The sequence below is a fragment of the Meles meles genome, chromosome 6 (genome assembly GCF_922984935.1).
Source record: "Meles meles chromosome 6, mMelMel3.1 paternal haplotype, whole genome shotgun sequence".
In the NCBI taxonomy this organism is placed as follows: Eukaryota; Metazoa; Chordata; class Mammalia; order Carnivora; family Mustelidae; genus Meles; species Meles meles.
This window is the reverse complement of record NC_060071.1, coordinates 2,195,175-2,476,294: the sequence shown is the minus strand read 5'-3', so window position 1 is coordinate 2,476,294 and position 281,120 is coordinate 2,195,175. Positions and strand designations below refer to the sequence as shown.

General features: G+C 57.6%; 4 protein-coding genes and 1 long non-coding RNA gene across 6 annotated transcripts; 2 read left to right on the top strand and 3 right to left on the bottom strand.

The window, feature by feature from the left end:
• Positions 1-44,048: 44,048 nt before the first annotated feature.
• On the bottom strand, positions 44,049-45,822 carry TLNRD1 (talin rod domain containing 1). Its single transcript, XM_046009685.1, has one exon. It carries the CDS (start codon positions 45,813-45,815, stop codon positions 44,727-44,729), a length of 1,089 nt encoding a protein of 362 aa, XP_045865641.1. The 5' UTR covers positions 45,816-45,822; the 3' UTR covers positions 44,049-44,726.
• Positions 45,823-55,834: 10,012 nt separating this feature from the next.
• On the top strand, positions 55,835-64,425 carry MESD (mesoderm development LRP chaperone). The gene is made up of 3 exons (XM_046009686.1): positions 55,835-56,095; positions 61,489-61,721; positions 63,111-64,425. Exons 1-3 carry the CDS (start codon positions 55,895-55,897, stop codon positions 63,376-63,378), a joined length of 702 nt encoding a protein of 233 aa, XP_045865642.1. The 5' UTR covers positions 55,835-55,894; the 3' UTR covers positions 63,379-64,425.
• Positions 64,426-77,750: 13,325 nt separating this feature from the next.
• Positions 77,751-202,485, bottom strand: LOC123944518 (cell migration inducing hyaluronidase 1). The gene is made up of 29 exons (XM_046009684.1): positions 202,297-202,485; positions 135,794-135,899; positions 131,552-131,692; positions 130,946-131,084; positions 130,067-130,303; positions 128,117-128,296; positions 125,676-125,746; positions 124,984-125,079; positions 124,291-124,412; positions 121,056-121,188; positions 120,086-120,277; positions 112,794-112,969; positions 110,917-111,126; positions 102,558-102,763; positions 101,803-101,872; positions 101,049-101,177; positions 98,938-99,023; positions 97,929-98,060; positions 96,979-97,014; positions 96,743-96,898; positions 93,465-93,645; positions 92,176-92,391; positions 89,070-89,281; positions 88,160-88,345; positions 86,161-86,365; positions 85,946-86,032; positions 85,206-85,363; positions 82,221-82,321; positions 77,751-80,442 (listed from the first exon to the last, which is right to left on the bottom strand). Exons 2-29 carry the CDS (start codon positions 135,882-135,884, stop codon positions 80,315-80,317), a joined length of 4,077 nt encoding a protein of 1,358 aa, XP_045865640.1. The 5' UTR covers positions 135,885-135,899; positions 202,297-202,485; the 3' UTR covers positions 77,751-80,314.
• A 15,822-nt stretch (positions 202,486-218,307) lies between these two features.
• ABHD17C (abhydrolase domain containing 17C, depalmitoylase) lies at positions 218,308-259,089 on the bottom strand. The gene is made up of 3 exons (XM_046008408.1): positions 258,410-259,089; positions 223,143-223,322; positions 218,308-219,760 (listed from the first exon to the last, which is right to left on the bottom strand). Exons 1-3 carry the CDS (start codon positions 258,982-258,984, stop codon positions 219,541-219,543), a joined length of 975 nt encoding a protein of 324 aa, XP_045864364.1. The 5' UTR covers positions 258,985-259,089; the 3' UTR covers positions 218,308-219,540.
• Positions 259,090-259,615: 526 nt separating this feature from the next.
• On the top strand, positions 259,616-264,954 carry LOC123943910. Of its 2 annotated transcripts, XR_006818701.1 has the most exons (4): positions 259,616-260,676; positions 262,292-262,403; positions 262,792-262,934; positions 263,948-264,954. It is a non-coding gene; the product is annotated as an uncharacterized LOC123943910 (long non-coding RNA). The 2 variants fall into 2 exon arrangements; XR_006818700.1 differs by lacking the exon at positions 259,616-260,676 and having other exon boundaries at positions 261,924-262,403.
• Positions 264,955-281,120: the final 16,166 nt, after the last annotated feature.

The window sequence follows — 281,120 nt, the reverse complement described above, 5'->3', positions numbered from 1 at the left end:
CGGAAAAAAATCTAAAAATGGAATCTAAAGATGGCCCAGGGGCAGGGTCAGGCAGTTACTGTCTCTCCAGAGTGTTTTCGAAGCCCCATCCCTTGTCCCCAGATGGTCGGTAGGCTCTCTTCCTCACCGCGGTGCTCCCAGCGCTCCAGGACGTGCGGGCGGGGAGCCGGACCACCCTTCTGCTAGAGCCCGCCAAACGGTGTAGCAGGTCGGACCTTCTCCCCAAGACCCGCCCTCCACGATGAGCTCCAGCTCCTCCCCAGGGAACAGTAGTCCAATAAGTAGTCATTTAGGGACCCACTGCATCCACTCCGTGTCCTTTTACTCTTCAGTGGAGTGAGAACATAACCCAAAAAGAGGTGCTCAGAGCCTGGGAAGGGGCAGGCGAAAGGGCCCACCCGTGTAACAGAGAAGCAGGACGAAACTCAGGGCAGGGCCTCGTGGGTCAAGCCCTAACGCTCCTACTCGGACTTCTTCATGTCAGGCAGATCAGTTCACATCTCTGGGCTCAGCTTTCCCATCAGTGAAATGGGCACAAGCCTGAGGTTCCAAATCCAGTGTCCCTGGATCTCACCTTCCTCGGACATCCCAGCTGTCCAACGGTGTGAGCCCCCAGACCCTCAGCTGTGACAAATAAGCCTGGACAGCCCCCCAGCAGCCCCTCACATCCCCCCTCGTCGCGGATCCTACAAACATTCTATTGAGCACCTACTATGTGCCAAGGTCTCTGCAAGCAGAAAAAGGCGGACAGAAGCCCCCTTGGCTTCCTGGCTTTCTGGGGCTGACTTAGGAAGCCCACATTTCTCATGGGTCACATGAAGCAATTCGGGGTCCCTTCCACTCCTCACATGGAGGAATTCGGGGTCCCTTCCACTCCTCCCGCAAGCCAGGCTGTGTCGGGGTGGCTTTGTCCTCCTCGACCTCACCTCACCAAGGTGCTTCTGGAAGAAGAAATCATCCCTTCTCACGAAATACGCCACTCTCCAGGCAGACAGACAGACAGACGTGAGCTCAGATGGTTTTGTCTTAAGTGGATGTGGATATTCCCTACACTACCCGGGAGGGGGTGGCGCGAGTGAACGGAGGAGAGGGTAGGAGAGTGCTTTGGGAGCTTTACGGAAATACGGAAGTACGGAAATACGAAGGAAGGAAGAGAGAGGCTTTCAGTCCCTTTCCCCAAGCTGGTTGTAACCTTCCCCGCCCCGGTGCTATGTCTTGACCTCGTGGAGCCTGGCCTTCCGCGGTCTGACCCGCCAGAGCGCACCGAACCTGAGGGCGCCCTTCTCTGCAAAGGAGGCTTGGAGGAGTGGGGTCTGGGGACCCATGAGTCTTGGCCCCAGAGGCTAGTTGTGCTGCCAAACAGTAAGAAACAATCGCTCCCAGATACGGCCGGGGCCAACTTAGCATCCGACGGGGACCGGGCGCCCCTGCCTCCGGCTGCAGCAGGAGCGAGGCTGCTCGAAGCGCCCCCGAGAGAAGGATGGTCATTCTTTGCCTCAAAGGCAGCCCTGCCCCGGGTTTCTCCCCACCCACGGTAAGAGTTTCCACTGTAACTTGTGAAGGCAGAGACCAAAGGGAATTCCGGGGGCTGCCTTGGATTTGGACCTGATTCAATAGCTCTGATTTCTTTTCTCCTTGCGTAAGTAGATAAGAGTATTGCCAATAAATACAGCCTGTTGTGTCCTCGGCCAAAAAACTGGACCAGACAGAGTTCTAATAAAGTCAAAAATTGTATTTAGGAGAAGGACCTTTTACGTCTCACATAAAATGAAAATCACTGAGTTCAGGAAGCCGGGCCTCGAGCCACGAGACATGGAAGGAGGAGCAGGGCCCGGTCACAGAGCCGGGGGGGGGGGGGGAGGGCACGTGCGCCCAGTGGACAGCCTCCGCGGTCGGACGTGGGCAGCTGGAGGACGGGAACTCCCGGGAATGCTCCAGAACGCTCGGGTGTCCAGGGCTCCAGATCCAGAGACGGGCACTGCGGGCTCAGGAAACAGCCTTGGAGCCCACCTCTGGCCAAGTGCTCCCGGGGTCCGCAGAGGGGAGGGCACTTTCTTCAAATGCAGTGGCCTCTTCTCTTCAAACTGAGGCCTTCGGTCTGTCACGATCGTATCTAACAATGCCAATCGGGACAGAGCATGGAGTGTGTGTGTTGAATTTCCCTTCCTCTGAATTCCGGTGGGGATGACCGACCAGCCGATTTCATCTGGGAAACACCGCAGGAGTGGTGGCAACAGGGGACGGGGGCCACGAGCCACACGGACCCCTCGATCACGCTCTCTTGTTGGGACGCTGTCCTCGCACGGCCTCCACGGGCAGCTCTCTGTCCGGTTTTCCTCCTGCTGGCCTTACCTTCTCTGACCTCCATCCGCTGGAGAGCCATGGGACTCCATCCTGGGACTTCCCCACCGAGACTCACTCCCCAGCAGACTTCGTCCGCCAGACTCACTCTGGATATGGTGTGCCCAGTCTCCCAGATGCAGCCCTGTCTTCCCGGACTCCTGCAGGAGCCCTCCCTGCCTCCATGCCTCTCTCCTAAATTTCCATCCCTCACAGAGCTGCTGCAGTGCTCCTTTTAAATCCCAAGTCATGTCCTCTCACTTGCCCCCTCAAATCCTACAATGGCTCTCCTCATAATCAGGGTTAAAGAGAAAACTCCTTAGGATGGTCTACAGGGCCTTGCCCGGTGTGACCTGGTTACCTCTGTGAGCATCTGCTATGCCTTCCTCCCTCCCCACAGTCTAGCCACCCCAACCTTTCGGATGGGTCTTGAAGGTGCCAAGCTTTCTGCCACAGGGCCTTTGCACATGCTGTTCGTCTGCCTGGAACACTCTTCTCCCAAATATTCATACTTTCCACTCCTTCATTTCCTTCTGGTCTCTGCTTAAATGTTGCTTTATCAGAAAATTCTTCCAAGGTCCCTGTTTAAACTAATGTATGCCTTCTTCCCCCACCCCCTCCCGTCCCTTTGACCTGACTTGATTTTTTTTTCCACTTAAGGTATTCCTACCTATCATTATATCATGCATTTGTTGGTGGGTTTGCTGTCTGCCTTTCCCTCTAATGTAGTGTCTGAGCGCTGTATCTCCAAGCTCGGGAACCAAGCCTGTCTACCTTTCCCTCTAATGTAGTGTCTGAGCGCTGGATCTCCAGGCTCGGGAACCAAGCCTGGGCGCACTACAAGCATTCAGTACATATTTGTGAATGAACAAATGAGTCAACTAATTTATATGCCAATAACTTCAGACTTTTTTTTCCCCAACCTAGAGTACAGATAGGACTACGTGGGGTTACCCAAGAGGGAAAAGCACTCCTAAAGGGATCTGATCTCCTGCAGACTTACCAAACACTCAGGGCCTGGATCAGGAGGGGTTAGAGGCGAGGGTCGTCCGTGCCTCCGTGGCCCTTGGAGACATCGCAAAGAGTGTCTGATTCTCTAGGCAGGGAGCTAACAAGACGAGAGCCGTGGATGCCTAGATGGGCTGCCCAGATCCCCCTTCAGGATGGGAGGCCCGATGCCCACCCCCTCACAGCAACCGGGCACAGTGGAGTCCTCCCCATCTCAGAGGCCACCGTGGGGTCAGTGGGGGCTTCCTGCCCCCAGTCATGAGACTGAATCATGGCCCTATTTTCCCTCTGTCCACCTGCCCCCTTCTCTCCTCTGCCCTCAGTCCCATCCGAGAATATTCCCCAGACCCCCTCCTGCCCACTATGTCCATCCCAGAGACCCTACCTTGGAAGACAACCCTTCAGAGCCCTGCTGTGTGCAGAGTGGGCTGGAAGGAAGCTGCCGGACGTGCCCCGGGGGTCCCCTGGGGGAACCAATTAGCGGACGCGATAGACTTGTGTGCGGGACAATCAATCCAGGCATCCAAGTGGATAAATCCCAGAAAACACAATCCCGCAGAACACATCGCTGGGATAGGGTTTCTTCACCTTTTTTTTTTGTTTGTTTAAATACATGAAATAAAAAAATAAATAAATAAATAAATACATGAAATAATACTCCACTGTTTTCAGGGCAGCACGAAAGCACAGAAACATGGATCTGGGGGCAGCCACGGATTTCGTGATGAGGTTTGCTCCGAGGAGACACAGAGAGGGCTGGAGCCAAGGAAAGCACAAAGGGGACGCCAGGGACACTTGACTTCTGGCTTGTATGAAACACTGTGCCAGACTGATGGTGTCTGCTCAATGCCACTGGCAGGCTATTCGAGGATTCGTTAAATTAGTTCCTGAGCTTTTCCTGTTTTTAACTTCCAAATTACAAAAAAAGATTTTTCAGAGTCAAATGTTAAAGAAATGAAATTAAAAAATCAAAATACTATATAAGTAAAGTTTAACTAATCTGAGAACTTTCTAAGAATAAATGCAATGAAACAAAATGACAGAAAAAGGTCAATTTGACTTTAAAACACTTTCAGTTGAGAACAAAAAAATTCTGAATTTAATTAGAAGACAGTGAATTGCAAACTTGCAATAAAATGGCAAAGGACTAATATTCATAATTCGTATGAGCTGATGAAGAAAAAATCACGTCTATTTAGGGAAAAGATAGATAAAAATAAGAGTTTTCACAGACGAAAAAGAAGACATACATTTAAAAAATCAACCGCACTACTAATCAAACAAATGCTAATCAAAATAGGTTTTATTAATTCATCAAACTGGCAAAGAGTTTCTTAAGATAATAGGGAACTGGACCAGAGTTGGAGAGTTCCTTCAGTAAAGGTAAAAAGGAAATGATCATTTGCTCAGGGTAAGAGCCAAAACAGGTTGAATCTTCCTGGAAAACAATCTGTCCATATGTCATAAGAGCTGTAAGTATGTGTGTCTTCCTTGAGCTACCTCTACAAATCCAGCCTATGGAAATAATAGAGAAGTAGCAAAGAGTCACTCCAGGATACATGGAACTGTGGAACCAGCATGGTCCATACTGAGACACAGACCCAGATGACACAGAACATCATATTCCTCGGCCACCAAAATGGAGGGACACCCGTCATTTGCATCGACATAGATGGAACCGGAGGGGGTTAGGCTGAGTGACGTAAGTCAGTCGGAGATAGACAGTCACCACACGGTTCCACTCCGATGTGGAACGTAAGGAGTAGCACGGAGGACGATGGGAAAGGGAGGGAAAAACGGAAGGGGAAGAAATCAGAGAGGAAGACAAACCACGAGAGACTCTGGACTCCAGGTTGCAGAAGGAGGTGGGTGGGGGACGGGGTAACCGGGTGAGGGCATTCAGGAGGGCACGTGATGTGATGGGCACGGGGTGTTGTTGTACGCAACTAATGAATCATTGAACATTATACCAAATTGAATTTAAATAAAAATTAATAAATAAAATGCAGATGATTAAAAAAATTAGAGAGAGTTAAAATCCCAACAGAGAGTGGCTTAACCAGATGGCTGGCATCCACAGGGGCCAGCGCCGTGCCCCACCGCGGGTAGGTTTCCAAAAGATGTGATAAAACCATGCGCAAATGGCGCCCAGGAAAAGCAAGATACGGAGTTCAGCGGCGCGCTACCGACGTTGTGTGTATCTACGCGCCCATTTCATGTCTGGGAAACGTGTGTGAAAGAAATCAAGTTGCAGAATGAAATGGCTTCATCCCGGCTTTAAAAACACACGCATTTTAAAACCTGGAAATTTTTTGATTAAATTACTAGCATCTTGTCTGGATGTGTGGAAATTCAGACTTTTTAAGCCCTCCTTTATCTGCCCTCTACTTTTGTGAAGTCTCTAGCTGAGTCGAGGAGGCAGAAACACGATTTAACAATTCGCAGAAACCCAAGGCTTCCCGGTGAGTCAGAGAAAACTAACGCAGCTAGGCCCAGCGATGAGAGACTCCCATGGTGACACGGAAGCTCCTCCTGACGAAAGCCCTGGCAGGGCAGACACAGCCGCTCCTAGAAAGACTCAACATGGCGCACGATACGCCTCTTGAAGCTGTTCCAAGTTCACGGCTGGAAGGCAGTGTCTTCACAGCCCAGAGGCCCTCCCGTGGAACCTTCACTCCCAACAGCTCCCCAGCCAGCCCCCCGAGCACCCAGCGGCCTCTCTGCTGCCCGGCCCGTGTTGTCCCCGGGTCCCCTGCTGCCTGTCCCCGTGCTGCCGTCTTCCCGAGCGAGAGCACACCTCTCGGGCTTTGCATCCCCAAACTGCCTGAGAATCCTCCTGTTCACCCACGTACATTTAGAACACTTGATCCTGGGTCCTGGGATGTTATCGGGCTTTCAAATCCTCTGTGTCCCTCCTGCTCGGTCAGGAAAGAGGACAGGACCTCGGCACTGCCACCACGACCGGCCTCCAACCTCAGAGCCTGACGGGGCATTTTCACAGCAGCAGCAAACCGCAGACAACTTGTCCCACTTCACCCGGGCTTTCTGGCTTGATTAGCAAGAATTCCACATCTCGGTAAGCCCTTCTGTTCCTGGGCAGGCAGGTAGTCGCCCTGGGGAGGGCCCGAAATCCTTCGGCAGGAGCACCGGTATCATCTCTGACGCCCGGAAGAGACAGACGTGTTCGTCCATGGTTCCTCCTAGTCTCAGCCCTGACCCCCGACCCCCGCCCACCACACCACGTCCATAGGCTCCCCTTCCTGCAAGGGAACGCAGAAAGCATCCTTCCTTCTTCTGACCCCTCACTCTCTCAGGCATCGACCTTTATAACCCTTTTTTGATTCAATATCCGAGTTAAAAACCACGCTCCCTAAAGCAATAGGGGTCCCACTGGAATTCTAGCAGGGAATCTGCTCTAACGTCTTCCGTGACAAACCAGCGCCCTAATTCCTCAGGAACGGGGACTGGGGAGCGTCTTATGCCTGCCCCTGGCGGGGAGTCCCCTGGCCAGCACTCCACAGTGTCTCCAAACCTGAGTCCAGGGAGCCCAGTGGAGTTGGTCTGATCGAGTCCACGGGCGCATTGTGGGAAAGCAGCCACGCTCCAGTATGACTGGTCCTGAACTGTCTCTCTTGCTCAGGGCTCCTCATTTGGCTTTGTTCCCTTCACATTCCCCTGTCACCCGGTCCCCAGCGCTCTGACCCTGAGAAAAGCAAGACTTTCTCTCTCAGACCCCATCTGGAAAACCCTCTGGAGGACTTCGTTTCTCTGGCTGAGGTCATGTGCCCATCCTTTTGGCCAGGAGGCCCTATTCTGTTACCACAGGACAAAGGAAAGGACTAAGCAGACAAAAGCGAAAGATGTCCACAACAGTCCCCCTCAACCACAGCTCATGTTCACGTGTGTCCTTAAAAATCTGGCCTCAACCCACATTTTCTGGCGATGGTGGACCCAGAAGCATGAGGTCTGACCCGATCTTGTAAATATTCATGGTCCTGTCCTCTCTTTGCCACCCACAGACTCACGTCCTTCCTCATGCAACTGGACTATCCTTCACAAGATTATTTGTTGGGATTGCCGAGTATTTGCTCAACAAACCTTTCCTCGTAGGAGAACTGGATTGTGGATCACACAGACTCTCACCCTCCTTCCCTGGATCCTGACCACGCAGGGAGGCGCCCCTGCAGCGAAAGCGTTTTCGACCAGTTGTTGCCTTTCCCGCTGGCTTCCACAAACTCAGATGTCCTTAACCTCGGAAACCACACACTTCCAAAAACGACGACGAAGAGTAAAGATGGAAGATGCCCGAGCAGGGTGACCCGAATCCCAGCTCTGGTCGCCCATGCTCCAGGCCGGTGAGAGAGACGGGGGAGGAGGCTGAGTGGGGTGGGGAGAAGTCTGAGGGTTCGAACTGACCTCCTCCCATTTGGAGGGACGTGGACCAATGCGGGCTGCTGCACAGCCTGGGGAAACACATCGCTAGAGCCCGGACTTGGCCCCTCACTAGCTGGGCAGCCTGTGGAAAGGGGAGGACAGTGGGGGGCCCATCGACATTGGTCTCCAGGGCTCTGAACTGAGCTGGGAGAAGGACACGAAGGTCAGAGATGGGTGTCCTACCTCCTAGGAAACAGGCGCCCCCCGCCCCCGTGTGGGAAGTGAGCCCTGGAGCAGTCCAGGAGACTATTTCAGATCAAGGGCAAGGCTTCCCACACACCCTCTGATGTGTGGTCTCCCCACACGGTGCCCTCCGGCCACAGGAAGGCTGGCCATGAATACTGGGGCTCTTTTCAGATAGCGGCGATGAAGGGAAGGTCAACGGGCTTAGATGAGTCAGGAAGGGCCACACGTTCGGGGGAAAAAACGAAAGAGGTTCTACTGGTCCACACCCACACCCAGTACTCTCACCGGGCAATTCTCCCAGCCTGCCAAGGAACATGTCATTCCGTTCCCAAGCCGTGACTACCGGAAAAAGTGGCACCGAACAAAGGAAAATTTGAGGAGTCACAAATTCAAAGGACCTCACAGGCCAGGCAGGTGAACAAGAGGCAGGACCCTGACGGACCAAGACCATGGGCATACGGGCTTGTGAGTGCTGACCCTGGGGGGCTGCCGAGCCTGGTCAATGATGGTCACTCCATCCACCCCAGATGGCCAGCCACACGGAAGCCCAGGTCCACAGAAACAGCTGGATCTTCAAGGAAAGCTCAACTGTTATGTTTGATTCCCCCAATTCTGAAACTCTTATGGCCAAACAAACTTCATCAGCTGCCTCGGTGTGGGTCATGACCCATTTGTTTTGAGACCCTCCCCATTGACGCTGTACTTACTGACCTGAAATCTTTTTTTAAAAAGTCAGCAAATATGTTTTCTCAATGACCAAGGCAGACACATCCTTAGACTACAAATGTGGTTCAGTGTGAGGGAATCTATTAATATATCATGTTAGCAGATCAAAGGAGAAAGAGCGTAAGAATATCATCAAAGTCCTTCACGAATTCCATTATGCATCCTTGATTTTTAAAACCAAAAGAGCCCTTAGTAGAGCAGACGTGCTCACATTCCCTATGCTCAGGACGTTGGATTGTTAAGAGCTCACTCTTGACTCAAGCTACATGAGGGGAAAACATACAAGGAAGGATTCTGTTGACTTGTGTGTCTGAAACGTCCAGGTGTCTCTTTGCTTCCCCTCTGGCTGGAGACCAGAGTTTAGCACATGGCAGTCCTGACTAGTTTGCGATGACTCATGTCTGCTCTCTCTCCACATGGGCCCCTTTGTCTCCTGTTGCAGGTCGCTTTTCCTGTGTAGCCGGGAAAGATGAGTACAGGGAGCTCCAGTGGAACCCATGCTTAAAGTGAACGTGTGGGGAGCTTGTGGGCTGCAGGAGAAAAAGGGTCTCTCCCCGCCATTCCAACAGCAAAGTTCCAAGGTGAGTTCTAATCTGCTCAGCTAGGGACGCACATACACGCAGCTGTAAATCCTATATCTGATAAGAGTATCCTGTGTAGACCATATAGAGAACTCTTAAACTCAATAATAAAATGACGAGCCATTTAAAAACCGGGCAAATGATCTGAACAGATATTTCTCCAAAGAAGGTACACAAATAGCAAATGAGCCCATGGAAAGATGTTCAATATCATGAGCCACTGGGGAAATGAGAACCAAAATCTCATCAAGAGACCCCTTCACACCCACAAAAGTCACAAAGACAGACAATAACAGTGTTGGGAAAAATGCGGAGAGATGGGAACCCTGATGCACTGCTGGTGGGAAGATAAGATGGCGCAGGCGCATCGGAAAAAGTTCGGTGGTTCCTGGGAAGGTTAGATGTAGAGTCACCACGTGACCCAACAATTCCGCTCCTGGGTATGTACCCAAGAGAGATGAAAGCTCATGTCTACGCGAAAACTTGTACATCAATACTCATCACAGCTCAGAGCCAAAAAGTGAGAAGAACCCTAATGTCCTCAGCTGATGGAGGGGTCAACAAGTGATCCGTCCACACAGTGGACCATTACTCAGCCACGGACATGGAACGAAGGGCTGACGCTCACTGTGCGACATGATGAACTTGGCAAACAGGACGCTAAATGCAAGAAGCCAGATGCAAAAGTCCTCATCACGTGCGATTATATTATGTCCAGAACGGGCAGTTAGTAGGTTAGGGGCCACCTGGGGAAGGCTGGGGGGAGGGGCTGGGAGTGACCACCAATGGGTACAGAGTTTCATTTCGAACAATAAAGTGTATGGAATTAGTTGTATGCCTCACAAGGGTGAGTCTGGTGGCATAAAACTATGTCTTCACAAGAATTTATTTTTATTGGGTTATGGACATTGGGGAGGGTATGTGCTATGGTGAGTGCTGTGAAGTGTGTAAGCCTGATGATTCACAGACCTGCACCCCTGGGGCAAATAATACATGTTAATAAAAATAATTAATAAAAAAATTTATTTTTAAAAACAGAACTCGCTAAGGCAACTAGTAGGTCAACATTAGTATCTTTCCCATGGAAATGATAATCAATAATAAATCATAATGGAAGACAATCTCCCATGTACAATGGCAACTAAAGGGAGACAAATAATATGATGATAAACTGGGTCAGAGTTACACAGAACCCAGATAAGAAAACCTTTGAAAACACAAGTAAATGGAAATACGTACCTCGCTCTTTAATCAACAATTTTTATTTCTCCTTAGAGTAATACCTGTGGTCATGAGTTTCCAGAGACAATATAAAAGTGACTATCTTGAAACATAATAAGAAGTAAAATTCATCTAGAAAAGTGCTCATGCAGAATACCCAGGTAATTTCTGAAAACAAGCAATAGACTGGTAGGGCATGGAAAGAACTAACGCTGACATATATTATCAAGCTATAAGGATTTTTAAAAAGCTACTTTTACTGAAGAAGAAGCAGACCAGTGGAACAGAATAAAGGCCTATAAATAGACTTAATTGCACATCGAATTTAAGTTATAATAGAGTCAGTATTTCAAGTTAATGAGGAAATTGGAAATTATGTAACAAATGATGCTGTGAGAACAGAGTCTTTGGAGACAATTAAGCTGAATCCTTGCTGTACTCCTAAAACAAAGTAACTAACTCATCCGCCAAAGCTTTAAACAAGTAAGCAAACAACCCATGTGACTTGAAATAAAGCCCGGGGAACTGACTTCCATTCTTGAAGCCGTGAACACTCACCATGCCTGGAGGCACCCAGAAGGCAAGCTGGCTAATGCCGTTACACGAAGACGAGTTTCACGTAACAAAGAAAGAAGGACCCCTAAAACCAGAGCAAAATTTGAAATGTGGGCGAAACAGAGATCCTTGTTCTCGTTATGAAGAATGCATGGCAGTCAGGAGAAAACCTTGTCGATTTGATTGAAAAATGGACCAAGGTGGAACGCCTCCCAGAAAAGTGGACTCGAATGATCTGATGAGCGTGTGAACGTCTTCAACCTTACTTGTGAATTTTTTTTTAAAGATTTTTATTATTTATTTATTTGACAGACAGAGATCACAAGTAGGCAGAGAGGCAGGCAGAGAGAGAGAGGAGGAAGCAGGCTCCCCGCTGAGCAGAGAGCCCGATGTGGGGCTCAATCCCAGGACCCTGGGATCATGACCTGAGCCGAAGGCAAAGGCTTTAACCCACTGAGCCACCCAGGCGCCCCACATTTGTGAATTTTTAAAAATGAAACTTTTAAACACGAGATGCCGTTTTTGTTTTCTTTTTTATCCTTCGTCACGGCAGAGAACGCAGAAGCCAGAGAGGGTGTCTGGACACCGGCGCTCCGCACGTGGTGTGCGGGAACGGATGCAACGATTTGGAATGGCATGGAACGGCCGCTACCCACATGTGTGGGTTTGGGAAATGGGCCATCCACAGCTCAGAATTTACCCTACAGGGACACAGACCGAAGGTGACCAAGATATGCAAGAATGCTCCCTGCGGACTTAGAGAAGAAAACAAAGCCGTGCAGAACAAAACAAATGGGACCGACGGAAGAATTCAGCAGCGAGGAACCGACGAGGTGACATACTGCGTCCTCCACCTGAACCACCCACGTCACCTCTGCCTGGAATTGTCCAGAAGTCTTGAGATGGCTCCTCACGTATCCTCTCGTGCCCCCCCTTCACCTAAGTTCATCCCTTGTTCTGTAGCCGACATCTTTTCAGAATGCAAATCTGATTATTTTACACACACACACATCTTGCTTCATCCCCTTTCAAAGGTTTTCCAGTGCTCCGAGATGAAGCCCAGACTTCTTACCGTGGGCGTACAAGGTGCTGCCATGGTCTGACCTGCCTGTCCCTCCAGACTTATCTTGGGCCAAACGCCAGTCTCCACTTCCTTCTCTCAGACTCACAGTGCTGCCCCGACCCCTGGACCTTTGCCCACGCTATCCCATTTACTTGGAGGTTGGTTTATTTGTTTGTTTTTTAGTTTTCTGTGGGTTTGTTTATGGGTGTGTGTGTGTCTAAAGTCACATTTTTTACTTTATACTTTCCTATATTTAAGAAAAAAATAAATGAGATACTATAAAGAATCTTAAACAACATCACTCTTATCATTCGCTTGGCCTTTCCCCAAAGCAATCACATTCTGACCTGATCCTAAACTGCTTATCATCCAGACAGCCGACCTTCCTTCTGCCTGCATTTGCTGATCATCCACAGCGAGGGTGTCTGCTTGACAAGGACACCTCTTTCTTTTTTTTTTTCATAGAAAAGAAACAGCGGGCAGGTGCCTCCTTTGCAGGCCTTCAGGCCAATCCCACGTGTGTCAGGTGCTGGGGGACAGGGACAAACCCTACCCCGGAGTCACAGTCCCTCAGCTTGAGCCTGCCCGGAGACCCTCCAGTGAAACACCAACACACGAAAGAGCGTTCCGCAAAGATACTGGATTGACAGGGAAAGCGAGTAGGATGGCTTTCCTGGCGCTTGGAGAAATACTTTAAATGTCTCCACTCCTCCAAGTCAATAAATTTATTTTGAAGTCAAGCTTTAAATAATCTCTCTGTTCTAGGTTTTATCACCTTCTCCACCGGGCGTCCCTGCATGTCCCTGCTGGTGGCCCTCCGGGAAGAGGGGCAGCCCGGTTCAACCCTTACAGCCTGCAACAGTGACCACCTTTATATCCGAATACAAACGTGCACCCTCTGACAGAGGTGTTGCTGTAGGGTCACCTGCCGTCTTGGTGTCCTTCGTCAGTTCCACATGGAGAAAAATGTCCAGGGAAACTGACTTGGGGCTATTAAATGTTTCGTGTGTGCAACGCATCCCCAGGAAGGGCTGGCCTTGGACACTGGTGGGGAAGGGCTTGTCTGGGAGGATTCAGCTGGGCAAGGACTGATGAAGTCGCCGACGATGGGCACAGCCGCCAGCTTGAGCAGCTCAATCTTGGTAACTCTCGCTGCTGACCGGCCCTTTTGCGGGACTTGCTGAGCGAGAGAAACCCGCTCTGGTACCCGGAATATGAAGGCGGGGCTGGGGCTGCCCCCCGCCTGGAGCGTGCCCCACCCTGGGAACCGTGCCCCCCGCCTGGAACGGCCCCCACCCCGGGAACCGTGCCTGGCTAAGGCCGGCGGCTCCGAGCCCTCAGGAAGAAATGAAACCCTCTCCTCCCATCGGTGAGGCTGTCCTGCTGGTCCTGCCTTGCCCCTTCTTACCCTGGATGTCAAGGGCGGAGACAGGGAGTGGGTCTTGGGGCAAGGGGCCGAGGACGCCGCTCAGCCCTTGTTTGGTGCCGCTCAGACCAGAGGAGTTGGACATTTCCGTGGGTCACATGTGGGCCGGGCAGCCCACCAGGGTCAGGGGCTCCACGGGGTGGTCTGAGCCCAAGATCTTCACTGAAAATGAAGGAAACATGCCAGCCCTTGTCCTCTTTGCCCTAAAGGACTGGCGGGCATAGCCAATGCCGGGGCCCTAGCCAGCGTCAGCTGGAGACTGTCCAGTGGGAGGCAGCGTGCCAAACACGTCCTGTGGGCCCTCGGCTCCCCCCTCCGCCCTTCCCCACCCTCCTCGGTGCCCAGCAGCCTCCCTTGCAGGCATGGCCCAAGGGTGCTCCCTGGCCTCCGGCTTCCTGATGGGTGTGGCCAGGGGGAGGCCCAGCAAGAAGGAGAGAGCAGATTCGGGGTGTCTGCTCTCCCGCTCTGTCCCTGGACGTCTGCAGGTAGGTGAGTGTGTCCTGAGCAAGGTCAGAGCACCTTCCTTACAAGACTCTTTCCCTCCAGATATCTGGAGCTGGTCCCCATCCTTGTCCCTTTGGACTGTGCAAGTCCTGGGTCCCTGCACGACTCCCCTAACCTGCGCCCGTCATAACCGCCCCCTTTGTTGACTCCTTCTCAAAGCGTGCACACTTGACCATGTCATTTCTTCCTTCCTGGGGTCCTGTGTGGGACAGGATTCATCCGCGGAAACACCCAGAGGGACATTCATCTCTGCATTTTAAGGGCAAAAATAAAACGCATGGGTTACAAACAGAGCAGCCCACCCCACGGCCTGAAAACCACAGGACTCTGTGTACCTGCCGCCTCCCACCGTCAGCCCAGACTGCTCCCCGCCGCGGGACCGGGTGAAGTGCTGCCAGTGAGGCGGAAGGAATGATCCCGGTCGGGTCCGTGGGACGGCCTGTGTGTCCTGCACCGTCCCGGTCCCACCAGGCCTGGGACATCCCCTCTGTGCTCCAGGGAACTTATCACGGGCTTCTGGTCCTGAATTCCGCCGTGCTCCGCGGGCTTCTGGAGCCTGACCGATTTCTACGGGTTCTGCGTCCTTGCCAGCAAAACCGGACGAGTCCAGTGCTCAGAACACGTCGGTGGGCTGCTTGAGGCCCCTGCTCCGTCTCTGTGGCCTCAGCCCCCTCGGTGACACGTGACCTCTGCCGTGAGGACCAGAGGGTCCCTCCAACCGCCCTCCGACGCCGTGTCCTTCCATGGCCCGGGGCCACGCTAGGAGTTCCGCCAGCCTCCAGGTGAGCCCCACAACTCCACCTAAGAAGTACGCAAGGCAGTATTCGAAGAAAGTACGTCAAACTGTCCACCTTTTTGAGGACCAGGGTCCTGAAAATGAGGAAATCTGAATTCTAACCAGGCTCTGCCGTGGTTTTGAGACGCGATTTACCTGTTCAGGCCTCAGCGTTCCCATCTGTAAGATGGGGAAATCGGACAAGAATGTGTCTTAATACTCCCAGACTTAATGTTAAGAAGTCAGCCGCGATTTCTAGGGGAGATGAGAATCTTCTTTAAGGACTCCGGGGCTGTCCAGCAGCATCTGTCCCGGGGGCCCTCACTCTGGCCTGAGACAGGGGGATGGGCCACACGGCCAGGCAGAGCTGTTTTCTACCCTATGACCTCATGGTCTTCTCTCGCCGCAGACGAAGGTGACGTGGGAATCAGGCCCATGGGCTGTCCACGGCCCCCAACAGGTGCTTATCCCTGATCTACCACACTGGGTCTTGACTTTCAGAGAAAGCCGTGACTTTCCGTGCACCTGTCCTCACCTGCCGAAGCCACCTGTGAAGTGTGTTCAGACAAAGGTACGAATGAGTCACAGGGACTCTGTGAGCTGCGCAAACAGGGACAGGCCATCCCGACGGAGTCTGCTACTCAGGCTGCCGGCCCCGGGCGGGCAAGGGGAAGAGAGGACCGTCTCCCCAGCCCACGGCCGCCCCACTGCCCGCCTGGGGGAGGACCGTGCACAGGCAGGGATGGGCTAATGTGCCTCCTTCCAGCGGAAATGGGTGAAGCTGGCTCGAAGTTATTACTCAGACGTTTTGTGTGTGAAGGAAAAGTCTTCTGATAGCACAGAGCTATTGGTTTCCTGTTGTGAATGGAGGGTTTCTGGCGGCCCGAGAATACGCAGGAAGGGAAAGGGTGGTTGTCCCTGGAAGCTCGTTCAATGAAACCGGCAGCTCAGGGGCGACCGCGACAGTCCTGGGGCCCCCAGAGAGGCTGGATGTGGGGAGGGCGTGTCAGTAAGGGTGGCGTGGAGGGAAGAGCTGGGGACGGCCGGTCCCACGAACAGCTGCCACACGTCCGTGGCACTGTGCGCCCGTGGCGGGGGCGGCCCATCCCCTGGAGGCGACAGTCCCAGCAGCGCAGACTGACAAGAACATCACGTGTGCAGGGTACGATGGGGACGAACACGGAGCCCTGGCCGAGCTCGGGTGATCCACGCCGGTTCCCTGCACCCAACCTGACACCTTGTCGGCTCAGGTTCCCGTGTTTGCAGCGAGGATAGAAGCAAGGAGTCAAGCTTCCCAGGGCGATTCCAGGCAGGAGTCATAACTATTGAACACATGAGATGTTCTAGGTGTTTCCCAAGCGTTTTCTCATCCAGCCTTCGCAACAGCCCTGGGGCGGGTCCTCGAGGCTTAGAAGGGACGACAGTTTATGGAAGGTCCCCATGAGCAAGTGGCGGGGCTGGGTGCTGGCACCCCTCCCGCACGCTTACCCCCTTCCAGATTCTCCCTCTTCCAGTGAGTATGAGGAGGGCAGGGCCCCCCAGGAGCCCGACTCTGGGCCTGAGTCGCCCCCTCAGCACGTGCACTTGGCAGGTGTCCCAACGCACCTGTCCACGCTGTGGCGGCCAAGCGGGTCCCCCCGGCTGGTCCAGCCCCAGCGCGTCCACGCGGGGCTGGTCCTGCTCACGCTAGCCTCCGGGAGGTGGCGTGGACCTGGCCGGGAGTCCCCTAGCACGACCGCGGAAGGCCTGACGACACAAGGGCCGTCCTACAGAAGAGTCTGGGAATTAAGTTGTAGAAGAAGAAACTCCACGGGTTCATCAGACAGGAACGTTCCCTCCATCCCAAAGATAACAGTCTCTCCTAAAACACGGCAACCCACCAGGGAGCGGCGGCTTGTGAGCACCCCCGATCCCAGGCTCGACCCCTCTCCTTTCCCTCCACGCTGCCAGGCTTCGCTCCACAGCCCAGAGCACTCTCTGTTTTGTCCCGAGCTCTGCCTCCCTCCGAAGACACAGCAACCTGCGGAGAGGAGTCCGGGGCTCATGCCGACCGCCGCCAGGGCCCCTCCTTGGAGACAAACCCTTGTCCCTGTGAGCACGCCTTGTGCGCAGGATTACTCGGCTGCCTGGGAAACGACCTTCTCCACCTGGTTTTAAAACAGACAATTCTTAGATGTTTTTCCTTCATCCTTGGTGTATCGCACGCATGTGTCCACTCAAATACGTGTGCAGCTTCGAGAACAGTCCACGAAGGACCGAATACTGTCCTGGGCACTGGGGACTTGGGACAGACATTCACAGACCAGCCCTGCTTTTAGGAGACGGTTCCCAGTAAGGGGGACCCAGTGGTCGACGCTGCGGGTTGGCTCACCGGACACCTACCGCCAGCGGCCCTCCCCCGCGGCCTCCTCTAAGATGGAGACTGGAGAGCCCCGTAGGCGCTGGCCTGCCCTCTCTCTGGCTAGGAATGGCAATGTAACACAATCAGGTCAGCCAACTATAAACAAAAGTCTGTTGAAGGGTGTTCTGGAAAAGCTTTGGCTGTTCCGTGCGTGAGAAGAGGGACAGACACAGACACCACTTTCCTGCTCCCTGCTTGGAATGCAGACGATGCTGCAGCCATCTTGCCACCAGGAGGTGACAAGCCAGACCGATGACGGCGGAGTAACGAAGGTTCCCCCGTGTGTCCCCGCTGATGCTGACGCGTGCCCTCCCTCAGCCGCCGACCGCTTGCTTTTGCATTTCTCCCTGTGAGGAGAGCGGGCCCCCCCCCCCCCCCCCCGTCTAAGCCGTCGTCCGCAGCCGGGGCTCTCTGATGTGAACACATCCCTGCACAGTCCTACGTGAGTAATCCCAGCCCTGCGACAGGTGCTGTCAGAAGGGGCAGGAGAAACAAGTTCTGGGAACAGAGGTGGGAAATGCTCCCAGGAGGAGGGAGCATCCGAGCCAAGCTTGACGGCGGTGCGCAGAGGCGAGAAGGGCACCCCGCGCACACGCCACGCAGGGGGATGCAGGGGGAGCGCCGGGGTCAGGGGGCGGTCCTGGTGGGGCTGCAGTGCCGGCGAAGACAGAGGGGGATGGGGTCCAGGGGCAGCAGATGAGGGCAAAAGCAGAAACCAGTTCAGATTTTATCTTCGGAGCCATAGAGGAGCCCCTGAAAGCCATCAAGCTGGGAACGCACCGGGGTTGATGGTGGGGGATCCCTGGGGGCTCTGGCCGAGGGACACTGAAGCCTGTGCCACGACGGCGGCCAAAGGGCTCCATGGAAGGAAAGGATCTGTAAAGCCCTGGAACTGCCTCCCACACTGCAGACACACACACACACACACGCATGGCACATACACGCACACACATACAGATGCACATTAGCACACACAGGAAAGCACACAAAAACTGGGGAAACGCAGCGAGGTCTGCGGTCTAGTCGACAGGACCGTACCGATGTCGCCGCCTTCATGTCCACACTGCGCTCCGGTTCCATAAGGGGTCACCGCTGGGGGCCACCGGGCCAAGGACCCATGGCACCTTCCGCACCGTGTTAGCCACCCCTGTGGGCTTGTCATTATCTCAAAGTAAAAAGCTTAATAGGGTTTCATTCCTTTAAATTTTCTGTAAGAGTCTAGGCCATGAGAAGGGAACGATGTGGGTAGGAGGGACGAAAGTCAAGCCGGTGTCCGCAGAACCAGAGGCCAATCAGACGTGAGGGCAGCAGATAACCGAATGTTGAGGCTGAAGCAGTCCTGGGAGCTCACGCGTGGGGAGATGCAGTTTAAAAGCGCTGAAAGTGGGTCATGAAATCGTTTCGGTGTTAGCTGTCTTTTGAGATTGCTTTTGATGTTTCTAAATGTGGAAATATGATTCTGAAAGACCAGGTGCATGTTATAGAAATGATCACACACACGTACATGCGTATGTCCATACACACGAGCACACACACGTGTGTCCATGTACACACACGCGTGCCTGCAAACACGCGTACACACATCCGTGCACCCGGGGGCACACTCATACATGTGTGTGTACATGCATGTTGGATTAGTTTTCCTTCTGCTCTTCTAACTCCTGGGCCCACGTCCACGCCCTTGGGCTGCTGGTCTCCACATTCCTTTTTGGAGCATGAACATTCTCTTTGACCTTCAGTCCCAGGTCACCCTGCCCTGTGTCCTAAGCCCCAGAGTGACAGCGTCCCGGGCCCCAGGTCTCCAACGGATCCTGCAGGAGCTCCAGAGCTGGCGTGGGGCCCAGGGAGGCTTTGTGTGACAGTTTAGCCTGCACTGACCGGTAGCCACCCTGGGATCACCATGCGTCCTCCTGCTAACCTGACCCAGCATCCGCATGAGCTGCTCTGACCCTCTGTGGTCCGATCTTGCGTCACCCCTGACGCCCCAAACAAAAGGAGATCTCCTTCAGCAAGACGGGAGAACCGCTTTATCCCACCCCGCGACTCTGGACCGGAAGGAGTCATTTCAGGCCCGCTTTCCCCAAACAGTGCTCTATAAAATACTAGGATCCCACGAGATATTAATAGGTAGTCTTAAAAAAAGAAGAAGAAAGTCCCACCGGGACGCTGGGGAAAGCAAAGTTAAACACGGTGATTGCCCCATAACGAGCATCACCAGAGTTTTTAAGACGCTCCCTTGTTGGGAATATTACGCCCCACACCAAGTTGAGGAGCTTTATTTGTGGAATTCCTGCTTTCACTGCTCAGAACTCCGGGCGTTCACAGAAGGACACGGAAATGCTGCTCCAGGGAAGGGGGCACAAGGAATTATAGACCCTTCCTCCATCCCTGCCTTGCCCCGCCCTGCTCCCAGCCCTGTGAGCCCAGGAGACGAGATGCATTCCAGGGTGAAGAGCCAGACTCCTTCTGTGCAAGACGAGGGGAAGGAGGCACCCAGGCCTGGAAGGGTTGGCAAGGAGACGGAGCGCTCCAGGGAAGACAGGAGTGAGGGAGGCCCAGCGGCAGGCGGGGCGACCTCAGCTTCGCCTCCCCCAACGCAGAACCCGCTGGGGAGAAGCCTCGGCTCACCCGGGCTCTCTCAGTATTTCCAGCCAAAGAGCAAAGCAGGAGGGAGGGAGTGAAATGGGGCAGGAGCGGGCCCCGGGGATAGATGTAGGCACCTCTCTTCTGATGCGTCTTCATTTCAGTCCTTGCAAGTTTGCTTCTTGTGCTCTCCCTCCCTCCCTCCCTCCCTCCCTCTCTCCCCCTGACAGTCACTGGAAGTCTCAGAGCAGCCCTCGTACCAGCACCAGGGCTTCTGAGGGCAGCCCTTGGGGCTGACAGTGTTCCCAAAGGCCAGAAAGTGTAAAACTGTGCCACAAACCTACCCAAAACGTCATTTGCATTTTAGTCCTGTTTCCTTTGGTCCACATGGGACAGTCCCTTTGCTGAATCCTCTGTTCGAGTCAGTTGCTTACTGTCTGCAAGAAGGACCAGTCATTTTTCTTTAATTTCTCATTCCAAAGTGTATTGTTCCAAATTCACAGAGGCCGTGAGTGTCTGCGGAATTGAAGTCATTCTGTAAGTTTGTTTCACGGGTCCTTCCGGGGCGATGGAGGCTGAGAGCCCCTCCAAGGCTTCACACTGGAACGCCGCACCCTACGGCTTAAGTAGGACCCGATATCAGTGTTACTGCGGCAGGGACCCTGGGCTGGGGCCTTGCAGGCTTGGCCTTTCTCCGGGTCACGTCCAGGGAAGCCGCAAACCTGGCCCGTGCTCCGGGATTCTCAGAACCCTGGGACTGCTCTGCCACTGGAGGACCAGCTGGGTTTGGGGCGCGGAGAGGGCCGACGCACAGACAGAAATGCACATTTCATCCTGATGTGCCCATCTCTCTCTCCTCTAACACCAGAGAGCTTCCTACCCTGGGTTTCCGCTTGGCAGAGATATCCCACCCTGTCTTCTCGGCCGCAAGAACAGGCAGGTGGCTATCCTCCCTTTCCAAGGGGCAAATAAGCTGTAGAGCCTTGTCTTGGGGTAAAAAGACTAAAGCAGACACCAACCCACAAGAGGGACCTGGCTGTTTGCAGCAAACATATTTTCCTTCTCTCCCCCCATAGCTTCCGGATCTGGGAGGACCATTCTCCCATCGTCCTATTCCAGCGGCTCTGAAATCCTGTCCCGGCTGGCCAAGACGGGTGCAGGATTCAGGTCCTGAGTCCCTTCCGATTCGAGGCCGAGGGCTGCATCTGGGCGGTCCCATTGCCGCAGGTGGAGAGGCTCTCCTCCTTCCTCCCCTGCCCCTCCGCCGGCCGGGGAGCCCATGGAAAACAGGTGAGTCCGCGCATGTGGAGCGCTGCTGTGGCAGGGGAAGGGAGCCGCGTCCTCGGGCTTAGAGCAGGTGGTGCACCCTGACGTTCTCATCCTCAGCAGTAAAACAGGTCACGACAGGTGCCGTCCCCCCAGGCCACCACGAGCCTCAGCCGAGATCATGCACGGAGCGCCCTGACCGGCACTGGGCAAGCCCACAGTAGAAATGAGCCCCTGTGATCTCCAAGTACATGGAGACCCCTGGTAACACCTGTTTTGGTTTCTGGTTGGTTGTTCACCAGCCATCAACTTGATAGACTGTTCTAGAAAAGTGCCAGAAGCTGACATCAATTCACTGCTGGAGAGTTTCTGGATTCCTCCTTTCATGTCCCCTCGTTACAAGAACTCGGAGCAACACTGATCGTTTCTAATTTCTAACATGCCCCCTCCCTCTCCCACTGCCCTTGACTTCTGGAAGTTTCCTCTGACAGCGCCTGCTGTCGCCACCACACTTCCTCTCGGGCCCTGGCAATTTAATTCATCCAAGACCAAAGACTTGAATCCAGCCAACGTGACTGCACCCTGTCCTCCTACGCCATCCCGTACCTTCATTCAGTCACTCAACAAACATTCCTGAGCAAAGCACTGCGCTGGGGCAGTGTCAGTCATGTGCTGTCAAGACCAAGCCTGGGGTCTACTAACGGACCTAAACGTCCATTTGCGTACCATTCGTTTCATCCGTGTTGCATTAAAGAGGAGTCCCCTCACTGTAGAAAATGGAATCGAAGTCAGAATTGAGCAATTTTGCTTCCTCTTTGTCCCCTGGTGATTTCATATCATTTCCTCCAAGCAGGGGACCTTTCCTTGCCCTGTTCTTCTCCGTCCTCGCAAAGACTTAGAAGTCGCTTCTGATGAGCTCAGCCAGCCCTCAGTTCCTCCCAGACTGCCTCTCTGCCTGTAACTGTCTTTACCCCTTTTGTGTGTGATCAACTCTGTGCCTAGGGAGAGGCCCCGTGTAGCCCCACTGTTTCCCCCATGCCTCTCTCCCTTTCCTCTCTCACTGTGAAGGGTGTGAGTCAGGATAAGCCAGTTTTGCTGCAATGACAAACATCACCCGTGTCTTAAAGCAACAAGAAGCCATGGTTTTAATTCTTGCTCCTCAGCCAGTGAGACTCAGCAAAACATGCTGAAAAGGGGCAGTCACCCTGCACCACGGGAACATACGGCCTTCTCCCCACTGGGGCAGGAGGACAGCGCCTGGGTTGGGTCTCCCACCAGCGGGTCAGTGCAGCAGGAAGGGACGCCCACCACTGCCACTCACACACCGATGGCCACAGCATGCCCCATGGTGCCATCGAGCTGCCGAAGGCTGGGGCAGTGATCCCAGGAAGGAGGAGAGCAGGAACGGGTGAGCACGAGCTCCCACCACGGGCTGAGTCACAGTCATACAACTGACATCTCATTTTCCAGGCCCTCCCAGTCCTTCAGCAGGATGGACCCTTGGCGACACTCTGACCCCCCTCGGGTCACACCCATCTCCAGCTGCCCCTCTTTTTCTAAAACGGTTCCATGTCCGATTCCTCCCAGCCCTTCCCTTCACTCCTTAACCCTAAAGGGGAGATTCCTTGGCGAGAAACTCCAGCCGATCTCACTTGGTTCCTGAAGACCCTCTTGACCGTCCCGACTTCATGTGACTCTGGCCCCAACCCGGTGGGGATCTGCACGTAAGCAGATCCCAGGGCCTGGCACACACAGGACAACTTTGAGAAGCCGTGCATCAGAGCGCTCAGAACATGCTCACCGGGAAGGACGATCTGGAAGCTCTTTGGAGCATGGCGAGAGCCGGCAGACAGAATTCAGCAACCCCCTACTTTAAAAAACATTATGTATTAGACACTCACATATGAGGTCTGGGGGCAGGCTAGTTGGTGGAATGTACGTATTTTCAGCAGCAAAACACAGTGGGTTTACAAGTGTGTTGTTCATGCTTCAGAGAGATCCCAGAAAGTTCTTACTGAGTAGAGAGTGATGAATGAGAATGACTTAAGGAATGCTTATCGTTGCTGATCGGTGTGCTGCGTGTTAGTGACGGCCTCAAATTCAGCGCCTTATCTCAGTAAGGGAGAGCCCGGGGACTGTCGTCTCTGCACCACCGACCTCTTCACCCTGCACGGCCCCGACCCTCACATACACAGACCGTTCTCCCCTGTTCTCCGGGGCTTGGTTCTTTTCTAACGGCCTGGGCAGAGGCACCAGGGCCGTGGGTCCCCTGGGAACAAATCCCAAACGGAAAGACGAAACGCAAACGGATTTCACGCAAACGGACTTCACTCAACGGAAGGGCTACTCCCCGGATGGCTGGGAAGCCAGGCCTGTTTCAGTCTGTTTCAGGAACTTCTTGATATTGTCACAGATAGAGATGTGGACACGGATACACATATAGCCGCATGTGTTCATTTCTTCATGCCCGGATACAGAGTATCTGTTCCAGCCACGTGGACCCTAAGTGGTTGTCATGCTTCTTGCTCTTGGAAAGAGCCAGTGCTTGGGGTTTGAAAGGAGCCAACAGCCCGATGAACCCGGGAGCACATTCCCCACGCGTTCAAGCCTCCGACATCGGGTCATTCTAGAGGCCTACTCTCCCCTCTGCTGTTCGACTCAAGTCTTTCTCAACCATGGGCCATCCCCCTTTTGCATAAAACTCAAGCGAGGTTTGCGTGGTGGGGAACCAGGAGGCCACAGCTATTCCCTAAGGCCTCGCTGTTCCTCCTTGGGCACCGCTCCCCGGATCAGCCCAGAGGTTGGCAATGACGCACCCGAACATGAGTGTCTCAATCACGGTGACAGTAGTCATGCCTGCTTGCGTCCCTAGGACGACGCTGGTAGCAGAATTAACCCATCTCCCACAGGTTACCGGATAAAAGCTCTGTCTCTCCCCCAGCTTTACACACAGGCAAGCTAACTGGAGAGGTAGGACCGTGTGAGCCGTCTGGCACGCCCATCACCGCCTCTAGAAAGATGCGAATGCACGTCCTAGACACAGAGCTGAAGTTAGGAAGAGGACGGCTCGGAGATCACATACTAAGACACTTGCACCGGGAGTTTTGGGAGAGGGAGGATGGCTGCCTCCCGTTGCTCCTCGGGCTGGGCGGGTCTGGGAAGGACAGGGAACGCTTCTGGAGAATCAGCGTGTACCAGGCTTTGTGGGTCACCTCAACTGGCAATCCATGGGCATACACGTGCCTTGGCGTCGGGACTGCGGTCCTCATTTCACAGAAGAGGAGACTGAGCCTCCAGGTCACCAGAGGAAGGATTTGAACCCAGATCTGTTAGACGGCAGGACGCCTTCTTCTCCCCTGTCTCCGCGCTTCTCAAACTGTGCCATGCGCACAACTCACCAGGGCACCTTGTGGAATTGCAGGCTCTGATTCAGTGGGTCTTGCCTTGCAGGGAGGAACTGAGAGGCCACATTCCCAGCAAGCTCCCAGGCCGTGTCGATGCTGCCGGTGTCCAGACCCGCTTGGATAGTGAACCGCACAGGCCGTCACGGTCGCGAGGGCTTCCGCTGAGAATGCTCAAGGGCCTTTGGGGAGAAGGAGCGATCTTGGGGGGACGATTGTGATTTCCGTGGACCATGGAACTGGGAGAGCTTTGAGCTAATTTCACTTGGTTCTTGGGGGCAGGGAGGCCTCCTGCTAACATCTGGGCTACATAAGTATTTACTTGTACAGAACACAGCTCCTTCCTTTTTTCTAAGATGCAAAGGAGTTTGAAAGTTCCTTTTTTGGTCTGCAGGCCACAGCTTCCCTGGAGAAAGACGACATCTCCTGCTGGCCATGCTCCTTCCAGAGCTCGATCGGCATGACCCAGCTCTCCACACACCTCCCCCCAGCAAGCAGGGGACATTTCCCTCCGCTGGCCACCAGCCCCTCACCTCCCCACGCCCCTTCTACACCGCATGCTTTCCAAAACATTAAAATCACAGCCATCGTGCGAATTGCTTTGAGAGATGGTGAGAAACGGATTACTACAATGGAGTCCATGTCGTAAAACCAGGGAGAAGTCCAAGTTTTCAGGAAAAACAAAAATGTAAAAAACATCGTTCTTTTTTTGCACATATTCCAAAAAGAGGGGGAGGAAGGGCAAAGAAAACAGGACCAGGGGTCCTCCCCGCTGAGAGTCTGGGAAAGCTAAAACGACTGTTGGCAGTGCCTGGCTGGGACGGCGTCCGGCACGCCAGGACGACGGGAGCAAGTCAGACGCCACTACCGCCCTCTTCCATGAGGCTCAATTTGAGCTCTGCGTCTCATCTGTCAAGAGCTGCCCCTAAAACCCCAGCCCCCAGTTTATTTCATGAAATCCAACTCTACCAAGCCCCAAGTGCATCTTTGGGCCGCGTCTGCATAAGCCTCTGGGTCCTCTCCTGGACACACGCCCAAGTCAGGTGTGTGCACACAGGACTCGAGAATGCGGCGGCCGAGGCTTCCCCGAGAAGTCCGAATCCTGATCGCTCTGAACCAGGAAGGACTCAAGTGTCTACCAGTAATAGACGGGGTGAGCGAATCGTGCTGTATTTATAGAGCGGAGCACGCAGGAATGAGCGAACATAACCATCCAACAATATGGGCAGGTTTCATAACAGAGTGGAGACAAGACTAAAGTAATCTGAGGCTTTGGAAGTCAGAACGGGGACATCCTTGGCAGAAGGGGAGAGGCAGAATGAGGGGACACGGAGGGAAGGGCGTCCGGGGTGCCGGCTGGCTGGGCTCTGTTTCCTGACCCAAGGGCTGGCTACACCTGCGAGGAGTCGTCAGGGGGTCTTCTCACCACCTGTACTCTTTTCATGACTATAGGTTATAGCCGAGTAGAAAAATCTGCTTAAAAAAAGAAAAAGCCTAACATTTTCCTCTAAGTCAAAACTTCCTTTCTTTCGATGACATCAAAGTAGCCCTTGGAAGGTGCCCGAATTCTCCTTCCCACACCAGCCTCCCTCACAGTCCCCTAAGTGACAGGTGATCATCCCCTCCCTGGGCGTATCCTCGCCACTCCCCAGACCAGGACCTGAGCCCCAGAGCCCCACAGCGAGGTCGGTGGGGTCACTGCCTGCTTCCCCCACCCAAGACCTTCTGACGAAACCATTCCTCTCCTCTGCCTTCATCAACCCACTCCACCGCCCCAGCACCTGGAGGGTGAGACCCAGCTCTCCGTGGTGTTCCTCCCCTTTTCAAAAGTCAGGTGGCCTGTCCCTTCCAACTTAACCCTCACTGTGCTCCATGCTGAGCCGATTCTGCAGCCTCCTTGCCTCGGGTCCTTGCTGCGTTTTTTGCCTGAATCTGCACAGGCGAGAGAGTCCAGGTCCCTTCCACCTGGTCCCTTCCTCCCAGAAGGGCCATCTCAGATTTTCCTTAGACTTCCTGGGGCAGAACTTGACCTTAGCTCCCAGCCCTGGCTGTCCGTTGTAGCCACTCAGGGTGTACCCCTTGCACAGAGCTGGAGAGAAAACTTCCTGAAGGATTTTTTTTTTTCCACCGAGATACCCAATCCGGTCCTGAAAGTTCACAATACACAGAAAGTAAGGTCAGCAGGGAGAAAACTGCCCACGGCCTACCACAGATGACACAACGAGTGCATTTCTTCCGGCTCCAGAATGGAGAAGCTGAGTAATCCCGGAACCACTCAATGACAGGGACTAAGCTCACGGGGTTTTAAGGTCAGCTGAAACCCGACTGCCATATTTGTCCTTCCCCTTGGGCGAAGCCTCTCTGAGAAAACCCTGCTTTTCCAGAAAATCAAAGCCGGAGTCAGGGCCCAGGCAGTTCCTGGCTGGCCAGCCTGGGCCGGGTGCTTCTCAGCTCTTCCCCAGGGTCAGGCAGCAGGACGACCGGGGATAGAATGAGGCAATGCCGGCAAGGCAGCCGCCCCGGGGGCCAGCTAGCCCTGCCCAGTGGCCGCAGGGAGCCGGAGAGGAAGCGAGTCAGAGGAGGCCAGCAGTCATCGGCGTTCGGAAAGTAGGAGTCGCAGCCTTGGCCCCTGCGCAGATGACCCTCCCCAGAACGTAAGGACAGGCGTCACCCACGAGGCAGGGAAAAGCCCACGATGCTGCTCAGAACGCGACGCCGGCAGCAGGGGTAGGGAGTCTGGGGGCTGGTGTAGGCAAGAGAGTTCCGGCTGCGCCGCGCTTTCTCCGGGTGACCTCGGACAAGCTGCTAGAAGCCTCGGGGACCCTGCCTCCTATCCAGAAAACGATGGTACTGATGTCCATGCTTCAGCGCAGTGTGGCACGAAATGAGAGTGTCTGCAAAACCGCTGGCACACGGCAGAGTTCAGGCAAGAGCTCGTGCATTCGACAGGCTTGTGGGGACCCCGGCCGTCTTGAGCATATTAACCCTCGACGTGCAAAACCTCCTCTGCACCCGTGCAACGTGGCAGGTGCGCGCGAAGACGTTATCCCAGGCAGGACGAATCCGCAGCGTTGGCCCAGCAGCAGAGTCCTGGAGGGGTTAGTCTCTCCCTAAACCTCTCCTCCTTCACACAGTCTCTTTAGCTGGAATCCCACCAACATGCTGGGGGTCCAGCATCCTCTTTTTCAACAGAAGCTCTTCTGGGAAGAGGAAGGGTCTGCTTGAGCCATTCGGAGACTATTGATGAATTAGCAGTCTGCCACTAGAAGGGGCTCAGGGTTTGGATCGGGAGTTGGAGGAAGCAGCTAATTCAGGAGCACAGAGCCCTTGGCAGGCGGGGCGGGGGTCAGCATGGGCCACCTGGGGCCTTCCCCAGGAGGCCATGGGTAGTGGCCTCCTTCAGAGCATGGACTTGGAACCACACTGTCCAGGCTCAAATCTAATTCTCATCCCTTAGCAGCTGTGACCTTGGGAGAGCTCTTTTGCCTCTTTGGGTCTCAGTCCCCAATCTGTAAAATGGGGATGATGATCCTAAGATCGCATCATGAAGACGAGATGCTCGGAACCGGGCCTGGAAGGCAATAAGCATCACTGAATTCCTGTTGGTTGTTACTAAGAAACTAGGGACCCCGGGACCAGGATACTGAATTACAAGGAAGATGGTGCCAAAGGCAATTTCTTCCATTTCCAAACTCGAGGCCCAGCCAGAGTCCCTTAAAGCATCGCTGTGAACCGGTGACGTATGCTGGGGAAGGGACAAGTTTGGGACAGCAGCAAGACCCACTGGGGTTCAGATGGGTGAGGGGAAGCTCTTCCCTTAGACACGTGGCAACTAAGATTGAAAGCTCTGTGATCACAATTATCCATCTAAAGAAACCTCACAAAATGCCCTTATTTCGACCTTGACCTCCGCCTTCAGACCCAAAAGACAAGAATTAGCTTATTTTGCTTTTCTTTGAATTTAGGCTATGACGTCACTTTCCCTGGGACGACAGCCTAAAGCAGTTAATGTCCCTCTTTGAACTTCCAGTTCCTCCTCCGACAAGCGGGGATAAAACCCTCACCTCATGCAGCCTGAAAAGGTTTGCATGAAATCACCCGGGTTATGAGTTCCGAGGTGCCTCCCACGACTTGTGGGTTAGTTACACTGTTACCATTAGCGTTCTTTTCCGGTGCCAGACAAGTTTCTCCTCCTCGAAAAAGTTTCTCCTTCCCAAAGCTCTGCATTCCTGGGCTCCTCTTTGCGGTAGGCCGGGCCCAGCTCCGCCTGCACCGAGGTGCACCAAGGATTCCCGGGGCGGAAACGGACGGGGCGGCCTCACTGCCTGCCGGCACGTCCCAGGGAAACTGTCCCAGATTGCTGGAGGTAATTAGACATTTAAAAAAGAAAAGTATACACTCATGCTTACCCACACCCTCTGACTATTTAAGGGGCACAGAATGGCACCGCTAGAAACGACCTAATCCGATGACCTCATTTAAAGAGGAAACACCAAGGCCTCTTGAGGACACCTTGCCCAAGGTCACAGAGCAGGGTAAATCAGACTCCTCCACCCCTGAATCCCACGGAGCACTTAGACCTCCTCCTAGGAGTCCAAATCCTGGAAGGTATGTTGGAAACCACTTGTGGAGATAACCATAGTCCCCTCTCTCTCTGTAAGATTTTATTTATTTATTTATTTATTTATTTGACAGAGAGAAACACCACAAGAGAAGGAACACAAGCAGGGAGAGTGGGAGAGGGAGAAGCAGGCTTCCCGCTCAATAGGGAGCCCGATGTGGGGCTCAATCCCAGGACCCTGAGATCATGACCTTAGCCAAAGGCAAATGTTTAACGACTGAGCCACCCAGGTGCCCCAATAGTTGTCTTTCTTGTTGAGGATAAAGCTACTCGAGTTTCTATCTTATTCCCCAACGATTCTCCGAGCTACTTGAAGGCAGGAACCAAGTTCAATCATTTCTTCACCAATGCCCTGTACTCACTTGCTGTGTGTTGCTAAGCCTAGAGACTCTTTCTGTACAGTAATAAGAGAGCTTAAAATAAACCTGTTCACCTATTTCGACAAACCCATCCAAGTGGGTGATCAGAAATGTGGAGGAAAATTACCCTGCAATTGCATTGCTGGGTATTTACCCCAAAGATACAGATGTAGTGAAAAGAAGGGCCATCTGTACCCCAATGTTTATAGCAGCAATGGCCACGGTCGCCAAACTGTGGAAAGAACCAAGATGCCCTTCAACGGACGAATGGATAAGGAAGATATGGTCCATATACACGATGGAGTATTATGCCTCCATCAGAAAGGACGAACACCCAACTTTTGTAGCAACATGGACGGGACTGGAAGAAATTATGCTGAGCGAAATAAGTCAAGCAGAGAGAGTCAAGTATCATATGGTCTCACTTATTTGTGGAGCATAACAAAGAACATGGAGGACATGGGGAGATGGAGAGGAGAGGGAGTTGAGGGAAACTGGAAGGGGAGATGAACCATGAGAGACTATGGACTCTGAAAAACAACCAGAGGGTTATGAAGGGGCGGCGGGGGGGGGGGGGGGAGGTTGAGGAAGCAGGTGGTGGGTAATAGGGAGGGCACGTACTGCATGGAGCACTGGGTGTGGTGCAAAAACAATGAACACTGTTATGCTGTAAATAAACAAATAAAAATAAATATATAAAAAAAAAAGAAATGTGGAGGAAAAAAAGTCATTCATAAAGATGCCCGTGCAAATACTACTCGTAAAAGTAAACTACTGACAAACACAACTAAAATGTCCAGCTGGGAGGGAAGGACCAAGTGCACCATAGTATATTTCTGCGATGGCGTTGGCTTGTATTTTAATAACATTTTAATGAAGTTTGACCAAATGGGGAAATGTTAAGTTTAAAAAAAACAGGTTACAAAATAATCTTTTTAAACAATGAACTGTGTTAAAGAATATGTGTAGAAAAAAATACTTAGAAAGATACAGGCCACAAATTCAAGAGGGTTTCCCCCTAGGGAGTGGGTTTAGGGGGATTTCTTTTCCTTAGGACCTTCGGTGTTTTCTAAATTATCTACAGTGGGTCAGCCTTTTACCACAAAAAAAAAAAAAAAGTTACTCTAAAAGCAACAATTGGGAAGCTGCTTTTTAAAAGAGTGTGTGCTTGGTTCCATAGAAGATCTCAGGGTACCGAGGAATTCTTATTGCGACAGAGAAATTTATTTTTGCCCAAAAGCTAGCTGCTGGTCTATCTCAGCCGCAGATCCCCGTACAATGAGGGCACGTGACGACTTCCGACCAGTCACCTGTGTCCCAGAGCACGCGGTGCCATCTCCAGGCTAAATCGACCACAAACCAGCAGGCTGGGTCTCCCTTGCTGCAGGCACAGAGACCGCGCATTCCGGAGGGTGTAGACAGCCCCAGCCTCGGTACCAGGCTGACTGCGTGGACCAGAGCACTCCGTTCTCCCCCCCACCACCTCATTTCATGCTGGACGTGTTGCATGAGCAATAAGCTCTGTGATTAGCTCACTCCGGTCACCGGAGCTCAATCCGGTACCTGGTCCGGTGGTTCTCAAATCTGGCCGATGACTTAAGGTCCGGTTTAAATCCCAGTGCCTGAGGTGTGCCAGGAGGTTGAGTCAGCCGCTCTGGGGGCAGGTCCCAAGCATCAGCGAATCCAGCATGTGGCCAAGGTTGAGAATCAGGGGCCTGCTCTAGGGGTTCTCAAAATGTGGCCCCAACCAGCCACAGCAGCAGACCTTGGAACTTTCTAGAAGGGTACATTTGCAGGCTCCACCTCAGACCCACTGACTCAGAAACTCCAGGGGTAGGTCCCAAGTTGTATCTAGTAAGTCAGCCCTCCAGGTCATCCCAAAGCATGCTCAAGTTTGAGAACCAGGGTCCCGGTTCCCTTGGCCTTGAATGATCCTGTCATAGTAACTCCTGTCGCTTGATCGAGAATAAGGTTAGGAAAAGGCATATTGTAACGAGACACGGTACAGCTCCTGAACATGCCTCTTTGCTTGGATTCACCTTCAAAAGTATTTTTACATCTGCTTTTCCAAAAATGATTGCGCTAACTTAGACACATTGTGAAAGAGACACCGTAAATCCAGGCACGTCACGGGCGGGCAGGACCGGCGGCTCTCAGACCTGGGTGCTCCGGAGCACACGGTCATTTTGTTTCTAACGTGGGAAGGACCAAAATAAGATGAAGGACCCATTCTCCAACGCGATGATACTTTGAAAAATTACAACGACTACCAGCTGACACGTTGTTTTTATAAGATGACATTTTAACCAAATAAAGAAGGATCGAATCTCAGAAAAAAGAAAGTCCGTGAAGGTCTCCGTCAGGGACCTTACATCTCACCATCTCTTTTTTCCCTTTTGCTCTGACTGGTGAAATGTTTGTCACAGACAGGCTCTGGTCCTCAGCCAGCGAGCCACCGATCTGGGTGACAATTAAGGCCAGTGCTCGATTCCCCAGGACGTTACGTAATACCCAAAGCCTTCCAAAACGCACCAGAACTGAAACTTCCAGGCACTGCTATAACCTTCAGCACCAAATTGTTACAACTCACAAATATTTCCCCATCCCTCGGGACCTCTGTGCCCTGCAGGCTGGGAGGCTCAGCATCTCCGTCCTCAGCGTGACTCTCCTGTTTCCCAGTCTTCAATCCTGGGGCGCCTGGGTGGCTCAGTGGGTTAAAGCCTCTGCCTTCAGCTCAGGTCATGATCTCAGGGTCCTGGGATCGAGCCCCACATCGGGCTCTCTGCTCCGCAGGGAGCCTGCTTCCTCCTCTCTCTCTCTGCCTGCCTCTCTGCCTAGTTGTGATTTCTCTCTGTCAAATAAATAAAATATTAAAAAAAAAAAATCCTGAACACAATGACAGGCCACAGCATGTCCTTAAGAATGGTCATAAGGAAGCCCCTATTTGAAAAGACAGAAGCCAGGGCCGGCCTGGCTCACGCTGTCCCCAGGGCGACTCCCCCACCACCACTCAGAGCAACAAAGTGCTTCTCTCCTAAGGGACGAGGGACCAGGCACAATCTCCATAATTTTTTGTCACATTCACTTATGAGTTGGCCGACTGCCTGGGAACCAACTAGGACATCCTCCCTTTGGGGGCGGGCGAGGCTTGAAATCAGTGCTCTGGAACAAGGTTATTAGTACAAAGGCAGAGGGCATGCCAGCTGACCAAATTCAGCTGGACTCGGGTCCACGTTTCTCTTCCAATATGTTTTGCCCCAGAAAACCCTAATTCTGAGCCTGGCGGGACAGGGCTCCTGGAACACAGCTTCTGCTCTAGGAGCGTTCGTTCCCTGAGCGGCGAGAGTGGGTCCTCTTTTCAACCCTCCACGCCCAGCAGAACAGGTTTCTGGGAGCCGCGGATTGGCTCCTGGCTCACTGAGGAGGAGGCACTCAATAGGAAGTCCTCTGTCGGATGGGGTCAGGCACTGAGCGGAGAAAGCGCTCCCCTAGGGGACGTTAAAGGCAGTGTTGTTCCGAGAGGTCCCGGAGCTGGTTCCAGCTGCCATGAGCTAATCTCTTCGGACAGGAAGCATTTCGGGGAGCATCTGGGGAGAGGGCAAGGAGGTGCAAAGACAAGGGGGCAGATTTTACCTCTCACACCTGCATTTTTGACCCCGGGGGAGTAGTGATCCCTCCTCGTGCCGGCAGAACAGGGCCCTAGATGGTGTCTCTGAGCCCCAACACAAGTTTGTGGGTATGCTTAGAGGGGCCACGAAAACCATTATTCTTTTCTTCGAGGATTTCTTTCAAATCACAGGGTGAGAGAAACCGGGTGGTCCCAGGCAAGGAACCCAGCCACGCCCCAGGGCCACCAGCCCCCACCAACGCTCTTCAGGTCCCTGGTCACATCACCAGAAGGGGACATGAGCAGCTCCTTTCCGTTTTTGTGGAACTTGTTACGGCCATTCCCTGTGGCCATGGGAACTCTATCTGCTTGTTACTCCATTGAAACCGGAATGTCGGGGCTGGAAGGAAAGTTAAATAATTAAGTAGATATAATGCCTTTGTCTAAAACAACGCCTTTAATTTGATAAGATAACCATAATCTTATATTTTTAGGTAGTGTCAACAATCAAAGGCAAGAAAAAAAAAAGAAAGCAAGAAAAACAAGTTTAGTGAAATTATTCCCACTGTAGGGATGAGATGGAAATCCAGCCCAGGGGCCCCGGTGCCCGCTTGCTGGGAGCTGGGCATCTGGAGGGTTTTCATTCTCGGCCGCCCCCCCCCCCCCCCCGCGATTTTGGCAGAGCGGCCCTTCCTCGTCCCCGAGGCTCCGGCTTCTTGCCTCCCCTCCCAGGAGCCACGGCGCGCTCAGCCCAGAGCTCAGCTCCTGGACGCTGTTACAACCCAAATCTGATTATGGAAAGTCATGAGTAATTTTTGCATTATAACAATTATGGGACGGAAAGCCAGGACTCCCTCCCTCGGTGAATTCTCACGCCGGCTTCAAGGGCTCCCCGGGGAGGACGGTTCTCAGTCGGCTTGTGGGAAAAAGCCTCCCTTCCTGGGCTGGTGCTCCATTTCCACCTCGCCTCTGGGTCCAACACCACCCCGAGGAGGCTGAGGAGGATCACCACCAAACTGCCCTCCAGTCCCGAAGGTGAGGCCCCAAGGAAACCAGAGCACCCGAGAGAAGAAAGTTTGGTCCGGCAAGGGCCCCTCAAGGATCCCCTTGGCATCCACCCAAATTTCTGGAAAGTCTTCAAAGAACCGGATGGGTCAGAACAGCGCCATCCTGTAGCACTGAGAGCCCCTCCTAGGCCCCTAGACACTGTTGGTGCTCAAGGGGTTCAGAGTTGTTCAGGCGGATGAGACAGACATTCCCATGGAAGCCAGCAAAGTCCCGTGCAGAGCAAGGAGGCCCACTGTGTTGGAGCACGGCTCGGGCGGGGTTCGTGGGAGGTGAGGGCCACAGGCCCATCGAGGCCTGGTGCTGGCCTTGGGGCACCCAGTCCGGAAGCATGCTGCTGGAACTCAATGAATGCATCGGAATGCAATCGGGGGCTGCCTCTGTTGCACCAAAGGCACAGGGAGGGAGAGGATGAGAGCCCAGTGTGGACGTGTGACCCAGGCCCCAGTCCGGGGGTCACATTACAGACCCATGTCTGGGTGAAGGCCAGCGAGGACCCGGGCTAGGGCCTGCACAGGGCAGCCGGGGCAAGGGGCAGGAGCCGAAGGCCCTAGAAAGGAGAATGGGAGAGAACGCGGTAACGGGACCTTACATTTGTTCATCCAGAAATGTTCATTGGGGCTTAGTGTGTGAGGCGCCTGCGTCAGTCACTGGAGAGAAAGAGAACCTGACCCCCCGAAAACAATAGAGACGGGGCCGTGGAGGAGTAAACACTGAGTTATAACAACGTAAGTGCTACCGGCAGGCAAGTACTGGGTGCTCGAGGGACCGCGGGAGAAGCCGTCACCCAGCTGAGGAGTGCGGGGCAGAAGGGGGGAGCAGGTGCAGGAGGAGGGGCCCAAGGGACGCCCCCTGCCAAAGCCCGGAGGTCAAGTGGGAGCGTGACAACAACGGAAGGAGACCTGCAGCTGTGACTTGGGCCGGAAAGTACTTCGCAGGGGGCTGTGAGACACCGACGAGTGGGAGGCCCTCCACCAGCAGTCCGGCTTTCATCCTAAAGTCAGCGGGGCAGCCACGGACCCTGGGCAGATAACAAAGAAGCTTGCATTCTAGAAACTCAAGTGCGGATCCCTTGGCAGAGCCGAGGTCGATCTTCTGCAAGCAGCCTCCGGGATACCAGGGTGACGCAGCGGGTGGGAAACCCTTTGTCCACGTGACCAGCTCTCCCTGACACTGAACAAGGGAGCACTGGGCGTGCCGGGCCCCATATAATTGGCCAAGAGGGACTCAGTCGAATGGCTCATGGGAGGCTCAAGGGGAACCCACCCCCCGGAAACTGTCCTACAAGTGAGGTTAAAAATAACAGGTTTGGAGAGCCCTGCAACCTCAGAGGGCAGACGGGTTCCATCCTAGAAATTCCTTCTTGCCGTCCTCTTGTGGGCGAGGATGCTGGGCTCCAACAGGAAGACCCTGATTCTCGACTGCACTGCGCTGCCTGTTGGCTTCGTGACCCAGGGTCGCTGGTCCCGGGGAGTATCCCCCTCTATCAAATGGGAGCATTCTCACACCTTGAAGGGTTGCTCTGAGGACCAGGACACAACGTCAAGTTCCTACCATACACCATAGGGGCTCAAAAATGCCAACGGTTGCTTTTCTTCCACTCAACGAACATTTATCGAACATGCTGGCCACCTGCTAGGGATGACAGTGACGGAAAAAAAAATCTGGTCTTGCCTCGGAAGGCTCCCAGTCCGTCGGCCAGCCTGCACTCCCACTGCGGGCATCTTCAGGCGTCCCAGCTCCACTCCCGGTGGCCCACGGGACCCGGCAGCCCGGCCCAGGAGCGCTCTGCAGGCAAGCTGTCCTCACTGGCCACACGTGGGGCTCCTGACCCAAGGCCAGGGGAACAACCTGAATGGGGTGGGGGGTGGACAGGTCAGGGAAGAAAGCTGCTTCCTGGAGGGCAGACGCGGTCTAATCGCAGCCCTATACGCTGCATCAACTCCATTCAAAATTCATGAGTGAAAAGAAAACGATCCCTGGGCCTTGGATCAAGCCCACTCTTTAAGGCACCTGAAATCCCTACACCTGAACACGTCCCTCCAGCCACCCAGAAAAGAGATTCAGTGAAACCCTCGTTAAATCACACGCATTCACCCGGCACAAAGGGTGGGAAAGACCGGTTCTGAGGTCAGCAGCCTTCCTGGGCACCAAAAGAACGGATCCAATTTGATCAAATCTAGGAACTACAAGGTCCCCAAAAGCCAAAGACCCAGACTAGAGCGTCCTCATGGACATGAAACTCTGGTGCTCATCCGTGTCTCTCCTCCTTTGTCCTACCATCTCTGCTACCCTCGAAGCTCATCTCCACGCTCCCAGCTCCTCGCACTGAAACAGCTTTATGAAAAATGTCTGTTGGAAACTATCGGAGAATCTAGGGGGAGGCTCCTGAAATCTCAGTGCCCCGAGGCCGTGTCGGGTAATCAACGCCCTGTACTCTGTGTGGCCCTCAGAACCCATTCACTTCTCAGCCAGAAAGCAATGAGCCCCAAGAACCACGTAGGAGGAGCCATTGGGGTCAGGCAAGCAGCGAGTCCTTCAGAAATTCCATACGAACTCCCGACATGGCAGCATTCACTTCTCAAACCACGGAGATGGTAGAAACATCCAGGCCCTCGGCCCTGCGATCTGACAATCCGTACAAGTAGAACCCATACGGAATTTCATGGACACATCTACGTGGGAGAAGATCAAGTAGACTTTCATGTGTGACATTCGTGAAGGACCTTTTCCTGTGGCATTTGGAGTGAACGATCCTCTTCGGTCCAAGAAGGAATCGGCCCCCGTGAGCCTAAGGCTGTTTACCGTAACCAAAGGGGAAGGCGCCCTGGGAAGTCATGGTGGGGGCCGACTCACTCCTCCTGGCGTCCCGCGAGCTCTCTGAAAGCCACGCGTTACCAGACCTGCGTTTTTCGCGAGAGAACGCAGAGGTAACCCAGAAGGATGGCGCACCCGGAAAACATCTCTGTCGGAAGACAGCGTCTCAAGTCGATTTTGAGGACAACAAAGGATGGAACTTCTTAGGATTGTTGCTAAAAATATCCACGTGGCTTTGAGTCATTCCTCCTAAATACGTAGATATAAAGAACATGCCTAAGACTGTCCCCAGTGCCTAGTAAGTGTTTGCTAAATCAGAAATGTTTCACCATCAGACTTGCCAAACCTGGCACTGTTCTAGGCCCGACTAAAAATATAACGTCTTGGGGCGCCTGGGTGGCTCAGTGGTTTAAGCCGCTGCCTACGGCTCAGGTCATGATCTCAGGGTCCTGGGATCGAGTCCCGCATCAGGCTTTCTGCTCTGCAGGGAGCCTGCTTCCCTCTCACTCTCTCTGCCTGCCTCTCTGCCTGCTTGTGATCTCTCTCTGTCAAATAAATAAATAAAATCTATTATAAAAATAAAATAAAATAAAATAAAAATATAACGTCTTTATCAGCCTGCTTGACCCTCTGTGACCGCCCTCATCGGTTATCTGCAGGGCTCTGACAGGTGTTCCCCAGCTGCCCAGGATCAAGAAGCCCTATCGAAGTCCAGAATGGCCAGTGTTTCTGGAAACTCGTGGGCAAGAAGCTTCGGGTGAGCTCCAGAGAAAGGTGTTAGAATGGAACCACCTAGAAGAAGGTCTCTTTAAAACTTCAGTTCTGGGGCGCCTGGGTGGCTCAGTGGGTTAAGCCTCTGCCTTTGGCTCAGGTCATGATCTCAGGGTCCTGGGATCGAGCCCCACATCAGGCTCTCTGCTCAGCGGGGAGCCTGTTTCTCCCTCTCTCTCTGCCTGCCTCTCTGCCTCCCTCTCTCTCTGCCTGCCTCTCTGCCTGCCTCTCTGCCTGCTTGTGATCTTGCTCTATCAAATAAATAAATAAAATATTTAAAACAAACAAACAAACAAACAAAAAACTTCAGTTCTGGGTGTAGTTTCGGTGCAAAAACTCCTCTATTTTTGTTCTACGTGATCAGAGACGTGGGGGCTGAGCCAGACTGGGTTTAGAGCCATGTCTCGGGGACTCTCCCTGGTCACGAGCCACATCAGACTCACGACCAGAGTGCGGATTCCACTTAAAGAGCAGTTATCTTGGAAGATGTGGGATGGTAAAGTGTCCGTCGTCGAGACGGGTGGCATACGAGATGATCTCTTGTCGGTTCAACGGACAACGGCGCGCACCATCACTAACACGAAATGCCCACACACCTTACAATCTAGATTCCAAGTGATAAGACCAGAGTTATATTTACACGTTTAGGCATGTCTTTATCATGGGACTTGCAAGAGAAAGAATGGGCAGGGAGAACCTGGCCTCCAAGGTGGCTTTGAGGAAATCTTTATACCAAAATCCTGTCCATAGGGAGGGGCTCAGATGGCTTGCCGGTTAATTTTAGAACAGGAAGCAGAAGGTCATCTAACTAAAAGCTAAGCTGAAAAGGCAAGTGTGTCAGTCGGCACTGAGTGGACCAGGTTCCCTACGGTGCATCTCGAATTTCTGGAGGCGAGACGTCAGTCGGGGTCTCCAAAAAAGTTGACTGGTGGGGCATCTGCCTGGCTCTATCAGCGGAGCCTGAGACTTGATCTCAGGGTCGTGAGTTCGAGCCCTCCACTGGCATAGAGTCTCCTTAAAATAAAATGCTCTTAAAAAAAAAAAAAAAGCAAAAACTGACGGATAATATAAGCAAGGCAATTAATTAGTGATTTTTCACTTGATCAGTGTCCTGAGTACCGCCTGAAATCCAGGCAAAAGAGAACAAAGTCAGAAACCATGAACCCTTAGTCGGTGCCCCGAACTTCCAGGAGCGCTCAGGGCAGCCCACTGGGTAACGGAGTGCCAAGCATATCCGTGTCCCTTCTGAAACACGGGATTTGAAAAGCTCTGTCTGTGTCCTGCTCTGCATCACGCAAACACATGTAACTGTGAATACTTAAAAGTTGAACACCGGTAAGTGGGTTCTTTTGTTTAAGTGGGTTCATTTTTAAATTATGCAAATCTAAATGCGCATTCAAATTCCTCCCTGGTCTCCGAAATGTTTGACTGCCGTTGTGGTTTTAAGAACTTCATGCAGGCCGCCTGGATGGCTCAGTGGTTAAGCGTCTGCCTTCGGCTCGGGTCATGATCTCGGGGTCCTGGGGTCGAGTCCTGCATCAGGCTCCCTGCTCCCTGGGAAGCCTGCTTCTCCCTCCCCCACCCCCCTATTTGTGTTCCTTCTCCACTGTGTCTCTCTCTGTGTGTCAAATAATAAATAAAATCTTAAAAAAAAAAAAAAAAGGAACTCAATGCAATGTTTCGGGGAGCCTGCGCAGGTGGGCCACCCAGCATAACAGAGGAAGAGGCCGGGCCGTGCCCTTTATCTCTGGGACATCCTGGAGCCCATCGCAGGGAATCTGCTGGGTCCGATGAAGGGGTCGGGGGGAGGCAAGATTATTGGGGGAAACTGACTTCAACACAAAGTGTTTGAGATCACATTCCCGACGACCTCGTGGAGTGGGGTAGTCAGTGGAGCCCATCAGAGCCTCACACGTCGTGGGAATCCACCGTACATACTTCACTCTCACAACGGGAGAACAGAAACACAAACGCTTACATGACACGCAGTGACAGCCGCCCACCTTGCCCAAGGCTGCTCTAAGGACCCAGTTACATAACACACACGAACATGCTAACCCTAACCGCCTAAGCTCCCGCAGTGAAGAACGGCCCACGGCCTCTACCTTTGTCTCCTAGAACAGTGCTTCTCGAAGTTCATGTGCCCAGGAGCCACCTGCAGACCTTGCCCAAGAGCAGAGTCCCACCTGGTAGGTCTGGGTTGGGGCCGACTGCGCTATCCCCTCAGCTCCTGGGCGATGTTCCCTTGTGGGGACGGAAGCTCTGAGAGATCGTCCCAATTCTCGGGGCATGACTGCCATGAGGGACCTACTTCCCGAGTGTCTTGTGGACTTGGTCATCCCACAAGTCTGCCTGCCTCATTGGGTTCTGAATCGAGTCCTTGAAATTCAGTAGCAAAGCGCTCTTTCTCGGACAGTCCGAGAAGGAAGGGGTTGACGGTGTCTCTCCATCCCGTGTTTGAGGACGAGAGACAGCAACGTGCGTGAGCACGGAGAGCTAACTGGCCGGTCCACTACTCTGTGACTTCGGCTCATCTCAAAGGGGGGCTGGAGGAGGGGGCGGACTCTGTCCTTGTCAACGCACCCAGGCAAAAGAAAAACCCCCTCGTCCCAAGTTGGCAGGAGAGACTACATTATCTTCTCAATCTGAAGAAAAGGGCTCAAAAGATCCAGGAGGGGAAGAAAAAAGCAAACAAACAAACACCTGAGCAAACAAGAAAGTTGCGGAAATGCTGGTGCTCCCGCCTGATACAGAAGCCCTCGGGTCTCCCGGGGTCGGCCAGGAAGAAAAGGAAACCAGCAGCTCTCCAGGGCGGGCGTGCCTCAGCATCACCGGGCTGGACAAAATCCAGACCGCTCTGCCCCCGGAGTTTCTGATCGATCAGGCCTGGGATAGGGCCCGGAGTCTACGCAGGGGGAGACACTGTGGCTCCCAGGTCCCTGTGTCCCCGCCCCCCAGGGCTCAGCACGGTGCCTGGTACACACCGCTGGTCCCCAGCAAGGGTTTGCCGAACCAATGCCCATTCTCACTTTCCCTTCCAGAAACGATTTACTCCTTGTGTACAGATACGTGCCGCAAGCATCGTGTACACATGCTCACTTCAAAAACCCACCACACGTGTCCCAGGCACACCAGTCCCTGGCCTAAAGGGCTGTGCCGTTCAATGAAATCAATGCCTATCAAGGACACCGTATTATCACTTTTCCCCCATCCTACCTGGACAGCCAGTCTCTCAGCCTTCTCTACCACTAAAATGGAAACAGACAACTCACCTGCTCAAAGGACTGTAGAAAGAAAGACCTGCCTAGGTAAAAACAGGCCAATTCAATTCACACATACTCATGCAAAAAAAAAAAAAAATTTTTTTTTTTTTTTAATCAAGACAGGAATTTGCCAGGAGTGCTCACGCATGTCTGTGTCCGCCCTGGAAACCCTGAGACGGTGCTGGACACCAGAGGACCAAGCTGTGGTCCCATGGCAGAAAGCATAGGGAAGGCTGCGGAGTTCTCCCCCGACTCGGAGCTCCGTACCAAGCAGAACCCAGAAGGGGTGGTGGCAGACGTTTTTCAAAATCTCTGCCTGATCTGCACGTTACCATAGTCACGTTCATTCTGAAAAACAGGTGTTTCTGTTAAAATTAGCTGTTTTCAGACTGTCAAGTGCTTTAGTTGTCTATGCCAGGTTTAAACAGAAAATGCTCACCAAATAACCAGTCAGACGCAACCGATGCTTCCAGTCATAGTCTTTAGATTTTTTTGAGAAACATGACCCTAAATTAGAAATAAAAACTCAGGTGGCAAGGATGGGGTAAGGAAGAACACACACACACACACACACACACAACACACACACAACACACACACACCTTCTACATTTCCCAAAATCAACCCATAACGAATAAGAGGAAAAGGCCAAGTTTAAAACAGCTAAGGAAAGACAGAGCTCTTTTCTACTTAAGTCTTGTGTTTGAAAGCCTTTTGTCCCATTTACTTGGGTTCACTGTCATAAATAATGGCTTTTGTCCCACAACTTAGCCATAATGATTTCCTTCTCTCCTGACCAAAGGAAGGTTTTCGACATCCCCAGTCAGGATGGTGCCCATTAAGCCTAAGTAAGAAAACTCGCCCTAGGAAATCAAAAGAGCCTAAAGAGTGAGGTCTTAAATTAACTCTAATGTGGTTTAATTCAAAAAAAAAAATCAGGCCACTCTGATTTTATTCCTGGAACTTAGTATCTCTGCTGACCTTATTAAGCCCCGTGAAATAGGTCTGAAATGCTCCTCTTTAAAAATCCGGGCTATATCAAAAACAAGTTTAGCCAGCTGGTACACTAGAAGCTAAAATGTCAAATAAAATGTCAAAGGCCTAGGCCCAGACCCCTTGCCTAGCGAAGCAACGTAGATACACAGAAATGCTATACACGCCTCAATCTGGTCTCCTCCGCCCTGCTGAACAAAGTGCAAGAATCCATGCCAAGCCACCTGCTGGAAGAAAAATCCTACACTTAATCTTAGAGACAGAGGCAGGGGGAGAAGGATGTTAAAACACCACCGAAACTTTTAACAACTTCAGAGGACAGAGAGTTTGAATATTACAAGTCAGTATCTTTAATATACAGAAGTGTAAAGAGCCACAGTCGGTTGGCTAAGACAAAAAGAAGTTTCAAAATTAATTTGGTGGCAAGCTAGTTAACTTTATCCAAGTAGATAAGGAAAACGAATTTTCTCTCTCTCTCGTTTTTTTTTTTTTTTTTTTTTTGGCATGCACTGTCCTGAAAATTGCATTGCTTCTGCAGAAGGAATGAGTCCAAGGAACAATTGGCAATCATTTTCGTCTTAATCAAACACCAAATTTACAGATTCCTGGCCCTAATTTTATTTTACTTTGTTCCTTTCAGTTTACTCTTTGTGATCTATGTAGGCTAAAGGAACATCTATAATTAGAAACTCTCTGTATAATTACTTATGCATACCCAATAAATAAAAGGAACGAATCCTAAATGCAAGCCCGATTGTCATTGGCACGTGGGTTACGTTTCCTCCCCCCAAATAGTTTCCGAATCTGACTGACCCAGACTAAAGGGTTGGGGGGGGTAGAGGAAGAAACATTCTCAAGGTCATTGTCATTTTTTAAATTAAAAATTTGATTTTTTTTTTAAATCTACCGGCGCAGGAGAGAAACAGCTCCCTTGACTGTTTCTAAGAAATGTATGTACACTACCGCTTTAAGACTTTTCCGAACATCAAATTCAGAGCAGCTCCCGATCCCACTCTCACCCAACACAGGTTTAAAGATGCTTTACCTGTTGAATACAATGTTCTTGTAATAAACAGAGCTATTCGAGTAAAACAGTCAATAGGACTTTCTAACATGTTACAGTGAAAAACGCTTTCTTAGCCTCGGGAATTAGCAAGCTTCAGGCACAACAGATCGGAAGAATTATAAACTGAGCAAATTTAAAGCATGTTTGGGTTTTTATCCCTGTGGCTCTCCCAGGGCAAGCCCTGTGAAGAAGAATGTTCTACTTTCAGCGGGAAAACGTCCCAAACTTAACAAGTTTCAGTAAAACTATACACTTCTCTCTCCCCAATTTTTTGTTCTTAAAATGTCTGCAGAAAGGACAGACTCCCTTAAAATAACTCCAAACGTCAGTTAACAAAGCCTTCTTCCAATATGAAACCAACCAGGGCAGATCTTAGATCAAGGTCACGGAAACCAGCTCTTCGCCTGTAACTACACTGTGGCTCTAGAAAGTTCCTAGCACTTTTCAGAACACCTCTCCTTCTATTAAACAGTCTGGAACCCTGCAAACTTCTTCCTGCAATCAGGAATGACTGGGTCCTGTGTGAAGAGACCTGCCTACATAAAAGAGGCCGCAAAGTCTCCTGAAGGTCCTTGCTATTGTCCAGTTTCCAGCTCCAGCGACCAGATCCCCTGACCTGGCAAGGGTGGGGTACCACACAGGATGAGGAAGGGCCCGAATCTGAAAAAGACAGGCAGAATACGAATCAGACCTCGGTCAGCCTGATCCACTGTCCATCAGGACAGACAGCAGTAGGACACAGAGAGGGGGCTGAAGGACTTTGCAGGAGAAACCAGAGGCAAGACCAAACCCCACTTGCCAGCCCAACCCCCCCCCACACCGTACCTACTGCCAATCATTCCCCTGGCACCTCTCCAAGGACAGTGTTGTCCAATTCTAGGCTGCTCAGAGAGATCACCCTCGAGGAAAAAGGGAGAAGGGGCTAAGGCAGGGAGACAGTGCTACCCCTCCAGGGACCCATGCAGCATGCAACATTATTACAATTATTGAAAATCAACAATAATTGCAAAGGGCCATCTGAGAAACATAACATTTTAATAAATGAAATAAATACTCCAGTACATGCAAGGTAAAAACTTGACATGGGGGTGAGGGGGTGGGCAAGGGCAGGGGGGAATCACTCTATAGTGTAAATTAAAAAATAAAACACACACTCACAGTAGCTTTTCCCCCCATTTGCAAATCACATGGCAAAGTCATACTCTTTCCACACCAAGTATACGCCTACTCCAACACGATTGCTTAAAAAAAAAAAAAAAAATACAAAAAAAAGGTAGCTACATCCATGTCTAAGGAGTGAAAACTGAGGTAACCTTTCTTTTAATTAGGAAAAAAAAAAAAAAAAAACAGAAAACAGAAAGAAAAAAAAAAAAAGGACCCAAAAAGAAAACAAACCCATGACCTCCTTCCTGCCCAATTGGTAAGAAAATTTAGTGGAGGGACTCCAGAAGGGGGGCCGGGCTGGGGGCGCGCCACCTCCGGGTCCCTGCTGGGTGTGCGTAGGTGGGCAGTGGGTCCCCCCCGCGCACCCACGAGTGTCGTCGGAGCGCACGGCCCCGCTCTCTGGAAGGTTCCTCTGGAGCATCTGACATGGAGGGGGGGGCCTCCCCTGGGACTTCTTTGGTATACATGGAGAGGGGCAGAGAGTAAGTATCTTCCTCTAGTCTGGGGTGGAGGAAAGAAGGGGGCAGGTGCTAATTCACAGAATTGGAATTCACTGGCGGTAAAGTCCTGGGCGAAGACCTCTCCCGTAAAGCCTGAGATAGCAGGGTGCAGCCTTCAGACACGGCGCAGGCCGAGTTCCTCAGCCTCTCCCTGTGGTCCGACATCTTGGCGCCCCCGTCGGGGTGCTGCGCCAGATCCCTGAGGCACTGGGTCAGGAGCACGCAGGCCGACACCACGCTCATGGCGCCGCCCAGGATGGCGGTCTGCACCGCCTTGCCCTCGGCGCTCACGGCCGCCGCGCGACCCAGGAACTGCGGCTCCGTGGCGAAGCCCACCAGGGCGCTCACGGCCTGCACCAGCGGCCCGCTGAAGAGCGCGCAGCGGCTGCGGGCCAGCTCGCTGGGCGCCGCCTTCACCTCGCGCACGCAGGCCAGCAGCGCCGACGCGCTCGTGCTCATGCACTTGACGCCCAGCTTGAACTGCTCGCGGGAGAAGCGGTCCCGGGACTTGTCGCTGGCCAGGGCGCACGCGTCCGTCAGGAACTTGAGGTTGCGCGACAGGCCCTGCGACACCTCCAGCAGCAGCTGCGGCGTCATGTCGGCCAGCGGGGTGGCGCGCAGCACGGCGCAGCCCTGCTCCACCTCGTGGCGGCAGCGCGTCACGCGGTAGCGGTCCACCAGGCCCGGCTGCGCGGGCTGCGCGCCCGGCGTGGCCACGGCCGCCAGGTAGGCCGCGTGGGCGGAGCACTCGGTCAGCGACACCACCAGGTCGCCCAGCTCCACCAGGCTGTCCCCGGCCTCCCCGAAGCGGCCCATGTTGAGCTGGCTCTGCACGTCGTGGGTGAGGATGGAGAGCCCCTTGGTGCGCGCGATGATCGTGTCCCGGCACTGCTCGAAGGACTCGGCCCCGGCGCAGGAGGAGGCGGGGCCCTCGAAGAGCACGGGCCGCGCCTCGCTCGACAGCAGCAGCAGGTCGGCCACCAGCTGCATCTTGCCTTTGCAGTGGTCGCAGACGGACACCAGCCTCTTCCGCGGCTGCGAGCAGGCCCCCCCGACGGCGCTCGCAGGAGCCGGAGAAGCCGCCTCGCCAGTGGGCTTCCCAGCGCTGCCGCTAGCCATCGCGCCCGGGGGGCACTGGCATGCCGCTGGGGAGCCCGCTACCGCCGCCGCTGCCACTGCCGCCGCCCCCGCGGCCGTCGCGACTCAGCTGGCCAGGGCCGCGGTGCCTTCCCCGCACCATCATGCCATCCACCGCGCCGGGCGGAGGGCACTGGGCTGCTGCGGCTGCCGGAGCCCGAGCGGCGGCGGCGCGGGGCGGGCCCGGGGGCCAGAGGACGCAGGAGGCTCTTCGGGGCGCGGGGAGGGGCTGCAGCGTTCGGCCTCCTGGAGGGCTTGCAGGAACCATGAACCGGGCACAGCAAACTCACGGAGCGCGCTCCTCGCCGCCGGGCTGCCAGGAAAGTCCCTTCTGCTGGGCCGCCGTCGCCGCCGCCGCCTTCCTGGGCATGGCCCGGCCCGGCCGGAGCGGGAGGGCGGGAGGGGGGGAAGCTGGGAGTTGTCCTTCCTTCCTTCCTTTCTTTGAAATCAAAATCCCTTCCTCGGGGAGGAGCGCGGGCGGCGGCTCGGGCGGGCTCTGCTGACAGCCACCTCGGGCTCGGCGGCGCACGTGGGCTTCAGGCGCCCTGACCCCGCCGGGCGGCACTTGCCCACGACGGCGGCCGGGGCTGGCGCCGCGGGGCGCGCATCTCCTGCCCCCCGCTCTCGGGAAGCGGCGCCGGCGGCGGCAGAGCCGAGGGTGTGGCCGCTGCTGGCGCGGCCGCGCCGAGTCAGAGTCGGGCGGGAGGCTGCACTGATTGCGCACAGCGGCCGCCCCGCTCGCGCGCTCGCCCGCCCGCCACGCCCGGGCGCGCCGGCCACCGCGGCCGCCCCTTCCCGCCTCGCCGGCTCACAGCGCGCGGCCCGGCGCCGAGGCGGCACGCCCTCCCCGATCGCGCGCCCCGCGGCCGGCCGCTGGCTGTGGGCGCGAGTCCATCCCGGTCGCCTGGTCGCCTGGGGCCCGCGGCGGCTGAGCTCTCCCGAGACCCCGGGCTCTGCGCATCGGACGCCCGGCGCGCGTCTCCCCGGCGGCCGCGCCAACTCAGAAGGTCCCCGCGGCGCGGCGGCCACCCGCCCGGGCCCCGGCTCCTGCCATCTTCGTCAACCTCCAACTTCCGAGCGAGCCGCGAGAAACTGAAAGGAAGGGCGGGGGCCGAGAGACGGAGGGGAAGACGCCCGCCTCCTCTCCCCGCGCGGCTGCTCCTCGGCGCGGGCCGTGGGTGCGCCGCCGCCCGCCGGGGCCGCCCGAGCCGCCTCCTCCCAGCGTCCGCGCCTCGCCCCCGGGCTCGCCGCCGCCGCCGCCCGGCCGTCACCTCCCTGGAGCCTATAGAAATCTTTTGTGTGGCGTCACCGCCTTTCGTTTAAATCCCGCTTCCTCCTCTCGCCCTTCCTCCCGCCCCCTCCGCCGCTCCCGGATGCTTGCGCGATGCGCTGCTCCTCCCCCGGGAAGCTGGGTGGCTGCGGGAGGACGCCGCCGCCCAGCGCGGAGCCGCGGGCGCGGGCCGGGGGTCCCGCGGGGGGCGGGCGGGGGCTGGGGCGGGGGGGCGCGGGGCGCAGCCTCCGGCGGCCTCGCGGGGACCCCGAGCCGGACCCGGGTGCCGCGCTTCCTCCCCGCCCCGCGAGCGAGTCTGGAAGGGGACTGTTTCTGCCCCGAAGGGAGGAGGACGCTGTCCCCCGTGCCCGGGCGGCGTGCCGGGGGCCGCTCCGCGCCTTCTGCGGGACCCGGGCGGGGTTCGCCAGCCCTCGTCCTGCCCTGCCCTTTGTTGTGCGTGGCCCTCCTCCGCGGGGGTGGGGGGAGTTGGGGGGGTAGACCCTGCAGGGCTGTGTGGGCCGAGGAGAGCACTCGCTGGGGAGTCGGAAGAGCCGGCTCGGGGCCCCTCCTGTGCTTGAGCGCGGGCTTTGAACCAGACTTCCTGGGGTCAGCCTTTTCTCCAGCCGTCTAGTTCTGTGACCTTGTGCAAGCCCTCCCCCCAAGGGTCCGTCTCCTGCTCTCCAAGTCAGACTGCGGGCACTGACTGCTCGAGTCCCTGGCTCGGGAGTAGGAGCTGGGAGAATCAGGAGCCTCCCTCCGCGGGCTTTCTCCTAACTTGTGTGTCTTCCGCTCCGCGGCGATGGGATCAGAGTGGCCGCTGTTCACGAAGAGGAACAGCCTTTGGAGGTAAACCCCGCTGTCCGGTTTTACACAGAAGGAACTGATCCGCTGATGCCTCCAGCGCCTTCCTGAGGACAGGGACAGAGCAGATGGCCCGGCGAGGAGCCTACTCCCGACCTCTTTTCGTTGTACCCAGACCTTGCCCTTCAGGAAGCGGTTGAAGCACCTGGGCTTCCTTCCCTTGTGGTGGGGGGGGCGGGCACCTCTTAGTCCAGAAACAGGCCCTCCAGGTGCCCAGCACCAGCTGGGTGTGTCCGCCAACGGAAATGTTTGTTCCTCTGTCTCTTCCTAGGACCCACGGTCACCTTTTTTTTCAGGCAGCCAGTTAATGTCACTTATAACTAAGATGACCTTGTAACTTACCATCCAAACTGAAACCGCTCTGAGAGTGAATTTTGAAATATGCTATTAAAAAGTTAACCAGGAAAAACAGATACAGACCTGAATGGGTAGTCACCCGACTTAGAACAGAGAGTGTCCTTGGATATTTCTAGAATCTAGACGAACTCACTTGTTTTGCAGCCAGAGCCAATAAAACAGAAGGTTTTCTCAACAAGCAGCCATTACCTAGGGTTAATCCCTTTTAGTTTTCTATGATCAGGAACCAGGTGGACTGATCAAGCTCTTTCTGTGGTAACCCAGGAAAGCACCCTACTCTTACGTAAAAAACATATTAGGACAGGTCAAACCCTTCCCACCGTTCCTAGTGGATTCATGAAACTGCTCTAGGATTGGGATTTTTCCCCAAAGCTACTTGGAACCCGGGGAGGGGGCTGTTTTCCTTCTATATATGTCTTCTCCTCTTTGCTGGACACCTCGTACCCCTTGAACTGGTCACACATAGAATGTTCCACTATGTTTGCGTTAGCTTTAAAAACTGATAGGATTCTTTTCTTGGTGTCTCCTCTTACCCAGACCCTTCCCGGACCGCCTCCGCCTTCTTTTCAGGTTACCTGACGTTCTGCCGTGGCCCGTTCAGTCCACAAACACTGGACACCTACCATGTAGTGGCCCCTACACTAGGCACCCACGTTACAGCGAAGTAACAAAGTCTTTGAAAGGGTCGAGCCCAGAGAGGCAACGCAGCCACATAAGCAAGTCGTCATAAGGTCGTCCCTGGCATAGTGACCGCACGGAGGAAAGGAGCTGCCTCAGAGATAGTGGGGCGCACAGAACAGGCCAGGGGCAAGTGGGCGGGGTCACTTGGTCAGTTGTGATCAGTGAAATGGGAGGGAAGTGATGTGCTTTCCTTTCAGCCAAGGCAACGCAATTCTCTCTTCCCCTGCTCCAAGCACTGGGGGGACGGTTCTTGAGGGCGCAGCTCCGAGACGGTGGGGTCTGCGTAAGCCCAGCGGCTGGAGCGCTCCGTGCATTGACCTGCACAGGACATGCGACAGGAGCCGGGCAGGAGCCCCGCGTCACACCGCGGACCCTCAGTGGTTTGTCGCTGTAGCGTACGGCAGTCCAGCTAAGTTAACAGAAGGCGGCCGTGTGTGCCTCTCAAGTCCCTGGGATGCGGGCTTTCTCTTCAGAAGCCTCACTCGTTACCCCTTCCGACCCTCTCTGAAAATACAACGTGAACCCAAGGCACTGTGCAAAGTGTTTTTCATTCCAGTGGAAATCGGGTGAGAGAAGCTGCACGGGCTGAAGGGTTGGGGAGGGCGGTGGATGGAGCAGACAAGCGGAAGCCGGGCCGGTAGGAAATAGCGCGGCGCCTGGAGAAGGTATTCCCAGTGCCCGGCCTGGCTTCGTGGACGTTTAACAAAGAAAGGAGCCCGAAGCTGAAAGAGCTGGTTGAGGGTTCGGGAAGGCGGGACAGACGGGTGCGGCCAGCCGGGATTGGGGAAATAGGCTTTCCCTCCTTCCTCGCTTATTCTAGAAGGTGTGTCCACCCCCTGGACATGGAGCAGGTATAAAATAGCGGCATGAACACTCTTTGGGTTTGGCTTTTCTCTTTTGAATTGTGGCTCTATATTCCTTACATAAAACTTTCCATCTTAGCCATTTCTGCGAGATTAGCTCTGGCTCAGCGGAAGCGCCCACTACCCCCTTCCCAGCTTGTCGCCTTGCTCTCTGGTGTGTCTTGTTCCCAGCCCATGAGAACACCTAGGGAGGGTCTCACCCATCCCTCCCACATGCTCCCCATCCTGCTGCCTGCCCCCACTCCTTCCCTCTGGCCTGTCTCTCTGTCCACCTGAAGCTGAGTATGAGAGCCAGGCGGGTGTGCCAGCCGCTAACCAGGGGAGGCGCACGTGAGCACCTCCCAAGATCTGGGAGATCCGGAATGTTCTCCCGTCTAGCTCATCAGAGATGCCTACGCAGAAGTGGAGGTTGCTTTCACGGATAAATTCTCTACCTCCTCTCCCTACTGGTAAAGGATCTCGAGAGGTATTTTCCAGAATTCTGCAGGGCAGAAAAGATAAATGCCGAGATCCAGGCTTCAGCTCCCTGAATCGAGTTCCTAACACTGATCATGCCAAGTTCTTTTTCTGTCTCTCGGGGTGCCCAGCACCTAGTAAGTCAGCAACTACGGATTGCCTCGCGGTCTCCCTCCACGTGGAGCCTCCCTGACCCCCACGCAGACTCTAGGGTCAGGCACTTCTGCCCCTGGTGTGCATTGGGGTACTCACGGAGTACTCTCTCCCCACAACCCCGGCCCCTCTTTAAGGACGAGGACTTGATCTGTCCCCCTCTTCCCCCCACACCCAATGCATGTGTGGTCATCAATAAATTTTGTGGAAGCGATAAAAAAATGAATTAACCTGTTGGCCATTCTCTGCAAGAAGGCATGCTTTCATCGAACCCAAATCCCGCTGGCCGCAGCTCTTGCTCAGCCACGGACACAAAGTCACCATCCCACGGGAGGGACACGGCCCGTGGGTGTGGTCAGGATTTATAGCTCACGGCTCTAGGGTTGAAGCGTAGGCCTGAGGTCTATTCGCTTAGCAAGTGTGTTCACCCCATTTCTCTTCTAGCCCGTTGGAGAGCCCAGGGAGATGATTTTCTGGAAACACAGATTGTGAGTTCACTGACTGTCATTGCAAATCGCTGTGCCAACAAAGGGTAGGGAATGTCTCAGTCGACACAGATAAAAAAGTCCTACATTTTCTTCTAGCAGATTCCGGTCTGATCCTCAAGGTTTCAAGGCAACTGCAGTATTAGGGATAATTTGAATGAAGCATATTGTTCTGAGTACTTTAATTGAAATTAGACTTCTTTCCCCTGCAATGTTTAGGGACATCCCTGTGTTTTACGTGTGTCTTACCCCTTTTAAAACACAACTGATTTGAAATCCCACTGCTTAGGAAAAACCATTAGAGACATAACTGGGCTATTTTCCTATGCAGACGTATGCATAGCTGTGTGATTTTAATACCGTTCTATAACATTTTATTTAACAATTCAAATGAACATTTTTAATATGAACAGATGAGCACCTATGAATCACAGGTAACGACAGTGAAGTTTTCCATTGCATACGTGGGCTACAGTTTGCCATCAGTACGTGCAGGTTTTTGACAGTCTGAAGTCACTGAGCATGTCAGGTCCTTCTGCTTTATGGAAAGCGGGACATAGGATTATGACAAGGGGCGAATGAAACCATACATCTAAAGCACTCAGAGGACTTTGTGCCATGTGGTAAGCACTCGATTTTATTCACAGTACTCTTGTTTTCATCATCTGTCTTCTTGGAGTCCGTTCTTGGAAGCAGAATTGCTAGTTCCGGGGCAATCTTTCAGATTCTCTAGATCATGGACTTTTTTTTCTTTTTTAGGATTTTGATACTTTTCACCTCATTCTCATGTAGAAAAACCGTACCCCTGGAAGCAAATGGGACTGCTTATTTCCTGAGCACGGACAATAGTGCACAGGACTTTAATTTATATTCTAGCCCAGATGACGGGTAAACTTATATATCTTGTTTGAATTTGCATTTCTTCGCTACCTAGTGAGGTTCTGCACTTTTTGTTCATATATAAGTTGGCCATGGACTGATTTTGCACAAATAAAGATACTGTACGTGGCCTTTCCCCTTTTTCGGCCGGGGAGTTCGTCTCTTGCTGAGTTGTAAGCTAGTTTTGTCCCTACCCTGTTGGAGCTTAATGTACTTTTTGCCTTTTAACTTACTGTCACCGTGTTTAGCAAACACAGGTTTTAACTGTTGTCTCGTTAGATGAGTCCCACTCTTCTGTTCACAAACAATCAGGTGATCAGGAATGGACTCTCGCCATAGCCTGGGGCAGTCACGTCTCTTCTGGAAATCTGGAATGGCTGCATGTAAGTAAACTGAGGGGCAGCTAACCCTCGGGAGACTCTGTTTCGCTGCTCCTTGCACTGGATTCCGAGGTAGCCAAGTGAAAAGGTGGTAAAGAGACATGGTCTCCCCGTGTCCACCTTAGCTCCGCCCCTGGACCCTCCTCCCATCGGTCTCCAAGATTCCGACTTTAAATGGTTAATGTTTGGGGCACCAGAGCCTCCAAAACCACGCTGTGTCCTTTCAGTCACAGGCGTCCGTTCTGATCGATGAGTACGTATGCCTTTCCCGCTTTTCAGCATTCTGAACGTCACGACTACCTGGTTCCCGACACTGCAGGCAAGTCTTGCCGCAGCCTCCAGCCCAGGCCTCCTTGCTCTGTTGCTGAGTGCCACAAGCCGGGATAAACCCAGGTTATCCAGATGGCTGGACGTGAGATTCAATTTAACCATCTGCAGTCGCTGAACCACTTGGAGGGGGAGTTAGTATTAAACCCCGAGCAGTGAGAAGTTCATGGCTTCCTTCAGCCCATGACCAGCCATCCCTCTCACTTGGGCTCCCCTCCTCTCCTGCCCTACAGCATTGCCTCGGGCCTGGTCACATCCTCTCCCATCCCATCTGAGCACCCCTGCCTCCAGAGTCCTTTCCAGTGACTCTTGCCCGTGGCTCCCAGTTTCACAAAGTGACTGGCTCAGCGATTACCCCAGTGGGTGCTACATGGAAGAAAGACACATCCTATCCTCCGAGGCACCCGGGACCTCTGATGAATGATGTAGTTCCAAAACCAGCATTTCCTCTTATTTAAAACAGCGATATTATTACCATCAGATCCTCCCTTCAGGTCCTGACCTCCCGGAACCCGCATATCCTTTATCTCCTCCGCTGCACCGCGAGCTCTTTCAAGTGGGGACCCTATTGCCTTAATCCTTCCGTCAGTGCCTCATCTGCTGGACCACAGGCCCTCGATAGATAAATTCTCACCGAGTTGAACTGAGTCAACTTCCAAACACCAAAATGGTGACAGTGAAAAATCAGTCCAGATGTTTTCACATCCGTGGATTTTAAACTGAATTGATTTGTTCCTTCGATGAAAGTCAGTAGCCGTGGAATTTTTTTTAATATGATCCCAAGAATTTCTGTGAAACACTAAATGACCCTCTCCCCCTCTTCCCCCCCATATAACCAGATTCTGTGGCCCAGGACTCTCCACACTTTTGCACCTTCGCTTGGCAGCTGGCAAAATAAATGACTGGCGGGACCCCTCCCAGCTGAGCACATGACCAACCACAGCTGCTCATGTGTTTTAGCCGTGACTGGACCAGGACAGGGCGGGGAGCCACTGGGTGGAGTCGTGTGCCCTGGGGAGAAAGCTTATGACATTTCCCCTATGATTTCAGAAAAGAAAAGAAATGGGGGGGGGGAACCCTCTTTTTCTTAGAGTCTCTGCTCCATGTCAGTAAAAAATGTCATTGTCTGTATACATAGAGACGCATGCGTGGGGACAGGCGAGGTCACCCAGCTCTGCAGCGGGACAGAATTCACACACAATCGTCTTCAGGGTGAAAGGGAGGCACAGACACGTCCACAGCCATCTCCCCTCTTCCCGTGATAACACGATCCCGCTTTTATCTGGGGTGACAATGTATACAACTAGAAGACAGTCTCCCAGCCTCCTCCCTCTCTGGAGGGCTCGGCTCTGGCCAGATACAGGCAGAACTGAGCAGGCTGCTTAAAGGAAGCGAACTCCAGAGAAAACTGGGCTCCTGGACACCTCTCCTCTTTCTTACTTCTCGACGCAGGAGCTCCAGTCACCATCACGGAACCCGCAGTGAACTTGAGGACAGTAAACCACCAGCCTGCAGAACGGAGCAGGGTAAGGAGGAGGCCGGGTGCCAGGGGACTGAGGAGCTCCAGGACCAGCCCTCCCGGCTTCAGTTTCCAAGCGCTTCTGAGAAAGAGAAATGAAACAAAGCCCTCTCTCTGGTCGAAGCCACTTTAAAAGGAGCGCGGTTTTCTGTTACACGCAGCTTATGCGTCTAATCCCGGGAAGCAGGGATCGACTCGTTTGCTAGGGCTGCCCTAAGAGTGACACAGAGCAGATGGCTTCAAGGACAGGACACATTTCCTTACTGTTCTGGAGGCTGCAAGTCCCCGACTGAGGTGTTGGCAGGGTTGGTGTCTCTGGAGACCTTTCTCCGTCACTGTGCATGGCCGCCTTCTCCCTGTGTCTTCCCATGTCTCTCCCCTATAGGACTGTGACCTAATCTCTTCTTGGAGAAGAGCATAGGGCACTGGGACCCATCTCCGCAACCTCATCGTAAGTTAGTTACTTCTTTAAAGACTCTGTGTCCCAACACAGTCACATTCTGGGGGACTGTGATTAGCACTTCAACATAGGAAATCTGGGGACGATACAATTCAGCCCGTAATAGAAAGCATGAATGAAAGAGGTTTATTGTGGCTCTTTTTTTTTTTTTTGGTAATAGCATAAAAATTGGTAATAAGTGTCCATAAATGGGGGGTGTGGTAATAGGGAAATAAACTACTGGTGTATTAATAAAAAAGCAGGCTATACCTATTGAAGAATGAAGGAGGGAAGTTCACCGTGTCCTGTTGCTAAGTGGAAAACACTTAAGGAGCCAACATGCTTACCAATATGTACACTCTGCCGTAGACATACGCATCGATGCAACGAATTTGTACGAATCCCGTTTCCAGTGACGTTCTGATGTTTATAAATGTAGAGAAAAATGTGTATGTGACGAACGAAGCTGGAGTATGGTGGTGGGGTGGAATGTTTGGAACTTTGCATCATGTCGAGTATCTTACAACTATAATCTGTGATTCGTGTCTTTCTCGCATCATTAAAACTTTAAGAGGAAGACCAGAGAAAGCATCTCTGGTCCCGGCTCTGAGCAAACACACAAAAATGATCCAACCTCCAAAGGCATTAGTCAGAGCCTACAGCATTGGGTTAAAATCAGACGAAATACTGAAACTGTCTTAAAAATAAAAAATAATCTTTTTTGCGGGGGGGTCCTCGCGTGCCAGAGAGGACGGTGACCCTGCGAAGCCGAGCTGGACCGACCGCAAAGCCGCGTCCGGCGTGGCCTCCGGACGAGCCGAGCTACCTGCCGCTCGCTCGCAGGGCGGCCGCCCGTCCTCCAGGGAAGCCGCGGGAGACGGAGAGGGAGTGCACACCGGCCGGCCTCCCCGGAGCCCAGGACTGCACCTCCGGGTCCTCTCGCAGGCCGCACAGCGAGGCCCCGCGAGACGCTGTCCGGGGCTCCCGGAGGCCCTGGCCGGGCTGGTGGACGTGGCCTGCGCCGCAGGGAGAGAAGGCGAGGCCTCCGCGAGCCGACCGGCCGACGACCCGCGCTGACCCTGCTCGGGGAGACACCCCCATCCGGACCGCGGGAGGGACCCCGGGGGCGGGGCGGGGTCAAGATGGCGCGGAGGCGGGTACGAGGCGGGGCCTGGTAGGCCGGCGCGGGGCTGGGGGCGGGCCCGGGGGCGGGGCTGGAAGCCGGCCTGGAGGCGGGCTCGGGGGCGGGGCTGGAAGCCGGCCTGGGGGCGGGCCCGGGGTGGCGGGGCTGGAAGCGGCCGGGGGCGGGCCCGGGGGGCGGGGCTGGAAGCGGGCGGGGGGGCGGGGCCGGGCGGCGCGCGCACCGCTGGTCTCCGCGGTGGCGGGCGAAGATGGCGGCCTCCGGCTGGGCGCGCGCGGCCCTGGTCCTCCTCTGCGCCTCCGACCTGCTGCTGCCGCCGCTGCCGCCCAAGGCCTCAGCTGCCGAGGGCGCGGCCCGGACGCCCGGCGAGGCCAGCCCGCCTCCGCGGAAGAAGAAGGACATCCGCGACTACAACGACGCGGACATGGCGCGTCTCCTGGAGCAGTGGGAGGTCCGCGCGCGCGCACTGGGCCGGCCCGCCGCGTCCCGGGCCCCGTTCCCGCTGACCCCCGGCGCCCTCCGCCGCCCCGCCCGGGTGTCTCCCGGCCCCCTGACGGCCCCTCTGCCCAGGCCAGGCCTCCCTGCTGGCGCCGCGCGCGAGCCGCCGCCGCCCCCCAGCGCCCCCGCCGCCCCAGGGTCTCCCCAGGACGGTCCTGCCCCGCTTCCCGGGCCACGCTGGTCCCGGGCCGGCCCTCACGCCTCCGCCCTTCGGTACCCTCGGTGCGGAGGCCGCCAGTGGGCCCGGCATGTGGGGAGGGGCCCTTCCCGCCCTGCTCGGGGGTGGGGGTGGGGGTGGGGGTGGGGTGGGAGGGCGAGGGTCCTCCCAGCTCCAGTCGGTGGCCCGACTTCAGGTCAGCAGGACTTCGGGCTCCTCACTGCTGGATCTCTGCGGAGAGTTTTGTAGTTTGGGGGGGGGCTTCCTTTCGGGAGCGGGGGTGGAACAAGGGCTGGTGGCCCGCAGGAAACTCGCGTTTCCTTTAAAGGAGCAGAGGCGTGTTTGCGGGAGTGGGTTTTCGGGTCCTACGTGCACCACCCGAGTGTGTCATCTTTTTAGAGAAAGTTCGGCAAAGGAGAACATGAGCCTTCTTCCCTTGCGAAGGCGGTTGGATGGTCCCGGCTGAGTTGCGTGGCTGGCGGAGTGCAGTCAGGAACGTGGTTCTGCTCACCGTATCTTGGGCAAGCCCTGTTTCCTCTCTAGGCCTCAGGTTCCTTATCTGCAGACTGAGGTTTCACCGGATGACGCCTTCCCACGCTGGTGTCTTTATTTTGTGGGTATCTGTGCGCATGGTGGTGTCCGATAGAGGCTTTCAGTTTAAAATACCGTCTGAGGAGCTGGGCTGGGAGAGAGCAGACTTGTACTTTCCTATGTTATCAGCCCTGATGGCGAGATTGGGGTGGATTTGGGTGTGCACCCCACGGACGAGGAGGGAACTCTGCGCGGCAGTTCCTTCCCCCTTTGCTGTCTCTTTGTGGACTTGAGCAAATGAAGGTTTTGATCCCCCAGTGTGAGAACACTACCTCTTGAAGAAGTCCTACCCCGGAAATAACTAAAACTGGGAGCTAGGCAGAGGGGGTGCGGTGGAGACAAGCCGGATGTCCCACTGTCAGGACCTAGGGGACAGGACGAGTAACCCTCATACAAACTGGGAACTGCTGAGTTTTGTAAAAAGGAAGAAAGTGTCGTGGGACTTTCAAAAGGTCCCAGGGAGGAAATGGCATTTTAGATACTGGAGGAGGGCGCGGGAGCTGGGCCACAGGAGCTGCGGGTGGGGCACGGGCGAACGGGGCAGAAGGGTGCCAGTGGCAATTGCCCAGGCTTTGGAGTAGGACTGGGGGTCTCAGAACACGTGAGATTCGGCTGCCAGAGAACCTGTCCATGCTTTAGTTTCCTTGTCTGCAAAATGAGGACGTTAGTCGTCCCCACCCCAGAGTAGCGGGAGGATTAGCTTTAAGAAAGCCCGGATAGAAGGTAGGATAGTGCAACTCCCACTGGAAGCCGTGGGCATGTGAATCTTCTGGTAGCTTAGCTGGAAAAAGCTCTGTCCGAAGTTAAGGGCGGGAAGGTTGGTGGGGACCAGGTCGGCCTGGACCTTGAATGCTCTGGGGTCTGCACTTTGTTTAGAAGGCAATACGCCGTCGCTGGTGAGTTTGCAAAGCTGCATGACCCAAATACTGGGACACAGGGATGCTTAGACGTGATCATCCCTACCTTCGGGCGGAAGTGTGCGTTCACTCTCTCGTGTTCCCTCTGTATGCGGACAGTTTTCTAGCTGAGAGCATAGCATCAGTGTAATTTTCTGCTGTTCATTTTTCACTTGATTGAGCATTTCCCCACGGCCACTGCACAGTGTTCATCATACCCTTTAAAGGCTTCAGAGGGTGCCCTGGAGTGGGTGTTTCCGCTGTTGGAGGTTTTCGAGTAGGGGATGTCGTGGTTAGAAAAATGGGTTGGTTGGCAAAGGTTAGGATGGACGGGCAGGGAGAGACTCTGAAGGCAGAAACGACTCCTTGGTTAATGTTTACTGAGTTTTCATTAGCTAACCGGACTGCTCGGAGCACATTCATTCGTCTCACGCTCTCGCCCTGTTTTCTAGATGGTGACAGGGAAGCTCAGAGAGACTCAGTAACTTGCCCAAGGTCACACAGCAAGTAAACTGGATTTCAGACTTTGTCATTGGACTTGCAGGGCTGTCCTTTTAACGCTTTCGCTGCAGTGCCCTGCACACTGGTGAACAGAAGTGCAAATGACAGGTAGCGAGGAGGGCCTGGGTTAAGCCAGAAGCCGCAGGATCGAGCGGAAGGGAGACACGTGAGAGATCGTACGCTCAGCTTGGTGGCTGGTGGGTTGTGTGACCAGGCAGGCGACAGCATGATCTGCTCAAACCACTGGTGTTGAATCAGCTTTACTGTTTGGTAACTGTGACTCTCCCTTTCCTTAACTGTAAAGCCAGAAACATCCCCCTTGGCAGGGTGCAGGATAGACCAAGTGAGCTAATGTTTTCAGACGCTCCACAAACGGGAGCTCTGCCCCCACGCCCACGCCCCCCAGCTGTGATATTTCCTCCCCCAGTGGCGGTCCCTGGATCCATCCCCCAACTCCTTCCCACCAGTGGGTGAATTGGTGTGCCCTGGAGAGGCCTGCCGCGGGTGTTGGGGGTGGGGATGGGGCAAGAGAACTCTTTCTGCTGTGTTAGACCTCATGCTGAGTCCCAGCTGGTGTAGGAAAACCAAAGGTAGGCCACTCTCTGATGACGCTTTACACAGTAGGGGCAGGTTGGGGGGAGGGGTTCCGGAGCCAGCCACGTGGGCTTGCTCTTCCGTGTCACCCCGGCTGGCATGTGGCCTCGAGTCACATTTGTCTTCTCTGAGCCTCGCCCACCCCATGTTCCGCGGGAGCCTTGTAGGGTCGTCCTGAAGGCTGGGCACCCGCTGCTCGGTACATGCCAGCTTGTGGTACCATCATGGACCACAGGAGCAGGAAAGGATCTGCCGGAAGGGCAGTTGAGCTCTGCAGTGGAGAAGTGGGGAAGCCGGTTGAAAACGCCTAGAGGCAGGGCTGGCCTGGGTCTGGGAGTGCCTGGGGTAGGGGCTTGATGGCTTCCTCAAGGATAGAGTAGGGACAGTAGGTCAGATTCCGCAGGGAAGCAGCCGTGGGACTAAATAGAGCAGGACTGGTGGCCTTGTTGGGGCGCCGTTCTACCTCCGCTTTTTCGGAATGGAAACACACATGAAGCTGTAAGATGGAAATTTCGTTTGAAACGGTCCGTACCCTTGCTGTACGCACTGGACTTCTGATTACATAGTTTTCATTAAATGCCGCCTGTGACCTACTGCGTTAATTTCCTGAGCTTTCGAGTGAGATCAGCATGAAACACAAATGTCTAGGTTCCTGAGCCAGCCGGAAGTCTTGAGGTGTTCTGAGGAGACCTTAACAGATGTTACGGAGAAGGAAGAGCAGAACGAAGGCGGGAGCAGCCAGTGAACTTGGCGGCCAGGCAGTCCCGCCTGATTTTGTCAGTGGGATTCCCATAGGTGCTTGGAGGTGTGATTTCTGCGGCTGTTTACTGCTTGTCTTTATGTCATCGAATCCCCAGACCCTAGGAGGGAGATGCCGCCCCCCTCCCCATTATAGGTGAGGAAAGGGATTTTCTAAGCCTCCCCAGATCCCCTCTCGGGACAGCTGAGCCATCAGCTCACAAAGCCAAAGGAGGAAGAAAAACGGGTCAGGTGGGGGAGGGTGTCAGAGTTGAGGAAAGCTTGGTACATCGTGTGCCGTCACGCTGGCGGGGCCCTGGGGGTCACCTGGCTCTGCCTTGCTTTTTGTAGATGAGCAAGCAGGCCCAGGGGAGTAAGGAGTCCTATGCAAGGCCAGCCAGGTGGTAAGGTGGATTAACGCTAGATCCCAAATCTGGAATAAAGGGGGGCCGGCTCCAAGCCCTGCTGTAGAAGGCTCTTGTGCTCCCCCTTTATTAAAAATAGTTTAAAAGTCCATTATTGTTGATTTGTCAAGAGGACCACAGAAGAGTGATACAGGGACTCTGTTTCATTTTAGGTTGGTCGTTTTTCATTTTTCTCGATAACAGCTATATTGAGAGGTAATTCACTTGCCGCACAATTCAGCCCTTTAAAGCGCACATTTCAGTGGTGTTTTCACAGGGTCGTGCAGCCGTCGCCTGTCTCAATTTTAGAACCTTGACATCGCCCCAGAAACAAAATCTCGCCTCACTCCCCCTCCCCCACATGCCCCAACCCTGCAGCCAGCCCCAGGCAGCCACTAATCCCATTCGGTTCTGGACATCTCATCAGTGGCTTTGCACACCAAGGTCTTCTGTGAGGGGCTCCTGTCACTTAGTGAGGTGTTTTCTGGGACCACCTACCAGTCATTCATTTCTTTTTATGGCTGAGATTATTAGTCTTTTCTCCGAGGGACTCTGGCTTTTACATATTTTTATTTATCAGTCTGTTTACCTGCCTGCCTACCTGTGAAAAGTCACGTGTTCCCTCTGGTGCCTCCCAGCCCCAGCCTGATGCCACAGGGAGTGCTCGTCCCCCTTCCGTGCCTAGAACTCCCTTCCCCAGTGTGGAGAACAGGCTTGCCATTATCCTCCACATATTTACTTGTCCACGGGCGGAAGCCTAGAACTCTCGCACGGTAGTTTGAGACTTGCTAGTTCACACCACTGCAAAAACCAGGCCTGTTAACTAGAACTGAGTGTCTGTTCACGGCTCTTACTGTTTAGTTAACAGTACGTGGAGTGCAGATTCTAAGTGTAGGGTGCTGTGAATTTTGACAGAGGGATACACCTGTGTCGTCCATGCCACCATCAAGATAGAGGACAGTCCCGTGACCTCAGAAAGTTCCCTTGTGTCCCTTCTCAGTCAGCCCGACCTCATTCTGCCTCTCAGGGGTCGCCACTGTTCCTGGTTTCCGTCATCCTAGGTTAATTGTGTTTGATCTTGAGCTTTAGGTAACAGGCTTGTAGCACGTCTGATTTTTGTGCCCGGCGTCGGTCCCTCAGTCCTGTCTTTCTGAGGTCTGGGACACATCTTCATTGCCGTGTCGCAGCTCATTGTAGGACCGAAGCAGAACGTGGTCATTTTTACACTCTGCCATGCTGGGTAGATTCCTCCAGAGGCGAAGAGCTAATAAGCCATTGTGCAGAGTCTCTGGTGACCTGGAGTGACGGGTGCTCAGTCCTGCTGGAGACTAGGGCTGCGCCTAGAGGTTGAATGAGGGTGGGAACTGGGTTTCCTTTCTCCTGGGAGAACTTAAGTCATACACATGCACCTGCCGGCCAGCGAGCACGTCTGATCACGCATGTGTTCTGTGCTCTCTTCTCGTAGAAGGATGATGACATCGAAGAAGGGGATCTCCCAGAGCACAAGAGGCCCTCGGCGCCCATCGACTTCTCACAGATAGACCCGGGTAAGCCTGAGAGCATCCTGAAGATGACCAAGAAGGGGAAGACGCTCATGATGTTCGTCACCGTGTCCGGAAGCCCCACGGAGAAGGAGACAGAAGAGATCACCAGCCTCTGGCAGGGCAGTCTCTTCAATGCCAACTACGACGTGCAGAGGTAATGCCCCGGCAGGCTGGCTGGGGACACGGCAGGCTGTGCCAGGCCTCCTATGGCCGCAGCAGCGTGTCCTTGCTGGCAGTCCTCGTGCCCTGGCCTCTCCTGTCTCCGATTTCCTCTTAACATGTATTTCTTTCTCTCTCTTTTTTTTTTAGAAGAGTGTTCATTGTTGGTCACAGCCAGCAAGCTTGTTTTTACGGTCTCATTTGATCCTCAAGTTTTCTTTCTCTTTGTATCTTTAACTTTCCTGTTGTCGGAGTAGAGCGGACACACGATGTCACGCAGGTGTCAGGTGCCTGGCCTGGCGCTTCAGCCGCCGCGTGCTCTGCCCCCTGCAGGGGTGGCTTCTGGCTGTCACCACCCAGCTCTGTGATGGGGCCACGGGCCCTGCTCTGTGCCTTTGTCCCCGGGACGGTGGTGTTAACTGTTGCTTTATCTGAGCGAGGTGGAAATGGTTAGCGTCTGCGGGGCAGATGCATCACAGCCTGACGCAGTGCCCCCGGGGTCCCTCCGTGGGGGTGCGTCCACGCTCAGGCTGGGAGCCAACGGCTGGAGGAAGGTGAAGGGTGCGGTGCTCGCAGCCCAGTGCGGTCCTCGCTGCCATGCTGAGGATTTGCCTTTTTCCTCCCCAGCGACGGTCCTGAAATTCAGGGTCTTCCCACGTCCTGGTTTTGTAGAGAAGAACGGTGAGAAAATGGGAAGGAGCACTTAGTGCCCGCGAGCGTGTGATGCTCTCGTCGGCGTGACCAGCTGTGAGGGGAGCAGGTGAACGGTCAGAGCCCTCCGAGGGGCAGGGTACGGCCCTTGGGGATGAGGCCTTTGTGCCCCGGCCACACCAGGGGGGCCGCCTAGGCCTCAGTCTGCTCCTCTGCCCCCTGAGGACCTGCTGAGTGCTGGCCTACGTGTGACCCTCTGGGCTCGGGATCTCTGTCCAGTGACCGAGTGTGTCACTGAGCCTTCACGGCCCCCTCACCGCGACCGAACCTAAGCCCCTGGTTTTCAGCCTTTGTCCGCAGAAGGCTTTGGGCAGAGGAAACCTTCACTGGACACCTCAGGACGCAGAACAGATTCAAGGGGTAGCCGCCTCCCGCAGCCCCAGGGGGTCCCCCCAGACCCTTGCCAACGCTGTCTCTGCACGGGCATCCACACCACGCACAGCCGGCTTCTGTGTGTCTGGTGTTTGAGCTGACGCGTGAAACCCTTCAGTCAGCGAGTGCTTTTGAACCTTAATGTCAATAGATACTTGGCCTTGAAAACTACAGGTTTTTCTTCTGTATTTTTGTTGGATTTGGGGGGGATTATTTTTTCTGGTTACGTGCCGCGGGGCGGCTCTGCCTGTGAACGCTTTACTGGTGTGTTCTGACCATACGCTCGCATGTCTCTGTCAAGGTTCATCGTGGGATCAGACCGCGCCATCTTCATGCTTCGTGACGGGAGCTACGCCTGGGAGATCAAGGACTTTCTAGTCAGCCAGGACAGGTGCGCCGACGTCACCCTGGAGGGGCAGGTGTACCCCGGCAGAGGTGGGGGAAGCAAAGAGAAGAATAAAACAAAGCAAGAGAAGGGCAAGAAGAAGCAGGAGGGGGACCCGAAGTCTCGGGCCACCAGGGCTGCAAAGGAAGACAGTCGAGCTGGGAATGAGAGGGAGGAGCTGTGAGCGGCCGCCACGGCCCTTCGGAGGAGCCCCGGGACGGGCAGGCAGCTCCCCGGGCGGGGCGGGCACGGGCACCCCTCGCCGAGGACATCCTACTTTCTTCTGGAAGGGCTGTGCCTATCGGACCAGTTTGTGGTCCACGTGAGAAGAACTGTCTAAACGGCTTCAAGAGAGAAAACGGGGTCTTGTCATTCTTGTTGGACAATGACACAGTCGCGTTTACCACAAAGTCACTGTACGTGGAAGCCCGACTTGCTTTTCCCGTTTTGGTGTGGGGGTGTCACTGACTCCTGCGGCCACGCTCCTGTCGCCACGCCGGCCCTGGCCCACGGGCACGCCAGGTCTGTGCTTCCTTCCTTTCTGTTCATCGGGGCCACCGTGTGCTGACCAGACAGACGCGGACTGGTAGGACCGGGCTCTTTGGGCTGCACACGTGGCCTTGGGGACTGTCGTCAAGCCTCCACGGGAGCCCTGCACGCACTCGGGGTCTGAATGTGCGGTGGGACGGCAGGATGTCTGACCCCCCGCATCGGTGCGGAGGACGTCACGCGGCTGTCCTTTACCTTGAATCCCGTGGGGGTTGTCGGTGCGTGTGTGGGTTTATGGAGTCCGTCCGGGTCCGGGTTGTGTCTCCTGTCCTGCGTGGGGCTCGCGCGTGCCACGTCATGGGACGCTGCTGAGGGTGGGCGGCGGGAGTCGGCAGGCGGGATCGAAGACTCCGTGACCTCGTCCACCTCTGCCCGCTCTCCGATGAAGTGCCTCAGCTCGCCGTGTCCCGTGCTGACGGGACGCGCCGCCCGCTCCTGCCGGCTGTGGCTGTTCGTGCGTCAGGCCGGCAGGATTCAGCTGCCGGTGTCATCGGTGAGAACTAAAATTACTTGTACGAGACTTCCGTGGTGACTTTATCAAATCAAAAATAGCACATGTGCGTGGTTCCAAATGTGACTGAAGGAAGGTACAAAGTGACAAGTTCGTGCCTACCCCTGCCACTGCCGCCTCTCAGGGGAAGCTCCTGTTAAGTCGTTTCTAAGAAAAAAAAAGTTCACTCAGCATCTTGTCGTGACGTGTTCCTTCCAGCCGCTGTGTCCCCTGACTGGGCTGGAGCGCGGCGGCCGGACGGTCACCCCGCCTCCACCTGCCCTCCCTGCCGGCCTGAAGGCGTCAGGCCCGGTCCGAGCTGATCCCGGGGTCCGTGCGCGCGAGCCCCCTCGGGAGGAGGGCTTCCTCGCGTCTCCCACACCTCGAGCGGGGTGGGGGGGGGGCCGGTGCGCGAGGCCAAGCTGCAGCCACCAGGCCTCGTCCTGACCAGGGCCGTCTGAGCCCCTGAGCGCAGCCCCGGGGGCCGTGTGCCCGCTCGCGGTGCTCCCTGGCCGAGACGGCAGCTGTTGCGGTTGGATCGCGGTTTCCGCCGGACGCGGGGAGCGCACCTCCACGCTGCGCTCAGGGAGCCTGTGTTTTCTCGTGGTCTTTCCACGTCAGGATGTCCTAACCTCACTGTTCCCCGTGCAACGTGCGGCCATGGCAGCCAGTGCTCAGGGCGTCCGTGAACGCGCCGGCCACACCTGGGCGCCGGGCACAGTGTAGGTGCAGCCCCTCCTGTCCTGAAATGTGATGACCCGGTGGGGGAAGACGAGTGCGCATCACGCACAAAATGGCAACTGTGAGATGCAAGAGGTGCGTGGTGCCGGGGGGTGGCGTGGGGACAGAGGGACCGTCTGTGCAAAGACCCTGTGGTAGAAGGAGCAGAGGAGGGATGGCGGGAAGCCCAGAGGAGTCGGGCATAGTGCAGCACCCCCGTAAAGAGGGAAGAGGTATGCGGGTCTGGCGGGAATCTGCGATGCCCTGAGGGATTTGGGGCTGCGTTGGGGTGAGCGTGAGACCATCCCGTTTGTATGTGGTTGTTCTGAAGGACTGACTGGGGGGGCGTCCCGGCGGGGAGCGGGCACAAGCTGGGGAGTATTGCAGGGGCTCCGGCCGCGAGCGCCCAGTGGGCAGGTAGCAGTGAGGGGTGACCCCCTGCTGGCCTGTACACTGCCTGCCTGGGGACCCTTGCCTTCTCCGGGTTTTTCCTTAGCACGTGGAGCTGCTGGAATATCTTGGTAAACTTGGATTCTTATCTGAAGGGCAGATCCCTAGCAGTGGAATTGCTGGAAGAAACCAGAGGGAACATTCTGGTCTGTTCTCCCGAGCGGTTTAGTTCACGCAGCTCTCCGCTCCCCGCAGCCCCGTGGGCGGCCCCATACAGCTGGAGGCTCCAGGTGGCTACACCTGTGCCCTCGCCGACCTGCAAGCTGGGGGACCTCCGAACACTTCTGGCCACAGCCTCCGTGATATCCCTGCCGCGAAATGTCTGGCCCGCCGACCTGCAGACCCACCGGCGTTGGGCGGGGGCAGTCCGGAATATCCACGGATCCCGCTGATGTGAATTAAATTTTGTCGAAAACAAGGTCAGTGGGACTTTCTGACTTTCTGATCGGCGATCCTTCCTTGATCTAATACACCTGCGTGGTAGCCTTCGCCTGTGGCCTTGGAGACACCAGAGCGAGCGCCGTTAGGTGACCGCCTTCCTCCCTTCGTCCTCACGCCCGCTGGGTTCTCATGGTTGTTCTCTGGTTTTTGGTACTTCTGGTGCTCTCCTTTACATATTATGTTAAATCTCTTGCCTTTTTTTTTTTTAAGATTTTATTTATTTATTTGACAGAGAGATCACAAGTAACAGAGAGACAGGCACAGAGAGAGGGAAGGAGGCTCCCTGCCAAGCAGAGAGCCCGATGCGGGACTCGATCCCAGGACCCTGGGATCATGACCTGAGCCAAAGACAGAGGCTTAACCCCCTGAGCCCCTCAGGCGCTCCTAATCTCTTGCTTTCTTAATTGCCAACTTCAGTAGTGAGTACGGACCCTAATCAAGGCAGGGAGTTCACAGACCTCCCCTGCCGCCCGGTTCTTGTGAGCCGCGTGCTACGTGTACTGTGTAAGACCAGCCGCTCGTGCTCCTGAGAAATGCCTGCTTTCTCTCTCCCTGCCTGCGGCTCCTTCCTCAGTGCGCACACCCAGTAATCTTGCTAGGACGTCTGAGTGTTGCTCTTTCTTTCTTTCTTTTCTTTCTTTCTTTCTTTTTTTTTTTAACTCTTGTAAAAGATGGTGTGTTACTTTCCATCGCAGATTCAGGGATTTTTTTTCTTATCGGTTTGGAAATTTTATCTTTTCTTCTGCGTTGGGGTTTTGGGCACCTGTGTTTTTTTTTTCCTCAGTTCTGATGTGAGGTTTTTTGTTTTGTTTTTTGTTGTTTTGTTTTAATTTCATTGTTTTTCATCTCCGCTGTTTTTATTAAAATTCAAGGTTTCATTAAGTTTTATGAACTCAAAGTCCACATGGAGAATCCCCCCTTGGGTTATATTTTTCCCCCCAGAATGGACTGTTTCTCTGGAATCGTCAGTCTGTTTCTTCTTTTGTTGTTGTTTTGTAATTGCCAAACGTGTGGATGGCTGCCAGGTTATTGTTTTCCCCTCTCGCTCATGCTTTGTGGACACAGCGTCTCCCAGACCTTGGCCCGCAACATCTATTTTGGGTGGGTTCCGCCTCCCCTTGCTCCTGATCTGAGTGTTGTTTTGTTTCGCTGGAGCTGTGATCCAAGGACGTGGGGTGCCGTCCCCTGGCTTTTCCACAGCCGAATGGGACCGGCAGGGTCCTAGTCCTGTGGTCTGTCTCGACAGGTGCGCTCTGTGCTCTTGTGGTTTCTACCCAGTGTCCTGGATCCGCGGCTCCTCCCCACGGTGGCGGGAGGGGGGGACCCCATTCCAGGAAGCCACTCGAGAGTTTCTCGCACTAGCCATGGACCTTGGACCGTCGGCGCCTCTCCGGGAGCGTCTGAGTGGAGTGTTCTTTGCCTCGCTCCTCTGCGCGCACCACGTCTTCTCCTGCGGCCTGCAGAACGCGGGGTGCTGCCGTGGGCCAGGGCAGGACGAGGGCGTGGGGAGGGCGCCCGCTGCAGACACCCGGTGGAAGGGCGTCACACAGCCAGCAACCAGCATCAGTCATATTTTAATGCTCTCTCTGAAAAATACGGCGAATGTTAAAGAAAACAAAACCCACACTGACAACAGTGGGTTGCACGAGAGATGGAACCGGACGGAGCAGGGAGGAGGGTGGACGGTGAGGCCACCGAGGACAAGCGTGGGGTCGACTCGTTTCTCTCAAAGCAGCAGACTGGTTCCACGGCCTCTGTTTTCAGAGTTCATATTCCGGGACGTCCCGGGTCCGTTCTTGCAGAGGAGGAACTGAAACCCTCGTTTCTACTCGGGTAACATGACGGCAATGGTAAGAGCGCTACAGAAGGAGGAAATTCATCCACCAGCACAGCGGCGGAGCTCTCCAAGCTCCTGTCACCTGACCGTGTCCTTCAGAGCGACGTCGCTGCCCTTTCTGTCCCGCAGAAAGCCCGCTCCCTCTTCCGCCGGTCCCACACGCCGTCTGTTGCAATGCAGGGTCCACACGCCTGGCGTTTCGCAGCTCTGTGACGCTCCAAGGTGTCGCTGCGCCTTTATTTTGCTCGCCAGACCGGTGTCGGGGAGAAAGTCAGGCTGGACCGCGGTGCGAAGCCCGGTTCCCTTACAGCCTTCACCTCACGGTCTGAGCAGCCCCTCTGACCTTCAGCCCAAGGCCACCCTGCTCACATGACTGACCCCGCCCCCTCGGTCATGGCCATGAGCACCAGATGTGAGCCCCTCAGGGGAACCCGAATGAGCCGACAGCCGAGTCGCAGAGAGCAGAGCAGCCAGACCGGAGGTGTCCAAACTTGTCTGGGTGAAGTTTGTAGGTTTGCCCTGAGTTTCTCACCTCCTGGGTCTTGCTTAGGCGGACACCGGGGCCTGAGGGCCCTGGACCCTGACAATCCCACCGGAGCCCGTTTGCAGAGGTGTCCGCCGCAAGGCTCGGCGGCCCCGGCCCCATCCCATCCCCTCTTCTGATTCTGTGACGCCGCGTGTCCAGAGGGGATAGATCCAAGCACGATGGGGAGCCCCGGCCCCGGGCGGTAGCGGTGCTCCCCGTGCCTCGTCACCGTTCTTTCCAGTCACTCACAAGCACGCATCGGAATTCGTTTTGTGCCTCCCTGAAGAGGAGTCCTCCGTCCTGGCTTCGAGGTTACTGGAACAAAGCCCGTGTTCTTGTCGTGCGTTGTCACTTTCTTTCCAGAGTAGTACTTACCGGCCACGCCCGTGCTGGCCACAGTTCATTACATACGACAGTGATTTCGTTTCCATGCCCCCGATGCTGAGGGAGGTGCCATGTTCTCTGGCTCAAGTCCCTTCGTCCCCTGCGAATGGTTTCTTTCGTCTCCTCATCTGTTGCTGGATTCTGTCGGACGAAAGTTGTGTGCTGGACCTTTGCTCAAATGACCAGGAAGACTTAATTCGGGACCGTCACAGCAAGAGCAAGGGCGAGCCCCCATGGTGTGCGCGGCGGGCGCAGCCGTGGACTTGCAGCCCGAAGGCTGAGCGAGAGGGGCTTGGGCGTTCTCGCTGAACCGGCCGCACAGGGTTCTGGGTGAAGGCAGGCCCAGGGCTGGGTGTCAAGGGTCAGGGGCAGGTGCTGGACTGACTTAGCGGGGTCCCCGCTAGAACGGGGCTCAGCGGGCCGAGCCGGGGGCCTGGGTGAGGTCAGTCCTCAGGGGAGCCCGATGAGTTTGCTCAGGGACAGGTGTCTGCCGCTCCGAGGGGTGCAGTGTGCGCTCCCTCTGTCGAACATGCCGTGGGAGCTGGCGGAGGAGGGCTTCTCTGCGGTGTGGCCCCCAGGTGCCCCCTCACCAGGCTGCGTGAGGCCACAGGGCGCGGCCGGGCTCTTCCCCGGGGGGCCTGAGGATGCAGGTCTGAGACCAGAAGCCTGAAGGAGGGTAGCTGAGCGGACCCTCTGGTTCCGCTAGGGCTGGGGGCCGAAGAGGAGGATGACGATGGCGACAAGAAACCCGGCTCGGCCTTTAGAACTTCCTCACCTTCCTGTGACCCGCCTCCTGGGAGCCTCGCCCCTGCCCCGCAGCGAAGCCAGCCAGGGGGACGGGGGTTGGCCAACCGCGGCAGCGCCAGTGAGAGCTCCGCCTCCTCCACGGCCCGTCGGAGAAGTACAACTGTTCCTTCTCTCCACCGTCCGTCCGGAGAGCCAGGGCACCGCGGGGACAGCCACGTGACCGGACCCTCTAAAGCCCTCAGGGTCTCCTACCGGTGAGAGTCCGTCCGGCAGTTAGGGGTGTGTCCACCAGGGGGCAGCAGAGACCGGCCTCCGCGGGGGCCCTGATGGGGGGGCTCCTGGGGCTGGAGTCACGCAGCTGCTGTTCTAAGGAGCCCGTCCACGGTCTGCCCCTGCCGGACACCTGCGCACGTGTGGACACAGCTCTCCTCCGACTTCCTGCTTGGAACGTAAGAAACTCGGGTCCTGGTGTGCCATCTAATGTACTAATATGGTCCCAGGGCACAGCGTCCCTAGGAGGGGAATACGGGGTTGTCCCCCCCCACCCTGTGTTTTACACATGGGGAAACTGAGGCACAGAGACGTGGAGTGTTTTTCCCCAGGTCACCCTGCTAGGGATCGACAAAGGCAGGATTCGAACCTGGGCTCCACCTGGGACGAGGGCTGCTCCCCCATGCGGGCCACGGGGCACACGTGCGTGCCAGTTCGTGCCCTCCCCGAACACCGGCAGCCTCCTAGAACTGCACCGGCTTGTCCCTCCCTCCCGGAGACCGAGGTCGCTCACCGCCTCTGACCCGCCGTGTGCAGGCTGTGTGCCCACGGGATCCCACCGGCTCCCCAGAGCCACGGGCTTGTGCGGCCCGGGTGAGCGCAGGCCCCCCGACCAGCCCCGCGCTGCCACAGACGCATCCCAGTGGGCGCTCGGGGTGAGCCCCTGCCCCGGGCCGGCGGGGCTGAGTTCCCGCCTCCTGGGAGCAGAGCGAGGATGAGTGACAAACCCAGGTGAGGCCGACGCTCCCACATGGAGGGTTTTCCGCCTACGCCGCCTGTTCCACGGGGGCTTCCGACGAGTGAGCAGAGGCCTATGAGGGTTGACCCCGACGTCCCAGTCACAGCTGGGAGGAGGCAGATGGCCTCCCACCCAGGCCTGCCCGGGGGCCTGTGCCCCCCTCCCTGGAGCACAGCTCCCTAAGATGTGGCCGGGTGACGTCAGCGATGGTCCCGGAAGGAGGCCAGCAGTCTGCCCCACCCACTGCCTGCAGGAGCACCGCGGCCCGCGACCTTCCAGGGAGGAGCGTCTCCTCTCCCCATCCCCACAGGGCCCAGGGCCGGCGCTCAGCCAGGGCCTTCACACCACCAAGGGCGGAGAGCAGGGCCAGGTGGTGCCATCCCCACCACCAGTGGGGGAGGTACCACGGGAGAGCCCTGGGTGGACCGCAGGCTGACCGTGCCACTTCCAGGACAGGGGACTTGGGGCCCGTTGCAGGAGGTCCCACCAGGTGTCCCAGGCCAGAAACGCCGGGGCCTTCCGCACCTGAGCTGCAGCCGAGGCCACTCGGGGAGCTCCCCATAGGCCTTATTGCCCTGACCCATGCCTCTCTGCGCATACGGCTGCTCCCATTCCGTCCAGCCCTGGATGGACCAGAGCAGCCCAGCCGGCTGGGTGCTCCAGGCCTAGAGCGCGGTCCTGGCAGACCCGGGGCCCTTCCCTTTCCTCCAGAGAAGTCTGCCACAGTCTCCAAGGTGAAGGACCCGAGCCCACGGATCCAGAGCCTGGAGCACTGCAGGCAGGAGCGCCGCTGTCCGGAATGTCAGGAATTCCTGGGGATATCTGGTCCACCATGTGTCCGCTCTTCCTGGCCAGGCGGCATTCTTCTCTGGGGAGTGTGGCTTCTCGCCGGGGGCCCAGATACACGGGGCCTCTTTGATCCTCACCTCCTGCCTCAGCCCCGAGCCAGATGACCTCGAGCGCCGTATCTGATGTCCCTCACCCTGACCGCTCCTATAAACAGGGGTGGGGAGTTCTGCCAGGCCCAGAATTCACAGACCAGGACCCGGAGGAAGCAGGACAAGAGGAAGTCCTTTCCAACGCAAAGAAGGGTCCCCTTCAACCCCGAGGGTAGAATGAACCTTCCTTACAGACTCCCTGAGGTCTTTGCTCCTCCATTAGAGCCGCTGGAGGGAAGGGGCTGGTTTCTGCTGTGGGCACCTACTTGTAGTTTCAAATCGTGTCAGTTACCTCCTGTACACCTCCTGCTGCACCACTGGACCAAGGGGTCTGAAGGGAACAGCCCGCCCAGGGGGGTTTGCCTCCGCCAGCTGGTTCTCTGGGCTTTCGAGATGCGGAAGCAGGAGCCTGGAAAGAGGTAAGGGAGAAAGAGGTGCAAAGGCCCAGGGGCATGAGTGGGCAGGGCCAGAATGGACACAGAGGGAGGGAGACGGCCAGTGGTTGTGGGAGTGCGGCCCTGGGATGGGGGTGGCAGAGCTGGAGGCCTGGGTGTGCACGTGCGTGTGTGCACGCATGTGTGTGGACACGTCAAATGTGGGGAATGCTGGCCGGCTGAGCCCCACGATCGTGTAGCCTGTAATGATGCAGCTTCCAGAACCCACGGGGACTCTGCCGCCGCCTCCGCCCGTGAGGGAGCGGGTGTCGCCACGAACTCTTTGGACTCTCTCAGTGAGACCAATAACTCGGCAGAGCGGAGCCTAAATTCTCCGTCGTCCCGCGTAGCTGACCGCCGTAGCTGACCGCCGGGCTTCTTCGACCGTGTCGGATGTGCACAGAGGATGCCGTCACGAGCAGCTTCACACGCAGGCTCTGTCTGCTGAGGCTAAATGCCCCCTAAGTTCTTAGTAGGTCACGGGAAAGGACTATTTTTAAGGCTCTTGACTCGTGATGCTAAACGCTCATGAAAACAACCACTTCCCGCTCGCCGAAGCCTTCTGTCACAGAACTGTTGTGAAGGTGTGCGAATGCAAGCCAGCGTGCGCCGTCTGGCCGGTCCCCAGTCCCTCGCCCCAGCGTCGGTAACTGTCCATATTTCCGTAGTCATCGTTAATCTGTGTTTTGGGAAAGGGAACGTGCCTCGATTGAACCACTCTCTGATTATCGACTACTAGGTTGTTTCGGAGTTTCCGTTACCACGTAGAACGCCACAGCACAGGGCCCTGTCACCGACCCCCGTGCTCCCTTAGCCCTCGGCTCAGGATGCTTTCTTGGACCCAGTTCTGGGGCCAGAGCTTTGCCCACGTTTTCAAATCACGGTGACGTACCAGTACATCACTTTATAGGAAACGTGCAGCAAGCAGCCGGTCACCGTCTACGAGTGTCCGTCCCCATCCTAGCGTGCAGCCTGATGGGGACCAGCAGCGTTTCCCTGTTGTTCCCGTTGGCGTCATAAAACTGCAGGTGAATTTTTAAATGTATTTCTCTCCCGTTTGCATGTTTTCTTCTGTGAGTGGCTCCCTCAAGTGTCCTCCTGGTTTTACCCCCTCCTGCCCCACCGGTCCCATAGACTTGGTGCGAGCCCCTGGGGTATAACGTATCTGTATGAGGCGGGAGGCCCGTGAAGGGTCGGGTCACGAAGGGGCCACTTGCAGGCAGGGTGTGAAGTTCGGGCCGCAGCAAGGAGCAGGGCAGAGACGCTGGGCCTGCGGCCGCAGGGGAAGCATCACCAGCCCGGGGCCTGGGGGCCGGGAGGGAGGGTACTTTCAGAGTCCCCGGCGGACGGTGGGAGAGGGCCCTGGCCCAAGTCCCGGCTTCTTGAGAGGGAGTGCGCATGCCGGCAGACACCCGCAAGGAGGGAAGCCGTGACCTTCGTTCCCTGAGCCAAGGCCTCCCACCCCCTGACGGTGCCTCCTGCCAGCCGGCCCCCTGGGAGTCAGAGGTGAGGAGCGGCCCTGGCCTCCCGCGCGCTCCTGGGGTGCCGAGGAGGGCGGGCTGGGGCACACGGAGGGCACACGATGTCCGTGACACCCGCTTCTTCTCTGGGGGAGCCGCTGGAAGTTCGATTCCGCGGTCTAAGGGATGCTTCGGGATCTTGAATTTAATCATTCCGCGGAGTCCCGGCAACCCGTCGTGATGACTCCACCGTCTGCTGGCACCGGCCGGAGCAGCCCCGCCCCAGCCGCGCATCTCTGCTCAGCCAGATGCGGTGTGTCCCTCTGGCCTGGGAAGGACGCGACACCCACAAGCAAGTCCCCATGTTAGCAGCGTCTTTCTCCTCCCGAAGACGACGCGCTCCTGTCTGGGGGGAGTCCAGTCCTTGCCCTCGTCCCTCCACCGTGGGAGGGGCTGCTGGGCCTGAGGGGCGGTCGGGAGGAGACCAGCAGACACTGCTGTTCTGCTCGGGGCCACCTTTCAGAGGAGACACTCTGCTGCCCCCGCCTCCCGCCGGGACGGCTCCCACGGGACCACGGGACCGTTGGGCCCTGCAGCCCACCAGGACAGTCACAGGGTGGGCTTCAGCCACGCTGCAAACCAGCGCTATCCTCCTGCCCCGCAGCCGGCTCCCCTGCGCACCACTGCTCCCCGACCCCTCAGCCTTGTCTCCCAGCCCCTGCAGGAGGGAACAGCAGGGGAGGGGGCGTGCGCTCTCCCTCTCCTCTTCCTGCTCGGAGTCCCGAGCCCCCCATCCCTGCTGGCTCCTCTAGGGTGGGGCACCGAGCCAGGGGCGGGGTGGGGGGGCAACAAGCTTTCCCCAGTCTGTGCAACTGCAGGGGTCCCCCGGTCCTCTCTGTTAGGGCACGTGTCCAAGCATTGGCTCTGGCTTGGGCTGTGTTCTGGATTATTCCCAGATGCTGTCCTACCTACTTGGATCTGAGCGATAGTCTCCAGTTAAATCCTGGTACGGTCACCTTCTGCTTCAGCTCCTGCCTCTGGAGGCCCCACAGCCCCTTCCTGTAAGGGTTCCCCTCTGGGACAGGGCTCTTCAGGCTCAAGCTCATGCCATAAGCTCCACGGCTCCTGGGAAACCCCGTGCATCCTTGCCCAGCCCAGGGGGAAGGTGCGTCTCCCCGGAGGCTGTGCTCTGTTCTCCTGCGTGTTCCGTGTCCTCCTTGAGTCACCCCCAGATGAGCAGAGGGACATCTTCAGCCTCCGCCCTGCCGAGTGATAGGGGAACGGGATAGTTCTCCAGAGGATGCTGGGTAGGAGCCAGGTGGCCCGTGAGCTGGTGTCCAGCTGAGAAGTAAAATGTCAATCTTGTCTCCCGGCAAATACCCCCATCTCCCAAGAGGGGTTCTCTTGGTACCCCTCCGCTGGCTTGGGGAGGCACCCTGGGAGAGCGGGCAGACATCCCATTCTTGGAATTTCCATCAGGGACGGACCCCCTGGCAGAGCCTCTCGCCTTCTGTTCCCTAACCTGGAGGGGGTGATGGGGCTCAGAACATCCCCCTCCACACATCCGTCAGGGACGACCCGGGCAGCACCTGCTCGGACCGTGGGTAACTGTCACCTGCTGCCCCCGCCAAGCCCCCTCCAGACGGGTCCTTGCAAGAGGACAGTGTGTTCCCAGCCCCGTCACGTTAGCGCGACCACCGTCATGGGCCCTAGATTCTTGGGGCTGCTCGGGGGGGGCCCGGAGAAAATCGTCTTTGCTCCACAGAGCACCCGGATGAGGGTTTGGATGAGAGAAGAAATGCTTAGCCCAACTTTTTAAAAAGGTTTTATTTATTTATTTGTCAGAGGAGAGAGAGAGCGAGAGCGAGCGCACAGCAGGGAGAGCAGAAAGTAGAGGGAGAAACGGGCTCCCCGCCAAGCAAGGAGCCCGATGTCGGGCTCAATCCGGGCACCCTGGGATCATGACCTGAGCCGAAGGCAGACACCTACCCCACTGAGCCACCCAGGAGCCCCATGACACAGTATTTTAAAATTCAGGTGCGTGCGCTGGTTTTCCTCGACATCACGCTCTGGCGCATTAAGAGGTGGTATCATCGTAAGGTTTACGGGAGCCGGAAATCCCAGTTCACTTGCTTTGCTGTACGGCCACGCTGTCCACCTGTGTGGTCTAGAGCTGAGCCTCAGGCCTCGGGTCCTCCCCCTTCCCTTCCCGCTCCTTCCCGCATCCCTGGGGGAGGAGAGGGCCGTGGGGGTTCAGAGGACAGCTGGGTGTCGGCCTCCGGGAAGCCGGCAGAGACAGACCGGCTGATGCCTTCATTCACCACAGGAGGCTGCATTTGCTCTGCCCCCACGGGAAGTCAGGCGGTCCCGCCCCGAGCGAGGCTGGTGGGAGGCCTGGGTGACAGCCCGAGGCGGGGTGCGTGGTGGTGGTGCCCTGAGTCCGGGCGGAGGAAGGAAGTAGGAGCGTCAGAGAAGCCTTTGCGTGGCCCTCAGCCTTGGAGAGAGCAGGCATCAGCCCACGGGGAAGAAAGAGGGAAGCGTGTGCCCGGGACAGGGAACAGGTCACAGGTCGCCTGGCAGAGACCCTGGGTGCCTTGGATGGTGAAGGGGTGAGAAGTGATGAGGGCTCTATGTGCCTCGGGCCAGGGTAGGGACCGGGGGGTGGACGTAGTGGTGGGTGACGAGACGGAGACGCAGGCACACACTAGGTTGGGGACCACCCAGTGTGTCCGTGGGTGTGGGGACGAAATCCCCCATCCTGCTTCCGACTCAGAGCCATCGCATTTTAAGTCTGAACTCTGACCTCTCGAGGCCGCCACAGGGTGTCTGAGTGGACACCCGTCTCTCCTCCCCCTGCGTGTAGGGAGAGCCCCCCACCGCGTGCTGCGCTGTCTCCCCAGCCTTTGTCTCCAGGCCCTCGAGCTCGGTTCCCAGTCGGAGCGTTTTTCCTGCCCGTCTTCCTTCCCTCGTTCCCGCTCGTTCTCTAGAAGCGCCTGTGCCCCCGCCCCAGCCCGCCCTGGCTGGCCCGTCCGTGCACACGGGACTCCCCTGTAAGCGCGGGTGAAGGAGCAGAGGCCAAAGGGTCCCCGCTGCTCCCTGCCTGGTCCCCCGCCCCTTCCCGGGGGCTGGTCCTGTCACCAAGCCAGTGCAGGGGCTCCTTGGAGCAGGGACACTGCTGGTCATTAAGTCACCAGGGACCGCCCCCACCATCCAGTCCAGGCGTCCTTGAAACCCGCCCATTGGCTCCCCTCACGCAGCTCCCCGACCAGGTCCCGCCACCTCTGCTAGCTTTCTGTCCCCCCGGGCTGGGTCCCCATCCCTCGTCGGTCCTCCAGGTGAGGCCAGTTCGCCGCCCCGGGCCTGCCACTCACTGGCGGTGGGGCCGCCTGTTCCCCATCGGGCTCTTTCCTGCTCCCGTTAGTGCTGAACGAGTGCGCGACTGTGAGCTCCGCCTGCGGGTCACGTCCCCAGACAGCGGGGGTCGTGCATCTGGCCCGGCCGCTGCCGCGGGGTGTCCCAGCCGGTCCGGCCAACGTGTCTGTGAGGACTTGGGACCACCGGTGCAGGGCCAGCCCCAGAAAGGGCACCGAGCACACACGAGCACACACGCGTTCACAGTCATACACACACGCACGCGGTCCCACGAGCACACACTAACACACACATTCACAGCCACACACGTGCGCACATACGTGCACGGCCACACGAGCACACCCACATGGGCACACACATGCACATGGGCACATGGTTGCTCACACACGCACATAGTCACACACACTGATTCACATGTGCACACACACGTTCACAGGCCCACACATTGACTTGCACACACGTCCACACGCACACACCGACACATTCACACACGCGTGCACACACGTGAGGGGCGGAGACGGAGGAAGCCCAGTGTAGGAGCCCCGAGGGCTCTCTGGAAGCCACGGGGACTTTCCCGTGAGGATGGAAACGCCCCAGGTCTGACCCACTCAGGACAGCAGCCACCAGCCCCAGGGCCCCCGAGCCCGTCTCACGTGGCTGGTGCCCCCATCGTATTTAATTGTGATTGAGCGTCGATAGCCACGTTGGCTAGGGGCCGCCTCCGGAGCAGCGCAGCTCAGGGCACCACCTGGTCACCAGTTCTGGCTCTGCTTCCCACCGCCTCCCCCCACATCCGGCGAGGCCCTCCCGGCGCAGCCAAGGGGCCCGCGTGAGGCTGGCCCTGCCCCGTCTTGTCTGGCGGCTTGCTCCGGGCCCGCTTCTCCACCTCCATGCTATCCTCGGACGCTGTGTTTGGCGTCCAGAAGGAAGAGACAGTCCTGCATCAAGCCAAGACCCCATTGGCTTCCCCCTGGGGGACGGAGCCGCCCTGCCAGTGGCCCGACGGTTTGGGAGCGTGGAGGCCAGGGCATGTCCTGGGCCTGGCCGGTGGGGAATGAGTGACAGCTTCTTGCCCAGGACCTATGGGCACCCCCTCGGGGCAGGGCGAGGAAGGATGCTGGCGCATAATTACCCTTGGAAGTGAGGGAGGCACTCACTGATTCCGACCATCTCGTTTCCCTAGATATCTGGCTTAAAATGCAGGCCGCCGTCACGGAAAACAACACGGGCAGGCAGGAGAAGGAGATCGTTTGTGTTTTTACTCTGGTACAGCAAGATTCTCCAAACAGAGCCAAGGTCCTCTGCTGCCCACAGAAGGCTCCGCGTTCACCCCCACACATGACATTTAAGACAGCTCTTCATTTCTCTGACAATGACTTCTCCAAGTGCATATAGAATAAATAAATAGAAAATACATCTTTGTTCATGGTAGTGCCGTTTACACACAAAACACACGGTACATCGAATTCCCGAAAAAGGACCTGCTATTTCGGCAACAGGAAGGAGACAAGCATCTCGAGGAGGGTCTTTCACCGTGAAGGCCCAGCTCCGGTGAACGCTGACAAACAGAGAGAACCACAGGAACAGGTTCCAAGCCACGAGACAGTCCGCGCCACCAAGAGCGCGCCCGGAGAGAAAGCGCACAGGTCCGGTGCCGTCAGATGCGTGCACAGCTCTGAGCGATCTCAGATGGGTCGTTCCGGAAAGTAACTGAGCTAGAGGCGGCCCGCGTCCCGGCCACCCGAGGTGATCCCGTCCCAAGTGCTTCACAGTGCCGAGGCCCTTTGCACTGCCAGGGTCTGAAACCCGCAGAACTGCAGCCGCCAACGTGAGGTCGTCTCGGCTGCCTTCCCAGGGCCCCACGGCCGCCCCGTCCCACCGCCACCTCCGAGCTGCTGGGCGAACTGGGAGATGTCGGCTCAGCCGGGGGAGGGGCCTCCTGCCCGAGGGTCACGGGCGCAGCCAGGCGCAGGGAGCAAGAAGGCCCTCTCTGAAGAAGGCTTTGTGGTTGGTGCAGGGAAGGGGAAACTGCAGCTCCTCGTGGCCCATGGGTGACTCAGGGACCTGAGCGGAGAAGGGAAGCTTTCCTCCTTCCCGGAGCTCTCTGCGGAGTGCTGAGCAGTCGCTGGAGGGCCCGCAGTGGGCCCCGCAGCTCCGCAGACACCCCCAGAGCTCACTGGTAGCCTGGCAGTGTGCCCTGATGCTGTCCCCTGGGCCACGCCTGCAGGCCTGCAGACCAGGGGACACTTGGGGAAGGGTCGTGGCTGCCGGGTGCCCTCTCGAGGGGTGGCAGGTACTTGGAACCCCGTGGAGCCTGCAGGGCCATCCCCAGCCCGCGGGAGGGCACCCGCTGTGCACAGAAGGCCGGGAGGAAACCGCCATGGGCCAGTTCTCTCCATTCTGATCCGTCTTCCCTTCCAGGGGGCTTGGTCCCATCTGGGGAGCTCCCTCGGGGGTGCAGGACACCCTGGGGCCCGTTGTTGAGGCAATGTGGTGTGGCAGCAGGTGCTGGGCATGGGGCGCCCGGCCCCCTGGCCTGGCTGTGTGGTTCTCCCCCATTCAGGGTCTCACGAACCCTGTCCGCAAAATGAGGGTTTGGACCTAGGTCACCAGTACAGTCCTTTCCAAGCCCGAAACCCTGGGCTTCTTGCGGGGTGAGCCACTCAGGAACCCATGAGGCCCCAAACAGGAGCTCATGTCTGTCCACCTAGCTCCGCCCATCCGGGGCCTGAGGGCAGCTGACTGGGGACTGAAATGCCAACCCCCCTGCCTGGCCTGCCCTGCCCAACTGCCCCCGGCCCGGCACACTTGGCCGTGGTGAGTGGCCAGCAAGCGACAGGCGGAGGGTGACCTGCAGTCCCCGGCTTCATCTCCTAACCCCTCTGCCCACCAGACGCCCAGCCCTTCCTTCCTGCGGGCCTGTTTCTCCTCCTGCGGGAAGCTTCCTGACCCCTCAAGTGTGCGCGGTCTTCCCTCCCGGGCACCCGCGTGGGTCCCCATCCTCCCCACTTCACAGTCTCCGCCTGCATCGGGGGCACGCAGACCTGACCGCCTGTCCCCCCTCTGTCCTCCCAGCCTGCAAGCCCCTGACTCCAGGCCTGGCTTCTCCCCGCCCTCACCCTGCGTGTCCCGGGGCACCCCGCGTCCCAGGCGCCGGCCAGGAAGAATCCCATCTACGGCTAGGGTCTGCGTGGGATGCGGGAAGCCACAGACTTCTGGAATCCCACAACAGAAAGGGCCTCTAGAACTCACCTAGTCTTCCCCCCGTCCCAGGACCTGAAGTCTCCAGAAGGGCTGAAGCCCTCCAGAGGCAGGGCTGGCCCATTCCCCGAGGGTAGCCGGTCCCACCTTGGCGAGCACAGTCTACACCCCGGCTCCCAGGGCCTGAAGGTCGCCGCTCGCTTATAGGCACAGAGATTTCCCGAAGACCCAACTCTCTTCCCGGCTCCACCTCCTACCGTGCACGCTGGGAGCACGGAGACCTGTGAGGGGCTGATTAGGGCTCCGGGAGCCGGCACCGCTTGGGGCTCCTCGTATGCACCCCCGCCCACCCCCCCTGCAGAGGCAGGGAGAGAAGTACCCAGGAGGCTGCAGGGAGACCCTCGAGTGGAGGCTGGGGAGGGAGTGGGCAGCACCAGGCGTCTCTGATGCCCTCCCCTTGGCCCGTCAGGGCTGACCTCGCTGGGGCCAGGGCCGGGGGAGCTGCCCACGGCCGGGGTCCGCCGTCACTGCGCACCGGGGAGCAGCACCGCAGGCAGACCCCTCACAGCTTCTTCTTCCTCACCACGGGGATCGGCACCACTTGGAAGATCTTGGCCTTGTGGTCGTCCGTGTCCAGGGTCACCCAGGTGGGCCGGAAGTCCCCTTTGAAGCCAACGAATGCCATCTTTTCTGGAACGTGGGGACGGGTCCCGTGAACAGAAGCCCCGAGAGAGTGGCTACGCTCCCCCACCTCACGGGGCTCCCCATTGCCGTCTCCCTGCCCCTACCAGGAGAGCCCGGTGCCTGGCTGCAGATGCTACCTGGGGGGGGGGGACGCGGGGGGGCACCTGAGCCTCGGGCCCAGCCGCGTGGAGTCGTGGCTCTGCTTTACCCAGGACACCTCCCGGGAGCACCCGCCACCTTCGAGCTGAGCCCCCCACCCCTCCGTCCGAAGCCCAGCGACCCCATCTGTCCCGCGAGAGGGGGGCACCACTTCAGGGTCGCTCCCCCGCGCCCACCCTGCTCCCACAGGCTGTGGGCGTAGAAGGACTGTGTCCAGGGCATGAGTGGGTGGAGCCGCCCAACCAGACGGCGAAGCCTCGGCCCTGCACCCCGGTCTCCCTCTTGCATTCAGAGCTTAACCATCGGAGAGCCATGCACCTCCGTGTCCACACCAAGGAACGGCCCCGGCCGGCGGGCCGCACACGTTTCCCACCCCTGGGAAAGTACCGCTTGACGGAGGTCACCCCGGGCATGGCAGCTTTTGGCAACCAGATTGTAATTAAAAAGACAGAGGCTCCCAGATGATCCCGGACTGAGCTGGAAGAGAGACCTCTCTCCCGGGGCTCTCCTTCGGCACTTTGAAGGGCCTTCGTTCATGGTTCCTGACTTTTCTCCGGGAGCTGCCTGGACTTCACGTCCTCTAGGACAGGCGACCAGCGCTAGAGGGTTCTCGTGGTCCGGGTGGCACGGCAGCCAACAGCCTGACTGGCTCCGGACTAGGAATATTCAGATCCAAATTCGAATTTTGGGCAAGTAGTAATACTCAGGTGTCTAATTCTGTCCAAAATGGAAATCAGGGCACCGATTGCCCGGTTCCTCATGAATTACAAGGTGCCCAGCACAGGGCAGGGCTGCACACCACACATGGACCACAGTGGACAGGAGTGTCCCCAGACACGCCCTGCCTCCCTCCCAGCCTCCTCAGGGACGCCCCCCAACATAGCCTGCGGTGACGGTAGCAAGGGTCAGGCCCACATTTCTGGGCTGGCTGGCGTCTTCCCCGCGGGGTCCGTGCTGGACTTTGTCACAAAAGGGTTGGGTGGGGGCGCCTGGGGGGCTCAGTGGGTTAAGGCCTCTGCCTTCGGCTCAGGTCATGATCCCAGGGTCCTGGGATCGAGCCCCACATCGGGCTCCCTGCTCAGCGGGGAGCCTGCTTCCTCCTCTCTCTCTGCCTGCCTCTCTGCCTGCTTGTGATCTCTGTCTGTCAAATAAATAAATAAAAATAAAATATTAAAAAAAAAAAAAGGTTGGGTGACCATGGACAAGCCACCTAGAATCCTTGGGCTTTCTGTTTCTCCCAGGTAGGGAGGACAAACGAGCGCGGAGGAAGTGCGGGACGTCCGCCAGAGCGGAGCGTGCGGAGGTGGGCCCTGCCGGGCTGAGCTGCAGGACGTGGAGGACGGTCAGAGCGAGCCACTTTTCTGCGGGTGTTTTGTTAAAAGGCAGGTGGAGCACTTGCTGAGCAGACGGGAAGCCCCTCCGGCAGGTTTCTGCCGGTGCCTGGCCGCAGGGCAAGAGGAAGCTGCCGTGTAGGCCTGGGGACGGGGGCATCTGGCCCGGGCATTCCAGAAGGCCACCACTTGTGTTGAGGACTTGGAGGTTTGGTGGGAAGCACGGGGTAGCAGCAGCCACACCCCAGGGCTCTGGACCCACGGTCGGGGCGCACCCCCCTCTAGACAACTTACCTTTCAATTTGAGGCTCTTGTCTGCGCCGAGGCTTTCCAGCACTCTGGTCCAGGGGCCCCTGGAGGTGTATCTTCCCTTAGACACCATGAGCACGATGGAACTGCCGAGAGAGGGGGCGTCGGAGGTCAGGCTGGAGGGAGGGCCCCTCCTGGGCTGTGGCAGTGGGGGAAGGGTGGTCAGCAGCGCCCAGAGGTCCGACTAGGGGTTTGGGAAAGCGCAGCCGGTCCCATGTGTCACGCTGACGGCTCTTTCCATGCGCTGCCCGACATCCTGAGCACCCCTCCCACATCTGGCTGCAGTCGGCGCCCGTGGCCTCTCTGAGCCCGCTCTCCCCCGGCCCGCTGCCCGTGCATGTCTGTCCCCAGACAGGACAGAGTAGGAGCGAGGAGCACGCCTCCGCCAGGGCCCGGCACGTGGAGGAGGGACGTCAGTTTGCATTTACTGGTCAGGACTGAGAGAAACGTGGCGGGAGAGAAAGCCACAGCCCGCGGTTACCACGTGCTCAGGGGAGGGTTAACCTCACATTCCCGTCCCTTCCCTCCGCCCAGACAACACAGCGCCACGGCTCAGTCTGCGAACGGGGAGACTGGGGAGAGTTTAGTAAGTGTCTGAGAGGACCTGTCCAAGGGGAGCCATGCTTGGGGGTGAGGGGCAGAGGCCTGGAGCTGGGGTGCGCCCAGCCTGGTGGTCCCCACTTGCAACAGCGCAGATCCGGAGCAAGGCTCGCCTGCCGGGGTTGTGTTCAGGCCAAAGTGCTGGGAACACGGGCTTGTGGCGGCAGACTCAGCCTGCCAGGCTAGACGGGAGGAAGTGAGCCCCTCCCCCAGGAACAGAAGCCCAACGGGGCCTCCAGTTCACATCTCAAAGGAATCCCACAACCACAGACCACAGTCCAGACGGGGAGAGACTGTACAGGACTGTGGGACCCACTGTCACCCCTCGCTCCACTGGGAGCAGAAGGAACGCTCCTCAGATGCAGAGGGCCTGTTGGCCTCACGACAGACGGGACGGGAGCTGCGGCGGCGTGCGGCTCTGGGGAGACTGGGGAGGAGGCCCGCGGGGCTGGAGGGTAAAGCCCGTTGGGGAGGGGGCATTGCAAACACTCCTTCTGCACTGGATTCGGGCCGCGTTCCCAGGAGGCTGCTGCGCCACTGGTCCAGCTCAGAGCCGAGGCTGGAGTCCCTTCCTGCTGGGTGACCCCAAACCCAGGTCATGCCATCCAGACAGGGCCCTAGGTTAGCTCACAGGAACCGGACAGGGAGACAGGGTTCCTCGTGGGCACGCAGAAGCCTACAGGCTGTTGGTGTCCCTGTCCACCTGGTGTGGGGCTGTCCTGGCCTGTGAGCCCCGCACCCGTCAGCAGGGAGGCTCCCCGGGGCGGCAGGGCAGAGCCTGCTCCTACAAGCCGTCCTTGATGTTCTCAGGGGGCAGTGGCTGCCTCCTCCTTGCCCTGGGACCCTGGTGCCAGTGGCCGGCTGGGGACAGGCCGGAAGGGGCCGGGTAGGCCCGGGGCGAGAGTGGGGAAGGACGTGCCCTGCCGTATTCCTTGCTCCTTCGCAGGAGGTCAGACGGGGGGTGGGAGGGAGGGGGGCTGCAGCTACCCAGTTACTGTCAGGGCCCCCAGCGAGGCCCCGGGGCTGGCTCACAGCAGGTTCTCAGTGAGGACTCCTCTCCCAAGGCTCACGGGGCTGCTGCCAGGGCCCAGAGGAGGCCTGGGCAGGGGGGTGTCCCATGCCTCTGCACCTCCCCTAAACGGGGTGGCTCTGCATTTTCCCTTCTTGTTCCAGAGCTCTGCACTCTGTTTTGTTGCAAGAAGAAATCCTCTGGCCAAAAAAGGCATGAAAACTACAGACCCCAAGATGAAAAATGAGTTTTCCCCAAATCAGTAAATCCAATCTTTCTGCATGAACATATAATGCTAAGGAAGCTTCTAGTGGGGGATAACGCAGAGACCGAGTGTGAATAAGCAGAGCCCGCGCTCTCCGGGCGCGTCCCTCACACACTCAGCGTCGGGGCATCACGTTCTCACCAGTGTTTCCCGCGCACCTGCCGTGTGGTGCTCTGCTCGGACTTCCTGCCCAGCCGGCTCCCGGCTCCAGAGTGGATTCTCCACCCAGTGGACCAGAAAAGCACAGGTCCGACGTGCCCCCCCACGGAGAGCTGCACCCCTGCCCCCCCGGTCCCACCAAGCCTACAGCTTCGGGAGATGCAGAGCTTTCTGGCGGCAGCGGGAGAGACCTCGCCAAAGACGCGCACATGTTAGATCGGGACGTGCCGGGAGGTCCGGGGATTCCTAGCAGAGGGCGCAGGAGGTACAGGGCAGAAGTCACGCCAGCAGTCCGCAGGGAGGATGGGTTGATGGGGTTGCCGCATGGGCCGGCCTGCTAGGAGGCTGAGTCCAGGGTGCGGGTGGCCGAGAGGCTGGCGGGCAGCCCCTGGGAGGACCGGCAGGAGGGTGCGCGGGCAGACAGGCTGATGGGGACATGGGGACAGAGGGGAAATGGCAGGGGAGTTGAGCAGGATGCCCAGACTCCAGTCGGGCTGTCTGGAGGGACGGTGCTGATGAACCAAAACAGAGTGAGCGGGGGGTGGGGCTGGCCAGGAAGGTTGCAGGACAGCAGCCGGCTAGAGGCGGGCCTGGAGGAGACACCCGGATGCCGTTGCCCAAGGAGCCGCTGGACAGGAATGTCCGGGGCCGAGGAGAGGTCTGGGCTGGAGATACTCAAAAGCCACCAGCACTTGGATCGAATTGGAAGTGTGGGAGGGGTGAGGTCATGCTGGGGAAGCGCAGCGGGGCCGGGGAAGAGGACGGGCCAGGCCTCCAACTTGGAAGCAGGCAGCCCGGCCGCTGACCTACATTCAGTGCGCCCTCAGCTCCAACACCCACCCAGCGGCACTTCCCTGTGGAGACCCCCAGCTCCCGCAGGCCGGAGTGGCCCGGGGGGGGGGGGGCCCAGCCGGGGGTCTGCCACGCGCACACTCACTTGTCGGGAAGGGCCGCGATGTGCTCCAGCAGCTGCCACGGGACTCCCTGCAGAATGACATTCTGGAAGGTGGCGTGGCTCAGCACGTGGCCCTGGTGGCCGTCGATTGCCAGCACCTGGAGGCCGTCCTCCGTGCTGGGGCGCTTCACGCCGTCCACCTGCCGGCGCGGAGCAACACGGCTGTGACATGGGGTCCCGAGGCTCTCCTGCCCGTGGCTCCCGTGCGGACCCGGGGCGGCCTGTCCGGGAAGCTCTTCGATGCCGAGAGCGCTCCCCCGTGGGTTCTAGGGAGGGGCCTGAGTGACGGCCGCGTCACTTGGACACGGTGGAAGTCACCTTATGTGGACATCGGGTCTTTGAGGGGTCCTTAGAGTGAGGATCTGGAGGTGAGGCGGTCGTGGATTTGGGACGGCCCCAAACCAGCGATAAGGGTCCTTGTGGGAGGAAGCTGGGGGTGTGGGGCTCCCCTGCTCCGGGAGGCGGCGGGGACAGAGGCAGCTGCGGAGGGGCGTGTCCTGAAGCCGGGACAGCAGGGACAGCCGGCAGCCACCAGGGGCCAGCAGAGGCCTCGGCTGCCGCCCCCCCGGAGGCCGGAGAAGGACCTGGCCCTGCCATCCCCCCCGACATCGGACTTCTGTCCTCCAGGTGTCCCGGGGAAGGAAGGCTTGTGACAGCAGCCCTAGGAGACCGACCGCACCCCGTGGGCAGCCCCCACCCCCGCAGGGGCCGGAGCCACTCACTTCAGTGTAGGCGACGTCGCTCATGAGATGGAAGAAGCGCTGCCTGGAACTTTCCATCTTCACCTCCAGGAAGCGGTCCTTCGTCCTCTGCAGCAGACACAGCCGGGCGCGGGCGTCGGTGTGGGAGCCGTGCCGCGTCCCCCCACGTCCCCCCGTCCCCGCGTCGGCCTTCGTGGGCTCTGGGCCCGGTTACACAGGCCGCCCCAGCCACTCACCAGCTGGGCGCCGAGGAGCTTCCGGGGCATAGGCACGTCCACGACCGGCCGCTCGGCGAAGCGGGGGTAGGCGCTGGCCATGCAGTCGCTGACACCCGCGTCCTTGGGCAGCAGAGCCTTGATCTTGATTCTCTCGCAGCCTCTGACCGAGCAGAAGGCGAACTGCTCCCTCTCGCTGTGCGCTTCCAGCTTCAGGAACAGCAGCCTGCCGGGGAGCGCGGCAGGTCAGCTCAGGGGCTTCCCAAGCCCCCGCGGGACCCACCCGCCGCCCCCGTTAGACACGCGCGCCCTCCAGCATGGCCCGCAGGCCGCGTCTGTCTCGGGGTGTGTGCGGTGGGAGAGAGAAACGCCCAGGGAGAGAGCTAGCAACGGGGACGCGGACCCTTCCCGGAGCCCCTCTCCACGCAGTCCCGCAGCGTCTCACTTTACCCCTCAGACCACCCCGAGCAGCAGGGACTGTGACTGTCCTGGTTTCTCAGCCGGGGGAACCAAGGCTCAGAGAAGCCAAGTGAGTAGCCCAGCGTCGCACAGCAGGACGGCATCAGAGCTGGGCGGTCTGTCCCTTCACGATACCCGGTCAGGAGGATGCTCCCGGGCTTCCTGGCCGGGCTGTCCTCCGGACTGGAATTGATTCTCTTTTACGGGAAAGGACCAGACGCGGCCCAGGGGGTGCAGGGGCTCAGAGGGCGAGCACGCCAAGCACTATTGGGGCTTATCACTGCCGCTTCAGTTCTGGGGAGAGCTTTCAGGTGACCCCCACCCTGGCAACGTGAGCCCCTCCGACACGGGCTGTCCCCGGCGCTGACCTTGGCTGCGCCCACACTGCCCAGCCAGCCCGAAGCCGCAGCCCCCACCCCGCGCGGCTGCTGGTGCCAGGGACACAGTCGGCACGCGCAGAGCCGCCCCGAGAACTGGGGAAACCAACGGTTCGCTCTTGTACCCAGGAAACGAGCATCCCGGAACGCAGCTCGCACCCCCGAGCGTGTAACGGAACTAAACAAGGCACAGCCTCGCCATCGGCGGGCCCTGACGGTGGGGACCGAGGATCGGGGGCTGCCCAGATGGCTCAGTCATTAAGCGTCTGCCTTCAGCTCAGGTCGTGAGCTCACGGGAAGCCTGCTTCTCCCTCCCCACAGCCCCGCCTGTGTTCCCTCTCTTGCTGACAAATAAATAAAATCTTAAAAAAAGAAAAGAATGAGAAAATGGAGGCACATGGGTGACGTAGTTGGTTAAGCATCTGACTCTTGGTTTTGGCTCAGGCTCATCAATGATCTCAGGTCGTGAGATCAAGCCCCACACTGGGCTCTGCACCGAGCGGAGCGTCGGCTTGGGACTCTCTCTCCCTCTACCCCTCCCCTCTGTGCTCTCTCTCTCTCTCAAACTCATCTTTAAAAAAAAAGAATAGGAAAATTGCCATGAAGCAGTCCTTTCCCGGACTCCCGGGGGCTGGCTGGCAACAGCCTCAGGCTTCGGAGGTTGTGGCCATTCCTGAGACGTCAAACGTCCTCTCTTTTTTTGGGGGGGGGCAAATATCTCCCTGATTGCCGTGGACAGACGGTCGATCCCTGCCGTCCCTACCGAGTGGAACCTGGGGCCGTTCAGCACAGGGCGGGGGGCTCTGGGAACGGATAGGCCCGTGCCCAGCGGTGCCCAGTGACGCCGGGCAGGCCACTGCTGATCCCTCTCCAACCCTCCTCACCCACCTCCCCCTGGATGAGGGGCCACGTCCTCTGCTCCCACCAGCCTGCGGGGACGGGAGGTAACGCACCGCATCTCTGTTCTAAGATTCATGGCTGTCCCTTTGCTCCTGGAACGGGCACATTTCCTACAACCCCGCGAGCATTTCACGGAATGTTGGTTTTACCCCCCAGCTTGGCCGCTTGGAAGACGCCACGGGCCACTGAACCGAAGCCCCAGCAAAGCCGGGAACGCGGTGGTGGCTCTGGGGCCTGCCGGAAGGGCTGGGGGGGGGCCTATGGGCCGCGCAGGGGCTCCTCACCCTGACTCCTCATCCCAGTAGTAATGGCTCCTGCCCGGGAAGCTCTGCCGCAACCTGTCCATCTCGAAGGTGCGCACGAAGGTGCCCGTCTTGGACGTCTGCTTCAGCAAGCGATTGTGCACGTCCGAGAGGATGGAAAAGGTGGTGCCTCGGGGGTAGCAGAACCCCACGCGGATCCAGTCGCCCCTGAAGACAGGAGGAAGATCAGGTTCCGAGCAGGGACGTCTGGGGCCCCAGAGTGTCTGGGGCAGGGCCTGGAGAGAGGCGGAGCCAGCCTCCCCCAGACGGCACCTCCGTTTCTGCAACGGGGGTCATTGCCGTATTGGGGTCTGTGCAGAGTGTGCGGGGTGGGAGGGCTCACTGGGCGTCTCCCGGGCCTGCACTGGGGAGCTCCACCGGGAGCAGAAAGACGCTCCCTCATCTGGTTGTTGCCGAGGAGTCCGGGATCTGGAGGACGGGAATCAGCCCCTGGCCCAGCCCGATCTTGGGGCCCACTCCTGTCTCGGGGTGTTGTTTTCCACATCGGACGTCTGTCTCCCGGGGACACCGGGACCATGTTCCCAGAAAGCGCGCGAGCCTACGTCTGTGAGGCTGGGTCCTGAGCGACAGGCTGTTCCGTCCCCTCTCTCGGTGGCCCTGGGAGGTGGCACCAGCCCCGGCTCCTCGGTGGGGCAGAGCGACAGACAGCCCCCGTGGGAGGCCGGCCATGCCCAGGGCGGGGGGGGCTCAGCCCGGGTCTCTGGCCCCTCACTACCGGCTGCTCTCAGCCCCCGCAGAGGCGTCCTTCTGCGGGCTGACTCGGGCCGGCCTAGGGTCCGGGCGGTCGTGTGGAGATGAGCTCCCTGCCGCCCCGAGCTCCAGGGCAGCGGCCGTCCCCGGGCACGCAGCTGCCGGCCGGGCGTCCACTCACTTGTTGAAGTTGATGAGCCAGATGATGAGCTCGGCGGGGGCCGTCTGGTCCCAGTGCACGGTGTAGCCCTTCCGCAGCGCCACGACCGGCTGGTACTGCTGGTAATGGGTGCTCCGGGTCAGCGCGCCCTCCAGGGACAGGGGCCGGCCCGGGAACTCGTTCTTGACGATCTTCATCCGGAGGTTGCTGGTCTTGTAGGCCTGGATGTACATCTTCTCGAACCCAAAAAGGAAACACACGTCAGGACAATTACGAGGATGGTTCCAAGAGCGTCTGGCTAACATCTGACTACAGGCCCCACTTTCAAAGGACCCTTTTAAGGATGCATGAACCGACGGCCAAATAAGGGGGCGTATCTTCCTGCTGGGGTGCGCGATCTGGCTAAGGCTCCCTATCCCGGAGATCCTAGTGGACAAGGGGGAGGGCTGGCTTCAGAGTCCCACGGCAAACCTAAAGCAACCGGAGGATGGGGGGAGGGGTTAGGGGGCGGGAACCTTGTAGCGTCGCGCTGCCAACGCCGCTCCCTTCCCCGGCGACCTCCCGCCTGCGTGGAGAGACAGCCGGAGTGTTGCTGCTCCTCCCTCACTTTCCTGGGGTCCGGCCTGTGCGGCCACCCCCATGTCACTACGCCCTGTACCCATCAGTGACATCTCACTCCAGAGAATGCACAGAAGGTCCCGGGGACCCAAGAGCCCACTTGCCATGGGCTAGCCTCAGCGTCAGCCACGGTGTCCTGCATTCGCAAGGTGACCTCCCTGTGGCCATGGCCAGCACAGCCACGAGCCACTGTGAACGTGGAGAGGAGGGGTTATCCCCCCTCTGGTTATGCTGCCCACCAAACGGAGCGGGAGGCCCCAGCACCGCCCGCAGCCCGGCACTCAGGAGACCCACGAGTTCAAGGGAAGATTCAGCTGCAGAGGGAAGGGAGGGGCTCATGAACACGGACAGACGGACAAGGTGCTGATGACCGCCAGGCAGACGCTAACGATCAGGGCGTTTCTGCCAAAAGACAAGCAGCGCGGGGGAAAGAAAGGGTGGGAGGCTCCACACGGGGCCGCAAGCAGCGCCCACAGGGCAGGCGCCAGGGTCCAGGGTCCCGTCACCTTCTAACTCCTCAGTGAGACCCGCTAATGACCCCACCTCGCCGCAAACTCTGACCCCGCCCCCCGGCGTGCCTCCCCCAAATGGTCAGGGGCCCGCGGCTCCCCCCAGCCGAGAATTCTTCACCCTGAGCAGCAGCAAGAGCCTCTCCAGATCCTTCCACACGCCCGTCTCCCCCGGGGTGCTCTCTCCGGGCGCCTGGGACGCGCGTGCCCTTCCCCTGCTCAGGCTCCTGTCTGCACCCGACTTTCCCTACCCACAGTCCTTCCCCGCGCCTCTAGTCAGTCCGCACCCCCACACTCCCGGCCCCTCTTCCCGCCCTTAGGCTCTCTGCGGGGCCCCCTCCTCGGGCCACTGTCTGGCCGCACCTTCTATCCCCTAAGAGCCCCGACTTCCTGCCTGAGCCCGGCCTGTCTTCCTGCCGGCCTCCAGCACCCCCAGCTTCGTGTGCTTACCTGGCCACGGGGCCCCTTCCCCTCTCTGGCACCAGCTCCCTGTCCCATCTCTCCCGGACCCCAGACCTCCAGCCAGCTCCTTGCTTGCCAGCCCCATTCCTGATGCCCACAGTGCCCACCCGCACGGTGGCCCCGAGGACAACCTCCTTCCTTCATGCTCGTGTCCTGCCGCTCGGGGGCCATCGGGCTCACTGGGCTCCCCCTACTTTCACACCTTCATTCTCTTGGGCCTGTCCCCTCATTTAGTCACCATTCAGCCACATAGTAGCTAACGGCAGCGTCATAATAGCCAACGAAGGTTTTTGGTTCTACCGTGTTCACCGTGCCATTCCATACGACTGCCAGCGGCCACTGGGTACTGGAAACCAGTCACTGGAAACCAGTGACCAGCGTGGCCGAGGACCCAAATTATAAATTTTGTTTTATTTAACTTGAATTTCAATCCAAAGGCCGTGCAGAATAGTTTCCCACTAAACGTGATTTTTGGTAGGATTGGCTTTCACTTTGTTGAAAACCTACATCCAAATGGGAGTGGGTTCTAAGTACAAAATGGTCATGGATTTTGAAGATTTAGAACAGGAAGACAAATACAGAAATGTCAAGTGCCTTACTAATGATTTTTATATATTGTTTGCACATTGAGATGAAAGTATTCTGAGCATGCTATTAAAATCCACTATTAAATATCAAAATTGGGGGACCCCTGGGTGGCTCAGTCGGTTAAGCCTCTGCCTTTGGCTCAGGTCATGATCTCAGGGTCCTGGGATCGAACCCTGCATGGGGCTTTCTGCTCGGCAGGGAGCCTGCTTTTCTCTCTGCCTCTGCCTGCCTCTCTGCCTACTTGTGCTCTCTCTGAGAAATAAATAAATAAAATCTTTAAAAAAAAGTTAAAATTGGGGGGCTGGGTGGCTGAGTCGTTAAGCATCTGCCTTTGGCTCAGGTCATGATGCCGAAGTCCTGGGTTCGAGCCCCATGTAGGGCTCCCTGCTCAGTGGGGAGCCTGCTTCTCCCTCTCCCCACACGCGACACTCTCAGTGTCTCTCTCTCTCTCTCGGATAAATAAAATCTTTTAAAAATTATTAAAATTAATTCCCCATTTCTTTTTCCTTTTTGACATGACTTCTAGAAAATTTAAGACCCACACATGGTCTGCATTATGGTTCTGGTGGTCGGGGCTGGTGGAGCCCCTTCTACCCGTAGGTCATTCGAACCCGCGCCCACAGCCTCACGAAGGAGGCTCAGCCATCCCCGGGGAGCGGGCTTCGCATCCACCCACACCTTCACGCCTACTCGAAGCCCTGGGCCTAAGTCCAAGCCCTTGACCTCGGGGTGCCCCCTCCTGGGCATCCTGCTTTCCGCCCATGCAGCATTTCCACTTTGACTTTCTGAAAATTCTACTGGAGGAGGAGGAGAGAGGAAAGAAAAACGAGAGGAGAGACATCCAAATCTCCTGCTTGGCCGGAGCCAGGCCTGCAGGAGGCACGCACTCCTGCTCGTCATGGGACAGGGAGGGGGACGGGGGACCCCAGGGGCGCCCCTGGCCTCCCCACCTGTGCATAGTGCCCGCTGCAGATGGCCCCTCTCCAGTCGGGGACGTTGATGCAGTCCGGGTGCCGGACCAGCCAGTTGTCATCCTTGGTGAGGTAGGACCCCGGGTACTCGGACACAGAGCCATCGATGTCGTGGAACAGCGACGTCTTATCTCCATCCATGTCCAGCTGGTTGAACCAGGGCCCGGGCTCTCCGAAGAACACTCTGGAAGTAATCTGAACAGAGCCCAGGAAAGTGAGGCCGGGCCAGGGGTGACGGGGAAACGGCGGCTGTCATCGGGCCAGGGAGGTTTCCGGTTTCCACTGATGTAACACCCCGGCCAAACCCAAGACACGCTCGGACGCTGCGGGAGGCCTCACGGCAGACCTCGCAGCTCACCTCCCGGAGGGAGCCAGACACAGGCGGACGCTGAGCGGCCTCAGCTCTGGACCCAGCATGGCCGTCTGGCCTCTGCTCGCGGGAGGCCGGGCTACTGCGGGTGACCCTGGAGAGTGCCCTGATGTGCGAGCGGAGGGGACACAGCAGCGTGTGTGAGGCTGTGGGGACGCGCTGTTTCCGGAAGACGGTCTTCCAGCACCAGCCCCGGAGCTGTCCGGGACCAACCTCTCCCGGGCCTCAGCGGCCTGAGTAAAGAAGTGAAGTGGCAGGTTTCCCTCCTTCCCCGCAGCCGGCCAGTGCTGGGCAGACAGGCAAAGGGCAGGCCCCGAGGAGGACCAGGAGGAGCAGGAGGAAAGGAAAGTTCTGGCGGGTCCATAACCCAGAGAAAATGCCCACCCAGCCTGACCAGCCTCTCAGAGCAGCCACTGTCCTGCCCTCCTCACCCCAGCTCCTCGCTGGCGCCTGTCTGCGTCCGGAGGGGACCCCGTTCACAGTGCGGGGAGAGATGAGCACAACGTCCTTAGCAAAGGAGGCCTTGGGAACCCTGGGATTTTAGATTAATTATACCCACTCAGGTGGCCCTGTCATGAGACTCAGTAGGTCAAGACCAAGGCCTTTGGAGGAGCAGCCCCAGGCCCTTGAGTCTGGCCGGAGCCCCTGCACAGGCCCAGGGGGGTTGGCGGGGTGAGGGCAAGGAGCACTCACGCAGCCGGGCTTGACCTGCGGGGCAACCTACACTTGTACTTTTCCAGTCTGGATGCCGACGGGCTGGGACGGGGCCCAGCCTGCTTGGAGGAAGTGGTTCACTCCCTGTGGTGGTGGCCGCGGCTCAAACTCCAGCCCCGGGGGACCTGTGAATCACCGCCTGAAGTCTGGGTTTGCCCGGAGCCTGCCCCGGCGCCGCACTCACCGGGACATCCTCAAAGGCGATGTTGGTCACGTTGTTATGGGGGCAGCTCTGCCAAGCGTTGTTCAGCCGGAAGGCCAGGGCGCTGGTGTGCCGGCCCTCCAGTGCCACGAACTTGCGGAAAGTGCAGTTCTGGATGCTGATGGGGCCGTCATACAACTGAATTCCTCGGATCGGGAAGTTCCTATGGATTTATGGAAGTCAGATGTCAGGCCAGCTGCCATGTTGTACCGTGTCATTGTTCGCTCCCTCCAAGGTGGATGGAAACAGAGACTTCCCGGGTAAACCATGCCTGAACCCACCTCCAGCGACTCCTCAGTGCGGGGCATCAGTGACTCAGTAATTAGTTCACTGAGAAAGCACTCACAGATGCAGAAAGCCTCCGTAAACAATTGCCAGATGACTTACTGGATGGAAGGATGGATAGATGGACAGATGGACGGACGGATGGATGGACGGATGGATGGGTGGTTGAGTGGATGGATGGTTGGATGGATGGATGGGTGGATGGATGGATGGGTGGGTGGATGGATGGATGGGTGGGTGGATGGATGGGTGGTTGAGTGGATGGATGGTTGGATGGATGGGTGGGTGGATGGATGGATGGATGGGTGGATGGATGGATGGGTGGGTGGATGGATGGGTGGGTGGATGGATGGGTGGTTGAGTGGATGGATGGATGGATGGATGGATGGATGGATGGATGGACGGACGGATGGGTGGACGGATGGGTGGTTGAGTGGATGGATGGTTGAATGGATGGATGGGTGGATGGATGGATGGACGGACGGACGGACGGATGGATGGATGGGTGGATGGAAAGGTGATTGAGTGGATGGATGGAAGGAAGGATGGAGAGATGGAAAGATGGAAGGTTGGATGAAGAATGGATATCTGTTTAGTTGCTGGCCTGGGGTTTGGGGAATTATCCTTTATTTAAATATTTCCCCCAGTTTTTCCGTCCTGTGAAGAATCATTGGGTAAACATTGTGGATACTGCTACAGAATGCCAGTATTATGTCCCTTGGGAGACTAGAGCCATTAGTCATGATCGTCTTCATCTCAATTGCCATAATTTAATCAGATTAAAACCCAGATGAGTTTCGTCTGAGTAAGCCTTTCGATTGCAAGTCTCTGGGGTCTGGGACAAAATGGAAGGCGATGGTAATGCGTGAGATAACTGTGCATAACCTTCCCAGCACCCCTTGCAGAGAGGCAGCCCCCCCTGCTGGAGGGCAACAGTATGGGGCTGCCCCTGAACCCCAGGAAGGCCATGATCTCCAGGCCTCGGGGAAAGGACGGGGAGGAGGCCACATGCTCAGAGGTGAAGCAGAAGGGACCAGAGAACGGGCCACTTGCCCCCATCTAGGCTTGTTCCTTCTTCGAGCCCAGTTGGTATGCTTTTACTGGTGTCTCTGCTTCTGGGCCGGGCCCCTCCTTCCACAGCCGGCATGAAGGAGCAAGGGCAGCAGGAGGGAACAAACACCGAGAAGGTCCCCGGGGAGAGGCCGTACTCCGCAATGCCCTGGCCTCCACCTCAGCAGCTCCCCAACGAAAGCCCCGATCATGCCAGTCTTGGCCGGCGCCCTCATGGGCCCCAAGGACTTCCTGTACTTCTGCATCGGCAGGAGTCGATTAGCGGCAGGGCCTGGAGCCGCGGTTCTCACGGGCGCCTCCATGCGCGGTTCCAGTCGTGCGCCCCGGGGACCGGCTGTCCTTACTAGCCGCGCTCAGAGTGTGTGCTCACGTCCTCCCGCGCCCGGCCCAGTCCCATTCAGGACGCGTCCCCGTGACGGGGAAGGCACAGTCCCCACTCGTGAAGGCGCTGCGGGGAACCTGCCTGCTTCGGCAGACCCATGAGGGCTCCATAAACAAACAGTCCCGGCGTCATCAGGACATTCCGGCCCTGGGAAGCCGGTAACCCGCAGCAAAGCCACCCAAACAAGCAGAGGTCGACTTGCTCATAAAAATGACCCGAAGGGACGGGTGCAGCCCTTAAACCAGACAAAAACAAGGGCTTCCTGACGGCTTGTGCCCGCGGGGCTGGGGTTCCGTCCCCAACGTCCTTGCAAAGGCCACACCCACTGCGGTGGGAACTTCAGGCTGTGTCCCGCAGTAGAGGCAGGAATCGCATTCCCCGGGAGAAGGAAAGATGCTCAGGGAGCCAGAGGGGCCCCCTTAGAACTCGGCGAGCCTGGCCCCCTGTGCTGGCCGGCTCGGAGCCTTGCAGTCTGGGTCAGATTCACGTTTGAGCAGAATCACCATCAGACAGACGGACCCCCTCTCCCCCCCTCTACTCCACGAAGCTCCCTGAGGAACTGGCCACGTCCCTTGCGTCCCTTTGCTCTGAGCCGGTCAGCTCTCTAGGTCGCCCCCTCCTCCAACCACGTGTTTGTCCTCGTCCCCACTCTGTGCGAACTCCACGTGTGACAGACCGCCCACGGCCCCTTAGCGCAGCCCTACGATTCTGCGGGGGAACGAGCCTGGCCGCAGGAATTTCTCCCTGCACGAGCTTGTTTGAACGCCCAGGGCCCACAGGGAATGAGTTTCGCCTTGAATGGCCCTGGCAGCCCCGAGGAGGTGTGACAGCACCTCCCAAGCCATTCCCCCGAGTGGGATCCCGTCTCCCGTCGAAGGTCCCCATCTGCGTGGGACACGGCCTCAGGTTCTGTCCCCTCCCTGGTTATTCCCCGTGGGCCTGAGTCCATCTGTCCCCCATCCTCAGAAGGATGACGGAGATGAAGGAGCCGTGGTCGCTGAGCTGGACACTGAATGCCACTAAGGTGTTCCCAGAACCACGCTGCGTTCCGATAGACACGTGGCCCCGTGGACGGATCTCCCACACTGTTCTTTAAAATTCCTTTCTCCTAGGGCACCTGGGTGGCTCAGTGGGTTAAGCCACTGCCTTCGGCTCAGGTCGTGATCCCAGCATCCTGGGATCGAGTCCCGCATCGGGCTCCTTGCTCGGCAGGGAGCCTGCTTCTCCCTCTGCCTGCTACTCTGTCTGCCTGTGCGCTCACGCTCTCTCTCGCTCTCTCTCTGACAAATAAATAAATAAAATCTTAAAAAAAAAAAAACAATAAATTCCTTTCTCCTGTGCTCAATTTCACCCCACTGCCGGCTAACGCCTTTGGATTGAGTGACCTCTCCTCTGGGTCACGGACAGGGCCGGCCGCCAGCAGGTGGAAATCACCGGCAGGCGGAAATCACCGGCACCCTTCCCTCCACTGCTGCCGCCCAGCGCAAGCCACACGAGGAAGCCACCCAGGCTGAAAACCTACTGGCCTATGGGGAGGGTCCTCCCGCTGTGGTCCAGGCCGCCGGGGCCCCAGATCCTGTTGTCCATCATTTCCGTCCCCACGTTGCCACTCTCGCCAACAAACAGGCTGTTCTTTATCTCCTGCTTGGAGCCCTCGTCGTACGGGAAGGTCCCACCGCTGTAGGGAGAAGGTGTCTGGGCTGAGCTGTCCAGAGCGGCTTCCCATGGAGGGCTCAGCACAATGACGGCTGCCCTTACCTGGCCAGGGTCAGGCCGATGCCATTGTCAGCAAACCTGGGGACAAGAGCGGACCGTCAGAGCCTGCCCTCCCTGCACACTCGGGGAAGCCACGCGTGGAAGGACCCTCCCCTGTCCCCGGCATTGCACCGTGGACGCTGTGTGGGGAAGGAGGCACGGGCTGTGCTGAGGGAGCTGGGGGCTCTCCCGTTTGGGCTCTGCTTGCAAAGATGGGGCTCAGCGTTTGGGGCCACAGTGCCCCTCGGCAGCACACACACCAGGCCCCGTGAGCCGCCTCCTGCCCTCCTACCCGCCCATGACTCCAGGGCTAAGTGTGAGGTTGGACCTCGGAGGACCCTCCCCCCTTCGGAGGGCCACCCTCGGGGCCCGACTCGGTAAAGACGGGCTCTGTGGATGCGGTTCCAACTCCCCCAGCCACCCCTACTCCCAGTCCAGCCCCGGCAAGAGGGGCGGACAGATGCCAAGCTTCCCAGGGGTCAGGCAGTGCTGGGAAGGGGGGAACCCACAGTCAGAGTTATGCTGTGGCCATGCTTCCAAGTCCCACAGGTTGTGATTTCGAGCCCTAGTTCCACTACTTGCTTGTTGGTCATTGAACTCAGCCTCGGTTTACCATCTCCCAAATGGAGGTGATCATTTGTATCTCGAGAAGCCCGGTGGCAAAGGCAACCAGGACTCGGGGCACGGCAGGGACCCAGAACACGCCGGCTGCGTCCCTCCTCCCTCTTCTCACGGACCGGCTCTGCGGCTGAGAGAGCCTCACCTGGGGGCTGCTCGGTGACCCACAGCACCTGCGTACGCTGTTTTTAGAGGGGCTGAGGGGACGCCGCTGCCTCGGGAGGGACCAGAAGGCCAAAGCCCACGTACCTGTTCCTCCCCACCCTGCTCTCCTCTCCTCCATGTGGGGAGACGTCAGCCCCTCCCTGTCCCAGACCCCACGGCTGTCTCCTCACCGACAGCTGTCCAGCCACACGTCCCCGCCGCGCAGCCAGGCCCCGTGGTCCTGGTTCTTGTAGGCGGTGAAATGTCGGATGATGGCCGGCTCCCGCGGCTTCAGCGGGTCGGCATCCTGGTGAGGGCTGTATCTGGAGCGTACCGTGGGGAGGGCACAGGTGGCCGGGTTGGGGGGCTGCTGAGCAGAACCCCTTCTGGCCGTGAGCTTCCCCCCAAGCACAGTGACAGGAAGGCGCCGAGGAGGCCACTGCCAGCTCCCATTCCCTGGGCTCTGGCACGAAGCTGCCCAGCCTGTCACAGAAGCCACTTGGGCCGAGGAGCCCCCACCCCACGCGGGCCAGGGCGGGTCACAGTGCAGAGGGAAGTCCAGCCGGCCAGGCCCGATCCCTGCGTGCGGTGTGGCCCCCGGGGCTGGGAATGCCCAGCTCCCCATGGACGGGGGACTCTCGACCTCACAGCTACTCTGGGCTCAGCTCCTGGGCTGCACGCAGGGATCGGTGGCGTCCAGACCGGCAGATGCCTGCCATCCACGTTATCATGGCACCAAGCCATTCGCTCTGAAGCAGGCCAAGCACCTTGGCGTCTTTCAACGGCACTGAGCTGCCTAATGACCTTGAGGTTTTGAAAGCACCTTTGGATCGTGGCCCCAGCCTCCGGCTGAGCTCAGTCGCGTCCCAAGAACCCAGGGGTGCCGTTCTCCCCGACTTCCCTCTTCCCCTGTAGCTCTCGGCCCAGCCGGCCGACGGACCAGGTCCTGGCTCTGGCTGAGAGATCCAGGAACCTCTAGAGATGTCTGTCTCCCTTCCTCGGCGATAGCCGAAGCCTAATTCAGACTTCGCCCCACTCCGATTTTCACCAGGTGACCCCAGCAGCGAGCTGTAGGCCCAGGACAGAGAGAGTGCCCACCAGCTACCCGATGAGTGAGCGAGCGAGTGAGCGAGCGAGCAGAGAGAGCAAAGCTGGGTCAGGAGCCCAGTGCGGAGTGTGTGCGTCCCCAGGGGTGACTACCTGGCGGAGATGATAGACAGGAAGGGCCGCTTGTCCTTGGCAGAGGCCTCCGTAGTCTTGACCCCGTTGTCTATGATCATGCCAGCCTGCGGGGAGGGGACAGTCAGGGAATGGTCACTTCCTCTTCCAGGCTGGGGCCCCTCCTCAGGCCCAGCCTCACCACACACTCTTGCACACTCCAGTAAAACCAGCCGTGCTGTCGGGATGCATTAACAGAAGTAAGGGGTCTGCAGAGAGGGAGGTGAGCAGCCCGTATGGCCTGGCTTTGCTCAGAGCAAATCTGGAATACGGCGTCCTCTTGCAGGTGTGCGTGAGGAAGCTGAGGTCTGGAGGGGTACGTGTCTCGTCCAGAGTCACGCAGCTAGGTCCGTGCCCGGAACTCACCTTGCTCTGGGCAGTTACAAGCCTGGGCCCCATGTCAAGGGCGACAGGCACGCGCTCCTGGGAAACGTGTCTGCAGAGACTTAGAGGAACTGCTGAATGTAGGTCTTGTCTCCCCACAGGGGGCAGGGGTCTGGGGTCCTCCCACAGCTCTGCCTGGGCTCCTGCCTGACTCAAGGGCAGAACCTCCATTCCTGTTTGGCCCTGAAGGTGTTTACGTGGTCAGCTCTGGGCGCAAAGGAGTCAGGGCCTCCCAGTGAGGGGGCCTCCTGGCCTCCTGGGAAGGCCCAAACCCAGGCTCCCTTCTCCAGTAGCCGGAGGCCACCCTGGCTAGCGCATTCCTAAGTCAGAGTGTCGTGGGTCGGAAGACGAAGGGCCAGATCCCCAGCTGCTCATGAGCCATGACTGTCGTCCCCCCAAGCCCCAGCTGTGGCCTGCGTTAAGACAGGCTAAGAACACTGATATCAGAGGATGGCGAAAGGCTCAGTGCTGGCCCCCGGGCCATGGCCCCGGACTAGGACCCTCACCCATGGGGAGCAGGGGCGGGGCTCATGGGGGGGGGGGGCACCAAGCCCAAGACTCCATTCAATCAGTGCAGCTCGTGGTTCCTGCCCGCCCCCTCCTCACCTGTACCCGCGAGTCCCTGCCTACCTCCTGCCCTGCTCACAGCCCCCTGCTTCGAAGGTCCCCTATCCAGGCGCTACCTGGCCCAGCGTCCAGCTCAGAGGAAGGCTTCTTGAGGAAGGGGTCCCAAGAAGCAGCCAGCACAGCCTGACCCCTGCTTGGTCGACCCCCGCCCTGCAGCCTTCACCTCTGTGTCATTCCTGTACAGCCCAGGCAGCCTCGGGAACCCCTGCTCTGTCAAGAGGACGTTGCTGCCTCCTCGTCTCTACTCTCTGTCCCGAGAGACTCTTCCCGCTTGGCCTCCAGGCCCTGAAGCTGCCCAGACGCCCCTCAGCTGCCCCGCGCTGCCCACAGGCCCCCTCTGCTGCCCCAGCGCAGGTGTAAGCCCCGGCCGGCTCCAAGAGGATTCCCCTTCTCCACAGCAATCCCCTGCAGGAGGTTTTTCCTCTCCATCCTGATGCATCCATCCCCTCCGGGGCTCGGCTTCCTCGTCCGTCCCAGTAGGGGCTGGACCAGAAGATCAACCTCGACCCGTGCATACTGCGCCAGCCCCCCAAGGCCACCTCTGCACCCCCGGGTGCCCCCTCTGGTCTCAGCCTGGCTCCCCCGCTCTGTGTCCCATGGCTCCATCCTTGCTGCTGTCCCGGGGGGCGTCCTCGACACGGCGGGAGTCCCAGCCCTCCTTCCCGGCACCCGGTGTGGTTCTGGACCAGGGGCTTCTGTTTCCCTGTTTCCCGCCTGCCCCTCGGCTCTGCATGGACGGAGCAGCCCATCTCCCGGAACAACGCAGCAGGATCGGAGCCCCCACCCTCCTTCAGGACCGGCTCCCTAGCTGGCAGGTCAGGCTACGCCTTCAGGGTCAGGCGCCCCTTGCTTCTCCTTCTAGCTCTGACCAGAGGCTAAGGCAGGGCCAAGGGAAGAACAGCCGTGGGACATTCTCACTAAGAACAGCAGGAGCCGAGGAGGCTTTGCTTTTCTGCAGACGGGCTCTAGGAACACCGTGGCCGTGGGCCGTAGCCAGCAGGCTGTCCCAGCTCTGATGACCTGCAGGCCCGGGAGGGAAGACGGCCAGGCTGGCCAGGGAGGCAGGGTCTGGAAAGACTTACCCGGTAGTTGGAATGTGCTCGGTTGTTATGGAATTTTCCCAGTGGAATGTGCTCTGAATAGCCCGGGGAGTACATTCCCTCCGAGGGGCCTGTGGGCACGTGGTGGAAGATGAACCAGAACCCGGTCTCCTGTTGGGGTGGGGTACGGGGAGAGCCACAGAAGTCAGCCCCGCAGGCTGGAATGGCCCGACGGGGGCAGGAACCAGCACGACCGCCCATCGGGTTCCCTGCAGCCCATCCCCAAACCGCTGGCTCGGGGTCCATGATGCTCCTGGCTCTTCCCTTTCATTTTGCAGCTCTGGACACGGAGGCCCAGAGACGGCACCTGACCCCTCGGGTCCCATGGATGCTAAGCGGCAGGGAGGAGTGGGTGAGAGCAAGGCTGTGTAGACGGAACACCGCGTTGGAATCCCATGCTTGCCCCTGGGCACGTTCGCCCTCCCTGCCCCGGCTTCCCTGCCCAGCAGGTGGAAGGGACAGGCCCCTGCCTCAGGGTTGATGCACGAATTACACAATTTTAGCTGAGGGCGGCACTTGTGGGCGGGGACAGCTCCAAGCCACACCCTTTTCCATGGAATAATCAGTCATTTCAGTAAAGTGCTCTGATCCCCCGTATGGTAAAGGTACAGGGTCCGTTGCTTAAAGCCAAGTCCACGTGACCCCTTATCCAGGCTGACCCTGACCTGGGGCTCCTTTCCCCTCCCCGCCGCCCCAGTTTACTTCCTGCCGAAGAGGAAGGGGTCGTTCTGCTCACCTCGGAGCCCGCGGCCGCGCAGTTCATGAGGTTGTTGTTGGGGTTGGCCATCCAGAAGGTGGACACCGCACTGCGGGGTGGGGCAGGGACCGCATGACGTCACCCAGCGGCTGCTGGCTGCCCTGCCCCCCATGCGAGGCACGAGAGACCCTTAGTCCGCTATGAAACCCGGTTTGCTCGTGCGAGGGCGGTGGGCTTCCGCGTCTCGAGGGCTCGCAGTTCAAAGGGGGCACGGGGCACGCTGAGGTGGAGGCCGTTGGTGGCTGAAGTCGGAGCCCAGCTCTCCAATGGGGAGAAGCCACCAGCGCCCGGACAGGGCCCGATACTCGGGGAGAGGCCCGCAAGGGAAGGCTGACTACACGGGCAGTCCTGTCTGTCTCCAAATGGGAGACCCGCGGGTTCCCACTGGGGCCCCGTGGGGCAGCTCATGGCCTCGCAGAGGAGGGCCACAGGACGTCGGGGGAAGCCCGAAGATGAGGACAATGGTTCTCTGTGGACAGGAATGATGGCCACGGGCAAGCAGAGAAGGAGGGAGTAGACAGCAGGCCCTCCATGGCCTCTGTGGCCTCCGTGGCCTCGGCGGAGAGACTGAGGGCAGTAGGGGGCTAAGGCTGCGAGGCACAAGCCACTTAGAAGCCCCGGGGTGCCGAGGTCAGAGGCCTGGCCGGGGGCGGGTGAATGAGCGCCTGCTCTGCGCGCAGGGCCCTCCGGGGCGCGGCCTGCGGTGGCCGGTGGCGGGAGGGGGAGGCACTCGCCTGCAGTCCTGCCGGGGCTTGGGGATGTAGCCGGGGTAGGAGTCTCCTGTGACTGTCCTGCACATCTTGCTGTCGCGGTCGGAGGGGAGGAGGGTCCCAGACTTGACGAGGAGGCCCAGGCAGTGGTCGAAGGTGTTCCGCTCCTCTGGCCCGTCCTCCGTGAAGAAGCAGTGGCCCAGAGAGTTGTAGCCCACCACGTCCTTGACCTGCGGGGAGCAAGACCGGGGCCTCTCACCCAGCGCCCCCCTGTTCCCGACCGGGAACGATGGTGCACTCAGCCCTTTGATCGGCAAATGTGACAGGGCACGGGCGGCACCCCAGGTCCCGTGAGGAACCCCGCCGGCTTGGGGAGGGGCCTGGCCCGGGTGTGCGGCCTGCGGGCTGGGACGCGGACTTCAAAGCCCCTTCCAGCATAGGGTGGGGCAGGGACAAAGTGTGAGAGGCGGGGCCCATGCAGGCAAGAGCACCCCAGGGACACAGCTTATGAGGAGGAACTGCACAGAACGCAGCCCGCTGGAAAGGGCGGTGGGACGGCTTCCCCGGCGGGGCAGCATCTGAGCCCGGCAGGCTGGGCCCTCGCCATGGCCCACGGTGCACGTCAGGAGACATTGGCAACCCTCGGGCCAAGAGCCAGAGACGGCTGCAGACCGCAGCTCGTCCACGACCCGGAGTCCCGGAGTCAGTGGGGGACGCCGACGCTGAGAACGCGGGGCACGGTCCCAGCAGCGCGTCCCAGCAGACGGGAGACTCGGCTCCCTCACCCGTCACAGGTGAGGGACTCCGGCTCCACAATCTCTGAGGCCCCTTCTGGGTCTGAACCCCACGAGCACATCAGTCTCAGAACTAAAAGGTCCTTACAGGGTCCCTGGCCGGAGCCGCCTCCCTCCCCAAGGCCAGACGGCCCGTGAGCACCCCGGACACAAGGGCATGGTGCTTCTACTTGAATGCCCCAGAGACGGGATGCTCACCACCTCAAAGATAGCCTGTCCACGGCAGAGCGCTGACGATGGTGAGAAACACCCACTGAACGTAACTGAGATCTCGACCCGCACCCTAGGACATCAGTTCGACCCACACGGATTACGAACCTACCAGCAGGCCAGGCCCCGGAACATCCAGGCCCCACCCCAGAACAGCTCCCCGTCAGTACCGGTAACACTTCAGGGAGCCATCCCGTCCCTTGTGGGAGTTTAACGGCGTTCCGGGCTTCTGTCCTCGCCACAAGTCAGCAGCATCCCGCAGTGTGACAGTAGAAATGTCTCAGACACTCGCTGCCAAGCACTCCCCTGGGTTGGGGGTGGCACAGTTCCCCTGGCGGGGACACACAGACCCCGGGTGAGCACCCCAGCTACCCCCGGACTCTTCCTAGGACAGAGCCTGCCTGCTCCAATCTCCAGACAGCCACGTTCTAGAAGCATCCGGAACCGGGACCCTTCACGTCCTTTTCGTCTTGCTGAAGTCTTACACAATTCTAGAATACTTGGTTTTGGCGTTTGGCTTTGTTTGGTTTTTAGAGCTAAGGAAACTGAGACTCGGGAAAACGAAGTGATTTGCCCAAGGTCGTACCACCCATGTGTTCAAAGCCAGGCAGGGCTGGGACCCTCGCTTTCTTCCTGCGTCCACTTGCCCCACAGGGGAGGGTCCAAACACACAGGCCGCCTTGTTCCAGGCCGGCTGTGTTCCCTCCATGTCCCTCCCTGATCCTTGGTTATTGGCAAAGGCGTGATCTGGAGTCCTGTTCTGTCCCTCACCGAGCAGTGAGCAAACACCAGGGTCATCCGATGGGGCGGCCTCCTTTCGTCCCAGTCAGCTGGGAAGCGGCTTGTCAACATCCGGAAAGACAAGCAGGAGGAAGCGGGGGCTGCTGGGGCTGGCGGGGACAGCTTCAAGCAAGTCCCAGGCCGCCACTTACGGAGAAGGACACTGCCGGCCAGAGCGGGGCCGTGGGGGTCCCAGCGAGCTCACGGACCGGGAGCCGGAGCCGCAGCCGCGTTCAGACCCTGGCCTCCCGCCTCCTGCCCACGGCTCTTTCAGAGTCCCAAGCGCCCACGTTCCCCGCTGTCCCGACCACACCCCGCGTGGCCCTTCTCCGGAGGCAACGGGAGTGAGAGAGGAGTCAGGGTCAGGGACGCTCATTCTAACCAACGCCCCGGGAAGAGATGCCCCCCAAGACCCTTGAGGAGTGCACCGGGGAAAAGCCTGCACCGAAAGGAATAACGAGAACTAGGCTTTGTGGGGTGTCGAGTGTGTTACAGACGTTATCTCGCTTCATTCCGACCGCGGCCTGTCTCCCTTTCGCCTTCCGACCCGGTTCTCCACCCGCCGATTCTGTTCTGTTCCGTCCTCCCAGTTGTCAGCAGCCCCCGACCGAAGCAATCCCATCCGTCTTGTGCCTTCTCCTCGGGGGCGGGCGGGGACGGCGCAGGCGCGGAGGGGACAGCGGAGGGGACAGCGGAGGGAGGGGACGGCGCGGTGAGGAGGAGGAAAGGGCTGGGTGGGAGCAGAAGACACGAGTCCAAGCCTTGGCTCGGCCACAGACTTGCACACGGCCCAGGCCTCGCTGGGGTGACAGGTGCCTTCTAAAAGCTGCCTCTTAGGTCTCTGATCCTTCTGCCTCAGAACGTTTCCCAGAACTGAGTATTTACACTGTGTCACAGCCTGAGACAGACAGACAGACAGACAGACGAATCCGTACACTACAGCCGCACTCCCAGACAACACCATACGGGTTTGAGGGGGGCCATCAAGTCCCTGGCGGCTAGCCCGCAGCCCGCACCCCGCTCTCAAGCGCAAATCACACGTTGCCCTCCCTTCGTCCGCACGTCACCCCTGCGGAGGGTTGGCAGTGCAAACGGGGATTCCCGGAAGCTGTTGGACGTCTTGGAGTGCAGTCAGGTGGGGTCCTGGCAGGAGATTAGGAAGGAGCAAAGGGCTCAGCCCTCAGGGTCTGCTTCATCTGACACGACCCTGTAACTCATTGCCTGAACCCGGACATCGTTTAGAGGAAAGGAGGAAAGGAGGAAGCTGTTGGTGACCAAGCTAGGAAAACGCGTGTGAAGTGGAGGGTTGTGGGCAGACCGACCTCCTCCAGCGAGAGGAAGACACAGCGGCTGCAGACGAGCAAACACGACCGGAAATCAGCCCTGCCTGACTCCCGCCTTCCGGGCCAGCGAGACACCATCCGTACTAGCGAGAAACTTGACCCCAGATACGATCAGACTGAAAGACGCATTTCCAGGATTCTACCACTCACTTGCAGTTCTTCGAGCCACTGAAGAAAAGAACCTATTTTTGCCGAGTCTTAAGGAGTATGTGGCGGGCAGACAGCAGCCAAGAAGGCGGTGGAGAACCAGGTCGCGCTCCGCCTACCAGGAAGACGGAGCCCCGGGAGGCAGCCCGGGAGAGGCATGAGCGGGAAGGGAGCCCGGGAAAGAGCGGCCTGGCGCCCCTGGCCAGCTGCTCCCTGAGCTGATGGGGACGCACCCGCCTCTTCCCCAGCGCACCTCTTCCCTGACCCGTCGGCAGAAGCCCCCGCCTGGGACTCTTCGGGGGACAGTGAGCGCCGCTGTCTGAGGTCCTCGTGGGGGCTCAGGCGGGGAGGAGAATTGGGAGCAGCTATCGGAATCCAAGAGCCAGTGAGACTGAATTCAAGAAACCAGGAAACAGGGCCAACAGACTCCTGGCCCGTGGTTCCCAGATCTGGGTGGGGAGAGAAGGCTCTGGGCGCCCGCTGTACAGGACAAGGGACCACAGCCGTATCCGCAGGAGAAAGCTGCGGGACTGGTGTCTCCCTGAGGCTGGACGGCGGGGGCTGCAGCAGGCGTGGGGCCCCCAGATGCCTTTGCACCAATGACCACACACTTTGAGCCGCGGACCAGGTGGGGAAGCAGGAAAGGTTGGGTTTTCTGCTCCCACCCCCCTTTGCCCTGAAAATGGAAGGGGTGTGGGAAGCAGACAGAATCCATACCGGAGTCTTTCTACCTCCCTCGAAAGCTCTGGAACAGATTCGCTGCTCCCAGGAGAGAGCAGGCATGTCCCCTGCGTCCCACTGCCTGCCCCACAGCTCAGAAACTCACGGAGATGCAGGGGGAGCCCGCCATGGGCCCCCGGCTGCCCGCCTGGGGGGGATGGACAGGAAAGCCTTTCTCTGAGGGCCGGCTGCACCCCGCACTGGCCAGCATCCTGGGGCTTCTGTGGTGACCACCCGGTTTCAAAGAAAACACCACCGTGGCCTCAGTCTCCCGAGAGGCATTTCCCCAGCTCCGTTCCGTAGACGCGACAGTCACGTGAAGGGGGCTCTGCGGTTCCTCGCGTCTTGTCATCAAGAGGACAATCAGCGGGGCGCCTGGGTGGCTCAGTGGTTTAAGCTGCTGCCTTCAGCTCAGGTCATGATCTCGGGGTCCTGGGATCGAGTCCCGCGTCGGGCTCTCTGCTTGGCGGGGAGCCTGCTTCCTCCTCTCTCTCTCTCTCTCTCTGCCTGCCTCTCTCCCTACTTGTGATCTCTATCTGTCAAATAAATAAATAAAATCTTTAAAAAAAAAAAAAAAAAGAGGACAATCAGCATGTCAGTGTGGTCTAACCGCCGGCCTTGACTTTGTCGGCACGCACGGTGAGTGTGCAGAGCGGAGAGGAGGACACGGACGCAGCGTTTGCCGAACTCCCGGCTCTACTCTGTGCGTACACAGGGGACAAGGGGACCTACCACGAGCTCGTGGAAGCAGGGAGGCTTCCCCAGGGCACAGGACACAGAGAGGCCTGGGGATCCGACTACGATGCGCCAAAGCCGAGTTTGCCACACGTGTTTCCTGGCTTCGTCCTGCTCAAAGCCCTTGCAATGGGCTGTGTCCTCAACCTCATCCTGCCCAGCAGGGAAACTGAGGCTCAGAAAGTTTGGCTCAGCCCCCCGGAGTTCACATGGGCAGTGCTAGGACACAGGCGGCGGGACTCTGTCCGCTCAGTCCGGCGGTTCTGCGGTCACTGTCGCTGAGCGAGCAAGGAGGCCGGGGAGGAGGGGCGGCAGGTTCGTTGAGCAGGAGCTCCCGGGGCGCACAGCGACCCTAACAGCTCCTCGGGCTCTGGGGGAGCAGACGCTGAGAGCCCCGTGTGTCTGCCCGCTAGGAGGGGATGAGAAGCAGGTGTTGGCGGGAATGCCACGCCCGGACTGCCCTCTCCAAGAAGCAGGGGGCAAGAGTGGCGAGAGGAGTGCAGGTGGGCAGCCCGGGCTGGGGTCGGGGAAGGAGGGAGGCTGTTTCCTAGGACGAGGGCACGGGAGTCTGTCCACAGGCAGGGGAAGCCCAGGCGTGGAGGGAGGGCCGGGCCTCGGGCATGTGCAGACCTGGGACGGCCCGAGGGTAAAGGCATCCTCCACGCTGCGAGCGGCTTCGCCTTCTAAATCGGTGTCTGTGCTCGGCCTCCTTCATCCCACCGGATGCAAACACCTTTCCATACCAGCCCGGCCACTGCTAGATCCTTCAAGCCAGAGCGAGGGGCGCTAACATCCCCTGCCAACGGAGAGCACCCAGCTCCCAGTGTGGTCCTTCTGCCCCCGAGGTGGAGCATGGGGAGGGGTGCCGATCTGAACCCCAGCTCTGCCCCGGGCTGCGGCGCTCGGGGAAGGAACAAATGCTTCCCGTTATCTGGGGCCCTGAGGCCTTCCTTCACCCAGATGCTAAGCCGGGCCAACTGGTGTCAGCTCGGAAGGGCCGCGCGGGTCTTTGGCTCCAGATGGCAGCCACCAGCCTGGCCTGGCCGTCCGGCGGGGACCCGAGCTGAGTGCGGCCAGAGCCCTGCATGGCCAGTGGGATGAGGCGGCCGGCCGCTCACCTAGGCCTAGTGCAGCCCGGCCTCTGGATGGCACCCGGGAGGCCGATGGGCTCTCCCTCCCGTTCTGCTGGTCAGTGTTGCCCAGCACCAGACAGAAGCACGGCCTTGGCACAGGGAGGGCAGCAAGATGTCGTCCAAGTCTCTGGCTCCGAAAATCTCTTGCGTGGTTGCAGCTGACCCATCGAGCAGCCCCAAACGAGTGGGTTCCGAGGGTCACTCCTGGCCTGCGCTCGATCCTGGCCCCTGCCTGCCTGAGTCCCCACCTGACCCAGAATCCGGTGTCCCTAGACGCTTCCTGCCCTGCTTCCCCTGCGGGAGCCCGTTCCTCCAGCCAGGGCCCCCGCCCGCGGCTCCCGGGAGGCACAGTGCCACCAACATGGCCAAACCCTTCTCGTTCTCACCTTCTCACTGAGCAGCCACGCGAGTGGCCTGTTGTGCCCTGCACCACACACTGGGCAAAAGTGAATGTGAGCACGGCCGTGCGTCCACACTGTGTGTGCGTGCGCCTGCGTGTGTGCGCGTGCGTGTGTGCACGTGTGTGCGCCTGCGTGTGTGTGTGCCTGCGTGTGTGTGCACAGCTGCCTGAGAAGCAGATCGGCCTCTGCTCACACCGACGCGCTGCTGGAACGTTAACATCTGCCTCTTCCGTTAACGGGAAGCGAAGGGCAACTGAAGTTAGATTTAAGAACGAAGCTTGAGGGCGCCTGGGTGGCTCAGTGGTTTAAGCTGCTGCCTTCGGCTCAGGTCATGATCTCAGGGTCCTGGGATCAAGTCCCACATCGGGCTCTCTGCTCAGCAGTGAGCCTGCTTCCCTCTCTCTCTGCCTGCCTCTCTGCCTGCTTGTGATCTCTCTGTCAAATAAATAAATAAAATCTTTAAAAAAAAAAAAAAAGAACGAAGCTTGAGAACGAGCGCTCAGAGCAAGCAGAACTCCCAGACGCCGTCCTGTTATCTTTCTTAACTAATCCAACGCTGTCCCAAGCTCAGCCGTCACCCTGCCAGAGAACGCCCCGAGGGCCTGCACGGCATTCGTTCTGCACGCGCACAGACCAGCAGAACAGCCCACACTCGCTCCCGGGGCCACACGTCCCATGTGCACTCAACCATGGGGTTTCACAGAGGAGAAAACAGACATGAGAGGGAAAATGACTGGCCCACGACCCACAACAGGTCCAAGGCAGAAATCAGATGGACACTCAGGCCCCGGAGGCCGAGCTCACGCTCTGTCTGCTGCCGCGTTCCCGGCCTTTCCCACCTGTCCTACATCTTTCTGTCTTTCTGCTTCCGCGAGAACACATTCTCCTTTCTTCTTCCTTGAGACCCAAAACCGCCCCACGTTCTGCGGTCATTCCAGCCACAGCCCTCCTGTCCCTGCCACAGAGAACTGGCCGGTTCCTGGTCAGTGCCCCACGTGAGCCGGTGGGCGGGGGCTGACCCGGGGCTCCCTTGTGTCCCTGCCCCGCACAGCCGCCTGCATGGGCTGCGACTCCCCACTTGGCCGAGGAGGACAGCAGAAGTTTGGGGATGTCCAACAATTTGTCCAAGATGCCGCAGCTCAGAAGTCATGGGCCAACCTCTGGAACCCACGTGCTTCTGTACGAAGCCCCAGAGCTCTCCCCTCTCCTCTCAGTGGCCTTTGAAGAAGGGGAGGACACACGCCTCCGGCCCCTGTGCCCCACATCTGTGTGGTCTGACCCGCCACCTCGGACCACTTTCACAGAGAAGCCAAGAATCCAGAGTTCTACGGGAAATCACTTAATTTTTAGATGACGGGACCTAATTCAGATGTTTCTTCAAACACCACTGCAGGCAGAGACAACAGTCCGTCGCTGGGCTCCGCGCGCAGGCCCATCTGCGACATCTGGCTCTGAGTTCGTAGAGGATGTACATTTAAAGAAAGGCTGGTTTGGTGTAAAATTATCAGTTTAGTAAGTAAAGTAAAGATCATTGAGTATTTCTTCCTAAGCCAAACAAAACACAGTCTGGATCCTTCCACTTACAACGTCCGGTTTCTAAAGTTTCTACAGGATATGAGTTTCGTTCATGTATTTATTTTTTTTAGAGAGAGGGAGAGTATGAGTGAGAGACCGCAAAGGAGGGAAGTGAGCGGGAGCGGTGGTGGGGGAGAGACTCTCCAGCAGGCTCCCCGCTGAGCACAGAGCCCAATACGGGGCTCAATCGCACGACCCTGAAATTGTACCTGAGCTGAGATCAGGAGTCAGATGCTTAACCGATGGAGCCACCCAGAAACCCCGTAAGTTAGTTCCTTTGACTAAGAACCAGCTGTGCACAGCTAGACAGGCTTCTGGCGCACAGGCCGCCTGGCTGACAAAGCCATGCCCCACAGCAGGGTCCGCTTCAGAGGACGCTTGCTCTCAACTGACAGCCTTCTGAACTCCAGGCCAAGGATGGTTCAACCGCCGGTGGCCCCAGACTAAACGTCCCGATCCAGACGCCCACCCGGTGTGAAGCACTGGAGGAAGGGGACGAGAAGAGCGGGGAGGGACACGTGGACGGGGGAGGGCCGGGGGCTTACCAACAGGCCGTTGGAGCCGTGCACCGTGACGCAGCGAGAGAACGTGTGGTGGATGGAGAGCTCACGGACGTATGTGGGTGGGTCGTAGCCTCCCTTCTCATCCACGTCGCCTGCCAGGTGGAAGTGGATGGGGTACTGCCCCAGCAGCTGCTGCCCCATGTGCCTCAGCTCCACGCCCTCCAGGTGTGCCGCCTTAAAGCCCAGTGCAAACTGCAGGAGGGGAGGCGAGGGTCAGAAGGGCCAGAGAGGTGTCCCCGAGCCCCTCACCGCGGCCGTGTCCCGAACATGCCCGGTGTCTCACGAATCCCTGCCTCAGCCCTGCAGCGAATCTGACATACGGTGTGTGGACGGGTTAGGGCCCCTGGCCCTCTCACTGCCTGGGTGCCAAGGGCCTTTGGATAACACACAGATGTTATGAGGCGGTGAACTGCTTGGAACAGCCGGGGCTGGCCTCCACTCCTGCCCTCCCTCCGAAGTGTCTGAGTGTCACGAGGAAGGGGAACCCTGAGATAAGCCGGGGTGAGGCTGGCATAAAGCCGGCCCCAGGAGGATGGGAATCCAGGGGCAGAAGGAGTCTGTGCTCTGGCTGAGGGCTGTGGGCCCTCCTGCTGGAAGATGGGAACGTTGAGCCGGGAATCCTCCCAGGACCCCAGGGGTGCGGACGAGCCGTGGGTGTCTCTACTCCAGGAACCCACTGTAAAAGCACAGTCTGGAAACGACTGCTGTCTGAAGCGGGGCTCAGTCTGCTGCTCCAAAAGTAGGAGGATCTTGAGGACACGCTAGCCGTCCTCCCCAGAGCAGGCGTCGAGCGGAATGCCGCTCAGGAAAGGACATCCCGAGGACTCCTGGGGGCAAAGCGGGAAGGGGGGCGCCGACGGCTCAGGGATTGCTCTCGGAATGGGACATGGGCTCAGGGATTGCTCTCGGAATGGGACATGGGCTCAGGGATTGCTCTCGGAATGGGACATGGGCTCAGGGATTGCTCTCGGAATGGGACATGGGCTCAGGGATTGCTCTCGGAATGGGACATGGGCTCAGGGATTGCTCTCGGAATGGGACATGGGCTCAGGGATTGCTCTCGGAATGGGACATGGGCTCCGGTCTGCCGGGTCTCCGCACGGCCCTGGCCCCCGACTCCCAGAGCCTGACCAGGAGCATGAGCGAGGGCTTCGGGAGGCCCTGGTGACTGGGGAGCCCTGCTGAGCGCTTCTTCTTCAGTCAGAGCACCGGGAAGTCTTGTCCTGACAGCACAAGGCTGCGGCTTCAAGAGCACCGTCCGCACGGAGCTCCGAGACTCCCGTCGCCTATCGGCTGCGATTCGACGTCATGGAAAGCAACGGCAGCACGAAGAGCGCTGGGGCGTCGTGATGTTCCGTATGCCGGGACACGGCGCGTTCGGTAGGGATGCGGGCAGGACTCCCCCATGAGCCAACACCAGGATGCCCGGAGCCCCCTTGTCCTGCAGGACCGCGCCGTGCGGCGCCCGTCCTTGCCTCCGCCTCGCTGGCAGGCTCACGGGTGCACGCAGCGCTCCCACATCCTGCTCATCTCCCTGCCTGCGCTCACGTCTGGGTTTTCATGGGTCCGTTGTAAGCGCGACTTGTGTGAGTGAAATGCCGGCTCTTCTGGGAGAGGACTGGGGTGAAGCATTGGACAAGGGAGCGGGGCAGGGACGTGGCCGGAACCGTGGAGAGAGGGAGCCCAGGTGCCGTGTGAGCGGGGAGTGCACGGCCAGCCCCAAGCTGGCCCCCTCCTGTCTTCCGGCCAGGAGTCGACCGCTAGAACAGCACACTGGGCGGTGGGACGTGCCTTCCAGAAAGTCCCTGCGCTTGGTCCTGGCTCCTGCTCCCCTCCCCTCCCCGACCGGGGCCCTATACCTTGATGTGGCCCCCGAAGGTGTCGAAATCGAAGAAGTCACAGACGTGGCTGCTGTAAGGGTAGCACCTGTCCTCCATCTCCCCCCGCACCACGATGTTCCGGCTCAGGAGCCCGACCTCAGCCCGCATGTCCACACCGTCTATCTCCTCCCCGATGTGCAGGTACAGCGGTTTCCCTGGGGCGGAAAGGGGGTGGGAAGTCGGCGGCCGCGCGTGTGTCCGCACGTGCACCGTGGTCCCTGGGCTCCCCTGGGTCCGCTTCATGGAAGAAAGAAGCCCAGGGAAGTGCAATTCCCAAAGAAGGGCCGGGATTCACAGCCCTGCGGCTTACGCCTGAAGCCCCCGCGGAAAGGCTCTTTGTCCCCCAGTATCGGTCCCCCCTTCTGCTTGCTGGTCCCGGGGCCGCCTGTGTTTGAGCTCGACGTATGCTCCCCAGGAGAGCCATGCTTCCCAGACTCCCTGCTGTGCGGTCGCAGGACAAGCAGAAGCCGTGGGCGGCCCCCGTTCTCGCTCCTTCCCCGGACCGGAACACCGGTGTGCCCTGGAGAGCCAGCCCCGAGGACAGGTGCTCTCCCTGTGCCCCGACCCCAGCCCCATGCCTTCCCGGAGTCTTAGGGCCCAGGACGCCCATAACTTCTCTTCTCCCTCACACGCGTTCCTTATGTTCTGCCTCCAGACTCATCCAGATGTCCTATGCTTAAAAAATTACTGAAAGACCCTTCTGCCCAACTCAGCGGCCCTTTTAGCTAATGCCAGTCCCCCTTGTGCTGCTCGCGTCCCTGAACAAGGGACCCGGACTTGCCCCACTCCCTCTGTTGGCGCAAACCATCTGACTCCCCTCCAGCCCCGTCCCCCTCCCCCCACGGCGCAGGAGCTGGGAGATTTGGGACTGCCTCCTGGTCCCCAATCTGCTCCCACACCAGCCCAGACTCTTTCATGGACTAGGGAGACCGTGGCCTGCCTCTACATGGGGCTCACCACCTGGGGGGCCGCGGAGACTCCGGTTCAGCCCACGTGCCGACACTGACCAGGGGAGCATTGGAACAAGTTCGCTCTGCAGCCTGCTGCTTCCTCACCCGCTGGGGCTGCTGGCTCAGGCCGCCGAGCCTCGTGGCTTCACGGTTTCGAGGTCCGGAAGCCGGGTCCCCTCTGGCTGCCTGTGTGGGAGCCCCTCCCTCTACCCCGGGTTGGTCTCCCACCCCCCCGCCCCCGCTCTGTGCGCATCACTGTCGTGCCAGAGCCGGGGGCCTCCAGGTGGGCGGCGGGGACTAGAGGCTCTTGCACAAAGAGCTTTGCGTGGGGCTCTGAGAGACCTGGCCGGGCAGGGGGGCAGCGCAGACAGGAAACTGCGCCCGGAACAGCATCCGATCGCTGGTGAGGAAGGAGACTCCCTGTTCACTGTGTTCAAATGCCCTATGTCCAGCCACAGACGCACAGAGCTTGATCACAAAACCGCTGGCCTGCCCGGCCTTGTGCCTCTGAGTTTGCTGGATGCAGACATTTCCTCACAAGTGGACATCCCCACGGACAGCAGGCAGCACCCGGAAAAGCTTCAAAGGCTCCTCAACTCAACAACCCACCTCCCACTGTTCCCGGGGTGCAGAAGGAGGGCTGACCAGCTGACCAGTGCCCAGAGGCCGCTCAGAGCTGCCCAGGAACCAGCCAGCGTGAGGGCCGGGTCCCCGAGGAGCCGGGTTCTGGGACGGCCAGAATGGAGCACATTTCCTGCAGGGGCGGCCCCCGAGGCTTGAGCACAGGAGGGAAGATTTGGTGCAGAGAGCGCAGGCTCAGTGCTGCTGGCCACCGACAGGAGAGGAGCCCTGAGGGGCTCAGATCCTGTCTCCCATCCTGCAGGACGCAGGGCAAACCCCGGGCTCTGCGGGCTTCTGGGTCATGGCTCCCATGCCCACATCTGGGTCATGGCTCCTGCGCCCACATCTGCAGCAGCCTGAGCAGAGCGCCCAGGCCTTCCCGAACGTGGCTTTGCTACTTCGCATCTCCGCGCGCCTGCCTAGCTGCCCTCCGGCTGGGCCGGCCGTGTCCACCTGGCCTGGGCAGCAGATGGCTTTGTCCTTCCAGATCCTGCTCCAGGGACCAGGGCACCAGCCTCCCTTCCAGCACACATCCCCCCACGTCCAGCCGCCCCTCATGACGTGCACATTTTGGGGGTCGGTGCTACCTTAAACTGTGGGGAATGGGCAGAATGCTGACCAGAGGCCCTCCCCCGGGATCCCCGGTCCTCTTGAACACAGGGGAGGCGGGGGAGGCTGCAGAGGACCGTGGCTCTGGATCCTGACTCAGATGATTGCTGCGAGTCCCCGCACACGTCACTGACGCTCCCCAAAGCTCGGGCTCTCCTGTAAAATCGAGCTGTTGCTAGAGTGTGTCTCGAACGAAGCTATGCTTGTGGACTGAGTCAACCCTTGGAATGAGCTTCGAACAGCTCCTGGCACGTGGCAGGGATGGGTGTGGCCCTAATAGCCCGTGCAGCGGCCACCGGTGCTGTCCTCGGAGGAGACGGGAGCCCAGGGCTCCCCCCACTGCCTCACACCTCCAGGCTGCTCCGTGCGGGGAGCGGGAGGCAGAGGGACTGTGTCCACCGGGCTCCCATGAGACGAGTGTGCGGGACCGAGCAGCCGAGAGCTGCGTGCCTGGTGTGTTCCCGCTGCCTCCTCCCTGCACTGTGCAGCCCGCAGAGGATCTTCACAAAACCCCAAGCAGGGCGATCGGTCCTGCTGCCGCGTTCATACGACACCGTCCCCCAGACGGCTGCCCGGGGGGAGCCACATGCCCTGCTCTCCCCCACTCCCTTCTTCCCGCAGCTCTGGTAGTACACGAGGGCCAAACAGGGAAGACCCCCAGATTGTCCTAAATAATCCAGGAAGGCCGCTGGCATGGGGCGGGCTCAGGCCAGAGGGTCCCAGAGAGGCTGTCTCAGCCACACAGCTCCCAGGTTCCCGGCACGGGCCGGTCGTCTGAGTGGAGACCCCGCAGAGCACGGAGTCGGACAGGGAGCATGGGAGCTGGGGAGCTCGGAGTTTGAGTCCTGGCTCCAGTCGGCCACATAGAGACTTGCCTGGTCTACACCAGCTCGCCCTCCTAGGACGGCTGAGGTGCTGGAGACGCTCTACGGCATGCCGTGCAGGATGCTGGCCGCCGGCCACCTACAGCCACGGGCCACTCGGAAGAGGGCCAGGAGGAGAGAGGTGTAGACTGCCAAACTCAGGTTTTAGTTAAATCTGAACAGCTTCATGTGGCTGGTGACCGTCCTGGACGGCTGATGTCCCTGCACCTGAGTGTGCTCCTCCGCGTCCCGCAGAAACGGGCTGCCACGTTGTCAGGGGACCACGAGGAGCGAGGAGACGGTCTTGTAAGGCAGTTGGCAGTCACGGGAAACAGAGAGTGGCCGTACGGGGGAGCAGGTTATCCGCGGTATTACCAAGGCGCGTGTGCTGGGCCAGGGAGAGGGGGAGCGTGAGAGCTAACGCAGGGGGAGGGGAGGTTTCTGGTTGCGCGAGGCGGGGGCTGAGGACAGTCACCCTGCGGAGAACGGCGCTCCAGCAAGTTTTGAGATGATGCACACTTTCGTGACTTGGTGGTTCGCATCTGTTTGCTGCCAGAAATCCCTGCACAGGCGCGGAGGCCCGTTTCCTGTCCGTCCTGGGGGCCATGAGGAGGGACTATCCGGGAAGGCGTGTCCCGCTCTGCCACCAGCCTGGGGGGCCCCAAGATGCCGCTGCTGGGGGGGGGGGGGGCACAGCTTCGGAAGAGACGGGGCTCCGGGAGCCGGGCTTGGGGCTGAAAGGGAGACACGTGGGCCTCCCCAGACTGACGCACAAATATCACACCCCCCCCCCCAGCTGGGGCTTTCCTGGCGCTGCCCACCAGGGGGCGCTGTTTTAGGTCACACCTTGGAGCCTCGGCGCGAAGGGGACCGTCCACTCCGAGCCCCGCGTCAGGGGTGGGGGCCAGGGAGGGGTGTGGGGCTGCGGGAGACACAGACGCGGGCTGCTGCTCCGACGGAGCGTGGAGGGGCCGAGGGGGGTCCCGAGCCTTCACCTCTCTCCTCCCCCCACGCCAGGGCCCGGAGTGGCCCCGTTCCACGGTCCGTCCAGCCCTCGGAAGGCTCGGGGGGGGCGGGGGGCAGCTGGGCCTGTGAGTGGGCCACCAAGTGAGGCCACTCTCCTGCGTCCGCTGCCCGGCCACGCCGCTGGGTGAGGAGCAGCCCTGACAGAGCCTGGTCCCTCGCTCTCAGGGCCACTCGGCTCTCAGGAGCTGTGGAGGGGAAACCTGGCCCCCCAGGCCTCGGGGTGCCCGGCACAGGGGTGCAGATGTGGGCCGGGCTGGGCAGACCCGGGGCGCCTTCCACCCCTCCTGATGCCCCTGCGACGACCCCACCAGTGACCATGCGGGCCGCCCCAGAACCCCCACACTGGCATCGGCTCACACCGTCTCAGGGCCACTCCTGCCGAGCGTCCAGGAGGACACTGATGCCCCGGGAGGGCTGTGCACGTGAACCAGGCCCTGGGGACACAGGAGTTGCACAGGGAGGGCCATGGCTCTGACCCTCACGGGGCGCGAGCTTCTGTGGGCGCCCTCTTGTAATTGGGTGCGGGGAGGCTTTCCCACCAGAGAGAGTGCCACAGGCTGGTGCAGCTGGCGGGAAGCCGTGTCCCCTGCCCCTAGCCCCCCGCGGCCCCTCTGCCCCTCGTCCCGCTGCTCTGGTCCTCCTCCATGGCTGGGACACTGCATGGGTCCCCCGCACAGCAACCTGCACTGTGCTGTCCCCCTGCGGCGGTCCAGGCCACCTGCCCCCTGATGAGCTCCCAAGGGCAGAGGACACATTTGTCTGGCCCATCGCCTGCCCCATAGGCATCTCCTGTGTTGAACGAACGATGCTCTCCCTCCCACCGCCCTGTGTGTCCTCGGGAAAGGAGCAGGGCATGCCCAGCCCAGGGGCGGAGGGACACGCGGGGACACCTGCGCTCACAGAGCCTCCCGCCTCCACGCCTGGAGGCATCAGGACACTCGGGACAGGACCAGTGACTGACCTCAGCCCGGGGCTGCTGAGAACAACGCACGCCATTTGCCCTTCTCCCTCTACAAGGGTCTTTACTACGGAATGGACACTCCCGGCACCGTCCCTGTCCGCCCTCAAGCTCAGCTGCTCCCTGACCGCAGAACCTGCCGCTGACAGCCGCTGACATTTACGGAGCGCTTACTGCATACGGGCGCTGTCGAAGGTCCTCACCCTGAAGGGCTCAACCCGCCCATCCTCACAACCCCAGGAAGCGGTCATGATCTATGATCGCTGTGTCCGTTTTACAGATGGGGAAGCTGAGGTACGGGAGGTTAAGTATTTGTCTGAGGTCACGTGGCTGGCAACTCCCATCCTGTACGCTACAGAGAAAGGGCTGGAGGGGAGGGAGGGAGGGAAAGAGGGCGAGAAAGAAGGAAGGCGCCTTCCCCAAAATGTCTTCAGGAAATGAGACCAACCGCGTGCCCCAGTCCAGCTGCAGCTGGTACCAAGCATCTTTGTAGGGAAAGCTTGCGGAGGCTGTTCTCGCCACTGCGCACGCGGACCTGAGCCCAGGCTCTCTGTAGCCCAGGGCCTCGGGGAAGCTGCGTCTCTGTTCTCCTCCTTTTCACCGGACACCAGTAAGGAATCTGTGATGTTTCTTTCTCTCGCTGCCAGGAAGCTCGGAGACAGTTTTATGGTCTATTTCAGTAGCTTTTCCTAACTTCAACCCCCCCCCCTTTTGTTGGATGATTCTTCTCACACCAGAATATGTTACACCCGCGCGTATCTTTCCCTTTTTCTCTCCTGGATGAAGATTTAATTGGACTTGTCTTTATTGTAAAATATCCCCAAACCTCTTCCAAGGAAGGCAGGGGTTCGGGCAAATGACAGTTTAAAAAGGCAGATTCTGTCAGCGTGTCAAGCACGGCCGTGAGTCCAGCCACACGCAGCAAACCCGTCGGCCCCGGGACACCCACGGCCGTCCCTTCGCGGGGTCAGCCCTCCGGGACCACAGCTGCAGACTGCAGGGGGCGGCTCCAGGGCCCCCGAGAGTGAGACAAGCGGATTGGGCTCTACCATCATTGCCCGGGTTTTTAAACCTTTGTCCCCCAGATTCCTTCCTAAGCACATCCCCACCCGCAGAAAAGACTGTTTGACTTTCTGTAGTTTTATTTCCAAAACGACAGGTAATTTGGATACATCTCCGCCCACGTTCCTCCCCCTTCCCTCAATCCTAGACCTTCTCCAGGGGCCATGGTCCTGTACTGGCTGGTGGTTATGATGCCTGGGATGGAGTCTCCTTTCTTCCGGCCTTTTCTTCCCCAATTTGCCTTGGGGGAGGGACCCCTTTCTCCACTCAATATGGGTGCTGCCAGAGGGGGCCATGTGAGCCCCTAGCCCAAGTGGGCCCGATCTCCCTGGAAGGTGCCGTGAGCACTATGTCCCGGGGACCTTCAGGACTGCGATGCCCTGAAGACACGGCCCACTCGCTCCCACTACCCTGACTCCCGAAGCAGCCCTGCCCCCGTCCTCGTGCAGCGGGGTACATCCCTTCTTGAAGACCAGCAGCACGCCCGACAAATTTCTCTTTTGCTTACGATAGTCAAGTTGGATTCCATGCTTATAACCTAAGAGCCCTCCTGGGACATAACTCTCTCCACTAATAAACACGGACCGGGACTACACTTTTAATCCTAACCATCTGAGATTCCAGGAAACTCGCATAATGTACATTGCAGTACCACTAAGTCGACAATGAGGAGAAAAAGGCGCCAAAGCTGCAGAAAGAAGAGATTTAAAATTTCCCAGTCGCTCGCATGATCGTCTAACAAGAGTCACTCCCTTCCCTCAACCTTGTGTCTAACAAGAGTCACTCCCTTCCCTCAACCTTGACGGGACAAATCGCCCGACCCGCCCCGTGCTTGTGGAGCTTAAGCACATTCTTTGCTTTGCAGGGTGGAATGTGGGTGTGAGAGCCAGTCCTCAGCCCAGGCCCTGCGTCCTGTTCTCTGGAGCTTTCCAACCCCCCCACGGGAAGAATATGCCTTGGGAAGAGCGAGAGTCCCACAGACTCACCAGAACCCAGCTGCCCGCCCGGAGCCAAGCTCCGTCTAGAGACGCTGGACCCCGGACCAGCAGCAGGTGTAGGAGTGAGAAGTACGTGCTTGCACGAGGGTTTGAGGTCTGTTTTGTTACGTAGCGTTATTGTGGCGATAGCTGACGGATACGGACCTGTTGTGATTTCCCAGGGCGGGCTTTGCGGAAGTCTCACCTGCCACTCGGACCTGGTTGGGGGCACAGGCTTTGCAGGGCAGCACCTGGAACTCCTCTGCCTGGTACATGGAGTAGTCAGTGCTGGCGACGACCAGCGTGTCTCCCGGCTTCCACGACCGGACATCGTCCTCCAGGGTCAGGACGGTGCTGTTCACGTTGGTGTCGATGATGACGGTGAGTTTGGGCCTCACTGAAAGCCCAGACAGGAGGGGTGAGGTCGAACGCTGCGTTCTCGGCCAACGTTTGACCCCACGCCTCTTCCCTTCCCCTCCCTAGATAAATGCCAGGTTTGCTTATCCAAACCCAAATCACCAGGCTCAGCCCATCCCAGTCTTGGTGCAGGTTTTTGAAGTCAACAAAACCATAGCAGAAAAGAGCCATTCATTAGCCCCGGGCAGGGGAATTTTCCAGCAACTCCTTAGTCAGAGTGGAACGTGGCAGCCCACCACACCCATTCTGCTCAAGATGTAAAACAAATACAGCTCCTCTCCCCTATTATTTACGGGAGCCGTAAGCCCTCCCCCCGAGAGCGCTCATCCCTAATGACCACCTTCTGGGGAGGGCCAAGTGCCTCTGAGAACAACCCGGCCATTTCCCATCCCGCCTAACAAGCACCTCCCCAGCCACGTTTAAAATAACAGCACCCAGAGGCCACAGGCTCACGACTCTGCAGGGAAGGGCTGCAAGAAGCCAGCCCTGGGCCACGGCACCCTCAGCTTCTTGGGCTGGGCCCTGCCCCTTCCTGAAAGGCATACGGGCAGGTGGAGCCTGGCCGGCTCCTGACAACTCTGAGGACCGTCCCACGGCTCCCGGGGCGCAGAAGGGCTGTCCACGGCGAGCTTGGCAGAAGCGCCGTGTCACCGAGATGTCCCGGGACAGCTGACCCAGCCGCAGCCAACCCCCAACGGCCAGCTCAAGGAACGAGCCGCACTCAGCTGTGTGTGTGTCCCCGGCAAGCGGGCACTCACCAGGCTTCCCGCACAGGAACCGCACGCGGTAGGTCTGGCAGGCTTGGCCGTGGTCGTAGCACACGAACCTATAATCCTGTCCTTTTTTGTAGACGACCTCGGTGGTGAGGTTAACGCCATCCGCCGTCGTGGCCTGGAAACGGCACGGGAATTACAGAGCAAAATCATTTTCATGTGCGTAAAGGAGGAAGGCGATGATTAATGGCATAAACATCCACTCGCAAGTCTAAAACTGTCCCTGCTGCCGAAGTTGTTTCCTCGGGCCCAGGATGATCGTGAAATGACCGGGCCTCGCTTTTGTGCTAAGAAAACAGTTTTGTTCTAAGGAAGACAGTGTGAAGGCACACGGTGGAGACATGCCTCGCTGGGATCCCGGGGTGGTCTGTACGCAGACCACTGATTTGCTGGGACTCCCATCGCCCACCCCTGCCGCTGATTGAGGACCCCTCTGTTCAATCAACAGGTGTGGGGGGCCCTTAAAAACACTCATGCCCAGGCCCCATCCCCCGGGGCTCAGATCTGGTGTGTCCACGTGTGGCTGGGGATCGGAACTTTTAGAAGTGGCTCAAGTGGTTCCCGAGGGCAGTCCAGTTTGAGAACCGTCCTTGTCCTTGCAGTGATAGGGCTAAAGTGCTCGGCATATGATCTCATTCCCTCTTCACAGCAACAGTGAGGTCGCCGGCTCTACAGATAAGGGAACCAGCCTTCCGTGGGTGAGTCACTAGCCCAGGGTCAAACGAGCCAATCGGAGGCAGAGCCAAGATTTGAATCCAGACTCAGCCGACCGCAGAGCGGGTACACCTCCCCACTGCGGCGGCCCGGCACGCAGCCCAACGTCCTCCGTTCAATGTCTGTCTCCTCCCCCGGGATCCTGAGCTCTGGGGAGGGCAAAGGTTTGATTTCCGCCCGTCTCCCTGATCCCCGCTTCCAGCCCGGGGCTCAGCACGGACTGGGGTCTCCGGGATGGGGCCGACGGGTGAGCAGCCCCAAGGCCAGGTAGAGAGTTTAGGGCGCGGGCTCCGAGGAGGTCACGCTCCCTGCCAGCTGGGGCTCATCCCAGAGCCCGGGTGTGTCTGCAGCAAGCCCGCGGCTGTCATCAGACACAAGCAATTTAGAACCAAGCTGCAGCTGTTGTCCTCTCTGGCACAGAGACCAAAGGGACCCGGGCCGGGAAATAGGGAGGCAAAGTAGAGTCAACCTATTAAAAAAGAGGGCGGAGGGGGGGAGCTTTTCAGGAAACATTAGATCGAACACAGCAGGTATCTGTTGTCTTTGGCTTCAAAGAAGAGCTCTAGGGCAGGGAGCTCCGGCATCTCGAAAACCCAGCCCTTTCCTGCAAGAGTCGAGCTCACCCCCATCATCTCGGGTCACCTCCAGCACCCTGGGAGAAGCGGGAGTTACGGACCCGCCCTTGGGAAAAAGTGAAGGCTCAGAGGTTTTTAGAAGCCAGCTCAAGGTCAAGGTCGTTGGAGTATCTAGCTCGGCTCCTCTGAGGTCCCACTGTTTTCCGTGGAGGCCAGAGTGCGTCCTTCTGCAGGAGACCCCAAAACACGGAGAACTGAGCCTGAAAACACCAGGGAATGGAACCGGACCTTTTCCAAGGCACAGTGTCCCACACTTTCGGGGGGGGCATCTATTCAACTCTGCGTGCTCCTCCCCTTCCTTTTCCTAAACCTGAGGAATGACCTCACTTTGCGATAAGAGGAGCAAAAAGGTGTTACAAAATAACAGTATGATTATGACAATAATCATAAAATATTAAAAATCATCACGGGCCCTTCATATATTGTTGTATGACAACCACGAAATAATCCCACAGGGAAACCGTGACAATCCCCGATGTGCATTGTTGTTGCCGAAGAGGAAATTGAGTCACCTGACTGAGGTCCGCCGCCAGGACAGGGGTGAGGGCGGCGAGGTTTAGGGCTGCGGTCACCTCAGGGTCATGGGAGTGCAGGGACGGAAGCTTCGAGAAAGGGCCACCGTGACCATTGCACCCTAACCCTTGACCGCTCCCCTGTGCCTTTGTTTAGCCAAGAAAAAGCCAAGATCCCATTCTGGAGTTGAGAGTTGTGAATCAATAAGGGGCCACCAAGCTCAGCAAAATGTTGTCATGGAAGGCACTTCCGTGAGGGGCCACCCGGGGGTCCTAGATGATGGGGTCGGGTCCCTCGGAGGGTCTCAGATGATGGAGCGGGAGAGCCGTCGTGCCCTCCACTATTTTGCATTTTGTATCTACGTGAGCTCGTCCCTGCTTTGCTGCCTCCAAGCCCTCAGTGAAGTTTTATTTCACCCTTCAGCCTGGGATGGGTTGTGCCTCGACGTGAGCAGGCGCCCGCGTCCATGCCGGGAACAGAGGCACCGGGGGAATGGAAGACGCCTACGGGAAGCAGCCTTGGGGACGTGGTCTCCTAAAGGCAGTCATCCGGAGCCCGACGGCTGGCAGGGCCGACACCGGGAGGCGTCCATTGACCGTGTAAGCGTTCCTGGAGGATTTCCAGATGTACGTGGGGAGGGGAGGGGATCCAGATGTACGTGGGGAGGGGAGGGGAGCAAAGGCCAGGACTTCCAGTGGCCAAGGGACCTGGAGGAGTAAGACGAGGACGGGGGCAGAACTAAGGCTGGTATGTTCCGGGTCGCAAGAGAAAGTTCGAATTAAATCTGGGGCCTTTGGGGGCATGGGCCCTTCTTGATCTTGCTGGACCCAGAATGAGCCTACAGCCCACGGCTTGCGCTCACCCGGGGTCCGTCCTTCTCGAGGACGCGCAGCCCTGTGAGCGGGTGGGGGCGTCTTAGCCACATGGGAAGCTGGCGAGTTGGGAGCACTGCCCACTCACACGCCGCTCAGCAGAGAACCAGGCTGCGGGGAGGGGGACTGAGCTCAGCCAGCACCCCAAATCTCATTTGGGTCCTGTGCACTCAAGGTCCCCAAGGAAATCGACTGAGAAGGGAGTCTGAAGGAGACGGCCCGTCCCCAGGCTGGGGCACCGTCCGCCACGGCTGTGGAAGCAGCTTGAGGAGGAGTGGGGAGTGGACCCAGGACTGGGCCCTCGTTGGGGAGCTCACTGGCCGGGGCGCCTGGAGCCCAGAAGTACTTCTAGAGCGGGAAGGGGACTTCCCGGCTCACCCGTGTCCTGGGAGCGCAGGGAGAATGGTACCACCCCAGTGGTAAGAAAGTCAGACTCTGCTTCCGAAATAAAGTCTTTGTCCCTCCCGGGCATTCGGAGTTTGGTACCTGGATGTCGATGGGGCGATTGCAGATCTTTCCTGGGTGAGCGACCCGGAGGTCTGAAATCTTCTCCCCGCCTTTGGTGTGCGTCGCTCTGTCGTGCTCAAACCACTCTGTCCACTCCACATCTAGGCAGAACACAAAGAGCGGGGTGAGGCGGAAAGGGCCTGAGAGGGCAGGTGCCCCGCAGCGTGGCCCCCGGCGCCCCGGGGCCAACAGGAGTCAGATACCAGCGTCCAGCTGTACGCCAAAGCAGTCGCCATGTCTCCCACCTTTTCATTAAAAGCACCTCTTCACTGACTTTCTCACTTTCTGGAAGCCATAGAATCTATCTTCCTCTTGACCGCAGAAGGGGTGACGATGACCGCTACCGTTTCTCGGGGCGGCAGGGACGGCGCTGCTCTCCGCACCCCGACCCCCACTCCTGGCTACCTGAAGGCCCGTCCTGCTCCCGCCTGTCTCCTGTCCAGCACCACTGCTTGGCACAAAGAGGATTCCGAGAGGGGGACCAGCATCCTCTGGGCTCTTGGCTGCTCGGGACTGATTAAGGAGAGACAGCTTCCCCTCGCTAATTTAGTTTACTGGGCAGCATCCAGGGGTCTTATTGGTGCAAGAGAAAAATCTTTGTTGTGCAAAGACAGAACATCCTGCCCTTCGCTCCCACCGCTCGGGTTTTCCTGGTCATGCCGAACGGCTCACCTTGAATCCACTCGCTGGAGGAAGAGACGTTGAAGTACTCGCCGTGCTCCGTCTGGAACACTCTGGACACCCGGGCAGCCGCCGAGCCTCGGTGTCCTGTCGGAGAGAGCGGGGGGCGTCGGCGACCGCAAGCCCCACCCCCACATCCCGAAAAATGTCAATAATCCCAAGACGGAGCCAACCCCCAGCACGCATGGATCTTGAACTCTTTCCTAGAAACAAAAACCATTTCAGGCCCGTCTCTCTACCCGGGAAGCAGATTTTCTATGGTCCCTTCTTTTCCTTCAGTTTTGAAGATTGGTTTCCGCATGCTGACAAAGCCGAAGCCCCGATTTCTCCCGCGGATTCCTGTCTGGGGATAGGACCTGCGGGGCTTTCCCACAGGTGGTGCGGGCCCATCCAAAGTATCTTTTGAGCTCAAAATACTCCCCCTGCAGGGTCCTGTTCTCGCCTGTCCTAGGTCCCTTGCTCTGCGTAAGTCAGTGGCCGTCTCCTTGCAGACATAGCTATTGTCTTAGTGATCGCCTTTGGCCACTTTGGCGAAACAGGCCAGCGAGCATGGGTGTGTGTGTGCGGGGCGGGGGGCGGGGGGTCCCACCAGGTTCTGAGGGAGGAGGGCGGCTCAGAAAGACCCGGGCCTCTCGATCAGGGAGAACGGGAGGGGATTCTGCCTCTTGCCAACTATTTATTACCGTGATACTCGATATGGTCTTCAACGGAAGAAGAGGGATTTCCTTTCACGGTGAGAAAACTCCAAGGGTGTCTGGTAAAAGCAACAACAAAAGGTAAACTTCTTCACCGGCCTGGGCCCGTCCCAGAGGCAGAGCAAAGGCAGAGCCCGCGAGCACGCAGCCCTCCCCGCCGTGCCAGGAGACCCGCCCGCGGCCGGGCTTCCCTCTCCCGAAGAACAAGGGCCTGCTTTGCTTCCTCCCTTCCTGGCTCGCCGGCCGCTTACTCGCCGTGAGCCTCTTAACCCCACTCCGGTGGGAGACGGGCACGGATCACGAACGAACAAGCCCGCGGCCCTACAAACCAAGCCACCCACCAGGCCCAGCTGGGTCCCGGAGCGAGGGTCCCGATAGCTTTGGGAAAACAAGGATGGAGGTTCCGGGAGAGAAGGGCTCCTTCTGCAATGTCCGGGCCGTGGAAAGTCGGAAGAGGCCCCTCGCTCACAGCGGGGGACAGAGGAGGAGAAGCCGAGGGAAGGCGTCCTCCACTGCAGCTCGCTCTGAGGCAGGAAGGTTTCCCTCCCCGTTTCTGTCTTCCCCCTGACGCCTGTCTTCAGTCCCGCTCCTCCTCTCACCGTGGCACGGCAATCGCTCACCGTACGTACTCAAGACCTTCTGTTGTTTGGGTTTTGAGCTTTCATTTTGGAAAGCAAGTGTCTACTGAGGTTGGGGACTTGGTTGGTGACACTCTTGCTTAAGACCCATCCGTGGCTCCCCAGTGGCCTCTGGGTGAAAGCCAAGCTCTGGTGCAGAGAAATGTCCTCCTGTGCCCACCCCCCAGCCTCGTCTCTGTCCCCTCCCTCCCTAGCACCCCCTTCTGCTGCCCGCCCCCCTGCCCCGCCTTCAGGGGAGCCACACGCTCAGGCCGGGCCTCGGCACCTGCAGTCCCTCGTGGGAACCTGCTTGCCCTCATCCTCACCGCCCGTCTGTGCCTCGAGCCCTTCCACCACTCTCGTGCTCACACTTCTCATCACTTCTCTGTTGTTCCCGCTGCCCACGACAGCTCAGCCCGTCCCGTCGGACCCACAGCCTCGTGCCAGCACCGGCCAGTAGCCACGTTGCGAGAGCACCAACCGCGGCGGCCGCAGACCTCAGTTCTACTGATTCTAGATGCTCTGAGTCTGTCCCTCAGAGCGTGTCTGCACAAACGAGGACCAAGAGCGTAATTCCTGCCCACCCGTGTGTGGCCCTCAGGGGAACGGTGGTGACAACGCCAGGCAAGCGTCCCTCCTCCCAGCGGCCACTGGTTCTCAGGAGAGAACGGTTGCTAATGTTTACGGAATCCTGATTCTGTGCCGGAGGGGACAGCACACGTTTTGGTACTGAGTTCCACATGTGACCCCTTCCCCACTCCGGATGTCGGCCACTTCACAGACGCGGGAACCGAACAGAGAGAAAGGGTCCCCGCCCCGCAGGCACACCTGCCAGGAGGTACAAATTCAGGCCGCATCAGGGCCAGAGTGAGGGCCCTTAGCCATTACGCTCTTCTGCTGACCCCTAAGTGGCCAGTCCCCTGGTGGTTCTCGCGGTCCTTGTAAGTCCAGGACTGGCCTTTTGGTTTATAAAACAAGGAAATGGAAGCCCCTCAGCGTTTGCTATCAAAGGAGCCTGGAGATAAAAAGTGTCCTTCAAGGTGTCATCTCTGACGGCCCGAGCTCCCTGTCCAGCCTGGGCAGTGAGAGAAGGCACCAAGGAATCCGGAGCGCCACCTGGACGCCCTCTCCCTTGCTGGGAGGCGGGGGGTGGCTCAGCTCAGCCAGGGAACCGGCTTCACTTGGAGCCCAGGGGAGGCTCTTCTGGCCCCCGACCCGGCCTGGGGTTCTGCGGAGCTCAAGGGAGGGACCTTGCTGTTTTCAAACAGCCCCAGGCCAGAGGACCTGACCTTCCACTGAGCTGAGAGCTGATTCAACATGATGGAGAGGTGTGGCCGGGTGCCCGTGTGTGCATGCCAAAGTCAGGCACGAAGCTCTAACCTGAGACAGACCAAACACAGCCGCACATCAAAGGCCCCCTCTCCGGGGCTGGGCTGGGCAGACACCTTACCAGCTCTCTAAGCAAATGTCTGTCCATGTCCCCCGGGGCACACGATGGCCCCTTTGCCAAAGAACGGGCAAACGAAGCTCGTGGCACATCGGAGACAGGGATTCCACGCAGCAGGTGGCCGGCCGGTATTTTGTAAGTGGCTGAATGAATGAATGAGTTTGTGTAGACCGAGACCTTCTGTGTTTTCAGAGCGGAATATGCTTCATAAGAAAATCTGGGCTCCCGGGGCGCTGGCTGCTCCCCAGGCCAGCCCTGAGCAGGGCGCACTGTAGGCAAGGAATGGATGCTAAGACACCCTGCGGGCCCGGGGTGGGGGAGATTCGGGGTCCTGGAGGTTGGCAGGGGCGGAGAGACGGAGGCACCTGAATCCGAGGTGTAGGAAGTGTCTGCTGCCCAGCCTGGTCATGGCCTTCCGGGCCGCGTCGTCCAGGTTCCGAGACCCCTCATCGTTCACGGCCACCGAGAGGATCCTGCCCGCGGGCACCGCGTGCAAGTACTGGGCCAGACGCTCGCTCTCCTTCTTGGACCTGTAGGTGTCAAACCTGGAAGGGCAGAGAGGGCGGTTCCACGGCCTGACAGTGGCTCCCCGAAACGGGACGTCCAAGCACACGCGCGCATTCCAGCAACCCACCTGCCCTCCGCAGACCCCAAGGCTGGGATTTTCTAAAGAAAGGGAGTTCTCGTGACGGCAAAAACCGACCTTCCCAAACCCGACGGAGGTAACCCGCTCTGACACAGGGACACCCACAATGCAGGATCTCAAACAGCAGCCTACCCCACCCGGGACCAGCATTTACGAGGAAAAGACACGATTTTGTGACGAACCCCAGCTACGCGCCATGTGACCTAAAGATCTGGAACAATTGCAAGGGAAATTCCGGAAGAATTTTTCTTGGGGCTTAAGCAAAATCACTCTAAAACTGATCTAGAAGAGTAAACCAGCGCGAACGGCCAGATTTGGGGAAAGAGAAACAGTGGCGGCACGGGGGTGGCAGGGGTGGCGGGACCGGTGCTCCCGAGCCCTCAAACAGGCTGCAAGTGTTTGTGCGAGCTGGCGTGTCCCCACCGAGGCCCAGCTCGTCTCCGTCTCCGAGCTGTGACCACACCACACACCTTAACACATCCCTCTCTGCCTGGCCACATGCTTCCTACCTTTGAGGGCCTGGCCTGCACTCCATTACTCCAGGCAGCCTCCGTGACCATAGCCTGCACACGCGTGTGCATCCATAAGGTTTATCAAGAGGTCTACTCACACGCATTCCGCTATCAGGCTCTCGAGGCCCCGGACCCACGCTTTCACCAAAGGAAATTTAGAGGGAGAAGCTGTCCTGTCTTTGCAACCTGCACACCAGCTGTTGGGATGACTTCTCCTCCCGCAGCTCAACAGGGCACGCACCGGAGGCCTGCAGGCCACGGCGGACACCGTCCTACTGATTGTGGAGGCAGCGCTGAGGGGCCAGCGTGCCGCGTGGAACGGGAGGGCTCGCGGACGCACTCTGCACCTATCAGGCTTATCCCAGCTTCCCACGTTACCCGTGCGCCGGCAGCACTCAGCCCCAGGCCAAGACAGGTGTCCGGACGGAATGTGGGTTAAAGGTCTGTCTGGGCAGATCTGGGTGTGGATCCCAGCTCCGACACTTTCTGGCCTTGTGACTCAGACCAAATGGATTCCCCTGAACCCCAGTGTTTTCCTCTGTACGCGATGGAACCTACCCCCAGGGGTCACGAAGGTAAATCACAGATGGCCAGTGAAGTGGTTCACACGATGTTTTGGACACAGTCCAGTGATCGTGCGCCTGCCCCTGCCAAAAACCCAGACGTCACCGGGCCACGCTGCCATAGATCTGCAGCCCACCCCTCTGCTGGCCCTTCTCGGCTTCCAGACCATCATGCTCCCCTCACCACGGGCCCTTTGCACTTGCTGCTTGCCATCTTGAACACTCTCTCCCTGACTCATCTTTGGCCTGCCATTCTCAGCTCAAATGTTGCTTCTCTACACTGGCCTTCCCTGACCCACGGATGCAAACCAGGCGTCCCTAGCTACCCTCCGCCATTTCCTTGTGTCCTTTCCCCTAATCAGCATGATCTCCAATGATGCTGTGTCTACATGTGCGCCCGCCTCGTCGTTCCTGTTAATTCAGCTTCGGTAGCCGAATGCCCGGGGAGGAAGAGACGTGTCTCCTCCGGTGGGGGACTTCTGTCCGGTTGGCTCACGGCTGTGTCCCAGCACCCAGAGGCACGTCTGGCTGAGGCATGTGCTCCGAGAGTGTCTGGAACGAAGGGCTATGTGCTTATGTGAGGGCAGACCTTACCGGTCCGAATGGACGACCGTCGCCGACTTGGGGTCGATGACGTGAACAATGACTCCACGGTGACCCCAGCTCCTTTCAAAAAAATAGCCTCCTTCCTCCATGCCGCCTGGGCGAAGGGTCTTGTTCAGAAACGTCCAAGAGAGCTTTTTCTGTCCGTGTAACTCCAGCGTGCCTCCCGGGCCCACCCCGATGTACTTCAGGCCGAAGTAAGGGTCGGGCTGAACTCCTTCATCGGCCCTAGGAGGGAAACAGCTCCCCGGAGTCAGCCGACCCATCGCTCCACTGGACACTGAGCCCAGAGGGGACCATGCTGCTCCCGCCACAGCCACCCCAGAACCAGACACACGTGGTGGCTGCCCGAGGCCAGCAGACAGCGTCACCCACATCGTCCTGACCAGACCCAAATGAGGCCAGAAGGCCGAGCAAAAACACTCATCACTAGCTCACATTACCAGTGCTAAGAGTTTTCCATCCTGGCCCCTCTGGCCACGTACTACAGACCCTCAAATACTCTTGGCTTCCGCTCCTGAGAACCTCAGCTGTTTGAAGAGAGACCCCAGCCAGAGGCCGACACAGAGGTTTTCCTTCCCTTGTCCATCGTAACAGATGAATGAATCATCTTTCCCAGAGGCTCCTGGAGCCAGGACAGGATCGAAGGACAGCGGGGACTCTTGTAACCTACAACACAAACCCCTAGTGAACCTGTCCGGCTCGCCCCGGTCACTGACGTCTGTCCTGCTCGTGGCTGCCTCGGGCTGTCTGTAAGGATAATCCCCGCCTGGCATGGGGGCCTTGTCCTCCTGCGCCCTCTCCCCTCTGGAAAGCCTCCTCCCCGTCAGGGCCAAGAGTAGCACTTGGTCCCTGGAGGCCGGCGCCCACCTTCCGTAGAGAACGATGCTGAAGTTGCCCTGGTAGGGGCAGAGGACGCTCCCAGCATGCAGCTCCCCACCGTCGTCTATCAGGACGTGCCGGGCGCGCAGAATAATGGGGTCCTTGTGGTCTTTGATGACTAGCTTTCCTGAGGACAGGGGAACGGGACGGGGTTTGAGAAGGCTGGTGTTAGCGGTGAGGTCACTGCAGAGGCAAGGGAGGACCCGCCAAGCCCCCCTCGTCCAGGCGGACAAGAAGGCCCGTCTGTCCAGCTCTCCCACACCTGCCGGGCCCCCAGGTGGCTCCCTGTGTGGACGCCACCCGCGGGCTCGCAGTCCTGGCTATGCACGCGGCCGTCAACAAGGAGCAAGCATCAGGAGGCGTGATGTCCGGGAATACTCCCAGCTCCAACGAGAACATCCCTCCATAAACGCTTCTGCCACCGAGGCTGGACATGGGACACACCGCTCCCAGGGGCCCAGAGCTGGGGACCTCTCAAGCCACAGGGCGCTCCAGCCTGAACCCAGAGCATGGGACCTTGGTTCCGCCCGTTGGAGCTGTGGCAGCCTGCCCCAGCCTGCCGGGCCGCGCGGCAGTGGTTGGGGACCAGCTTACCTCCCTGGGAGACATGGATGGAGTTCACTGTTGCCGACGCAGTAAGCAGTAGGGCCCGGCCGCGCCCGATGTGCACGTAGTGGTCTGGGTCGTGGCCGGGGTTCCAGGGCTGCAGCTCGGGGCTCTGGTCGGGGCACACGGCTGCCGAGGACAGAGAGGCGTCACGGCCTCCGTTCCTACCCCAGGGCGCCCGGAGGGGGGGTGCTCCCACACCGTGCCCTGCCCCCCTCTACTAGCACGAGGCCTCGAGAACAAGGACACCCCTGACATGGGCACCAGGAGCCCCGGGGTCTCAGTTCTTCCCACGTCGGTGAACCTGCCACGTCCTTCCTGGGGGTCAGTCTCCCCGTTCATAAAAGGGACGGTAGACCAGGTGACTCCTGAAGACATTCCAGGGCCCAGAGTTAGGGGGTGATCTGCCCGGAGTGCTTGTCATCCAAGACATTCTCCCCCCCGGAAAGCGGTGCCCTGAGCGTGCGCATGGCCCCTCCCCCCGCCCGGGTGAGCATCTGACTCTTGGTTAATTTTCCAGCTCTGTTCCCCTGGAAACCCGAGAGGGAGGGCATCATACAAACACCGGGTCACGGAGGACTTCGCTCCAGCGAGGGGGAGGGGCACCCCTTATTAGCAATGGCGTCTAAGCGGGGAGGAACGGGGCATGACTGTGTCTCTCCCGGTGGGGGGGGTCGTGCCGTAGGCTCCCCTGAGAGCAGCGGCCCTCGTCACCGGGCGCTAACGCGGGAACCCCTACGTCCCGCTTGTGGAGTTGCCAGAAGAGACTGCCATCGTCTCTTTTAAAAGAACATAATTGGAGGGCGCCTGGGTGGCTCAGTGGGTTAAGCCTCTGCCTTCGGCTCAGGGCATGATCTCAGGGTCCTGGGATCGAGTCCCGCATCGGGCTTTCTGCTCAGCGGGGAGCCTGCTTCCCTTCCTCTCTCTCTACCTACTTGAGAGCTCTGTCAAATGAATAAATAAAATCTTTAAAAAAATTAAAAAATAAAATAAAAATAAAAAAATAAAAGAGCATAATTCGAAACAAAGCTGTCGATGTTGAACGGTAGGTTGTGTACAGACCACCACGTTTTGCAAAACAAACATTACCGGATGGAAGCGGGAGAGAGAGCCGGGCGGAGGCTCCCGGCCAGGGCACCTCCCGCGCCTGAACCGCCACGGCCTCGGGTCCGCTCCCCCGAGGAGCCACACGGGGTGGCTTCTGGAAAGCTCTGTGGAGAGCGGCCAGGACTGTTCTCGTGCCAGAGAAACCAGGCCCGGTGCGACTCCGGCCCCGCACCCTCCAGAGGGAACCTGACGCCTGGTGGCCTGTGGTGGCCTCGTGAGTCAGACGTTCAACTGAGCTTGGAGGCCCCGCGGTGGGGGAGGCGCCTCCCCGGCTCCAGGAAAAGCAGCAGGAGGAGCCTCGTCTCCATCTGGCCGCCGGGCACAACTCCAGCAGCGGGCGCGGGCGGGCGCGGGAGGGCACGGAACCGCCTCGGATGCGGGGAGGCTCTCCTGGCAGCCAGGAGCAACCCGGAGGCAACGCGGTGGACGAAACAAAAACGAGAAAGGCTTGTCGCAGAGAACGAGCCCGGATGCCTTCCTCCCCTCTGTCCCTCGAGAGCCGTAAAGCGGGGGACCGCTCCATTTAAGGGCCCCTGGCGGGGGCGGGGGGTGGGGGTCGGGCAGACCCGCCGCGGGGCCCAGGTTGCAAGTGAAGACCGGTGCAGGCTGCAGGACAGACGCGACCTCCAGCCCCGGCTCCGAGGAAGGATGCCGGACGCCTCGTGTCTCTGGACCACGTAGGTCCAGAGAAGAGCGTCCACGATGTGGAGACGTGACCCCAGGAGGGACCCCGTGTGATCCCTGGCATGTCAGGTCAAAGCGTCGCTGTACGTTCGTTGCATTAACTCTGGGATGACGGCGTCACCCGTATTCACTTATCTCAAGAGAACTGGAAGGGAGGCGCCCTTTATCTTCCCTCAACGGCCCCAGACACAGATCCCCAAACCCACAGCATCTCGTCGTCTTTGCCCCTCTGAAGGCAGCGACCCCCGTCCCTCCTCTGCCGCGCACGGCATTGGGGGGGGGCCTTTGGGGCGGGCTGGCTGAGCTGTGGCCCCACCCAGCCCTCCCCAGCCCCACGGCACCCCCCTTCTGCCCGCCAGCTGCTCCCCTGTCAGCACGAACCCGGGCTCTGGCTGTCTCTCATGGAGGAGAGAATTTCACACGGTTTGGAAAGCAGCTTCCAGCTGTTGGAAGCCCCAAGGGACTCGAGTCATGGCAACACACTGAGAACCGGAGTCCTTGCTCGGCAGCGGACTTCCCGGAGCCTGTGGGCTGGGCTGCTGGTGGGCCGCTGCTTTAGCATCGGGCAGCCCTGGGTCATACGGGTCGGGGACTCTGGTGCCTCTGTGGCCCCGAGAGGCTTCTGAGGGTCACGTCTGTCCCTGGGTCTGTCTTCGGGTGGGTCGAGTGCTTACTGGCTTCCAGCCAAGGATGATGCCCTCCACCTAGTTCTGGTGGAACCGCTTCCAAGGAGGGGACACACAGCAGTGCAGGGGACCCCTGAGCCCCACTGACGACTGAGTGGTCCCGGCAGGGAGCCACAGGCATCCCAGCTTCTGGGACAAAGCCCCAGGGTCTCGCCACCCACATTTCCCAGGACCAGCTTGGCTGCCCCTTCACGCTCCAGGCGCAAGCACGGAGTCCGACGTCACAGCTGGCTTTGGAAGAGGGCAGGCTGACCCCAAAGTCTCTTCTGTCGTCAGGAGACCATGTCCCCCTGCAATAGCCGTGCTGGCCCCACAGGAGAAGCGTGGCGATCACAAGCTGGGCTCTTCCATTAGAGCTGGATGTTTGCACGCAGCAAAGGTCAGTTTCAGCGGGTTTTCATCTGTGGGGACCAGCCAGGGGCTGGACGTGGTCGAAGCCTGGGCTGGAACATCTGCAGCGCAGCCGGCCCTCCCCAGGGGCTGCAGGAGCAGGCAGTGGGTGGAGAGTGAGTGCAAGCCCGGGGCACTCGGGGCACGGGTGGAGAGCTGGCAGACAGGACCAGGGATCGGGAGGAGCAGAGCCTGGCCTCCTTCCCAGCTGTCTGCACCCAGACCGAAGAGAGACAGAAAAGTACCCGGTGAGACCTCCCTACAGCCCTGAGGGGGGTCATCTTAAAACAGACCCCGGAGCCCCACTCCTGGCCTAGCGCCAATGCACCTTGACCTTTGCAAAGAATAAATGAACAAATTCAGGCCCCGCTGCCCACGATCTCACCAAGTGTTAACACACGGCCTGCCTGCCCCGTCCCCTCCGGACCTGCAAGATTCCACGAGAACCACACCGAAAGGATTCCACTCGTGACGACGGGAGGTTACGTCCTGCCCTCCGCGGCCCGAGAACGACAACACAGAATAAAGCCCCTTCATCCTTGCTGCAGAAAAGCAGCCATCATGCGCCACGGCAACAGAGTGAGCCACGAGGGTGAAGGTACGTTGCTAACAACCCTCGTTCGAAACGGACAGGTGGTCCGCAGCGCTCCCCCAAGTCTGTCTCCCTGACGGCCGTTTCCCATCGTCCCCGCAGACCTGCCCTGAGCTTCTGCCTGTTTGTCCAAAATCGTTCCAGGAAAGAGTCGACACGGAGCTCAGAAAAGCAGACCTCGCGTAAGGCATCGCGGCTGACAAGACGCTTAGCGGGCCCACGATTTTATGAGGGCAGAGCGAGGAGGGAGCACTGGGTGCAGGCGGAGGGGGCAGGCTTGTCCCCAGCTGTGCGATTTTTCTCTGGACGCCCCCTGCCCCCCAAAGCGGTCTGTAACATTTGAATTGGTTGTCAACACAACCAGAAGGGGACTTAACATAAAAATCTAGATTTCTGGCTTCTCTTAAAAATGCATGCGCTCCCGCAACAGGGCCCCACTTCCACATGGAGAGCGACTGGCTAGGAGTGAGAAGTGGGTGTCCCCCTCGAGGAGCCTGAACTTGCCAGGTGACCGCGGTCCCCACCTGGCCAGCCCCAGTGGTCTGGGTCCCCCGCCTGGCTCCCGGGGATGCTGTGCATGGAAGCCCCGTGTGTAGTCCGGCCCCATCTTTTTGTGGCTTATGACAGAGGCCCAGGATGGGAGGTTGGGAGGTTAGCAGGGCCCAGCCAGAGCCCAGCCGCCCCGCCCCTGCCCTGGGGCTCCTCCTCCTGCCCCCCGCAGCCTCGCCTCCCACTGAGGCACCGAGGTCCCATGGTGCCGTGGTGGCTCACCTGTGGACAGGGACCCAGGGAAGCAGGCCAGGATCAGCCAGCTGAGGGTCAGCATCGCCTCAAAGGAGTCCTGTCTGCTGGTTGCTCCCATCCTGGCGGCGGCGCCCTGAAATGGAAGCACACCGCTTGAGACCCGGGAGCTCAGCGGCCGGAGTCCGCGGCCGGGGGGGGGGGGGGTGGGCACGGACAGACTCGGCCCCCCCCGCGCACACGGGGACAGGGCCCGCCGGGGCAGAGTCCTCAGCCGCCATGACTCAGGGCCGGGCAGACCTGGGCACGCAAGCCCCGTCCCCATCCCGCCCGGGGCCTGGAGCTCAAAGACCCGGTGATGGATGGAATTTCATCCTTGGTGCCCGAACTCCCGCCCCTCCAGGGTGAAGCTTTTTTCTTAAGGAGCAGCGAAAACCAAAAATATTCCCACGCAACATGAGCTGGAAACCAGATGCCACGAACGTGCTGTGTGAGTTCAGCTCTTTGGACGGACCTCTCTGGGCCTCAGTTTCTTAATTTGGCAGACGAGGCTGTGGACTGGCTGAGTTCTAACCTTTGCTCCGGTTTTATGGGTCTACGTTTCTAAAATACATCTTGATAAAGTCTCGACAACAGGAAGTCTCTGTGTCACGCACCCTCTGTGCATCACCTATCCAAAGGAAGATGAGATGACAAGAGATAATCGTCCCCCATTTGTTCCCTCCTTCCTTGGGAAATGAACCCCCGGCTTTTATCTGGGTGTACGGTCACCTAATATAAAGGCCACCTTTCTGGGCTCTCTTATGTAAGTGGTACAATGGCCTTGGAATAAAGTTCTGGCCAACACAGCCCCAGTATGGTGTGTGAATTCCAGAAAATGCCCTTAAGGGAAAGCAAGAAGTCCTTCCTTCCTCCCTCTTGCTGGAGGGAATGTGGGTGTGATGGCTGGATCTCCAGCAGCTATCTTGGGCTGCATAGTGGGAGCCATGCTGAAGATGGCAAAGCAAATGTAGAGAAACATCGAGGCCCTGACCCTATGGAGAAGAGAACAGCCCTAGGCTCAGGCTTTGCTTTTATGTGTGAGAGAACTAAATTTCTATCTTGTTAAATTCTATTTTACTAAAGCTGTTTATCTTTCTCCTTTCATTCACACAGACAGTCAATATGGGACTCTGTACAGATAAACCACAAGACAGGAACTTAAAAAGATGACAGATTCCCTTTTAGAACAGAATGCATGCAGAAAACATGTTTGTCCCTTTGTGGCCACACAGATGGCTCAGACTGGGCTTGGGGGGTTGGTGACCAGCTCCAGCTTCCCTGCCGAGGTCCCCGGGTCCTATCCCGGGCATGATAGCCGCTGTGCCCAGAGAGAAACATTTCTTCCCTCATGGAGAAAGGGGCCCAAATCCCTCTTGCCAGACACGGGCTCCTCCCCTGAACTAGCCCAGGGACAAATCTAACCATCCCTGGCCTGTGGGCTGCCGGTAAAGTGTCTGGAGTGCTCCAGGGGAGCTGGGGAATGCAGGAAGGTCGGAGCAGGGGCCCCCATGCTGAACCTGTGTCCTTCTGTGCAGGTGGGCCGGGAGGCGGGGAGGGAGAACCTGATACTCTCAGATTCAATGCCCGCGGTGTCCTCTCTGCCTGGCCCGGACCTGACCTGCGAGAACAACAGGCCCATTCTAGTTGCCTCGGCCGCCGCTGAAGCCTCGCCTGAAGTCACGGCCTCTGGGAACAGCGCCTTTCCCATGGGCCCCAGAACATGGGTGTCTGCTGTCCTGTTCTCTGTGACAGAAAGGAGGGGCTTCAGGGACAGGGAGGCGGCCCTGCCCTCAGGGGAGAGCCAGAGCCCCGCTCCCAAGTCTGGATCAGGTTAGGAAGACTAGAGATAGCTGTTATCTGCTGCAGAGAAGCCGCCCATCACCACGGGGTCCCCCGAGGGGCGCCCCGACTTCCAGACCATAAGCCGGCAGCTCCGCTGGCTAACGGAATACGACAGGCTCCTGGGGTGGTGGGGGCTGGAACGGGAGGAGGTCTGGGTGCGGGTGCCCTTCTGTCCCAGCTCCAGGGGTCCCCCGTGAAAGCACTTTCTCGTGGGCCTCAGATTCCCACGTGGAGAGGCCGTCTGGGCATTCAGGGACCTGCGGCTCTGACAACCTCTGATTGCATCACAGGTTATTTCAGAGACCGTGGACACACACACACGCACACACACAATCCCCATCTGGGCGCACACACACACAATGCCACCTGGAGGACAAAGGCTCTAAGCCTCTTTTCCCCAACGTTCAGGAGGCTTCTGCCGTGTCTGTGTCCGAGCCCCGGGAGACAGAGAGGCCTCCTGACCAGAGAGGTGACGCCCACGTGGCCAGGATGGGGGGCAGGTCTCTCCCGGGAGAGGCTCCAGCTCCGGAGTCCAGAAAGCCCGAGGAACATTCTGCTGAAGCGAGTCCCCAGAGTCTCTCGGATTTCACTTGGGAGCTCTTCACCGGGGAGGCCGGCGTGGTCCGTGGCTCGCTCCAAGATTTCTGGCAACGGGAGCTGAGATTCTGCTGGCAAGATACGGTCCTGACCTGGTTCCCAGCTGCTGGAGGCCCGGGAAGATCACACACTGCCCCACAGTGCTAGAAGTTTCCACAGGACGCTGCGGGCCGGAGGCTGGCTGGCCGCAGGCCATGAGCTGACCTGCTCCTTGAAGGGCGTGGGGGCAGCCTTCTGCAGAGCCAGCAAGGAGGAAGAGGGCGGACAGGCTATTTGGAACAACTCGGGATTCTCCATGACCAGCTCAGGGTTCCAGACCGGCGCCGTTCCTGCTGTCCCACGGTGGCCCAGGCCGTGTGCTCCCGAGTCTCATGGGGACGAGAGACACTGCCTCTGTCCGCCCATCTGGCCTTCACGTGCCCGGGGCCTGAATCTTGGTTCTTCCTGTAGGTGGTCGATCCTGGGGTCTGGGGCTTAGCACCTGCAGAAAGAGAGGGAAACAGAGTGTTGTTGGAGTCTCTGGAGAGGCCCTGTGTCCCGGCTCAAACTGCCCCAGCACAGCGGCACCCTGGCCCCAGGGCACGAGAGACCCTGTGCCGGCGCAGCTGCAGAATCCGGACCCTTCGAGAGAGTCCTGGACGCCGGCCCAGCAGTGGGGGGAGGGTCTGTTCCAGCCCAGAGGCGGGGGGTGATATGGGACCTCTGGGGTGATCTGGCATCCTGTCTCAGGAGCATGAGAGCACAGGGACAGCATCTCCCCATCAAACCTGGCCTGAGGCAAGGCCAATGTCACTCAAACCCGGACAAGGCTGGGTCCAGCCACTGGCAGGACACTGTGGTCCAGAGGCCTCAATCCTGGCCACACGGCTGATATCTGGAAAACCATCTGAACAATGGGGTTCCCTTTCGTGGTACAATCTGAGCGAATACATCCTAAATTCCAAGGTCACTGGGGGATCAAGCGAGATGCCTGACCTGCGGCCAGTAGCCCCCCTGCCCAATTGTGCTCTCTGGAAGGCCAGCCTGTGCCCCTGTTCATGCAGGGCCCCCGTGGGGCTGGTACAGGCCAGACCACCCACACAGGCTCAACTTAGAACCTTTTCCGGACAAGAACCTGCAGGCCCATCCCAGCGACCGCCAGAACTCATGCAAACAGGCAGACAAAGCCGAGAGCTCTCTTTCCCGCCAGGCAGAAAGTGACTCATTAAAACATAGCCTCTGACCCAGCAGGTCTAGGGTGGGGTGTGATCCTGCCTTTCTAACCCGCTCCCGGGGGAGGCTGGCGCTGCCAGGCCATGGGCCAAGACACAAGGATCTGCCCGTTTTACAGAGAGGCAGACTGAGGCACAGGGAGCCGGAGCCCGAGCCTGTTCTGGTCAGCAGCAGTAGACGGAAATCCAAACCAGCATCCGAGAGGAGAATTTCTGTCCGACTCGAACTTAGGGGACATGTATCACCCTCCCGCCTCCCTACTCGCTTCGGGGGGGGAGTGGAGGGAGACGGGGCCCATCTGTTCCTGCCCCCGTCTCAATCGAGGCATCACTTCAAGTCTTCATTTGGATAGTAAACACGGGCCTCAGACGCCCTTGATACACCCACAGAGGCTAAAAATTCCTTCTCCGAACGGAACACCTGCTTGGACACAGGGAATCCCCTCTGGGAAGCCACTGGCACGCGGGGCCACGGAGGGAGACGCTGTGGTTCCACCACGGGAGAGGAACACACACCGAGGCTCCCCCAGCCCTGGACGGACGCCCACAAGTCATTCGGGTCCTGCTGGGCCGCCGAACCCAAGCCTCCCATGGCAACACCGACCTGGCTCCCCAGGCCGACAGCATCTGTTTCTTCACCGCTCGTCCCGACCCCCTGAGCGGGCACCATGGGGGCACCGGGGGAGTCAGGAAGGGAAGACCTCCGCCCTCCAAATGGCCCCCAGTCCCATCACTCGATGCCATGGGCACCGAAATCACAATGATGAGTGCGCCCCCCCCCGCCCCGCCACCAGTGGAGATCCCTGTGGCCTCAGCCTGCCCAGGGGCGCCTGGCTCCCCGAGTCGGAACATCCAGGGTGGGGGCCCGGCCCTCCGTGTGTGAGCGAGCCCTCCCAGCCACGCTCCTGAGTGCACACATCTGAGGACAGTGTTAGCTCGGCTCAGAAGAGACAATTGTCACCCGGGGCCTCAGGGCGGACCTCGTGAGTGTTTGACGGTGTGTGGGCGAGTGCTAACCATTTGGGCCGTGTCACCAGACAGACCCAAGTGGCAGGGCCAGGCCAGCCGCAGAAGAGTGGTGCGTGATCGCGGCCCTTCCCTTAAAGCTCAGGGCTCTGTCCCCTCGGCTGTGGGCGGGGGGCGGGTGGCGCCGGGCTGGCCGAACAAGGCGCACGGGTGTGGGGTGCCGTGACCGAGCCAGCGTGCTCCGGGAGAGATGCCGGCCGCGGTCATCCCTGCCCGACCCCTGCTCGCTGCCCGAGGCTGCCCACCCTCAGCCTGACTTGCTAAGCGGGATTTTCCAGGAGCGTCTCCCGCAGAAAAAGGGCTGGTACTGGGTGGTCAGGTAGGAGGCCTTGCTGATCCAGAGACGTTTTCTCAACAGCTTGACGTGGAGGGTAACACGGGGGCCTCAGCCCCAGGGGCCGTGCTTATGGGGGGAAGGACACAGCTATGACACACTGGACCCCGGGCAGAGGTTGTGCCTGGAATGGCCTTCACCCCGGGAAGGGCACGCAGGTGGTGGGGGACCCGCGGGACGGGCCGAGGACGTCCTCGGGAACAGCTCGCTGCATTGGTTTACTCCAGGAGGGCCTGGCTGGCCGCCCCCTTGGAGCCGACTGAGCTCCCCGAAAGAGGAGGGGCGGGAGACAAAAGGTAAGAGAGGACTTGTTTTCCCCACCCCATATTCAGTTATCGCTCCTCTGGGGGGTTCCCCGCTGAGAAACAAGCCACGCTGGGCTGGTGTCAGGTTGTTGGGGGCAGTGGAGGGAGAGGAAGCACCAGGAGGAGGGGGCGGGTCCCAGCTCTGCCCCGCAAATGTCCGCGGCCTCTGTGGGTTTGCACGGCTCTGCGCCTCCTTGACTTATATGCCGTCTCTCCCCGGTCCACCTCCCACCTTCCGGAACCTGTCTTTGCTCTGACTCATCTCTACCCCCGTGAGTCTCCCTGGACCTCGGCCTTGACCAGTGGCTTCTCCCCCTGCACCCAGGGCTTGCTGATCAAACTTTCCCTCTCGTTTCTCTCTTTCCGTCCTCGGGACTTACTGAACGATTGCCCTGGAAACTTGGGCCGCAGGCTCCCCGAGGGGCAGCCCGCTTTGCTGCTCCCGCACAGTGGCGGCCCAGCGACACGGGACCAAGTGCCTTGCCCAGCGCTCTCTAAAACACCGGGTGTGAGCGAGCAGAAACTGGACACACGTAGGCAAGCTGATGCTTCTCGTAACTGTAACTCTTCTCAAAAGTCTTCTAAGCCATTCCCTCAACGAGGAAGAAAAAGATCGTCTGTCCTCTCGGAGCTGCTTCTCTCCGCCCACGCCACCCCAGGATCATAAAGGAGAGGGGCTATCCCAGTACTGATGCCCGTGCTTCTCCCCGGAGTCACAAGTCCAAGGCCGGCGCGAGCCGACTGCAGGCTGCAACGAGGAAGGCCCTGCTAAAGCCAGAGCTCTCAGGGAGAGGGAGACTGAGTACTCTAAAACGTGACCCAGCTGTCCCTGTGTCCCTATTCCTAGTCCCCAGGTGTCAGATGCCCAGCATCTGCAAGTTCACCTCGTCCCGTGGAAAGCGTGGCCCTTGTAGGGCTCCTCCTTCCCTCCAAGTCCATCTGAGAGTCCTTGTAACCCACACACATGCAGGCATCAGCCTGTCACTGTCCATGGGGCCACTGCCCCTGCTGGTCTCCACCTCTGCCCTCGCCAACGGAGCCCTTCCGCGCGGGGAGGAGATCCTGCCCCTCGGTGACTGGCCCACGGGAGCCCCCCTCCACGCCTTGGCCTCACTGTGGAAGCTGCCTGTCTCATCGGCAGAGAGACAGGGGGCCAGGCTCTGTCACCTGTCCCCCAGCCAGGGCACACGAGGGTGTCTCCCAGGACAGGATTCCTCTCCCAGGAACCTCCCTGCCCGCCCCGCATCTGGGCGTCGGTCTGCCCCACTCATCCCGTGGCTCTCTAAGTCAGTGACTCTCCTGTGGAAGGAAGGCTTGGGCCCCCCTCCCCACTCCAACCCTAGACTTCTCAGCCTCCTTATACATCAGTGGGGGCAAGCGGTGTGTGGGACGGGAGCTGCTCCCTGACTTTGAGGATGAGCCGATGTGGGTCCCACCTCGGGCTTGGCTGGGCATCATCTGCGAAAGGGACAGAAGCTTTGCTGGCCACCCTCCAACCCCCCCCCCACACTCCCCCGGGGCAGGGCGAGCCTGGGCTGGGGTGGGGGAGGCTGCCCGGACATGGCGCTCTCATCCCTAGCACCGCGCCCCGGCCTTCAGAGCCCCGAGCCCCCTCGGGGCCGGCAGCTCAAAGGTCAGCCAATGCCCAGAGCAGCCCGATCCCGCAGATCGGTGACCTCGAAGGCAAGCATCTCCCGGGACCCTGAGTCAGGGCCTAGAACCTTCCCCGTGCGACCACCAGGCTACACACCTTCCCCGCCCGTTGTGCGTCCTCCCCTGGCTGGCTGAGGGGTTACGGCAATAAACACTTCATCAACTGCGTTTTTTAACCGAAAATTCCAGCATCAGCAGTTGGCCGCACACGTCTCCTGGCCCACGGTCGTGCCATGTGCGCCGACTTGTTTCCAAGGTTCAGCGAGATTTCTGCAAAATGCCCCCTGCCTTCTCCTGGTCACTTCCAGCCCGGGGGGGCGCCCGCTTTACCCCTCCGAGGGCCCGTGATGGCCCAGAGCCTTCCTCCAGGCCAGGGGGCTCCTGCCTGATGGGGCGGGACGGCTCACTCCCACAAGGAGCTCTATTTCAAAGAGCCCCCACATCGGTGCGAAATGCAAGGAGCCTGCAGGTGCCAAGGAGCTGCAGGGGGGAGGGAGGGCAGGGGCCAGGGGCGAGGCACCTTGGGGGCAGGGGTTTGGACTTTATCCCGAGGGCTCCAGGCAGGCGGGCGGGAGGGGCCGAGAGCGGAGCCCGCCACCCACACGTTCTCCATAAAGAGCTCCATAAAGGCTGGACCCGGGGAGGGGCGAGGGGTGGAGGGTGTGCCGCTGGAAGACTCCACCGCCAGAGTCGAAGTAATTCAGCACACATTTACCAAGCGCCTACTGCATGACAGCTCAGGAGAAGACCTGCCCGGGGTCGGTTGCGAGGTCACCGTCGGGGGGCGCGGGTGCCCCGGGAGGGGGCAGTGGGCGGAAGAAGAACGCAGAGCACCTACGCACAGTGTGTGTGTGTGTGTGTGTGTCTGACGGGCGCTGGAGAAAGTCAGGCAGGACGGCGGGGAAGGAGCGGCTCCCGTGCACGGGGAGGTCACAGAGGCACTCACTGGGAAGGGGACATTCGAGCAGGACTTGAAGGTGGAGACGGGTGCAGTGGAGATAGGCAGGGGGAACTTGGTGCTGGGGCGGAGACGGGGGCGGAGACGAGGTCGGAGGACAGAGGGGACTGCACAGCAGGGGTGAAGAGCCCAGGGGCTGTCAGGGGTGGGTCAGGTGGGAAGGAGAGAGGCACGTGGGGCACACGTCTGAGGTAGGACACGTTACGGAAACGGTGCCCTCCATCCCGGCGAGGGCCCCTGCTCAGCGCTCTACCAGTCACGCGGTCAGGCAAGGCTGGCTTCAAGGGAGCCGGCAGCAGGGACGTGTTGGGGGCGGTGAGGGGGGGTCCTGGCTTACATGGGCCGCGCAGCCGGCCCTGCACCGTTCCGTCCATGCGATGCCCTCCCCACTGACCGCTTAGCCTCTTGCAGCAATGCTCCAGGCACCGTCTGCGGACTGCGTCCGCCCAACTTACAGCTCCTCCGGAGTCTGGCGGCCGGAAGGGAGGGACAAGAGGCGACTAGGCCTGCCAAGGGCACATGGCACACGGCTGGGAGGAAAGGTGTTCTCAGAGCCACAGAGCCCCGGAGAACGCGACCCGCCGTCGGAGCTGTGCTGGCGGTGGGTCCCTTGTGTGTGCTCACAGTGTCCCTGCACCGGGCACTGCTGTCCTTCCCCATGGAAAGGAAGGAAGGGGAGCGGCAAAGAGATTTGCCCGCGAGGCCCTGAGAGCAGGAGGAGCGGGCCGCGGAGCTGGACAGCGTGTGTGCACGTGTGCGTGTGTGCAGATCACGCCACCACCTGCGGGTTCTGGAGCTGCGGGCCTAGGGCAGGACCCAGTAACCCCCGTTTGCACACACACACAGCCTGATGCCTGGATGGTCAGGACCCATGTCCGGACTCAGGACAGGACCCCCCCGCCCTCAGTCATGTGGATGATGAACAGGGCCTTCCTTCAAACTGGGAACAGGGACCTGTGGGGGCAGAAAATGCTCCCGTGGTCTGTTCCTCGGGGAACCCTCTGTCCCTCACTCCCAGCCGCTGTGTTTCAGGTGGGGCTGACCCGCCACCTCGGCTGCCGAGGCAGACACGGGACCCAGCCTGGCCAAGGAATATATTCTGTTCCCTGGCTGCCGGGATCTGTTGGGGATGGTCACACGACCCAAGACAAAGAAAGGGGACGCGGAACTACTGGGAAGCTAGTCCTCGCCCACGGAGGCTGGGGAGCCTGGAGCTGCCCAGGGCCTCTGTCTCTGTGCTGGGAGTGCCTGCCCGAGAATGAGGCGTGCACAGAGGAGGGCGGAGCCTACAGATGGAGAGCGGCCATCCTCGAGCACCCAGATCCAGCTCTGCCTGAAGCTACTGCTCTCCCTGACCTTTTCAATCACAGAAGCCAATAACAGCTCTTTTTCATGTAAGCCAGTTTGAACCCTGCTTCAGACAGTTACCATAGAAACCATCCTGACTGAGAAGGATCCACACGAGGAAGGCAAGAGGAAGGTCCATTTCTTACAAGTGTTTTTGCACTCATAAAATATCCATTTTAATCAATGAGGCCTCCTCTTACTGTATTGGGAAAGAGACTTCCTTTCTCCAGCTGTCCCATGTCCCTAAACACTTGTGTCCCTAGAGAAAGTAGCTCACATGAGGAAGAATGCAAGTCATCGCCACCACGGTCTGAGACCTGATCCTGTAGGAACCGGTGAGGACCGTCATTCCCTGCCCTCTGCTCGGGTCACGTTTTGTTTAAGACCCTCCGAGGGCTGCCCTCCCTCCTGGGGTGGGGGGAGGTGTGTCTCCTCACCCAGCCCCACCCGGCCTCGGGTCTCCACCCCCTGTCACGTTGGCCCCAGGGTCCTGTCCTCTGAAGATGCCCAGCTTGTTTCTGCCCTGGGGTCTTCTCACGGGCCACCCCTGTGCCTGGGACGCTCGCCCTTGCCCCACCCGCCGGGTGTCATCCTAACCCCCGGCTCTTGGAGGGGCTCCCCTGAACCCCTAGCACAGGAAGGGGGTTCTTTCTCGGCGCCGAGCTTCCTGGGGAGGGGGGAGGGTGGCCGCTGGCCGGGCTGCTCGGAGGGGGGTCCAGGGACCGGCAGCAGCACAGCCCCTGAGAGCCTGTTGCAACGAGGAGCCGAGGCCGCCGACTGGCAAACCGGCGATTCTCAGGCGCACCGACCTCCCGAGGCCCCCGCAACGCCTTCGGAGTTCCTCCATCTCCACTGCCGCCGGGCCCCTCTCCCAGCAACCCGTCTGCCAGCACCCCCAACAGCACCCTGTGGGCCGTGACACTCCCCACAAAGGAGCGGGCCGTGACAAGTCCCGCCCCGAGCTGGCCCAGAGCCCTGACCTGAGAGCCTGGCTCGGGCGCGCAGCCCCAGGAGCCCCCAGGGGCCGCCGCAGCACGTGGCCCACGTGCAGGCACCTGCTGCGTCTGCGAGCCGGGCTGGAATGCGGCGAGCCGGGCTGGCAGCCCTTCAGACAGCGTGGCCTGCCCCCCGGGCTCGCACTCCCAGGCCCGCACAAACCCCGGAACGGCAGAGACCGCGTGTTTGCACAGTACACACCCTCCCGCTCCTCCCCCGGCCGGACTGGTGTCGGGACACTGCGCTTCAGTCCGGTTCCAGGTGGACTGGAGCCCTCCTTTGATCTGCAGGGGCTCGTCTTTTCCCAGCTTATTTATTTGCAGAAACACTGCTGGTTTCTGGAGACTTCACACACACCTACAGGAAGCCACGCCAGGTGGGGGCCCAGCGCGGCCGCCGTATGGCCCTGGGGCCCCTGCACTCCCGCGGGCAGGTGTGACTTGAAGCCTGGGGCGAGGAACAAAAAGCCCAGTGATCTTAGAGAGAAAATGGACTCTCATAACCGGCCGGGGAGGGGTCCCTAGACATGGAGGATCCTGGGAGACCTAGGGCGAGGCTCCTCTGGCCTCTGCTTTCTCTCTGTCAAGGGGGACCCAGGACCACGCATCCATCAAGGCTGACTCACGAGTAGGTCCCGCTCCGGGGCTGGGACAGAGAGGCGGAAGTCTGGTGGCCCCTGCTCGGAGAAGCTCGCCAACCGGCCCTGAGCTCCGGGGACCCTCGCTTCACCACTAGGGAACCCCAGGCCTCCACAGAATGCCGCTCCCCCACTAAACCCCCACATTTACCGGTACGCCCGTTACTAACTAGAGCTCAAGATTCACTGAAATTTGTAAAATCTTTTTGAGATTCATTTATTTATCTTGGAGAGAGAGAGAGTAGGAGCGGGAGGGGCAGAAGGAGAGGGACAGAGAATCTCAAGCAGACGCCATGCTGAGCGCGGAGCCCGACACGGGTTTCCAGCCACGACCCTGAGATCATGCCCCGAGCCGAAACCCAGAGTTGGGCACCAAACTAACCGAGCCACCCAGGCGCCCTCAAACCTTTTAAGGTAGAATCTGTATCTAGCGAAATGCACAAACTCTGAGTCTATACTTGCTGAATTTTGGAAAATGCCTGTACCCATGAGTCCCAAGCCCCCATCCAGGCAAGAACATGAGCATCATTCCAGAACGTTCCCTCACATCCCTTCCCAGTCAACTCCCTCTCGGGAGACTCAACCACTGTTCTCCCCAAACGGTACTTCAACCGCTGTGGAACTCAGTGTACACGGAATGACCCAGAACGTAGCCCTGCGTGCGGCTTCCTTCCCTCAGCACGTGTCTGGGAGGCGGCCACGTTCTTGTGAGCGTCCGGGGTTCCCGGGTCGTAACCGCGCAGTGGTCCCCGGCAAGTGCCGATGGGCTCCTACACAGCTGCCTTCTTCTTACTGCTCTGGGGAACCCCACCTAGAGTGGGTCTGGGGGGACAGAGCCCCACAAAGCCGTGTTTGCCGCCGTCCTCAAACCCAACCATGTTTGGGGGGGGACAGTCCTTGGGTCACCTCGGCCACGTCACCCTGATGAGAAATCGGGCAAGTCCTGGCAGCTCGCGACTCTCCAGCTCCCTTGACGGCAAGACGCTGGCGACGGCGGACCCTCCCTCAGGCCCCACAACGTGCCACCGAGTGGCTCTGCGGTTCTGGGCCATTTCCGTAGGTTCTTATTGATCCAGGAGTCGCTCCGCAGCATTCGGTGCTGATCTCTCCCGTGTCTCCCCTTTCACTCCACTCCTTATGCTCACCACCTTCAACATTTCAGGCTACCATTCCTCTCCGACACCTAAGGCTCTTAGTCTCTTCTGCCTCATGGGGGTTTGAGGGAAACTTTCTTTCTTCCTTTTTAAGTTCTGTTAGTTAACATACAGGGCAATACCGGTTTCTCTGAGAGACTTAAAAGACAGTGTATACGCAGTGGCTCAGAAGGCATGGTATGCAGTCGGCACTCCATAAAAGCCACCGTCCATCCCCGGCTGTGTGCTCTCGGACAGGACAGTCGCTGGAAACAGCGCACGCCCCCCAGAGAGCGGCTGCCCCGAAGAGTCGGGACCTCGGGCCTCCTGCCCGCTGGGCGGTGCTGAGCGTGGACACCGGCAGGGTCCCCCGGGGCCCACAGCCTGGTCGCCGGGGGCTGCAGCCCAGGCGTGCGTCACAGCCAAAGGGGCGGCCAGCAGCACACAGAGCCCCCGCCTCGGGCGCGGGCCTCCTCCGCCGAGCTGAGTGGCGGCCCAGGACCTGGCCTATGTCCAGCCCAAGCCGCCTGTGCTGCCTCAGACGTTCCAGAGGTTTCAGCTGGAAAAAGTTAGTCCTCGCTTTTCACCAGAAAATGGGAGAGAGCGGTCCTGGCTGAGGGAGGCGGCGGCCCTATCTGCTCCGGAGGCCGCTGGGGCCGCGAGGGTGCCCGGCTGCGAGCTGACTCCAGCTTCTTCTGGCCTCTGGGTCTCTGCGGGTCCCTAGTATTGTCTTGCCAGCGCCTTGGAGCAGGGACGGGCCCTGAAAACCACGAAGCCCACGGCTTGCCCAGGGTCTCACACTGAAGATTCGAGCTGCGTCCCAGTTCAACTCAACATACACGGGATCGAGTTGGAATATTAAAGCACCCGTGCTCAACCGTCTCGATCTACCCAAAATGGGGGTTTCATACAAGTCAGTCTGTCCAGGCCCTCTTAGCTGGACGCTGCTGTCCTTGAGTCTGGGCGGTGGGGGGGGCGGGCGTGGTACAGAGACAAGGAAACGTGGCTTGCCCTCCCGGTTAGCACTGGTGTTTGTGATCTACTCTGTGTGGCCGTCTCTTTCCTGCTGCCCGGTCCACGCCCTCTGAATCGGGTCGGTCACCTTCGCAGGGTTTCAAAGACCCCCATATTCTGAGGCCTCCCAAGTCTCTGCTCTGAGCCAAGGTCTTTTTTTTTTTTTTTAAAGATTTTTTTTTTATTTATTTATTTGACAGAGAGAGCACAAGCAGGCAGAGAGGCAGGCACAGAGAGAGAGGAGGAAGCAGGCTCCCTGCGGAGCAGAGAGCCCGATGTGGGGCTCGATCCCAGGACCCTGAGATCATGACCTGAGCCGAAGGCAGCGGCTTAACCCACTGAGCCACCCAGGCGCCCCTATGAGCCAAGATCTTGACTGTGCTCCAGGCCCTATGTGACCGACCTGCCCTTTCTCAGGATGGGTGTGTTTGTTCAGCAGAACTCCTGACTCCTCGGCCAACACATTGGACAATGAACGGGACAACCGACCGAAGCTAGGCTAGTGCTTTTTCTCCAGTTCCAGTCCTTTTGTGTGGCCCGGCTTTACACCTGCCTCTGATTCTAGGAGATGCCTCCTGGGTCCTTACAATAAATCCAAACCCCCATGCCTTTTTTTTTTTTTTTTTTATCTTGCTAAATTGAATTCAACTGGTTTGTCTTACTTGCAACCCAAAAAATCATGGTTCTTGCAGCCATAAAGGAGTAGCCTCGCCTTTTCTCTCTGAAGGTCTTAAACAGGTATTGGAACTCTCGGACACGAGCACTTCTCGGTGTAGATTTCTACCCTGTTCTCAGTGGCTCTCTCGTGTAGCTACAATCCCACCCATCATGGCCGGGACTCTGTGAGGACAGAGGATGTGATGCCCCCGACTAGCTCCGTATCCCGGGGCTGGACAGTGAGCAGAGCGGACTCCTGGAGGACTTGTAAAGACGGAGCCATGAGCGCGGGCCTCCGGGGCACTTTGCCACTCAACTCCGTAGGCACCTGTTAGCAGCTGCTCTCGTGTGTTTGCGATTCGATTCATGTTGGGACAAAGACCCGCTGAGAATCACGCACACAGCTTTCAGACGCTCCGCGCTGCACACCCTCCGTCTTCCCCTTCGGTGTTGAAGATGAGATAAGCCCCACCTTGTCTGGCTGTCCTCCAGGGTCCTGGCATAAAAGGGAGAAAGGGAGGCGGCGGGAATATCCCTCCCAGTATGCTGTGACATGAAGGCGGAGGGGTAAAGCCCTTCTTTGAATGGGGACAAAAGGCTGTATTTTTTTAAAAACATGTCTCTGTATGAAGGAAGACGACGCCAGAGAAAATGTTTGCAAACTGGGTCAGAACGTTTCCCATGCCATAAAAACAAAGTGCTGTCCTCAACACCAAACTAACACCATTTCTGTTCTTAGTGACGACTTAGGCCACTCCAGTTTCCAAAAAGCACATGGAACGTAACCAACCACGGGTCCCCAGTTGACCGTGAGTTGAAATGACACCCACTGAGTGCTTTCTGCGTGCCAGGCACTGGGTGAGTCGCTTTCTCTCTGGTCTGTCTCTCACCATAGCCCGGAGACTACGGGGGTTATCACAAAATCAGTAAGTGATACGTCTCTTCTGGGGTCCAGACCGTCTGGCTTTCAAGCCATTGCATCGTTTCGTAGCTGCTTTGCTATCCTCGGAAACTCATAGTCCCTCGGCCGGACCACAGTGAACTCAGGTAAGTGCCCCTTCCTGCCCAGCAAACTCAGCCCCCTCCCTGCTTTGCTCATGCCCCGTCCACCCACACCGCCTCCTCTCCGCTCTAGCTGTGGACACCAGCACAAGCCCTCTGCTGGACGTTCGTGGTGCCTCCTGACCAGTCGTCTGTCTCCCGTCTCTCCCTCCTTCTGACCCGTCCCCTTCCCCGCTGCCTGTAACCTTGCTCTCAGGTCTTGTACTCCACACTTTTCCAAACCCTTGGTGACATGGGAGGTCCTATGTGACGCGACCCCTAGCTGTCTGACCAACCTCGCCTCTTGCCCCTCTCCGACCCGACCCCACCTGCTGTGTTCAGCCCACCCCGGGCCGCCAGAAGACCGCCCCCGAGACCCCGTGCACTCGCATCATCTGTCCCTTTCCTCACGGTGCACTATCTGTTTCAAAGGCTCTTTTCCAGGATCACCGGCTGAGAGAAACCCTGCCACTCGTCCAGGACGACTTACAGGTCTCCTCTTCCTGGAGCCTGTCTGGGCTTCCCACGAGGAATTAATCCCTGCTTTCTTCCTCATTCGCCTTCTCTGTTGAATGCTGTCCTTGTGCATAATTATCTGTCAAAGACTGTTACCCGTCTCTCCCGCTAGAATGGGGGCTTCAAGAGGGCAGCGAGCCTTACTGTCTTCAGCTCTGTGTCCCTGGTCCCGGGTCCCGCACAGAGGAGGGATTCCGGGAGTGCTTGTCGGATGGATAACAGAATCGACGTGCCAAGAAACCAGTGGACAAACGACTGATCGTAGCTCGAAAAGGAACCTCAGGTGGAGAGAGGGTCATCCATCTGCTGGTCACGGGTCCGCCTCCCTGACTCCTGTTCCTGCCCCGTCCTGCTGGGGAGTGTGGACCCCCCATGGTCTGCCCACCTCTTCTCTTCTAGGATCTGGCCCTCCTTCACGATAGGGCCTCCCACATGGGTCAGTGCCCCACCGGGCAGGCCTCGCTGACGGACCCACGGAGCCTCCAGGCACAGCGATGAGCCCCTCCCCCGGGTTTCCGACTGGGGTCAGAGACGGCGTTTGAGGACCGTCTTATTGCTGCGGCTGGTGTGGCTCCTATAAAGGCGCAGCCCTGTCCGCTTCCCTGTTCCCTGCAGGTCCACCCTGGGAGATCCAAAAGCTAATGAGGGGAGAGGAACAGGGGGAAACTGAGTCAGGGAGGGAAGTCTTGACCACCTGCGAGCCCACTTCCTGCCGCCCTGAGGTCGGGGCCTACATTCCTCCTTTCACAATCTGTCCTTCCATCCTACCCAGGTTCACTGCGGCCTCGCCCTCTCCTTGTGGCTGAGGGGCCTGGGGGTCGGGTGTCCGTCACGGGCAACCCCAGAGCCCGACAAGCAGACAGAGGCACACGGGGCCGGCCTCCTCCTCGCTGAGGCCCTGTGCCGTGGCTCCCCGCCCTGCCCTCCCTGCACAGCCGTCCTCCACAGAGTCCCTGACAACGTGGGTCTTCTTCCAGGCGGAGTGACAAGGACACACCAATAAGAAAGTTGTCACCCACGCGCTGTGTCCGTGAACCACCCACCTGGCCACCTTCTGCCAAAGCTTCCCGGGTGCCTCGAGTCCTGCCGACCCCGGCCTGCCCACCCTGACGAGGTTACCCTTTCCCACCCCGGCCTGGGCAACCCCCACAGCTCCCTGCTCTCCAGCCCCAACACACCGGCGCTGTGCTCGGTCCTACTGGAGAACCCCCGCTGCCGCCGCCGCGGCCCGCCGTCTCTGGCTGGCTCGGCACCGTGCACGCCCGGCCCAGCTCATCACGCTCTGTGCCCACCGACTCGCAACGTCGTAGGCCATGCACTGTCTCCCGGGCAACCCTTGCCCATGTCTGCCTCTGTCTCTGCTCACTCCGCGCCCCTGCCTGGGGCCTCCCCCACACCTCGGGGAGTGCACGAACGTCTCCACATCTCCATTCTGCCTCACTCTCGAGAGCTTCCCCAATGGCCCTCATCGACACTTTGCTCCTTGATACATTTTCTGGCTCCCTCTCCCTCTGCGTCTCTCCCCGTTGCCCACTCTTTACCCCGACATGACGTTCCACTTGAGACAAAGCTCACGCGCCCTCTGCAGTGCTGCCCTCCATCCCACGCGTACAGCGTGTGCGGACCCCGAAGCCAAGACTGCCCCACGGTCTCCCGGGCCCCTGGCAGAGTCGGCTGTGTGAGGGGTGAGGAGGAAGGGGGAGGCCAGGATGACTCAGGGCTTTGTGGCTGGGGCGGAGGGGGCCCCAGGCCAAGGGAATGGTGAGCACATTTCCCGGCCGGCCGCACGCCTTCGGAATCGGAGAGGCTGTTGGCAGCCGTGCGTGGCTGTGCAGCAGGCAGTCGTGGGGGTGGGCTCAGAGACGAGGAGAGGGGTGGGGTGTAGACACAGTTTGCAGGGGGCCCTGGAGCCATGGGGGAGGGGGTCCGAACCCATCAGGGGACCCGCGAGCTGGGAACGCATGCAGCTGGGGGGACCCTGCCGAGGGGCCTGCACCCGCCTGTAGGGCCAGCCCTGCCTTCAGAGGGACAGCGTCCACGCCCCTGCCCTCCGCCGAGGCCCCCCTCCCATCTGTGTGCAGGCTGTGCCCTCCGGGCCAGCAAAGCTGTCGGGAACGTGGAGTCCCCGCCTGGTGCGTGTGGGGTGGCGGTTCAGCCGCCAGCATCTGGCTGCCCGCCAGGCCCGCCCCCTGCGTGAGCAGGTGCTCCACCTTCCCTGCTGCCAGCAGCTGCCAACCCGGCCTCCGCCCCACAGGCTCCGGGCGGCTCGGGCTCTCCGAGGATTCTCCCTCCCTGGGAGCACACAGAGGCGGGTTCCTTGCCTTCCCGCTGGTACCTGCTGGCAGGTAACCCCCAGAGAGCCCCTCCATGAACACGGCGATGTGGACTAAGCTCGTCTCTCTCCCTAAAATGCCAGGCTCGGCACGAGTGTGGCCAGAGCACAAGGCCCCGTGGGCTGAGGACTTGGCAGGCCGAGGCTCTGCCTTCCCCACCAGCTGTCCCAGAGCCAACAGGCCTGTAAACACGTTACAAGGTGCGGAGCGGGTTGTGCGAGGCCAGCCCAAGGTGTCGGAGCAGGAGGCAGGAGCCGCTGAGGGGCGGCGGTCCAGGACCCAAATCTCTCATCGGCCCTTTCCCAGAACCGTGGCGTGCGAGTGCTCCTGCCTGCGGTCGGGGCCAGGGGAGCCAGGGGGCACAGCCAGAGGAAGGGCGTCCCCCACCGGCCCTCCCAGACCATGCAGCATTCTCCAAAGCTCTTTGTCGGGTCCTTACGTATTTTTTTCTTCAGATTTTACAGTAAATAAATCACCTTCTGTTTTCTTCCTGCGCTATCTCCTTGTTAAGGGTCTGAAAATCATTCCTGTTCTAACTGCCGTGGTGGGAGCACAGCCCTGTGGCCCCTCTTGGGGATAAAGTCCCTCTCGTCCCCTCGGAGCTGTTGGAGGAGTGGGCGGGCACACGGCTCAAGGGCCGTGCGCTGTGGCATTGCTACCTGAAAACCGTGGAGGGGGTTCCCGGACGAGCACAGGCCTCTGCAGCTCCCTGTCCACACCCGCGGCCTCCGCAGCTCCCTGTCCACACCCGCGGTCCCTCCGGCCTTGGGCTAGGCGGGCAGGCTGACCGGCGTCAGGTGCGGGGCGGGCGGGCACCTGCCTCACCGTCGCCGAGCTCTGTAACACCCTGAACCGGCCCGTGGCTTTACCCAGCCGGGAGGGGGTCTCAGAATGCGGCTATGAGCCCACGGAGGGGACCTGTCTTCTTGGGAGCATGCGGCCACTGCCTTTGGTGCCCAGGATCATCACGGCCACAGAACTGCCAGTCAAAGACCCCCGCTGGAGAGGAGGGGAAGAGACAGCTGGTGCTGACCGACCCACTCTCGGGGCGCAGGCGTGAGCGTCTAGTCAGCACCCCACGGTGACTCCTCGGCCCCCTCCCTGCACCGAGGGCTCCCAAGCTGCTGCTGGAGCGTCCCCCAAGCCTTCTGTCAGCTCACACTGGCTTGATGCATAGTTTCCTTCCCCATGGCGCCCAGCGTTCACTAGCCACTGGGTCCCCAAAGCTACCTAAGAACACCCAGGACATTTAGGAACTACCCCAGTGCTAGAGCCCTTTCTTGGAGATCTTGATTCTGTACCTCTGGGCTGGGACCCAGGAACAGATCTCTCTAGAAATGCCCCCGGGGCTCCTGACCCACAGTCCGCAAAGGGAAACGACGGGCAGCCCCCAGGTCTGTGATCGGAACCACCCCGATCACTAGGCTTTAGCATCTGTGACCGAGTTCCTGGACCCAGAAATAAGGCTTTGTGCTAACAATGCTCGGGCACTGTTCTTTTCCTGCCAGCCACTGGGTTCGTTCAGATTTCCGGCTGCCACCCAAACCCGTCCCTGGCCAGTGGCATCAGCAAAGGCCGGCGAACCTTTCTCACTGCCGTCCGAGCCTCTGGAAAAAGAAATGAGCGGGTCTCCAAGCCGCTGCTTGTCACCAGGCAGCGACTCAGCCCAGTGGTCCGCTTGCCTGTGGCCAGGACGGCGGCAGGAAGGCCTCAGCTCACGGCCTGGAGCACAGCGCGCTCCGTGAACGCCAGCCTGCGTGTCGGTTGCTGTCGCTGCAACTACCAAACTCGCCGGGCTCAGCGCACGAGCACCTGCACCCCGAACGCGGATACATCCCCTCGGCACGTCGGTTCCACTGGCCGGACGGCCACGAGCACGGACGGCTGCCCCACGGGCCCGGGACCTCCCGCATGTCCCCTGCAGGAGAGGCCCTGTGCCACAGCTCTGGGGACCAGTCTCGTGGCTCCTGGGCTGGTGGAGCAGACGTACAGCAGGTCCCCGTGGCTCCGCCCAGCGGTGCGCTTCTGCACACGAGTGTCCCCAGAGACGCTGCTCGTGACCGCCCAAAGTGAAACAAGGCAGATGTCCACCAACTGGTGAACGTCGACGTGAAATGCGGCGGGCCCGTCCCACGGAATACCACCCCACCACCCCACCACCCCGAGGCGGCAGCACGAGCCCCGGCTGCAACACGGACGAAGCCTGAAGGCATGATGCTTGGGGGAAGGAGCGGGACCTGGGACCCGGGACCCGGGGACACAGTGGGCAGCGTGGCGACAAGGCCCGTCTTCAGGGACAGGAAGCCGACTCACGGTTGTCGGGGGATGGGGGAACAGAGGGGTACTGAGGGACGGGGTGTCTGGGGTGACACCAGGTCTAAACTAGGGAGCGTTGGTGACCGTCCTTGCTCACATCTCAACCCACGAACGGACAATGTAGAGGAACATGCCTCATGGTACGAAAATCAAAATCAAATCTCGAGCTGTTACTGTCCCTTGCTCTCCACGGGCCACTGGACAAGTCACTTGGCCGGTGAAAAATGTAAAACGCCCTGGATGGGCGAGGGCTTGACGTCAGGGGACACCTTGTGAGCCTGCGATAAACCATCATTACCATGACCAGTTTCTACAACCCCACGAGTCGTAAGTCAAAGCCGGGTTCTAGGTGGTCCACACGCGGGATCCCAGCCCTGCCAACAGCACAGCCCGGGGGAGGACGGCACTTCCGCTCACAGGCACAGAGCCGGGGGCCGCTCAGAAGGACACATGCGGTCCCAGACTCAAGAATTAGCCGGATCAAAATTCAAATCCTGGTTGGCCTCCCCCAAAGTCTATCATTCACTCCTTCGTTCGTTCAGCGGCGCCACGCTGAGCCTGGTCCGGGGGAGTCGACAGTCAGCAAATCCGCTGTGCCCGCCCCCCACGAAGTTTACAAGACGACGGACGCAGATGTGGGTCAGGGTCACAAACAGATGCACAATGACAAGCGACACCACGCATTATGCGACATGAGCATGTGGGAGTCCCGGCGAGTGTAACGGGGAAGTCGAGGCAGCCCAGGCAGGGGTGATCCGGGAGAGCGTCGGGACATTCAGGGGGTCGTCAGACGTGTGTGACGTGCCCGGGGGAAGAGGGAGGAGCGCTACGGGCTGGCGGGTGACAGTGAGCACACACAGGTCACACCCACACGTGGCACGGGGAGAGGCTTCCAGCAGAAACTCCAGACACTGGGACCGACGCAGCCTCCGGGCTGGACGAGCCGCTGCGTGACTGTCCTTTCTGAGGGTCCGTCCTTCCATCCTCCTCCTGCTCAGGCCCGGGGCACATGGTGGGCACGTAGACTAGGTGCCTGGAAAGGAAGCCCCGGTCCCTCACCCTCCAGAGAAGTTTCGGGGCGGAGTGGGTGTGGCCGAGGGCGTGCCCGCTGCAGACGGAGTCATGGTGCAGCCGGGTGCGCGGGGCTCACCCAGCTCTGCAGGGGAGGGTGCGGGAGGAGAGTGCCCTGGGACGCCAGGCGATCGGCCTGAGACTCCAGGATCCCAGCCCTCTTGCCCTCACTCTCCCGGTCTGATCCAGCCACCTGGTGACCCCATCTGCCCCGACGGGACGTCCCAGCTCACTCACGTCCCGCCCACCGCATCCCCAGCCAGAGTCCCCGGGAATTGTTCGAGGTTGGGATGAGTGAATGAGCACCGTCCCGGACCCCCAGTCACAGCCTGCTCATGGGACTGTCACTCTCAAACACCCATCCTTCCTGGACCATGACCAGGGCGCAAGGCGAGAGGAGGACACCAGGAGCCCGGGACAAAGGGGGGACGGAGGTCGCACTCCCGTTTCCCTCCTCCCGTGTCGCCGACGGGGCGTTCTTGGATGCCACAGAGCACAGGAGCTATGTGATGCGTCTCTTAAGCGTGTCCCTCCTTGTCCCCGTCCCCCTCTAAGACATGACTGTCGGATCACCGCGTACGACCAGAAGTGCTCAGTTCATCCACACGTTACTTCAAAACCATTCCACAAATGGTCCGTGTTTGAGGGCGCTCTGGGCCTGCGCCCCGGCACGGCGGGTCTGGGGCCACCCCTGCTCCACCGCTGGAGGCCAGCCTGGCCCCACGGGACCCCTGCTCCTCCCCCAGCCTCCATGCTTCAGGGTCCCCTCCGTCATCCTGCGCTACCCACTGTCCCCGGGCGCGTTCCCTGGGGGTGGGGCGCCCCGAGGGGGAGGTGGGGACACAGGACGTGAGGGGCGGCCCCACGTGTCTCGGGTGCCAGCCCACCACGGGGCAGCTGCTCAGGTTTGAGCGGCCGAAGGAGCCCTCGGTGGAAGGAGCCGACATTCCACTTGGGGTTGCTGCAGCCCTGAGCCAGCGGGGGTGGCCCCCCAGAAATCCCAGGGAGCACAGGGCAGGACAGAGCAGTCACCTGGCTCACTGTGCACGAGGCTCTGCAGCTGTTTCCGTCCCCTGGCGCCCACCCCCGTCCTGGCATTCGGCTTAGTTGAACAGCCCCCGGCTTCTGGCTGGAGCTTTGCTGCCTCTCCTCCCCGGGATGCCCTGAGCCCCGGGCGGGGGCACAGGCAGCTGCAGGAAGGGGCAGACGGAGGTGGGGGACGTGGGCACACACGCAGGAAATCCACGCCTACTGAGCAGCTGTTCCTGGGGCCGGGCGTGAGCGCCAGGGAGGCCGGCTGAGCGGCTGCGGGGCGGGGAGCTGGTGTTCTGCCTTTGCCTGCAAGGTGAGTGTGCCGGGCCGGCTTCCCCCAAGGCAGACCCCGTGGAGAGTCGCGATCTGGGGCAATGGGGCGGCTGGACAAGGACGGGGCTGTGTTCTCACCTGCTCTGTCCCTAACTCACGGGGAGGCCTTGGGCAAGGGTGCCTCCTTGCCTCAGTTTCCCCATCTGGAGAACGTGGGGAGGTCTCCTGCTTTCCCAGGGGCTGTGCTGCCACAACCCCAGCTTTCTCCTTAGCGAGTGGCAGGGCTCTCTCCCGACCCCAGGCCCAGCTAGTGGCCACCCGAGGGGAGAGTTTCCACAGGATCCAGTCAACACCCAGGCTTCCCCCCTGTGCAAGGGAGGCCCAGGCACACGGCCAGCCCGGCACGGGCGTCCCGCTCACCCAGCTGCCCGCGTGCAGTCAGGGTGCACACAAGGGCAGACATTCTCGGAGGGCAACTCCGAAGCGGCTGAACAGTGCTGGCCTCATCGGAGGCGCTCCGGCGGGATCTGGACGGGTGCGTGAGCACAGGGCGGGGGGCGCTCTCGCGTCAGACTCGCTCCACCCATCAGCTGCATGACCGGGCCCCGTCGGTCACCCAACACTCCCGACCCTCGCCAGGCTCCCCTGGACAGTGCTGGCCATCGTGGCGCCTACGCTCGTGGGGCCGTCAGGAAAAGTCAGTAGAGACCTTTCGCATGCGCCCGGCGCACAGTAGGTTCACTATTGTCCGTTACAAGTCAGCTCTGCCTAATGTCCAGCCACCGTCCCCCAGGCCGTTCTGCACCATCTAGTGTCACTAGCAAAGCGTCTCTGTGCTCGCTCGCAGCTGGGGGTCTCCACCAATCACCTACACAGGACTGGGGGCTCCTCCCAGCTCATCCCATGGCCAGGAATCTGGCCTCCCCGCCCCCCCACTACCTCCTCCCCACCCTGGCTCTAGGGCTTTCTGGGGTCCACCTGTTCTCCCTTCCTGTCTCCACACCCCGGACCCCCTCAGGCCTCACCCCGGGGTCACGCGTCCCCGACCCCCCAGCGCTGTGGGCTTCCCTGTGCCCCCACACTTGCTGCAATCCACCCCCCCAACCCCACACCTCCCCCGGTCCTGGCCATCTGTGCCTCGAAAGAGCGGAGCAAGTCTCAGTGCTCGGTGAATGTTTGCTGACTGGTGAATCGGGGCACACAGGAGACCAGAGAGACCCTAGTGGGAGGGCGAGGCCGCGCAGACGGACAGGTGCGAGAGGCGACCCTGTGTGTGACTCATTCGCTTTGGACCCACCATGGTTTTGTTTCAAAGAGAATTGGAAAGAACGTCTTTCGGACAGGTACGGGTGGAATCCAGCTAGCTTCTGCTCCGAGGCTGTGTTTGTACACGGGTTGTGGGGACCCTGGCGCAGCCGCTTCTGCTAGAAATGCAACTCCAAAGGGGACAGCGACGCAGCGCCCCTACTGATTAACTCGTCCTCTTCTCCAGGTACCGTGCTGGGCACTCGCCAGGCCTCCTCGGAGTACGATCCCATTGTACAGAGGAGGCAGGACAGCCTCGGGAAGACTGGGTCACTGTCTCAAGGTCATGTGGCTCGTCTGGGCGGAGCCATGAGTTGAACCCTGGTCTGTCTGATCTCAAAGTGTGTGCTTTCCCCCATGCTGTGCTGCCGCTAATTCCAACCAGTCTGGCCAGCCACCAGCCGCCCAGCCCTGTCACCGGCCAGAACCCCACAGAGAGAGGACTCCAGGGCCCCCCAGGACCTGTGAGGGAGGAAGCCGAGGACAGAGAACGGAAAGGGCGGGAAGGAGAGCCTCCCCGCGGGCAGAGCTCATGAGCTAACGCGGGCAGAGCTCATGAGCTAAACCAGCAGAACGAGGCAAGGCCAAGTGCAACTGGAACTGCCTGAGCGAGAAATGGGTCCAGGTTCTGGACGTCCTAGCCTCCTCCTCCTGCCTGTGTGTCTGCGCCAAGGTGGCAGACAAGAACCAGAGAGAATTGAAGCAGTTCCCAGCCTTTTTGGGGCGTGGGGGAAGTATGCCCTCCTTGCCTGTGAACGTTGGTGTCCCTCCTGGAAACTTCTCTCCAGCCCCCCTCTACCCCATCGCTGGCACAGGGGCTCTTTGCTCAGGGGGCTGAGAATTCTGAAGGCTGAGAACAGAGGTTACAAATTTGCCACCTAGAGACCAAGTCTGGCCTGCAATGCATTTTTAAGTATTTCAAAAATGGAGAGATTTCACACAAATATCTGGATTTCCGACGTTGCTGGAAAAATCTAAAGGTCTGGCACCCTGGGTCCCGATTCCCACGTGGCCACCATCAGCTGACGCTGTCCCTTCGTGCTGGACACAATCTCCCCGGGACACGAGGAGAAGGGAGGGGGCCCGCCCGGCAGCCCCGGCCACGGCCCCCGCTCTCGGACTGCAAAAGCCGTCTTCCTCCTGTTGTCCCTGGGAGCAAGAGAGCTGCCTTGTCGGCCGGTGAAGCCGGGGCTTGGTGACCACACAGCCGGGCACCGGGCGGACTCTGGCCAGCCGACTCAGCCCCTCCAGGAAGCCTGCTGGTATTGCTAATGTAACACGAAACACCTCTGGCTTCCTGGCCAGGCCCCCTAGGGCTCCCTCTCCAGCGGCCGTGGCCCCCACCCCCCAGGCGGGCCTGGCTGGGGCACCTGGGCAAGGATTCAGGTGCTGCAGGGCCCAGGGCCACGCCCTGCCCGCCTCTGGCGGGCGCCCCCGACAATCCTGGCAGCGTGGCCTGGGCAGCTCGTGTGGCTCCGGCCTGTTTCCCCCAGCTGTGCTGCGGGGCTGGGCCACGTCCCAACCACTAGGCACATACTTCGTTCCAGCTTCAAGGAGCTTCCAGAAAACTCAAACAAATATGTGAGCCCAACGGCCTTGCCACAGGCCCGGAGGCAGCCTCGGGGGGAGGGCACAGATGGCAGGCCCGGCAGGTCTGGCCCGGCTGCTCACAGGGACGCCAGGGAGCCACTCTGCACCCTCCCGACCCCCTACTCAGTTAGGGGAACGGAAGCGGGCGGGTCGTCTTGGCTGGGATCACACGGTCAGATCCCGCGTGCCCTTCCGGGCCCCTCGGGGATGCCAGCCCCGAGGCGTCTAGGGCTGGGGGAGCTCGGCCCACCTCTGAACTTTGAATGCCCCTGTCCACGTCCCCCCTTCTACCAGAACTGGGTGTTATGATTTCCTCTTCCTCCAGCCTCCAGGCTGACCGCACCTTCCCCAGCTGTGTGAACTCGGACCTGCCACTTCCTGTCGCTCTGCAGTTCTGTTTCCTGAGCTGGGACAGAGCTCGTGGCACTGGCCTGCGGGGCTGCAGCGAGGACCAAGGCCTCAGCACCACCGGGGCCTCATCACTGCGGGGCACAACATAGGCCCGAGCAGGTGAGACACTGTAGCCGCGCAGCTCCGCGCCTCGGCCCTACGGCGCAGGGGAGGCGGGGAAACCGCAGGCCGGGACCTTCCCCACTCATCCCTGCCTGTGCAGGGCTCCCCGGACGAGTGTCCAGTACAGCCCATGTGGGGCCGAGCACCCCAGGGCCCAGCCAGCTGTGCAGGCCAGGGGGCGGCAGAGGCCACGGAGAGCCACACAGGGTGGTTCCCCCCACCGTGCCCCGCCACGGCACAGCCCAACCCCTTGCTCAACGCCGCCCTTCTGCTGCGGGGAGGCTGGTTCTGACCCGCCCTGCACGAGGGCGCTATTCCTGACCCCCTGCAAGCCCAGGTGGGGCAGGAGTGCAGAGGAGTGGGGAGCCGGTGGGCAGCTTGGCACAGGACCCCCCCCATGCTCGCGGCCTCTGTGCCACGCCTGCCTCCCCACTTGGGACACACATCCCTCGTCTGTGTCCTGCACTCATGCTTAAGTCTGGCCTCCAATGAAGTCACACACGCATGCACACACACACACACGCACACACGTGCACAGATGCACAGTCACACGCACATGCGTTAGTGCACAGGCACGCACGCGCATGGACACACATGGGCACACAACCATATGCACACACTCGCACACACGTACGCAGCACACTCACACGTGCACACACACGTGCACACACTGCGGGGCCTTGGCTCCCCACCCTGTGCTGGGGAAGGCGGTCACGGCTGACTCCGCCGAAATCACGTTCGGCCTCCAGGCTGGGGCACCTCTCACCGCAGCATGTGTGGCTGCCCCTTGCTCCCTCGGGGCCCCCCAGCTGCTTTCTTTCCTCTCCTACGACCCTGCAAAGCCCCAGTCCCCCTCCATCACTTCCACATTGTCCCTGTTCAGAGGGCCCAGCTCCAAGCCAAGAGGCCTCAGGGCAGCCTTAGCTCCCGAGTTCTGGGTACTGCTAGACCCCAGTGCTGAGCACCCTTGGCTGGAGACCCCAACACCAAGGCACCAGACCCACACAGAGCACTCAGTATGCACGGGGAGTCCAGGGGAGGGGTGGGGAGCAGGGCCCAGGATCAACACTCACCCTGCCCCCCGCTGAGTCACTGCACACCTGCCGCCCAGCGCATCTGAGCCCCAGCGTATCCCTCTGTGCAGCGGGAATTCCCACCTCACGTCCAGAGAGATGACACGGAAGCACTCGGAGTTCGAAAGAGCCATACGAATACTGGTTGCCTTTGAGGCGGTCCTAGGAACAAGGACAGGGCACACGGGGGTTCTGTCCTACCGTGAGGTGGGTGAAAACCTCAGAAAAAAGCTCAAGGGAAAGCACCACTTAGAGGAACCACGTGACGTGCTCAAGGAAGTCACTCCCGTAAACACACCTGGGCACTCAGGGAGGCAGCACGGCAGGCCGCCTCGGGCTGAGGCAGGGCTGGGACGAGCAGAAGGGCAGGGGTGGGAGAGCAGGGAAGGAATGGCGGGTGGCCAAGCACAGAGCGCTGGCTGGGCCCGTGGGAGGGACAGAGTGTAGAGCCTGATGGGAGAAAGAGGGTCTCAGTGAAGAAGGGTGAAGAGATGGCATGCCCGGAGAGCACAGAGAAGGGCACGGAGGAACCCTGTCTGCATGGGGGATGTTTCCTGGGCGCAGGGTGCACCCTCGCAGTGGAGTAGGGCCACGGGAACAACTCTGTGTCTACTGTGAGCTTAGCCAGGGCCACTTGGCTCCTGCCAGCTGGCTTCTGGAAGGAAATGAAATGAACACTAATAATGTCCCAAAATAAATGCAAGAATGCTTGGTTTAGATGCTCCAAAATATCCAGGCACTTCCTCCTGGTGGAAGGCAGATGGGGAGGAAGGAAAACATTATCAGAGAGTGTAGGCACAAGAGGTTCAGAAAACCAGTGGCAAGTTCCCGGAGGCAAGAAGCACGGCAGCGGCAGCTGTGCTGTGAGCTCTGGCGTTGGGTCCAAGCTCAGGCTGGATGACCCCGGGCAACCCCGACCTGCCTTGGCTCCAGGGGCCTCGGGTGGGGAGGGTGAGGATGGAGCGGGTGAAGTGCTCTGTCTCCAGCCGCCAGAGAGCAATGCTGCTGTTCTAGGTCTCCAAGCTTTAAAAGTGCCTTCCATAGCAGCCCGGGGACCCTCTGCTCAGCTGGTTCTACACCATATGACTCACTATCCACCCCCCCGCCCCCCGCACGCATTCCATTTTCTGTCTGTCTGCCATACACGGACTCTGGTGCAGCAACAGTCCTCCCCGGTCCACAGCTTCTCAGAGTCCCTGGTCAAAGTCCTGCCGTTTCTGGGAAGCCAGTCCTGCTAGGGGCCACAGGTGACTTAAAGATCTCTGAGGCTCCAAGCCCCACTGTGGGGTATTAGCAGATCCACTGGCTTTTAGGCTCAGAGACCCAGCAAGGGCCAAACACATCCCTGAGACCACACGCAGCTGGGGACTGCAGATCAAAGGGACCGCAGGGTCTGTCCCCGGGACAGGGAGGCTGCTTTCTGGGCCAGCCCCGGAGGCTGGGAGCTCGGGGCTGGACAGAGATGAGAAATGACCTTCCTTGAATAGGACTCGCTGCATCCAGGGGCTCAGAGAGTTTCTGGGACTCCTCTGCTTAGGCCTTCCACTACCACGCCATTATTCCGGCCTGTGGTAAAAACAGCATTTAGCATTCTCTACTGCCGTGGTCCCATCACCGTCCACAGCTGCAAACCGTGTTGGTTGGAAAATGAAAATCTGTGCGTGGAAGCGGACACCAGACCAAACTGCTCTGGGTGACATACATGGGGGGCCTTTGGGTTTGCTGGGGAGGACGCAGGAAGTCTGGGCCGGGAAAGGCAAGGATCTGGGATCTGGGAGGGACGATGGCGCACGGACACTGGAGATCGGTCCTCAAGCCTTTCTGTATGAAGCGGGCCATCAAATCTTCCTTCTTCATAGAACTTTTGGAAAATCTGCCACGCTCGCTAATGCTGTTGGGGGAAGTGGACAAAAAAGCGGGAAAATCTGCAGGGACAGCTGGTGGATGGCAAAGGCCGTTGTTCTGGGATTTTAAAGCTCTGCCTTGATTTCCCACAGAGAAAGCCCTTTTCCTGCTCTTCGGAACGCTCCTTCCTCTCCCCTTTACCGACACCGGCCCCGAAAAGAGACTTTTTCTTTCTCAGAGAAGCAAAACTCAAGGCTGAGCTAAGCTCAGCGTATTTAACTCTTGGGTTTGGGAGACAGAGAACCGCTCCAGCATTGTGGGGCCAGGAAAGTACACCAGCCACGGAGAGGGTAGAGAAATTTTCCAAGCTCTGTTTGGTTAAAAAAGAAAAATAGAGAAACGCTTTATACAAAAAAATCACTCCTCTCTAAATATATCAAGTATGAGCCTCCCTTTCTGAGCAAACCAAGTTACACACGACCTGTTTTGACGTTTCCTAACCAACAAAGGGACTTAACATTTTAAAAGGACACTTAAAAATAAGCATGTCCACATTTCCGTTTTCACCTAAATTTTATTATGTTTTTTTGAAAAAACTCCATAGTTCAAAATGGGGCAAGGCTCTGATCTGTCTAGACTAGCCTTGGCCAAGAGTGAGGCAGAGAGGAAGAGAGGGGGACAAGGAAGGTCACGATAGGCCTCAAGGCCCCTAAGGAAGGGAGACCCTAAAGAAATCCAGGGCGTCCCCCAATCCTGGAAACACAGGGGAACGTACGCGATGTCTTCACGGACATCTCCAATGTAGAAAATTACAGTAAGAGCATCTGTCCCCGGGTTTTGTGGACACCCCGTAGACTCACACCATCTGGAAACAGGCTGGTGGATCCCACACGCTCGAGACAAACTGGACACTTCTAGGGGCCAGGAAAGCATGGGGTGGCTGTCCCTGGAGGGGGACGGTGGCCACGCGGGGCACTGACCGATCCACCGGCCCAGGACATGACAAGTGTGACGGCTGAGGGAATGCTAACGGCGCTCGCACCCTGTCTGCGGCCCGGGCGAGGCGCTGCTGGGATGCACCACCTAGAAATGCCTCCTTGTCCTTCCAGACCCTGCTCTGCCGCCGCCTTCTCCGTGAAGCCCGCCCTGATACCACCCCCAACCAGGGGTTAACGCCCCTCGCCGTGCCTCTCTCTGTCACAGCTGTGCCCTGGGTCCCAGCGCTGTGTCTGTGTTGGTGAGCTCTTTAAGGCTAGGACGTGGCCTTGAGCCCTCTCTCGAGTCCAGGAGCCCAGCTCAGGGACTGGCCCCCGGGGGACCTCAGGACATGGCGGGTGAATGAAGGAGTGAGCGCGCAGGTGTTTTCCCCGCACCCCGTCCCACGCCCCAGCGCAGGAGGCAGACCGGAGCGCTCCCAAGCCCTCTGCAGGGATGAGAGGGCAAAGGGGCACAGGGGAAAAGCAGATGTTTCTGACCCAAGATATGGAGGTGCTCAAGGTACGCCTGCTCTGGGCCTTGAAATACAAGTGGAGTTTTGCCAGGGAGTCCCCTGTGACACGGGACATTCCAGGCGGAGGCACGGTAGGAACGACGGCCTGGTGAATCCGGGTAACGTAGGGCAGCTTCGCGGGACCAAACGGAAGCACCGGGGACGGGGTAAGGCTGGGGAGAAGCCCACTGAGTGCCCACGAGCAAATGTGCTTGCGGTCTCTCTCCCTCCAGTGAGGACTCGAAACGTTTCTCGGTTCAAGAAACGTATCTTTGGGGAAAATGCAAAAAGATCCCTAATTTTGAAAAATAACATGGCATGGCTGTACGAAGCCACCCGCGCGCACACACGCACGCACACGCACACATTTCCTTTAAAGCCACGCTTCAGAAACCGGTCGTGTCAGCCACGGGGACTCACGGGCAGCGTAGATCAAAGAGTGAATTAGTCACGACCAAGACCGTCATGATGTAAATTCACGCCTGTGGAAGTATTGCTAAATGCGGAAAGGGCAAAGCTTCCGAACCCGATTTTGCAAAACAAGAGCTGGCCGGGTTGGTCGCCCGTGGCCTGTGAGCCAGGCGTCCGGCCGCCGCCTGGGCAGACACATTCTTGCCCCGGGGGCGGGAGCAGGTGACAGGCCACGCCGGAGCCTGTGAGCGGCAGGAGCTGGGAAGTGTTCACAACAGGTTCTTGCTATCGCTCTCTGGGCCTCGCAGTCACCCCATGTCCAAATCCACCTTTCCGCGGGGCGGGGGGAAGCAGGGGGAGGAATTTGGCATCACCAGGCTTCAAAGAGCCCCTTGGCCACAGCTGCGCCTGGAGATCGTCTGTGGAAGGGACAGCGGGCTGTCCTGGGGGCCGGCCTGGGGACAGCTTGACCCTCGCCGTCGTGCTCTCCTAGCACGGGGCCCTCTCGCGTCCAGAACTGCAGGTCTCCGTCAAGAGACAGAGAACCAGGGAGCTCGGGGAACCCAACCGCTCTGGCCAGCTTGGTGGTCGTCAGCGTACGCAGTGCCCGAGGCCGCCTCTATTCATTGTCTCCCCCCGTGGCCCCAGCCCAGAGAGTTCGGGCTCCCCCTGCCCTCTGCCTGCCACATGACCCTGGAAATGCCACACTCCGCCCAGGCCACGGCTGCCTCGTCCCAACAACTCGCGTCGCCGCCCCACACTCCTGTGCCCCGCAGGAGACTCGCAGGATGGACGGCTTGGGAAACGCCGGGGCCCACTGAGCCCATGGTGCTTCCTTCATGGCCCCCGCAGACGTTTCCGGAAAGGCATCCTCGCCAGCCTCCGGGGCTCCCCTGTCCCCAGCTGCCCCGGCTCCTTCTGAGCCTCTCCCCGGGGCCTCCCAGAGTTCATTTTGTGGATTGTGACACACTGCCACACTTCACGGACGCCTCCTTGCACCGCCCCCCAAACCCAGCACAGCGAGCCCCAGAGACACCTGCGGGCCTGCTCCCCTGCCTCCGGGCTGACAGCCGGGTCACTGTCCTGGATACCAGGGGTTCTCCAAGCACACTGTACACGACCTACCCGTGCCGTAACTTTGTCTAGACTGACCTCCCCTAGATGAGGAGGCCGGAGGGCCGGTTCCCGCCCTGCTCCTGGCTGGTACACGGAATGTTCCTCAGTGTTGAGTGACCAGGTATACAAGCCGGGTATTGTCGCCCCCGTTCTGCAGAAGACACGGAGCCCGAGATGACACGGACGCCTGCCCGGCAGGCAGCGAACCGCCGCTGGAAGCGGGGCACTCACCTCCACCGCGGCCAACCACCCCGTGCCGTGACTCAGCCCGAAGGGTCCCAGAGACCCAGCAAAGCTAAGATGCAAAGACGATTTTGTTTCCAGTCCACACGGCTCCCGGAGGGCTCACGGATGCAGGAAATCGAATGCAGGCAATTTCCTGAGCGGAACTAGAGACAGCAGCCCTGGGGAGCCAGGCTGGTTCGGCCGGTGCAACAGGCGGCTGTCCAGCTCGGGGTCGTGAGTTCAAGTCCCGTTTGGGTGGAGAGACGACTAACAATGAAATAAAATCCAGACAGCCGTCCCAACGACTTCTCCGCAGCACTCCATCCGAACCCCAGGTCTAGAACCACAGGGACCCTTCTGGGACGTCCTAATCCTGGCTCTTCCTCCGTCAGGGGCTCGGCCCAACCATACAAGGGACAAAAAGCCATGAAAATAGGCAGCCCCACGGGTTACGGGCTGGCCTCCACACCGCGTCGGGAAATCCACGTGGTGATTTGTTGCTGACACAGGGATGAGAAAGAACCGGGATCACCAGACGCTGAGTAAGCGGCAAAGGGGACTGTGGAACGGGGCGAGCACCGGGGCGGATGTGAGAGTGAGCGGCCACAGCCCAGCCTGCGACGCCGGGCCACGCAAGACAGCGACACAGACGGTCCCAGATCCTCTGGAGCCTGGGCGCCCGTCGGAAGGACCGGCAGGATCACACGCACCGGCGCGCACGCAGGCCGCCCTTCGCACAGGCCAGGGCGACAACCTGCAGGTCCGGGAGGGTCCGTGCGGGCAGACCGGGGGAATGCCATCGAGGAGGCGCCGGTCGGCCCGCCGGCCACACTCCCGACAGAAACCCGAAGAGGGAGGAGCGTTCCATGGGGACCCAAATCCCAGTTGGATCTGTGAGCACGAGAACAGCTCATCTGCAGCGTTCCAAACACGGCAGTGTGTTCCGGAAGGACGGACAGCATCGGGGACTTCTGGGAAGATAGCTCGGGGTGGGGGGCGCAGGACCCGAAGGGGAGGTGGGGAGCAGCGGATGAGTGAGGGCGGCGGGTGCAGGCCTCCCCCGGCCCTGGGCAGCAGGCGGAGAAGCAGCGGCGTCTGCGGGGGATCAGAAACCACAGCGGCTGTGCCGTGTCGGGAGTCCCGGCGGGGGCAGAGCTGCTGGGAGGGGCCGGGGCGGGAGGACACGTCCCCCGACCACTGGGGCCACGGGAAGGGCAGGGGTGTGGGCCACGAGAGGGATTTCAGGGTGTCCCCAGGGCCAGAAGACAAGTCCGGGAGCCGCAGTGGCTGTGCGTGGCTCCTGGCCGTGGAGCCTGTGGGTTTTGGAACGCGAACAAGCTTCCGTGGGTGGGGGAAGGGTCATCGCCCCCCACGAAGATGTGCAATCCAGAACGGACTAAAACCCCCGTCTCCGGACCAACACCCACTTCCTGGCTCGCACACACTCAAATGGCAGCAAAACGTGCGGGACGTGGCTACACCCCGTGAAGACCACGCCAGGGGCACCTGCTCCAAGATGCACCGCTAATTCCGGGACCCGAAGCACAGGGTTGGGGGGGGCCTCGCAGAGCTACCGGTATTTTCCTGAGCGGATCGAAGTCGGCCAGGCCTCGCTCTAAGAAACGCCGGGTGTGAAACCCACAAACAGGCTCGGGAACATCTAGGGACACTTCCAGAAAGACGTCCGCCTGCACGGAAGGGGGTGCGGGGACAGACGGGTCGCCCCAGGATCCTGTGTCTGTCGGATCAAGCTCGGGGATCAAATTATCCCACCGCTTGTAGCCTGACTTATTTTGGACGGTTCACTATTTGGACTAGAATTTTTATTTCCAGATTCGGGTACTTGGTGTTCTCAGGAAGTCTCGGGGCAAACCGGCGTGCTTTTCTTTGTGTGAATTTGTTTTTTTAAAAACTCCCTGGGCCGTGCCTCTGCCCTGTAAGCCTCACGCTCAAACATCGCGGGACCTCTCCAGCTGGGATGGGGACGCAGGTGCGGATCCCTGTTTCAGCCTCCCCGAGACCGCGAGGAGGGGGTGGGGCCGGTACGATTCACCTCGGAAATCCCAGACTGGCACGAACTGGCTTGCCGGCCGACAAACTCCGCAGTCCTGGGGGGGACGGAGGGAGAGTTCAGGCTAGTCTCCCCTCGGCCGTTGCCCAAATTCCTCCAAGTCTCAGGTACATGGACGCTGCCTCCCTGACTGTCAACAGCCCCTCTTACCGTACGTGGGACTATTTCAGGGAATTTCTCAGGGGACAGGTTTTGAACAGTCTTCTCGGATCACTGTCCTGGGGCTGAAGGCCGTCTTGCTGTGACGTGGTCTGTAGTTACATTTTCTCATCCCCTGCTGATGGGCTCTGGGGCAGGGCCACCTTCTCTCTCTCTCTCAGTCCAGCTACGGGGAACGGAGTTCCCCACCTGCCCCACGTCAGGGCACAGTGTCATCGCCAGGACAGACCTCATGATCAATGCCCAGAGTGGAGTGACATCCTCCCCCAGTGGCTCTCTACGCCGGCGCCCAGGGCCACCCATCATTCCTCCGCACCCAGCAGGCCAAGACCAATAGGCAGACACAGCCCTCGGGCCCCACGGTAACTCGACGGCAAAGGCATTTTGAGGATAAAGCTGAATGAGCGGCATCTGGGGAAAATGCACTATTAAAATGCCAGGTCTCGGGGCACCTGGGTGGCTCAGTGGGTTAAGCCTCTGCCTTCAGCTCAGGTCATGATCTCAGGGTCCTGGGATCAAGCCCTGCATCGGGCTCTCTGCTCAGCAGGGAGCCTGCTTCCCCCTCTCTCTCTCTGCCTGCCTCTCTGCCTACTTGTGATCTTTGTCTGTCAAATGAATAAATAAAATCTTTAAAAAATAATAAATAAAAATAAAATGCCAGGTCTCGAAGGCAGGATCCTGTATTTTTAACTTCCCTGGCTGTGCACCGGGCAGCCTGAGCTCACAGAAGGCACTCAGTCAAGCATAGAGGAATGGAGGTGATTGGAAGGTGTTCCCGGGGAAGGAAAGACTGACGGACGGTGACGTTCACGATCACGGGCGGGCGTCTGGAAGATGGGGGTCAGCACCCTGTACACTGGGAGAAGGGCTGGGTGCAGGGGTCTTTCCTGTCACATGAACATTCCAGCCGCTGGACCACAAAGGACACAAGCGTACCCCCCAGGCAGCCTGCGGTGGTCGGGGTCCTGAGACCCTGGCTTCGTGGCATGGGGGCTGCCTGCAGGCCCTTCACTGGGGAAGAGAAGCGTTCTTAAGGCTCACAGGGTCCCCCATGTGTCCTGCTGCTCTGCCTCTGACCCAGGGACCGTCACGAGGCTGGTGGCTTGGCTCCAGGTGGGATGGCTGGTGGAGGCTTCGATTCTCTTCTTTTTGTCCTCGTCCCAGACCCTAATGAGAAGGCACAACGGGCCCGCTTACTTGTTTGAACCCTGGCCATTTGTGCTGTGGTTTGGCTGACTCTCGGCATTTGGAGTGGTTTAAATGGCGGGTCAGACAGAGGCCTTCCCAGCCCAGCCCTGTCCTGGAAATTCTTATTAACATTTCCAAGAATAAGAGCAGAAAATCGGGCCTGCCTCGTCGAGGGTGGGGTAGGGCTGGAGCCCTGGAGCTGGGGAGTCACATGTCAGTCCTGGTTCAGGTGCCTCCCGGCGTGTGTCCTTGGGCGCACGGCTAAGCTCCCCGAGCCTTGGTTTCCTCATTTGCAGACTGAAGGGACGGCCCCCAGCGCTTGTTGTAAGCGATGCTCAGTGAGACGGCACGCACAGCTCAGTGACACCGTGCCCACAGGCTACGGGGCAGGCACTCAGGAGCTGTCCCCATCCCTACACGGGGACCCCAAGACCTCGGAAACCTGCATCAAAGCCCATAAGTTGAGCCACGTGGGGAGTTTGGGGGTGTGGGTTACCCTTCCTTCCTCCTTCTCTGGTCGATGGGGAGCGCACACAAACCCAAATGGAGATCAAAGTGCCCCCTTTACTCAGGCTCTCGGTAACAGCGAGTTGGGGAATGTTCCAGAATATCATTCGCCCCAGCTCAGACTGATGAGACCCGAACCAACCGGGCGCCAGCCTGCTGCTTCCCTAAGTCCTCGGAACTCACTTTCCCCTTCGCAGGCGGGAGGAGTGGGCTGGCGGGATCGACCCCCACACGGCCTGCTTCCCACACAGGAACGGGCACGAGAGCGTCCACCGTCCCCCAGAAGAATCTAGGTGTAAGACAGCAAGTCCTCGGCATGTGGAAATGGTCTTTAAGGTCTCGGTGAACTCTACACCGGCGGAATGGGGCAGGCGGAGAGGGCACAGCTGGGCCAGGCTGCCCACGGCAGGAGAGGGTGGCCCGGTGGGGAGGCCGGCGTGGACATCTTCCCGCCGGCCAACGACCGCGGAGCCCAGAAGTTCCCAATGCGCCAGGTCACCGCATGGTGGCCGGAGACACAGAAGGCCCCGGTGCCCTGGGGAGGGAGGCCGCTGGTCTGTCTGCACCAGAGGCTGCTGGGAAATGTCCAGGAGGAGAGGACAGGAGCAGCAGGCAGGGTCCCCGAGGGCTCCGGGGATGCCTGCCGAGACACTGACAGGGCTACCCACCCTGCGGCAGCTCCAGCCAGAAGCCTGGAAGGGGAGACTCGGCCCTGATGAGAGAAGGCCATGGGCCTCCAGAGGCCGTGAGGAGGTGAAGGCGAGCAGAGGAAGGCCAGCGGGAGGGGTGGGGTGAGCGGGGCCGCAAGCAGGGCAGAGTCAGCCAAAGGCGAAGGACACCACCCTCTCTTCCCCTTCCCAAGCGCCTGGCAGATACCACTAAGCCAACACCACGTCCCTCCCCGGGACCCCACACGTGCCTTCACGGCCCCGCTCCCCCGGGTCGATTAGCGAGGCAAACCCCCATTAGCCCGCGCCCCGAGAGAAGACCTCCAGCAGGAGGGAGCGCTCGGGGCTTGGGCTGGGCCCTGTCCTCCTCGCCTCCACCCGGCCCCTCGCTGGCATGGTCTGCACGCGGGGGGGCAGGGGGGCGCGGCGGTGCCAATCAGGGCCTTGCCCCTCCCCCACTGCACAGTTCCCTGGTGGTGAGATTCGGGTCCACAGGGGCGGGGAGGGGCTGGGAGTTCCCACACCCGTCCTGCGGGGGGTGCGCGCAGCCACGGTGAAGGGTGGGTTGTGCCCTCCTTTCTGCTGGGGAGGCTTCCTCATCTGGACCTCAGCCCACACACCAGCTCCAGGGGAGCATCCCACACCTCGCTCTCTCTGAAATCAGGAGGCCTGCTCAGATTCGCTCAGATTCACTCAGCCAGTAAGAGCCGGGTTGGGAAACGGGGACCTCCTCCCATGTAGTCTCAGGACGGGGGACCCCAGCCGATGGCGTGGGTATGTGGGGGTCACAGGAGGAGACAGGGCCCGGGGGAGGGAGAGACCTCGGGGAGGGCCGGTCCTGGGACTGAGAAGGCCCAAAGGGGCTGCAGGGTGAGGCCTCTGCGGCCGCAGAGACCCTGAACAACCCTGGTCCCGGGTGGTCAGGATGGAGTCCCCTGCCTGGCGGTTATCGTCACCAAAGGCCCCCACACAGGTACACAGATGCTTTGCTTCCCAACCCTCCGGGGAAGCCAAGACTGTGGAAGGCAGCTGTCACCTGAGCCAAGACTCCACGGGGATGAACGCGTGCAAATGTCTGGAAACACCCCCCCCCCAGCGATGCTCCCCAGGGGGTAAACACAGGCAAACTCTCACTTGCACGAGGCCCTCATGCAAACCGTTCCCCCCCTTCTGGGAATCCTGGTCTCCTCCCCTCAGTTCGGTGCACGGAAGGCTCTGGTGTGCCGTCGTCCCATTAACGTGTGAGGCTCCCGCGCCCAGAGAGTCCGGTTTTCTTGGGATCCCGTGCCCAGTCGGCCAGCCCTGGAGTCCGACGCCCTGACTCCCGGCGCCACGTTCGCCCTGCGTTTGACCATTCCCCCAACTTGGCTCTCGGTCCCGACCATCTGCTCGGAAACCCGAAGAGTAAGGCGCCCCTAACGGCAGCAGATGGAGGCCGATCAGGGCAGAAACCAAACGGCGCCTGGTCGAGGGGAGAGAGACACTCATTCTGGAAACGTCCTCGTTCTCTGCCACAAACAGCAAGAGAGGAGGAAACACAAGCAGACCGTAAGCCAAGCAGCTGCGCTTGCTGGGACCAACACCAAGCCCCCGGCGGGCCGGTCACCGGGCGGCAAGCGGTTGCTCCCGCCCGGCGCTGACACGGCCCCCGTCAGATCAGGGCTCTCTGCTCAGGGCTCGGCCACGGCCTCTCATGTCCTTCCTGTGGAAAATCAAGGGCCGGAGATGGGGGCTGGTTCCAACCACTTCCCCGCGAGAAGCAGCCGGCGGGTGTTGACCGGGAGCCTCGCGATCCCATGCCAAGGGGACCTTGCCCCATGTCAGGGACCTGATGCCTGGCATCGGCCAGGTTTGGCTTGGACAGGGCCAGAGCTGTGACAGCACACTGACGAAGACGGTCAAAACACCGCGAGGTCATTACAAGCATCAATCAGTCTCCTTCCCGCAAGGGCTCCGAGGCGGCGGCCCTGACGGGCAGGCGGGGTGGGGGGTGGGGAGGATGCAGGTGCTCGGCCGAGAGCCGCATGCTGAGGGCCGGCGGGGACCCTGGGCTGGCCCTCGAACTGATGGGGAACACAGCAGCAGGGAGGGCAGCTGTGTCCAAGGAGGGCCAGCGAGCATTGTCAAAGCCGACTGGACATGTCCTTAGGCTCAGGCAGACGCACCAAACATCAGAGAGATCAGATCTGGACACGTTGGCACAGCTCATTTACTGCCAGTTTGAGAATAAAACACAGTCCGGCCACTGCACCAGCGGCTACAACCAGGCGGAAAAGGGAACCGGCAACGCCACTCCTCTTGGGCCCAACGGCCAATGGCCGCCTTCCAACATGGAGGCTCCACGAAACTCAAGAGCTTCCCAGAGCTCCTGATTTGCCCCAGCCCTTCCAGCCCCAAGGTGAGAGAGGCCCCCGGGGGAGTCCCCTCGGAGGCCCCTTCTGGGATCTGCCACCCGGAGCTAAACCTTGAGTTCGTTCCCCATCGCTCAGCCCCAACCCTGTCCCATGACGCTGGGCATGAGAAAGACAGCCCACGGGCTGAAGCATGCCGGCGAAGGAGGCCAAGGGGATGTACGTGGCCCTCTTCCCCCCAAGCATCTCTCCCTCACTCCCACTCACTCCCCATCTCACACCTTAATTAAGGGGCAGACCGTCAACCGTCGTCTTGGATGAAACCTGTCTACTTTACCTCTTACAGACCTCAAGAATCTGTCCCCCTATTTTGGGTCCCCGTTCTTTTCACCTGGCTGCTGGAGAAGGTCTCCAAGCCGGTCCCCCTGCCATTGTCTGCCTCCTTCCCCCAAGCCATGTGGCTGCCAGAGTCATCTTCCTGAAATAGGACACATGCGTGCCTGCCTCCGGCTCAAACTCTCCGTGGCTCTCAGTCACCTCTGGGTCATATCTTCTCAGCAGGACCCTTGACAGCCTGGCCTTGCTCCCCTTTCTGCGCACTCGCAGCACTGCCCCATGAGACCACCGGGAACAAAACAAGAATCCAAACTTCCAAGTACAGCAAACTGGGAGAACGCGTGCTCCCCACCCCACGCCCCTCGAGCCTGCAGTCCACCTCCCTGCCGCCCTCCCTCCGCGGTCAGTGGCTGCTTCCCCCCATCCGATGGTGCCGTCCAAGGGGCCAGAGGATGGGTGAGTTTACATCTAAATTGGAGCAACCGGCACAGAGCCTGGGGCGCAGGAGGCATTCAGAGAACGTTGGCTGCGTGGAACAGCGTGGAGGGGTCCCTTTCTAACCGCCGCCTTCTAGAAGGTCTCACGCCCTTGCGATGAAGACCAAAGTGCACGGCTTCGAGTACCCACCGCGCTCCCCACTCCCTCCTCGCGCGACCACGTGCTAGTCTACCGGATGCTCGCTGTGATCTCGCCCGCGGGGCAAGAGCACAGTAGTAATATTCACCATTTACTGAGCATTTACTACACGCCTACCATCGTCCCCAGTGCGGTCACGTGTCCTTCACTCACTGCGCACAATGGCCCGGCGGGGGAGGTCCTCGTACAGCCTCCACTCCACGGGTGAGAAAACGGAGTTTGCAAACGGGTGAGGGACGTGGCCCAAAGTCACCAGGTCGTCACGCCTCCGGAGTCAGATCCAGACGCACCAGCTTCTACGACCTTTGCTTTACCAGCTACCATCACCCCGTCTTACAGACGAGGAAACAGATGCTCAGAAAGTTTAGGGAGACGGTCCAGGTCACACAGCTCAGAAGGGGCCGAGCCAGCCCTCCCGTCTCCACGCCTTTTGCTGGGACCACCACCCTCCTGGCATCGGGTGACCAGACCCGTGGTTCGGGGATGCTGAGAAGAAAGAGACATGTGGACAACCGAGGTCCTAAGATGGGACCCCAGGAGAGCACGAGAAGCTGTGAGTACAAAGCATACCCTGTTCCACCCGTCCTCGGGAAATTTATGCGGCCAAAGGAAGAAAGACTTGGGTCCGGCATGAGTATTCTTGGCAGCTGGGAAGACATGTGACTCACGGTATTTATAAGGAACAGGCTGCCCGCTTTCCTCTGACCCGTCTGGGTAGCAACACCGCCACGGGTTCCCACTGCCCAAGAAAATTCCAGATCAAACAAAGGAAAATCATTCAGGAAAAAGAGACACAGACACACACATGGAGAATATAGGTGGCATGTTTCTGCCCAGCCCTGCAGAATTCTGGAAAGGTCTGGAGTTTAGACAAGCTGTGAGTTTAGACAAGGAGGAAGGAGAAACACGGAGCAGGAGGGAGGAGGGATGGAGCTCTGCCCTCCCCCCTCCGCGAGCCGGGCCACGTGGGACACCCTCGGTCCAGCCTTCGGGAGACCCGCGGAAGCCCAGAGGTTTCCAACATACCTTCTATTCCAGACCCTGCCCTACCGAGCCGAGGGACCAGGTCATTCCACCGGACCGAGCCTCAGTCTCCTCAACCACGAAACAGGGTCATCAAAACCTAGATCTCAAGGTTGCTGTGAGGGTCATGAAATCACATACCCGCAGTGTCTTGCTCAGGCCTCGCGCACGGCAGCACTCGGGAAATACTCCTGCACCCCCTTCCCTCCCTCTGTGTGAGACAAGAGCCTCCTCTCTCCCCTTAAAATAATAAGACAGATGAAAAAGTCCTCCTGCTGCTTAAACTCGTGGCTACCGAGCGGGAGGTGGGGCACCGAGGTGCACGTCCCGGGCCCCGGGCCAGGGCGCTCACGCCGGGACACAGCCTGCCACACACGGGTGGCCGAGGAACCCCAGGAGAGCAATGTAGGAACCGAAGCCTGCGACCTCCTGAAGGACGGGGATACGAGCTGGACCCGGCAGGCGTCGGGGCCCACCCCCAAGAGGGAGGATTGCTCTGAGCCGGGCCTGGCCCGGCCACGGGAGGACTCGGCCTCGGGGCCCACGAGGCTGCAGATTTCTGGTCCTGCGTTTCCCCAGGGCTTCTGGAGATCCTAACCGCACAGTGACGGCCGTGGCGTCGGAGCAAGAGGGAAATGGGTGAGGCCCGTTGGAGAATTATATAATCCTCCATTTTTATAAAAAAAAGGAGTGGGTATTTTGGGAAAGCACTAGCAGGGCGAGGTCTCGCACAGCCTTTCCGGATGGCCTGCGGAGACCCAACGCACAGCTTGCTCCCGGGGTGTCTAGAGACGTGCTCCCCGGTATGGCCAAGAAGGATGGAGAAGCCACGTTGGGTTGGGCCGTTGGAGAAAAGCACTTTGCTCTGGGACGAGGCAGATGAAGAAGGAGACTTTAGAATTGGGGCCGGCTCTGGAACGCACGCCGGGAGGAGGGGGGAGGGCACCATCTTGCCGTGGTCTCCTCGGGCAAATCCCCTCCTGCACCATCTTCTGCTGGGCCGAGCCGGTCAAGGACCACAGAGGCTTGGCTACCGCTCCTGCCCCCTCCTTCTGCTCCCACGCCAGACATTACTAATCAATCGCAGCTCTCCTCCTCCACGGTCCCCAGGCCCAGCCCTTTCCCTAGCTCTTCCCCAAGCCACCGACAACCACGGGGAGCTAACCCAAGGGGACCTTCTTGCAAGATGCTGCACACAGGCTTCGGTTTGGGGCCCGGCTCGCTCACGGGCCGGACCTGTCGCAAGAGACGAGATACTCTGACACCTGGGGGCCCTCCCCACAGCTTAGGGTTCAAGGCTTCTGCGGTGACACAAACGCAGCTGCTTGCGGAGAGGAAACATCCGCATTCATCGGGGGCAAAGAACAAGTGGTTCCAAGGACAGGGCACTTGGCCAAAACTAAAGCCGTCCAGGAATGCTGGGCTTCTGGGCTTCCACAGTCCTCCGGGCCCCCCGGGGAGGGAGTCTGCACTTGCCCCCGCCCCTCTGATGCTGGGCGTGGCCGCGGGACTTGGCTGGGCTGCTGCCCGTGAGCAGGGGTGACAGAGGTCACACCTGTGACGTTCCGAGAGCCCGTGTGTGGCTCCCCACGCCCCCTCCCCTGCGCCCCGGGTGAGGGCCGAAGCAGGTGCTGAGACGGGCTCCCGCCAGCCCGGGGCCCTGCGCGGCCATGACCGTGGGCAGTGCCTCCTTGCTGAAGCCTGTATATTCCCAGACCAGGGCATTTTCCCAAGCGGTGGGGCTTGCCAGCAAGTTGCAGATTTCCCTGAAAAATTAAATACTACTCAAAAATTGACCCAGAAACGCCAAAATTGTTTCCAAGATGGCCCAACACAACCCCTTAAGCATAAAGCCAGAATTTATCATCACGACCTCCTCAGCGCAGGGCCTCACTCGCATCCCTAAGGATCACGCAAACCCTCAAAGCCCGCGACGCCCCGTGACATCCCCGCGACCCTCCATGACATGCCCGCGACCCTTCCTGCCTCCGCTCGCCACGACTCACGGAAAAGCAGTATCTGGGTAGTGTCATTTTTTAAAACTCTCCCTCCCCACCTCCCTCCAACCACGACAGGTTTCGGGACAGCCTCCCCTGGCCTCCCGCACCCCCAGCCCCGCGCTGTAGAGAATCGTAATAGTTTTATCAGCCAATGCGCTGGAATTCCAGCTTCTTCCTTCCACCCATGAATAACCCTACTGTTGTCCCTTCCCTGCCGGTGGAGGCTTCTTCTCTGCAAACACAGTAGGTATTACAAACATAAACACATAACAACAGATTTCTCCTTGCGCTCTTCGGGCATTTAAATAGTATCTATCTGGTGAGTCACGAAGTCATGGGGACAGCGGCCACCCCTTCCACTCCTGGGGTTGGGGCGTGGGGCGCAGTGGACATCGGTCCCCTCGTCAGACACCCAGTATTGTGCCTGGGGCCGTGCGGATTCGGGACACGATATCCGCCCGCCCTCCCCCCTTGGACACCTGTCTCCCCCGACCCAGGGCCCTGTCTTGAGCCCCGGCCTGACTCTGCGTCACACAAACAAAATGAGCTGAGTTCAAATCCAGCTGATGGGCCACAGCCACGGACTCCGTTTGGGGGGCGGCTGGGAGGGATCCAGCTCAGGACTTCTGAGAGCAGGGTGAAGCGGGAGGGGGAGGCTTCCCAGAGGAGCTGCAGCTTAGGCTGGGCTGGGGCCCCCGCTCATCTGGGGGTGCTGGGCGGGCTGGTCTGAGTGAAGAAGACACCGGGGAGGGCAGAGGGGTGGCAAGACCACCACAATGGGACAGCACGGATGTCAGCCTGGAGTAGGAGGCAGGAGGGGTCAGACACAAAACCCAGAGCCCAGAGCGTCTGCCTCCCCCAAAGCCCCGAGTCTGTGGTCTGGTGCTTGCCCTCCCCCGCCAGCCGGCCTCTCCACCACGGGTGGGGCACGAAGTGAGCCTGGGGTCCTGCAGCGGCAAGGGAGTCGCCGGGACGGGAGCCTTGCTCTGAGGCCGGAGGGCAGCCACACACACGCTTTGTCCTGAAACCTATTGCACCTTTTCAAAACAGAGGCGCCCCGGCTCGCGCCGCACAACAGCACGGCAAGGGGCCTGCTTTAGAAAGGCACAGTCTCGCTCGCTTGGACGCTTCGGCATGAACTTCAACCGGGAAGAGTCCTGGAGAGAGCACACCGGTAATGGACTCATCCCAGGAAAAGTATTTATTCTTGCCCTTCCCTAGCCGAGGAAAGTTCCTATGCTGGAAAAAGCACCTCACCGTCCCCCGAGCTGTCCGGCAGAGATTAAAAATAGAAGGAGAGAAGCAATCCTGACGTGTTTATCACCTTCCCTTAACTCCGAGCGCTCTGCAGCTTTTCCCTCCTACTTGGAAAAAAAATCATTATTTCTTAAGGCTTCCAAGGAACATCCCACCAATAAAACACGGTTTTTCTGTCTTTATTTTTTTTAAAGGCACAGACTCTGTCTTTTGAAGGAGAGGGTATTTATTCCAACTCCTCGTTTTTATGACTCAGGAGAAGAGGAGGAGGGAGGGAGGAGGCAGAGAAGACCCACTGGGTCCCCACGGGGCGGTGGGCACGGCGCTGTGCGCCTTCCATCTGCTCCCTTGCATAATCCCCGCAGCCGAGCTTTCGGGAAAGGTCTCCTGGCCTTATGTCACGATCAAAGAACCTCAGGCTTAGTGGTGAACGGACTCCCCACACGACTCAGCTAGCCAGGGGCAGAGCAAGAACTGGAAGTGGCTTCCGTGACATGTAGCCTAAATTTTAAAGTCTGGCACGTTCCTGACTTCCTCAAGGCCAAGTTCAGTAAACAGCATTCCCAGCTGGCTTCGGGATCTTGCTTTCACACCGACTCCCAGCGCGACACCGCGGAGTGACCTGCACGGTCCCATCCCTTGCTTGGTCGGTCTCTGCCAGCACCCGGGAGCTGGGGTGGGAGAGCGGGCGCTTCCCCCAGACAAGGACACTGCTGCTCTGATCTCACCAGAAGCGCCCGCTGAGGACTCGGGCAGGGGACTGGGGGTCCGTCCACTTCACCATCACTGCCAGGCCCCAGGGGAGGAAAGGCAGGAAGCACACGCAGGCAGGTCTCACCGCCAGGCGAGGTCTGCAGCCTCGGGCCAGACCCACGAGGGTGCAGAGGTGGGGAAGGAAGCAGAAAATCGATGCCGCTGATGTTGTCCTGCACCCCCCCGGCCCTGCTCCAGCATTCTGCAGCCGGAGGTGCCGTTTTCCCCCGTGCAAACGATCTGTCCTCTTAAAAGCCTTTGCATCGTGCCTGAGTTAAGACCGTGCTGTAAGCAAAGACATGGTGCAGGATTAGTCTGGTTGCTAGAATTATCCTCACAGACCTCATCGCAGCCCACATCAACGTTCCGTCGTTCATTAGTCTCTAAGTATGTACACAGTTAAGATTATTCTATTAACCAGCATTTGACATTTTTTTAAAGACATTAGATATGGGGCAAGCTCCTTTTATAGCAACTGGCTTAACAGAAGAATGGGTGAGTGGCTCAGACTCACGTCAGTGTGAAAAAGTGGGGAGAAGTGACCTCTGATCGCTCAAACGGTGGTCCTTCCACCCAAGATCAAGTGACTGGATGACGAACCCCGGGACACAGAGATAAAGCTTCTCCGAATCGCAGCCCAACAGCACGGGGTTTAGAGGTGACCGACGGATTGAGTTAGCGCCGATAATTCGAATTCCGCTCGGGCTGCAGTTTTGTTCGCCTGTAAGTTTGTTTTAGATTCACAGCACCATCAGATCCCTACGCCGAAGGAACTTTTTTTTTTTTTTTAAAGATTTTATTTATTTATTTGACAGTGAGAGAGAGATTACAAGTAGGCAGAGAGGCAGACAGAGAGAGAGAGAGAGGGAAGCAGGCTCCCCGCCGAGCAGAGAGCCTGATGTGGGACTCGATCCCAGGACGCTGAGATCATGACCCGAGCCGAAGGCAGCGGCTTAACCCACTGAGCCACCCAGGCGCCCCACGCCGAAGGAACTTAAGCCTGGCGTTAGGTCTGGCCATATTTAAATAACGTAATAATAAAGTAAGTTAATTCAACATGGGCCATCCCTGAGAATGTTTTCTCTTAAAAGGGGCCAGTACCTGACTCAAGCAAGAGCAGTTGTGCTCTGGCTTCCCTGACCACACTGGAACCACCAGGGGAAAGGCAGGCAGAGCGCGCCCGCCAATGGGCTCGTTCAAACACCTAAGCCAGCTCTGGGCAGGGACTCCAGCGCGGGGAGAGCCTGGCTCACGAGGCCATTTAAACCTGAAAAGAAGGTCTGCCTGTTGGCATGTCTGCTTTGTAAATATTGTCCCGGGCTGGGCAGGAAGGGGCAGGTTTTAAAAACACCCATAATCATCTTCTTCTGCGTGTTTGTTGCTTTTGCTTGGGCCCCGACTCCCAGAACGCGGCCAGCCTTCAGCGGCCGGGCTGGGGAAGGAAGCAGGCCAGTCGTCCCCGGCGGACAGGGTCTCCGAGCCGCGGCTGATTCTGTCAGGGGACAGAGAATGCTCTTCGGGTTGGTGAGGGATAGTCCGCCTCTCCTGCTTCCCTGTGGCTGTGGGAGCCAGGGGAGAGGGTGCTGCCAACACAGAGATCGGGGCCCTCGTGCACGATGACGCGCCATTCCAGGGCCCCGTGACCCACCCCTCACCCTCGTTCTGCAAAGTCTGGCCTGGGCCAACCCCCACGTTGACATGAATCCAAACCTTTCTGAAAACAACACAAGCCACATTGAAAACCTAGCCACCACACCCCCACTGCCCGTGGCCCTCCTGCTTGTCATCTGCTTTCGGTATGAAGACAAGAACTCTGGTCTCAGCTTATCAACCAGATGGAAGACGTTGGTTTTATCACAGAGGGAGGATGCCTTTGCTTTGCTGTCACAGTCTTTCCCAGAAGCTTGAACATTCTCACGCAGTGGGAAGATCCCCGTCCACCCTGGACTTCAAGCAAATCTAGTCGCACGCAGGCACCTGCCCTCGGATGTCGGGAGTAATGGGTCAGTGTCCACACCTGGGGGTCAGCCCTTGGAAGGGGCCCAGAGGCAATCCAGGCCTTCTTGTTTCATTGGTGGGAAGACTGAGGCTCAGAAGGGTCGGGCTGTCCCAGGTCACAGAGCTCCTTGGTGTCACACTCCATGCTCCCGTCCCCTGTCCCAGAGGACTCCCACCACGTGCAACCGCGTTACACCTGCCCTCTGGCCAGGCAAAGACGTCACTCACAAACAGGGCGCCCCAAACGCACCATTTTCCCAGGCAGCTTGCTCGTCGTCAGGATCAGAGTACTGAGAGCTGGACAGAGCCCATGGGGTCCAACTGCCTCGTTTTGCAGACGGGATCTCTGAGGGCCACAGACAGGCACTTGCCCACCACAGAAAATGAGTCGGAGTCAATGCAGAGACCGGTGCCGGCATCACGACCGCCCCGGCCCGGCGGATTCGCTGTGCATCTTTGGGCCACTTGCTTGCTTCTCTGGGGCGCCTCAGCCCTGTCTGGGTGACCTGGCTGGTCCAGCAGCAGCCCTGAAGAGCTGTGGAGTCAGCCAGTGACTCCGGGCACCGCGACCCTGGCCATGGTGTGGATCACTATAACCGTCATCCCCTTGACCCTCACCAGTCCTCTCCCGTGCCAGGAAATTTCCAGTTGTGATATTTTTCTTCTGTAAGACTTTCTTTTTTGGGGGGCGGGGGGAGGAGGTTGCTGGTTCACATGAATCCTTAAACTAAACCTTCTTTGTCTGGCACTTCTGAATCCAGTGCCTGAAAGTTGGGGTCAACATGGAACCGAACGCCCCACACCTTTATCAGGAGGACGGAACCAGCCTTGTCGCTCACAGCTGAGGGCGGGAACCCGCGGCCTTTGGAGGAACGCACACGGGCTCCGGCAAGGAATTCTGCCTGAACTCCTCATACCCACGTGAACAGGAGGCAGCCCTGCCACGGCCCCAAGGGAGGTCCGTGCACCCAGAGGGCACCCCGGGGTGTGAAGTCGGGGGCACCCTCGCCACACCCTCTGCACCGTGCGGTGACGGCGGGCTCCCTCCACGCGGGAGTACAGGTGCACACGGGATGGCAGCGGGGCGCAGGGGGGTGGTTCTCGACTGAGCACCGCTTCCCCTGGTCACCGAGGGCCCCAGGAGACAGTGGGGGGGACTGCGGTGTTTAGAAGCCATTCCGTGTGAGAAGGTGTGGGCCCTGGACAGTTGCCACCTGGCTCTGTCCTTCCTGCCATGACCACGAGGGACCCAGAGCTGGCTGGAATGTCGGTCTTCCGTGGGAGGACGCAGACACCCAACAAGTGTCCACAGCTGAGAAGCAACAATTCCTGCCCACAGCGACCCCTTCAAGCTAAAATCGCGGCGGGAGGAGAGGAAACACAGCACAGGGTTCCCCTACCCTGGTCTGGGAAGCAAGAAGGACAGGGTCCTTCTCTTCCCGTTAATGCATCGAGGATTTAAAGGTCTATTAAAATAGAGACAGACTTGAAGTCAAAATCATTCTAAGGGGAAGAACCGTTACGTGATGGCAGGCAGCCCAGGTCCACAGTCGGAAAGCAACCAGAGACAGAAGGCATCTGTCAGCCCCCAAGGAAGGGCATCTCCCCGGGGCCGATGCGTCCCCGAAAACACCCCGACTGGCAAACTGGGAGTGTGCCCCTGAGCCAAGAGAAAGGGACCCCTTCCTCAAAGCCCACCCAGTCCCTGTCGGGTGCCCCATGCAGTGCCCCGAGTGGACGGGAACGTCGCTCATTTCCCCGCTGTCCCAGCACTTCCGTTCCCAGACTGGGACGGCTCTCCTCGATGGTCCGCACAGCCTCCCCATTCTCTCACAAAGGCTGGAGTGGCCCCACCATTGTACAAATCAGAAAGCTCAGGCCCAGAGAAGACGGTGGGCAGCCCAGGGTCACACCGCAAGCCAGCTGCCGAGTCTCAAACCCAGGACCTCTGACTGCAAAGCTATTGTTCTCGCGACCACACCCTGGCCTGGGCGTCAAATGTGCTAGAAGCCATCCGGGACACGCACCCAACCAGCAGATTTATTTCAGCTGTTAAAAGATGCAGAGAAAAGCAGCAGGAGCTGACCCTGAATTGCAGAAAGTGATGTCACCGCTCCGGCCAGCCCACGCGCAGGGTCATTATTAAAAGCGACGAGACTGACCATTAAAGCTGGTCCTGGAGCCGCGTCAGCATCCGGGCGTGTGGGCAGGGCCCAGGCTGGTCCTCTGGGGGCTGCATTGCTGGGTGGGTGAGGGCTGGGGCCTTGGCTGCTGGGACCGGCCCGCCCACGCCTGGCTCTGGGCAAGAGCATCGGGAAACAGGAGCGGGGCGACAGGGCTTCCTCTGGGCTCTGGAACCTTCCCGACAGCAGCTGAAGGCTCGAGCCGGCCTTCAGGACACGCAGGCAACATTTTGGGCGGCATGACCCCTTCCCACCTGAGGCCCCGCCCTCCTGGGGGCTCCCAGTGCTGGCAGCCGGCTCGTCCCGTGTCCGCACTCAGGGGATGGATGGCCAGTCAGCCCAAAGGAATCAGCCGATGACCGGGATGCCAGCTCGGATGAGACAAGCCTCGGGATGTGTCCACAGCATTAGCATTCCCACAAACACACAGGGCGGCATGTCCCCATGCAAACACGTTCAAGGCGAACAGTACTGACTAAGCCATCCTGTCAAAGGCGGGTGTGGCGGGTGGGTCACGGAGGCCCCATGCCCTCACCCCTCCCTCCTCTCCCCACGTCCATCTGCCGCGTGGCTTTGCGGCTTCTTCTCTGAAAAGGTAGAACAGAAACCTCCTCCCCTTGCTTATGCACCAGCCATGGTTTGGCCAGATGATGGGGCAGAAGTGACGGCGGGCCATTGAGCTTCGAGATCTGGGCGTGGGCTCCCTCCCTCTCTCACCGAGCTGCATCCGTCACCTGGAGGACACACCCGGTTAGGCGACTGGATGCTCAATCATGGGGAGTCACTCTCAGCCCCTCAGGAGAAAGACAGTGCCAAACGTGCGGCGGGGACACCTGCCCCAGTGGCCTCCAGCCATCCTGCAACTGAAGGGGGACTCGGGAGCACGACGGCGCCAGCCAAACCCTGCTGACCCGCGCAGCCGGCCAGCCCGCCCGCCCAACGGGAGTTCAAGGTTTCTACTGGAAACCATGGGCTTGGGGGTGCTCTGTCACCCAGCACTGGCTTCCTGACACGCTGGAGAAAGAGGGTCAGGGAACTCTTCACGGAGAGTGGGGGAGGGAGGTGGGGCCTGCACGGGGTCGGGAAGGGTGAATTTGAGCCATTTGCTGGATATTTGGGAAGAGAAGAGAGGATGTGCAACAGGGAGATGGTCAGGAGCCGTGCGGGGCCAGCGGGACACCAACAAGGTCGCACATGAAGGTTTAGATGCAGGTGGACAAGAAGTGGGAGACACAGGGGTGGCCCTGCCCCAGCCGGCACCGTGCGCCAGGCTGAGCGGCTTCCCCCGCGCTCCCCAAACCTCTCGGCTAACCGCTTTACCTTGTAACAGATTCTTGGGGAGTTAAAAGAAGGGCGAGACTCAATGTTTTTGGTTCCACACCAGAGGCGGAAATACTTCACATGCGACCAGAAGCCGTAGAAATGCCGACTTCCTCGCAGATCTTTTCGGAATGCGAATGTCCTCTGCGGCTCTGATGTACAGTAAGGTTTTTGAAAATGCGGTTGTGAAGACGGCTCAGGCACGTGATGCTGACACGTACTTGATGAACACGAGGGCTTGGAATTAGGAAGGAGTCCCAGAGTAAGCGGATACTGAAGTCAAGCTTTCCCCGGGATTTTACTAACGAGAAACACGAGCAGTTTAAAAGGAGCCGGCAAGGGGCACCCGGCTGGCCGAGGCCGGGGAACGTGCGACTCAGACCTCTGTCGGGCTTGTGAGTTCGAGCCCCACATTGAGTGCAGAGTCTACTTTAAAAAAAAAAAGAGGAGGGAGAGGGGGAGGGGGAGGAGAAGGAAAAGCTATTTATAATATTTTTTTGAATTTTTTAAAAGTTAAAAAATAAAAGTCAGGCTACAAGCAAAGGGACGCTCTCTCCTGTAGGAAGATGTGGACAAGCCAGGTCTGTTCAACCCTGACTCAGTCACTCATCCGTTCCACAGAGACGGCCGACAGGGACGGGGCCAGATCCTGCAATGAGGCCCCAGGATCTACAAACAAAGGAAACAGGAGCCCTGCTCTTCCAGCAGCCCCAGCCGGCAGCCCAGGCAGAGGCCAAGGGCCGTTCAGCCTCCCCGCACCGCAGAGCTCACAGGGTCTGGAGCGACGGAGGCCTCTGGGAACACAGAGCATGGGGCACGATTTCAGCCACCCCTTCAGCGTGGGCTCTGAACGATTTCCTTACACTCTTTGTGAACAAGACTTTGCATAAACGCCCATTTGGTGGGAGAGCCTGCACCTGACACTTGGAATTATAACCCCTCCTGGACTGGGCCTCCCTAGTCTGCACCATGAGTGGGAGCCCCGAGGGCGGTCTCCATCAGGCCTGGACCCGCATGCGTCTTCCGGGAAGAACGAGCAAGCCCCTCCCCACCCAGGGCTGCATCCACAGCTCGCACGGCGGCTGGCGGCCCAGCGTGCCGCCGGGCTGATCTTGTTTGGCCAAGGTCTCCGGCTCTGCGGGGCCTTGGAGACACAGCCAGGCCCAGCCCACAGAGAAGGGTCTCTGAAGTCCGCCCAGATGGCCAGATAAGCGTCGGCCGAATTCCTGCCATGCCGGCTCTATCGCATTCCCATCATCTTCCACACCGGTAACCGGACCCACTGAGCTTTACTGGCAGCACAAACCAATGGTGGAGGAAAGCTTGTTCGATATATGGTGTCTGGACATCAGAGTGGTCAGCGGTGGGAACAACTGAGAGAGCCTCTCTGTGCACCAGGCACCGAAATAAAGGCCAGGGCACGTGGAGGGGCTTCAAGACCATCCACGGGAGCCGCAGAGAACCCTCCAACTGCCTTTTGAAAGAAGGAACCAAGGGGCGAATGGGCTACACAGGTTGGACTACATGGCAATATTTCATGCATTTGACAAAATGACCAAGAAGACGGAACGAGACCTGCACAGATTTGTAAAGAGCTCAGGGACATTGATAAAAAGGAGGACTCCTCGCTGCATGGGCGTGATATGAACAGACAGTTCCCAAAAGAGACAAATGACTCAGGAGGCAGACATAAGGGATGGTCTTGGACGTCACCAACAAGCAGAGAAACACAAGTATTTCACCTGTAAAAATGATCTTTGAAGTTTTCATATTGATTCACTGCTGGTAAAAGTGCAGGCGGTCATATTAATTGGGATCAATCTCTAGAGGATGAAGGACTACAGAAGTGTCCATATACCTCAACCCAGTGAAGTCCAGCTTCTGGAATGTTTCTGCTGGAAATCGCTCAAATGTTGGGGAAAACATCAACATGAAAGTGACAATTTTTTTTTAAGAGTAAAAATTTTAGAAATGAACTGGATGTCCTCTTATAGGAATTAAAACGATGGTGGTCAGAACAAAGGTGAAAACTCGACTTGCTTCTGTGCGAGATAAAATTCTATCATTGGTACATAATCACACACACAATGGTAAAAAAAAGTTAAAAACTGGAAAAATATTCACCAAAATTCTTACGGAGACTGTCTAAAGGGGTGGGACTGTGGTATTTTTTTTTCTCTTCTCCACTTTCCAGGGTGTAAAGGAATATAGTTACATGGTTGTGTTACTTACAGAACATGCATACCACACGCCCAGGACATCGTGGGTGTCCCCATGGCGCTGGCGGCACTGAGCCGTGAGAGCAGCGTCATGCAGGGAATGTACAGTGATCTCAGGCTGCGTTCTAATAAACCTCATACCTGTCAGTAATCATCGGGTCTGTAATCATCGACACAGCTCAGCTCCTGACAACGACAGGTTGCTGTCCTCGGCTCCTTCAGGCAGCCCCAGCCAATTTCACTATCCTCGGGCCACAAGGAGCCGCTGGGCTCTCATCAGGCCTCGTCTTTACTAGACTTGTCCGGGCACCTCTTCTTCGAAAGCTCTCTCTCACCACACTTGGCTTTGTCTGTCCACTCTGGCCATGCTGAGCTGCTGGGAGCTCCTCTAATGGCCAGGATTGTGCGATCTCCCTTTGCCCAAAGGGCCCTTCTCTGCTAACAGACAAATTCTCAGGACGATTCTCAGGGTTCAAATCAAGCAGGAAGTTCCCCGGGAAATACCGGAGTTCTCACTTTTCTCCCCCGTCCACACCTCCTACAGACACTGAATGCTGTATTCTTCCCATTTGTTGACACGGCTGCCCCAACCTCAGGTTGTCAAGTAGGAGAATGAACGATGGGGTTGTGTGTGCTTTGCGTCGGGTGTGGGCTGATTGCTCGGGGGGTGTTTGCTGAATGAAAAAGCTCAGGAGAGGCAATAGCTCCTGCCTTTAGTGATTCACCTGCTGTTGACTCAAAGCTTCAAGCCCCTGTGTCTTTTTCAGTAAACGGCTCAGACTGAGGAATGCATTGTGGCTCATCGCACACATAAGTGGGACACAGAGCAGGCACCAAAGTCTCGTGGTAACATTTCGCCCAGAATACCTTCAGTTGGCTCATTTGTTTCCTGGCAGACTCCTTCCACATACCTCTGGGGTTTCAGGGTCTCCAAGAGAGACATCCAGGGAAAAAGGGGACCCGGCTAGGGCATGCATTAGTGGCCCCAAATTTGGCTGCCATCCACCAACAGCATTCCCAGTGCCATTGGCAAAAAGAGGCAAGCCCAATCTCCACTGAAAATCCTTGCTAATCTCTTTGTGGAACTATTTCTGGCACAATCCATGTGGAATTGCAATAGCAAATTGCAAAATGGGACAGAAGCGACTTTGTACCTTATCCTCAGGGAGAGATAATCACTTAAGACGCCATAGCATTTAAAAGTAATTGCTTTTTAAAAAAACAAGGGGCGTAGAAAGGACAAGTTTGTAAACTCGTCCTTATGTCGTGCAAGATAGAAGAGGAATCAGCTTCTGACTGAGGTCCACGGGATGATGAGCTGCAGTGCTCTCCCCAGGCCCTCGGCGGGGAAACGGGAAATAAGCCAAGGCACAGGAGCTCGAAGGTGAAATGCCTAAGGGTCTCTGACTCCAGGGGATAGCACCTGCCCCGAACCAGCTCACACGCAGTAACATGGCGGCCAGAACACAACGGGACAAAGGTAGCCAAGATCTGCCACGAGCATTCTGCCCCAAATCAGAGACGCTGGTGCTAGATGAGGAACTGCAAGGAGTACCACGTAAGGTTCCGGCAGGACGTGCCCAGCTGTACTTAGTGTCCTTTTCACCCCAGCCCACGGCTCCGGACTTGGCCTGAGGCCCCCGTCGGTGCTCACAGCCCTGACCTCCGGAAGCAGGGGGCGTGGCCGACAGGGGTGCTTGGGCAGCACTGATGACTCTGCTCCCTTCTTGTGCGCTGGCTTGTAAACGCACTGAGAAGGGCTGCAGGGATAAGAACGCATGGGTGTTGTTGAACCCAGCTTGTCCCAAACATAGCTGACCTCGGAAGGCCGATGAGGAAGTGTTGCTTCTGAGAAACCATTTGAGGAAACATTCATCTAAGCTTAGTTTTTAAAACTGTAATCGGTGATAAATTGTTCTTATCTCATGGGATGTCCTGTCTGTGGGAGTGCAGAACAGCTGCCCTTCCGTGGAGGTCAGAGAAAACCCCCATGACTAAAGCCTCGTCAGGGGTGCTGGCAACAGAGGGAACCATCCAGGAAAGAGGTAGATAAGCAGCTTTTCGGATATTGGCCCACACAACCCGAGCCAACGATAGGCCTCCCGGTGGCCCCAAAGTTTGGAGAACAGGAGTGGAATGCCGTCCTCCACAAGGGCACACTGGTCTGCCAGGCTGCATGGCCAGGATGGGCCAGGAGCTCGTGCCCCGCAGACATCCTGGTCATAGGGCCCTGTCCCCAACCCACGTGGCCTTCTGCACTGTGACACCCACAATTCCTTCCAGTGGGATGCCCTGAGCCAAGGCACGGAGACTCTGGGAAATCTGCTTCTGACGTCTTTACATTTCGCGTTTTCACTGGAAGTGAGAACAGATTTCTAATCCGTGTCCCTATTTTGCTTGCCATCAGCAGCCCTGCAGCACAGCCCTGGGGGTTCGGGCTGGGGAGGGAGTCAGCTCCTTCAAAAGCCCCGTGGGGCCCGTGCTGTGTGATCCTGACAGGCCACACCATCCCTCCGTGTCCACATCCATACAAGGCAGACGGAATACGGCCATTCTCACTGTGGGCCTGAAGCGCAGGCCGTGGGAGTGGGTGTATGGAGACCACATCTCCGGGCGGAGGGCAGGGGACGCGCGTGGGAACCTCTTCTTCCAAACAGCATTTGCTCAGGAACGAGTACCAGACACCAGCTCAGCCCTGGAGATGCAGCGTGGGCAAGTGGACCCCATTCCCGCTCCCGGGGCGCTCGGAGGCGTATCCTCCACGGCACGGCCTCCCACTCCGCGAGCCTCTGGGCCCTTCCGAGGGCGGCGCCTGCGAGAGGCTGACAACGTTTTGAAGTTTGCAGACTCGCTGGGAAGTCCCGGTTTCCCCTTCTCCACTTGGAGCGTCTGCTGACTCGACTGAGTGTGGGAGCAAACGCAGGAGACACGCGGTTTGTGCCCCTTGTAGGGACAGGCCGCGGCTCTAAGGAGTCTGCCGTAGGTTACACGACTGGGAGCTGTGTGTTCCTCTCCAGAAAATGAACAATCACCCCATTTTAGGGGACCGGTAAACAACCAAGGCACAGAGGGGTGGAGGAACTTGGCCAAAGTCACACAGTAGAACAGCGGGGGACGCAGACTTGCGGCCAGATCAGCGGGGTTCCAGAGCCCATGCCCCTTTCCGGTTCTTTCCGCCAGCTCTCCTAGTCTACACGCCCAAGAAAACACAAACTAGGAAGCCTTTAAAAATGATGAGGAAGGACTGTGGGAAACTGTTTACTTTGGAGTCAGCAAAATCTACGGGAATTTTTCCTCAAATGCCTCCTGTGCGTCCCTCTGTGCTCTTCTGGGTAGAACCATCTCGGCGTCGTGGTGATCAGAACCGAGACCCACACTGCGGTTCAGGGGCAGAGTCCCAGGCCTCAGTGGCCCCTCCCCGCTCTGGCCCCTCAACGGGGACCCCGGGTTTGCTCTAGGGCCAAGTCCAGCTCCAGGCACGCGGGTGACCCTCAGCAGCCACTCATGGGTGGATTTTGTTCCCTGAAATCCCCGGAATGTCTCATTACAAACGCAGGGCAGAGAAGGGAGGGGCGAGGGAAGGTCACACACCAGACAGCATTCAATCGGCTTCAACCAGTGAAGCTTCGCTAAAACTTGACCCAGACCAGTGTCCTCCACAGGGGCTGCTGTCTCTGGGCCAAAGGTGGGTCTCTCACGAAAATTCTGTCCCTGTGCCCTCAACCCTCGCACCATCTTTGCCGCAGCTCAGGCCGGTAATCTCCGCCCCCCTGCCCCCAGGATCCTGGTTCCTGGATTCTCTGAACTTAGTTCAGACAACTCCTTCCTTCATAACCCTTCTTTGTCTGGTCAGCAAACTGCGCTCCCTTCCAGAACCAACCACCACCTCCTCTGTCCAGGAGTCTTGGCTGCCGGTCTCCTTCCCCAGGTCACACCTTGCTTCCAGCACCGACTGCAGGCTGCTGAGTATCTGTCTGTCTGTCTGTCTCTCTCCCCCCTCAACTGTGAGCTTCTCCATCACAGGGAGGGGCCGTGGACCCGTCTCCGAATACCCACCCTCCAATCAAGAACCAACCAATCAACAGTGAGCACTTTGGGATCGAAATTGCCCCCCTACTTTACTGTGAACTGTACTATTCCCACAAACATGCTTTCTCCAGCTTGAACACTGCAGCAAGGCCGGGCATCATTCAGAGCACGGGCATCTGGACGCACACAGACCCGGGTCCCGGTTCCAGCCCCATCACCTGCTAATGTCCTCAAGGGTGGCACCATCGGTCAAGGCTCCTGGGTGACCTAGGATGGACGCCACGGAGACTTCTCTGTCCAACACCTTGCTCAGAGCTCTCAGGAGAATTCAATGATCACACGAAACTTGAACTTGGGAAACGTTCGATAAGCACTGGGAATCCATAACAATGACGAGAATAAGGAGAGAGCTGGCACAGGACAGACCTTGAGAGGGTGACTGGTGGGACTCTGGTTTCCTTCAGTGCCCAGAGCAGAAAACACAAGGACCCCCAGCAAACCAGTTCCTTCGAGAAATGTATGCACTTGGGGGCCAAGGCTCAGAGGCGGGACTCACGAGCTCCTGGAGTTAAGAAAGGCTTTGTGCCTGCTTACATGCTGGACTCTGGGAGTACACAGAACAAGAAAGTCTGTGTGTGTGAGCCCAGGGGGTCCTCCCCAGTGAAGAGACGTCTCTCTCTTGTACAGAGATGAGGACTTTTGTACGTCAGGGAGGGAGATCCCAGCCTCCTGCGCCCCGGGGCTGTGTGCAAACCCGACGCTCACCGCTCTGGGACTCTGCCCCACTCTGCTCCCTTGACCTGTGACAGCGGGCGTCCCCGAATGGCCCGGCAGAGCACAGACTCACGTGTGTGCTTAGCAAGCAAGAATCAATCGAAGCATCATCTTTTTTTTTTTTCCATGTTAAAAATAGCTTCTTATTTAAAGGAACGGTATGCGGGGATGTTCAAAGTAAAAATGAAATTCACTACATGGTCATTGTCAGAAAACCCCGGGAGATGTTTGCAAGTGTGACAACATTACCCAGTGATCTCAAAATCTAAAACAGATCCGAGCTCTCGCCCAGCCACCGGGCTCGTGTACACACACACACACACCCCCCGCAATGATGCGGTCGGAGGAAACCCCAAGCCTCTTCAAAGCGAGGAACCAGACACACACCACGGAGACTGCTGTGCCTTCTTATTTACAAAAAAAAAAAAAAAATTACGTAAAATGTAAATGAGAAGAGATTCCTGCACAGAGACGCTCCAAAGCCAAAATCCGACAGCTGCTTTCTCTTTGGCTACCAGGAATTGAATTGAGAAATTTGATGAACTCAGTTGCTTCTGAAGAAGTCACAGACACAGTGACACATCGGCCCAGCAGAATCTGGAAAACATTCCAGCATGGGGCCCCACAACCCCTTCCCTCTCTAAAAGCGAAAGGAAGCGAGGGAGGAGGAGAGACGGGCTTCAGGTGCCCCCGGAAGTCTGGGAAGCAGCTCATCGCCGCCCGGGGGGGCCACGCGCTGTTCCCCAGGGGTGAGGCTGTGGCCGGGGTGCAGGATTTACAGGAGCACCAGGACTCAGTCCTTAGCATCAAGACTATGTGATGCCCCAGTTCCAAAATCGAAACTCCTGCAGAGAATCCATAGTGAACAAATAGCACCATTTTAAATACTTTCTCCTTTTGCTTCCAGGGCCTGCATTTACTTGTGTGTCCAAAAGGGCTGTCGAGTGGCACAGCCAGGAGCCCCAGCCAGGGTGGGGGTGGGGTCGGGGGCGGCTGCGGGAGAGCAAAGAGGAGGAACGCACGCACGCTCACGGCTCGGCTGTGTCGGTGAAAAACAAGCTTTTGCTGAGTAACGCGGAAATGGATCTGAAACATATGGATTAAGTTCGTCCGAAAATAAACACAATTTTTAAAGGAAAGGAAAAGTACTTAGCCACCATGTTTGAGGTTTTCCTGCACCCCAACCTTTGGAAAATTAGCATACGAGTGAATTACTCAGCGCTTGTAACACAGTCAGCTTTGAAATCCGCTGCTCCTAAAACCACCAGTTTGCTTCAAAACATTTTTTTTCATGTTTTGCCCAAATCTGTTCCTTTACTCACTCCTCTTGAGGCTCAGTCCTGTTATTCTTTACAGGAAGAAGAAAGCTTTGCACACCCACCCTCAGCCCAGGAGGCTCTGGGGCCCCGGGATTGGGAGACTCGAGGGGACCGAGCTGGGACTCAGTGCTGGGACTTGGTGCCGCCCCACCCCTCAGCCCCGGCTCACAGCAAGGACCAGAGCCCTGGAAAGAAGGCAGGTGAGCAGAGCATTGGACTAGGAGCTGGACGCAGGCCAAGGTGCTATCCTGCTCCACTCTGTACCCTCAGGCAGCAGGGCTCTCGTGGCCCACCAGCAGACACCACGGCCACCCCAGGAGCAGAGAGAGCCAGGCATGGCTTCCACATTCAGGGGACAGCTCAGGATCACCACCAGCCACCCCCAGATAGTTCCGTGGGATCTAGGGAACCAGGATCTTTGGTCACCTGTGCCCAAAATTCAGGGCAACACAGGAGCCAGCCTACGTCCAGCCTTAGCAAGCCAGGACAGGCGGAATCCCCGTGGCTTGGGAGTCAAGTCCAAGTTCAGGGTGTTCCAGGGTCTAGCGTGACATGGTCTGAAGCAAAGACTGCTTTGGACGTGCGGCCAGCTGCCCCCAGATGGTGAGGCTGCTGGTCACCCACCAGCGTGGCAGCCCTCCCTGACACTGCCCGGACCGTCGGATGCCCCCACCCCAGAGGGAAATGCCACCCGCCACATCCCCTGCTGAGGCTCCTCACAGAGATGGGGGTCCTCCAAGTTCTCCAGACTGACCCTGGGTCACTTTGATCACCTTAATCAGTCATGTGATCTTCGTTCTAGAGCTGGGCCCGTGCCCAGAAGGGTTTCTTCAGATCCCTTTCTAAGGACGAGGACCGCCCGGTTGGTGAGGACAGGGCTCTCTCTGGGTGTGGTCGCATTCAGAGCATGGATTTCCTCCTGCAGAGGCGCTCTGGGAGAGGCGAGCAGGAACCTCAATTTGAACCGGAACCTTCTGCCTCACCTGGGACCAGTGCGCTTTTCCCTTTTTATACTTCTGACTTATTGTCCCTGCTCGAACCCCACCTTCAGAAACCTCCCACATTCAAATGTGCCTACTTCACATCAGTGAGAAAAGACGGAAGATCCTGGATACAGTGTGTCGAGTCTTAGACCCTGGAAAGGAGCTATGTTTCCTTCTTGCCTGCTTTCCTAGGATCTGAGAACTCCTGGGAGAATAGATGAATGGACAAGGTTGGAAATAAAAAGCCCCCCCCCTTTTTTTTTTGCAAGAAGCTCATGCCTCTCCCTGCTTGCTAGCTACAGCTTGAGTCTCCTGAGCCAGCATCTGTCACAGATCTTCGCCTCTGGTAACCCACACACCCCACATCTGTTAGATAGTCACACACGGGGTAATTCTGGCTTCATTTCACTGAAAAGTGTTGACACAAAAACCAGCAAGACATCCAAAAGATGAAGAAGACACAGCAAGTCAACCCACTCTGATACGAAGCTGACACTATGGGTATGACTGCCAAAAGCAAAATGAAAAGGATCTGAGGACAAAGGTTTTCAAACTGGGCTCCTTGGAACCCACAGAGCTCTGTGGAACCCCTCGGGGGCCTCAAGATAAAAACCTACTCTCAGCCACGGGCATTTTTTATCTGGATTGTAAATGAGATTTATTAGGGTTTTGTTGGGGGAAAAATGTATGATTAATTTAAAATCAGGAGCTATGAGACTAAAGACACCAGTCGCTTAGAAAGACTCTGTCTTCTACCAGGTATCGCCGGAGGTCTGGGAAGGGAAGGGAGCAGAAGCACGTGGGCCGTAAGGAGCTTCGCCCGTATGGAAGGATGCAGGAGGTAAGAGCTTTAAGCCTGCCCGTGCTTCTGGATCTTTCCCTGTGGTCCTTTCTCCGTGGGCATCCCCGTCTGAACTCCACTCCCCGAATCCCACCTTTGCCTCCTGGGAAAATTCCTACAACTCCTGCTAATCCTTCCAGAAGCACCGTGTGCCCCCTTCCCAGTGAAGCTTCCTGGGACGTCTTTGGCTACTCCCGTCCCCCACCGGCCCCCACACACCACTCCTCCTGACCCACACATCACAGCCCCCATCACACTGTGTGGTAGCTTCCCAGGGCGATGGCTGGTTCCCCCAGCCAGACCATCAGCTCTGGAGGGTACAGACGGTTTCTTTAATCCTGCCCCCCACCCCTGCCCCGGGGCTAACGCAGCACTTGCACGTGCAAGGTGACTGAAACATGTACTCGGTTTTTTCCTGCCTCCAGATGCAGGGGACAGGCAGAACACAACCGCACACCTCCGTCTTGGGCTGAGTGTCAGGCATCTGTGATGCTTATCCCCGCAGGAATACCACAGGGAGAGGGGCTGAGGAAGATAATGGAGGTTTGCGTCTCATTTTTGGTTCCAAAAAAAAAAAGCTGTGATCGTCTGAGTCAAGTCGAGTTGGTTAAATGTAAACAAGCATTCTCTGTGTCTGGAACCCGAGTGAGAGGAGACTCCCCAAGTGATCTCTTAATACCAGCAAAATTACATTCAGATGCCTCTGCCAGGCAGAGATAAATTGCCATTTGCACGATGGCCTTGCACTTAAAAGTAACTCGGTTCAGAGAGCTGGAAAATTTATTAGGACGGGGAAAAGGGGGACTCAAAGGGGTTCACCATATTTAGTCTACTGATAAGACGGTTTGCAAGCAACAATAATTACCTCCAAGAATTTGAAGAGTCATCATAAGGTCATTAGGAGGACACAGGCCAGCTGGACCGCATGCACTCGGACACCAGAAACGGACTTCAAACCCACCAGGAAGAGCAGAGCTAGGTTTAGGCTCCCCCCCCCCCCCTGCCTCCCAAGGGTCCCGGGGAGCTGGTTGGAGATGCAGACCCTCGGGCCCACCCCACCCACCTCCCGGCCAATCAGAGCTTGCGTTTTAACACGCCCCCCCCCTCGCGTTTGCATATTCAAATCTACTCAACGGGGCACTGGCCACTGCCTCTTGCTCAGCCCTGGGCCCAGGCCTCAGAGCCCTCAGCAGGAGCTCCTGTCCCCAGACAGGCCCAAACCGCACAGCTGGCTCCGCGGGCATCCCCACTGTGACGTCCAGGATCAGGACAGGCAGGAGTCTGGCCCGGATCCTTTACACCACAGAGGGACCAGCTTCTCGACTCGCCCTCCCCACAACACAAAATGCCTAACGGCTAAGCTCTTGGACAGGGACAGCTGAGAGAAGTGCACAGGGGTTTTCAAAAGCGGTTGTCTGGTCAAAGCACTTTAAACCCAAGTTATAGCTAAACCCGTCACGTGGCTGTCCTTGCAGGAGATTCAAAGATAACACCTCAGCAGTTTCCCAAGGCAGGAGCCAGACTGTCGGGGCTGGAGAGAGAGAAACCTCCTCCCTGGGAGTCCCAGGGGGCAGGGGTGACCGCTGCACTCCCCAGGGCTAAGCCACTCGCAGGGGCTGGGAAGCGGAGGCTGGACCTGTGTGTTTGGAGCCACACTGAGCCTGGAGAGAGGCCCTTGAAAGCATCAGGGGAAGGGGAGAGGGGCAGCTCCTCTCTCTCTGGGTGGGGAAGTGTGTTTCCTGGCATAGAGGGAACTGAGCAGAAAGCAAATGTATATTTGATGACATTTCTCTGCAGGCAGCCTCCCTTCTGAAGGCCAAGTTTGAACAAAGCCTGGCACGAGAGGAGACAGTGGCCAAGGAAAGAGGCAGAAGAAACAACCAGAGAGGTGAGGACGGCCCCTGCGGGGCGTGGACTGGGGCAGAGGTACAGATAGTGATCTGAGTCACTGCCATGACCACCCAAGGCCTGCCCAGTTCCACCAAGTTTCCACATGCCAGGCTCTCGGGAAAGGAGGCTCGGGGCCCAAGGGAGATGGGTCGAGAAGACACTCGGCACTGAGAAGTGTCCCTCTGTACCTACGGCCACTCCTAACCCCTCCTAATCTGACCAGATATAAGACAGCAAGATACACAGTCCTTCCACTGTCCACACAACAGGAAAAATCCAGCACTAGGAGACAACGATGCATCACACAGATGAGACCGGGTTTCTGGATATCTGCCCTTGTGTGCAAAGAGCGATGTTGCCAGATGACCCCTCACGGATATGGGGTCTTGCGGAAGCAGCCCACACATATAACTCCATTCCTCCTAAGAACCCATCCCACACTCTTGCATTTCTCTCTGGAGCTAGAACTACGACTGCGTTTCTTCTACAATGCCCGCGGCTCTGCTGAGACCCTACGGGGGGCCAGTCCGGCAGCGGGGTCCCCAGAAGGCTGAGCATAATTGAACGCTCCCCTCTCATTCTGCTGTCCCTCCCCTGATCGCCACTCGTGCCATCGCACAGGCCTGTCCCAGAGACTCAGACGCCGCTGCAGGACAGAGAGAGCCCCGGGGCCCGCGGACGGCCCCTGCTGCAGGACAGAGAGAGCCCCGGGGCCCGCGGACGGCCCCTGCTGCAGGACAGAGAGAGCCCCGGGGCCCGCGGACGGCCCCTGCTGCAGGACAGAGAGAGCCCCGGGGCCCGCGGACGGCCCCTGCTGGCTCCTGTACCAGGCCCTCCCCTCACTTCCCCGGACTCCAGCGGTGCGCTGGAGGTCAGTTGTGTTCCTACCAGAAAGCGGCGTGTGCTGGGTGAAGTCCGGGGGGAGAGAGACAGGGCTCCAAGGTCAGCCGGGGTCCACCCTCCTGCTCCACTCACACCGCCGGGGAGACGGAACTCACGGGAAGACTCCCAGCGCCTGTACTGCATCCTTGAGCTCCACGCCTTTGAGACGGAGGGAGCTAACATGACTTCTGATCTACTAAGGAGAAAAAAAAGTAGATGAAAAAATCTAAAACCACTAGAATGTGAAACTGGCGGAAACACACGCCCACATGCACATACATACACACTTTTTTTCGGGAAAAAAATTCCAAGTGTGAGATTAGGCGCATTATAATTCCATTATCCAAACAGCATGGTATTAGTGATTTTCACCGGACGAACCCCCAATGCAGAGCTGGAGGGAATCTTCCAATCCAGCGGGGACCGAGTAAGTGGCCAACCCTCCAGGCAGACCTGTGTCCTAGTCAGGACGTCACAGCCAAGCTGGGCTGTGCCTGGAATGGCTGTGCGGCTTCCTACATGGCAAGAACCCCACAAGGTGCTTGTCTTGTCACAGCAAACCCTCTGTCCAGCTTGCAGCAACCCAGGAATGGGGACCGTGGAGCCACTCCCCATCTGGACCCAAGAAAAATCCCTTTCCTCCCCCAGCAAGAATAGGAGGGTTTTGGAAGAGCCTGACTTCTTTTGAGAGAAGGCTCAGGGAGAATTAATCCTCAAATCTGGAGGGCAATGATAATATTTTGAAAACAACTTACTTTATCTTTCTTCCAAGTGCTGCAGGTGAGAAACACAGGGGCCCGATTTGTCTCCCCCAAATTCTCCCATTTGTCTCCAAACACCGTTTCTGTTGGCGCTGTGATCAGCTTCAGCACCGTCATGACTTCCAGCCACAGGTTCTCCGACACGGACATGGAGCGGGAGACGGAGTCCCTGTCAAGCAGTTGCTGGTTAGCAGACGGCTGGGGCTTCAAAAGAAACGCACAGCTATCTTTTACAAATACCTGTAATCGCTACCATTTTAAGAGCGTTCTGCGTGCTCCGCGAGGAGCTAAGTGCTTTATATTGGGCCACTTTAGTTCTCATTAACAACCCTGCCAGGAGAGCGTGTGCTCCCAAGGTATAGGGAACAGGCACGATGCTCCAGTGACTCCACACACGTGCTGTCTCAAGAAAGATGCTTGATTGTTTCCACTCCCAAGGACCTCCAGCAGTCTACCCAGAATCAGACCTTAGACGTTTTAAAAGAGAGGAATTTTAAAATAGAGGACGATGCACACTTCTGTGTGAGTGCAGAGGGCTGAAGGAGCGCCCCAGCCCGTGCATGTCTTATCAGGGAAAGGAACAGAGGAACCCCTACAGGTTCTTCCCTCCCTGTTTCCAAGCAACCAACTTGAAAAAGCATCAATTGAGCCCAAGAGGAACCTCTGGGACCTTCTGTAAGAATGTTCTACACCGTGGAGAAGGCAATTCGGATCAGAAAACAGCACAGGTTTTTTGCAAGTGAATCCAAACACATTATCTATAACTTGTTCTATTGGATTCTTCTCTGTCCTGTCTCTGTGACTCTGAAACTAACATCTCTTCCCACCACCAAAGTTACCAAATAATCTGATAAAAGGTAGCATGGCTCATGTTGTGTACGGAGAAGCAGTCTGAGCAGTCCCTAGTTACGTCTGGCCTGATCTCACCGCCTCAGTCAGATGCTCAGAAGTCACACATTAGAACACTTCTGAAGGGGCTCACGGTGTTACAGCAAAGCCGGGGACCCCCTCCCGCCACACACCACGCCAGAGATCCTGTTCTGAGCTCAGCTGCATATTGGCCTAGGACCCAGTCACCAACCACAGCCTCCTTCATTCTCCTGAGAGGTTCGTGTGACCTTGGGACAGGCTGCAATGGGCTTTCAAAAACTAGCTGTCCCTTTCCTCCTGTCCTCTGCCCCAACACCTGGAGTCTGGAATGCACGAGACCCAGGGCCGCACACCCGGAGTGGAGGAAGTGGCTGGGAGCTGTCCATGGTGGCGCCGCGCCTGGACACGCAAAGCCGCCGGCTTCCAGCCCCCGGGGCGCTCTCCAGACCGCGGGAATGGAGAGGCTCGTTCCCAGGCTCACCGTCTCCGGGGCCTGGGCTGCAGCCAGGCACTGGCTCATACATCAAAAGATTACTTTCCAAAGAGAGTTCTCACCTGTGGGCAACGTTGGCTGTGCCGAGCGAGACTCGGGACCTCAAAGCCGGCTGCTGGAGGCGCGCCTGGGACGGCGGTGGTGGTGTTCGACCCTTGGGGACCGGCGGCGGTCGCTGAGAGCTGAAAGTCTGCGGCTGACGACCTCGGGCTCACTGCTCTCCTTTCTCAAGAGCACATGCGTGCCTCCGGGTCCGTTCCAGGAGGTCTCTGGCCCTCCTTCCCCAAGCAGCCAGCTGGAGACCTGACCACAGCCCTGGCTGGCACTCCTCACTGCGCCAGGTCTTTAACCTAATTTAACCCTTCTGGGAGCCGAGGTCCCTCGCCAGGCACCACCGAACTCTCTCCCAGCAATGCCAGGTTTGGAGACTCAGTCTAAACATCAACAGGGGCCGTGGTGTCTTTTAACATTTAATTGCACCACCCCCCCCACACACACATACCGCGCGCCCCGCGCCGGCACAATGCTGGGAGCCGGGCGCTCCCGGGAACGCGGGAGCAGGAGGCAGCGGGAGGCGGAGGCGAAACCAGAAGGAAGCCGGTGCCGAGGCCCGAGCCGCGGGGCGCAGACCTGTTGCCAGGCGCACGCCCACTGGCGCACAGTGTGAGACCGCTCCCCGTCCGCCGAACTCCGCGACTCCGCGACCCGACTCAGAGCGGCCCCTCGTCCGCAAGCCACAGTCCCGGGCGCGAGACCCCCCCGCCCCGCTCAGCCACTGAGAAGTGGGGGCCTCTACGGAAAGCAGCCCCCCCCCCCACCGTACACACACTCAGCGCGGGACGCGCTCCGGGGACACGGCGCCCCCGGCACCTGCTGCTTGCAGAAGATCGCACGATTTCGGCGAAACCTCCCAGAGGACAGTGACGGGGGCGTGTGCCCATCAACAGACGCCCGGACAGACAGACAGAGGCGGACCGCAGAGCACAGAGCGGACGGACCGCGGGAAGCCGAGGACGGGTACCGTTCGCCCGTGGCCGGTGGAGGCGGCGACCCCGCGCCCTTCCTCCCCACAGAGGCTCGGGCAGTCGGCGCAGCCTGGCGCGCCGGCCGGGCCCTCTTACCTCGCGGTCGGGAGCCGAGACGGCGGCACGTCCCGCGGGCCGGGAGCGCGGCGGCCCGGGCGGACCGGCGGCACAGCGACGGGCTCCGCGAGCTCCGGGGACGCGGGCCAGCAGAGGGGTGGCTCGTCTGAAGACGTGGGGTTCCGCGCGCGGCCGCGCTCTGCCCAGATGCCCCCGGCCTCTCGCGCCCGCCCGGACCCACTGGCCCGCGCCGCGCTCGGCTCGCATTCCCCGGCGTCCGCCCGAGCGGTGGCTTTTATAGCGCGCGGCGGCTCTGGGCGCCGCGCCGGCCAGGCTGGCTCCTCCCCGGGGCCCCAGACGCCCGCCCCCGGCCGACCGCCCCTCGCCCGACCGGCCCCGGGCGGGCTCTGGCGGCCGCTCTGGGAGGCGCAGACCCGAGCCCGCCGAGCCGGGGCGCGCGGACAGCCGAGCGCCGCGGCCGGGTGAGGGCGCTGGAGCCCAGGGCGCAGCGAGCCGCCGGCGCGGGTTCTCGGCCGCCAGGGGCTGGGGGGCCGGGCGGGCGCACGAGCCCGCTCCTGGGGACTGGCGGCGGAGGGGAAAGTCCTGAGTCTGCCGGAGTGACTGCGACAAGGGGCTCAGGGCTGTTAAGTCTCAGGATCTTGGGTTTGTTTTTTGTTTTTTGTTTTTTGAACAGAAAAGAGTGGCCTTGGAGAGATCCTGGGGCAGGCGACCCAGTGTTTGTCTAAGGGCAACACGTTCAAAGAAAACTTCCTTTGAAACCGGTGAGACACCCCAGGTCATGTGGCTGCAGACAAAGGCCTTACCCCTCTGGGGGTCAGTGTCATCAGGGAAACGGGTTCTATGAGGCTTCCTGCGGGGACTGGTGGGAGGACCAAAATGAGGCCGCGACAGGACAGAGACACAGCACACAGCAGCTGCTCAATGAGTTACAGTCCTTCCCTCGTGCTTCTAACTGCACAGACCAAGGTCCTCAAGGGTCAGAGCCAGCAGGTACGACTGTAGACTGTTCCCTTCCTGAGGAAACAGGGCAAGTAGAAAGAGTCTGTGAGGGGCGCCTGGGTGGCTCAGTGGGTTAAGCCTCTGCCTTCGGCTCAGGTCATGATCTCAGGGTCCTGGGATCGAGCCCCACATCGGGCTCTCTGCTCGGCGGGGAGCCTGCTTCCTGCTTCCTCCTCTCTCTCTGCCACGAACTTGCTAGGGGACCAGCATGACCCACTTTCCTTCCCGGGGTCTCTGCTTGTTGTTTGTAAGGTGGGGGCTGTGATACCAGTTCTCCCTCCAGTCCACTTTTTGGAGTTGATGACTCAGCCCTCCCCCTGGCTAGCTGGAGCCCCCCAGAACGGGCTTCTCTTTTCCCTTCCAGCCAGCAGCCTGGAGAAGCAGCTCTCAGGCCAGGTCCTCATTGTAAGGCGACACACACCAGCCGCATGAACCCACTGCCGAGCCACAGTCAGGCAGAAGCTGCTGGAGCCTGTTCCTGCGCTCGGGGCTAGGACAGAGGCCTGATTCTTCGGCTAAACTAAGGAAGGCCTGCATTCCTCCCCAGGCCCTTCCCAGAGAGCTGGTCTTGACCGTCACTGAGCTCAGTCAGAACCCTCAGCCCTTCCTTGACTTCTTGAAAGACCCAGCCAGATGCTATGGCAAGCGTCCCTTGCCCACCTCTCCTTTCCAGCAAACTCAGCTGGAACCACCTCCGTCCCTTCCCCACCACACCATAATTTCTGGTTCCTTTCCTTTCTTAAGAAGGAACCCCAGACACCAGGACCCACAAACACCGGGAGGAGGCTGAGCATCCGGCCACACGGGGAAAGGTCAGCTTTGAATCAGCCTTGCTTGGAGCACGAAGAGCTACAGGGGAGATTTTCTCCCATTCCCATCAGCAGAGAGTCAACCTGCTGCCCAGGCACCGAGACACTAAACAGTAAAGAAAGAGGCTTGTCGGGTGATGGACTCAGGGAATGACTTAGTCGTGTGTTCTAAATACCCAGCACATTCCTCTGGTATCCGGCTTTCTTTATCTCGGGCCAATGCCCTGGGGAGAACGTGAGGCTGACAGACGGCAAACAGGCTCCACATGTCAGAAATCAGACTCGGACGGAGCTCCATCGGTGCTCACTGGGCCTGTGACGGACGCCATGCGCAGGCGACCCTCTGGGGCCCAGTGTCGGCCGGCTGGCTGTGGGACGTGCCTACCCAGACTTGCCTCGACGCGTGGGCTTTTGCAGGTGCAGACAGAGCAGTGGCTTGAGAAGGGTAGGGTTGGTTTTCTGGTTCTTATCAGAATCCCTGGGGAGAGTATCCAGACAGAAGAAACCATGCTGCTCTGCCCAGAAAGCCTGCCCTTCCTCCAAGCCGGCTCTCAGCCTCTGCCGCCTGCCCCAGGTGGACGTGAGATGCAGCCCTCAGCCATCCTGCGGGTTGAGCGGCCTGTGCGCTCACGGCTCCCGCGAATGCCCAAGTCTGGCATCTTCGGTGGGCTGGTGGGACGCAAGCCTGCCCCTCAGAGCGGGGCTCACCACCCGCCGTCTACCTGCTGACCAGCAAAGCCCGTCCCTGGGCTCACGGCAGCCTCCCTGCGAGGCGTCCAAAAGGCTGGCCACACCTGCGGCTCCGTCCCCAAGCCTCCAGACAAGGTTTTCCCAGGAAAAGGGCAGGCAGACTGGAATAGGGGGGCACGCGGGGAGATGGGAATGAGAATGCAGCCGGAGGACTGAGCGAGTGGGCTGTTCGCGGCAAGGCTTCCAGCAGACCCCGCTGAAAAATCAAACCTCAGGCGAGCTGATCCCAGGAGAAGAGGCTCGCCAGCCACGCGAGTGCTTAATTCCACCAACAGGGGTCGCCCTCGGACACCAAGCCTGAATCTGGCTTGGGAAAAAGGGAAACTCCCAGCCTGCGTCCTGGGGCCCGATTTCCAGGACCAACAGTGGCTCAGTTCCTGTTCTGTTGCTTGCACAGGAGGTGGCCCAGCCAAGAAGACACAAGTCCTTAATTTTCCTGGTGAGTGGAGGTCTGTGTTGGAATTTGGGATGGGAAGTCTTAGAGCAGAGGCCAACCACTTGCAAGCTCTAAATGTGGGTTTCTCCATCTCCCTCTCCAAACTCATCCTTGCCGTAGAGAAGAAACATTCCTTCCTGTGTCTTTTTTTTTTTTTTAACTATCTGACATACTTGTGTGTCAGAAGTGATGTTTTCCCATCACGTACTGCTTTTTCCTGAGTGCAAAGATTATGTATGTGCCTTGCAGGGGGGAAAAAACACAAGTTGGAAAATTCAGAAAATGGACAAAGGAAAGGTCACCTCATTGCAAACCTAATGTGTGTATATTACCAAAAATTTGAAAAATACAGAAAAGCACAAAGAAACAAAATCAGTGTGGCCCAAGGGTCATCTGTTAAGCTGCAGCCAACAGCGAAATACTCCTCCACGGAGACGTTACCCAGATGCACGAATGCATGCGTGGAACTTTTGGGTAAGCAGTTTCCTTGTTTAGCTCAAAATCCTTCTTCTCCACCAGCTCGCACGTCCCGGAGAGCAGGAACAGGAGCAGGAGCCGAGTCCCCCAAGCTCGCTTCTTTTTACCTACAATAGCCCCTACGGCGTCCTGCCGAGAGTCCGTGTGTAGGGGGCATTGACATTGGGAGTGAATGGATACGCAGAGAAGCAGTTTTCATTAAAATAATACACATGGAGTTCATGGGAACAGAAACCCAGTGGTTCACACACATTCGAAAAGAGGCTCCACTTAGCACATAAACAAAGAAATGCAAATTAAGGCTAGGTGGAAATATTGGACTGGCAAAACTCCAGAAGTTTGGTGGTATTATTGCCTTTGTTGGGGGGTGGGGATCTGGTGAGGGTGGAGGACGGACCCTGGCCTCAGACAGCGCTCGGGAAAGCTTAAACGGGTACAGTCTCCCAGGGCAGTTTGGCAAGATTTAGGAAAATGTACGTTACATTTGACTCAGCAGTTCCGCTCCCAGGAATTAACCCTGTAGACGTATTTGCACAACCTGTGAAAGGACACGGACAGAGTTCGGCTGCAGCTCTCCTTGTGACAGTGCGGGACTGGGAACAGCCGAAACGCTACTAACAGAGCTAATTAAATTATGTTACGTCTGCACAGCGGAATACTATGCAACTATTTTTTTAAAAGGATAAGGATACATTTTGTATACTAAAATAAAAAAGAAACCAGGGCCATCTGGCAGGAAGAGCATGTGATTCTTGATCTTGGGGTCATGAGTTTGAGCCCCACGTTGGGTATAGAGATTGTTTAAATAAATAAAGCTTACTTTATTTATTTAATTTATTTACCTTCATTTAATTTATTTATTTACCTGGGTGGTCCCGTTGGTGAAGCGTCTGGTTTCAGCTCCGGTCATAACCCCGGGGGCCTCAGACGGAGCCCCATTTTGGGCTCCCTGCTCAGCGGGGAGTCTGCTTCTCCCTCTGCCTCTGCCCCCCACTTCTGCTCTCTCTCTCTCACTCTCAAATAAAAATCTTAAAAATAAATGAATGAATGAGTATAAATATGTACATAAAATAATTAAAAATTCAAGTATAAAGCAATGTATATGGCAAGCTAAAATCTGGACAAAAGAAGGGAGAAAGAACATCTGTTTGCATTCACTTATAGATGCTTGAGGAATCCTCTAGAATGATCCAAAACAAACTAACAGCGTGGTTTCCTGTCTGCTCTGGTGGTGGTTTTGGTGGGTGCAGGAAGATGGAAGACAGGAATAGGAAATACACTTTTCCTTGTACGAGTGTTTGTACCTTTTGATTTTTGAACCAAGGGTGAATTTATTACCTAGGGGGAAAAGCAAATAATTATTTAAATGGCAAAAATATCATGTTACATATAATACTAGGCCTTTTCTTTCACATAATAATATACCATAAACACTTCCCCAAGACTTTTTTTTTTTTTTTAAGTAACTGCTACACCCAGCGTTGGGCTCGAACTCTTGGCCCTGAGACCAAGACTAGCACACTCTACCGACTGAGCCAGCCAGGAGCCCCTACTTCCCTCAGCCGAGTCTCTTTCAACATTAGTTTCGAGCAGCATATCAATTCTTAATATGGACATAATTTATATAATCAACCCCCCCATTCTTGATTCCAGTGCTCTAAATAAGGCTGTGATTTTGAACATATTTGCACTTCTCTCTCATTTTTTCTCTGGGAGACATTTAGATTCACACCAATTTACAGCCAAGTTACCCTCTAGGAAAGTTAGACCAACCTCCACGCCACTGATCTACACAGGAGAGGGCTTGTTCCCCTGAGTCTAAGGCCCAGGACTGTTGTTATTAACCCACTGCCAACATGGTAAAAAATTTTTCATTGGAGGTTTGGTTTTCATTGCTTCTGTTTTCAGCCCAGCTGAACACTGATGTGAGCATCCAGAGTCCCTCCCTTGGACACTGCCTGCTCGTGGCAGAGACTGTATCCCAGGCTGATCACGCCAAGGACCTGCGAGCTTAGTAGATGTTACAAGAGAATTAACACGGGAGGCTCTAAGTCCGCCTGATATTAGACAGTGTCCTGGTGTGCCAATGACCCATGATAGGTTTATGCAAAGAAGACATCCAGATAGTCGACAAGCCGTGAAAAGATGCACCCCGTCACTCATCAAGGGGGAAATGTTAATCAAAACCACAACGAGCGGGCACCTCACACTCACTGGGACATCTACTATCAAAACAAAACAAAACAAAAACACGTAAAAAACACGGCGCTGATGAGGATGTGGAAAGATAGCGCCCTACTGCTGAGAGTATAAAATGATGCAGGCACCATGGAAAATAATACGGCACTCTTAAAAAAACTAAAAGCCGGGGATGCCTGGGTGGCTCCGTCAGTGAAGCGTCTGCCTTAGGCTCAGGTCCGTGATCCTGGGGTCCTGGGATCGAGTCCCGAATCTGGTTCCCTGTTTGGCTGGGAGTCTGCTTCTCCCTCTCCCTCGGCCCCTCCTTCTCCTCCTGTGTGCTCTCCGTCTCTCATTCTCTCTCTCTCAAATAACTAAATAAAATATTAAAAAAAACAAAACCAGAACTACCATCTAATCCAGTCATCCCATTTGGACATATCCAAATGAGTTGAAAGCAGGGTACCAAGAGGTATTTGTGTGTTCCCGGGCACCGCAGCATTACTCACAGCAGCCGAAAGGTGGGGACTACCCGGGTGCCACCAGCTGACCAATGGCTACTCGAGACGGGGTGTCGGCATACGATGAAACATACTCAGCCTTAAAAGGAAGGAAATCCTGACACCCGCCACAACATGCAACAGCCTTGAGGACATGACGCTCAGGGGAAGGAGCCAGCCACGGAATGACGAATACTAGGTGCGTCCTCCTCCATGAGGTACCTAAGAGTCAACAGGTTCAAGGGTCGAAACCGGAATGTGGCTGCCAGGGCCCGGAAGGACGGGGAAGGGGGAGCTGGTGTTCAACAGACAGCGAGTTTCCACTCGGCGAGATTACGAAGTCCTGGATGCCGTTCGCACACCGAGGTGAACATACCCGACGCCGTCAGCTCTCCACTTAAAAATGGTTGAGACGGTGGCCTTTGTGCCGTCTGTCCTTTACCGCAGTTTCAGAAAGAAAAGCAGCGTTACAAAGAAACGACGGCTGGAGCTTCCCTTCCAGAGCAGACAATCCCGCTCCGCTCCCAACCCTCCCACTGACTTCTCACTTGCGGCCAAACCTGGGGAATGGACGCTGCTGGGCCCAGAGTCGGTCTCCGCGCCGCTCCGTCGGCTCTCCCTGCGTCTCCCTGTTTGCTCAGTGCACCAAGTATGCTCCAGCCCGAGGCCCCCTGTCCTGGCTGTTCCTTCTGCCCGAAGTGCCCTTCACACAGGCCGCCCTTCCCCAGGATTGTGCGAGACCCCATCCCGGACTTCAGTCAGGCGTTTGCTCAAAAATCACATGCAAGGAAGTTCTTTCCCGTCCTCTACGCACTTAGTCTCCGTCACCCTCCCTCCCAGCCCATCCTCTTACCTGATTCATTTTCCTTCTCTTCCCTTTCTCAGTTGTCCCTGCCTGTACCGCTGGAGTATGAATGTCAGAAATACAGTCATTTTACTAACCGTGTCCCCCCTCCCCCCGTGCCTAGAGCAGCGTCTCGGCAGGGGAGCAGACTCTCCTGCACCGGCCGCGGACTGAACACTCTCCGACGACCTCGGCGTCACACCCGCGCGTCAGAACGCGTTGACAGTGGGCGGACACAGCAAACACGGTTTGTCTTCAATCCCTACATGCCTGGGATCTTTCCCCAAAGATCCACGATGCCCTCGGAATCGGCAGCCCCATGATTGCGTTTCAGGAGATTTAGGGCGCTGCTGCTCAGAAAGGTCTCCTCGTCCCTCTTCTGCATGGAAAACACAAAGGCACCCTTCAAGACTTAGGACGGAGGTCGCTGCCATGGGGATCTCGTTCCTGATCGCTCCCGCCCTGAGTTGTCGTGGAAGCTTGTGGAGAAGTCTGTGCTAGGAGACCAGCAGTCCGTGTGTCCTCTCTTCTCCGCGTCCCCCTCTGGCCGTGAGCTTCGTGGCACGGACGTGCCTCACCCATCTCTCTGTCCCCAGACGAGCGCAAGGACAGACCGAGGGAATATTCAGTAGACCCCCAAGTCAATAAATAACATTTCTCCCCAGAGATGTACACAATACACCCAAAGAGAAAGTTCCAGCATCAAAATTATATATAAACCACCCTGTTTAAATACTCGCGTGATTCCTAGACAACCCAGAAGTGCATTTGCTACAACAGCATCCCTCGTGGTTTCTATGGCAACATACTAAGCACATCCAAGACTTTTTACGAGGCCACAAAACCTTTGCCTTCTTTCCCAAAGTACAGAGAGTGTGCCCGTGACGGAGTGGGCTGTGTCTGACGCGCCACTAAGTCAGTCTCTGGTCCTTGAGGGAGTCCCTTCCCTTGCATGGCCCCTTGAACAAAAAGGAAGGAGTTGGACCCATCCTGATGTTGTAGACCAAATGCCTGACCCCCCCAGGGCTGCCGATGTGCTTCCTGTGGCCCACGAGCTGTGTGGACGTGTCCGAAAAATAAGCCTGCCTCTCCAGGAGGCCACTGCCCGTCTCCTCCGTGTCGCCTCACCCGCCCTGCCCCCGCCCCCCACATTCACGTCTGTGGGAGTCACCGGGTGTTGGCACGAGGACTAAATCCAACTGCTTGGATGGGGCGTTGAAGGAAGACGTCATCACCCTCTATCCGAGGCAAAAAGCTGGATCCATCCCTGGCTAAGCCACGCACACAGCAGATGCTGATCTGGGAAGTGTGGGGCTCGGATTTGTGGATCCTTATCAGTGGGAGTTTTCAGGGATTACGTGACCTTGTGGCAAAGGAAGCTCAGTCCCGTGGCTCAGCGCCCTCGCCCACCGGCCGGCCTTCGCGAGCCGCGTACGGGAGCCGCGTACTTCCCGAAGGAAGCCATCCCTGGTGGGCGGCGACGGCTTTAACCCTGTGCCCCTGGTTCCTGCTTACCGTGGCCAAAACCGGTAAGTCTTTTCTTGAACAGGGAGTAGAAGAGCTATTCTCAGTAGGACCCCTTTTTCATTTCCGCGTCAAATAACCTAGCTCAGAGATTCTCAAGTGTGAACATGAATCGAATCAGATCACCCATAGGGCTTGTTACAACAGACTACTGAGCCCCCCTCCCCCACCAGGTTTCCTATTCAGCAGGTCATGGCTGGGTGCCAAGAATTTGTACTTCTGGGGCGCCTGGGTGGCTCAGTGAGTTAAAGCCTCTGCCTTCGGCTCAGGTCATGATCTCAGGGTCCTGGGATCGAGCCCCGCATCGGGCTCTCTGCTCAGCAGGGAGCCTGCTTCCCTTCCTCTCTCTCTGCCTGCCTCTCTGCCTACTTGTGATCTCTTGTCTGTCAAATAAATAAATAAAATCTTTAAAAAAAAAAAAAAAGAATTTGTACTTCTAACGAGCTCCCAGGTGAGGCTGCCTCTCTGGCCCGGAGACCACACTTTGAGAACCCCTGCTCTAGCACGACGGGATCTGGCTCATTTGCCGGTTTAAAAAATGCTTAACAGTAAAATATTGAGCATAAGAATTTGGCAAATGGGTCTGTAAAACAGTTATTAATCACAGCCACAGCAAATAAGAATTTCAGGACGTAGAACAGTAAATGGGGCTGTTTCCCCACAGGCTCCCGAGAGGCGTTTTACTAATACTCTCTCTCGGTGATAACAGCGAGCGTCTGCAGGGCGCTCGGTCTGTTCTAGGCTTTTCTCTTCCTCACATTCACGTTAGGAGGGAAGTACTAAACCATCCGTCTTTTCCGGTGAGGACACGGAGACGCAGAGAAGGGCAGTGGCGTCCCTGTGACCCACAGCTAGGAGCCGGCGGCAAGAAGTTCAAGTTTGGGACAACACGCCCACGGGTGGGTGCCGAACCAGCCCCCTTCACTCCCTCAGAAACCTAAATGCTTGATTCCCTACTGACGTCCACGGCGTGTTTCTTGTTTCCTTCATGACACATACCATGACCAGATTATTTTTATTTGTTGACCTGTGTTTGGTCTGTTTTCCCACCAAGAACATAAGCTTCAAGAGGGTCGGGGCTTGGCGGCTTCGGAGCCAAGCTCAGCAGAGCGTTTGGGGTCGTAAACGATGTGGAAGGAAGAACAGCAGTTGAATGAGTGAATTCTGTCCCTCACCCAGTTTGACAGATGACATCTGGTTGAAAGAATTCCTATGCTATTGTATTTTTTTCTAGTGACCCTTAATTTTGCCCCGAGGGGTCCTCTTTTTCGGAGAAGCCCCCTGAGTCTTGAACTGGGAGGGACAGGGGTCATCTTTAAGGGGCTAGCAGGCGGCGCAGAAGGCGAGTGCCCGGCTCTGTCAGCCTGTCCTTTCTGTTTGTCTTCCCTTAAATTACTCTGGAGAGTCCATCAAAATATTCTCGGCTCTGTGGGCTCTCCAGTTGCCCGGTCGCCCTGAAGACACGGAAGACGTGTGTGAGGGGATGTGCCGTATTCCCGTCAAGCCTGGTTTATGAAAGCAGGCGGGGGACCAGATTCAGTGTGTGGGCTGCCGTGCGCCCAACCCTGTCTCGCAAATTCTCCTCCTTGTAATGTGGTTGATCAGTTGTGTTTCATTCCCAAACCAATGCGTGAAAATATTTCCTATCTGACCCTATAAAGAAAACATTTTCTGGGTGGCCGAGCCGTCAAGCCTCTGCCTTCGGCTCAGGTCATGATCCCCGTGTCCCGGGATCGAGCCCCGCATCCGGCTCTCTGCTCAGCAGGGAGCCTGCTTCTCCCAATCCCACTCCCCCTGCTTGTGTTCCCTCTCTCGCTGTGTATCTGTCAAATAAATAAATAAAATGTTTAAAAAAAAAAGAAAGAAAACATTTTCTCACCTCTGAGCTAAAATCATTTATTATAAATTCCTGGCAGGTTTCCCCCACAGGAACAAGGCCCCGTGCACCAGTTAACAGAGCTCGGTTCCCTCTGCCTCTGGGGAGGGGGAAGGTAGCCACAGGCACTGTCTGGTTCCTTGATCCAACAGCTTCCAGGCCTTGTTCTGTGCATATGGAAAAAACCCAACGTAACTGCTCAGCTAAACACCAAAACAAACCTTTCCTTCCATTTCCAGGAATACAAAGTCTGCTCACATCCCACAGGCTTAGAATGGCCGGAGGGGGGGTTTGGTTCCAGGCTGGACGGCAGGCTCACCACCGGCTGGATTTCTCTCCCCAGCCCCTGGTTCTCTTTGGCGAACTACACATTTATTTATTTTAGCTGCATTTCTTCCTGTGGTTTTGAGAAAAATATGTTCTTATGTACTCTGAGTCTACTTATTAAGGTGGTAATAAAGAAAAAAAAATGTCCCTTAGGGCTTACCCATGTAAAATGGAGACCATCAGTCCCACAAAGGGGGTCATGGAGAGAATAAAAAGGCAAGGAACATACAGAGAGGCTGTATCTGCAACATACGAGATAAGTAAAGGATTAGTCACAGGATATGTAACAACCCCGAGAAGAAGGAAAAGATAAAAATCTGTCAGAAAAACGGGCGAGCGTCATGGGGAGATTTCACAACGGAGAACCTACAAAGGGTCCATATGTTTCTGAAAGTCACCTCTGCTCATGAGTAATCAGGGGTTAACATCTCACAACCACTGTTTAGGTGAAAATTCACAAAGTCCCAGGATGTTCAGTGTGGAGGGCTGGGACTTGTGTCCAGCACCGGCAGGAGCGGGCTGGGGCTCTGACTTTGGACGTGACGTGGCATTATGTGGAAAGCTGAACAGCCAACCCCTTCCGACTCAGCGAGGTCCAACAGGGGCCACGGGTCTGCATCACCGAGAGTGTCTCAGAAGCACACACCTTGGGGCCCACCACGGACTGACTGAGTTGAAATCTTCAGGGACTTGCCCACTAGAAGCTCCTAGGGAGCTTCCAGGTCCCCAGGCTGTCCCCCAGACTAGTTAGATTGGAATCTCTGGGGGGTGACACCCCAACATCAGCATTGTAAAACTCAGTCTCTCCCTGGCGCTCCCGGCTTGATCTCGGGGCCACGCATTCAAGCCCCACATTGGGCACAGAGGTCGCTTTAATGAGCCTCCCAGCTAATGCCAACGTGCAACCACGGCTAAGAAGCAGCAACCGGAAATCTCTCCTCTCACAAGAAGTGCAAAAATATGTGGGTTTTGGTTTTGGGTGGGGAGAACAGCACAGGCAGGGGAAAGAGCAGAGGGAGAGGGAGAAGCAGGCTCCCGCTGAGCAGGGAGCCCAGTGCGGGCTCGATCCTGGGACCCTGAGATCATAACCCGAGCCAAAGGCAGATGCTTAACTGACTGAGCCACCCAGGCGCCCCCCCCCAAAATGTTTAATAGCAAAATCTGGAAGATAACCTAAATATCCCCAATCCCAGATCGCGTGTGTGTGCACGCGCACACACACACACACACACACACACACACACACACACATTCCCACTCCAAAGGAAAGCCTGGAATGACCAACAGGAAGCTCGGGACTGTGGTTCGGCTACAGGTGCAGGACGAAAGGCCATGTGATTGGAGGGGAGAGCGGTTTTCTAAGACCCTGCTAACGGCCTACCTCTTAGGTTCAATAGTAATACAGGTGTTCATTGTCCCGCACCTTAAATTATGAAAATATGTTTTGGGGCACCTGGGTGACTCAGTCAGTTAATCGGCTCAGATCAAGATCCCAGGGTCACAGGATCAAGTCCCCCATAGGAGGTTGCTGCTAAGCAAGGAACCTGCTTCTCCATCTGCTGCTGCTTCCCTGCTGGTGCTTTCTCTCGCAAATACATAAAATCTTAAAAAAGAAAGAAAGAAAGAGAGAGAGAGAGAAAGAAAAGGAAAAAGGAAAAGAAAATATGTTTTATCCATTGTTTGGGATAAAGTTTTTTAAATGTTTTCAGAGGGCGTCTTTGGCAGAAGTTCCTCTGCGATCCCTAAAGACGGAGCCAGCCAGCATGGGGAGGGAGCAAGCTGGGGCCGGCCAGACAGAAAATCACTGAGCAGAGGATACTGATTAAGCCGCTATGCGGTGAGGGCATGGGCAGGCTAGACGGACTGTCTCCACCCAGAGCTCAGCAAGCGTGCTCTGTTGTGTTCTAAACCCGGACCCGGGCCCTGACTCTGATGAGCGGGTCCAAGCGCCCGTTACCTCCTACCAAGCATTTCTACCCCCAGAAGCTCACCCGATCCTCCCGAGACTGGGTGGGAGGAGTGACAGCAGGTTCAGTGCCTGTGAGCTGTCGTCCCAGGTCACACAGTTGCCATGGCTCCCGGACTCCGTACCCAGAGCTCTTCCCAGGGATCACCCTGCTGTCTGGGCCTACGAAGGCTTCAGCTCCAGCCCGCTCCTGCCAGGACCCCCACCCCTGCAGAGAGAGAGCTCCCCCACCGGGGCCCACCTGCAGGTAAATCCAAGCTCCTTTGTCTCTCCCAAACGCACACTCAGTTCTCAGGAGTTGAAAACCCTGGTTTTAAAAGAACCTGTGGCTACTGCGTAGCTCAGGGGTTTTCATCTTTTCGAACCACTGGACCTTGGAGAGGCTGCTGAAACTGTGCACCTTCCTCTCCCCCGAAAAATGCCCACAAGTAAAGACCCTGCAGTTTCAAAGGGGATCCAGACCCCAAGATTCCTGCTAACAGAACTGCAGATCAAGTATGGTGTTTCTTCCAAATATCAAACAGTTACCTCGAGGTCGTGCAATCCCCCTTCTGGGTGCTTGCCTGAAAGGACTGGAAGCGGGGTCTCCGACAGACACTTGTCCCCCGTGCCCCAGCAGCACTGTTTGCTCTAGCCAAAGGGTACACACCACCCAAGCGTCCAGCAGATGAGGGAATGAATGAAACAATGTAGCATATATGCCTGCAAACACTATTCAGCCTTGAAAGGGGATACAATGTTTCCGCAGGGATCAACCTTGAGGACCTCATGGGACGTGAGTTCAGCTAGGCACCAAAGGACACATACTTTGGTCCTTATGTATGATTTGACTGCATCTTTGTGAGGGACTTACGGTAGTCAAATTCAAGGAGACAGGAAGAGGAACGGGGGCTGCTGGGTCTGGGGGAGGGTGATGGGGAGTTAGCGTCTGGAGGGAGAGTGTGTCAGGAGGGGATGATGGCAAAGTCCCGGAGACGGACGGGAGTGACGGCTGCACCGTGCAATAAGCTTCACGCCACTGGGCTGCACACTGCAAACTGGGTAAAAGGATAAACTGCTTGTCACCTACATCCCTCCCTGCAGTTGGGGAGGACTAGGGACAGGGCTCTTTGCAGCAGGGCCATGCCCGGGCCCTTGGTCACAAAACATACCTAGCTGGGCCAGCTCCCGTAGAACAGCTGTCTTCTCTGTGGAAACCTTGGTGGACGAGGCGGCCCAGGAGTCGGACGGTGTGGGGTGTGCTTGTCATAGGAATTCCCGCTATTGGCTTCATAAGCCTTACACGTGAGGGGATGAGATGACCCGGGATGGCTGTCCCCTCCAGTCAAAGCAGCATTCTCTCAGGAGTGAGAGCATGCTGCCCAGTGGGGTTCTGGGACCCACGACAGCAGCGAAGGACCTTGACCTACTGAGATGCACCTAAATGACAGCAGAGACGGACACCCGCAGACCTGTGTGCATCTGCAGCACTCGGCCCAGGTGTGAACGTCCAGAGGGGTAGGGGTGAAGGGGGGAACCACACCACCCGAAGGACTCGGGAACCAGTCCGCCTGCGGTCAGGATGTGCTCTGTATGATAAAACTGGTCACCCCCAGTGCCAAGCGCATCCTTGACGACGGGGACCGCGTGACGCACGACTCGAACGTAAGGATAGCCAAACCGCGGGTGCTGGACACCGAGAACGGTGGCGGGTTTCCCTCTGACACCGTCGCTGCAATTATCCCTCCAAACCCATCTCATCCTCTGCATTATCTCCTACGGATAAATTCCTAGAAGGTGAATTGTTGGATTAGACTCTGGGTTCAAAATATACTTCAGGATGTTTGTGGCTAATTCGGTGGGTCGACGGCATATTTTATTTTATTTTATTTATTTGACAGAGAGAGATCACAAGTAGGCAGAGAGGCAGGCAGAGAGAGAGGAGGAAGCAGGCTCCCTGTGGAGCAGAGAGCCCGACGCGGGGCTCGTTCCCAGGACCCTGAGATCGTGACCTGAGCCAAAGGCAGAGGCTTTAACCCACTGAGCCACCCAGGCGCCCCACGACGGCATATTTTTAAAGCACCTGTTTATCCACACCTTGACCACCCATCGGTGTTCTCGCTGTCAAGTGGTTACACCGACTTACAACTTCAAATGGCATTTGGCTACTCACATCCACTTAGCCAGTAAAAATCGGGGAGTGATTACGGGCCATAATCTCCACAAACAAATACGGATGACCCGGCATTCCATTCAACAATGAGACTCTTAATGTGTACTTATTAGATATATTCATTTGATTATTTCTGAAAATACATGCAATTATCACAGACAACACCCCTTATGACGTCTTTGTGTCCTGTGCTGACAGACTCCCTCGTCCTTTGACCATTACACACACGTCTACGTTATCTGTCATGTGGTTGATAACGTTCCCCCCAGTGTGTCACTAGATTGGGCTCTGTTTTTTACCACGAATGAATCAAACCTGTAAGTTCATTCCGCTGTGGTTTCAAGCAGTAATGATACCGACGATGTCAGCAAATACAGAATACTGAAGCAGCACGTACTGGGACGGCCCTGACCTGAAGCGGGAGCTGGGGAAGGCTTTCTAGACGCCAGAATCCCAAGGGAATGAGGCTTCGCAGTCTTGAGGTTTCTTACCTGCAACTGTCTCTCGCTGGTAAAACATGTTGCTCTGTCATTTTCAAGTGCCCTGGCTATTCTTGGCCCTTTGTTCTCCCATGTAAACTTGAGGCTCACGGTATCAGGCTCCATGAAGAATCCTGTAGGGATTTGTACGGGGATCCCACTAACCATACAGCTCTTTCTGGAAGGATTAAAAATGAGCTGCCTATCCATAAACATGGTATAGCACTCACTAAAAATGAGCCTCCTTATCCATAAACATGGTATGGCTCTCATTAAATCAGGTCTTCTTTTTTATTTTCTCTTACTTACATATTTGGCACAGAGAGGGAGACAGCAAGAGAGGGAACACAGGCAAGGGAAGTGGGAGAGGGAGAAGCAGGCTTCCCACAGAGAGCCCAATGCGGGGCTCCATCCTAGGACCCTGGATCATGACCTGAGCTGAAGGCAGATGCTTAACCAACTGAGCCCCCCAGGCACTCCTCGTAAAACTTTTTCTCTTTTTCTCCTTTCCTCCCTTCCTCCTTCTCTGCCTCCCTGGCTTCTCCCAAACATAGCCTCGGGTCTCTCACAGAGCAAAGGTGTACATCATCAGCGAGGCAGAAAAGTCTGTAAGCCCCAAGGGTTTCTTCTTCAACCCGTGTGAAGCATTTTCTTGTGTGCTACTTGCCTGGACGGAGCAACGGAGGGAAAGACGACAGGAGGAGGCTCCGCGTTCTGGTCCATGCATCCTTTATTCCATGACCGACCGCTGCGCCACACCAAAGCACAGCCCACAAACTTGCAATCCACCGCAATCCAGCTGTACAACAGTCTGAGGCTTACAGTACATTTAAGGCTTTTAAATTTGAAAAGAAAAATTCAAATCAAACCAAAGAACCCCCCGACCCCAGACCCCCGCCCAAGATGAGTAGTGTAGCAACGGTTACTCAGAGCAACTCCAGCATCAAAACCCAAAGAACTCTTAAACTGAAAAGATCCATTTAGTGAAATTTTCATTACATAAATTCTTCAAAGCATAAACTCGTAATTTTTTTTTGTCTTGGAAATGTTATAAAATTTTTCTGAATAGCAAAACATAGGAATAAAAACATATTAACAAAATGTATTCAATCATTTACATTACAAACGAGGGATCCGCAGTTCATTATTGTAGCCTGACGAAAGAAAAGTACCATTAAGAATTTATGCACAATGGGATTGCAAATATGTACAGTACTTTAAAAAAGCCCACAAGGAGGACTTCACAGAAGGAAAGTCGGCTAGGCTCCTTGTTACACCAACCAGACAATCAAAATATTAAAACTCTGTTGACTAGTAATAAATTTACACTTAAAAAAACCCCAGTTTCCTTTTAAGAATATCCAGTCATATTTATATTGGTTCCAGTCGATGAAGCTGTTCATGACAGTTTCAGTCCAATACCCTTCCGTTGATGGGGGGGGGTTGCGGGGGAGATCGGCATGGTCACGAAACTTAACAAAGGAATTTTCGCCGCCCTAGTGTTCTGGTTACACGGTCACGGCTCCACAGGGGACCGAGCCCACGAATCCAGAGGCTGAAAGAGAGGTGTGTATCAAGTACTGAGAACACGGAGAGAGGGCTGAGTCCTGCGGGAATGGACGGTCACCCGTGGGTACGGCTGGGCAATGGAGGCGAGCGTCGTCTACACAGCACAGGGCAAACCGACCACATCTGCACCTAGCTCTCATCCCCATTCCCACCAAGCGGTGACGCTGGGGGTCACCACCGTTGGGCGCCGCGTGCTGTGAGGAGTGGAACGACCTCGAGGGACAGAAGATGGGGGGCTTGCTCGGGTCTGTGACCGGGACCCCGAGAGGCGGGGACCTCCTCCAGGTGGTCACACCACGACCGCTTTCCAGTTCGAGCATGTGCAAAACAGGACTCGCGTGTTCACAGTAAGTGAGGTAAGATCTCGGCATCTCCTTCAGGAATTCGGCAGTTCGTGGGATATGAACTGTTTTAGTCTTTCTAGGTATTGTGCGTAAAGCTCTATGTCGTTGTGCCCGGCCCCCTCCACCCACAGGGGTTCCACGGCGCGGGGACAGCGCTCGTACATGGCCAGGCCGTGGGAGAAATCGATGACCTCGTCCTCTGTACCATGAATGACCAGCACAGGCGAGGTGACTTTAGAGATCTTGTCAATGCTGCAAAACAGAACAGGGGCGGGGAGAGAGAGGGCTCCGTTAGTGACGCCCATGGACAGCGCACGTCCCCTCTGATGTACCTGACGGTAACACCGGGCCTTTTCCCCTTGTTTTTCTAGTGATTCAGTCTTTTTTCTTTTTCCCAAATAACGTTTTCATTTTGAGAATAATTTTGGCTTTCCAGAAATGGTGCAAAGGTTAACAGAGCTCCCCTAGGCCCCCAGCCCATCCCCCGTAAGGCAAACACAGCACGTCGCCAGGACACGTCTGTCAAAAGTGAAAAACCAACGTGAGGGCACCGCCATGAGCGGAGCCCCGCACACGGCCTGGATTTTGGTGGTTTTCCCACAGATGCCTTTGTTCTGTTCCAGGATCCAGACAGGAGCACCACGCGGCATTGGGCCACCGTGTACTCATTCAAGGATGTTATTAAAAACAGAACTAAAGCCACCAGACCAACGGTCCAGTAACTAATCTTTCTGAGAGATTTGCATTTGTGAGAGAGGATACTTAAAAATAATCAACAGGCCGGAAGCTGACATGTCCGACGGAGCGTCCCTTCGGAAAGCCTGGACGCCCAACCCTCGGCCGCCCGTGTCTGGTCTCGGCGAGATCCTCTCAGCGTCGCCTCCAAAGATCCTCACAAACCCCATCTCATAAACGCTAATGCCTTATTTTCTCCGTTAAAAACGGTACTGCTTCACTCGGAGACACAGTGCAGCACCGAGCTTGGCGTCTGAGGGATCTTGGATTGTTTCTAAGAACGGACTCTACCCTAAAGGACGCATATTTGAGGGTCTCCAGAAGAATGTGCCGCCGGCTCTGGAAATATTCCCCAAGAGGACTCCGAGGCTTAAGCGTCGTTGGCAGGGCATGCTGGCGACTTCTCCCACGGGGGGACCACCGTCTAACCTGCGGACGCGGCGAGAGGGGTGGATCCGACCGGCTGTCCTCGCACCGAAGCCCCCACCCATGGCTTCTCTTTCTGCATCTGATCCCAGACAAAGCTACACAAGGACACCGGCTGCCACCGTCTGTGGGGACCCTGCCTCTCGGGCACGACTAACAAAAGGAAACATCTTCCACAGACCGGGGCTCTGTGCGCCACCTACGAGACCTCCCTGGGTCTGCCAGGGCCACCAGGAGACAGGACAGCCTAGCTCCGGGTAGCCGAGGGGGGCACCAGAGCCCGTGCCGGTCACAGCGACCTTGCGTCAGGGTCCCAGCCCGAGACCTCCGGACAATGGTCACAGAACGTCTATCAGCAACTTGTGACGCCACCCAGCATTTTGAGATGTCCTGGGGAGTGGCAAAACCTGACCGGCTGAGGGTTTCGCCAAGATTGGTGGGGGGGGCAATGAAACGTCCCAGATTAGCAGTCGTGTTCAGAAACCTGTTCTTCTCCTGCTTGATGCTCGCCAGACGACTTCTGAGAATGTGGGCGCCAATTATACTCCATTAAAAAGGTGTTTACTGGCAGGATGGGCCTGGGGCTGGACTCCCTGCTGCTCCACCTGGGAGGAGAATCTCCACCGCCCGAGGCCGGCATCCGACTAAATGCAAAGGAGTGAAAGGATAGGAAGCTACAAACCCAATGTGGTCTGGACCCCTTCTGCGTGGTCTGTAACAGTCAAAGGAAGCGCGAAATCCTTCCTTCAGAGAGAGGAACACGGACGGAGACAATCCGGACAGTGGGGAGCGAGGGGCCCCGTGAGAGAATGTGGCCACGGAGTCCGGCTCGCAATAAAGGTCAGGGTCACGGCTGGTGGTTCGCGAGATACCCTATTAACGCTCTAGGGCACTGGGGGGAGCACTGGCCTTCTGGGCAGTGTCCACACCCCTCCCTTCATCCAGTAAACGTGCCTCCATCGGCCTTGGCGTCCTCATCTGTAAAGCGAGCACCCTGCGACTTGACCCCTTCTCCCAGCGGCAGGGAAGACCATGTGAGGCGGGGGGACCACTTAACTCCCCGCCTGGGGGACCAGACCAGCCCGGGAAAGGCCGGTTGCTGGCTGATTGGTAATTAATAAGTTGCAATTAGTTGCCATGGCTGTATTTTAAGGTATATGCTAATTCAAGAGTCAGGAAACAACCCATCCATTTTGTTGCCACGGTAACTCCCAGCCTCGCCTCCCACAAACACGCTCAACATCTCCCTCCCCACACACGGGCAGCTCATTACCCATTCGGCACAAACAAGGCCACGTCGGAGTGGCTCACGCGCCCCACTTAGCACGCCGGCCACGCCCGAAGGACTTCGCAGCGAGGTCTGCTTCCTCCTGGAGCTGGAGCTCCCTGAGTGCTGGGACCAAGCGCCCGGAGCTGAGGTTCACCTGGGGAGTTACCAGAAGGCTTCTTTTTGCCAGAGGAGGACAGGCGGTGCAATGGCTGTTTACATATCCCAGCAATGCTCAGTCCCCTCCGGCGAGGGCAGAATGGCAGCCAGGAGGGGCTCAATCTAAACCCCGAAACCGGGCTTGATTTCCGCCGGGGCGTTTTCCTATAGAAATGGCAACACCAGCCACCCGGCCCTGCCCTTGACCACCTCAGACCTGCTTTAGCGACGCAGGATGGGGAAAGTTTAGGGGGCAACTAGTTTTATAGAAAACACCACCCTCGAGTCAGATTTTAAAAATAAATAAATAAGTAAATGTTCAAACAGAGGTATTCAAGGAACCCCTGGCTCTTTGCCTTTGCGTTTAGAGTAGTGTGATGACCCGCTTCCCCTCCGGCCGTCCACGGGATGCGCCAACAGCCGGGGCGGGCGGGGAGGACCCATGTGCTCCCACGGGCAGGGCCTCCCGTGGGAAGAGCTGGGTGGCAGGCTCCCAGGGTGTGTCCCCAGATACTAGGACGGTGGCCTGTTAGCAAAGCCTGCAGCTCCGCTCAGCTTTGCCCTCCCTGCTCAGTGTCACCGACCGGGGAAGGGGCGCTGAAGCGGAGGGGGCCGCCGCCTGATGTGTGTGTGTGGACCGCTGAGTGGTGCATGTGGCCCGCTGAGGGCCGTGCCAGACGTTCTGCACGGAGTCCTCAGCACCCACCACACACGGCCGTCCGCGCACGAGCGAGTGTGGGATGGTGCTTGCTTCCAGGAGACAGGGGCACTTTGGTTTTCATCGCGCACATACAGCCAAGTCTCTTAACCTGGGATGTCAGTACGGGCGAGTCCTGTCATCCGGGAGAGTTCTACAGAGGACTCAGGCCCAGAGGACAAAGTCTCGGGCTGGTGGATGGGTCACCATCACGGCCACCTCCCCAAGGTGCCTGGCACGGGGCCAGCCGTGGGGCTGCACTCAGGAGAGACTGATCACCACGGGTCATGGTGGCATCTACCCCCAGGTCACTGGGCATCCCAGTACCTGCGGCAGACTTGGGAGCTTACCTGGGGAACGCGTCAAAGCAGTACGTTTTCCTGGTGTCCGGGAAAGCCACGCGCAGGCCCGACATCAGAGGCGAGTGGAGAATGACAGCGGCACACTCATACCTTGAGGCCAGGTCTACCGTGGGGACGGTCCCGATGCTCTGGCCGTACAAGATGATGTTCTCCGGGTTCACGCCGTACCTGGGGAGAGACCGGGGGGAGCTGGCCGTTAGCTAATCGACGGAAGACAGAGAGCGACGAGACCGTAACACCTTAAACTCACAAACCCCCACGGCTACTGGTTTAAGACGATGTCGTCTAACTTGTACAATAAACGTGGACTTCACACGGACACACGTGAGCGGCCTGTCCCAGGACAAAGGGACTGGGATTCTGTCCTCCACGACATTTTGTGAAAACAATGCACGCGTCACGGTGGGGGGTGGGACTCAATGAAGTAAATACATCATAAACCCCATTTCCTAGCTCTGGAGTTCTCTCATTGCCCATCCTCCCCCTTCAGAGCTTCTCTGATAATCACCGATCTCGGGATTTCTGAGAGAAAAGCAGAAGCTTGTCTGGCAGATTGTACTGTTTTTATTAAGAGTGCTTCAAGTGGGTTTTAATAAATATGAAAGGTATGAGCACTTATCAGAAAACGGTACAGAGAGACAATTAATTTGAAGACAAGTCTGTTTTCTTTAGCCTCTCGGTGGGGCCAAACCTCTCGGAGCCGCCCATCCACCAGCGGTCGCCCGATCTGCTCTCTCCCGGTGTTTAGTTGGTGCCCGCCGCACGCTCCCCGGGTCCCCAGCCCCCGGGGCACACCGTGAGTACAGGCCTGGGCTCCAGCCATGGAATGCGAGCAGGATGACAAGGGCCGCCTGTGGGTGCAGCTTCAGGGAGAAGGTGTGATCCCCCTGCTGTGGGCGGGAAGCAGACAGGAGTCAGGAGGTGGGGGGCTGGCCCTCGCGGAAGAATGCAGCAAAGGCGGGGAAGTCAGACAAGGTCAAAGGTAAGCAGGGACGCGGGAGGGGAGCTCTGTCACATGGCTGTGGCGTGCAAAGCGGTACGAGCACCTGGGAAATTCATCCCCTCTCATCTGGTAACACCGAAGCCCAGAATCAACCATTGCACTCTTCAGCGTAAATACCCCTGCACCTTCCAGGGCCACGTGACCTTTGCCCTGGTAACAGCCGTAGGTGACAGCAGCTGTCAGCCGATAAGGGAGGGGATGGTGGGATTTCAGCCCGGCTATCTCCCCGTCCAGCTCCCGAATGACATAGGGAAATAGGGGTTCTTAAAAGGAATCAGGGAGGGAATGGCTATTTCTGGCGGGGACACGCTGCGTTTACGGGGAGTTGGCATCTGAGCTGTACCACGAGGAGCAGGCAGGACTCCAACACGTGGGGGATAAAGAGAACTTCCTCCCTGAGCAGGAGGAGCACACGGCACGGCACGGGAAAGCGAGGAGCAGCGCGAGCCCAGTGCGCGGGTCGGGGCGCTGCGGAGCTGAGACGTCTGGGAGTCGATGTCTGGGGCACATCTGGGAGCAGCCAGTGTGCTACAGGTCAGAGCTTGTCTTGAAGACGAGGAGGGGCACAGGCAGCACCCCAGGGCAAGGTGACAGGAACAAAGTTAATGCTCTGACAAGAGTCACCTCTCAGTGGCTTGAGGGATGGATGACAGAGGCATGCCAAGGGGGCAGGGAGACAGTCAAGGGACGATTAAGAATCATACGGGGGTGGAGGCAGGGAGGAGGGCACCTGGGTGGCTCAGTGGGTTAAGCGTCTGCCTTCAGCTCAGGTCCTGATCTCAGGGTCCTGGGAATTGAGCCCCTTGAACCATTGGGCTCCCTGCTCAGTCCTCAGTCCTCCCTCTGCCCCTCCTCTTTCTCTCTCTCGAATAAATGAAATCCTTTAAAAAATCATACAAGGAAGAGAGAGCACAAGAGTACAATAAATTTAAAAAACCGACAGGAGAAAGAGAGGCTCCGTCCGCCAGAGACACGGGTGTGCAGAGCCCGGTCCGGCCTCTCTTTCTAGAGGCGCCCTCATTTCTAATCTCGGATTTTCTTGAATTACTAGGTCCTGACTTGTTTAAAAGCAGCAGTACGTTGAGGCACTGTCAGGTCTTTCTGCAAAGGGTCGGGAAGCATTCCACTCAGTGCCAGGGCCCCTGAGCTAGACGAGTTCTGCAAACTGTAGTGTGCTGGTCCAGTGTTCGAGTTGGTTAGTATCACGTTCAGGGCTTTCCCGCTGCTTGCTCCTGCCTTTACCGGACGGTCTGATAACAAATGAGGAACTGGAAAGGGATGGGGAGGTAGCAAAGATTTTCGGTGGCACTTATAAGGGGCCTCTGTTCCCCTTTGCAGAGGAGGACCCTTGAGTGTGTCCTTTTCACCACTGGGGTTTTGGTTTTGGTGGAAAAAAGGTACAAGACTGATAACCTCTATTCCAATGGTTCCAAACCGAGAAGTATCTGAATTTCTTGGAAATTTGGGGGAATTAAAAGTAAATTCCCTTATTGAGAAATTTTCCATTAGTAGAAATTCCAGTGGGTTTGTGGATTTCTCCGACTACACGCTGAGGGATATGGAGTAAAATGCAGGGCCAGGTCCTAAAGCCCCTTTAGCTCTCAAATAAAAAGAAGGAAAACACAGTCAGAAAAAGGAACCTGCTCACAGAGGCCACGGGAAACACAGGGCATTCTAAGATTATAGCTTTAAAAACAGAGGGCAGGACCCGGTGCAAAGTATTCTTTCAAAAACATCAATGACCGAGTCCCAAACCTCCATTCTGAAATGAAGCATTCGTGCACCGCTTGGCCCGGGGAAGCCGGTGGGGGAAGTCACCCAGGTGAGCCGGGCGGCCGGGGCAAGCGGCAGGTGCAGTGGGTGGGGAGACGGGAGCAGACACGGTCTACGGGGCAGGGGCCAGCGGCTCAGCAAGGCTGCGTGTGGGGCCGGGAAGGTCAGGGAAACCAAGTACACACAGACAAGCCCGAGCACAGCTGGGAGGTGGCCTCTGCCATCAGACCTGGAGGGAGCACTCTGCAGAGGTCAGGCCCCCCAGGGGGGATCTGTGGAGCAGGTGCAAAGAGGACAGGAACCCACCTGCAAAGGGACAGCCTCGAGCTGGGGAGAACTCGGGCGCCAGCATACCTGTGCGCTCCCAGGACAGCGGATGGCACCGAGCCATAGCGGCAAAGGCTGGGTGGGTTCAGACGAAAACACCAGGGAAACTCGGCCCATGTGCATGGTCACGAAGGCCCGCAACTGCGCGGTGACGTGGGCCGCCCGGGGGGAGGGGAGGGTGTCAGGACAGGGGCGGGGTGACGGAGGGGTGCGTGCTCACACCATTCCTGGCAGCCCCTTCTCCTGCTTCCAGACCTCCTCTCCCCTCTTTCCTCTGCTCCTCCTGGAGCACCTCACAGGGCCCCACCCTGTCCTGCAGTGTCCTCTCCTCACGCGTGCGCCCCGTGGGCCTCGTCCAGCGAGAGCCCAGCAGGCACCAAACATGGGCCTCCTAACCCACGTTCACGCACTGACACCCAGCTCAGCCCAGCCCAGCCCAGCGCCCAGCCCAGCCCTTTCTACCGGCATTTCTCCCTGACGGCCCCCATCACTTCAGACTCAACACCGCCCACGCTGGGCGCATCGTCCCCCCTCCCCAAATCTTTCCCTCTCTCCCCATCGCCAGAGCCTTGACTGCCCGGGCTTCGGGATGCCCTAGGTTTCTCGAGCTTCTCTCCCCTGCCCCCCACAGACTCTCGGTCACTGAGTCCCGCCGTGTCCACCTCTGAGATGTTTGTGGGACGATCGCGTTCCTGACGCCACTGTTCTGTGGTGGCTTCCTGGGGTCGAACAAGCTCTCCCTGTCGGTTCGGCACATGAACGAACAGGAACATCCCCACAGGCACCCAGGGTCTGTGGCTCACGGGTCTTTCTGGAAGGCTTACCATGTGCCTCCCCCTCCCCCTGGAGGCTCACAGGGCCCAGGGGACTGGGACTGCTCAAACCACCCACCTGTCCCACCCTGTCCTTCGGGTTTGTGCGTCTTGTGCTACGGCTGGGGAGGAGGCCGGTGTCCTAGTTCCCGACCGCTGACCTGGTTTCCATCCCGCCCGCACCTGCTGAGCCTGGTCACTCCCACGGCGGACCCCTCCCCTCCTCTCTCTGCAGTCTCTGCCCTGATGCCATCGTCTGAGCTGCAGCGTGACGACATTCCCCACCGCGTTCCATTCCTACCGGGAGACAGCTCCCTTTTCCCTTAAACAGAGAGACAGACGGGGCGCCTGGCTGGCTCAGTCGGTGGACCAGGAGACTCTTAAACTTGGGATTGAGAGTTGAGCTCCATGTTGAGCACAGAGATGACTTAAAAACAAAATCTTAAAACAAATACAAGAAGAGACAGAGAGTAAAGATGAAACCCGTGTCACGTTACTTTGCTAATCACACCCCCCTGGCAAACCACCGTCCCCGGGGTAGAAGTTCACGTACTGCGATGATCCCCCACGGTCTGGCCCCACCTCACTACCGTGACCTTCTATCTTCCCTCCAAACGAACCTGCTACCGCAGTCAGACCCCGCACTGTATCCTGAACAGCCCCTGTCTGGAAGACTCCGGGGTCCCACCGGCTTCACACACGCCTCCTGGATGCCGGTCGGTGTCGGGTCCTCTCCCTCCTGACCACTCAGCTGAGGACGCAGCGACGTGACGGTGCGTGCTGCACGAAGGGACTGTAAGCCCCACACACAGGCAGGCAAACAAAACCCGCCCTCGGGGCTCCCCCGGACCTCAGATGCTTTTCTTCCTTTGCATGGAACATGGCTCCAGCCAACGGCTGTTTTCAGACCAATCACAACCGAATCCCGCATATTGTTATCACTCCAATGGCGAGATAATGCCTTGCAAGCGCAGCATCTTCCTGAGACTCTGATGGGAGCTTCTAGAGTCTCCAGTCTGCAAACCAGCAGAAGAGTTGGTCCATCAAGGACCATGACAACAGCTAGTGAGCACTGATTCTGACATCATGGAAGATTTACTTAAGACCCAACGCAGGAAAGTCAAGACTCCCAAACTTTGCCAGGGGAAAGCAACGGCCCCCAAGAACCACACCCTGGAAACCTATAATCCCCCCATCCCGAACCTCTCCAAGGGTCTCCCACCTTCCTGTGTCATAAGCAACGTCAAGTTCGGGCTGGCCACCCCCCGCGTAGGTCTCTGCTCCCATCGGCTCCCATCGGCACCTAGGACGCACCCCAGGAGCCCGGCAGCCTGGGGCCACGAGAGCCAGAGCTGGGCGGGAGTGTCCTGTGGGAACAATCCATTCGCTGATAACGTACATGTTTGTTTTCCTTTTAACATGAGGACTTCTTTTCTGCCTACAAACATGGAGAAGGGGAGCCTCCCCAAGACACACGCATCCTGTTTAAGTCAGCGGACCTTGACTCTGCCCTGTGTCAGCAGCATTTCCACTTATCTTCACAAGAAGCGTGCTTGGCACAGTTCCACGCACTTTGAAGTCAATATTTTAAATATTTCAGAGCTAGAAATCCTGGTGGAAATATCTTGAGACGTAGGACAAAGATAAATACACAAGGTAACGTTAATGTTAGCTGAAGGACGAGATCGGGGATGGTGGGAAACCCCAAAAACTTTAGAGCACAGCCTCAGAGGGAAAGGCTCGCGCGTGCAGGGAGAGCAGGTGTGTAAACAGGACCCGCCAAAAACCACGGGCACAGAAACGGTGAACCAGGCTTTTCTGTAGCCGAAGCTTAACAAATGTGCACCTTATATTTAATTATGAGGAAGATGAAAAAAGTAGCAATCACCAAAACATGCTTGTTTTCCCTTTTTAAAAATACACCTGTGTAGGTTTAGACCTTTTTTTTTTTTGGTACGTACGCTGTTTCATAGATTTCTACCCGTCATTAATTCCAATGGTGAAAAGCAAAGGAAACACGCTTCAAAGTAGCCGCTTCATGGCTGCAGTTGGAGAAAAGTAACAATTTGAAAGGTCAGTGGCATCAGTTGTAAGTTTGTTGCTTTTCTTGCAATCAAGGGAATGTGCTTAGAAGAGACATTTATAAATAAGGTAATTATAACCGCCGGAAGCGAGTTCAAGGTACTTTCCCAGCAGTGGGTATCAAATAAAATGCAGCAACTGCAGCAGTGAACGTGGCCACATCCACTTGACACAGCTGGTGAGTCGGAGACACGATGTGCTCCTGGGCTATGAGCATGGGAGGAAATGAAGAACCAAAAGTGATCCAAGCCAAGAAAGAAAAAGAAAACCAAGTCGAAGTTGAGGCAAAACGAGTATCCCGGCCGGCGGGTTTCTCGGAGCATAGGGAGGGGATGATCAAAACGTGGACGGAGGAGTCAGGACATGCAGAAGCAGAGCTGGGAGCCCCCCGCAAAGGAGGGAGGGGACAGAGGCGGGCCGGCGAGGGCTCACTTCTCGAAGCAGAGGGACGCAAAAGGAGGGGCAGCCTAGGACGGCAGAGTCAGGGAACACGTATGAAATCCCAGGACGGCGCCCAGGGACGGCGGGAAGGAAGAAGCCCGTAGGATGGTAGTGTTCGGGGTCACTCAGATCAGATGCATCCGCGGCAGGTCGTGCTGGGGGAGGGGCAGAGCAGAAGACGACCCCACAGCCAGCGGCTGGCAAGGTGGGTGCAGAGGGAAACCAGGGAGGAGATGACGGTGTGTGGAATTTTGTTTGTTCCGTTAGAAAGTCAGTCTGGGAAGACAGACCTCAAGTCGCTGCAGCATCTCAGGAAGGCACATAAGTCAGACTCTCGGGGGCGTCGTAAGAAAAAACCTTCCTGGGGCACCTGGCTGGCCCGGTCGGTGGAACCCTGCCACTCTTGATCTCGGGGTCGTGAGTTTGAGCCCCGGGCTGGGGGCAGAGATGACTTAAAAATAAAATCTTTGAAAAAAGGAAAAGAAAAATCTTCCTGAAATTGCTCTGATGTCTGTACTGGACGGACCGGGGCCTGGGCACCCCTCAGCCTCGCTCTGGTTGGGGCTCAGGGGAAGTCGAGCAGGGGGCAGGAGGCGGTTGGGAAGAGCCATCCAGGCCAAGGGCATTCCAGGAAAACACACCTTGCAAGCAATCACGCACAGCCCTGCAAATGTATCGGGACCCATGTTCCCCAAGTTCTACAAAGCAGCGGCCCCCCTTCGGGAAAGGCCTTTCTCCTATGTGGGATGTTTGAAATTTCCTTCCAAATTGGGGGGAGGGGTGGAGTCAGGCCCAAACCCACCTTCAAGACAACTTTGTTGTCTCTGACGTTGGAGAAAAACAAGACCTGCCATGCCTTACTTTTAACTAAAAACAAACAAACAAAAAACCCCACTTCGCAGAAGAAAAGGCAGAATAACACGAAGGATATAAAATCAACTCTTTAGATCTGTTACAATTAATGGGAGAGTTTGCTTGAGCTTGTCTGAGTAGAATTGCGCGTGGAATTGTGCTAATGATAATGCAAAGTCTCCTGCATCCTCTAATGATCGATCGTGTTGGAAAGGCCAGAAAATGCTGCTCCCCACCCCCCACCCGTGCTCCCGGCTCCACGAATACCAGGAAATGGTCAGAATCCCACCTTCCCTGCTTTTTTGAGAGAATTCCATGAGCGGGCTTAGGTAAAACGTCTGACACAGACAACTGACCCAAAATCCCATTTAACAAACAGCACTTCCGTCCACCAAACACAAACGCGGACTGACGGCCAGACGAAGCCTTGCGGGGTCTGCCTATTCCATATCCAAGGATCACAGCCAGAAGGAAGGTAGACATCTCATGACATCTCTGCGATGGGGAGAAACTTAAAAAAAATCTAATTTCATGGCCACCTGGGGGTCCCCAGACGGTGAAGCTTCTGCCTCTAGCGCAGGTCGTGATCTCGGGGTCCAGGGATCGAGCCCCACGTCGGGCTCCCTGCTCAGCACCGCGTCCACTTTGCCCTCTTCCCCTCCCTCTATGCTCCCTCTCACTCTCTCTCAAGTAAGTTAAAAAAAACTTCCCAAAAAACCCCACCTCATTTCATGATCTACCTGTTCGCCCAGAAACATTATTTTTTTTTCCAGAAACATTATATCTTAAAACGGGATGCTCAAGAATCCAATTCCTAATTATTTTATCCCACTGTAAGGTGAGTTCTGACAAGAGCTGTGGTCCAGGCACGAGGCCTGGGTCGGTGTCTGTCCTGCCTGACGCTGACTTGCAAACATGGCAAACTAGGAACGTCGAACCAGGCCTTTCGTCCCATCGGTGAGGCCGTCTCTGTCCACGAGAAAATTTTCGTCCCATCGGTGAAGCCATCTCTGTCCACGAGAAAATCCTTGGAGGATTTTCTGGGGACAGAGCATTTCTGAGTGCCTCTCCATCTCCACGCCCTGGAGCTGGCGGTATGAACACACACCCCAGGTGACCACCGCTGGGACGGGCAGAGCTGGAACCAGGACGGTCAGTCCGCATCCCCTAGGACACCTGTGCGGTCTTCTGCGGAGCCTGCGGAGGTCACCTGCGTCCCCACCCAGAAAGGCCCTCCCTGCAGGAGGAAAGCGAAGCTGATGGAGGGGGCCAGCCAGCCGTTCGCATGCACGTCCACGAGGGTGGACCTGGGTGGGGCTGGGACGAGCCTCCTGGACGCTGGGCTCAAAGCAGTCGTTTGCGAGCTCCCCAGTGCGCAACCATGACCGCGTGAAGGTGTGGGGCTGGGCATCTGCACAGCAAGCTAGAAGGACAAGCAGACTTTGACACCAGACCACCCGAGGTCTGACTGCTGGCCCTGCCTGCACCCACAGCCCCACCGCTCTGAGCCCCACCTCACAGGGGGTGTAAGGGCCCTCCCAGGCCTCAGGCAAGAATCAAAGACAGTGATGAGGGAAACTCCATGATGGTCCGTCCAGCCCCCTGGGGCTGCTTTCCAGAGTCCACACCCAACAAGGCAGGAACAGGACCTAACAGGGCCCTTGGACAGCTGCTCTGAAGCCCACGGGCGGGCTCCCTCCCCAGCGCAGGCTGCCCGACTCTTCCTGGCCATGCCCTTGGGGCGGCTTCACATCCACCACAGTGCAAGTCTCCTAGCTAAGCCTCTCCCTGAGCAGACCCAGTGAAGAAGCCCCGTCCCTCCTCGACGGCATCTTCGCTTCCTCTCTCTCGGGCCGGACCCCCACTTTGGGCCTGTCTTGTGTCCTTCCTCCTCACATCCCTACGCTTCCTTCTGCTTCCAGAACCTTCCATCTTCTCCCACATCCTCCTTCTTAAGAGCACAGAAAGTTCATGGCATCGATCATGGAAATATCACAAACCACAGGACAGGGATGGAGAGGCCCTTAGAGATCATAGAGACGGATCACTTTATTTTATAGATAAGGGGACTCGAGCTTTAAGAGGTGACTAACCTCACTCAGAGTCGTAATCACTAAGACAGCTGCAACTTTAGGGCCCCAGAACATGGCCTCAACCGGGAGGAAGAACTAGGATTTCTACGAATGACAACCAGGCCAGCGAAAGCATCCCGTCAAGGCACGGCTTCGGAAGGGGGCAGGCCTGTCCGAATCCCACCCTGTGACTGGTGAGTCGGCTGCGCGTTTGCCAACCTGCTGAGATTTCCTTCTCTCGTGTGTACCATGGGCTCCCGTCCCCCGAGGCCAGTGTGTAGCTCTCGGTATCGTTATTTGCCACGATTTTTAACACAGAGGTGAAGCGAGCCGGTCCCCGTCCCGGCCTGAGCATTTCGGATGTAGTAAACGGTGCTTTCAAAGTGAAGATTCAGGGTGCCTAGGGGGCTTAATTAATTAATTGAGCCTCTGCCTTCAGCTCAGGCCATGATCCCGGGGTCCTGGGATCGAGCCCCGCATCGGGCTCCCTGCTCGGTGGGCAGCCTGTTCTCCCTCTGTCTCTGCCCCTCCCGCTGCTCGTGCTCCCTCTCAATCTCAAGTAAATAAATAGAATTATTTTATTAAAAAAAAAAAAAGATTCTGTTTAAAGGGAAGAGTGTCTGTGCAGGATCATGGGACGTTCTGGAGATGGATGGGGGCACAACACCGAGGTCATCAGTGTCCCAGAAAGGCACGCTTAACTATGGCTACAAGGGTAAACTTCGTTCAGGTATCACAGTACAAGGAAGGGGGGAGCGAACACTCTTCTTAAATCTGACTTGTACTAATTATCCCATTTGTTTGTTTGTTTACTTAGAGTGGGCTCTGCACTCAGCGTGGACCCTAGCACAGGACTTGAACTCGCAGAGATCGAGACCTGAGCTGACATCAACCGTCGAACACCTAACTGGACGCCCCGAGATTATTCCCCTTGGACAGAGTACAAAGGAACGTTCCAGCTCTCCTGGAATTCTAAGTGAGACTTTTACTACAGGAATAGAAAGAGTAAGTAGTAAATAAAACAGTCGTAAAAAGTAAAATGTGGGTTTTTCTTTTTTTTTTTTTTAAATTATAAAATCTCCAAAGGCCAAAGGCCGTGAGGTTTCCAGTAACACAGAGAAACACGTCCCAAAGCCGGGCGTGTCACGGACACTGTGTTCTCTGACCGATGGAGCGGCGGGTCCTGCCCTCACTCTTCCTCAGCCGGGAGGTGTGAGCCTCAGGGGGCTCGGGGATGATGACAAAGCTGGAATCCAGGGGACACCGCCAACAGAATTCTGACCTCCCGGTCCCAAAGACTCCGTGATCCTCACCGCCAACAGAATTATGACCTCCCGGTCCCAAAGACTCCGTGATCCTTCCCACAAATGCCCCATCTTGCCTGGATTTTTTTTTTTTTTTTAAAGCAAAAACAAAGGAAACCACTCCTTAGCACGGCCCAGCAGTTCTCCCGTCCTCCTCTTCTGCAGATAAAAGCCGTCCCTCAGGGTCATTCCAGAAGGAAGGCTGGGCAGCACGTGGAAAGGCGAGGACAGAGGTCTTTTGTGGCACCGTCACCTGAATAAAACCGTGACAGGTTTCCAGTTTCTATGTTTGAACAGTCAAGGGCAGGTGTTAAGGAGGTCATTGTCTCTCACGGTCCCCTGGCCCCAGCCCATCAAGGACAGGGGATCGGGCCGGAGCATCGCTGCCGTAGGACTCAGACGCCTCCCCCATGGGCAGCCCCTGCTCTGTGCTGGCGCTGGGCTAAACCGAGGCCTGCAGGTGGCCTCCCGTAGTGTGTGAGCTAAAACGCTATGTCGCGTATCAACACAATGACACAAAAGCCATGTCCTTACGTATCATCAGCAGGAAGGCTTCCCTTGGCCCCTGAGAATGCTATGGCCGGGGACACAAGTGACGGAGAGCACCCCGCTGGCTGTGAGCGACTCCGCACAACGGGTCCCCACACCCTCCCCACCTGGGTCCGGCGGCTCGCGCAGGCACAGAGACGCAGCGGCACACAGCACGCTCCGCCCTGGAGTGAGAGCGCAGCCTCGACCCCTCCGGCCCTGTTTCCGCCCCTGATCTCCAGCTGGTGTCTCCGACTCTCCCTGCAGCAGTCACGGCTCTTCCCCGGCACAACGGGCAAAGCTGCGCGTCTCCGACCGGGGCCATCTCAAAAACTGAGGGGTTCCACGCAGGGTGCGTGGGATGAGGTTTCCAGCAGGGACAGGTGCACACCGTGTCCCGGCTCTGACGCGAAATCATTTTCTCACTGTAGCACCCGCCCCGCAGATGCACACGTCTGCTTCCCCCGTGCCCTACGGGAACCCAGCCCGGCCACCGGGGGAGGGGAGTCCCTGCATTCTGCGGGACAGGGACCCCGGGGCCCACGGGCAGACGCTGGGACCAGGAGGCTAAAAGAGAGGCAAGGGAATGAATTAGAGTGGCCAGACACACCTGGGGTGCCGCTAAGTCAGGGACTTGAGGTCCGCTGCTGGCTGATCTCCCGTCGTCGCTCAGAGCATGAGTGATTCTGCTCCAGCCCCCAGGGAGGCTCATCTGCTGCGGGTGCTCCCCGGACCCTCCCCCAGCCCAGGTGCGACCACCACGACGTCAGCACCGGGTTCCAGCTCAGCTGGCCTGCTGGGATCCCTCCTCCTCCTTTAGCCCGACGCACCTCAGCCGGTCCCAGTCTCCCAAATTCCATCCAGGATGCCAACGGCCTTGGGACATCCTGAACTTGCAAACACCTTCCTTCAGCCCCAGAACGTTCCCACAGGACTATCCCTCATTCATCTGAATCCCTCCTCACAATTTACCACGGTTTGGGAGTTTCCAGCAAAGCAAGACCATTCAGAAAAGGATTTTTACTACAAATTTTCAAAGTTCGTCAAGAATTGTGTTTTTCATCAAAACTTGGAGAAACTGGGGCACCTGGGGGGCTCAGTCAGTTAAGCATCTAACTTTGGCTCAGGTCATGATCTCAGGGTCGTGGGATCCAGTCCCGTGTCAGGCTCCCTGCTCAGCGGGGAGCCTGCTTCTCCTTCTCCTGCGTGCGCTCTCTCTCTCTCAAACAAATCAATAAAATCTTTTAAAAAATAAAGTATTAACGAATGTTTTCAATACCATAGCTCTATTCGTATGCATTTTTATGTTCAAAAAATGACTATTTTCACTTGTTTCTACAACGTATTCGAATTCTTCCGATTTAAAAGAAAATGTGAAACAATATGGCCAAAGTGTTTATGAAAACATTAACCCTTCGTTACAATTTAATACTTGCTACTTCTTCCGCATAAAGCAGAATTTACGAGTGAGGTTACGTTTCCGTGCCGTGGGTACCCGAGTCAAGCATCACACGGTAAATCCCTCCCGAGCTCTGTTCTGCCCTGCTGGAGTCACACCGCCATGCTGACTGCATTCTCTCTGGGGGCTTCCCAGGAATCAGAGAGAGAGAGAGAGAGGGAGGGAGAGGGAGACAGGAGCAGCTCACTCCCCACCCAGGGTACGAGAAGGAGCACGCAGGATTCGGGTTTTGCCCTCACGGGGCTCATCCTCGCGGGCTCTGCTCTCACAGGCTGTTCTTGTTCTCACATAAGAACGCCGGGTTGCCAAGATCTGCCAGAGGCAAAGCTGGGCCTCACGCACTCCCCTCACTCAGGGGATCTGAAGCCCAAAGACAAGCAAATCACCTTCGGGCCATTGTGCTGGCGTGTTCAATGCCCCATGCATTTTCGGAGGGCATCAGAGTCAGAACTGGTGATCCGTGGGCTTGGGGCCCGTGAACTCACCTTCCGAAGGGATCAGGGATGCCCCTGCCTGCTCTGGCCCCCTCTCGTCCCTGCCACTTGCTCCCACAGGCTCAGCCCTCGCAGGTCATAAACCACACTTATTGGGCCAGACCAGAGGGGCTCACTCCAGGGGGGTCGCACCTACTTGTGAACAAAAGCCGGAACCCCTGGGAGGCCAAGCTCCCGAACAGTGGGGCTGGCTCGCAGTCATCGTCAGAGGGCACGGCACACCGCACAAGACACCCTTGCGACCGGCCTCGCTCTGACTCTGACAACCTGCAAGGTGCTATCACCCGTTTCTTTAACCTAAAGTGCCAGGCAGGTGAATCACCCAACCAGGCCGGTAGATGAGAGTCTGGCTCTGAAGCCTCGTCTCATGCCTGTCCACGACGCTGAGCTCCTCTGCTCTGAGCCCCACGTCTCCACGGGCGTGGAGCAGGCCCTCTGTTCCCTGGCGGCCAGGGGAAGTCAGCAATGCAGGCAGCCTGACGACCCCACGCCTTCCCTTATGCCCTAGGGGAGGGTCGCCCGGCCTGGCCCCGTACCCCACATTCATGCCTATAAAGGACAGAGAGCCAGATCAGGTGATCAGAGAAAAGTCACAGGACATGTAAAGAGATTCTACGAATTCTGAAAAAGCCCCGATCTTAGGAATCAGAGTAAATGAAGGCTAGGACGCATTCTTTGACCCCCGTGCAAATGACAAAAACAGAAGCAATTAACCAAAAGCAGAGAGACAGTCTCAAAATTAAAGAGAAAAATACAGAAAAAACTTTTCCATACAACTCTGGAATCAAGAAGTCAGAACCCCAACAACACTCTAGGTAAAAAATAATGACGAGACCACGGGCACTGAAAGGCAGAATAACAGAATCCTCACCAACACCATCGACGAGACCATCAAATACCCAAATGGATGACGTCACTGACCAGAAGGTGAGAACAGAGAGAGCCTCCCGAATATGCAAACGCCCACGGAGCAGGAATCCTTGACCTGCCACGCCCACCACCGCCCTTCCTTCTCAGACGCGGTTGAGGGAGAAAAGACCAGAAACCTCAGACCCAAGGGTCTGTTAATTCGCAGAAACAGTAGAGAACGCGTTGTGCATACAGGAATGTGTCTGGGGTGGGTTTGGGTTCGTTAGATCCCCTTCCTTCTCCCGTCCCCTACTGAGCAGAACCTGGTGCCCAGGGGCACCCACCGCTCAGAGCGAGGCCCCAGGCACGGCAGGGGCTGCGGGGGTTACACCTCCTTTGTACCTCGGTGCCGCCTCCTTCCCATTTCGTGGCCCTCTGGGCATTCTCCCGGAACCCAGAGGACAAACACACAGGAGCAGGGGGTCCCGTAACTAAACTAACAGGGAAACACTGTGGGGTGGGATTGAAAAGACCAATTACGGACGCGTCCTAAAAAAGGAGAAACGAAAAGCATGTTTCTCAGTTCTTCCCCCTCGGAACCCACTTAAAACAAGAAGAAAATTTTAAAATAATAACGTGATGATGAAAGTAAAAAAGAAAACACTCCAGAGAGCTTAGTGCCGGGGCGTCCGTGACTCCCTGAGAGCCACAGAGCTTGAGGGCAAGGCCCCAGCAGGGCAGCCAGCCAGTGTCTGCAGGAGGCATTTTTAAAGCCCACGTCCGGCTCTGTTACGTGTTTCTGGCCGTGTTGTTATGTCTCCCTTACTGTAGCTTCTCCCTTCCTATCTTCTAGATCATTCACGACAAGACATAAGTCATTCAATCAGTCAAAATTCATTACACGGTACAAAACCCAATTTCCATAGAGTCTGGATGCCCCCAGCTCATCGATGTGTTTTCTGCTCAGGACAGAAAAGAAATACACACAATATTCAGAAATATTTCATCACAAATTGTTAGAAGTTTGGCTGCTTCCAATTACACACCCACCAGGCTGCTCAGGAGTTCTGAAGCCCAGACCCGGGGCAGGGGGCTGCCCGCGGGCCCGTCTCTCAGCAGCGCCCCGCGCACACCAACCCACAGCCTGAGCCTCAAAACGTTACCTCTAGCTCAGTGTTAGCACCGAATTGGGGAAAAGTTGCACGTACCCCAAAGACCGATCCAAAGGCCTGGGAAAGCTTGCAGTAACCGCCGGCAAGACCTGCTTCTCGGACACCTGCTGGAGGGGATGGTCTACAAGCCCCTGCCTGGGACCCACGTGAGCCAAGGATTCACCCTGAGCCCGAGCCAGAGACGCGGCTCCTAACCACAGAGCCACACCAACGCACAGGAAAACGGGCAGCACGAAAGACCCAACGTGCGCCTCAAGGGGACACACAAGTACGGGCCCAGTGGTTAGGGCTTAAAGAGAAAAAAAAAGGGATGCTAAAAAAGAAAGTACTCTCACGGGTCTGAGAACAAATGCCCATAAAAACGGGAACAGGATGCTCTGAAAAAGGGAAGTCGGTAAAAATGAACTCTCGCACAGGAAATCTGGGTTAGAGGCCAGAGCACGAGTCAAAGAGGCCTCCCGGGAACTGTCCAACGAACTGGACAAAGAGACGGGGACCAGGAGAGGCGGGGGTGGGGCGGGCTGCAGGTCGGGATAGCGGAGGCCACGCTGGGCAGGGGCTACGCAAGCGGCCCCTGGCCCCAGGGAAAGCCGGGCGGGTCGGGAGGGGGGAGGGGCTGGCAACAGTGGTGGACGCACTAGAGACCAGGCGGGAACGGAGCTGACCTTCACTTCCTGAGACCGCCACACCGCCAGCGAAGACCGGACCGCCCCCAGAGCCCCCCAGCGCTGGACACAGCAGAAGGAAGTCAGCAGGGGCGGGCAACGGAGGAATCGCCCCTAGTTTGCAGCAGGAAGTCGGGAGGCGCTGTCCATGGTCCCTCCTGGGTATTGGGCGGCCCGGCGGGAAGTGGGGTGACGGCTCCCTTCTGTCCCAGCCTCTTTTGTGTCATTTATCACTCCAGGCACCGATTACTTGAGTCCCAGTGCTCAACCCTGTCAGGAAAATGCTACTCACCTCTCACGTTGGTTTTTTTGAGTTTTCTCACCGGCACGCTGGCCTCACTTGGCGCCAACGGTGAACGTCACCGTATCTACTGAAGCTCACTGTCCAGGAGCCCCCCGAGCCTGCTCTTCTTCACGAAATGAGGAGGGGGCTCCGACCCTGCACGGCACCGGGCACAACTGTCTGAGGAAACAAGACGCAGGCGCGACTCGGACGGATGCGTGAAACTCCTCTCTCCCCCTGCTCTGCCCTTCACAGGTCGGCCCCGCGCCTGCCCGCGCCGGGTGACGTCACGGTGCCACGGGCCTCCGAGCCGCCGCTGCTAATTTACAGGAATTACACTGAAGAACCGGGTCTAAAAATCAAGACTGAATATTAGTAAGGTCAGTGGCAAGGAGATATCGACGGGTGAAGTGCGGGGCTTATGATGACAAGACGACGTTTAAAGTCTTCAAAGATGGTTTCAAAGGCAATGCCACGAGGAGCCTGAGAGCTGCCCTGGCAAGGGTTCATGCCAGAAAAAGAAAAAACCAAACCAAACTGGAGGGGAGGGTCTTAAAAGTAATCAAGAGCTTTCAGTGAGGCTCGGAGCTGAGGGGGCAGCCTCAATTCTAGAACGCCCTCCTTTCCCAGCCTACGCCACCGCCCCGACAACCCACGTGTCACAGTGCGCACCCCACACAACAGTGACACTATCAGCCGACTGTCCTGTCGGGCCTCTGGCACCGTCCCTCTGCAGGGCTTGTGAGAGGACCTTAGTCTTTCACTGAAACCAGGTCGGAACTCTGCGCAGGGGCGTCCTACAGTCCTCGGGAACCAAGAGAAGGAGAAGGGGAGCCTCCTTCTCCCCTAAGTGCTCTGAAGAGAAAGGGGTCAGCTGACAAAGATTCTATTTTTTTATGAATTCTTTTGAAAGATTTTATTTATTTGAGAGCGACAGAGAGAGAGAGAGCACATGAGCAGGGGGAGGTGGAGAAGGAGAGGGGGAAGCAGGCTCCCCGCTGAGCAGAGAGCCCGATGCGGGACTCGATCCCAGGACCCTGAGATCATGACCTGAGCCGAAGGCAGAGGCTTCACCGACTGAGCCCCCAGGTGCCCCCAAGCAAAGATTTTAACTCCACTCTTTAAGTGCGTATCTTGTCTTATTGTATCAAATGAGCGGAACATGGGAAAGCAAGTACCAGATTATGAGAAGCAAGAGCCTGGAGGCTGGGGCAAAGACAACAGGATCAGAAGTACCAGAGCCTCGAGAGCGGTTTTTGTTTCGTTTCCTTGTTTTTGCATTTTCCTCCACCAAAGGCTCACGGGCCTCTGGCTGACAGCGGGTATGTTCCTTTGCAAAGGGAAAAAAGAAAGTACTTCAAGAGCACAGGAAAAGCTAGAAATAAATGTCATTTTAAAGACTGTGTGCACTTTCCTCCATTTTCCTGGGCTGCTGTCACGGCGCGCACACGTGTTCCCACAGACACAAGGGCATCAGCGATGCCAAGAAGAGAGGCCGTTTCCAAAGTCATAGTCTGGTCCCGGCTGTGGCGATGACACATGGTCACCCTGGCGAGTCTGAGGTCACTGAGGATCACAGAGCCGGGAACACTGCTGTGACCCTCCCGGGCACGCTAAACACGTGTGGAGAGACGGGCCCCCGCGGTGTTGTGCAACTCCGAGATCCAGAAAGATGGCGGAGTCATCCGCTCACGTCCCGGCGGAGGGGCCTCATCCTTCTGACCGCCCCGGCTGGGACTGTGGCCCATGAAGCAGCCAGATGAAAATGCACAGGAGGGGAAGTCCCGGGTTCTTTTTCTAGGGATGTGATTTGTATATGTGCTGCCGAAGCGAGCACTAGGGATGTGATTTGTATGTGCAAGCAGAATGCCTCGATGGACCAAAGGGGAAAAAAAAAAAAAGACTTAAAAGAATTTGAAAATTGCGGTATCATCAGGGAATTCTTTCCTGTTAACGAACTCTCAATAAATAAAATCTCCATTGCACGTGATCTCATCCTTCAGAAAGGCACGTGTGTACAGAGGCAAGCTGTAGTTGCCGGCGAGCCGAGACCAAGGGAGAGACGGGCCCTCGCACTGCCCCGTGGTCAAGCCACGTGTGAAGTGCCCGTCATGCCCACCAGGCCTGTCTCCGAGGTGTCGCTAACGCAGACCACGTTCAGAGAGGAGGGCCGGGATGGCAGAGGGTCTGGACGCTTATGCAAAGCATGGTCAGAAGTAGGGATGGTTCATCTGTAAAGAAAAAGGTGATTAGGCAGGAGAAGAATCTTTTGTGGAGGCTTTCTATGTGGCATCAGACCCGGCAGGAAATCCAGATGTGAACACGATGCCACCTTCGCCCTGCGGGAGTCTACCTGGTTGTGGTTCCCAGGACCGATGGATGCCACCCGGAACGGCAACCAAGAATTAGGGCCAACGAGAGAAAAGGGAAAGAGCTGAGCTTCACAATGGAAAATGGTTCTCCCTAGAAAGATTCAACTGTCGTGATCTAGATAGGAGCGTAGTTATCCGCTCAGACAACACTTGAGATGAACAGCGATCAGTACCCGGGAATCGGCAGCAACGATGAAGCCAGCACTCAGGCGGTTGGCGACCTGGGGCTGGAGGGGGTTGGCGGGAGCTGGGGCGAGACCCGACCAGTCCTAGCAATACTGCACTTACAAACGTCTGGAGGCTACCGCTGTCTTGTGTTTCTCGTTCTGCTGCGGATGAGTGAGTGTGCCTGCACTGGGGACCAGCGGGCTCCCCCACTCCTCGGGTCCCTTCCCGGACAACCTGACTGCACACTTCACCGGTGTCCCCAGCAAGGGAAGCGCGAGAGCCCGAAGTCCACTGATGGGCACAGCTCAGCTGACTACGGAAATGACCGTCCCCAACGTCTCTGGCTATAGCGCAGGGAGACTCAGCTTCCCGTGGGTGGGGAGGTGGGGGAGGGAGCGGAGATGCCTTAGCCCGGGGCCCATTCTCCCAAGAAAGCAGCAGATGCTCCCAACCTCACTCTTGCACCCCCTGAGTCTTCCGAGCGGAGGCTCACCGAGACCCCCGCACCTTTAAGCCTGGTAAGAACCCACGGGGAGGGGGTTCCCAAGGGCGTGTCCTACTTGCTGTCTCATGGTTGCTGAGACCAAAACACGACAAGAGCCTCATCGGGGATTAGGTGAGAAAGCCCTTCCTGGGAAGTGCCAAGCCCTCAGCCCCAGAGCAGCGGGTCAGGATAACCATCACTACAACCTCGTCCTACACCCTCGGAGCAGGCTGGAGGCCAGGAAGCCCCCTGCCACGATCAGTCAGGCTCCTGGAGGCCAAGAACGCCTTTCCTGGGCCCAGCTAAAGCACTCCGCAGTGGCTCCGTTAACACGTCAGACGGATTTGTCAGGATTTCCCACTCCCCATCACAAGGGAAAAGTGGTCCAAGTTTAAATGCTCCTGAGTAAGACTCTGTTCCGTGTTATTAAAATAGATCATTGTGGCTCTTTAAAACCAACTTCAGGAACGACAATAAACAGAGGAATGAGAAATAAAACTCAATTACACTTAAAAAAAAAAAAAAAGAGTCAAATATGGGAAGACCGTGCTGCTGGCCCATCTCGACATGCTGCCTTGTTTACAGACGGACAAAATCACCCCAGAGCAGACCATGACAGCAACCACTGACGGCAACAGATGAAGAGAGGCAGCCCTGGGAAACGTGTAATGACCAAAAGAAAGACACTGGGGTCTCCCACTCAGCTGCCGAACAGCCCCACGGGCTAAGGGAAACCAGTCCCTCTCCCTAAACCTCCTTCTACTCACGTACCGAGTGACAGGGACAGTGTCTGCCCCATCTTTCCCCCAAACTGCTCTTAGGGACTGAGAGGGTGCCCTGAGGCACGACACCGTGTACAAAGGCAGCGGGTTGCCAGGTCTCAAATCTTTAAACACCATCTATGATCGGCTTCTGCACTTCTTTCCATGTCTCTGCAGCCTCTTTTTTTTCATTCCTTTCGTCAGGCTTAGACACAAGCGCTTCGCACACAGGAGCTCATCCATTGTTCGTGACAAACGCTACCACATACACGACCAGCATTTTCCCCTTTTACCGGAGAAAACACTGAGACCCAGAGGAACCCACAGAGGCAGGAGTGGACCCCAGGGCAGTCTGGCCATGTCATCGTCCTTGCCCCTGCCCTCTGCACCTGCCGCCCACGGAAAGTTCCAGAGGTTAGCACACCAGCCCCTCAGCATCTCCCATGTTTCAGAACCCGCAACGCGAAAGGCAGAGCAGGCACAACCACCATCCCACTAGAAAAGAATCATTTCTTTTCTTCCTTTCAACTGATTTCCAAAGGTTCCGGAGACTTCTTTTTTTTTGGGTCTTCAGAATGCTGTTAGACAAAAGTACAGAATTCCAGGGGGAGGGGAGCCTCTCTCAGGGTATTCAAAGTCACCTTTAAAATGCAAATCGAAGGGGTGTTTCCTACCATAAAAGATCTAGTAACAATGAAAGCTTGTACCCAGCATCCGGCCCAGCACCTGAGATCTACCAGGCACTCCAATTGTTGGGGGGTTGGAAATTCTAAAAATTTAAATTTCTCATCGTGCTCAGATCCTGTGGTTCTCAGAAGAGAAATCCAAAAATTATTAAGTATAACAATATCAATCTGGACTTCCCACCATGTGACCTCCTTCTCAAAAAGGAGAGCACGTGTTTCTGATACGTATATACACACACAAATCTTAAATTTAACATAAAAGACACTGACGGGCGCCTGGGTGGCTCAGTGGGTTAAAGCCTCTGCCTTCGGCTCAGGTCATGATCCCAGGGTCCTGGGACCCAGCTCCACATCAGGTTCTCTGCTCAGCAGGGAGCCTGCTTCCCCTCTCTCTGCCTGCCTCTCTGCCTACCTGTGATCTGTCAAATAAATTAATAAAATCTTTTAAAAAAATAAAATAAAAATAAAAGAGAGACATAGAAAAGCAATGAATCATGAACAGAAACACAAGTTCTGGTGTTTTCTCTTGGCGCCCAGCGCAGTCTTGAGCACCTTCCGAGATGCTCATCTCCCATCACCCTGGGGGCCACAGATGGAGAGAACATCACCTGATTTTGGAACCGGAGCCCCAGGGTCAGGCTGCCTGGGTCCAAGCCCCTGCTCACCTCTTCACTCTGTGTGGCCCTGGGCAAGTCACTCATCTGTCCTGGTCCTCGGTCTCCCAGTGTGGCCCTGGGCAAGTCACTCATCTGTCCTGGTCCTCAGTCTCCCAGTTTCTAAGACGGAGGTGACCAGAGTCCCTGCCTCACGGTGTGTGATGATCGTGATGATCAGAGTTATGTCCCACAGGAAATGTGCTCGGTACAGAGACGTCCAGTGAGTGATGGCCAAGCCCACACGGACACCCACAGCAAAGCTCCTGTTTGGGAACCGAGAAAACGGGCTCAAACACAGCACGTGACTCCCCGGCCACACGGCCTTGTGTGTCAGTACCCAGTAAGGAGTCCCACCTCCCAGCTCCACACCAGTGATCCTTCTCTCTCCTGAATGCACCCCACTCGCTCTAGATAAATGTGACACACCCCTGAGCTCCTGTCTCTCCCTTCTTCCCATCCTTCCCTCCTTCCCTCCTTCCTCCCATCCACCCATCCACCCATCCAGCCATCCAGCCATCCATCCACACACCCAGCCATCCCCCCATCCCCCCATCCACCCATCTTTACAACAGTGATGTTGAAAACAATGGCCAGGACTCCAGCCCCTTTCCTTTGGATACTGTTTGGTGTGAAATGGATCTAATGTCTCCCTTCGATCTATTCTCTACTGCGATCCATACTCGAAAGACGGCGGACACCGAGCACAGGGCACCCAGGAAAGCCCGTGTCTGCAGCTGGCTCCCCAAAATGCCCGAGGCCGACACACACAGCGAGAGATGGCCAGGAGACCGGAGAGCTGGGAGAGGATCTGTGCACTTCCACGATGCGAGTTTTCCTTACAATGAAAGAGACCGAGAGGAGAGTGACCATAGAGTGGGGGAGGGGAGGGCTGCCTCAATTGCTGCAGATACTGGAAACCGTTGAAGGGTCAAAGGAGGGTGACGAGGGCATGGGGTTCACTGCGATATTTTACTTATCTGGTACATAACAGTAAAGTAAAAAAAAAAAAAAAATTTTCAGCAAAGGGAAAAACAGAGCTGGTGTGTCGGTCTCAAGGTCCTGAGGCAGTGACGGTCACTCACGGGCAGCCCGTGGGATTCCAGGCGCCCCGTTCCTCCAACTCTGCACTCTCGTCGTCGTCAGCTGACACGAAACACAGATTCCCCGAGAACAACGACCGGGTCTTACGAAAACACGTCAGAAAGCAGCGGCCGCCGTGTGCGCGTGGGGACAGCAAGGCCACACGCAGCAGGTGAACGTGCCCGCACTCCCGCGCAGAACCGCCCAGAACGAGAGACGGGCTCCGTCTCCTCTCCGCCCTCCCGTCACCCTGCCTGGACCCGTGCCACTGTCAGGTGTCACTCAGGAAATCAGCTGCGTCCTGCAGAAGGCAGACTGGGCGTGCGCGGGCGGAGGGCTGCGGGCAGCATCTCAGGTCCCCCTGACCCGGGGCCGGGTTACGCACTCACACTCAGCGCAGCAGAGAGACCCCCCAGCCACTGGCAGCAGCTGGGATGCCCACGGCTACCTGAGGCCTCCATTCCCGGGATCACAGGACATGAGCGCCCTGAGTCTCGAAGCTGAAAAGAAGGCAACCTCAGGGCCCACAGCCCCTCCTCGGGATCTACTCGTCCCACCAAGGGCCTTCCAAGCCCGCGCAGGGCTCCGTGTGAGTCTGCGGAGAACCAGAGCAGGGCCCTGTCCTCAGGGCCAGACGCCGGCCCAACTACCCAGGAGCTCTCACTGGCAGCGACAAGGGCATTGGGAGCAGAGATCACGACCGGGCTCGCTAGCAAGACGCTGCAGGGGCAACGGGCCAGCGGGCATGGGAGGGATGGTCAACGGCGTGTGCGGGTGCGGAAGGCTGGTCCGGGAAGGGCGCAGGGAGCCGAGGCATCTCCTCCTCGTGGACACACGGCGGCCCTTCCTGCTGACGAGCACCATCCAGAGAAGAGCTGAGGACCCATGAGACGGGTCCTGAGAGACTCAGGGCCAAACCCTCCGACCATATTGTTAAGGCATTAGCTTTGCATTAATTACCAACAATGTCAGTGCATTACCTTTGCAGTTCGTGGGAAACGTGGAGACAAGGCGACAGGGCAAAGACCACGGAGGAAGGGGCCACGGAAGGGGCAGGTGCTACAGAGACCCCCTCCGGTCCGCCTTTCAGCTCAGAGGGGAAGTCTGGGGAAAGAGGCAGGTGGGCGCCGCCACACGAAGGAGACCGTGGTCGTCACCACGCCTGGTCCCACAAAGGTACTCAGGGTCCATTCCCACTGCCCACGCCCTGACGTGCTCGTCCCCACTGAGAGTCAGGCTTTCAGAAACTAGTCTCAGGGATGCCAGGAGGCTTGCAGCTCCGAAGGGACCCCAGGGAGGACAGCAGGACACGGGAGTGGGCAGCACCTCTGATGGGAACATCCCGATGCTTGGGGTGTGACAGCAGCTCCCCGGGTGTCTTGGGAGAGATCGGGGGGGGCAAATCTCCAGGTAAAAAGTGTGACCCGGGAGCAGCACCCAGGACCCCCTGACACCTCAGGGCCACCCCCCAGGGACAGGGCTGTCACAGGGACATTGGACCCTCCTACACAGGGTGCCTGCAGGGGCCTGGGGCTTCCCGGGTGCAGGCTGAACGGGGCATGGACAGGGGCAGGGGGTCCCCAGGCAGATGCCTATTCCCCCAAGTTGGCTTTTGATTTCATGGTTTCCTTCTTGGAAGGGACAATTGCAAAATGTATCCCACCCTTGCTCTTGAAGTCCAGGCTCACACCCCGTCGCCTCCTCTGTGTGTCCCCAGGGTGGGCATCTCGAAGGCAACAGAGACAAAGCAAGACTCCCTGCCCGCCTCCCCACTGGGGAGCCTCTCCAGCCCCCTGCCGCCTCGATGAGGAATGACTCAGGCTTCCCGCTGCTCCAGCCCAAACCCCAGGACTCATCCTAGACCCTCCCCTTCCCCGCTCGACTTGGCAAATGCTGGTGACCGACCTCAGAAAGAACACCCCGGATCCCAGCACCTCCCACCACCTCTGCCACCACGCGTGTGGCCCACACCGCCCCCATCTCTAACCTACGGTCCTGCAGCGGGTCCTCACCGGCCTTCCTCCCCCCTCCCCGGGGACCCTGACCCTCCAGTTCGCACGGACACATCCCCAAGAGCCACTGAATCCCGTTACTTCTGTCCCCGAGGTTCCCATTCCAAGCCACACAAGCCCAACCCAGTGGCCTACGAGGCCAGCTAGGAGCCCCCCCAAACCCGGTGACCCCGTCCGGGTTCCCACTACCCCCATCGGGCACCTCACTGGCCCTGCTCCAACACCAACGTCCGGGATGCTCTGTGAACTCAGGACCTTTGTCCCCGGCCCTTCCTGCACAGAGCCACAGGGTCAGCCCTGCTAACTGCGAACTGCTTTAGGCCCGATGTCATTTTCGGGACGAAGCCCACTGTCACCTTTTCAAACGGCCCTGCACATGCCCGCTTTCTTATTGCCACCGGCCGACTGTCTTCGACCTTCTTCTCTTTTCCCAGTAACATGGATCACATTCTCCCCAAACACTGTTCACGTAATTACTGGGATGACTGCTTTTCCTGGGCGTGTGCCCCCCGGGAGGGAAAGCGTCAGCCGGCGGGGATTTTGTGTGTGTTTTGTTCAGGAAGCACGTCTGGCCCATGGCAGGCCCTTAATACACTTGTTAAACAAACAGACCCAACAGGATATGAGATTGAGTCAGAAAAGGATACTTCATAATCCAAAGGCCTGGCCAGGGAGCGTTGCTGGAGACAACAGGTACGAGGTGTGGCTGCGGACGGGGGCCAGGGATGGGCACCAGGGACGGGCACAGGGTGGTAGAGGGGAGTGTCAGCCAGGGACGGGCCGGGCAGCCAGGAAGCAGGGGTGAGGAGCAGGACGCCGGGGAGGTCGGCCCGGGCGGGGCAGTCAAGGAAGCCGGGGTCCAGGTGTGCCAACTGACGTGGCTGGCCAGATGTGCGGACGGACAGGGGGACCCCGGAGAGGAGGACCCGGAGACAAGGAAGCCACACAAGGAAGTGTGACGGGTCAGCCCGAGGGCAGACTCTGAGCTGCGGCAGGGCTGGAGCCCCAGGCCGGGGAGCCCTTGCTGAGCCCTTGCTGAGCTTCAGGGACAGAGGCAGAGACCCGAAACCCTCCCCAGTGAGAGCACAGCCTGACCACCCTCCTCCCTCGCCTAGGACCATTCTGGGGTTTTCTTGACGTTTTTGTGGGAAAAACCAATGTCTTCCAGTGAATCACATGACAGTGAGCTCCTTTAGAAAATGAGTTCCTCCAGTCCGTTTACATAACACAAACACACAGAGTTCATTAAGGTGTGAATGGTCCTTTCCTTCTATACACCTGCGAAAACTAAAGTGATACCCCAGGGCAGTTTGCATGGTGCAGAAGAGGGCATCTGTGAAAAACCCTTGAGTTACGCATGACAATACGGAGGAACCAAAATATTTAAGTTAAACTGGCATCCACACCCCTCTCGCCTGAGGTCCGGACCTCTGCAGGAAAGGTAATTATACAACACGCGGTTTGGTTCTGCCCTCGACAATCACTAAACATAGTTTTGGGAAAGCTGGAATTCTCACTGGATTCCCAGCCGTAACAGCAGAGCGGAGAGCCAGCAGCTAGCATTAACGTCCGGACGCTTGCACCACGGACGTATCCTGAGCACAGGCTCGCCTGATGTTCTCCCCACAGCCTAGCTGCCCGGATTTCATCTGAACCACCCAAAAACGTAAACCAGAGGAGGAAGCGAATAACCAGCACCAGGATTCCTCTGCGCCCCGTTTGTATTTGAAAATTAGAGCCGCTCTGCTAATGAGTGATCCGGAGGTCGGGCTCTGTTCGGTGATTCAGCAGATCGCGGACAGGCAGCCAGTCACCGAGCCATCCGACGCTGAATGACCGAGGCTTTCTGGAAGGACGGTTTCCAATTTCACCACGGTGCCTCGGTCCTCTAGCGCTCTGAAGGGAATCGATCGCGTGGAAGTTGTCAATGAGCTCCATGACCAGAGCCTTGAAAACCCAACAGGACTCGGAGGCCTGAGGCATCGTGAGAGCATTCATATTTTAGAAGGAAGCGTGCGATTCAGGTCCCTGGGCCAACTCGAAGAAAAGGGAAGGGTAAGGATCTACGGAAGGTCGTCGCGTTAGTCAACAGCTACCAGCATGTGTCCTGAGTGGTGGGCAGGGACTGGGTTTCTCGTCCCCCATCCCTGACGCGACGCCCCAAGAAGTCTCCTGCCAGACCGCACTGCCCACGCCCGCAAGCGAGGCCTGCGAAGGGCGCGAGGAGGGAGGCAGTGGGGGGCGTGGGATTACAGGTAGTTTCCTCTCCTTTCAAGTTCTCCTCTGGGCACATAAGCACCTTGGCGGATGAAGTACCCCCCGATTTAGAACACCAGCGCATTCTGCTCCCCAGGGTGAAACTGGGAGACGCAGAGGAGACAATCCAGATCGCCTCTGCACCACGGCCACACACAGCCTCCCACTGTCCGAGGCATCCAGGTCCTGGCGCTCGACCAGGATCACTGGTCGGGACCAGTGATCCTCCTTCCGACACAACGTCAGGTCACCAGCAGCCCGACACCACGTCCCCACGCCTCCGTCACCCCCTCACACCATCTCATCACGTCAGGAGGGTGAGTCCGGCACAGCACGGCGGTTTGAGCGGGAGAACACGTCCAGGGCACCTTCATCACCGCGTACTGCTCGGAAGGTCCCACTGTATTACGCGTCCTTGTTGTCCCCTCCCTTGGGGCCTCATTTACATGCTGATCACAGGCACGTGTGCCCGAGGAAAAGCCCAACAGCGCAGGTTCCGTGCAATGTCTTGAAACAAACCTCCCACGGATAAAGGGGGGGCCGGGGGGAAGCCTGCCCAACCGAGTCGTCTCGGCTGTTCTCTGCGCCCACACCCACTGAGCCGGGCCAGCCCCGCGTGCGGCTCGCGCCCGCGGAGAGCAGGGAAGGACGCGGGATCTCCAGCAGTCTTTCAGACCTAAGTGCCTGGCGGTCTGCGTGAGCCGAACACGTGCCGATGGCGGCTCGAATAATGTCAGTCACGATCGTGAACAACAACCCCCTCGCCGTGCTCCTGCTGTGTGGGGGGCACTGGGCTCACGCACCTCACATGGGGGCCGCCCCCAGGACCAGGACGGTCATGACCGGACCTGAGGTCCACACAGGTTAGGAGGCCTGCCCGAGGCCCAGTGGCTAAAAGCAACTCGGGCAGGATCTCGGGTCGGCGTGACTTCCTGCCCTTCGCCACGGAAGCACCAGAGGAAAGCTCAGACTCGCAGGAACGTTCCTCGCCAGGTCGCCCTTGAGACAACCTTGCTGTGTTGCTCTGACAGAAGGGCCAGGAATCAGTTCAGCTGTAAGTCAGCCAAATGAAGAGATAGCTCACCGAGTCGTCTCGAGCTGGAGACCTCTGGCTGGAGCGGTGCAGGCGCCACAAGGGCACGCTTGCCCCCGTGTCCCCGGCTGCCCACACCCAGCCTGCCCACAGCCAGGTCCATGGCCCCGGCCACCGGCCACCAGCTGCCAGCCATCCCAGGGGATGGCTGTGGGCTACAGGGCAGGAGAGGTAAGGGCCAGGGGAGGGGAGGCCTGGTCCCCCATGGCCAGTCGCCACAGGAGCCCACACAGGCGGTCACAGAAAGACAGCAGCTTCGCTGACCTACTGACCCGCTTTAAGGAATCAGCTGTGGGCTGTTCTGCAAAGCCTGTGCCCTTCGGTCAGAGCGAGGCTCGTCGAGGCCAGAGCTCCGTGGACAAGCCTTGCCACCCCTGCAGCCAGAGCTCCCCGCCAGCGCCGGGGGACTGGACGCACCCAGGCCCAGCCCCTCCCCCAGGATGTGCCTCGTGCAAGGGGACATGAGGGACTGGAAGGAGTGCCGGAATCGGGACGAATTTCCCTCGCCGCAAAGGTTCTGTACTCATCTAACTAACTGTGATATCTAAGGTCTGTTAATTCACTCTCTCGGGCACCCGGATGGCAGTCAGTGGAGCGTCTGCCTTCGACTCAGGTCATCCCAGGGTCCTGGGATCAAGCCCCGCATCGGGCTCCCTGTTTGGCAGGAAGCCTGCTTCTCCCTCTCCCCCTGCTTATGTTCCCTCTCTCACTTGTCTGTCAAATAAATAAGTAAAATCTTTAAAAAAAAAATCCAATCTCTTAGACAAATCAGGATGCCTATTATTTAAAGCAATCCTGGAAAAAAAAAAAAAAAAAGAAGTCCTTCGGATCGCCAGCAAATGCTCTCCTAAGTGTCTCTGCACTGAGAGTTTGGGTCCCTGCGAGCAAGGCCTCCTCAAGCAGAGATTCATAGTCCCACCACGAGCTGAAGCAAAATACCACGGGGAAGGCAGGTGTGGGGACGCCAGGCCCCAGGGGCTCCCGTGGGGTCCCCGGACAGGGGAGAGGAGCAGAGGAGCCAATGGGCCAGGAGAGGAGAGAGTCAGTCCCCTCAGGGGACATCCTTGACATGACTTCTCCAGAAAGCAAAAAGGGAGAAAAGGCCACTTCCACTGGGGGGTCGGGCCCCACGCCCAGCCTCCAAGGGTCCCTGGACAAACACGGATGCGTCTGGAAGGCGCGCTCACCCCTCCCCGCAGAAGCGCGCACGAGTCCGTCCAGTGGGTCACCCTTGGAATGGAAGCGTGGAGGAGCCATGAGCCCGGAAAAGGAACCATGAACGCGAGAAGGAACCGTGAACCATGGACCCAGAAGCTCAGAGTCTGCAGACGCTGGAGAGGAATGCTGAGCCACTGGGACACCCCCCAACGGCCGGGCTCAGCACATGTGCTCCGCGGGTCGGGGAGCAATGAAGTGACACTGTACGGACCCCCAAAACGCATTTGCCCACGTCGGCTTCGGCGAGTCGACTCCGAGAGCTGCGCTCTCCCGTTATTCCACACTGGCCACCTTCAATTCCAAGCTAACACGCTGTTCCCTTCCTGGAAACACCGCCGCGCCTGGCCCTGGGTCAACCACTCTCCATATCACATTCCGTTCCCTTCACCCCCCCGGCCGTCAGACCCAGGTAGAAATCCTAAGTGGCCTTCCCTTAACGGCACCGTCATACTCCCTCTGAGAACACGGGGCGCAGACGAGTCAGGTCTGTAACTTCGCCTTCGCAGGGAAAGGAGCTGCTTCGCTCCCCCAGGAGAAACCCACCCTGAGAGTCAGAACGCGACTCACAGCCAACAGACGGGGCCCACCCGAGAACACCTGCTACGGCCTTCCTGGGACTTAGGAGTTGCCCAGTTACGGGTCCTACGAATCACAGACACAGAACTTATAAAACAGCAGCACAGGGTTACGTTTCCGGAACGCTTCTAGAAGCTCCCTCTCTCCTCTCCACCATCACTGTGGTGTGGGCGGACCCTCACCACATCTTCTCACAAGACCTCCAGGATCGGGAGATTCCTGGCCAGGAAGCCAAAGCGGGACCACCCCGTTGCCCAGGGCATGCGGCCGAGAACTGGTACTTGAACCGCAGACAGCTCCGAGGCGGCGGGCGAGGAGAACGGAGCCAGGCCCATGCGAGACGGCACAGGAGCTGGCAGGCATACGCGCACACTCACTACACTCGCACACTCACTACACTCACACGCTCACCATACCTGCACACTCACTACACCCGCACACTCACTATACTTGCACGCTCACTACACCCACACACACACTATCCTCACACACTCACTATACTCGCACGCTCACCACACCCGCACACTCACTATACCCGCACACTCACTACACCTGCACACTCACTATACTCACACACTCACTATACTCGCACACTCACTACACCCACACGCTCACTATACGTGCACACTCACCACACTCGCACGTTCACCATACCTGCACACTCACTATACCCGCACACTCACTACACCCACACACTCACTATCCTCGCACACTCACTACACCCACACTCACTATCCTTGCACACTCACTACACCCACACACTCACTATCCTCGCACGCTCACTACACCTGCACGCTCACTACTCTCACACACTCACTATACTCGCACACTCACTACACCCACACGCTCACTATACGTGCACACTCACTATATGTGCACACTCACCGCACTCGCACGTTCACCATACCTGCACACTCACTACACCCACACACTCACTATCCTCGCACACTCACTATACTTGCACGCTCACTACACCTGCACACTCACTACACCCGCACACTCACTATACTCGCACACTCACTACACTCACACTCACTACACCTGCACACTCACTACACTCACACTCACTACACTCGCACACTCACTACACCCGCATACTCACTATACTCGCACACTCACTAGAGCCCCACGACGGCCCCAGGTTCCTACCCCATCACTCTGCAACATGCCTACTCCGCTCCCTGGACAACCCTACACAATGCACCAGGTTTCACTGGGGGAAATGGTTTCTCTGTTACTTTGCCTCTGCACTGGTGGGTTGGTTCAGTAATACACGGGGGAGACCTTACGGCTGAAAAAAAAAAGTCTCCAAAATCAAGTCCATCCTTTCACAAAATAGAAAAAGAAGGAAGCAGGCAAGAGTTGGGGATTAGCGATGCTCCAGGGGGTTGTCCCCCGGTATCCGCCAGGAGCACGGGCCCGCCGGGCTAATGGAGAGCGGCTGCTGGTAAAGGGAATGAACGACTGAACTTACTGTCTTCGGTAATTTGCCTGTGGCACCGAGACACCACAAGTCATTTCTCTTTGTCTCTGCACTTGCTTCCTCTGATTGGGTCCCTGTTTCTGTCACCGAATGCCTCGCCCTTCCAGTCTCTGCAACAAACAGAAGGTTGGGACAACTTCTGCGGACGGTCACCCCGGCGAGCTCTGGTGATAGCGGAGTCCCAGATGCCGTCTCTCCTTTTCGAGATTGAAGTGTTCCAGCCAGAATTCTCGCCACCCATCTCCCCCCTCGCTCTCTGGGCTGTTTGCTTGCAAATTGGCTCGATTCACACCTTCTCGTCCCGGGGCCCAGAGTGCCGTCTGCAGGAGGACCCCCAAGGACATGCGCTGAGGGGCTTAACCTGCCTGCCCCACAGTAACCAATAGGCAGCTCGACCCACACGGAGCAAATCAACCACCTCCCCAGCTCGAGCTACCAGGCCGCCTCCCGAGAAGGCTGCACTGCTTATCAGCGTTCCCTCCACGGACATTTCCAGGGGATCCCACCCATTCCCTCAGCGGCTTGTGGTCACATTTATAGACACAAGGCGCGTCCTAACCTTCAAGCTTTCACTGGGGCTCCGGCTGTCACTTGCAGAGAACCTCTCCTTGTTCCCGCACCAGCTGCGGGGGGACTAGATGCTCACGTCCCCACCCACAGTCCCATGCTGAAAACCAGCCCCCAGAGTGCCGGAATCGAGAGGTGGGGCCTCTGGCAGGTGGTCAGGTCCAGACGGTGGAACCTTTCCAGGGTGTGAGTGCCCTGAGAAAAGCAGCCCAAGAACGCCCCCGGGTACCTTCTGCCAAGCGCGGACGCCATGAGAAGCCAGCCGTCTGCAGCCGGGAAGAGGGTCCTCACACGACCCCGACCTCGCAGGTGTCCTGACCTCAGATGTCCTGCCTCTGGAACCAGACGTGCATCCCTGTTGTCCAAGAACCCCCGGGCTATGGCGCCTGCTTGAAGCAGCCGAGCGGACTCGGAGAGCACCCACTCTCCCCGCCCTGGCCCTCACACCTGCTCCTATCCCACACCTTCTCTAACCATTTTTAAAAATGCTTGAAATAATCCTCCACCGGCCGACAAGCAACGAACACCCTTCTCGCCTTCGCGTTTGTTTACTTCCTCCCCAAAGCTCCATTGGGACTGCTCGGCCACTTGGCCACTCCTCACCGGCAGGACCTGCTCCGTCCCCAGGCACGTGGGTCGCTTGCACCCGGGGCAGTGTCGGTGCAGGAAGTCCGCCCGGGGCTGCGGCAGACCAGGGAGGGCCCAGATGAAGAGAACAGCAAGGGAGGGCCACTCTCCCTCCTCTGCCCCGACAGAAGCTCCACTGTCCTCAGAACAAGCACATAATGGATACAGAGTGGCGGGGACCCCAGGCCGATACATTGTAGACCCTCCCCAATCCGGTCTGTGCTCAAGCCGCAGATAGTGGAGCCCTGGAGATGCGATAAGACCCGACTCTTGTTTGTAAGAGTCCGACTTAGGAAAAACTACGTTTATCTCATTTGTGGACTTCTGGGCCGTCCCTAGTGCAATTCATTAAACAAATACTTGACACGCACCCATTATTTCAGGGCACTGCAGGGTACAGAGAAGACACAGAGTCCCTGCCTCCAGGGAGCCTCAGTTTAGTGGGAAAGACCATTCAAGAGCAGGACATAGTGAAAGAGCATGAAACGTGCCGGCCAAGGGACCGGGTACCAGGTACCAGGAGCACAGAGTGTCCGAATCTGCAGCCGGTCAGGACCGAGTGCTTCCAACGCCGAAGAAGGACACACGCCAGAGGCTAGAGGTGAAGGTGAGGAGGGAGGCGGGATGCAGGCTGAGTACAGAGACAGAGGGCGCAGGACAAGGCAGGCTGTGCCATCAGGACGGTGAGCCATGCGGTGACCCAGGAGGTCAGAAGAGAGATCCCCAACGAAGACACAGAGGGAAGGAGGTAGAAAAGGGGGTCAGGCGTGGTTGCGGTGGACAGCTCTCTGCCTTGGCAAGGACCTGAGCAGAGCTGTAAACGGGCAAAGAACACGGCACCTTCCAGGCAAGGCGAAGGCAGGAGAGCCAGGGAGAACACGAGTCAGCTGAAGGAAGGCAGTGAGGGGACGGCCCGGCTTCGGAATCGGGGGACTCCGTGTCACTAGAGTAACTAACACACAGAATGCACCTCCTGGGAGGTCTGACACACAGGACTCTGTGGTGCAGCGGGCAGTGTGGAACCCGTGGCCTGGAGACCTGCCGCCGGCCCACCATGAGAGGGCGTTCCCCGGGCCTCGGGCAGACGAGGTGGGCGCCCAACAGCGGAGTTCCGAAGTCAGGAAATACATTCTGTGGCCACCAATGTGCATTTTTCTTTTTCTTTTTAAAAAAAATATTGAATAGACTATACTATGCCATGCACATTGCCCGTGGAAAAAATAGTGGTTTGTGAAACATGTGCTTCGGCCACGGACATGTACAGAGGGATAGGACGTAGATGTGTGCGCCTGATCGACGTGTGACCTGTACGTGTGACTGTGGGGTCACCTTCCAGATCGCTGAAAAGCACAGGGCTAGACAATCTGCAAGTTCTTCAAGTTCTAAGATGCTCATGGTAGCCTTTAAATTCTACCCCACTTGACAGAGGCATGAATCCACCCAGACACGAATCTGCTGTAAAATTAAATAAATGGTAGGCACAGGGTGGACCTATCAACAGATGTGCCAAAACTGAATCGAACTGTTGATCCAGAGACAATACCCTTAAACGAAGTCTGACAAGAGTCTCCGGGACATGAGGACTCGGCGCCAGGCCAAGGGCCAGCCTCCTGCCCGACAGGCTTTCGTTCTCAGGTAGTTACGCACACACAGGAACAATGGTCTACAGAAATTCTCACATCTCGATACTCGAAGTAGGATTTTGACAGTTCCTTTCTAAAAGACTTAATGCCAAGCCTTATTCTTAACACCTTTATGAACGGCACAGTGCGGCAATGTACTGATCGTGTAGGACAGAGTTTTGAAACCCTTTACTGGAACAGGCGGCCTTCGACGGCTTGTGGCTCCTGACTCAGTAGATCTGTACATGATACGTCCTCGTCTGCCCAAACCACTTTCGAGAAAGCATCCTCCCAGTGAACTCCTTCAGGATTCCAAGAGAACACAGACAACAATATAAATTAAACCCCAAATGCCTTCCTGCTGGACGAGGCATTTTCCCTGAAACGCAAAGGGTAATTTGGGAGCATTCACGTTGGCGATCCGCATAAGCCAAGCAAACACATTTTGGGCAAAAACACGTAAGTGCCCGTTGCCAGAATCGTGCCACCTGTACTTAATCTGAGGACTCTTTTAACCGGAGAGCTCAGACGGCATGATAGATGTGATTTCCGGTCCCTTCCCCATCACTGCTCTGGGGTAGGCGGGGAGTCACAAACACCCACAGGGAGCACAAACAGGTGGCGTGTTCCTAAGATGAGACGAGAACTCCAGTTTTCTGACCCAGAAACCAGGTCGGCCATTTGGCCCTCAAACATCCAAGGGCCTCCCTCCATAAACACTTTTCAATCCTGTGAATGCTAATTCAAGGTCAAGCGAGTTGCCAGACCCTACCAGGTAAGATTCAAACTCATCCTGGGCTTGTTCCTGAGGCTCTGTGGGAGGTGCAGGGGACAGCCACCAGCTAGCTTCCTGTCCACACGGAGCAGGCTACTCTGCCCCTCCCCACCAGAAGACAAACTCCACACCAGGCGCCCCTCCAGCTGCCTCCGGGGCTGCCCACCCATGGCCCTTCCTAGCCCTTTACAAGGGGGGATGGAAAGTCATGTCCTCTTGCCCCCGGATTAAACGAGAGGAGCCCGAGGTCGAGAGGCTCCTGTGTCTGCCCAAGGTCACTTCAGTCAGAGGCCCGTGAGGCTCCGGCCGGGGCTCACACAAACTCAGCGTGAACCAAGTTGCTCCTGCCCAACACTTGAGCCGCCAACACGCCTCCGCGGGCGGGGACCAGAGCCACAAAAGACCCAGCCGGTGGGCCGGTGGCTCCTAGGCCTGCCTGAACAGGCAAATCCCGGAGTCTGAGCTCACCAGGAACCTGCGGGCTGGTGGGATTTGGGGAGGGGGTGGGAGAAGGCCGGGGATGGAGGAGAAGAGCGAATCCACGGGGGCCCGGGGGCAGGTGGGGGTCCCACTCTGCCGGCGCACAGCCCTGGAGAGGAAGGACACCCCTCCCCGCGGGCCGACCCCCAGGGCACCCCTGCCCGCCTCCCCTCCCCCCGTCACTCGGCCGCAGGCCGGGCCTGGCGACCCCCGCCGGGCTCACCGCGTGCGCAGCGCCTGCCAGGCGGCGTCGATGTCGGCGTACAGGTTCTTCTCGGAGGGCTTGCCCGAGCTGACGCCGTAGCCCGAGTAGTCGTAGGAGAAGATGTTGCAGTTGATGCGCGAGCCCAGGCCGATGTAGAAGCTGCACATCTGGCCCAGGTCCACGGCGTTGCCGTGCGAGAAGAGCAGCGTGTAGCGGCTGGAGGGCGCGCAGCGCACGAACATGCAGCCCAGCCGGTTGTCCCGGGCGGTGCGCGAGAAGAAGACCTCGACGGCGTCCAGCTCGCGCTGCGAGTACTGCCAGTCGGCGCGCTCGCTCAGGTGCAGGCTGCACGCGCCGGGCCCCGCGCCCGCGCCCTCCTCGGGCTGCTGCGGCGCCGGCTGGGCCGCGGCGGCGGCGGCGGCGGCGGGGGCCGGCCCGGGGCCGCGCTGCTCGGGCGCCAGCACCGTGTAGGTGGGCTCGGGCGGCAGGAAGGCCAGCTTGGCGGCGATGCGGCTCGGGCAGGGCGGGCAGCAGAAGAGCCAGCACAGCTCGCCCAGCGAGAAGCCGTTCATCCTGGGGCCTGGCTCGGGCATCGGGGCGGCCGGGAGCCCCGCCGCTGGAGGCCGGGCGGGCGCGGGCGAGGACGCGGGCGGGCGAGCGCGGAGGGCGGCTGCGGCCCGCCCGGCCGGCGGCAGGAGGCGGGAGGCGGGCCGGGGAGGCCGGGAGGCGGGGCCGGGGCCCGGCAGGCGCGGCGCTCTGAGCCGGGGCGGGTCAGCGGCGGCCCCGCGGCCGGGGCGAGGCGCGAGCGGCCGGGGCCCGCGCGCGGCACACAAAGCCGGCGGCGGCGGCCATGGCTCCAGCGCGCCGCCCCTGCCCCCGCGCGCCCGCCGCCGCCACTTCCGGGTTACCGCGCGCCGGCGCCCCCGCGGGGACTCGGCGCGGGGCCGGGCACCTGGGCGGGGCTCCCCGCCGCCCCCTCCCTCCGCGGGCGCGGCCACCTGCCGGGCCAGGGGAGCGCGCGCCCGTCCCCGGGACGCACAAGGCCCCAGAGGAGCCGCGTGTCCCCGGGACGCCCCTGCTCCCAGGCCTGCACACCCGCAGCTGGGCCGACCCCACGAGGGAGCGTGGAGGGGACGCGGGCACCTGCCCGGCCCGGGGAGCGCGCACCCGTCCCCGGGACGCACAGGGCCCCAGAGGAGCCGCGTGTCCCCTGGACGCCCCTGCTCCCAGGCCTGCACACCCGCAGCTGGGCGGACCCCACGAGGGACCGTGGAGAGGACGCGGGCACCTGCCCGGCCCGGGGAGCGCGCACCCGTCCCCGGGACGCACAGGGCCCCAGAGGAGCCGCGTGTCCCCTGGACGCCCCTGCTCCCAGGCCTGCACACCCGCAGCTGGGCCGACCCCACGAGGGAGCGTGGAGGGGACGCGGGCACCTGCCCGGCCCGGGGAGCGCGCGCCCGTCCCCGGGACGCACAAGGCCCCAGAGGAGCCGCGTGTCCCCAGGACGCTCCTGCCTCCTTTCGGGGTCTGTACAGGGGCAGCTGGGCCGATCCCCGGAAGGGACAGTGCAAGGGCCGAGCGCATCCCTCCGCATCGCTCCTCTCTCCCTTCCCCAAATCCAAGTGCGGTCGCGGATGGGGGTTCTTGGGGATTGACGGAAGGTCACATTAATAGGTGGAGGAGCGTGGACACACACGGGAAATACTCGGTTTGGGGGTCTGCGCTTTCTGAACCGGCCCTTCCTCACGTCTCAGCACCGTCGGGTGCCGCTACTTGAGGAACGAACAGTCCGCGCAGGAGGTCCCCGTTACAGGAGGCCGTTTCTGCACATGGAGCAACCATGTTACCTTCCCCGGCGCGTGATTGGGCCTTTAGGGCGTCCCTGTGTCTGCAGGAGTAGACAGGGTCGCTCCTCCGCGTGTACGGTGCGAGGTTGTCCTCTGTGGTCCCGCGAGCGGCGGACTTCCTAGTGTCCAACACAGGGCTAGTTTCTCTAGACTTGTCTTGGGTCCAAGACTTTTAAGTGATCTCCATCATGAAAGATTTCTTATAATGACTCAAATCCACTGTAATCCTGGCATTCACCTTTAAGTGACTTTTCTTTTTTCAAGTATAAATCCCAGTGTCTGAAACCGACCATATTCTGGTGCCCATGTCCCTGAGCCTTCTATATTTCCTTTTTGCCTCCTGATTCGGCAGCTGAACTTGCCTCCTGATTTGGCAGCTGAACTCCCTTTCAGGAGCTGAGAGGAGATCCCCTTCCCGGGCTGCGGCAGGACAGGACAGTGAGAGACAGGGCGGCAACATTGCCTGGCTGGGCGGGTTGTTCTAAGTGACAGCCGTCCTGAGAATGTTAACTTTTGCTGTGGCTTTTATTTATTTTTTTAAAAGATTTTATTTATTTATTTGACAGACAGAGATCACAAGTAGGCAGGGGACAGGGGATAGCAGGGCCCCCCCCCCCCCGCCTCACTGAGCAAAGAGCCTGAAGCGGGACTCAAGGTGTTCCATCCCAGGACCCGGGGATCACAACCCGAGCTGAAGGCAGAGGCTCTATCCCACTGAGCCACCCAGGCGCTCCCTTGCTGTGGCTTTTAAAGGAGGAGTGTTTCTGAGCACCCTCATCTAGATGAATTTGCTCTTCAGATCACAATAACCTTCAGGACCTGGCTTTAAGAGACCATTTCTTCACGGAAACAATCTCGGTCGTTTCGGAATGATCCAAAAACTTAGAGGAAACCTGGTTGGTAAATCTTTCAGACAAAGCATCTCTGAGTGTATGCTAAAGCAACTCACCCTTGGTGAAGTTTTACCTAAAACCAGAATTTTAGCTTCATAAGATTGGGTTCCCCTCTTTTTTTTTTTTTTTTTTAGTATTTAATTTATTTGACAGAGAAATCACAACTAGGCAGAGAGGCAGGCAGAGAGAGAGGAGGAAGCAGGCTCCCTGCAGAGCAGAGAGCCCAATGTGGGGCTCGATCCCAGGACCCCGGGATCATGACCTGAGCCGAAGGCAGAGGCTTTAACCCATGGAGCCACCCAGGCGCCCAGGGTTCCCTTCTTTAAAAAGGTTTATAACTCAGTAAGCTTCTGTGTACTTCCTTAGGTATGTACTTAGTTTCTTGTATTCAATTCTCGTGTATATGTATGTAATGTTTTTTGTGCTTATAACACCCAAGATTTTTTATGCAGCAGTTACAAAGATGAGTAAAACAATCCCTTCTCTCGAATACCTTACAATCTAATTAGAGCCTTGGGAGAAGCTTCAGAACAGTTTTTCACATGCCTCTAAAGAAAAAAAAAATCAACTCCCCATAAAAGCTAAGGAGAGCTGGTCTGGGGATCCCAAAGGGGGCCGAGACCCAGTCCCCTGCCCTCAAGAAGCCTCAAGAATGCATCCTCCTGGGGCGCCTGGGTGGCTTGGTGGGTTAAAGCCTCTGCCTTCTGCTCAGGTCATGATCCCAGGGTCCTGGGATTGAGCCCCACATCAGGCTCTCTGCTCGGCGGGGAGCCTGCTTCCTCCTCTCTCTCTGCCTGCCTCTCTGCCTAGTTGTGCTATCTCTCTGTCAAATAAATAAATAAAAAAGAATGCATCCTCCTAAAGCAGCCAGGACCGGTCACCTGAACAATATTCCCTGTCGCTGAATGTGTAGGTTTGTTATTTAATTGGCCCTTTTCACGCCCAACTTTTCCTGAACTTTTCTTCTGTTTTAATCTGCCTGACGTCGAGTCGCTCAAGATCTAACTCAGTTTATAAAAGTGAAACTGTGTCAACCGTGTAGAGGAGAATGATCATTTTTTATTGGTCATAAGCGAAGGATACTCATGCTTAAAAAGTGAATCTAGTTGTTCAAATGGACAGTAAAAGAAATCTAAAATATATAGCCTGTTTTAATTTAGGAGTGGATGCCCTGTGAAGGCAAGGATCGTGCTTATTGTGGTCGCCACTGCTCCCCGTCTCCCATCCTATGCCTGGCAGAGAGAAAATGCTCCGTAAATATTAATTAACTCGGTAAGTTAAAGAATGAGTGGGTGATATGATGAGTGCGCCGAGAGACAAGCCGTCTTCTGGCTTGTGTGTTCCTGCTGTCAGAGTACAGGCTTTGAGGAAGGTAAGAGCAATCGTAGCCAACACCCATCACAGTGTGTTTCTAGCCTGTGCCTGTCCTCCGGCTAAGGAGCTCTGGCATCCCTCCCCACCCCCACCGCAGTCTGGCTAACTCACAGAGCTGGGGTTTTGTTCTGGGTGACAATGTTCCCAGTTCAGAGACACAGTCTTCCCCTCCCCCGCTGTGAGAATGGCCCAGGTTCCGGCCAATAGTCTCTAAGTGGAGAACTTTGTGGGGGAAGGACTGAACAGAGCCAGACTCATCTGGAATGCTTGCCCCCTCGGCTTGCAGGAATTATTGGAGCCACAGCAGCAATCTTGCAACCATGAGAGCGAATTTCGTAGCTGAAGATGGTGGACAGGAGGTGAGACTCTGAGCCTTCCCCGCAATGCTGAACAGCCGCCCAGGCTGCCTTTGTCTGGACTTCTCGTTAGGTGAGAAAAAGAAACCCCTTTGTCGTTGTAGTTGGATATTTTGTTACCTGTCGCCTGAGGTAGTGATTAGGATCCGCTTCAGAAACTAAAAGCAAAAGATCTTACGTTGCTCTCACCTGCTTCCTCAGTGAGGACAAAGAGCACCGTGTCGTTCAACAGCGAGCAGTTACGCTTAGATCCCGCTTATGTCCCAGAGAAATACTAAAATATGACGAAATGTGGGATAGAGTTTGGAGGAGATCTACTAAACCAACACATCTGAAATGTGGGGGCGGGGGAAGCTTATAATTTGGGGGAAAAAATAGCATAAATGACACTTTGAGTTCCAGGGAACCTATGCCGTGTTCATTAGGGGAAGGGGCTTGCCGTTCCGTGGAGAGCTTTTGGAGGCAAAATATCTTTTCCCAGAACCCTTTTCAGCCTGAAGGCTCTTATCAAAAGTGTTGTAAATGAGGTTACTGGAATCCAGCTGGGGAGAGAGCTCATCGAGCCAGGGAATGCCCAGAAAGCAAACTGCCAGAGATAAGACTCAAAGAAAGAAAACACCGTCCATCCACAGATACGTGTTGTCCCAGTTCCGTCTGTTGCCTGGGTGACTGTGTCTTCAAACCTGCCGTTGGTATTGGTCCCACCTTTAGCCTACTCCTGGATCCCTAACGGGGTCCCCGGCACCGCTGAAATGGCTCACACTACTGGGCCTAGGTCAACTACCTAAGACAGGAGCTGAGTCCTTGGGGTTCCACCCTGTGTAGTCAGCACCAAACATTGTGTCCTGCCACACCAGAGAGCTCAAAACATCTGTGTCAACTGGTTGGAATTCCAGTGCTCCCAAGTTCTAATCCCTTTTTAAAAATACGCAAAGATGTCATAGACGACATTAAGCAAGTAGTCTTTTTATTTAAAGTAGAAAGTGGGACTGGCCTGTTACATGCGGCGCTTGCAAATCTAATTTTAAAGTGATAATATCATGGCATTAATCTTAAGGGTGTTTTGTTTGTTTGTTTGTTTTTCAGAATTGTGGATAGCTACACATTAATCAGTGTACATGAATGATTCATCCATGGTGTTATTCCAGGGACTTGATAACAACAAATACTGAAAATATACTTTAAAAAATAGTAACACCAAAAAAGAAAAGTAATACCAGCATAAGACCACGCAGAGGGAAAACAAAATGACTTACTGTTTATAAGTATTTACTGTACAATTAAGTTGATAGATCAGTGTGGATATACTAATTCATTCAATCATTGGTTAAATATTTGGAAAAAAAAGATAAAATTCAATTCTGATGCATCAAAAAACTCAAGGATTTTTTTTTTTAAGATTTTATTTATTTGTTTGACAGAGAGAGAGACCACACGCAGGCAGAGAAGCAGGCAGAGAGAGAGAGGGGGAAGCAGGCTCCCTGCGGAGCAGAGAGCCCGATGCGGGGCTCGACCCCAGGACCCTGAGATCATGACCTGAGCCGAAGGCAGAGGCTTAACCCACTGAGCCACCCAGGCGCCCCCTCAAGGATGTTCTTAATGACATCGAAGGACAAGCGGAAAATAGAAATGAAAATTTATGTATTTTGAGCATAATATCAAAGGCAGAAACCACAAAAGAAAAAAAAAGATCAGTGATTTGACTACATGAGTTTTCAGTCTTCTAAATACAGAAACATCTACAAATGATGTGTTGTGGGAGATATCCTGTAAAAAAGTCCTCTGGGGAAGAGGAGAGGAGGGGAGATACATGTGAAGGGAAGCTGATGAGTGTGATTTGATAATTAAGGCATTTCAGTGATGAGTTGATGGGCACGTAAGGCTGTGATGTGTTATTCTGTACTTTAGACGAAAGTTTGAGATTCTCCACACTAAAAAATGTACACCCTCTAATCTTCAGAATTCTGAAGAACTAGGCAAAAATATTTGCTCTAAGTTCATTTAAAATAAAAGACCCCGGAGCACCCAGGTGGCTTAGTCAGTTAAGCGTCCAACTCTCAATCTCATCTCAGGTCACGATCTCAAGGTCTGGAGTTCAAGCCGTACACTGGGGGAGCCCCGCACTAGGCATGGAGCCTGTTTAAAAAAAAAAAAAATTAACTTTAAAAAACACAAAAAACCAACAGGGAAAAGGGGCAAAATGCATGGACAAGAATTTTATTACAGTGATCAGGGGCGCCTGGGTGGCTCAGTGGGTTAAGCCTCTGCCTTCGGCTTAGGTCATGATCCTAGGGTCCTGGGATCGAGCCCCGCATTGGGCTCCCTGCTCAGCGGGGAGCCTGCTTCTGCCTCTCTCTCTCTGCCTGCCTCTCTGCCTACTTGTGATCTATCTCTCTCTCTCTGTCAAATAAATAAATAAAATCTTTTTTAAAAAAAGAATTTTATTATAGTGATCATAGGCACTATAAGAAAAAAGGATTAATCTCCTTAGCTTTTTCAATTTTATTTATTTATTTGAGAATGCACGCATGGGGGAGGGGCAGAGAGAGAATGAGAAGGGAGGAAGCAGACTCCTGCTGAGCAGAGAGCTCCATGCGGGGCTTGATCCCAGGACCCTGGGATCATGACCAGAGCCGAAGGCAGACGCTTAACCTACTGAGCCACCCAGGCACCCCTAGATTCCTTAGTTTTTAAACAGCATATTTTAAATACATACATTAACCTTCTTCAGTTGATCCAAAAAAACTTTTGAAGGAGGTCAACTACCCGGAACTCTGTGGGACGTGGTGTGGAAAAGCAAGTGCTCTGGTCTACAGCCTTCTGGCGGGCGTGTTCATCGATGGGCTTTCTAGAAGGAAACTTGACAATACATACCGGAGGACTTGAAAGCATACCACATCTATAGTCAAGAAATTCTGCTTGGAATGTAGCCTAAGGAAATAACTTGTTTTGAACATAGACTTTTAAACAGTAGGATGTTTATGACAGCCTAGTTTATAACAGCCAAGAAAAAAACACGGAGAGCATCAAAGCCTAAAGTAAGTGATAACACGTTCGGACGAAGGACCAACGTCCGTCGTTAGAACAGAAATTGAGGGACTGCGTTTAGTATCATAGGAAAACATCTGTAATGAGCTGGATAAACACAGAGCACAAAATAGGTACAACCCCATGTAAATATACTTTAAAAGTTTAAGCTTGGGTGGTGGTGGGGGGGGGGTGAATCTGTCCCTGGCCAGTGAGATTACAGAGTTGTTTTTTTTTTTTTTTAATTTGGTTGATTGTTCATTTCTGGTGTGTACATTCTGTAAGTTCTAGGCATGTCCTATTTTTATAATTAGGTGGGGATAATGAAGGTCATTTTAAGCCAAACAGGAGAAAGGAAGAGGAAAGAAAGTGCTCCAGAGTAATGAAGATGTTCCAAGATCCTTCAGAAGTTAACATCCCAAAGATTGAGTAAACGTTCCACTCACTTGGGAGTAAGATGCTGTTATGACAGCTGAGGTCAGCGGAGCTTGGCTAAGACCTACTATGCACCAGGAATGTGTGGTTCCTGCCACAAATGCAAGGAGAGATGAGATCCCAGAGGACCTGTTTTTCTTCTCTCTGCTTCGGTGTCTGCGTTATCTGATCGTAGGACCTTTCTTGGGGCTGGTACGTGTGCCCAGCCCAGGAATGCACTTCCTGTCTGCGGTGTTTCTCTGCACGGGCTTCCTCCCTCCCTCTCCACCCTTCTCTGACTTCCTTTCCCTGATGATGAAGCTGGGTCTCCGTGACTGCGGCTGCAGTTTGGAGGAAGAGCCAGGACTCACAGTCCTCTGTTGGCCCATGTCTCCTGATCTCTTCCTGCTTCTCCACGGAACTGCTCACAAACGTCGTCATCCGCTGGACCTTGTCCGCGCCTGGCACTCTGTCATGGCTGGAGGGTGAACTTCCTTCCCTGCCTGCAAGTGCCTCTTCTTCTGCCCCCCTTCCTTCCATCCCACTGAACCTCTTCCACATTCTCTGGTTGCCCCCCCCACATCGGACCGCCCAGGATGGCCTAATGGACGGTAGCTCAGGTCTATCGCATTCTTGCGGGCTCCTTCTCACGCAGCCTCCACCACCCTTGTAGTCCCTCTGCCATGCCCACTTTGCTGGGTCCCTTCCCTGGTTCGACCAAATGGTCCACAAAACGTTATCGAGCACCCGTTCAATGCAGGAAAGAGCTGGGAGATCCAGATCTCGTCCTTTTTAAAAAACTGCTTCTCTGTGGTTGAGTGTAGTAGAGTGGGGGATAGCTTGGTTCAGTGCAGTAGCTCAGGGTAGAGCGTGGGACGGACCGGATTAGAGTCCAGACGTTACCACCTTGGGCAGATTACTTCTCTGACCTCTGGTTACCCCATCTGTAGAAGGCAGTGACCGTACCTCTTAGGAAAGAAGTGCCTTGTAAACTGATACAAGCTCAAAGGTCAGAAAGGCAAACACTTGTGCAGGCTCGAAACCCAGCCCCTCAGAAATAGCTTACTGCACCCTTCCCCCACCCCAGTCCTGGGCTTCAGGACTGATAAGTCTTGTGACTTTACGTCCTTGGTGTGGATGTATTGAAACTACGCCTTCAGTCAAAATGACCCTGGTTTTCAGTCCCCAGAGTGGGGAACCCAGATGCCGAGCCCCCCTCGGCCGGTCATAATCCGCGTGTTCTTGATCTGATCCCCGGGTTCCGGCTTCCCAGCACAGAGACGCATTCTGCCCCTCCACTGCCTTGAATTCAGGTTCTCCTGTGTTTGCTCCGAGGAGCAGAACACGGTAGGCGTGATTCTGCCAGACTTCCCACGCTGGGTTCCAAGAAGCCTCCCAGCTTCTGTCCGACCCTCGGGATGCGTTTCTTTTGGGGAAAGCTGGCTGCCATGCTGGGAGGAAACTCACGTTATCTGCAAGGAGAGAGACGTCAGAGTACCCCCAGCCCCTGCAACCCCGGGCCGGGAGGCGGACGCGCTCCGTGGCAACCCTAGCCGCCAGCTGACTCAGCCTTGAGAAGGACGGCACCTGGGAACCGCCTAGCTAAGCCCGTCAGCCCGCGGGAACAAGGGGAGAAATCGTCTTGACCCCCAAGCTTTGGAGCGATGTGCCGTGTATCCTAGACAACGGGGACCAGGATATCTGTCATCAAGACACTGAAAATCGTCTTTATGGAACCCATTGGGAGAGGTCTGCACGGAAGCTGGATGCCAAAAGGACAAGAAGGGCGAGTCGTCCCTCTGTCATCCACTCACTTCCAACCACCACTGTGTCACGGTCCACATTCCATCCTTCCACACTGGCTGGACCAGAAAGCTCAGAGCCATAGGCTGCCCTTCCCGAAGATGGCGTGTGGGTGATCTTTTGCAAGTATGGCTTCTTTTGTATTCTGTTCTTTGGCCTCTCTGTTTTCTTTTTTCCCTTTATTTTTAAACCCCTGCTTTTATGCTAACTTAAAATTTCCATACCCCTGTGAGCTTTCTGAAATCACTTCTGTGAAAAGGTAGGGTGTAATCCACTTAAATAAATAGAGTATTTTCCAGGAACTGCGCGGAACGTCCAAAGAGGTCACAAAGTTGAATGAGGCTAAGGTTCTGACAGAAATGTCTCGTGTGGATGTTATATAACTCTCATGATAACCATGACAGGAGAAATGTCGAAAGTGCTCCAAGAATACAGAATGATTCGCTCCCGTGTGGGGTTGGCGGTAGACACCTGCTCCGAGCTGGCCTGGAAGGAACAAGGGGTCGTTCTAAGAAGAGAGTACACTACAAAGAATAGGTGTTTTCTCCTCCTAAGACACATTCCCCCACTACTGCCCCTGACCCGTCCCCTCCAGGATTATTCTAGAAACTTCTCACACTATCAGCTTTCATCTCTACCGTGCCCTGGAGTCTTTCCTTTAGCTGACAAGGATTTCCAAGGTTCCCCACCTTGTAAACAAACAAACCAACCAACCCTCACCTTCCTGGCACCCTCCTGTCCCTCAGGCTTCTGTGCCTGTGTCCCTTCCCTGCCAGGCTTTTGGGAAGAGCGGTCCACACTCACGACCTCCACTTCATCCACAGCCCGGTGGTTCTCAGACCTGACGACCCATTAAAACTCTGAGTATTTCTTTAAACTTCCAGAGCCCAGGGCACACCCCAGAGCGATAATCACAATCTCTGGGGGCAGGACCCAGGAGTTCGCGGGTGAAACTCCCCCAGGAAATTCCAGTTTCGGTTGGGAGTCCCTGCCACGGCCTCTGGCAGCCACTTTCCTTCAAGACCACTGGTCACGTGACTCTCCCTTGGCTAAATCCAACGCTACCTTCTTGCTCTTGACCCTGCCTTGTTCCCGAAGCGTTGGAAGTAATTGGCCACCAGCCAGGTATGAAGTAGGAGCGTTCAAAGCCTTCCACGCCGTGACCTCTCATCAAACCCTAGCGTGGTGCTGCTCAGATACACGGGTTTGGTGGGACAGAAGAGAAAGCGTGGGGGTGGGACTCGGAACGCAGAGACGATGCCCGTTCTGTAACCTGGAAGGCGCCCCAGGAGGGTGGGCCCAGCCCCTGACCGCAGGGCGCCATCCCGGGAGGCAGGCAGAACGCGTCTGTTCACTCAGCACCCATGCTGTTCCCCGTCCGTGCAGGCGCGGGGGACGCGCTGGTGCAGGCAAACAGGACAGGCTAGGGGCGCCCGGGCGTGCTCGCGCTCCACCCCAGGGAAGGGCTCGGCAGACGGAGTCCCTCCGGAGCCGGAGACGGGGTTCAGAGCGTGTAGGGACAGGCCGTGTCAGCGGCAGGCAGGACGCCGGCCAGATTCCGGGGGAGAGAATTGCCACCCGTGGAGCCCCACCCCGGTGCCAGGCAGTAAATAGGACATTGTCCGCTCGGTGTCCCGAGGAAGCAGACTGCGTCTCTGAGACAGAGATAAGCCTGTAGGAAGTGGACAGGGTAGTGCTCTTGGCACCGGCCCGCGAAAGGGAGGGAGACGGGAATGGGCTGATGGTGGGGGAGGTGTGCGCCAGGAAGGCCGCTCTGCCTGCGCGGGGACCTCTGAGGACCGGGGGTTCCAACAGCTTCTCAGTGGTCACACGGCAGGTGCGTCTCAGGGAAGAAATCCGACTCTGGTTCGGATTCGCCCTGGCTCCTGTGTTCTCCGTCCTGGACACGGAGTGATCTCGCCTGCAAGGATGGGAAAGTTGGCTTTGGGGGCAAGACAACTTTAGACATCCCAGTGCTTTGCGGCTCTCAAGAGGGGCCCAGAATATGACAAATGCGTACTTGTGCTATTAAAATTTCCTGGGTGCAATAATCAGGGGGAAAAAATGTCTAAAAAGATTTGGGGAGGGGGACAATAACGGCACAAAGGTTGGGAAACAGCTCTAGGGGGCACGCAGGTGGGGTTAAGAGGTATAACACAAAACGAGATCATACATATTGGGCCTAAATTATGGAGGAATTAGAAAATGGCAGGGCCAGACAGTGAGGAACCATCTGGGACTTTGCATCAGAGAAGTAGCCTGTATTTTAGAAGTGTACCAGGAGCCGCAGCGGGAAGGAGGGGTCAGCCAGGGACGAGGAAGGCAGAGTGGGTGGGAGGCCATCGCCGCACACCAACAGGAGCTGACGAGAGTCAGAGCCCGCCGTTGACCTAACCTTAAATCCATGATGATTTTATCTGGAGATGCTTAACTAATTAATTCTTCAAAGGCTCTCTTTCGGAGCCAGGGCACATTCTGAGGTTCTGAGTGATCATGAATTCTGGTGGGACTCTGCTCTGCTCACACCCAGGGGTCGGATGTGGTTTCGAACCACCGATGGTGAGTAGTAGAGAGACACGGGGCTCTATTTTGGGTTTGGGGGAAAGGGTTTCTCTTCTGAGGCAGAGGAGGCTTGGTCTTTCTGCAGGCAGGGAGGAAGGACACAGGAAACACAGAAGATACCAGAGGGGAGGCTGAGAGAGCGAGAGCAGAGGGAGGACAGGAGAGAATCAAAAGCACGAAGAGAGGACTGGCATTGACCTGAGACCACGGGTCGCCCGGTGATAAATGAGAGCGGGAAGGTGAAGGCTTGAAGAGGATGAGCGGGGAAGCTGGAGGGTTCTCCAGTGGGTCCTTGAGCTACACGCATGGTTCTATGCCCAGAGGACAGCAGGGGCCAGGCCGGAAGGGCTAACACGGGGAGCTGAGGCCTGGAGCATCGCTGGAATGTGACCGTGTGGGACCGCGGGCTGGGCAGCTGCGAGGACCGGGCTGAGGCTCCAGAAAGCCAGTCATCAAGACAGAACTTGGCTGAGTCATGACGTTGACCGAACCAGACTGCCACGCTTGATCAAACCCCGAGCTTCACGAGGAAATCTCAGGACAGGTTCTTCGTCTTCGAAATTACTCATCAAATTTAAAAAAGCAAAACCTAAGCATCACGTTCATCAGAAGGGGAAAACAAAAACAAAAACAACAAAAACAGTGCACGATTTAACATTGGGTTGGTTCCACAGTCAGTGCCGAAAACATTTCTAACAAATCCAGCCGCGCATCCACGTAATAACCAGACCGGCGAACCTGGGGATGCGACGGATGCGTTGCAGTGAGAGAAGGAAATCTCGGGAGACTTGAGAGGGGCGCTTGTGCTCTCCAGTCGGATAGGGAAGGGCGGGGGGTGTCCCTTCCCTACGGATCCTGCTGTAGATTCAGGGGACGGCTGGGCAGAGAACATCTTGTATCCACGCGCCTTGCTGTGCCCGTTGAACTGCACGTGACTCCAAGAGCTGCTGGGACCCCACCCTACCTCCGTGGGGCTGCTGCCGGTCAGAGTGGTGACTGTGTCCGTTCATGAACACAGCTCCGCCCGAGTCTCTGCAGTCAGGGTCCATGCTCAGTCTGTGGGGGGGCTCCGCGGGGGGAGATGGTGGGATCCTACATTCTTGTTTCAGATGCAGACAACCCTCCCTTCCCTGCCCCGAGCCCCACTGTCCAGTCGGGAGATGTGGGAGACCCAGGACGGACTAGAGAGCTCTTAGACCCAGGGGACAAAGGACCAAAGGCACCAGAGCTCGCTCAGCATAAAGGAGAGGGGAAGCCTTGTGACCCCTCTTGTCTTGATGTGCTGGTGGGAGCCAAGACTGTAGGTTCCAGATGTTCCAGTGCTCTGGTTGGGCAAGTCCAGTCCTCAGAACTCGGAGCTGAAGACGGTATGTTTCTGCCATGAGGCTAGAGTCTCAGTGTCCCATTACCCTACAAAACCTTGCCCAATGGATCTTTGCCTGGGTTTGAGAGCTTAACCACCACAAAGCTGCCCAGGTGACCTGGGGATGTAACTCGCAGGTGCTCTCCTTAGAGCACTGGTCCATGCTCTGTTCCTCCATCTGGAAGAGCCAGAGAACAGGAACATCTGGTATCCCGAGTATGTTGAAAGATTTAGATGAAGGCAACCCACATACAATATGATTAAAGAGCACTGCGAAAATGTCAAATGCTATAAATATGGATAATATAATGATAACCGAGAAGCGGCTTGGTTAATTGAAGCCAGTCCCCAGAGCTCTCCTGTAATTATGGGATGCTTGTGTCAGATTCGCCCCGAAGCCTGGCAGGGACCTCTTATGCAAACAGGCAGGTCACATAATTTGCATCTCGCAAATATCTGAGATACAGCGTAAACCCAGGGGACAGCGAGATGCATTCCTACGAGTTCTGACAAGTCAAGAAGATTTCTTGACCCGAGCACTGTTTGTCTATCTGTCTTTATAGCGTGGGACCTCAGCCACAGACCAGCAGTTCTGAGACGGGGCACTCCACAAACCCACCTGAGTGTGAGCGCCCAGGAAAAGTCTCCCTTCTGCCTGGATCGATGCAAAAGAAATAGGAAACCTCAGGGAAATACACGTTTAAGGTCAACAATTCCTAAATCAGTGATTAGGACTTCAGTGTTTACAGTAACATCACCTTCTGCGGATGTGTTACTGGACCTTCCGCTTCTGCGTTCAGATCTTGACGCGTTCCCATGTCCCCCAAGAAGGCGATGATGTTCTCAATTTGGCAGACTGGAACTGAACCCATGTACATCTATTTATTTAAAAAAAGAAGACGTTGTTGAGGAATGAGTCTGGATGGGACTCATGTCAACATTCATACCCACACCACTGTGTACCCCGGACCGAGGTGCCCATGTAGGATTTCATTGTGGGACGTCTCGCCGGACGACTTCAGCGTCCGGGTCTGGAACACCAGCACCCTCTCTCCCCACATCCGTTGTTCGCTGGGATCCGAGGGATCCCAGGCCTCCTCTACTCAACACGTCCGCATCTGAGCTCAGTTTCCTTCCTGACCCCCAGCCCACAAAGCCAGAACCTCCTCCCACGTTCCCGCTCGCTGTCCAGAAGCCAGAGCCCGAAGTTTTGGTATCATCTCAGCTGTCTTCCTTTCCCACCCCTATTTCCGGTTACTGTGGGTTTTGCCCGCTCTGATTGCTGTCATTGACTCCATCCCCACCTTGATCCACATCGTGATCCTTTCTTGCCTAGATTTCTGTCTTAGTTTCCAGGCTCTGCAAACTCAATTCTTACTGCCCATTAAATTTGACGATGTCCCTCCTTCAGTTATAGAATATAAAATCCTGGGGCGCCTGCGTACTAAGTGGGTTAAAGCCTCTGCCTTCGGCTCAGGTCATGATCTCAGGGTCCTGGGATCGAGTCCGGCATCGGGCTACTCTGCTCAGCGGGGAGCCTTCTTCCTTCTCTCTCTCTCTCTGCCTGCCTGCTCGTGATCTCTCTCTGTCAAATAAATACATTTAAAAAAAACCTTTAAAAAAAAAGAATATAAAATCCTTCCATTGTGTCCTTCGATACCAGATAAGGTCTAAATTCCTTTATATGGCCTCTGAGCCCCTTCTTATCGCCCTAGCTTCATCCCTAATCACTCCCTAGCTCACAAGAACCTCCTCTCAATCCTTCCTACACGCTCCCCACTAGACTGCAGGCTCCGTGAGGGCAGGAATCGTGTCTGTCTCAAACACCGTCCCATCCCCAGGACCCGGTGCATCGCCCTCAATCCACAGCGGGCTTTACACACCCGGAGCCCTATTCCACTTTCCCTTCTAAGTGATCATAAAAAAAAAAAGTTTGCTCTTTTTAATCCCTGTGCTCCTGCCCTGAGTTCTTATCACACCAACTCCCCTGATCTTTGTGAACCTCTATCACAACCTCAAATCACATCACTGCTGGAGAAGCGGGTATTGCTGTGTAGGCAGCCTGGGCCACACCCATCCTTTACGGCCCTCTTACAAATCCCTTTCCCGGGTACACGGGGAGGCTTCTGCTGTGTAAGTCCCACCTGCCCTCCACAGCAACTGGCTTCCCAGGTCTGTCTGGGCATCTGTTTCCCTCTCCTTCTAAATCCAGTCTGAAGCCCTGCTGATCAGGTCACACTGCCTCCAGGACACCAGCATCCGTCCCAACGCTCCCAACGGGCATTCCTTCCTTCGTCGAGGGGCAGGGGGCTGTTTCAAAGAATGCTGGTGTTGGGCTTGGTTGCCGTGTTATTTAGAGACCCCGACAGTCAGAATTTCCTCTTATGGCTACCAAGTTACTCTGGCTCTAATTTCAAGTATTCTTCCCTTTTGAGACTGTCAGTCGAGGAAGGGAGAGTTTCACACGTCCTCCCACCTGATCCCCACCCTCACCCCCAAACTAAGAGTAGAGACCCCTGAAGGGGCGGATCCCTTCCTTCACTGCACATGGCCTTGGAGCCTAATTCTCACTTACTTACAGAAGAACCCTGATCATGGGTGACTTAGAAATTCTGCTTTGTTTTTGAACTTCTAATGACATAAGGTTTATTTTATTGTTTAATATAATCTCTGTTAAAAGAATCATTGATCCATCATGCTTTAAAACATATATTATTTGGAATATAACGTGAAAAATCCCCTGCCATTTGCTGTGTCAAATAAGGAGGAAAAACAGATTTTTTAAAAAATCAGATCAGTGCCCTCTAGTTCCATCCACGTCATTGCAAATGGCAAGATTTCATTTTTGATGGCTGCATAGTATTCCTGTGTGTGTGTGTGTGTGTGTGTGTGTGTGTGTGTGTGTGTGTATACACCACACCTTCTTTATCCATTCGTCTGTCAGCAGACATCTGGAGGGTATTATGCTAAGCAAAATAAGTCAATTAGAAAAACACAACTATCATATGATCTCCCTGATATGTGGAATTTAAGAAACAAAACAGAGGATCATAGGGGAAGAGAAGAAAAAATAAAATAAAACACAACCAGAGACGGAGACAAATCATAAGAGACTCTTAACTCCAGGAAACAAACTGAGGGTTGCTGGAGGGGAGGGCGTGAAGTTGGGCGATGGGCATTAACGAGCACGTGAAGTAACGAGCCTTGGGTCTTATATAAGACTAATGAATCACAGGCCTGTGCCTCTGAAATCAATAACACATTCCATGTTAATTTTTTTTTTAAGGGAGGAAAAAAAGTCAAGGCACATTTTGTTTTAAAAGACAGATCAACAAACTCTGAGAACGTAGAGCAGAAAATCTGGTCAAATTTGCTGTAGATGCCGCGGCCTTGGGCGAGGAAGGGACTGAGAGGATGGTGGGAGGTAGAGGATGTGATGGGCGGCACGGATTTCCAGGGTGGTTCTGTCCTTCGCCTCCCCGCTCTTACCTGCCCGTCCTCAGTCTTGGATTAATGCAAGGACCATTAATTAATGGACCATGTTCCGCAACATCAAGTCCCCCCCAGCACCACCCATGGTCTCCCCACTCCTGGTTCACGTCCGTTCCCAAGCCAACCGCACCTGAGAGTTGCGTGGACTCCAGAGCTGCAGACTCCCAGAGACGGAGACGAGCTGAACCATGCTCCGAGGCTTCCAGGCTCAATCCCGGCCTCCCAAGGGTGCTTGGAAGAGGCTCGATATGGAGCCCGAGGCACAGCAGAGCTGGTGTCTGAGGTCGGGTGGTGCTTCGGGAGGCGGTAAGGAGTAGAGCTCGGGCTCGTTGGCCGGAGTGGCCGAGAGCAGCGTTCAAGGGTCAGTCTAGGGAAGGACCTTGCAAGAGCTCTCCACAAACGGAGTGGGTTGTGTCAGGAGACGGTTCCCTCTCACTGGAGCCGATGGTATCATTCTTATCTTCAACAGGCGGCTGGACTGGAGTTTGGGAGCCCTCGTAGTCAGGAGAGCCCATTCTGTACCCTAGCCTTCCTGGGTACTAAGAGATTCACTCAAGTGTCGCCAGGGGTGTGGGCGGGGGTGGGGGGGCTCAGTCGGTTGGGTGTCTGCCTCCAGCTCAGGTCATGATCCCGGGGTCCTGGGATCGAGCCCTGCATCGGGCTCTCTGCTCAGTGGGGAACCTGCTTGCCCCTCTCCCACTCCCCCTGCTTGTGTTCCCTCTCTCACTGTGTCTCTGTCAAATAAATTAAAAAATTAAAAAAGAGAGAGATAGAGAGAGAGTCACTCGGCACGTACTGGGATACGCTCCTCGTAACTGAGAGTGGGGGTAGGCGGATACAAACGTGAAAAGGTCACTGCCGTGTGATGTTGGAAATGCCACACTTGCAGGGTCGGTGAGACAGCCTGTGGGAGGCTGCGCACGGCTCGAGAAGTCAGAGAAGGTTTTCTATCAAAGAGATGAGTCTTGTCGAGTTTGGCCAGCGTGTTCGCAAAGAAGAGGGGCACGTGGAGAAGGGCAGAAGCAAGCGTAGGCGTGCGTGTGCACATGTCCGATGGTGCAAATGGCAAGAGGCTTTCAAGGCCTCTGAGACGGGATCGTAAGTGGCCGTGATGCCTCATGGTGTTTGGGCAACATCGGAGCCCAAAACACAGCCATTACGTGGGTGTCGTGGGCGGCGGGAGGGGTCGCGTGAGCTAGTGTGGGCTCCGGAGCGGGAGAGGCTGGGAGGATTCTGTCTCGGGGCGTGGAGCAGGGGTAAGGAGGACGAGGAGGAGTCGGTAATATTCCAGAGGTCGAATCCACAAAGCTGAGAGCTGAGTCTGGGATGGGGAAGCGGGGTGGGTTGACTACGACTCAGAAATTTCTGGCTGGAGCGGCCGGTGGAGGAGGAGCCGACCGACAGGACAGGGACAGGGCTGAGGTCGAGTCTGAGCGCGTCGAGGTGCAGGTGCCCATGGGACGTCCTCAGAAGTGTGGCCCAGAGCCCAGGGCAGAGCAGCAGTAGCAAACCGTCGGACGCCAGCATGGACCGAGGGGTGCGGCTCTGCCTGGGCTCCCTTCCTCCCTCTTCTGTGCAGACAGAACCCATTCTTGTCCGGCAAAGGTGCTAACCTTCCTGCCCCGTAGTCCCAGACACGAGGTTCTCACTAGAGCCAAGTGCGCACGTCACCATGCGTCCCGCACACGTAGCTTGACCCAAGGTTGGTCCAAGACCCATGAACATGATTCCTTCATGGAATGTAAAGAAAATTTCCAACGTATGGAGGAGGCACGCATACATGAGACAGCCCGGGCTGGGAATCCGCGGCTTCCGCAAGGACCGACTCGTGGCCAGTCGTGTTTCCTGCATCTACATCCTCTCCTCCCGCGTTATTTTGTCTCAAGTCCCAGACACCCGGGGGCTCGCTCTCTGCTACAGGAAGGTTTGGAATGTGCGTAAGAGACGGGACTTCCTGCGGTCGTGTTGCTGGCGTGTTTGAAGCCAGACTGACAAGAGAGAGGGTGAAACCGGCCTGAAGACGCGCCCGAGACAAAGAGCCCTGGCAGTCTTGGTGTCTGTGGTTTCCGAGTTCCAGAGGCCTCCTCACTGTCTGGAGGTCCAGCCCATGGAGTCCCTGAGTCCAAAGTCGCTCTTCCGGCCTTCACCAGGTCAAGTGGGGTTTCTGTCCCTGCAACCCAGCTTCCCAACTAACACACATCCGCGTTCCTGACCGATGGCAGCCATGCCGGCGAGTGTGTCCCGTAAAGACCCCCCCTCCGCCCGTGAGCGTCCAAATCCTCAGCGTCTCCTTAACGACAGCTTCTGCCACCCAGGATGACAGGTCATGACTCACCTCTTTGCCCCACAGCCGGGAGGGTGTGCCTGCTGGCGCTCTGCCCCAGACCAGGAGCCCCGAAAGCAAGGGCTCATCCATAACTCCTCTCCCCCGCGTCACCCCCAACGTCACCCACAGGGTCGGTTCTCACAAATCTGCAGACTGAGGGGGCCTGGGTGGCTCAGTCATTAAGCGTCTGCCTTCGGCTCAGGTCATGATCCCAGGGTCCTGGGATCGAGCCCCGCATTGGGCTCCCTTCTCGGCAGGGAGCCTGCTTCTCCCTCTCCCACTCCCCCTGCTTGTATTCCCTGTGTCACTGTCTCTCTCTGACAATTAATTAAATAAATAAAATCCTTTTTAAAAACCCTGCTGGCTGAATGAAAAAGCAAGGTTTAATTTTGTTAAGCAAAGGTTCAACGCCACATCGAGCCTGAGAGACGGGGACGGAGAGAGATTTCGGGCAGCTTCTCTAGGGTTCTTTCAAATCAATCCGTGCCACGGAGAGGGAGTCCATGACGGCGGTTCAGAAATTAAGCCCTGATAAAACCAAGAGAGCAGCACTGGTTACATGACATTAATTGAATGAAAACCCAAAGGCCACCCACTCCTGCCCTGCTTGGTAACCCCCATCGGGGAAATGTCCCGGACCGTGTTTCCTTCCGGTAAAGCAGAACTACGTGTTTTCTACCAGATGCTTCTGGGCCTGGAGCATGAGCTTGTCCGCAGGGCTTTGCGTCAGCAGGCCTGGCCCCTGGCCGAGGGGAGGCCCTGCTGATGCCCACGCTGCGGGCTCGTGGGCCACGTGCTGAGTGTGGCCGCTGCCCACCAGTGCCCTCGGCCCACAGCCACACGCCCAGACCACAGCTTTCCCACCCCAGATGTTGTGGCTTGACGCCCCAGGGGTGTGGCTGGGCTTTGGAAATTCTAAAAACACCCTCAAGGGATGTGAATGTGCTGACAAGTTTGGGGTCCGGGGCTGCCTCTTCCAGGCAGAATTCGAGTCCCAACAGCTGGCCGCGGGTCCCACATCTGCCACTTCGGGATGACGGGTCCTCGCGGGCAGGATAGCTCACCTATCTGAGCAGCTTGGAGGTGATCAAACACACCCGTCCTCTCTCTCTCTCGCTCCCTCCCGCGCTCTCAAGGAATAATTTAGAAAATCTCTCAGGTTTACGGTGGGAGGGAGGCGTTTCTGGGGCCGCGTCGGAACCGGGGCGCCCCCGCTCACTGCCCGCCCCCCGCAGCTGTCGGCCCTCGACGTGTCGCTGGTGCCTCGTGTCCACAGTATTTCCGATATTTTGGATTAAACTAAATATATTATTAAAATTCATTTTGCCCGTTTCTTTTTCTCCTTTTGCAATGTGGCCGCTGGAGAACGTACGTCACGTACGTGGCTCGCGTCGTATTTGTCCTGGAGAGCGCTGGCCTGGACCCCCGGAAGCGACGGTAGGTGACACGTTGCCGACTTGACACCCCTACACGCCAGCAGAGGAACTCCGAGTGCCTCGGGCAGGCCGGTAAATGTGTAAAAGAATGTCTGCAGTGATTGGGCCACTCCTCTGCCCTGGCAGTCGGTGACCAGAAGTAGATTTCGTTTCAAGAGGCACATCGGGGAGGAGGTTCTCAGAGGAGATGGAACCCAAACCATAACTTGTGTCCTCAAAGGGGAGAAGAGATCGATGGACACGGAAACAGACGTGGGGCCGGAGAGCACCGTCGTTGCACGGGGAGCGCGGCAGACAGGATCTGCGACCTCTGCCCCCATCCCTCCTTGCCCCTGGGCCTTCTGGGCCTTTCCACGGTCCTACAAGACAACCTGACTTCCGGATGCCCGGGCTTCCCGGCCGGAGCCCACAGCAAAAAGAATCCTGCCCCAGGTTCAGGACTGATACAAGCAGCCGCACCACGAGAGCCACAGGACCCTGCAGACCGCACAGTGCCGGCGGACTCCACGGCAGTCAAGGAGTCCGTCTGAGGTCAGAGGGTCCAGCCCTGCTCCCAGGGCTCTGAACAGGCCACGTGACCCGCAGCAGAGAACCAGGCTCCGTTTGAAAAGCAGATCCGGGCACGCTCCTGTGTCCTAAGTGAGGGTGCGGGTTGGATGCGAGTCACTGAAGGGCCAAGCCTGCCCTTATGATCTGGGTGCTGGGAACCCCCCAAGCCATTGGGTGGGCGGGGCACAGGAGCCCTGCGCCGCAGGGTGGTGGGGCTGAGGGGGGTCTGAACGGGGCGGAGGCACAAGTGAGTTCCCACACGGGACCTGAGCCCCATCAGCCACCTCTGCCACACTGAGGCCACAGCTCACACCGTGGCCTCCTGGGGAGGGCTCCCAATGATAGCTGCTGGGGGAAGGAGGAACCGGGGCCGGAATCATGAAGCGGTCAGCTCAGTGTGTTGGTTCCTGCCCCAGATGGTCTGCGGCTGGGTCAGGGACACCAGGTGGTCCTGGGAGCAGCAGGAAAGGAACAGACGGGGTCCTTTGAGGAGCCCAACTTCTGCACACACACCAGGTCATCCCCGGACACGAAGGGAGAAGTAGCTTAAGACAATAAAATTGTCATCCCGGAGAAAAGAAAAGTAAACCTCCTCAAGAAAAAATGGGCTTGGGACACCTGCATGGCTCAGTCGCTAAGTATCTGCCTTTGGCTCAGATCATGATCCCAGGGTCCCGGGATCGAGCCCCGCATCGGGCTCCCTGCTCAGCAGGAGGCCTGCTTCTCCCTTCCACTCCCCCTGCTTGTGTTCCATCTCTCGCTGTCTCTCCGTCAAATAAATAAATAAAATCTTTTAAAAAAGAAAAAGGAAAGAAGAAAGAAAAAATGGGCTTGGCAAGCGGTGCCGGTTCAGCTTGTGGGGATTACTTCTAAGCGGAACGGGTCGCCCAGAGTCACGTGCACCCTTGTGCAGCCACACTCAGGGGGTCGGAAGCAGGTGCAAGGAAAGCCATGCAGTGGGTCCGTCTCGGACTGGAGTCTGGCCGGCCAGCTCCGACGGGGACAAAGTGCGGAGGGAAGGGACAGTACTTTAAAGAACAGATTGCCAAGGTGGCAGCAGAGAGGCAGGGCCGGGAAGGGACCCGCAGATAAAAGAGGGAGGGGAACTGGAGGATTGACGTCAGAGGTTATTGGAGCGGATTCCAGAGACGGTATAGGTCGGAAGGAGAGCAAGGTGCTTGAAACGAAGTTTCCAGCCAAGGAAGATTTACCGGGTGTGCTAGGTCTGGACCCTGATGACGCCACGGGGCTGCACTGGGGCCAGGGGGAAGGAGGTGAGGGGATGGC

Bases quoted from the DNA above. Each gene is read 5' to 3' on its own strand.
- TLNRD1 (XM_046009685.1), bottom strand. From the start codon at position 45,815: ATGGCTAGCGGCAGCGCTGGGAAGCCCACTGGCGAGGCGGCTTCTCCG.
- MESD (XM_046009686.1), top strand. From the start codon at position 55,895: ATGGCGGCCTCCGGCTGGGCGCGCGCGGCCCTGGTCCTCCTCTGCGCC. The intron at 56,096-61,488 runs GTCCGCGCGCGC...CTCTTCTCGTAG, and splicing joins GTCTCCTGGAGCAGTGGGAG to AAGGATGATGACATCGAAGA. The intron at 61,722-63,110 runs GTAATGCCCCGG...GTCTCTGTCAAG, and splicing joins GCCAACTACGACGTGCAGAG to GTTCATCGTGGGATCAGACC.
- LOC123944518 (XM_046009684.1), bottom strand. From the start codon at position 135,884: ATGGGAGCAACCAGCAGACAGGACTCCTTTGAGGCGATGCTGACCCTC. The intron at 111,127-112,793 runs GTATAGGGCCCC...CCCCTCCTGCAG, and splicing joins CCTTCGGGGGCCACATCAAG to TTTGCACTGGGCTTTAAGGC. The intron at 82,322-85,205 runs GTGAGTGTGCGC...CTCTCTCGGCAG, and splicing joins ATCGCGGCCCTTCCCGACAA to TTCCATCGTGCTCATGGTGT.
- ABHD17C (XM_046008408.1), bottom strand. From the start codon at position 258,984: ATGCCCGAGCCAGGCCCCAGGATGAACGGCTTCTCGCTGGGCGAGCTG. The intron at 223,323-258,409 runs GTGAGCCCGGCG...GTCTCTCCCCAG, and splicing joins TGGCAGGCGCTGCGCACGCG to GTACGGCGTGAACCCGGAGA. The intron at 219,761-223,142 runs GTAAGCTCCCAA...TCTGTTTTGCAG, and splicing joins TGCTTTGACGCGTTCCCCAG to CATTGACAAGATCTCTAAAG.